This window comes from Narcine bancroftii, chromosome 2, assembly GCF_036971445.1.
Source record: "Narcine bancroftii isolate sNarBan1 chromosome 2, sNarBan1.hap1, whole genome shotgun sequence".
NCBI lineage: Eukaryota > Metazoa > Chordata > Chondrichthyes > Torpediniformes > Narcinidae > Narcine > Narcine bancroftii.
In genome coordinates this window covers 197,484,813-197,773,170 of record NC_091470.1, presented here as the reverse complement: position 1 = coordinate 197,773,170, position 288,358 = coordinate 197,484,813, and the positions used below count along the sequence as shown (strand labels likewise).

The 288,358-nt window shown below is 46.9% G+C and overlaps 6 protein-coding genes across 19 annotated transcripts; 1 reads left to right on the top strand and 5 right to left on the bottom strand.

Annotated features, from left to right (window-relative positions):
• Positions 1-41,751: 41,751 nt before the first annotated feature.
• LOC138754937 (P2R1A-PPP2R2A-interacting phosphatase regulator 1-like) lies at positions 41,752-105,489 on the bottom strand. Of its 5 annotated transcripts, none has more exons than XM_069919975.1 (10): positions 105,001-105,489; positions 96,897-96,978; positions 86,986-87,042; positions 75,390-75,433; positions 69,654-69,708; positions 66,982-67,080; positions 60,283-60,362; positions 57,172-57,236; positions 54,302-54,404; positions 41,752-41,952 (listed from the first exon to the last, which is right to left on the bottom strand). In XM_069919975.1, the coding sequence occupies exons 1-10, from the start codon at positions 105,129-105,131 to the stop codon at positions 41,925-41,927; spliced, it is 744 nt and encodes a 247-aa protein (XP_069776076.1). In that variant the 5' UTR covers positions 105,132-105,489; the 3' UTR covers positions 41,752-41,924. The 5 variants fall into 5 exon arrangements, with proteins under 5 accessions (XP_069776076.1, XP_069776074.1, XP_069776073.1 ...); XM_069919973.1 differs by lacking the exon at positions 41,752-41,952 and adding an exon at positions 46,556-48,618 and having other exon boundaries at positions 60,283-60,359; XM_069919972.1 differs by lacking the exon at positions 41,752-41,952 and adding an exon at positions 46,556-48,618 and having other exon boundaries at positions 57,172-57,233; positions 105,001-105,488.
• Positions 105,490-119,930: 14,441 nt separating this feature from the next.
• Positions 119,931-120,980, bottom strand: LOC138752581 (P2Y purinoceptor 3-like). The gene has a single exon (XM_069915371.1). The coding sequence runs from the start codon at positions 120,978-120,980 to the stop codon at positions 119,931-119,933; it is 1,050 nt and encodes a 349-aa protein (XP_069771472.1).
• A 30,120-nt stretch (positions 120,981-151,100) lies between these two features.
• Positions 151,101-170,044, bottom strand: LOC138753057 (schwannomin-interacting protein 1-like). Its single transcript, XM_069915649.1, has 10 exons — positions 169,968-170,044; positions 169,807-169,876; positions 169,094-169,213; positions 167,406-167,837; positions 166,520-166,626; positions 165,161-165,257; positions 161,803-161,952; positions 159,961-160,069; positions 155,829-155,939; positions 151,101-152,180 (listed from the first exon to the last, which is right to left on the bottom strand). The coding sequence occupies exons 1-9, from the start codon at positions 170,042-170,044 to the stop codon at positions 155,842-155,844; spliced, it is 1,260 nt and encodes a 419-aa protein (XP_069771750.1). The 3' UTR covers positions 151,101-152,180; positions 155,829-155,841.
• Positions 170,045-178,544: 8,500 nt separating this feature from the next.
• On the bottom strand, positions 178,545-213,777 carry wrap53 (WD repeat containing, antisense to TP53). 2 transcript variants are annotated; one of them, XM_069919968.1, is made up of 13 exons: positions 213,692-213,777; positions 208,342-208,531; positions 206,713-206,811; positions 203,579-204,203; positions 194,270-194,368; positions 191,899-192,007; positions 190,065-190,153; positions 189,054-189,144; positions 187,427-187,559; positions 186,985-187,193; positions 184,585-184,688; positions 181,980-182,123; positions 178,545-180,331 (listed from the first exon to the last, which is right to left on the bottom strand). In XM_069919968.1, exons 4-13 carry the CDS (start codon positions 204,022-204,024, stop codon positions 180,106-180,108), a joined length of 1,650 nt encoding a protein of 549 aa, XP_069776069.1. In that variant the 5' UTR covers positions 204,025-204,203; positions 206,713-206,811; positions 208,342-208,531; positions 213,692-213,777; the 3' UTR covers positions 178,545-180,105. The 2 variants fall into 2 exon arrangements, with proteins under 2 accessions (XP_069776069.1, XP_069776070.1); XM_069919969.1 differs by lacking the exon at positions 184,585-184,688.
• Positions 213,778-216,484: 2,707 nt separating this feature from the next.
• LOC138754934 (transmembrane protein 217-like) lies at positions 216,485-258,538 on the top strand. Of its 9 annotated transcripts, none has more exons than XM_069919966.1 (3): positions 216,485-217,062; positions 217,677-217,801; positions 224,601-225,273. In XM_069919966.1, the coding sequence occupies exon 3, from the start codon at positions 224,677-224,679 to the stop codon at positions 225,271-225,273; it is 597 nt and encodes a 198-aa protein (XP_069776067.1). In that variant the 5' UTR covers positions 216,485-217,062; positions 217,677-217,801; positions 224,601-224,676. The 9 variants fall into 9 exon arrangements, 6 of the variants coding, with proteins under 6 accessions (XP_069776067.1, XP_069776065.1, XP_069776066.1 ...); XM_069919964.1 differs by having other exon boundaries at positions 217,665-217,801; XM_069919965.1 differs by lacking the exon at positions 216,485-217,062 and adding an exon at positions 217,068-217,104.
• Positions 258,371-281,992, bottom strand: tnfsf12 (TNF superfamily member 12). Its single transcript, XM_069919961.1, has 6 exons — positions 281,723-281,992; positions 273,994-274,111; positions 272,177-272,221; positions 271,681-271,722; positions 263,269-263,390; positions 258,371-261,794 (listed from the first exon to the last, which is right to left on the bottom strand). Exons 1-6 carry the CDS (start codon positions 281,900-281,902, stop codon positions 261,549-261,551), a joined length of 753 nt encoding a protein of 250 aa, XP_069776062.1. The 5' UTR covers positions 281,903-281,992; the 3' UTR covers positions 258,371-261,548.
• Positions 281,993-288,358: the final 6,366 nt, after the last annotated feature.

Genomic DNA, 288,358 nt, shown 5'->3' with positions numbered 1-288,358 from the left:
CAGAGCCTCATCAACATCCCTTTACTCATACACTATTTTTCTTGAAATGAATGCCAAAATAGCTTTCGCTTTCTTTACTGCCAATCCAACCTGGTGGGTAACCTTTAGGGTATCCTGCACAAGGACTCCCAAGACCCTTCGCACTTCTGAATTTTCTCCCCATCCAAATAATAATCTGCCTGTTTATTTCCTCTTCCAATACGTACATCCATACATTTTTCAAAATTATATATTTTCTGCCATTTCTGCCCACTCTCCTAAACTGTCCAATTCTCTCTCAACCTTTCGGTTTTTTCAACACTTCCTACTCCACCAGCTCTCTTGGTGTCATCTGCAAACTTTGCCACAAAACCATTCAATCCAGAATCTAAATCATCAATTTACACAGACCCCTGCAGAACACCACTGGTAACAGGCAACCAGAGTAGGATCTCTTTATCCATTAACTTGCTGTTGTGAATTGTGAGGTCATCTCTGTATTTTTGGGAGTTTCAGTAAATATTGAAGTTTCTCTGTGGGTGACGCGGTTAGTGGTGGGAGGCACGGTTAGTGTAGCAGTTAGTGCAATGTTATTACACCGCCAGTAAATGGGGTTCAAATCGGGCGCTGTCTGTAAGGAGATTATACATTCTCCCCGTGACTGTGTGGATTTTCTGGGAGCTCCAGTTTCCTCCCACCCTTGAGAAACATACTAAGCAATGTAGGTTAATTGGGCAGTGCGGGCTCATGGGCCAAAAGGGCCTTGTTACCATGCTGTATGTCTATATTTAAATATATATTACATTCTCCAAAGCCATGGTGTTCAGTGACTCATATTTACCATAAGATTTCATTTGACGTCTAGTGCTATCAAACAGGAAAATATAAATAGTCAGTGTATCGCCAAAGCCAGTGTCAGAGCATTGTAGGGTTGTGGCATGAACGTCGTCATCCCACAATCCTCCATATTCATTTTAAAGCCTGGAGAATAGTTTCCAAAGCAAACACCCACAGCACTGAGACTTTAATTATAGTCAACCTACTACAATGGTGGCCGTATTTTTTCCGTACCAGACAGCAAGGTCCACCAGCTGAGCTGCCATGGGATCAGATTACCAGGCAGATAACACTGGACAACAAAGATTTTGCTTCCTGAACATTTTTGGGTATATTTTATGGATTTTGGGCTGCTGATTAAGAAATTCGCCTTAATATTTTCCTATCATGTACTTTTTTTTTAGACACAACCTTTTTTTGTGATTACCTGCATATTTTAAGTCTACTTCATGCAAATTCATTTTCTGCATTAAAACTCATAAGTCTTCCCTGCCGATCTTGGTGCGGTCAGTGACAAACACGGTGAAATGTTTCACTGGGACATTGCAACCATGGAAAAGTGCTATCAAGGTAACTGGAATTTATCAATGCTGCCCGACTATTGTTGGGCACTGACACAAGAGGCATCAAATGCCGAAAATCAGCAGTAAAACATTTTTAGGTCAGTTGAACTAATGCAACGTGACAGTATCGTTATGCGATTAAACGTGGAAAATTCAATAAACATTAACTCCAATTTCCTACATGATACAGCAAATCTGAAATTATCTTAGTGTTCAACTTGAAGTTGACTATCATAATTCCTGACTTTTTTTTCAGGAAGCAACCCTTATGAAAAAAATTGTTCTCCAATGCAATTGGAAAGGGGGTGGGGGGAGGAAGAGAAAGAGGGTCAAGGTTGTCCTCAAAGACTACTACTCCTGGGAAAAATGCCCCAAAATCAAAGTGGAGAAGATGCCTTAGGTTTGGTACTGAGAACTTGAAGTCCACGTGACACACACCAAAGCCTAATATAAACAGCAGAAGGTATGCACTACCTTACAAACTACCCACCCACCTGCATCTTCAAATACCAACTGCCCATCTGTGGCAGAATCTGCCTCACCACCTCAGAACCCCCAGTACTGGAGTAGAAGCAAGTTATCCTCGATTCTGAGGGACTGCCTAAGAGGAAGAGAAATTAAGATGAAAGATCAAGGTGAAATTATTTCAAAGTATAAACAAGTTGCTGGAGAATTTTTCTGCAATATGCCAGCTCGTGCAACTATTTTCAGGAATCCCACAATAAACATTGCTCCCGAGTTGACAGCTTCCACAGAACAATAAGTTTCCAAGCACATGGGAAGGAGTGGAGGAAGGGTGGGGTTGGGAAGGGAGAGACATTGGGAAGATAGCAATCATTGCAATGCCAAAAGAGGACTCTCAGCCCTTCAGATCCATGCCAATTCCTTGAAAGGGCAATCAAGCTCGTCCTGCCCCTGCACTGAGTGAAACAGTGCCTCCCCTCTGACTCCTTTCACAGAGCCAAAATCAATTCTCACCTCTCCTCTTATCACATCTAATTAACACCTTTTGTTCCTCTGGACTCCTCCTCCCATTTTTCATTCTTTATTCAGACACTTTCTTGTTCTTTGCTTATACCCTGAAGAAGGGCTCAGGCCCATAACATCAGTAATACATCTTTACCTCCTGTGGACGCTGCGAGACCAGTTCATTCAGCATTTCTGTGTCTTTATTACCTCTGACTGCCTTTTCAAACAGTTACCCCTTACCTTTGATAGGTATAATTAAACTGATACCATAAATCCCCACAACATACCTTTGATAGCCTCCCAGATATCAGGCTGCATGAAAGTTTTTCCTCATCACACTTCAAATATCCCTGGTTCTCGACTCATCCACCAACGAGAACCGTCTTCTCAATCTTGTGTCCATACCATACATGATTTTAAACACGTTTTATCAGGTCTCCTAACAATCTCTTTTTTTCAAGTTGAGCAACCCTTACTTCATCGTCCACTCATATGAAGTTAATCATATTGCAAATCATTTTAGAAAATCACTTCTGCGCTCTCCCAAACACCTTCACATCTTCCCTAAAGAATAGCAGCCAGAACTAAACACAATTTTCCTCTGCAGTTGAATCAATGTTTTAATAAAAGCTTAATCACAACTTTTGCTCTCGTGTATTTTACCTCTGTGTATCAAGTCTAAGACTTGATAACAACCTTCTCAACCTGCCCTGCCACTTTCAGTGAATTATACGTACACACTCCCACGTATATCTGTTCTTGTAGCCCTCTTAAAAATTCAGCTATTTCTAGTGTTTGTTCTCAGTCTGTAACATTTTACATTTCTCAGAATTAAATTTAATCCACCCATCCCATCAGCCTTGAAGTCTATACCATCCCCCTCAGTATGCTTCAACTAAATTCAATCTCAAGTTTAAAAACCAGGAAACATCTTTCCTAGGTCCCAACCCAAAGGAAAAATGTTGATATTGGATCCAAATGGACAACATCAAATGAAACGAGGGATAAGAGCTGTCCTTTATAAAGAAGTTGAAATTTCAGCGGCATGGTTGGCGTAGCAGTTAGTGCATTGACTTTACAGAACCAGCGATTGGAAACAAAGTTCGAATCCCACACTGTAAGGAATTTGTACGTTCTCCCTGTGTCTGCATTGATTTTCTCCATTGGTTTCCTCCCACCATTCAAAAAAAACAAACTGAGAGTGCAGGTCAATGGGGTGTAAATTGGGCGGCACAGACTCGTAGGCCGAAATGGCCTGTTACCGTGCTAAATGTCTAAATTTTATTTTAATTCAGGGTGTGGGACAGTACAACTGATACTGTTTTGATGTGCCAGGTTTAAACTTTAATGTGACACATTGGTGAGTGCATTGGAAGAGGGCACTTGGGAGTATTGGGTCACCAGGCAACATGCAGGACGTTATAAAGTGAAAGGGGGCAGAAAAGATTCACAAGGATGACACACAAGGAGAGAATGGATAGGATGTTTTCTTTTCCTGAGGGTGTCTGAAAAGAGGACTATAAAATTATGAAGGACATAATAGTTTCAATCAGGCCTCAATCATACCTGGGCCGAAGAAGAGTGCGATACCCTGCCTAAATTACCACAGTGATGACATGTTTTGAGAGCCTGGTATCTCACTGGCCCTGCACAAGGCTCTGGAACACCTGGACACCAAAGGCACATACACCAGAATGCTCTTTATCGATTACAGGTTGCATTCAATAGCATCATCCCCTCAAATCTGATCAACAAACCACAAGACCTGGGCCTCAATACCCAACTGTGTAATTTGATCCTGGATTTCCTCACCTCAAGACCACAATCAGTGAGAAAGTATCTTCTCCACAATCTCCATCAGTACTGGAGTACCATAGGGCTATGTTCTTAGCCCCCTGCTCTACTCATTTTACACCTATGACTGTGTTTTTCAGAATGATTATAACACCATCTACAAATCTGCTGATATCATGGTAGTGGATTGTTCAAAAAAGGGCAATGTGTCAGTGTACAGGCGGGAGTTTGAAAACTTGGCTGAATGGTGTACTAACAACCTCACACTCAATGCCACTAAAACCAAGGAGCTGACTGTGAACTTAAAGAAAGGAAAACCAGAGGTGTGTATGATTCAGGGAATCACTGTGGGTGGAAAGGGTAAGCAAATTTAAATTCCTGGATGTCACTATTTTGGAGGACCTTTCCTGGACCCAACACACAAATGTCATCATGAAGAAAGCAAATCAGTGCCTTACTTTCTCAGTTGTTTTTGGAATTTGGTATGACATTGAAAACCTTGGCAAACCTCTACAGATGTATATTGGAAAGGGTGCTGACCAGCTGCATCATGGTCTGATATTGGGGAATCAATACATCTGAGTGGAAAGCCCTGCAAAAGGTAGTGGACACAGCCCTGGAACATCACAGGCAAAACTCTCCCCTCCACTGAGAAAATCCTCATGAAACGTTGACATCAAAGAGCAGCAAATAATCATTAAGGATCCACATCACCCAGCACACACTGTTCTTGCTGCTGCCATCAGGAAAGAGGTATACATGTGCTACAAGACTCAACAGTTGCAACCCCTCCACCATCAGCCTCAACAACAAACTCAACCAGAGACTCGTTTAAGGCTCTTGCTTTAAACATTATTTATTAATAATTATTTATTTTCTGTATTCCACAGTTTCTTTGGCACTTTATTTTCATGTCTCTCTTTTCTTGAGTAGTTTTTTGCACTACTGATAAATAGAAATTCTGCCTGGTCTCCAGGAAAAAGTCTCTAAGGGACACATGTGATGTCATGTATGTACACTGATAATAAATCTGAACTTTGAATAGTTTTATTTTCTCAGGGTGGGGATGTCTAAGACTCGAGGTTTTAAGTGAATGGGAAAGACTTAAAGGGGACCAGAGGTACAACTTGGTTGGCACGGTCAAGAGGGACCATAGATCCTGTTTCTGCATTGTATAACTGCACAACTCTGATAAGGTAGCTAAGGACAAAATGAAATGCTTCATGACTAAGGTTTACATGCAATTTGCAGTCCAAAAATCTGGATGTCAGAAATCCAGACCACTCAAGAATCTGGACTTTTCAAAAACACTCCAACTTTTTAATTTAGTGGGATTTTGTGAGCATGCAAGGGAAGTACCACAGGGGCATAGTGGCAACAAGTGAAAAAAATTGTTACAGTTTTGTCAGGTGTTGACTTTATTTTTCTTGAAAACCGCTCGTTTTGATAAATGAAGCATGCTGTATTTGCTAATGAATAAACCATCAAAGTTTATCTCTTCTTTATTCATCCTTAAATCTGAATTTTAAAAGTACTACCCAAGAATCAGGGAAAACTGGACCAGCCCAATCCCCAGGCAATCCGGATTTTAGGATTTCTACTGCACATTTCCAAAGTCCTGCTGACTGCAGGCTGCTGAACATTTACAAACACATTGCAATCTATATAAACTGACAGCGATATAGATGCATAATGCAAGATTTGCATGGCTTTGAGGCCTTGTAGGTTACTGATGAAAACAAATTACCCACCAACCTAAAATGAGAGCTAAGTTTTGAATTTCATGTTACATTAGCAAAATTATAAAGAAAGATTTCTTCATCCCAACCTTAGGTAATTTAATAAACCGAGAAATGGGAGGAAATTTCTGACAGAAAGGCAGCACAGTTAGCGCAACACTATAACAGCACCAGCGATCAGGACCAGGGTTAAAATCCTGCATTGCCTGCAAGGAGTTTGTACATTCTCCCCGTGTCTGCGTGGATATTCCCCAAGGGCTACGGTTTCCTCCCACTGTTCAAAACTTACTGGTGGGGGGGCGGTTGTAGGTCAATTGGGCTGCATGGGCTCATGGGACGAAAGTGCCTGTAACCATGCTGTTTGTCTAAAAGAGCATAGGTGATGCAAATGCAAAAGCAAAATAATGCAGATGCCAGGAATTTGAAATAAATATAGAAAATACTGGAAAGAAGCAGGAGGTCAAGAAGCATCTGTGGAGACAGAAGCAGAATTAACATTTAAAGCTTATCACTTTTCATCAAAAAACCTCAACATTGCACATCAGAACATTTTTAATACAAATAAAATACAAAAATCAAGTGCATGAAATACCTCAAGGTGTTTTTTTTTGTACTGAGCTGCTGTCAATAGATCCCCAACGTAAAAATTTTGCAGGCTAAATGCATAATTGTAATAACTCTTCAAAGCAATGATCTGAGAACTGTTGCATTAACTCCAGTAGGTGTTAAAACTTAATTTTGAAGAAGTTGATGAACCTTTAAACAACATATTTTATTCATAGATTCCTATCACATTACAAAATATATAAACTTATGTTAAAGGTTTCAGTTGTAAACTATTCAAGATATTTGCAGTTAAGTACAACATCTGCTAAATTGCTAATGCAGACCATGATTTAATTTAGAATATACCACCTAGTTAGGTGAGAATACAAATTGTAGTTTCCTTTTTCATTATCTTCATATTTCCATTTATATTAAATAATTGGCTAACTGCATGCAGGAGACAAGAGCATTATCTCAAACATACGTATACAAGTAAACCCTGCTTTACAAATACTCACTTTACAAAAATTTGCTTAAACGAAGAAACTTGTGTTCGGTCTACGGAGAAATTATAATGGGGATTCGCCTTTACAAAAATTGCCTCCAATAGTAGTCAATGGGTCTTCGCTTTACGAATTTTCAGTTTAGGAACAGTTTCTCAGGAACGCTCTACCTTCATAAAGCGGGGTAGACCGGTATTCGAAATGGAAACAGGAGCCGGCACCATAAGCTGTTCCATCAATTTAACAAGATCTTGGCTGATCTGACTACAACCACAACACCAAGTCTCCTCTCCACTAAAGGTAATGTTTCATCTGCTTGTCAATAAATCAACTCAAAGACACTGCTTTGAGGAAATGGACCACCACCATTTTTAAACAATGACCTCCTCCTTCTCCACCCACCCCCCCCCCCCCCCCCGCCGCCTCATAAGTGGTTCTCAACCTTTCTTTTAACCACTTACATACCACCTAAAGTACAGATGGTCCCCGACTAACGATTTTTCAAAGTTGCAATGGTTTGAATCCGTACCGTACTACAAATTTTCGGTGACTCCCAACAGCACTGTATCAGTCCCCACTGCCCCACTCTCTTCCCACCGTCCCATGACGGTCCCCACTCTGATCCCACTGCCCCACTCTACCCCCACTGTCCCATGTCAGTTCCCATACTGATCCCACTTCCCCATATCAATCTCCACACTGATCCCTCTGCCCTTTTTCTGAAGGGAGTGCTGGAACATAACCCCATCGTAAGTTGAGAAATACCTGAAATCCCTTACAAACCGCAGAGCACCTCTGCCATCCTGTGCCAGAGGTCCTCTGTAGTTAGTAAGGGATTACTTAAGGTGGTATGTGAATGGAAAATAGAAAGTTTGAGAACCACTCCTAGATATTTCTGTAGAGGAAATCCCCTTCCATATCCTCTCTGTCAAAACATCTGAGGCCCTTGTATTATTCAATTAAATTACTACTTTCTACCAAACTCCACCATATACATGCCCAGTTTGTCCAATTTTCCCCCAAAAGTCAACTCCTTAACTCAAGGCATTGATCTCCTGTGTACTGCTTTCAATACGTTAATACCTTTCCTTAAATAAGGAGACTAATACCATACACAACTCATGAGGTACAGTATCACTAATTCCAATACAGGGTATGCACCGCTTAACTTCCACAATATGTTCTGTGAAATTGGGCATTATGTGATGTGAACATTGTGCAAACACCATATTACTGTACATACTTAGCAAAGCTATATGGGATACTGAACTTGCGCTAAATTAAACTGTTTAATTTTTTTTCCATCTTTAAACTTTTATGTAAACACTTTCTTAGCCTGTATCACACACAATTTAACAAAGAGGATCAGGGTCATCCACGTCACTGTTCTCAGCTCCCTCAGTGTTCCACTAGAAGAGTTTCAGATCAAATATCCTCCATTGATGAACTGTCACTCTAATGCCTGCAGGGACTGGCTGAGGCTCCTCTTGGGGAGGTATCGGCTTCTTCTGGAACGTGTCCAGTGTTGTTGACCAAGTTTGCTTTTTCTTTCCTTCATAAATGTCTTTATATGCAGCAAACACTACACAAGCATTCCTCTCTATCAGTGAAAAGCGTACGTCCAGTTACTTCGATACGTCCCGTTCTCCGATCAGGATTTCAGAACTCTATTATAACCTTATGGGACCATGGACTTATAGCAGTCGGATGTTGCCCGAACAGATGCTAAACAGCGCATACTTGTATAATCAAAGCACAACTTCTGAGCATGACATAACCTACCTGCCAAAATAATAACATATTTAGTTTTCTTCATTACTCACTGTACCTGCTAAAGCACAAGGGCACCCAAATCCTTCTGCATCTCAAGCATGCATATCTAAAAATACTAACAGCAAAATTTGTCATAGTTTAACAATTGGATTGATCAAGTAATCCTTTTATGCAAATGATGGTCCCAACTGCTACTCCTTTAGGATGAGAGTTCACCAGCAAGTTCTACCATTTTTATGAAAATAATTCCATCAGAATCCATGACAAACAGTTTTTAGAATTAAGGTTATTGCAGATTTAATGAAGCCCCTATCTACTGCTCAATGACTGACAGAGAAAACATTCCAGTAAGTTCAGTGGCAGGGGTCTTGCCAACTCTTACGTGGGGCCAACTGCAACTGTAATTTCTCCCACTGAAGTGTTTCTCAAAACCCACAGAAGGAAGGAGCAGACACCACTTGCAGTTAAATTATTAGAAGAATGTATGATAAGAATGTTCAAGTTTTTTCAAGTCTCCAGACCACAATCAGTGAGGATTGGAAAGAACATCTCCTCCACAATTCCCATCAGCACTGGAGCACCACAGGGCTGCGATCTTAGCCCCCCCCCTGCTCTACTCACTTTACATCTACGACTGTGGCTTGGTTCGACAATACCACCACCTACAAATTTGCCAATGACACCACGATAGTGGGTTGTATAAAGAAAGATGCAAAGGAGGGAGATTTTAAAACTTGGTTGAATAGTGCACAAACAACCACCTTGCGCTCAAGGTCACCAAAATTAAGGAGCTGATTATTGACTTTGGGAAGGGAATACCAAAGGTATACAATCCTGTGATCATTGGGGGAATCAGAGGGTGAGCAAATTGGGAGTAACCATCTCAGAGGATCTTTCCTGGACTCAACACACCAATGGCATCGTGAAGAAAGCTCGTTAGCGCTTCTCCTTCCTCAATTTGCAGAGGTTTGGTACGACACCAGAAACCCTGGCAAATTTCTACAGAGGTGTGGTGGAAAGTGTGCTGACTGGCTGCATCACAGTTTGGTATGAAGCACCAATAACCCTGAGCAGGGGAGTTGAGGGGCCCCAGGTGGGGAGAAGTGCAGGGGGTGGGGCTTATGGAGAGAATGCAGGAGAGAGCAGGCCACACACACTCTGTAATCAAAATTTATATGGAGATATCATATTAATGTAAACTTTTTTTTTTAAACACTAAAATTTAACATTTTCACTTTACTTCAAAAATAATTTGTCAAGTCAGATATTTTTCATGTGCTACACACCCATGCAAGGCAGCAAACACGACATTCTGATTCTGTCTGATCATTCGTGAGACCAATGAATGTGTTATTACATACTTTGATAAATGTATCCACAGCAGCAAAAATATACACACCAGGAATAAAAACGGATTGGCAAAGATTCATTTCCTGAATTTTATTGACATTGTTTTTCAAATGTTATCAAATGGTTGGTGCTCATAGCTTAAAATTAAGCAAGTAATAAATAAAAATCAGTTGAATTTTACCACATTACCTGTCTTTGTGTTACAAGGGGTCAAATGTTCAGCCTTCAATTTTACATCAAACCTATTAAACCAAGGAAATAGGAATAACATTTTGAAATTGTTGGTCTCCCCACCCTGCACCACAAGGCGGTTATTGATCGCCCAGGTAACATAACATAACAATTACAGCACGGAAACAGGCCATTAGGCCCTTCTAGTCCGCACCGAACCAAACACCCCTTTCTAGTCCCACCTCCCTGCACAATGCCCATAACCCTCCATCTTCTTCTCATCCATATACCTGTCCAACCTTTTCTTAAATAATACAATTGACTCCGCCGCCACTATTTCTCCCGGAAGATGATTCCACACGGCTACCACTCTCTGAGTAAAGAAGTTCCCCCTCATGTTACCTCTAAACCTCTGCCCCTTAATTCTTAACTCATGTCCTCTTGTTTTAAACTTTCCTCCTCTTAACGGAAATAGTCTATCCACATCCATTCTGTCTATCCCTTTCATAATCTTAAATACTTCTATCAAATCCCCTCTCAACCTTCTACGCTCCAAAGAATAAAGACCTAATCTGTCCAATCTCTCCCTATACTCTAGATGCTTAAACCCAGGTAACATTCTGGTAAACCTTCTCTGCACTCTCTCCACTCTGTTTATATCCTTCCTATAATTAGGCGACCAGAACTGCACACAGAACTCCAAATTAGGCCGCACCAACGTCTTATACAATCTCAACATCACCTCCCAACTCCTAAATTCCATGCAATGATTGATAAAGGCCAGCATACTAAAAGCCTTCTTCACCACCCTATTCACGTGAGTTTCTACCTTCAGGGAACGATGTACCGTCACTCCTAAATCTTTCTGCTCTTCTGTATTCCTCAATGCTCTCCCATTTACCACATATGTCCTATTCTGATTCTTCTTACCAAAATGAAGCACCTCACACTTATCAGCATTAAATTCCATCTGCCATTTTTCAGCCCACTTTTCTAAGCCGCCCAAATCCCTCTGCAATCCTTGAAAACCTTCTTCATTATCCACTATTCCACCTATCTTAGTATCGTCTGCATATTTACTAATCCAATTCACCACCCCATCATCTAGATCATTAATGTATATAACGAACAACAATGGGCCCAATACAGATCCTTGAGGCACATCACTGGTCACCGGCCTCCAACCTGACAGACAATTATCCACTACCACTCTCTGGCCTCTCCCTTTCAGCCAATGTTCAATCCATTTGACTATCTTAAAATTTATACCTAAAGACTGCACCTTCCTAACTAACCTTCCATGTGGTACCTTATCGAAGGCCTTACTGAAGTCCATATAGACAACATCCACTGTGCTACCCTCATTAAAACTTCAAGAAAATAGGAGCAGAAGTAAGCTATCTGGCCTGTCGAGCCTGCTCCACCACTCAATGCTATCATCTCAACCATGGAGGAATCATAAAATTAATTGTTAAGTGTGATTGAGTGTTGATGTCATTTGCCCTGCCAATGGAACCTGGAGATTGTGACATTATCAGCTACCATTGGTATCAAATTATAGTACATTTCCCCAAATCCAAAACTCTTTGGGTAAAGCTGTTCCTGAACCTGGGGGTGCGAGTCTTATGGCACCGAGACCTCTTTCCTGATGGCAGCGGCGAGAACAGAGCTTGTGCTGGGTGGGGTGATGATTGCTGTTGCTCTCTGACAGCAGTATTCTCTGTAAATGTTCTCAATCGTGGGGAGGGTTTTGCCTGTGATGTCCTGGGCTGTGTCCACTACCTTTTAGAGGACTTTAAGCTCAGGGATATTGGTGTTCCCATATCAGACCTTGATGTAACTGATCAGCACATTTTCCACCACATCTCTGTAGAAATTTACCAGGGCTTCTGATGTAATGCCAAGTCTCCACAAACTCCTGAGGAAGTAGAACTGACATGCTTTCTTCACGATGCCATTGGTAGGTTAAGTCCAGGAAAGATCCTTTGAAAAAGAGACTCCAAGAACTTAAATTTGCTCACCCTCTCCACCTCTGATCCCCCAATGATCACTGGATTGTTTACCTCTGGCTTTCCTTTCCTGGTCAACAATCAACTCCTTAGCTTTGGTGACAATGAGTGCAAGATTGTTGTTGGTGCACCATTCAATCATTTTCAATTTCCTTCCTGTACGCTGACTCATTCCCTTCCTTTATACAACCCACTACCATGGTATCATCGACAAATTTGTAGATGGTGTTATTGTCATACCGAGCCACAGTCGTAGGTGTAAAGTGAGTAGAGTAGGAGGCTAAGAACAGGACCCAGTGGTGCTCCAGTACTGATGGGAGATTTCAGTAACATTCTTTTTGAGAAAGTTATCACAGATGCATTCTTTGAAGTCCTGCTCAAGGTTGCCTCAACCAACCTGATTCACCCGGTCTAGATACATGTTAAAGTCCGTCACGATAACCGCTGTTCCATCTTTACATGCCTCTGATATTTCTTGGTTATTGCCTGTCCCACTGTAATCCTATTATTTTCCTCTCCTTTTTACTTCACTCAAGACAGAAAACACAGAACTGCAGCAAAAAGTGGCTTCAATTAAATTAACTTCTAATCTGTTCCACCCACATTGCTCAGGAATCGAGCAGCAACAGAAGCAAAGAGGAATTAATGAGTGAAACTGGGGGAAAAAGAGAAATGAATAGTGAGGAATATTTTCAAAATGGTTTGATTTTCTTTATATATATGTTTCAGCCTCCAAGCTGTCTTTTCCCAGTGGTCGGCACGGTTAGCGTAGAAGTTAACACAATATTATCACAGCGCCAGCTAGCCGGGTTCGATTCCGCCACTGTCTGTAAGGAATTTTGTACAATTCCCTCCACCCCCCCCCCCCCCATGTCTGTGTGGGTTTCCTCTGGGTTCTCCAGTTTCCTCCCACCTTCCAAAAAAACATATGGGGGTTGTAAGCTAATTTGGGTGACAAGGGCTCGTGGGGTGAAAGAGCCTGTTACCATGCTGTATGTCTAACTTTAAGAGGAAAAAAAAATTCAATTTTAAAAAGCAAGACCTTTATCACAATCCTTTCTGAAAATCCAACTATTGGTACAAGATGATAGGATAGTTAAGAAGGCCTAAGGGATGTTGGCCTTCATTAACAGAGGGATTGAGTTCAGGAGTTGAGAGGTCATGTTGCAACTCTACAAATCTCTGATAAGACCACACAAAAGTATTGTGGGGTAAAACACAGGATTCTGTTGACACTGTGGTTAAGTGGAAAAAAACACAAATGCTGGAGAAACTCAGGAGGTCAAACAGTGCCTTTATGTAGCAACGGTAAAGGTACATCACTAACGTTTCAGGCTTGAGCCCTTTGTCAAGGTGTTGCGTTCAGTTTTGGTCACCTCATTAAAGGAAGGATGTTGGAGCTATGGAGAGGAGTTTACCAGGATGTTTCCTGGATTAGAAAATAAGTTTTATGAGGCAAGGTTAGAAGAGCTAGTAGACAGTCAGCGCCTTTTCCCCCAGGGTGGGAGTAGCAAACATAAGAGGTCATTTGTACTAAGTGAAGGGAAACATCAGAGGTTAGTTTTCTCCCCCCACAGAGATGAGGGTGCATGGAATGACTTTGCAGGGTGGTAGTGGAGGCAAAATCATTAGGGGCATGGAAGAGACTCTTCGACAGGCACATGGATGAAAGAAAAAGAGGGGTTCAACATACGAAGGTTTTAGTAATTTTTTTGGGATAGGGCAGCACAACATCTAGGCCCGAAGGGCCTGTACTATGCGGTAATGTTCTATGTTGCATGATTTACTATATACCTCATCTTTAATTACTCTGTTAAATTGTATGTGGGTTGGTTTTCCAAACTCACCAAGGACAAGTTTTTAATACTGAATAAACCGGTGAAGTGGGTGGCTGCCTGTTTCAAAAACTCTGGATCCAGTTTGTTATACCCAGCATTGAAAATACGTCAGCTTCTAAAAATGATGGCCAATAACACCATCGATTGAAGTCATGGCAATAAATGGAACATCACCATGAAATGAATCATCAGCAAAAGCATGCTCTGCTTGTGGGTCTAAATTTGAACTTCCTGGAGCCAACTATTTTAATTGCCTCACCACCCACCCCCCAACAACCATTCACACAGGACTTGTCTGTTCTTGGCCTCCTCTGTTGTTTGGATGAAGCCAAATGTAAACTTGAGGAACAGCACATATTCATTTTCCTTTTGGACAGCTTTAAACCAAATGGTATGAACACAGATTTGTCCCATTTTAGGTAACCCCAACCCCATCTAATTCCATCTCCTTTTCACGTACTAAAAACAAATTCTCCTGTAACTTTTCTTCCCCCTCCCATTTCTTAATAGTTTCTCCCTCTACATTCTCTCCACATCTTACACTTTCTGTTCTATCACCTCTTGGACCCTACCCCAGCTTCTTTCCTGCTTTATGTGCTAATACCACCCTCTTCCCCTTAGTCTTAATAAATGGTCCAGACTTTTTAAAAAAAAAATTGCTGCACTGAAGAATTATAAAATGCTGCCTCCTCTGTTTCTCCACCCCAAACCACTCTCCACATGTCACCAACATGATCTTTTTATGAGAAAACAGTCGACATTTGCTGGACAAACAAGATCCTTTTTAGATTGCAATACACATAACAGAGTTTCAAGTGAGTTGAAATTTACAGATCGAAGAAGATAGAAGAACAACCCTTGGAGTGGTCAAGTCTGAAGTTATCAAAAGCATGGATTTGGATTTCAGTAGTTGTGTGAAAAACATGCAATACTTTAGTCTGACATTGCTCACATCTATTCTTTCTTCATGCTAAATCACAGTCGAGGGAATTAAGGCAAAACACCTCCCAAATCCACAACCAAGAACAAGGCCAGTAAGTACATGGAAACACCACCACCATTAGGAAGGAAGTAGAAGAGCATCAAAATCAGGACTGCCAGGCTGGGAAACAGAGTCTTCCCACAGGCTGTGGGATTGCTGAATGATATCCTGTACCAAGTAAGTTATTCCAAAATAATATGTAATTATTATGTGCGGTGCATTGGAGTGTACACCATGGTCTGGAAAACGCTGTTTTGCCGCATGGTAGATGTACAGTCAGATGAAAAAAAACGAAGTTTCCCTCCAAAGCACACACCACTCTGATTTGGAAATACAATGATTTTTGTTTCATTGTAGCCATACTGGAATCATAGAACTCTCTACCCAATCAGGTGTGGCAGCATCTCTACATTAGATTGTTGTAATGCAAGATAGTTCACAATTGCAGATATCGGTATACCCCACTTTACTAAAGTAGAGCATTCCTATGGAAATGGCACAAGGCGAAGACCCATTCACTACGATCAAAGGCTATTTTCGTAAAAGCCAAAACTCATTGAAGTTTCTTTCGAGTGTCGAGCACAAATTTCTTCATAAGAGTGAATTTTCATAAAGCGAGTATTCTTAAAGCGGGATATACCCTGCACCACCTTGCTTACCTCTATTAAATGAATATAAATAATTTTAGTGGGTTATGGAATGACAGAGTGGCAGAGGGATTGAGCCATTCAGGAATATGAAATAAAAGATAGTTTTGAAACCGAGGGGTTTTCAAGTCGCCAGTGTGGGTCAGCTAGAGCTGAGGTAGCTAGTGAACAGGGTCTGGTGCAAGTTGGTAACTAATATATCAATTTATCTCGACTTAACATTCAACTTCCAACAATATCACAAGGTGTCGTGAGTAAACCTGGCCTCTTCTACTCCTCACTGCTGCAAATTCTGACCAGAAATTTCCAAACTAAAGTGCTTGCTTGAAACCTTTTTCTGTAGGCTACATAAGCATATCAAGCACCCACCAACTTAAAGCAGATTTATGAATGCTCTGTTCAAAGTGAGAGCACTTAAAACCAACTGAAAAATGTTCCTACATTCCTGAAATAAATCAATATTTGTGGGTTTTGAGGGTGAAAAAAACTTCTCGCATACCAAAAAGCACCTCATCTAGCTTTGTAGAACAGAGTGAACAGTATAAAAATTGCTCACCAACTCCTGCGTTAGGACTGCCAGGTAATGTCAAATCTAAGGCTTCAATCTAAAGCTATAAAAACTCTATTGGCTGCGAATTTAAGAAAAAAAATAATTGTAGTTTCATAATCAGGACTCTCTTCAAGGAAATCAACACAAGCACAATTCAAATGCCACCTACAAATTTGTCGATGACACCACAGTCATCGGTAGAATCACAGTCGGAAATGAGGAAGCGTACAGCAGAGATAGATTGCTAGTAGAGTGGTGCTACAACAACAATCTTGCATTCACCGTTAGCAAAACTGGGAACTGATTGTGGTCTTCAGGAGGGGAAAGTCGGGGGAGCATTAACCAGTCTTCATCGAGGAAAGGGAAAGTGGAAAGGGTTAAGAACTTCAAATTCCTAGATGTCAAAATCTCTGAAGATCTGTCCCGGGGCCTCCATGTCGATGCAATCACAAAGGCTTGCAGCGGCTCCATGAGAAATTTGAAGAGATTTGGTATGACACCATTTCTACAGGTGTACCATGGAGCACATTCTATCTGGTATGGTCGTGCCAATGCACAGGACAGGAAACTACAGAGAGTTGTGAACTCACCCAACACCATCATGGGCATCAATCTTCACTACACCAAGGTCATCTAAAGAGGCAGTGTCTTAGGAAAGTAGACTCTATCCTCAAGGACCCTCACCACCCAAGGTGCTCTCTTCACATTGCTACCCTCGAGGAAAAAGGTACAGGAGCCCGAAGACGAGTATTCAGCTGCACAAAGCAGTTTTTCTCCTCTGTCATCAGATTTCTGAATGGACATTGAGCCATAGACACTACCTCACTTATCTTTTGCACGAATTTCTTTCTTTCCTTAAATGTGACTTAGCAACATTTGCACCTGTAATCCTGTCGCAGAACAAATTTTGTGACATGTTCATGCCAATAAATTTAATTCAGAAATGTTTCTGTATCTGTTTCTTTTCTACAAATCTCTTCCTTCATTTTGTCCCAATGCTCGTCTCAGTAGCCACATTCTGTACTCGAATGAGAGCAATTCCATAAAATTTACATTTATAACAATGCATATATCTAGAGAACGTGAAACTTCAGTGCATAAAAATATCACTCAAGTTTTCCATAACCTCATTCATCATTCTTACATGGTGACTTTTTAAATATTAAATATTTAGATACTACGGATGTGCTGTGGTGAATGTGCTGACCGGCTGCATCAAGGTCTGGTATAGGGGAAAGCACTGCAAAAAGTAGTGAATGCAGCCGAGTACATCACAGGCAAAACTCTCCCCACCATCGAGAATATCTACAGGAAACACTGCCATCAGAGAGCAACAATAATCAAAGATCCACACCACCCAGTACACGTTCTGTTTTCACTTCTTCAGAAGTAGGTCTCGGTGCCACAAGACTTGCACCACCAGGATCAGGAACAGTTGCTACCCCTCCACCATCAGACTCAACAAACTCAGACTCATTTAAAGACTAAAGTTGGTGAAAATCACATCAATTATCCTCATCAATACACTTTGTTGCTGCATCGAAATATTCAAACAAATTGGTGAGGAAGAATCTGCCTTGACAAAGCCTCTGATTAGTCCTTCCCTTTCCAAGAAATAATTCTCCCTTCTCCATTTCTTCCCTAGGTTTCAAATTTGCTGTTCTCCATTGTCCTTATACATTTCTTTTTTTTTTTGTTTACATTTCTCTCTTTTCCTGAGTACAGTTTTTTTGCACTTCCACTAAGTGGAAATTCTGCCTTCCCTGCAGAAAAAAAAATCTCAGTTTTATGTCATGTATGTACTCTGAAAATAAATCTGAATTATGCTCCTCAAACAAGGCCACATGAGTAGAGATTAAAAACAAAAAAAGGGCATTATCACCTCAGGGTGAGTATTACAGATGTTCCAATAGTCAACAGAAAATGGGAATATGGGACAGAGTGACCAGAACTGTCTACATTTTAGTGGGCGAGGAGAAAAAGCAAAGAAATACACCAGCAATGAAGGTATTAATTTGGGGAAAGGTCAACTTTATTGACATACGGGAGAATCTTGTAACGGTAGATTGAGAGTATCTACAGATACACAATCCTTTATCCGAACCCTTGGGGAACAGTGTGTTCCGAATTTCGGATTTTGGAAAGCCAGATTTAAGCCCATCCGAATCGTGCTGCCATATCCACCCCCACCCTCTTCCAGTCACCCTGCCGCCTCCCCCCAACACCCACCCGACTCGCGTTGCCGGTCTCTCAGCCCACTTGCCAGATTTTGGAGCTTTCAGGATTTTAGATGTCCGGATAAAGGATCGTGTACCTGTACTAGCACGTGTCTACATCTGTAAAGTGGGAAGTATTCAATGCCATGTTTTTGTAAGCATAAAAGCCAGGGGTAATTATAGGAAACCCCAGATATCAAAGGATATTGAGGATTCCAAAAAGGTGTTCTCTAAACGACAAATAAATAACTGGAAAATAACAAGGGCACATCAGGACAACAAGGGTAATCTATGAGCAATTCCCAAAGGTTCAGGTGAGCTCCCTAATAAATATATCACCAATTTTTAGCAAAGAAAACACTTTGAAGTTGAATAATTCCTTGAACTAGTGACCTATCATAGATACTCAACATCTCCTCACATGTCACGAAGGCCACAACAGCAAATGCACTTCCAGAGAAGACTGAAGAGGGCAAGACTACCAGCCACCATTATGTCAACCTTCTATAGGAGCTCTATCGAGAGTGATTTGGCCGGCTGCATCAGTGTAGTACAGATGCTGCAGAGAAATGGATCAGAGGTCAATCCACAGGACCAGAAGAGTGGCAGAGGGGATCACTCTAATCAACCCCACCCTATCGATGTGACCTACCGAGATCACTGTCTGTAGAGGGCACACAAAATCTTTGATGACCCCTTCCACCCTACACACAGCATCTTCCAGCTGCTCATGTCAGGTAAGAGATACCGGAGGATCAGAGTCAGCACCACCAGGCTGAGGAACAGCTTCTTCCCAAAATCAGTGAGAATGGTGAACGACCAAAGGAACTGCTCACACTGACCCTCCAAGACTCATATGTACAAAATAATATTTATTTATTTGTATAGATAAAATATTTGTCCTGCATATGTATTGTTTGTCTGTATGTGTGTTATGTCTGGTTGAGTGCCTACATGTTTTTCACCAAGGACTGGAGAACGCTGTTTCGTCAGGTTGTACTTGTAATAAATGGCAATAAATTTGACTTCAAGAGATGGGTCTCCATAAATAGAGGCATTTGATGGCTTTTGGAGCTTAAAAAAATGTACCAGATGAGGTTTACCTTTGCCTCCTGTAGCAATCTTGCAACGTGATTGCTGGGACTCTGGCAGGGATTTTTAAATATTCCCTGAACTCGAGTATAAGGACAATGGAGAACAGCAAATTTGAAACCTAGGGAAGAAATGGAGAAGGGAGAATTATTTCTTGGAAAGGGAAGGACTAATCAGAGGCTTTGTCAAGGCAGATTCTTCCTCACCAATTTGTTTGAATATTTCGATGCAGCAACAAAGTGTATTGATGAGGATAATTGATGTGATTTTCACCAACTTTAGTAAGGCCTCTGACATAGTCTCACATGGGAGATTGATTCAAAAGAATCCAAAGCAAGTTAGTCTTGGACTACAGAAAGCTATCAATGAGTTGGTGAAAAATGAGATGCAGTTCAATGCAGACAAATTAAGAATACACCAGAGTCAACATAGAAGATAGGAGCAGGAGTAGGTCTTAGGGATAAGAGGAACAAGGGGACATTGGAGTAAAAACTCACAGATCCTTAATGACATGGTTAGGACCGGTCTTTGTTAGTTGAGGCACTGAACTATGTTGCTGTCCACGTTGGCAGCAAAGCCTCAAGCCTTATCACACTGAGCACTGATGCATCTCAGGCTGTGAGCTCAACCCTCAACCTGCTACTGCTCACATTACTGACTGCCAGATTTAGTGCCCACAGAATCATCAAATTTGCGGAGGGTACAACAGGAGTTGGCCACATCAGCAACAATAAGATGCATAATTGAGTGGCTGAAAGGCTCTTAAAATGTTGCACCAACAAAATCCTGCGTCTCAACATGGACAAGTCAAAGGAGATGACGGTGGATTTCAAAAGGATGAAGGTTTACCATTCTCCACGGAACATCAAAGGTTCCAGTGTGGAAAGAGCAGGGGGCATAAAGTTCCTTGGTGTGCACACAAGGGGCAATTTATCCAAGGGTCTGAGAGATGGATCCAGGGAATACAAAGCAGACACATTTTCATTTATTTTGGGTTTAAATACTCTGATCTACCTTCTTGTCCATTTTGTTTTACATAAAACTTTGTTAATATGCTGATTTTTAGGTTAATTCCCATTCCATAACCAATAATGAGGTGGCCCGATTGGCCTATCGATTAGCACAATGCCTTCACAGCGCCAGTGATCAGGACCAGGGTTCAAATTCCACGTTGTCTATAAAGACTTTGTATGTTCTCCCCATGTCTGCTTGGGTTTTCCCCGGGGGCTGCGGTTTCCTCCCACTGTTCAAGATGTACTGGAGGTCCTAGGTCAATTGGGTGGCACGGACTTGTGGGCCAAAAGGGCCTGTTATGTGCTGAAGGTCTAAATTTAGAAACAAAAACAAGAGCTCTCTTCACTTTCATGATGACACCCGCCCACCCAGACATCTACACCTTGATCTGAGCTGCCTGGTGATCCCAAAATTTAATTTTTCACTACTGGCTGCTGTGCCCTCAGCTGCCAGGGTCATAGGTCTGGATTCACTTCCTAAACTTACTTCCCTCTAAACTACTTTAAAATAAAGTGTAACATCTTTAACCAACTGCATCTTTGTGTGGCTCTGCCTCCAATGTTATCCTGTAATGTTTTTGTGAAGGATCTTGTAATGTATCATCAAGAGTGCACAACAAAGTGTTTGCTTAAAAACATTTGATGCTTTGATGATAGAAGATCTTGGCATTTACAAGTAACAAAAATACGATCTTCTTTTGCAAGCTTTTCATCCATTCACTAACGGAAAATTTAAAAAAAGTCATCATAATTCCATCTCCACTTCCATTCTTATTTCTCACTCTCATCTCTAGTTGTGTCAGCTCTCACTCTCCATTCCTTTATCCATACAGTTGTGTTGCCTTCTCTCTTATTCTGCACAGCTCCAATAACCTAACTTAATTCTGACCCTTGGTGAAGTCTATAGGGAATTGTCACATTCTCTGCAACTGCATGGATTTCCCAAATATTTAGTTTCATCCCCATCCTAAAGACATTGCTTGAGAAGCTGTTTCTACTATAAATTGCTCTTATAGATCTGTTGGGAGAATCAGAGCATTAGTGCATATACATGTGAAACAGTACATTAAAGGGAAATGAGATTGATAGAATAGGAATGTTCCAAGCCAGTCTAGACTCAATGGGCTGAATAGTTCGCTCCAGCCTCAAAAAAAAAATACAAAATTAACTAAATTTGATTTCCCAATTACAGAACACTTGCAATGAGATCAGAGCGTCAGAAATAATATAATTTGGCCAACACTTAGAGACCCACACAACAGTAATATTCTTTCCTGGATAACTTTCTCACTCAACCAGCTTCAGCACAGAATGAGATTCTATTCATACATTATTTTGATACTGCGACATTGGAATAAGAAAATAATTCCATAAATGCCAGCCCTTTCAAACGCTTATTTGCAAATTCAATGGTTATAGCACTGTTTTATTGTCTTCCACATTTTGAGGGAGAAAGATCTCTTAAAAAACAAAAACAGGTGACGAACGTAGATTTTTCTAAACTTTAGATAACCCCCCACTTCAATCTGATTCCAACATTTCCATCTCTTTAATTACTTTCATTCTCACTTCTCTCCAACCTTCACCTCTTTCAAGTGGTCGCTTCTTCCATCCCTCTCTCTCTCCACTTCTCACACTTTCAAGTGGTCACTTCTTCCATCCTCCTCTCTCTCTCTCCACTTCTCACATGTTCTGTCAAATATCACATCACATCAGCTTATTCCATCCCTTCTTATAGTTGACATCTTCCCCTCCCATTTATTCTTGGTTAAAAATTCCAGCCCTAACAGTTTCTAACCCTGGATGCTGCCTGACCACCAAGTTTCTCCTTCAGCTCATTGTTTGCAGGTGATTAGACAATTGCTTCAAAGATATAAAGGCATATAAAAGGTCAAAATGAAGATCAAACATGGATGCAAATTTGACATCACTTTATTAAAGTTAACACCGACTCCAAAAGATGGTATGTTTTCAAAATTAGTTCACCATAAACTGTCTCAACAGGTCTCATGAAAAACAGGCAAGTTGTACAAAATTACAATTTTAAAATGAACTGCCTCCTACATTAAATATCCATGAGGACAAAACTTTTGCAATAATACTGACAACACAAAGCTAAAAGTGAGTGAAGGATAGGTTTTTATTTACACAGAATGGTGGGTGCCTGGAATGCTTTACCCTATGTGGTGATGGATGCTGGTACAGGAGAGACATTTAAAAGACTCTTGTGCAAGAAAAATAGAGGGCTATGGCCTGTGGAGGAAAGGGCTAGATGGTTGTGGAGTCGTTTACGTTGTGGGCCAACGCTGTGGTGTAATGTTCTACTTTCTATGTTGCAAAAATCTGACAATTAAGAATAATTAAAGCAAGCAACTCTTTCACAAAGGCAAAAGGGACTTTTGAAATTTTGCTGATGTTTGAGAATCGACCTAAACAAGATCTCAACTGAATTTCTTCTGCCCTCTGGTGTCTCTTTAATAGATCTCACATTCAACAGCATGAACGTACTTCCATGGTAAGGAAGTGGAACAAAAAAAAGGAGTCTGGGTTCAATATATACACCCATCTGCTTCAGGAACAGGACAATCAGGGAATCTAACTTTGAGGAAAACAATCAATTCAGGCTCTGAACTGAATGAGCATCATGGGCTTTTCTCAGACCTGCAAGTGGGATTCAACACTAGAATAAACATTTGCTGATGTTAGGAACCAGAATACCTTTATTTAAAAAAAATCCCTGGACTTTCCAGTATAGAATGTTAGCAATTCCAAGTTTACTTTGGGCCGCTTCACCCTAATTTTTAAAAAAAAACTTTCTTCACTCTATCCACTCTCCATGTACAACTGGTCAAGGCAACAGTAAATTTTGGAAGGGTGTCGTCAGAATAATCAACCAATATGCATCGCACCATAGATAATCTTCAAAATTTGGCCAAGTTACTACAAAAGTTGATGATTTAGAGATACTTTCAACAAGTTAGTATCACAGGAGAAGTATTTTTATTTGATTATACAGTAGTTCCCCCCCCCCACCTTATCTGCAGGGGATGTCTTCCAAAAACCCTACCCCCAGTGGATGCCTGAAACTGCAGATAGTACTGAACTCTATATATACTGTTTTTTCCTATAAATACCTATGATAAAGTTTAATTTATAAATTTGGCACAATAAGAGATTAACAACAATGACTAATAATAAAATAGAACAAATATAACAATATTTAAAAAGAGTTACTTGATCACAAGCATTGCAATAACGTAACAGTCGGTCTGATAACCGAGACGGCTACTAAGTGACTAACAGGCGGGCAGCGTATAGAGTGTGGATGCACTAGACAAAGAGATGACTCACGTCCTGGGCAGGACGGGGTGAGATTTCATCACCCTTCTCAGAACGGCCCTCAATTTAAAACTTATGAACTGTTTATTTCTGGAGTATTCCATTTAATATTTTCAGGCTACAGTTGACCACGGGTAACTAAAACTGCAGAAAGCAAAACTATGGATGGGGGGGGGGAGGAATCACTGTACATTCCTTTAAAACCCAGGAGCCATGTTTTACAATGTCAAAACTGGACTAAAAAGGATGTACCGTTATCACCATGGAAAATTAAATGATCACAAGGATATGGGTTCTCGAACTTCATCTGTGATGGGTGACAGATAAAAGTCTTGAGATGCAAATTAAATTCATTTCTGCTGCAATTCACAGAGGATGTTCCAGAACATAAGAAATAGGAACAGGAGACAGCCGCCACTCGGCCCATTGAGCTTGCTCCACCGTTCGATGAGATCATGGCTCATCTGATTATAGGTTCATCAAGAAAGGCTTCAATCACACATAAAATCAACCTAAATTACAATCAGGATTATAATAATCAAAATCTGGATCCGTTCATTCTACAACAGCGCCAAGTGCCTTAAAACATTAAAATAAACCCAAGTATCCGGAAACAAAAAAGACATGATCATGTGGGACAGGAATAGAGTATTCAAATTAAATCTTCACTGAGATTTTAATTAAATCTCTCAGGTAAACTTTGTTGAAGACGACAAATAAACTAAAACCCTTGAGCTGCTTGAGGCTACGTAATGCATGAATGGAGAACTAATGGTGAGACGTGCCAATTTTAAACCTGCTTTTTTTTTTACCCATTTATTTTCCCCATTTTGCTGGCTGTTTTGAGGTTGCTTGAAATCTGGATGACAGGAATTCTACTGTCTTTTTCCCTGAAGTATTAATTTTAGCCAAATTAACAAAACTTGGAAGATTTCAAGAATACTTGAAGAACAGTTTTGAACGCATTTGTTTGATTGTATTTTTGACCAGGCAGGGCTATGTTGTTATAATACTATAGAAGATTAGAAAAGGCATTCTATTTAGGAGAGCATTTGTAACCAATTCCTTCTGCTTCTGCCAATACTCGTGAGCTATTTCATGAGCCCACAGGCATTAAATGTTATGGTGACCAAGATTAGATCCTGCAGTTAATCCATGCACTTTGCTACAGCTGTCAGACACAGACAGAGTTTGTAATGTCCCCAAGAGGACATTGAATGCATCTTTCCCTGTATTCATTCAGGAGTTCAAACTACCAGTACCATCTTCAATCTGTGCCACAAGTTGATAGCCAGATCTGATGCAAAGTTAGAATAAGCAATAAGATTAACATCTTCCAACAAGGGACAAGCCACAATTTTTTATTTTGTCAAAAATTTAAATATTCCCATTTTAAGCTTCCAAGTACTTTGGACTAGAAGCATGACATTTTCAATTAAAAGTTGACATTTTAAATTACAAGAATTTTAACCTGGAGACAGTAAAGCATAATATTTTCTTCTGCTTTGTTTACTGTTCTCTTAGCCGATCCCCAGAAGGAAAAATAATTCAGCAGTGTACCACATTAATGGAAAGAAACTAATGTCTTGAACCTACCATCATAACCAAAAAATTTAAACACTTTAATACTGCACATATATTGGTTCTAGGTTCAAATAGCTCTAGACAAACCAATGAAAATTAAGGGGAGTAAATATTGCTTTTTTTTAAAAACACTAAAATATCCCTGATTTCAAAAATCAAATTATCCTATTAGTGTATTTCGCAATTAAGTGCGGAAAAAAAATTCTCACACACTTCTATTGGAAATTCCAGTTAAATATAATTGCATTAAAACTCCGCAGCCCATTCCATATACTATTCCATAATATATCAAATATTTCCACAACTTTACAGCACTAGCTAATGGGGCCGGACTGGAGTTTGAATCTTGGGCTGTCTGTAAGGAGTTTGTACGCTTTCCCCATGTTCTCCCTGAGGGCTCCCGTTTCCTCCCGCCATTCAAAAACGTACCAGGGAAGCAGGTTAATTGGGGGTAAATTGGGCAGCATAGACTCATGGGCCGAAGTGGCCAGTTAGTGTGTTGCATGTCTAAATAGAAAATTTACAAACATTTCAGCTGATTTTTCTCTGCTCCAAAATTACAAACTAAAATATTCATACATCCATGGTAGAAAGAAAAACATTCCAGGGTAAAGAAACCTATTTCTAATAGGAAATTATTAAGGCCTCTCAGGAAGACAATAAGGTATAGTACAAAAAGTGAGAAAATAGGTAGAAGATGCAGTTTGACAGAATAATGCAATGAAAGGAAATAATTTATAAGTGGGAAGATTCTGAAGACCCTGGAATATATATAATGGGTGCAACACATGTTAAAGGTAACAAAAAAAATAAACAAAAGCAAAAATAGATTTCAAATCCAAAAGGCTTGCACCAAATGCAACTTGTTTGGATTTCTTGACATTGGAACAAAACAGATTTAGTTCCAGCTGAAAAGATAAAGTGGCTTCCACAATCTCCACTCTGGAAGTTGACAACTCTTGTGACCTAACATCATTCACCTGATAAAATGCAAAGGTGGAGATATCCAGCAAAAACATCATGCCAAAAATTATTTTTGCAACGTCCATTTTATAATGTCACTGCCTTTTAATGTCACTCTTCTGCCTGATCAGCTCAAAAACGAGGGCATAAATGTGATAAACATCACATCACCCTCCTCTAAGAAATGCTAGTTTTCGGTACACAAGTCTAATGATTTTAGTGTATGTAATGTTACAACCATGAAATAAGGAGGTGCGTCACAATTAGGCCACTGCTTATGCAGAAATATCAGGCAACTCTTGAAAATGCACTTACTTGATTTCTCTGGAACAGCATGCAATTTCAATTAAATGGCAATTAAATACATGTATGATCGTTCCCATATTCAGCACCAATATTTAAGCCATCATCTTTACTTCCCAACTTACTCTTTTGAAGATTCTATCACTAGTATGTTAAAATTGGAGTATTCATCGCCTTGGCTATCCATTTAAACTCGAGCCAAGTTTCCATCCTACCATCATCTTCATAATATAACCTAGTTGCACCTCCATATCACCATTCACCTTCCTCAGCCATTCCATCATGACCCTCCATTCAAACTCCACTGTCATTTAGATTTTCCCCCACTTTAAGACCATTTAGATTTTCTTTTTATACCCACTGCAATCCAAAGGAGACTGAGAAATGACTTCATAGAGGCTTTATGAAATCATAAAAGGTGCAGTGTCACAGTCTTAATCCCACATTAAAGGAGAGCGGGGAAGATTTAAAGGAAACCTGATGAGAAACCTTTGGTGGTGGGTTAAATGGAACAAGTTCCAAGAGCCGTGGTTCCCAGCCCACTGGTGGGCCACAACTTATTTACATGTGGGCAACAGAGACTTCCCAACCCACTGAGGTCAGGGTGGGTCTGATGTCACGTCTCGGTCCTCCCAGATTACCTTGGGTGGGGGTGGCAAGCGAGAGGCACTTGACAAAGTTGCAACTCTCTGTCTTCCTAACAGTAGACAAAATTAAGGAATTTCATGAATGGTCAGTGAGGTCATCTGGCCTTCTCTCAATACAAGAGGCTTGGTGCTCAGCATTCAGTTCTTATTAGACCGTCACACAAGACAGATTCAGACTGATTCAGAAATTTCAGGAACAGAGATCTCATTAAAGTGGCTTGAACTTTGATTTTGATTGGGAATTTTTAATGTTCAGTGTATGCTTGCAGTGTTTTTGTTATTTAAAGGTTAAATAAAATACTTTAAATCAGATAAAATATGTGTTTCTTACAGAGATGCCTTTGACTTGAAAATATTGTTTAGTCATTGCCACTAGTGGGCTATGGCACATTAGGCCAGAAACCAGGTGGGCCTTAGACCCAAAAAGGTTGAGACCACTTTGATAGAGGAAGTGGCAGAGGCAGGGTATGTGCAATGTTTAAAATGTTGTTTAAAACAGGTACAAGGATGCAAAAGGTTTAGCGGGTCTGTACCAAATAGCCAAATGGGACTTGTAGGATGCCACTTTGGTCAATGTGGAATAGTTGGGTCAAAGCACTGTTTCTGTACATATGGATGCATGAATTATTGCAAGCCTTAATAATTGAAACGCTCACATTTTATGCAAAACCTGTTGAGTTGAGAAACTTGTTGTTAACAAAAAAAAACCTCAAATGCAAATAAGAAAAATTTAACTTGCATATTGTTAAGTTAGTGAAATCTAGTGTATGTTCCCATAGGAGCACAACAGAAATGAGTCTCATCTCGTTGGGCTCTTTTAGCCTGAGTAAATTTTCCCACAAATTATTTTGAAAAACATTTTAAGCATGAACTCCTTATTTTAAAGATTAATTTGTAACAGTAAAGTTGAATCCTTAAAATTGCACTTCCAGAATGCTCAATACAGCCAAAAGAATTGACAATTCTGCCTAATGGTTTTAAATGCAAGTCATTGAGCTCAAGAAAAATTGTGAACAAAGGCATTAAAATTAAAATGCTGAAAAGAATATGATAATTGAATTTTAAATGTGATAGGAAACCTTATTCAGAGCTTAATAAAATGCAAGACCACAAGGCAGAGCAGCAGGGACCATGACCACTGCTCAAATTAAAAAGGAAACAGCAAGTGCCACCTACAGGCAGAATAGAGAAATGGAACAGCTTACATGTTTCAAATTTAATTTTAATTTAGACATACAGTACAGTAACAAGCCCTTCCAGCCCACAACTCCATGCCGTCCAAATTCCACAATTCACCAACAACCTCTGTATACTTTGAAAGTTAAGAGGAAAAGTTAACTGAAGAGTTAAGAGCACCCAGAGGAAATCCATGGAGGTCAGTGGGAGAATGTACAAACTCGTTACAGACAGCGCCAGCAATCCAGGTCCAAATCTGGCGCTGTAACAGCGTTACGCGAACCATGCCACCTAACCTTGGAAATCCTTGATTAAAGCTTTCTACGACTGAAACCCCCCATTTACATGATGTTGGATGCACATTTGCAATAAGAACATTATCACATTTTAGAGTGTCCTATACAGTCATTCAAAGGTTATGATATGCCTATGAGCTTCCAGCCATTTCAAAACTTACACTCAGTTGCCAAAAGAATGGAAAATGGAAACAGGAAACCTACACTCTGCTTTATAAGCTCTGAAAAATACATTCATTAACCCTAAAATTCATTGTCATATACAAGGCAGCTCCCTCAGCATCAGTGTTCATCCCAGAAGCAGAAAATACCAGTCAGATCATTGTGACTGACAATAACTTGCAGAAAACAACACAGCAAATGTTGGCATGAGATGACAAAGAACAAAGCAGCCTTGAACATAGTTCACAACCCTCAGTAACTGAGGAATCAAAACTAGGGGTATCTATTCAGCCATTATGAAAATTTGGAATTCTTTGGGCTGCGAATGTTCAGTCATAAAACAAATTTTCAACGCCAAACTAAGAGATTTTTGAGCAGTATGAAAATTAGAAGACAAAGTATCAGACAGCAAATTATAAGGGCATAGATTCAATCATATACCTTGCATGACTTAGATCTGCTTATTCCTTGATGGGCTCAGGCCCTAAACATCGGCAATATATCTGTCTCTGATGGACGCTGAAAAAACAGGCTGAGTTTCTCCAGCACTTCAGTGTGTTTTTATTAGATCTGTCCTGTTCAACAGGCATTTTTCCAGATTCCTGGCAAAGGGCTCAGGCCTGAAATATTGAGTGACTTTGGCTTCCTATGGATGCTGCATGATCCACCAAGTTTCTCCAGCACTTTGGCGTATTGTACTCAACCCCTATCTAACTCCATTAAGTACATAAGCTGGGACATCATGTAATTGGACTGAAATTGGACTACTGTGTGCCCTACTGCTAGAAGGATGTGATTAAAATGGAAAAGGGGTGCAGAAAAGATTCTGAAGGATGTTACTGGGACTGCAGCAATTGAGTTAAAAGGATACTAGATGCATTGGAGCTTTCTCCTTTGAGTGAAACATGAAAGTCTGCAGATGCTGTGATTGTAGTAAAATCACACGGAAATGCTGGAGGAACTCGGCCAGTCTTTTCAGCATCCATAGGAGACAAAGATATCTTGCTGACGTTTTGGGCCTGAGCCCTTCTTCAAGGAATAAGAAGAATGAGCCAGAAACCTTGAAGACGTCAGCAAGATATCTGTCTCCTATGGACTCTTAAAAGACCGACCGAGTTCCTCCAGCATTTTAGTGTGTTTTTACTTTTTCCTTGGAGCACAGGAGGATGAATGGTGACCTTGTAGGTATATAAAATCGAGGGCTTAGATGAGGTGGATAGTCTAAAACTTGAGCACAATTTAAGGTAAGAGTTTAAAAAGGACCTTTAAGTTAACGATCACACAGAGGATGGTGGGTATGTTGAACGAACCATCAGAGGAAGTGATAAAGATGAATATAATTGCATATTTAAAAGCCCGTTATACAGGTACATATAGAACAAGTTCAGGTAGGCAACTTGGCATAAGTTGTACTGAATGGTCTGTTTTCATGCTGTATAATTCTAAACAGCTCTAGCAGTGGTTCTCAACCTTTTTCTTTCCATTTACATCCCACTTTAAGTAATCCCTATGCCATCCGGTGCTCTATGATTAGTAAGGGATTGCTTAAGGTGATATGTGGGTGGAAAGAAAAAATTTGAAAACCACTGTTTTAATCATACCTAAATGACTCATTATGTGCACAGTTTCAGAGCTCCAAAGGAAATGGGCGAATGACAATTTTTTCATGCAAAATATTTCAGTAACAATTGAGTCTAGAGCAGTGGTTCTCAACCTTCCCTTCCCACTTTAATTTTCAGCAAGTTTAATCCAAATTATAATTACAAGCAAGGCTTCAGACTACATGCCACCTCAAAATTTTGCAATAATTTCACTTACAGGATGCTTAATTTACTAGACATATCTCTCTCTCTCACACACACACACACACACACACACACACACACACACACACACACACACACACACACACACACACACACACATTACAGAAACATGTTGACAAACTAGAGTACCAAACCAAAGATACTAAAAGCTGCCCTGAAACATTACCTTTAATATAAAAGAGTGGAAAGTAGAGGAATTTATGATGAAAATTCCAGGATCTTGCACCAAAGTAGTTGATAGGTCAGCCGCAAGAAGTCACAGTTCATGGGATGTAGAGTTGGAGCTGGAAAAGACAAGAAGGCCATTGAGTGGGGAGATGCGAACAAAGATGAAAATTCTAGATTTAAGGAATGGAGTATAGAAAGCAAGTGAAGAAATGAGGGATGAATAAAGAGGATATTGGAAATAAGCAAGGTAGAGACAAATACACTTGAATCTGAATGCCCATCATTACAGTTTGAAAATTTGAATTGAATCCTCCAAATTTGTAGCGCTGAATGGTCAGAGCAACTGCATTTTACAGAAGCAGCTAAAGGTAAATGTAATGTGTCCTCAAAAAAAATTGCAAATTTCATGTGAAACTTTATTGGTAGCAGAAATCAATATTCCACATCTGTGCAAACAAGATGTAGCTTTCAATCGATGAACAATAAAGACAGCGACATAATTTGGCTGTGAGAATCTCAATGTATGGTGAACATAGGCCATACCTCAAAGAATGTGATGTGTTCATCCTGCTTAGATAGACAGGCAATTCCAGTCAGTTCCCATACTTTAATAAATTTACACTAGATGTACTTTGGAATGGTTCAACCCTGGTCACCATGAAAAGCTGAGAACTACAGAAGATATGGAGGCTGAGATATTTGGACACAAAATGAAATAAGAATTTAAGCATAGTTTATTTAAGATAATTTAAGATTAGTCTCTATCGTACCACCAGTTCCATCTGATTGGTCAAACAAGAACAATTGATGGTAATATGTAACATTCAAAAATCTTTATCAACAATGATAAGTTCAAAAGGAGCGTAAAACAAGAAAAAAAATTCCACCAACATTAATTAAAGTGAAACCATTCTACAGAGATTCGACAACATATTTTGAAAGTCAACCAGTTTCACTATCAGTGATTTTATAACAAAACCTGTTCCTTAAAATTATAAAGTGAACCACGAAAGTCCGCAGACACAGTGGTTGAAGTAAAAACACGATGCTGGAGAAACTCAGCAGGTTAAATAGTGTACTTTATACAGCAAAGATAAAGACGAGCACTCAGCGGCACAAGAACTGCCATCAGATTCCTGAATAATCATTGGACCAGAGACAACGCCTTACCTTTCGTACACCACTCTCATTCTTTTTCTATATATGTCGTGAGATGGTTATATGTACGTTTGCACTGTGACGCTGCCGCTAAACACTGAATTTCGTGACAATAAATCCTGATTCATAACTAACATTTCAGCCTTGAACCCTTCATCAAGGTGAAAATTTAGCTTCATCATACCTTTATCTTTGCTTAACCTGCTGAGTTTCTCCAGCATTGTTTTTAACCATAAAATTATTATTGGATGACTTTTTTTTTTATTTGTCAATACAAATTTAATTTACAATATATAATGAATTACACAAGAAGCCCAAACTCAAAATGTTCACCTCTCAGTTCCTTTACAAGTATCAACTTATTTCTGTGCATAAAATTTGTGGTGCTTTATCAAGATTTATTTCATCTGCTCCTAATTGCTAAGGGAGCGATAGTTAAAAACGTTACAAATCTAGTGAAGATAATAAATAGCACAAGATGCTTTCTTGGCTCGGTTTTTGCAGCTATTTCCTTGAATTAAGACAAAAATCATCAGGCTCAATGTAAAATGAACACAGATGGATGGTCAAATACAAACCTCATCCTACCATTTGCAACCTCAACAAACCACAGGATTAGGACTCCGAGAGAATGGGGGTAATCTGAATGAGCACAAGGCCATTTTTTAAAAGTGTCTGTTAGTAAAGAAGGACAAAAGCAGTGACTCAAAATTTGATTTTGAAAATTATCATTGGAACCTATCCAAATAAATTTTAATTCTAAAAGCAATTCAGGAAACAAAATACACTTGTCAAATAGCTTTTTATGATTTAAAAAGTCCATACAAAATAAGTTAAAAACCTAGCAATTATTCCTCAATACAAATTAGTAAAGTGCATTGGTAATCATTTGCAAATAAACCTTTTGCCACAAGATGGAGCTCATTTTCCTGACTGCCAAGTGGAACTAAATGTGGCAAATACAATACAAACCCAAATCATATCTGTTTAATTACCAGTAGTTACAACTACAATTATCTTTGGGGGATGTGGATAGTGGTCTCTTTAAGCATCAAAGCACATTTTGCTACAAAGTCAGAATAGTATCACTCCAAAGGCAAGTAGCAGCAAAATACACTCAAGCTTTACAGAAACATAATGCTCACAGGTCACCTGGGAGTTACTTGTTGATGAAGCTGCATTTCCAGGATTTTCACCTGTCTCACTCAAGCCCAAATTTGGCCCACAAAGCAAACCTCACTAAATATTATGCACACAGGATCAGAATCACACAATACCAGGCCCTTCAGCCCCACCGGTCCATGCTGACCATCAAGGGGATAGTCACTCAACTAGTCTACATACTTTACAAAACTAGAGTGTTTCTAAGAGACCATTCATAAGCCAAAATGGTGAAATGTGAACACCCATTCACTACTATTGGAGGCTATTTTCATAAAAGCGAGCACCCATTCAAAACCCAATTAAATCCTTTCGTAAAAGCGAATTTTCAAGATTGGAGTATTTGTAAAGCCAGGTATAACCTGGATTCAGCCCATGGTCTCAGAGATTCAAGTTGCTCTTCAGAAGCTTCTTAAGAATTGAGAGCCTCTGCCTGTGTTGGGCAGTGAAATCCAGATTGAAACCACCCTCTGGGTAAAAATTCTCTTCCCCCAGATAACCTGTAAACTCTCACAACTCATTGAAAGCCTCTGCCTTCCGGTCTTGCACAGTTCTGCCAATAGGAAAAGGTTTCAATCCAGCTCATAATTTTGCATACGTCCATTAGAGCCCGCACAGGATTCTCTGCCACAAACAACACACAGTCTCCAGTCTCTCCTTAAAAGGGCTGATGGTAACATCCTGGTGAATATCCTCATCAGCCTCTCTAGTACAATCACGTTCTCCCTTTTGAGTGGCAATCGGAACAGCAGGGGAAGCCAAACTGCAGCCCACAGCCAAAATGTTTGGCCACCCTGCTTTAATCACTTCTATACTTTTCAGCATCAGGTCCAGATTGTAAACTTTGCACAAAGATGCCCTATGATTCCATTTATAAGCACCTATCAGATCCTTCCCTACATGACATGGAACAAATCCCATGAATTTATTCTTATTAATCAATACAGGTGCCAGCCATCTGACTATGGAGGCCAGACAATGAGGGGATAGGCACTGCACTTGATAACTTAATCCTTGGTTCATCAGTAAAACTTCACAGGAATAACTTGATCAAGAATAACAAATTTTGCAAAAAAAATAAATTGTAATGCACTCCTCTGGCAACAACTGATATAGAATGGTGTGTCGCCCCTCTTCAAACTGCAAAATGAACAACATATTCCCTCTGCCCTTCTAATTTCAGACTTGCAATATTGAATTTTGTGTCCGAAATCAAAACAGATTAATTATACAGCACAAAATGGATCCTTCAACCAACTTGTCCATGCCAACTAGTTGTCTATCTGAGCTAGTTTTTAGCCCAAATCCCTCCAAACTTTTCCTATCTAGGTCTTTTAAAAGTTGTAATTGCAGGCATCTCTACCATTCTGACAACTCTGTCCACAATTCACTTGCCAATGTGTGAAAAATATGGTCCAAAGGTCTCTTTTAAATCTTTCCCCTCTTTAGGGTGGCATGGTTAGTGCAACACTGTTACAGAGCCAGCAATGCAGGTTGGAATCTGGCACTGTCTGTAAGGAAACTGTACGTTCTCCCCATGTCTGCATGGGCTCCTCCAGGTGCTCTGGTTTCCTCCCACCCTCCAAAATGTATGGTGTGGTGGGTGAGGGGGGGGAGAGAAGGTGAGTTAATTGGGAGTATTTGGCAGAGGCTCCTGGGCCGGAATGGACTGTTACTGTGGTTTGTTTAAATATAAACATTAAACCTATGCCTTCTAGTTTTGGTTTTCCCTATTCTGAAAAAAAAGTCAGACCATTTACCTTTATATACTCCTCATTTTATATACCTCACATGGTGTACAACTGTTGGTTACAATTAATTTCTTGCATTTTATTTGGATTTAAGGCTTTGACAAATTTAGATATCCCAAATCCCAATGTGAAAAGTGAATAATTGTATGTGGGAGTTAATAGCCTACAAATCAGAAAAATGCCACAATTTTTTCAATTTCACAAAATAATTAAACAAGACCTTTTCATATCAGAATTCTTTGGGTTTTCAGCTGAGATCCTTATTTATTTTAATTGGGAGGATTAACAATGAACGTTACTAGAAACAAATGGCATAGCATGCAATAGTTTACAATACTCAGAGCCATCAGTCTTCACTCCACCGAGGACATCTACAAAAGGCAGTGCCTCAAGGGTGCTCACTGCCCAGGTCACACCCTCTTCACATTGTTACTGAAGGTGAACACTCAGCAGCACTAAAACAGTTTCTTTCCTCCGCCATCTGATTTCTGAATGGAGAGTGAACCACAGACACTGCCTCACTTGCTATTCTTTTCCACTAATTTCTTTACTTTTCATTTAATTCAGACAGACAGCTCGGTAACAGGTCCTATCAGCCCTTGAGCCCAGGCCACCCACTTACCAATTGACCTGCAAGCCCCAGTACGTTTTGAAAGGAGGGAGGAAACCGGAGCTCCCAGAGAAAACCCGCGCAGACCCACTCATTACAGATAATGAACGCAATTTGTAGCAATATTTGCTGCTGTGGCACTGCCGCAAAACAACAAATTTTGTGGCATGATCTTGACATAAAATCATATTCTGATTATGTTTTAAGCACATTGTACAGAAAAATTTGGTTTTCAGTACCAAGACCTTTCCTTTATCCAGGATTTATCATCATTTAAAAAACAATAGCCTTTGTATAGTAGCAATAAAATGTGTACATCCAAACAAGTTCACTAAAGAACTGGAATCATTCTGTCCATCATTGTACTAATCAGATTTGAACCCTAGCCTTTTACAACCGTCAATATATTGCTCAAGCTTGAAAACAGTTTAATAACAAAGAATGCACTTCACAATTTTCACTACCTACAAAATTACTAATATGTATCTAATTTCCAATGGTATCCACGAGATTTTCTTTTTAAAGTAACCTACCAAATATGAAATTACATTCCTGAAAATTTAACTGCTCAAAATAATTAGAGTAATAAAATGGGACACATAACTGAATGAAAGGTTTGAAGAAAAATCACATTTGCCATGACATTCACAAGTAACTGCATTATGTAGATTGCTGCATTTAATAAAATACATAAACCGGACATCCTAACACAAAATACCCATTTTTAAAATACACCTCAGTTAGTGTTTCTATCCATCTTCTGTTTATTTTATTATCCAAATTAAGAGCAGTAAACTCAGCTAAGACATAGCATTTCCAAAATTATCAAATTAACCTTGAGGGGTGCGTAATGAACTAATTCAGTAAATTGGATAGCGCCAAAAACAGCTATAAATATTGCATTACACAAATGATATCTGTACATCCCTGTACAGTGCATGAAATTGTACAACTGGAATTCAATCCCACTTTCTATTCCCCCATTCTGGACAATTTCCTTCTTAACTAAATACACCTACTTTTAAAGTTTAACTTTTTTTTGCATTAACTTTTATATTTTGCTGCATTCAGTGCTAATTAGTTTTAAAACTATTAAAATTTGAAACCATATACATCCCACCAACTGAAAATATTTTGAAGATTACAAAATTGACTGCAATATTTAGAAATCATTGTTAAAAGCTATAAAATATTAAAATTTAATTATTTCAATTTCACCCTTGAATTAAAAGCTAATTGTAAGAAAAAACAGAGAACCAGTTAAAAAGGAGGAAAAACATCCAGAGGTGATCAGTGCTTGAATGGACAGTTCTCAACCAAGGCTACGAATTTATAGAATAACCATCACTAAGTGTTGGGCATTCTGCTGATCAGGATCCAATGGGAATTGTGAGGATTACTGCTAAAAAATAAAGCGTAATTAAAATTTTCCCACAACCTACTGTCTGTAAAAGTAGCAATTGTTTTTAAAACGTCCCTCAGCAATTTCTTCCCAGTTGTCACCAACTTCTGTGAAAAAAGTATTTATTGGAGTTTAAAACTTCCTACACTCTGCCATTTGAAAAAGTGACATTTGTGTTAAAATATCCATTGCAAATTTCTCATTTCTTAGTGAACATCAATGAATTCAGTCCATAAATACCCTGCAAGTTTAAAATGTCCCATACCCTGCAGTCTGTAAAACACTGACAAGGGACATTTTTTTTAAACTGTCAATTTCTTGTCAGTGGCAGTTAACACTACTGAAACCCATCCAAAAAAATATTATTTGCTGGAGTTTAAAATTTCCTCCACCCTGCCATTTGTAAAACAGTGACAATTTTTGTTTTATTTTAAATATCCATTGCAGCGGGACATCACTGAATCCTGATCAAAAATATTTTTTTTATTGCTAGTATTTAAAATGTCCCATACCCTGCTGTGTATAAAACACTGACAATGTTTTTAAAACGTCCCTGGTCAATTTCTTGGCAGTTGCAGTGAAAATATATTTATTTGCTGGAAGTTTGAAATTGCCTACATCCTGCTATTTGCAAAACAGTGACAATTTGTTTTAAAATGTCCACTGCAAATTTCTCATCAGTTGCAGTGAACATCACTGAAATCTGTCCTAAATAAAATCTATTGCTGGGGTTCAAAGTATCCTACAGCTTGCAAAAAAGTAACAATTTGGTTTTTTTTTTAAATCCCTATTGCAGTTGAATTCTGTCCAAAAGTAAAACATACATTGGTAGAGTTTGCATTAAAGATTTAAATCAAATGTAGCAGAGGGAGTGCATTTAATTCCCCTCAATACCCACAACACCAAATCTTAGTTTTAACTTTTGTTTTGCAATTCCTATGCAGAGAAAAAACTACTATTGCAATTCTTATATAGAAGGGGAAAAACCTTTCCAATTCTTTATGTAGAAAACCTGCTCTTAGCTCTAACTTTTGCAATTCTTTATGTCGAAAACCTGCTCTTAGCTCTAACTTTTGCAATTCTTTATGTCGAAAACCTGCTCTTAGCTCTAACTTTTGCAATTCTTTATGTCGAAAACCTGCTCTTAGCTCTAACTTTTGCAATTCTTTATGTCGAAAACCTGCTCTTAGCTCTAACTTTTGCAATTCTTTATGTCGAAAACCTGCTCTTAGCTCTAACTTTTGCAATTCTTTATGTCGAAAACCTGCTCTTAGCTCTAACTTTTGCAATTCTTTATGTCGAAAACCTGCTCTTAGCTCTAACTTTTGCAATTCTTTATGTCGAAAACCTGCTCTTAGCTCTAACTTTTGCAATTCTTTATGTAGAAAACCTGCTCTTAGCTCTAACTTTTGCAATTCTTTATGTAGAAAACCTGCTCTTAGCTCTAACTTTTGCAATTCTTTATATAGAAAACCTGCTCTTAGCTCTAACTTTTGCAATTCTTTATGTAGAAAACCTGCTCTTAGCTCTAACTTTTGCAATTCTTTATGTAGAAAACCTCTTAGCTCTAACTTTTGCAATTCTTTATGTAGAAAACCTGCTCTTAGCTCTAACTTTTGCAATTCTTTATGTAGAAAACCTGCTCTTAGCTCTAACTTTTGTAATTCTTTATGTAGAAAACCTGCTCTTAGCTCTAACTTTTGCAATTCTTTATGTAGAAAACCTGCTCTTAGCTCTAACTTTTGCAATTCTTTATGTAGAAAACCTGCTCTCAGCTCTAATTTTTGCAATTCTAATGCAAAAGCAAAAAAAAAACGTTTTTAAATTCTTGCAATGCCCATGTAGAGAAAAGAACTTAAATGCAATTCAAACAAATTAATTGCATCGTCCCGACACCCCCCCTATAAATAATTCGGAGCAACAAGTCCGTTTGTACAACATGCAACTGCAAAGAAGGATCGTAGAGGTTTAACTTCCAATTTTGAACTTATCACATCTATAATTGCCTTTTGAGGGGGAGGGTTGAGGAGGGTGCGGCATTTGGAAGGAAGAGGGGGAAGGAGGAGGAAGAGGGGTTGGGGGGGGGAGGAGAAGGGAGGGGGAGAGAGAGAGAGAGAGAGAGAGAGAGAGAAAAAAAATCATGAAAAAATATTCGGGGAAAAATCCTCTCTCACCTCCTCCCTCCGCTTGAAAATGGCGCCGGGCGCGCGCCAGCCAACCGTCCGAGACGCGCGAAGCGCCCGCGCGGGGCACCACGGGAGCGCGGCCGCTGCTCGAGCCGTCGCCCCGCCCCACCTCCCGCGCACTCAACTCTTCCCGCCCAGGCAGGGCTGGGAGATGGCGTCCAAATTGGCGCCAGTAGGAACAGGAGTTCTCCACACCACCCCCCCCCCACCACTCTTTTTAACTCGGATTTTCAACCCGCCCCCTCATTGATGCCTCTGCTTCAGATGTCGAACTCCTGTCTCTTTTTTTAAATTCCCCTCCCTCCACCCCATCAGGGTGCACTGCCTGAGTATCTGTGGAGGGTGAAGAGAAAGATACCTTCTTTTAAAATTTATTGTGGCGTACAGGCCATTTCTGGATTCACTTCACTGTCGTTGCAATAAAATGGTCTTTGGCCGGCTGGAAAGCGGGCAGATTGGCTATTGGCGGAAATCGCCTTGACCGCCTCGTCCCAGGAACGGGTGGCCAATTTACCCAGGGGCCCAGCGGGGGGAATAGGGAAGCTGGGGGTGGGGATGCCAATTTAAACCAGTGGGAAAAGGACAAGTTGGCATCCCCAGTCTATTGCCAAAGGTTGGCTCTCCTGGCCCTGGGGATGACATGGCTTCTTTGACCAGGGGTGCTGCACGGCCAATTGACAGGGGTGCTAGTGGCAAAAAATGTCTCTCCCTCCCCCCGCCCCAAGAGTCACCAAGTGCCTGAGATTCACCTCCACATAAACACAAGAGTCCAGTCCAAACCATCGAGCTCCAGATCTGAACCCCCCACCCCCAACATTGTCAGGACTCCTTCAGCCCCACCCGGCACCTCCTCACATCCCAGTGCTGATACCTGGCACCCCTCCAGCCAGCTCAAACCAGTCTCCAGCAGCCCTGCCGCATGCACTGGTCCCTCAGCCGCACAGCCCCCTTACTGGTCCGCCGCCATGGTCACCATCCCCGCGGGTCATCTCCTCCGCTTCTCCCTCTCCAGCGGGGCGTGATATTCCCGTCGTCTGGTGCCCTGCTCCATTCGTGCACTTGCCCAGAGTCTGCAGCCCCTCGTGGCTGCTGGTGATTAATCGGTGCCGCCATCTTAGGCACAGGCCCACAGTCACAGGATTTCAAATTAAAAAGCCCCGTCAGCTCCCTAAACGGGCCGTTCAAAGCCAGTTCAAAGTTGGAGCGCCATATCTCCGTTCCCTCCTTACCCACAGGTCCACACTAGCACCAACACTGCCTCTACAGTGGTACCGGCAGCGCCGCTATCTTTCTTAGGTGGATATTCATCCACTTCCTTTTGTTGCATCTGCTTCAAGCCGCATCTTAGATGTGGAAAAGATCTTCTGCCTCTTGATTTATGAGTGTGAAACAGGAAAGTCTGCCCCATTTCCAAAAAAGATTCCATTATTGTCACGTGACACTACATTTCTAAATGTAGTACAACATCCATGAAATTCTTTAACTTTTGTCCACCGTAAGGAAGACAGAAGTCGCTGCTTTGTCCAGCGCCCCTCACAGAAATGAGGCCCCAGCAAGGGACGAATTTTAAACCATATTGCAAAAGCATCGCATATGTTTGTGGTAACCTATGACCCTGTCCTCCTTTGGAATCACTATGCAGTGGTTGAAGCAAACAGACAATGCTGGAGAAACTCGGCAGTATACTTTGGAGAGGAAAGATATATATTTTTTAATTTATTTAGACACACAGCAGGCCATTTTGCCCACAAGTCCATGCCACCCAATTTACCTACAACCCCACCCCAGTACAGTGGGGGGGGGAACCCATGGGAAGAACTCCTTACAGACAGCACGGATTTCAAACCCCGATCACTGACCCTGTAAAGGCGCCACACTGACCGGTACACCAACCACATTGGTTTTGTGTCCTTACGTGGTCTGGCCCAGCTGAGTTTCTCCAGTGTTGCAATTTTGCTCTCAAGACTTGCCACATCTCAGATGTAGAAAAGAACTTCTACATCAGAATTTATTGATTTAGATATACTTATGAGTAAATGTCGGAAGACGCCAGGATTGAAGTAAAAAACACAATGCTGGATAAACTCAGCAGGTCAACTGAAGATACATAACCAATGTTTTGGGCTTGAGCCCTTTAGACCTTGACCTGCTGAATTTTCCAGCATTAATTCAGTTCTGACCTCTGGTGCATGGAGAGTTTGCACTGTGCAGGGGTGGGGTTCTGGTTTGGTTCCACATCCCAAGACGAGGGAATCAAGGGGTTTAATTTTCTGCGATTTGTAGTCAAAGCTGGAGGGAACGAGGGGAGAATAAAACGAGACAAGCATGATTTATGCTTGATTCTTGGCGCAAGTCAAAGGGCCTTGTTTCCGGGTTGTCTCACAATGGCCATGACTTTAGACAGGTTTTCCTTCCAAACCTCAAATTCCATTGAATGGGAACAACTCTATTTTCCTTTACTCTGCTTTTCACATCCCTTGATAACAAGTCATTTTCCTTGACAGTTGCTCAAGGGGGACTTGCTTCTTCTTGATTTCAATAGGCCCCAGAGTTTGACTCCGCTGCTGGTGGGTGATTTAGATTTTCTTTTGGATTTCAGATTTATTGTCAGAGTGCATACATCACATAGAACCCCGAGATTCTTTTTTCCTGCAGGCGAGACAGAATTGCCACTTATTGGTAGTCTAAAAGAAAAACTGTACTCAACGTACACATGTTAAAAAATAAATGTAAACAAATTGACTGTGCGATACAGAGAGGAAAATATCAATAAAGTGCACAAGAGTCCTTAAATGAGTCCCCAGTTGAGTTTGTCATTGAGGAGTCTAATGGAGGGGGAGCAGCTGTTCCTGAAGCTGAGCAGTGTGGGCTGGGTGCTGTGAATGCCATGAACACGTCGCAAAATTGGTCGTTCTGCGACAGCACAAACGCTTCTATTGACCACATTTCAAAAATATTTTTTTTTAAAGTGCAAGAAAAAGACAAAATGAGCTACTCTTCGTTCGAAAATCCGGATGCCAGTAATCCGGTTCGCCCACGAATGCAGACTTTTCGATGACTCTCGCTTGAAGTCCGGACTCCTCGAAAACTCAGTTTTTGCGTGCATGCATTGTGTAAGTGTACACAGAGTATCTGGAAAATCCAGGCCGACCCATACCCAGAGCAATCTAGATTTTAGGACTACTGTTTTTTTTGTGCAAGGAAGAATATCTAAAAATTTGTTTAAAAATGGGTCAGTATGGTTAGTGCAACGCTGGTGCAGCGCCAGCGATCTGTGTTTGAATTCGGTCCTGACTGGAAGGCCCCCACCCCCGTGTCTGCCTGGGTTTCCTCTGGGGGCTCCGGTTTCCTCCCACCCTTCAAAACGCACGGGGGGTGTTGTAGGTTAATTTGGGCAGCACAGGCTCGTGGGGCTGAAGGGCCTGTTGGCATGCTGTATGTCTAAATTTAAAAGAAATTCTGAAACTGCAGCTGTGTTGGAAAAATAAACTCGTTAGCTAAGTTTAAACAAATCAGTGTTCAAGCCTCAGTGACTGAGCAGAGATAGGTACACATTCGGCGTGCTGCGGAAGTTGAGCATAAAAAGGGGAACTTTTGTCCCCAGTGAATATCACCAATATTAATATAATTTTGTTATATACACTCAAAACCATAAAGTACCCTTTAGATATAATTATACAGTAAAACCCCTGGTATCCCGCACATATGGGGATAGATAAATGCCAGTTAAGTGAATTTTCTGGTTGTTTGAGATTTTGTGTTATGTGGATTGGTGAACTAATGGTGAGGTGTGACAATTTTAAACCCATATTTTTTACCTATTTATTTTCTGCAATCTTTTTGCCAGTTGCTTGAGGCTGCCAGTTGGTCACGTATTTGGACAACTCGAGTTTTACAGTCTGCAACTGTTTAAAATGTGCCCAGGGTCCACATTTATAATATTGTTCTGGTCACCTCATTACAGGAAGGATGTGGAAGCTATGGAGAGGGTGTGGAGGAGATTTACCAGGTTGCTGACGAGATCAGAAAACGTGCCTCCTGACAAGAGGTTTAGCAGATCTAGAGCTTGTCTCTTTGGATCGAAGGGTGAGAGATGACTTTATAGAGGTTTTCAAGGCCATGAAGGTGGACAGACAGCTCCTTTTTCCTGGGGCAAGAGCAGCAAACACCAGAGGAGACGTCAGGGGTAAAGTTTTTTTTTTTACACAGTCTGGAATGTGTTGACAGGAGTGGTGGTGGAGGCTGGAACATTAGGGACATTTAAAAGACTCTTAGACGGGCACATGGATGCAAGAAAACTAGAGGGTTATGGGTGTGAGGTTGGGAAAGGTTAGATCTGCAGCGGGCAACCTTTTACCATGCTTGGGCCAGATGGTGTGTCTGTGGTTGAACGGCGGGGAGCACTGATGCAACCATAAATGAAATCTCTGCTTGAAGAATGTAATGTACAACATAACAATAAATTATCCAAAAACAATCCACAGATAAAGTTCAAGCAACGAGATCAACCGTATTCCTTCCAAAATAAAAACGATGGTGCATTTCAGGTCAGGGAAAGCATCTTCAAACCTGGAAATGCACCAAAAGTCACAGATTTGTCATTAAAATGACACAATACATAAAAGGAGAAAAATGAGTCACAATGAAAAAATAACAAACCCAAAACAGACAGCAGCTCGATCAGCGGGGAACCCAATCAGTGGGACTCATTTTAGGACACTTACTTTTACACTACTGATTTTTTTTCCCATCTCTGTATCTATCTCAGATGCACTGGAGGGCTTTCTTCATGATGCCATTGGTGTGTTAGGTCCAGGAAAGATTCTCCGAAATAGTGCCTCTCATGAAGTGAAATGTGCTCACCCTCTCCACCTCTGGTTTTCCCTTTCTGAAGTCAACAATCAGCTCCTTGGTTTTGGTTACATTTTTGAGTGCGAGGTTGTGGTTGGTGTGCCATTCACTTTCATTTTTGATTAGAATGGTGAAGTACCAAAATGCAATCTTTTCCAGTCAAGGCGATCCACAGGGAGGTGTTCCTGAACAATATCGGAAGCATTTTTCCCTTAGAACATTACAGCACAGCCCTTGGCCCTTCTAGTCTTTACCTGTCCATTTTTCCTGCCTAGTCCCACTGACCTGCATACAATCCATAGCCCTCCCAATTTGTACCTGTCCAAATTATTTTTAAATGTTAAAATTGAGCCTGCATTCAGCTCGTTCCACACACCCACCGCTCTCTGTGTGAAGACGTTCCCTCTAAACTTTTCCACTTTCACCCTTAACTCATGCCCTCTGGTTTGTAACTCACTGTCCTTCAGTTGGAAGAAAGTCTACCTAAATTTTCTTTGTCTGTCCCCTAATAATTTTAAATACCTCAATCAAATCTCCCCTCATTCTTCTACACTCCAGGAAAAAAAGTCCTAACCTGTTGTACCTTTCCCTGAAACTCAGTTTCTGAAGTCTGGGGAACCTCCTAGTAAATCTTCTCTGCCTTCTTTCAATCTTATTGATATCTTTCCTGTAGTTAGGTGACCAAAACTGCACTAAATACTCCAAATTTGGCCTCACCAATGTCTTGTACAGTTTTACCAAGACATCCCATCTCCTATACTCAATATCCAAGATTAAACTACACACTACATAAAATAGTATTAAAAGCTTGGGAGCATTGTTCTGAACAAATAACTTATTCTGGGAGTCTAATGTTAGACATGTGGATATTGTGATGTCTAACATCCAGAGCAACCATTCTCAAAGGAGGTGGGGGGGGGGGGAGCGAGAGCCCTTCTCCCACCCCTTGGGGGGGGACACACAGGACATTTAAGTATAAGCCTCCTTTTCTTTTCACTTTGCACCCTATTTAAACTACTTAGTTTATATGGTTTTCTTTTTAGCAGTCGGTAGAAGTACGGAAGAAACCAAAACTTGGCTTCTTCACAGGGAAGGGGGCTCATAAAACTTTGTGCAAGAGTTTGGGGAGAGAAATAGCTGAAAAAAGGCTGGTCCACGGCATGGTTAGCCAGGTGCTATGGCAGTGCCAGCGGGTTTGAATTCAATGCTGTCTGCAAGGAGTTTGTACATTCTCCCCGTGTCTGCGTGGGTTTCATCTGGGAACCCTGATTTCCTCCCACCCTTCTAAAGTGTACCATTGGTCTATTGGGGTGGGCATGTTACTGGGCTGTATGTCCAAATCTTTTTTTTAAATTGAATCTGGTAGTAGGGCTCTTATTTCTAACCTTGAGGAAGGGCTCAGGCCCAAAACATTGCCTATACATCTTTACCTCCTATGGACTCTGCGAGACCAGCTGAGCTCCTCCTGCATTTCCATGTTTTTACTACAATCGCAGCATCTGCGGACCTTCATTTCTTCCTCTTTCCCCTCTTACCACCGCCCCCCCCCCCAAACTGCACTTGACGTACTGAGCATCAGACAAGATCACAAGAAAATGAAACAGAAGTAGGCCGTTAGGCCCATCTAGTCTACTCCACAACCCCACCGTGAATTAAACCGCTCTCACATCTAGTTCCAAATTCCAGCCTTTTCCCCCTATCCCTTGGTTCCCTGACTAATTAGATATCTATCGATCTCCCTCAAACTCCCCCAACGATCTCTGCAGCTGTATTCCACAAACCCTCGACCCTCTGGCTAAAGAAATTTCTAATCTGTTTTAAATGGGTACCTTCTCATTCTAAGACTGTGCCCCTTTGTCCTCGATTCACCCACCAAGGGGAAACGTTCCATTAACGTCAACTCTGCCCAGTCCTTTCAGCATTCAAAATGTTTCAATGAGGTCCCCTCTCATTCTTCTATACTCCAATTAATACAGTCCGGGAGCCTCTTCCTACTTCGGTCTCAACAAAGGCTCTCGACCCCAAAGCGTCGGCCACTGTTCACCTCAAATCTCCCCACAGATTCTGTCCAACCCGCCGGGTTCCTCCAGCGTCTCGCGGCCGCTGAGTTTCTCAGCCTTTCTCTCTTTTCGCATTTCATCCAAGTGGACCAGTCACTTGCTCGACCTTTGAAATTCTCACTCGCATCCTATCAATTAATAAATTTATTGTTTCAAATGACATTACGGGTTGGCAACAATAGACAGGTCCAATCTCTCTGGTAGGAAGTAGTCCAACAATCTCACCATGTGTGCATATATATATATATATATATATATATATATATTTATATGATATATATATATATATATATTTATATGATATATATATGTATATATTTAAATATAAAAAAAATATAAAATTGGCACCAATGACAATTTATTTTCTTCATATATTGTGTCATTCACACTCAACGATTCCCTGGACCACTGTTGGAAATAATTATTTTTCAACTCTTTGACTGGTATGACACAGTACTAGCTGATAACACCAGGGTGCTGCACAATGTTCAGCAGTGAGTGGTATCCAAGCACAGAAAGGCATCAAGATCATTAAAAAAAAACATTGATTACTTATTTTTCCCCGTTTAAATTACTCCACGCTTCTCTCGAGAGGCTTTGGTACAAAATAGGTGTGATGAGCCAGTACTCGTCCCACCTGCCTCTGGACGGCCAACTTTAAACTGGTGCCATCCACTTTGAGGTGGCAGCATGAGCAAGCAAAATAGAACGAATGGTGGGACAGAGCTTTGGGGTGGGGTGGGGGGCTTCAGTTGTATCCTGACATCTGTCCAGCAAATCAGGGCTTCAGCAACACAGCCAGTCCTTCAGCAATAGGGGCAGCACCTGCCGAACTGACCTAGAACAAAGAGGCAAGAAAGAGAGAACAAAAACACCACAGTTCACCCAGATATCTGGAGTTTAACACATTGTGACAATTGTCATGAGGCTGATTATGGCACTGACTCTGCTCTCAAGGAGGCAGGAAAGCTCAAGAAACCCCACCCTTCCTCATGTTGTCCTCTGCAACCAAAGATCCCACTGCATTCTAATTGAGAGGTGCCAAGCCCACTAGCATGTTCGTTACGCACGCTGCCTTGCTCTGGGTAAAATCCACGCATAGGAAATGATTCTGTCCATGGTCAATGCATAAGAATTACATGATCTGTGCACCTATGGACAGACGCTCCTCGTGGTATTTTCAACGCTTCTGCTGCCCGTGCCCAACCGGTGGAAATTTATGATACCACAACAGGGGATCATCTCTCAAGCTGGTGTACGACAACCGCCACGACAGGCACGTGCAGAAGACAATTTGGTAACAACAGAGGTGGTGGCTGGCATGGCTTTGGTAATAAAGGCGGGATTTCACAACTGAACAAGGGCTCCTATTGGCAGGGGTGGGGGGGGTGGGGGAATGTGTGGGGGGGAGAACTCAGGTAGGAACCAATGAACAAGGTGTGACAAAGGTATAACCCCAATAGGGAGGCCTCTGTAAGTGTGTAACACTGCACAAGGATCCAATTATGTAACAGACAACAGACGCAGAACCACATCTCATACAGTGATTATCACTCTCAGAGTCAACGACTCTTGTAATTCTGCCTTTCAACAGGATGCATGAGGCCAAAAGGGAAGACCCGAATGATATGCAGTTTGGATTAAATGATCCAGGAAATCAACTTCACAGAAAGTATGCAGACAGAGCGACAAATAGCCACACTCTATGTAAGCCCACGGGAGGACACTCTATGTGCCTCGCTGTTTTTGCACGCCTTTTCTGTGCCGCTGGGAGGTCTCAGGCTGCCGTGGAAGCAAGGGTGTCCTTGGAGGGATGTAGCCCTGCACTTTCGCCAGTAAAGGCTCACTCGACACCACAACGATGGCAGCCCGCTGTCCCATCCTGCCAGCGGAGGATGTCGGTCGATCTGGTCGCCAGCCAGAGCGACTTCACGGCCTTGCAACAGCTCAAATTTTGTCCTGACCAGCAAACTACACAATGATATACAGTATATACATGTACACAACAGGCAGGCACAAGGCCTGAACCCAACACATCCAGTGGCCAGGGCACCTTCACCAATGGACCATGTTCCAAACCAAGCGGTAGGAAGCACTTCTGCTCCCCACGCACCAGCCACCTTTAACAGCGCTATTTTTTCTCCCCAACTAATGATCTATACAGTCGACTATAAAATACTGATTAGGAATGCTATTATACAACGTCCTCTAACAAAGTGCTTCATGTATCCCAAGGCTTGGAATATTATGGGCGGTTGTCTTTCTCTCTCTTCACATTCCAGGTGGGTGGCCAACGGAGGCAAAAGGTGAAGTGAAACCGATCTCGGAGGCGGACAGCGAGGCTGCAACATCAGGCCCTGACGGAGGTACGGTCTGAGGAGGGCTGCTGTTCACACTTTCCAGGCTGAAAGAACAACACAAAGTCTGTGAGGGGACGTGCGGCATGTGGCTCTGCTCCTCGCAGGCACTGGGTGGGGGGGGGGGGGGGGGCAACTTGCCTGCAGTGCACCTTTAAGCATGGCATGCAGTCCCCAGGGAGCCTTCACAGGAGAGGCAAAATAGCTGCTGTTATGGACCTGTGGCATGCGGAGACACAGCGCTCTCCCGTGGGGGTCCAACTGCCTAGTCCTACTGTCGAGGGCTCTGTACAAGCTTTACACGGCCTGTTAAAGGAGCCGATGGTTTATTTTCAAATCCTGCGACCATGATGGCGGCACCTGTGGTCGGCATGGCCTCGAGGGGTTGCAGTCTGTGGGAAAGTAGAGGACTGGCGCAGGGTACCAGATATCGGGAAGACCACCCCCCCTTGTTTGAGAAGGAGAAGCAGAGGAGACGACCCACGGGATGGTGACCACAGCGTGGACCAGCGAGGGGGTCTGAGGCTGAAAAACACACAGGGCGTTGGTGACTGGCATCAAAAAGGACTCACACCGGGCTGTGAGACTGGCTGAAGGGGTACCACGGGATGAGAGAAGGAGCCGAGGGCCCTGGAGGCTTCCTTATTGTGCCAGAGGTGTGCAGCTGGAGCTCAGATTGCTCAAGGTTTGGACTGGAGTCTGTGTGGCTGTGGGATCGTGGAGTGAAAACCACGGACAATCAGCGACCCTGAAGGGGACTCTTTCTTTGGCTATAAGGAGTGCTCAGCAATTTCTGCTGATAACAAATCTTTATCTACCTTATGGTAGACTAAAGGAAATTTTGTGTAATATCACATTTTCTGTTTAATTACATGGCAATAAAATTATCTTGACATAGCAAAATGTGCAGTAGGATGGAATAGAAGCTGTTCTGCCCAAGACCACAAGGAACTGCTGAGGGTTGTAAACACGACTCAGACCATCTCCCCTTCCCCCCCCACCATCGACTCCATCTACACTTCCCGCTGCCTTTGGAAAGCAGATTGCAGCACGAATAAAAGCTCTCATGACAGGAGGGAGGAAAAACGCTTTTATTAGCTTATAACTAAGGGTAGGGTCTCACATTGTTCTTCAGTAGGTTTCTGGGTTTGGGCAGGAAACCAGGCTTTCTGTGAGCAGATGGGGGCAGAGCCAGCCATCAGCACACCACACTACCAGTTCACTGCACAAGTGAAATATGAAGAGGCTCATCCCACACCTGCCGCACTCTCTCCATGCTCCCCCCACCCCAGTTAGGAAAAAGAATCACGTGCCCCTCAATTCGAGGGCAGTTTCTTTCATGTGATCAACAGGCTCCTGAATGATCCTCTCACTTGTAAAAATAACGTCACCTTTGCCCTGCACTAGCTGATCTCTTTCTCTCTCTCTCTCTCTGTAAGTATGCACTTGTTCACTGGGTCCTACATACGGAATGTTCACCTGGACTGGTTGCAAACAAACTTTCTCACTGCACCTTGGTACATATGACAATAAAATTAATTTGGTCCCAATGTTTAAGCAAAACTAAGAACACAAAGCTGGAGAAACTCAGCAGGTCAAACAGTGTCCTTTAGAGGCAAAGATAAAGAAAGATGACCAACTTTTCGGACTGGAGTCATTCATCAGGGATATTGATGGCATTCATCAAGGTTTATATATCAAGCATTGGCCGTAGCCAGGAAATATATTGCAGTTACTTGGAAGTCTTATTCTCTTTTGGAAATTGCCTGTTGGAATACTGAAATGCATAGCTGTGTCCCCTTGCAGTAAAATCACTTAAAATTTAAGGAATAAGTATAACACGTTTTTGCAGATAGGGGAACCTTACTGACAAAGGGGAAGTTCAATACTTAATAAATAAGGTATTTATTCTATTCACTTTACTTCCTTTTATTGAGGTCTGGACAAAAATAATTGGGGCCCCTCTTTTTTGTTTTTTTTTTAATTTTTTTTATTTTTCACTATAAACCATATTGATCAAGATACATACATTTTCCTTCTTGAATATATACAGTGTCGTTTTCTCCCCCCCCCCTTCCCTCCTCCCCTCCCTCCCTCCCCTCCCATTTACTTAAAGTTCAAAAAATAAGATACATTAAACCCTTCAAATAATGTTGTCACTCAATAAAAATAAACAAGAAATTCCACTGAGTCAGTTCTTTTCATTCTCTTCTCCTTCTGTCATTTTAGGTGATAGAAGTCCCCGGTAGGTTTTCTCTATTATGTTTCATGTATGGCTCCCATATTTGTTCAAATATTGTAACGTTATTTCTTAAATTATAGGTTATTTTTTCTAATGGAATACATTTATTCATTTCTATATACCATTGTTGTATTCTCAAGTAATCTTCTAATTTCCAGGTTGACATAATACATTTTTTTGCTACAGCTAGGGCTATCCTAACAAATCTTTTTTGTGCTCCATCCAAATCAAGTCCAAATTCTTTGTTTTTTATGTTACTTAGGAGGAAGATCTCTGGGTTTTTTGGTATATTGCTTTTTGTGATTTTATTTAATATCTGGTTTAGATCTTCCCAAAATTTTTTCACTTTCTCACATGTCCAAATTGCATGAACTGTTGTTCCCATTTCCTTTTTACAACGAAAACATCTGTCAGATACTGTTGGGTCCCATTTATTTAACTTTTGAGGTGTAATTTATAGCCTGTGTATCCAGTTATATTGTATCTTACGTAACCTTGTATTTATTGTATTTCTCATAGTTCCTGAGCATAACTTCTCCCATGTTTCCTTCTTTATCTTTATGTTTAGATCTTGTTCCCATTTTTGTTTAGTTTTACCATTTGTTTCCTCATCCTCCTTTTCTTGAAGTTTAATATACATATTTTTAATAAATTTTTTGATTATCATTGTGTCTGTAATCACATATTCAAAATTACTTCCCTCTGGTAACCTCAGACTGCTTCCCAATTTGTCCTTCAAGTAGGATTTCAGTTGGTAGTATGCCAACACTGTATCGTGAGTTATATTATATTTATCCTTCATTTGTTCAAAGGATAATAATTTATTTCCCGAAAAGCAAGGCCCCTCTTTTTTGTTGAATTGGATTCCAGATCTCAACAACTCCTCTTTTCCTTTTCCCTTCTCTCTTTTTTTCCTGTCCTTTCTTCCCTTTTCTTCATGTATTTAGGGTTTGTTGGTGAAGGGGGGAGTAGGAACATGCATCAATGATTAATTCACATTTAATTATTTATCTGTGAAATTAATTTTGGTACTGTTTGTTGACAAAATCACAATTAAATATTAACAAGAAGGAATATATAGGTTTCTGCAAGGGGCAGAAAGAATTTCACATATGTTACATTTTAAATGCAGTATTACATGTCAATAATGCAGCCTTTACCTGTAGATCGGCTATTAAAGTTAACTAACAGCACTTGATAGCCTGCATAAACCTGAGATTGTCTGATTTCGGAAGCTAAGCAGGCTTAAGCCTGGTCAGTACTGGGAGGGGGACCGACTAGGAACCTCAGGTGAGGGGTGCTGGACAAAGTGGCGACTCTCTGTCTGCCTGGTGGTGGACAAAAGTTAAAGAATTTCATGTATGTAACATTCTAAATGTAGTATGACGTGACAATAATGGAACCTTTACCGTTGCTACTTAAAGTACACTGTTTGACATGCTGAGTTTTCCAGTGTTGTGTTTTTACTTCAACCATGGTGTCTGCAGACTTTTGTGTTTCACTGAAGTTCAAACAATTAGTTTTCAGGAGGGGTTGATAGCTTTATGCGAGTCCATAAAAATCACTATAGAAGGTTTAGAAGAATCAAGGTTATAAAATACAAGATCCTGAAGGGATGGAGGTTTAGATGTTTCCATGAGATTGGGGGTGGGGGGGGGGTGGAGTTTCAGATTGGGGGTTATTTAAAATCAAACTTCTACAACAGAGAGTGGGAAGTCTCCTGAGGTCACTGGCTGAAGGGGCTGTAGATGACAGTCTATTGAGGATATTTCTAAGATCAGAGAACTGAGAGCAATTGGAACTGGATTAAAAAAAAAGGCAGGGACAGATCAGTCATGATCATATTTGAATGGTGGGACATTGACATTCTCATGCTTAAGAAACATAAAAAACAGGAGCAAGCCATTTGGCCCGTTGAACCTGCTCCACCATTCAATGTGATCATGGCTGATCTGATGATCAGCTTATCTCCACCTACCTGCCTTTTCCCCTTAATTCCCCTACTGTGTAAAAATCTATCCAGCCTTGTCTTAAATCTATTTACTGAGGTCGCATCCACTGCTTCAACGGGCAGCGAATTCCACAGATTCACCGCCCTCTGGGAAAAGTAGTTCCTCCTCATCTCTGTCCTAAATCCTCTCCCCTGGATCGTGAGGTTATGTCCCCTAGTTCTGGTCTCCTCCACCAATGGAAACAACTTTATCGATGCCTTTTCATAATTTTGTATGTTTCTATAAGATCCCCTCTCATTCTTCTAAATTCCAAATATACTAGTAAGCAGCCAAGCAGAAAATTCAAGTTTGTTTTTTTTTTAAAAAAGGCGAGTTGATATCTAGCTAAGGAAAGGATGGTGGGTACTTGAGACTGTCATCTGCACACTCTTCTACAAACCTGCAGTAGAAATATCCTGTCCATTTCTTCAAAGTACTGGAACTCCCAAAATAACTACCGTATATGTCCCCAGAATTTCCACCTGAAACAGTGCTTTTGAGCGATATCCTTTGTATAAAACAAACACCCCACCAAAAAAAAATTGGCACATACCACTGACCTGGGTGTGTTAAATATGTTAATGATAAATTACCATGTAAAATGTTTCAATTTTATTTGGATATTTTAAAATAAACCATCGTTGGCTCCTGTAACAGGCCGTTTAAATCCTGTACGGAGCCGACACCAGTCGGACCTTGTGGAGGAGCGCTGATAAACCAACAAGGGATGTACAAGAATGTGTCGGAGCTGGCGGGAAGATGGCGGCGGGCGGTGTTTGGACATTGTTGTCAAGGGTCAGATTTCAGACAACCCTGCTTTTAAGGTGAAATTTTGAAGTTTCAAGGATATTCCAATATAACGGCATATACATAAGCTGCAGAATCACCTTCAGATGGGGCCAAAACATTCCAAGGTATAGTAAAACCCCTGGCATTGGAATTCAAGTATCGGCAGCCTCAAGCAACCGGCAAAAAAAATTGAGGAAAATAAATTATTAAAATTAAAATAAATAAGAATAAAATAGGTAAAAAATATGCACGTTTTGGGGCAACTCTCTTAAAGTGTCTCCTTATCCCTGCTGAGTAAGAGTCACCCCAGTCAGAGGCTTTATCTGTAAACCTGGGGCGGGGGGGGGGGCAGAGGTTTAATTATCTATGTTATTTTTCGTCTTTCCAGTGGCTCCATGGAGGGGGAGGAACCTGCAGATGCAGCGATGGTTAAATGTTCACAAAGAATGTAACTGAAAATAAAGTAAAATGCTTTGTTTTTTTATTCATGCAAATGGAGTTTGTTCAGTGTTAGTATTTTGTCTTTTAAACTGTTTATTCTTAATACAGTTAAGCATTGTGAGAGCAAGTCTCAAGCAAACAGAAAATACACTTATCCAGCATCTACCAATCCCCATAGGTGTCAGACACCAGAGGTTTTACAGCATCTCTACTGCCTTCACAAAGACAATAAAACGTGATCTTCCTGAATAAAATAAAATTGCGAACCTGTGCGAGAGTGAGGGCCTTAACAAGGGAGTCTCAGCATTGCCCAGTCCAGGGACGCCACTGACAAATAACTTCTTTGGAGGGGAATCCACTTCCATGTCGCCTGTAGGGAGCAGCAGAGGCCAGGGATGGGACAAAATGAGAGCGCGAATCAAAATCTTAGGATTCTGCAATCATCATATTAAAAGAATCTCTCACTCCTTCACTCAAACAACATTGCAAACATTAACCATTTACAAGCATATATCATAGGAGAAGTACAAGAACATTGCCTTCGTATCCTGGACTGGCCACAGTACTAAATTATAATGAAAACTTGCATTACCTCCATTACAGCCAAGAGCAGGTCAATGATAATCCCAAATTTTAAGATCTCTGATGCTTTTATTTTTTAAAAAATGTTGACACATAGCACAGTAACAGGCCCTTCTGGCTCGTGCTGCCCATATACCCCAATTAACCTGCAATCCTTGCTGGATTTTGGAGGGTGGGAGGAAACTGGAGCACCGGGAGAAAACCCACGCAGACATGGAGAGAACGTACAAACTCCTTATGCACAATGCTGGATACGAACCCATGCTGCTGGCTTTGCGCTAATTGCTTCGCTAACCGTGCCACCCAAGAGGGAGGCTAAGTTGATGAGGGAGAAAGATATAAAAGGTTCAATAGGCCGACACGGTTGGCGTAGCGGTTAGCGCCAGACCTTTACAGCGCCAGCGATTGGGATCGGGGTTCAAATCCCGTGCTGTCTGTAAGGAGTTTGAACATCTTCCCCATGTCTGTGTGGGTTCCCCCCCCCAGGGGCTCCGGTTTCCTCCCACTGTTTGAAACGTACTGGGGGGGGGGGTATTGTAGGTTAATGGGCGTAAATTGGGCAGCACGTACTCGTGGGCCGAAATGGTTTGTTACTGTGCAGTGTGTCTACATTTAATTTTTTTTAAAAAAAAGTTGATGAGGCAAAAAGATTCAATGGGTGGGGCGTGTATGGAATGGCGTACAATTGCCAATGATCCAAATGCTCTAATTCTTTGCGGTACCTTGTTAACCATGCTGCCCATCCCACTGAATTATTCAAACTCCTTGGGACAGAACACAATCACGGTAACAAACAACACAAGGGTACGTTTCCTATTAAGGACATGGGAGGGAGAAAGTTTGTCTAGTGTGGCTAGCGTTTAATTCTCTCAGCGTATCTCCTGTGCCTCTTGTACACTGACCACCGTACTTAATTTTGTGTGTGCACGATAATCTTTTTATGAAGTTCATCGCCTGGATTACATTAACACACTTTAAAAGTTGATAATGTATGCAACTGAAGGAGAATACAGCTCACATAAGCCGTAGTGCAGAGTTAAAGGAATATGGGAGATTTGGAATTTAGGATTTGGATACACAAATTTCAAATAGTTCACATCCAGCCAGATAAATAGCACGTTAGCCTTTACTGTAAGAGACAGGGCTTTAATTTTTCATTTTGATTTTTAAATTTAGAGACGCAGCACCGTAACAGGCCCTTTCGGCCCACGCCGTTCAAACACACCTTTCAACCCTGGTATGTTTTTGGAGGGTGGGATGAAAACGGAGCACCTGAAGGAAACCCACACTGACATGGGGAGAAGGTACAAACTCCTTACAGACAGTGCGGGTTTCAAACACGCTGTAATTGCACCAATCGCTGCACTAACAGTGCCATCCTTTGGTGAGACTACTCTCCAAGAACGTCTACTGTTTTGCTCCCCACGGAAGGGGAATCTTCCCTTGGAGGGGTTGAAATTAAAGCCACTTTCAGGAGGCCAGAATACTGACTGTAAAGCTGCCTATTCTACCCCAATGCAGCTGTCGGGTGGCCATCTGAAAATGAAGAACCCAGCCAGGAGGAGCGCTTACCTAACCCTCCTCCTGTAGGTATATTCTCCGGCTCAGAGAATCCCCTGTTGCACCTGAAAGCAGCAGTGGGACTTCAGCCACAGTCCAGAGGAGCCTGCATTTGCTCAAACGTGGCTCTCCTTCAGCCGGCACGTTCAGGTGACAGAAAGGCATCTTCTCTTCGACCACCTGAACGTCCCAGCTGCACTCCCCCCAGCCGCGTCTGCCGGCGCATTATCTGTGTCCGTGCACCTGAAAGCGGCTTAAGGTTGAGCTTCGAGAGGAAGGGGTTTGTGCTGTGAAATTAGATTTAGCTAAGGTGCCTTTAGCACTCAATCAAAATTCATCAATGAATTTACACAAAAATGCTGGAGAAATTCAGCAAGTCACACAACGTTCTTCAAGTAGAAACATAACCAATGCTTTGGGCCTGAGGCCTTCATGAGCAAATAACAGGCAGGCACCTAATTAAAATACTGGGGGAAGGAGTACAGACCCTGCGTCCAGTCTCTCCAATGTACCGGAGATCGCAACGGGAGCACTGGATGCAGTAGATGACTCCCACAGGTTCAGAGGTGGCATGTTGCTTCACTTGGAAGGGCTATTTGGGGCCCTGAATGGTGGCAGGAGCGGAGGTGTGGCGGTCACAGGAGTAAGTACCAAGTGGGCAATTGGTGGGATGGGAGGAGTGGACGAGGGAGGGAGTGGTCCCTGCGGAAGGCGGAGAGGGGAAGATGGCTCTGGTGTTGGGATCATGTAGGTGGCAGAAATTGTGGAGGATGATATCTTGCATCAATGAAATATCTCAAGGAGCTGAATGGCTCCTATTTCAGATGACAGCTCCACACGAGAAGGGTAAATGAACGCTACTAGCGAAAATACAAATCCCATTTAGCATCGAAAGTGCAAGCACTCAAACTAAAGCTGTAGCCGAAGTCAGGATTTAAAGCAAATCCAACAACGAAGGAACATTTTGAGAGAGAGCATTACTGAAGAGCTCTTACCTTTTCTCTTCAGAGGTCCCAAGGCACTGGGTCTTATCGCAACACTTGGGCTGACACATCTCCTGCTAGAAGGAGAAATCAGGTTGAGACCTTGAAGAAGCATCTCTCCGTTGACCACACAAGAGGTTGGAAGGAAAAAAAGTAAAGCACAAAAGTCTGCAGACCCTGTGGTTAAAGTAACATGATGCTGGAGAAACTCAGCAGGTCAAACAGCATCCTTTACGCAACAGAGATAAAGATACATCACCAAAGTTTCGGGCTTCATCAAGATATGTTTGTGGGCTTTGCGGAGCAATCGATGCTGCAAGCCTACACATGCAACTCTTCCTCCGCTAAATTGACAACTGTATCAGGGTCGCCTCATGCACCCGTGATGAGCTTGTCAACTTCATTCACTTTGCTGCCAACTTCCACCCCGATCTCAAATTCATCTCAGGCGACAGTCTCCCCTTTCTCAATCTCTGTCAAGCTTTTCATAGACATATTTTACAATGCTCACAGCTACACTTCTTCACACCCAGTCCCCTCCAAGGATTTCTATTCCTTTCTTAAAGGGACGCCTTGATGATGGGCTCAAGCCCGAAATGTCGGTGATGTATCTTTATCTTTGCTACATAAAGGATACTGTTTGACGAGCTGAGTTTCTCCAGCATTGCTTTTACACAAAAGATGTTGATAGACAAAAACCTGTTAACTCTGGACAACAAAGATATTGCTTCCTGAACATATTTGGGTTTATGTTATGGATTTTGGGCTAATGATCACAGAACCCACTTTAAAATCTTCCTATCGCATACCATTTTTTAAATATATAACCCATTTTTTGTGATTTTCCATCATATTTTAAGTCTACTAGTATATTGCCCACAAAGCAAACTGTTTTTGGCCAGTCCAAGCAGACCTGGGCATGCACACAGTGCAGGTGCTATGCAAATGTTGTCTTAGGTCTGGGCATACTTAGTCAGGATAGATGCAGACAGGTTGTAAAAGCAGCTCACATATACAGATGCTGTGTATTACACTGATATAAACTGAACACGGCGATGCGCATGTTCTTCAGGTAATAGCATTTATTGTTTTCAGGAAGATTCAATACAGTAGAAATGCTGTATTTTGGTGCAGTCAGTGATGAACATGAAGGTTTCACCGGGTCATGGCGATCGTGGAAAAGCAGCGTCGGGACAACTGGAATCCATCGACGCCGGCCGACTATTGTTGGACACTGACACGAGGGGCATCAGATGCTGAGTTCAAACAAATATCAGTGGCAAAACATTTTTACATCAATTGAATTAATGCAATGTGTCAATATGATAAATTAAAGTTAATTTAATGTCTCTCCTGCTATCTACATGATAACAGCAAATCTGAAATTATCTTTGTGTTCAGCTTGAAGAATCCCCAATTTTTTTCAGGAAGCAAACCTTTTGGGAAAAAAATTATTTTCCAGTACAGTCTAATCATTGAGGGGTTTAAATTTAAATTTTATTTTCAACACGGTAGAAGCCGATTCTGGCCATTTAAACCCGTGCCACCCAATTACACCCAAATAAATCAATGCTTTGAAAGGGTAGTAGGAAACCGGAGGATCTGGGTAAAACCCACGCAGCACGGGGAGAACGTACAAACTCCTCACAGACAGCGCTGGATTTGAACCTGGGTCATTGGCACACTAACCATACCGCCCACGGATGTGGGGGGCACGGATGATGTTCATGTGAACAAATTCTGATTCATTTATAGGCCTCTAAATTTTCACATTCAGATGACCCCTGGTTATAGAATGCACCTGCCTTTGGCGACATGGAGTCTCATACAAAACAGACAAGAATTATTTCTGCAAAAGAAAATATTTAATGAGGTCTGTTATTTTGCACAGGACATGTCAAACTTTCCCCGTTCTCTGGCCCAGCAAGTGTTGCGATATTTCCACAGCTGCGTGGAAATAAAGAGTTTCCATTAACCACCTCCCCCACCCTCCATGTCTCCTTTCCCTCAGCTCTGCATTCACAGAACTAATCCCCACCCCCCCCACCCCCATCAATCCTCACCTTCACTCTCTCCTGGCCTCTTCTTTATATCCAATGATCACCTTTTATCCATTGATCTGTACTCTCTCCCCACCCCACCATTTCTTTTATTCAGACGTTGTCTGCTTCTTCCCATACCGTCCCAAATGTCAGTAATATATCTTTCCCTCCTATCGAAGCTACAAAACTGGCAGAGTTCCTCCAGTAGTTTTAACTAAAATCACAGCATCTGCAGACTTTCCTGTTTCACTCCCCACAGAATCAAAAGTGCGACAGTATTATCCCCGAGAACATTACAGCACAGAAACAGGCCCCTCTAGCCTGTGCCCGTCCATTTTTCGGCCTCGTCCCACCGACCTGCATTCAGCCCATGGCCCTGGACCTGTCCAAATTATTCTTAAATGTTAAAATTGAGCCTGCATTCACCACTTCAGCTGGCAACTTGTTCCATACTCCCATCACTCTCTGCGTGAAGACATTCTCCTAAAACTTTTCCCCTTTCACCCATAACTCATGTCATCTGTACTCAGTCTATCCCCTTTATAATTTTAAATACGTCAATCAAATCTCCCCTCATTCTTCTACACTCCAGGGAACAAAGTCCGAACCTGTTTAACCTTTCACTCTAACTCTAGGCAACATCCTAGTAAATCTTCTCTGCCCTCTTTCCATCTTATTGATATCTCTCCTGTAATTAGGTGACCAAAACTGCACACAATGGTCCAAATTTGGCTTCACCAATGTAGCATACAACTTTATCACGACTTCCCAACTCAATATCCAAGATTAAACTACACACTGCACGAAATAGCATTAAAAGCTGCCTTTGCCTACCAGGCCGAAAGATGTCCCACAGTCAAATGCTAAAATATCATAAGCTAGGACTCCATCCTCAGGAGAGAAACACCAGGTGAAATTAATTAGAGGACATACATGAGGAAAACTGCTCCAAAACAGCTTTTTGCCATTTAGTTCATTAAATTGGCGAGGGATAATTAATAGCAGAATCCACTGAATGTTGTCAGTGTTAAAGACAGTGGCACACACTCAGCTTACATCTCAAGAGTCGAGTTTCTCTCACCTTCCAAGGCGGCGAGTGGGACTCGGAGAGGAATTTGGCGTCACTCCACCCTTGGGTATCAAGATCGGCTGGGAGTACTGCTGCAAGGATACAAGGAGGGACATTTATCAGGCCAACTGCAGTACGTCACCAACACCTCCTCCCACTGCCAGCTCGGCATGCTGTAGCCGACTTGACTGGAGAAATCCAAGTTGGCAACAAGCCACGTGATTCTGTTCAGCATACAGCCGGACCATTTTTAAGATGAAACCATGGGACGGTCAACTTTGCAAAAGTATTTGGGAGGGGTAATTATGAACAGAGAGCGTATTTCTGGCTTTCGTCGGTCCCGGTGCAATTAGTGACAGCACACAGAAATCTTGTGATTAACTATTAGTCAGCAACCACCTGGAAGAGCCCTCTACTGCTGTCACCCTTGAAGCAGTCTGTCTGGTAGGGTCTCTGTCTAACAAAGGGATGGATCAAGTATTTATACATTCAAGCAAGTTCAAGTTAGAAAAAGGTCACATGATCCAAGATGATAGCATACTCAAAGTCAAGCATTAAATGTGGGGCAAGCAGTGACTCCCTCCCCCCCCTCCCCCCTGCAGTCTCATAAATTATGCATCAAGGTTGAATAACTGTTTAGAACAAAGTATTCAGACTCAAGAGAAAACATCAAGACCCTTTATCTCCCCTTATCTCTTTGTGCATTCCTGCACTCTCAGCTATGACTTCCTCCTTTGGCACCACAAGGTTGTTTCAGTTAGTACCAGTCTGTGAGAGGTCCTAAAACTCAGTACTGCCCCCTTCACCTCTTCTTTAGACACAGACACTAAAAAGCTTCTTAGGCTTGCAATTATTCTATGGATTTCTAAGGGTCTCTTATACATTATTATTTCAATAGAACATAGAATATTACAGCATAGTATAGGCCCATAATGTGGTGCCGACCTATCTTTTCCTACCCAAGAAATACAAAACCCTCCCTACCATATATTCTTCTATTTTTCTTTCATCCATGTGCCTGTCTAAGAGTCTCTTCAATGCTCCTAATGTTCCAGCCTCCACCACCATCACCACTTTGTACAGATGTCCTCTGATGTTTGCCACTCCCGCCCTGGGGAAAAAGGTGCTGGCTGTCTGCCTTAATCTATCTATGCCTCTTAGAATCTTATAGAGCTCGATTTGGTCATCCCTCATTCTTCTATGCTCCAAAGAGAAAAGCCCTCTCTCTGCTAATTTTACCATTTACTTAATTTAGACATACAGCATGGTAACAGGCCATATTAAATTTAGATATACAGCACTGTAACAGGTCCTTACGGCCCATGAGCCTGTGCGATCCAATTGATTTACAACCCCTGATATTTTTTTGAAGGGTGGGAGGAAACCAGAGTACCCAGAGGAAACCCATGCAGACACGGGGAGAACATAAACTCCTTATGGACAATGCAGGATTTGAACCCTGGTCCAATTGCTGGCACTGAAACAGCGTTACACTAACCGCGCCGCAGTATTTTCTAATGCCGGCAACATCCTGGTGAATCTCCTCTGCACCCTCTCCATCTTCTGTATCCTTCCTATAATGAGGTGACCTTAACTAACTGAATCCAATGTTCTAAGTGCAGTCTCATCAGAGATTTATTTGTAGAGCTGCAACATCACCTCAACTCTTAGTTAGGCCTTCCTAACTATCTTAATAGATAGCTGTTTGAACAGTCAAAACTGTTGGCACAGGTCTTTGTAATCGGCTTTCTGTCAACGATGGACTTTAAGAACTTCTCCCAAATTTGGTGGCAATCAGAAATGATGAAAGCACTTTGAACAGCCAGTGAAAAGCTATCTCGAGTTCACAGATTTCAGGAGAATACCCTACCACGTGGTACCAAGCTGAGCAAAGGGCATTCAAATACTCATGATTATTATTAATATATTATATTATAACATAATAATATAAATATTAGTCGCCAATGTCCGCGCTGAGCTGGGTTCGTTTGGCGAGGCTAGTCCACCACTCATTTTGGATCTCCCGGAGTTTGCGCTGAAGATGGCTGCATGCGCGACGGAAGGCTTGTTTCTTCTCTAGACAGGACGGCTTTGTAAGGTGAGCCAGGTGGGCAGCTCGCTTCTTTGCCAGCAGCTCCTGGATTTCCTGGCTGTTTTCGTCGAACCAGTCCTTGTTTTTCCTGGAGGAGAAGCCCAGTACCTCTTCAGTGGATTGCAGTATGGTAGTCTTCAACTGATCCCAGAGGGTTTCAGGGGACGGGTCCGTGAGGCGGGTTGCATCGTCGAGCTTTGCTTTGAGGTTTGCCTGGAAGTTACCTCTCGCTTCGTCTGACTGCAGGTTTCCAACATTGAACCTCTTTCTGGGGGCTTTACTGTTCCTGGGCTTTGGCTTGAAGTGAAGGTTGAGCTTGCAGCGAACCAGCCGGTGGTCAGTGTGGCATTCCGCGCTGGGCATGACCCTGGTGTGGAGCACATCTTGTTTGTCACTTTCTCGCACCAGGATGTAGTCCAGGAGGTGCCAGTGTTTGGATCGGGGATGCATCCAGGTAGTCTTAAGGCTGTCCCTCTGCTGAAAAAGGGTGTTTGTAATGACAAGCCGCTGTTCTGCGCAGAGCTCCAACAGGAGGCGCCCATTGTCGTTGCACTTGCCGACGCCATGCTTGCCCAGGATTCCTGGCCAGGTTTCTGAGTCTTAGCCGACGCGAGCGTTGAAGTCGCCAAGGATGACAACCTTGTCGGCTGTAGGGGTGCGTTGGATGAGGTTGCGCAGGTCGGTGTAGAACTTGTCCTTTTCTGCTGGTTCCGCCTGGAGGGTTGGAGCATAGACACTGATGAGGGTGATGCAACGCTTGTTTTGAAGGGGGAGTCGCATGGACATGATTCGGTCCGAGTGGCCTGTCGGAAGATTTTCGAGTTTGGAGGCAATGAAGTTCTTGACCATGAAGCCTACACCAGATAGGCGTCGTTCATCCAAAGGCTTGCCAGACCAGTAGAGTGTGTAGTCCGCACCGCGTTCTTGGAGGCTGCCTACATCTGCCAGGCGGACTTCACTGAGAGCGGCTATGTCGATGTCAAGTCTGAGGAGTTCATGTGCAATGAGGGCAGACAGACGTTCAGGTCGGTGGCTGTCAGCCTTGTCTAGCATGGTTCTGATGTTCCAGCATGCTAGCTTGAGTTTGTGAGCATCTTTTGAGGGGGAGGACGTGGAGGGGGAGGACGTGGAGGGGGAGGACGTGGAGGGGGAGGACGTGGAGGGGGAGGACGTGGAGGGGGAGGACGTGGAGGGGGAGGACGTGGAGGGGGAGGACGTGGAGGGGGAGGACGTGGAGGGGGAGGACGTGGAGGGGGAGGACGTGGAGGGGGAGGACGTGGAGGGGGAGGACGTGGAGGGGGAGGACGTGGAGGGGGAGGACGTGGAGGGGGAGGACGTGGAGGGGGAGGACGTGGAGGGGGAGGACGTGGAGGGGGAGGACGTGGAGGGGGAGGACGTGGAGGGGGAGGACGTGGAGGGGGAGGACGTGGAGGGGGAGGACGTGGAGGGGGAGGACGTGGAGGGGGAGGACGTGGAGGGGGAGGACGTGGAGGGGGAGGACGTGGAGGGGGAGGACGTGGAGGGGGAGGACGTGGAGGGGGAGGACGTGGAGGGGGAGGACGTGGAGGGGGAGGACGTGGAGGGGGAGGACGTGGAGGGGGAGGACGTGGAGGGGGAGGACGTGGAGGGGGAGGACGTGGAGGGGGAGGACGTGGAGGGGGAGGACGTGGACCTGTCCTCGGGCCTGCGCAAAGGAGCTTTTAGGTGGAGTGCAGTGCGCGCAGTACTGGCCCCACCCTTTACACCCATGGTTCATGTGCCGTGGCCGAGCAAGCTGGGACGTGGCAGCGAGGTCCTTGGGTCGTAGGTTTTATATCGGAGTGGCCTTCTCCTATGCAGGTTTCTTACCCAGGCTGGAGGGGTCTGCCTCCCCTCCTAAGTCGGTCCGAAACTGCCAAAGTGTTTGGCCTGGAAGTCAGCCTGAGGAAAACTGAGGTCCTCCATCAGCCAGCTCCCCACCATGACTACCAGCCCCCCCACATCTCCATCGGGCACACAAAACTCATAACGGTCAACCAGTTTACCTATCTCGGCTGCACCATTTCATCAGATGCAAGGATCGACAATGAGATAGACAACAGACTCGCCAAGGCAAATAGCGCCTTTGGAAGACTACACAAAAGAGCCTGGAAAAACAACCAACTGAAAAACCTCACAAAGATAAGCGTATACAGAGCCGTTGTCATACCCACACTCCTGTTCGGCTCCGAATCATGGGTCCTCTACCGGCATCACCTACGGCTCCTAGAACGCTTCCACCAGCGTTGTCTCCGCTCCATCCTCAACATCCATTGGAGCGCTTTCATCCCTAACGTCGAAGTACTCGAGATGGCAGAGGTCGACAGCATCGAGTCCACGCTGCTGAAGATCCAGCTGCGCTGGGTGGGTCACGTCTCCAGAATGGAGGACCATCGCCTTCCCAAGATCGTGTTATATGGCGAGCTCTCCACTGGCCACCGTGACAGAGGTGCACCAAAGAAAAGGTACAAGGACTGCCTAAAGAAATCTCTTGGTGCCTGCCACATTGACCACCGCCAGTGGGCTGATATCGCCTCAAACCGTGCATCTTGGCGCCTCACAGTTTGGCGGGCAGCAACCTCCTTTGAAGAAGACCGCAGAGCCCACCTCACTGACAAAAGGCAAAGGAGGAAAAACCCAACACCCATCCCCAACCAACCAACCAATTTTCCCCTGCAGCCGCTGCAACCGTGTCTGCCTGTCCCGCATCGGACTTGTCAGCCACAAATGAGCCTGCAGCTGACGTGGACTTTTACCCCCTCCATAAATCTTCGTCCGCGAAGCCAAGCCAAAGAAAAGAAATATAAATATTAAAAGAGGGAGACTTGTACACAATTCAGGGACATCACAGCTTGCTATAGGCACATCAATGACTCTGAATGGAAAGCCCAGCAAAAGGTAGTGGGCACAGCCCAGTACATCACAGGCAAAATTGTGCCCACCAACCAGAAAATCTAAGGGGAACGTTGCCGTCGGAGAGCGGCAGCAATCATCAAGGACACACACCACCCTGTTGTCGCTGCTGCCATCAGGAAAGAGATACAGGTGCCACAAGATTCGCACCACCTGGTTCACCATCAGACCCCTACACTACACCCTCAGGACTCTTAACTTTGCACATTCTTGATTATTGAATATTTATTGTCTTATTGCACAATTTGTTTACATTTATTTCTTTGTAAACGTCTTTTCTCGAGTTACAGCTTCTTGTACGGCTGACATGTAGAAATTCTGTCTGTCGCAGAATCTCAGGGTTGTATGTGATGTTATGAATGCTCTTTGAACTCTGAAAGTCAGGACTCCCAGGCTGGGACACTACTTTGTGAAACACAATAGGCTGCAGACGCTGTGAGTGGACTTCTTTAGACAGGCTGTGAGATTGATGAACAGTGTCCTGTAATGGAGTAAATCATCCTGAAATGTTTGTATGTTGAATTTTTTTCTTTATGTACATGTCATTATTATTAAATTATAAAAAAAATTTAGACATACAACACGGTAACAGGCCCTTTCGGCCCATGAGTTCCCAATTAACCTACACCCCCGGTACGTTTTGAACAGTGGGAAGAAACCGGGGAAAACCCACGCAGACACAGGGAGAACGTACAAACTCAAAACTGACGGTGCGGGATTCGAACCCAGGTTCCAATCGCTGTAGCAGCGTTGCATTAACTGCTTTGCCAACCATGCTGCCCCAATATACTCTCTATTGTGTGCACACTGGTCCAGAGAAACATTGCTTCTTCTGGTTGTCCATGTACAGTGAGTACATGGATAGTTTCCCCCTCGCCCCTTCCCCAAACAAGCCAAACGTTGAGCTTCTCTGGATGTCATGAGGACACAAGGCACTACATCGGTCCAAAATCCTCATCAGCACAGTATCACCAATTCTTCAAAGTGTTTCTCACCTCCACTGAATGATTATCAAAATCAACTGCTTCAGAATTGTGAGGATCACTGAAGTCTCTCCTTCCCCCGCCCCCCTACCACCATCAACAGCAGAAAGGATCACAGTCTGAAAATTGTAGAGGACCCTTTCCACCCCGAATCTTTCACACAGAAGTCCAATCACAGCGTCTGCAGCCTATCATGCTTCATAAAGAAGAATCTTTCAGCTGCTCCTGTCGGGGGAGACATACAGGAGGATCAAAGCCAGCACCACCAGGCTGAGGAACAGCTTCCCCTTCCCGCGGGCAGTGAGAATAGTGAACGACCAAAGGAACTGCTCACACTGACCGTCCAAGATTCTACCATTTATTTAACAATATTTATTTTATATATATATATATATATATATATATATATATGCATATATATTGTCTGTCTGTATGTGTGTGTGTAATGTCTGGTTGTGTGTCTGCATGCTTTGCACCAAGACTGGAGAATGTTGTTTCGTCGGGATGGTAATAAACTTGAATTTGACCTTATTAACGAGTCATAGAAAGTGAAAATGGCCCAGTGGGCTCCATTAAAGCTCCCTTCATCCACAATCTTTCTCCCTCCCACTTGTACAAAGATAACAATCAAAAGAGTTTTCAAGAAGGTGTTTTGAGGGAGCAAATCTCACACCAGGCATCACCGACAAGTACAGCTTTCCCTACCTTGCCAATCCGTGTTGGGGAAGGGGCGAGGGGGAAACTATCGTCCCTCTGGAGCGTCAGGACCCGGTCCCCGTGCTCAGCAGTCGCCATCTGGTCACACTGCAGGAACAAAGATTAGGCCCAGGTAAATAGTTTGAACACCCTTACAAACAGATCCACTCAATACATGAACAAAAAAAAAGTCTGAATCTGCAATTTAATTTGATTTACAGAGTTTCCATCACTGTCTAGATTCAAGTGAAATGCAGCGCTGTCACGGATGCGGGAGAATGGGGAGCTGGCGCTGCTCTGAAGGGTTCAACTGGCCAGTCCTCATGCCGACGGCTCCATACAGGTTTTAAACGGCCTGTTAAAGGAGCCAATGTTTTAATTTTAAAATCCTAAAACCGTGGGGTATGTGCCCAAGATTTCAGCACCTCTGTTCGGCAGTGGCCACGGGGAATTGCAGACTAAGGGAGAGCAGCACAGGGCACCAGAAAACAGGAGAACATCCCCTGTTGAGAAGGGGAAGGATGAGCCTTCACAGCAGCAGACCAGTGAGGGGCTCAGCGGCTGAAGGACCCACCTGAGCTGCGGGCAACTTGTGGTCAGGGAATCTGCATGGGCTGCTGGAGACTGCCTCATGCAAACCAGGTATCGGAGCTGGGATTCAAGAGGATGCAGAAGGAAAGAAGGGCTCCCAAAGGGCCTTGAGCGCTGAAGGTTTCCTGGTGATTGTGTCAGAGATTTGGATCTGGAGCTTGGGGTGCCGAAGGATTGAGCAGGGGTCTGTGCGGCTGTGGGAGCGCTGGAGGTGAATCCACGGACACTCAGAGTCTCTGAAGGGATTCTCTTTCACTATTACTGTAAGGGGTGCCGGGCAACACTGATGGCGATTCTTTGTCTGCCTTATGGCAAGCAGAAGGCAATTTTGTATAATATTACATGTTCTGTATGATTGCGTGGCAATAAAGGAATCATTAATCTTGATCCAGAGACTTCAAGATTATTCAAGGGAGTTGGGAAACCCAAATATGATGGCCAGCCAGTGAAGCCATTTCCCAGTGAGGTCCCAAGGTACCTACTGCAACGCAAACCCCACTGGGCTAAGAAAGAACCAAGTTATGGAGAGACCATATGTCAACTTGTACATCTTTCACGCTCCTGTTTATTTTAAAATTTAGATGGTAACCGGCCCTTCCGGCCCATGAGCCTGTGCCACCAAAATACCCCAAATGACCTACAAACACCGTATGTTTTTAAGGGTGGGAGGAAACCCACACAGACACGGGGAGAACGTACAAACTCCTTAAAGAGAGTGTTGAATTTGAAGCCAGTCGCTGGCGTAGTAACAGGGTTGAGCTAACCCGTTATGTTGGAGCTAAATTTAGTGTCCAAGGATTTTAAGGGATTGGATCTCATTGAAAGCAACAAAATATAGATCGTTAAGGGACTTAACAAGCAGGGAAGTTTCCACGAGCTGAGGAGTGCAGGTTAGGTCGTTTGGAAATGAACAAGAACTTATGAAATGGGAGTGGTTCATCAACCTTGCTCCACCATTCAGTAAGATCGTCTGGCCATGGACTCCAATCCACTCTCCCACCTCTTCCCATAACCCTTACTTCCCCTCCAATACAAAAACCTATCTATGTCTTAAATACGTGCATTGAAGCAGCCTGCACTGTTTCACTGGGCAGAGTGTTCCAGATTCACCACACTCTTGGAGAAGAAGCTCTTCCTCATCTTTGTCTGACATCTACTCCCCTCAATCTTGAGGCTACGCTCTCTAATTCAAGTCTCACCTGCCAGTGGAAATCACCTCCCTGTTTCTACCTTATGTATTCCTTTCAGAATTTTATGTTTATAAGATCTCCCCTCAATCTTTTCATTACCATCTTCCCAGGGCAATAAGCAATGGGAAACAGTAAAAGTAAAACATAATATTTTAAAATGATCCGTCTGTATCAATTGGAAAAGGCCATTAAGATATCCCGTAACCCTTGATACCCCGACTATTCAGATACCTATCAACCTCTGCCTTAAATTCACCCAACGACATGGCCTCCACAGCCGCCCATGGTAGCAAATTCCAAAGTATGACCACTCTCTGGCAAAAGAAATTCCCCCACGTCTCAGTTTTAAACTTTTGGTTCACTCCAGTTTATGAATATCTACTAATTCACGAAACAGATCAAAGAACCCAGCATTATTCTGCGTCACCCCTCAGCCAGGCACACACGTTCAGACTTGCTGGGAACTCTCCCCACAGGTCCTTGACCTCAAGATCTTGCTACTCAAATTAAAGTGTCCAAAATGAAAGAGGAAGGCCCATCTTCCCCAGTTTTCACCCACCTGAGATGCATTACGTTATATCTGCAGTCACAGAATATGTGAATTTAAAATCCTAAGAGTTGCACATTGTTTTTTCCTAAATTTTTAAAATTTAGATGTACAGCATGGTAACAGGCCACCTTGGCCCACAAGCCCAATTGACCTACAATCCTCGGTACATTTCAAATGGTGGGAGAAAACTGGAGCCCCTGGGAAAAACCCACTCAGACACTGGGAGAACGTACAAACTCCTTAGACAGTGTGGGATTCGAACCCCCTTCGCTGGCGCTGTAACAGCGTTGGGCTAACCGCTACACCAACTTTAAGTCTCAGAGATTTATTTAGCCTAGTTAAGTACTCACCAGTGAAAAGCTATCCTCCCACGAGCAGCTCATCTGCATGGCGGTGTGTATCCCTCTTCACAAAGGAGAAATGAGAAGACAGATTAGTCATCAGAACAGCACTCTCCACCCCCTCCTTTAGTTCACAAAGGATTTCCCCCTCCTCACAAGGCAACACACACAAGGCTCATTTCAGCCAGTGACAAGGAAAACCTGATCATTTTCCACTTCCAGCAGCACATTGTGAGGATCCATTGCAGTTCAGAACATCCTCAGTGGAGCTCGACCACATGGTTCCGAGCTCCAGAATGCTTCCCACGTAGTCATTTTTAAAAAAAAACTTTTAATTTAAACATGGAGGTGAGTGGGAAGCCTTCCACAAGGTAGTGGACACAGCCCAGAACATCACAGGCATGGTTGAGAACATCTACAGGAACAGCAGCGATCATCAAGGATCCACACCACCAGGTACACGTTTTGTTCTCCCTGATGGCAGCAGTCTAGGTGCCATAGGTTCAGGAACAGTTGCACGCTGCCACCATCCTAAAGACTTAGAGACTCATTTAAGGACTCCTGGTTTGTACATTATTTATTAATGAATATTTATTTTATGTATCACTCGTCCTTCTTGTTTATATTTCTCTCTTTTGTACACGTATCTCTTCCAGAGTACAATTCTTTTTTGCTCCACCAATAAGTGGTGATTTTTCCTGACCCTCAGAAAAGAAGAATCTCAGGGTTGTAGGTGATGTCATACATGTACTCTGACAGTAAATCTGAAGTTTGAACTTCCAGCCCACAAACCTGTGTCCTCAATTAACCTATAACCAACCCCCCCCCCAATGTTTTTGGTGGGTGGGAGGAAACTGGAGCCCCCCGGGGGAAACCCACGCAGGCATTGAGAGAACGTACAAACTCCTTACAAACAACGGCTGATTCAAAACCGGGCCGGGCAAACCGTGCCCCCCCCACACTTCAGAACGACAAGCGGGATACGGAAGGTGAGGTGGGAGGGGGGAAATAATTGGGAGGAAGAAGCTTTGCACTCACAGCTGTTTTCTAAAATGGAATAGAAGCAACAACAAAAAATAGAAATACTCGGCAAGTCAGGCAGCGTCGGCGGAGAGAAACAACGTTTCAAGTTCACTACTCTGCATGTTATATACAGAAACACAGAAGAGTGGAAGATGCAATATGATCTCTACCTCTCTTTATAAATCCATTTTCTGAATTTTCCCAGTTCAGATGAAAGGAAATTGACCTGCATGTTGTGCATCTTCTCTGACAATAAATTTGAACTTTGAAATGTTTCTTTTTTTATTTTAAATTTTTTAAATTTAAACACACACCACGGTAAAGGGCCTTTCTGGCTGACAAGCCCATTCTGCCCAATTATCCTACAATCCCTTTATGCTTGAAAGGTGGGAGGAAACTGGAGCACCTGCTTTACTAACCCACACAGACTCGAGAAGGTATAAACTCCTTACAGACAGCGCCGGGTTCAAACCAAGGCCAATGGCACTTTGATCTTTCTTTGGCTTGGCTTCACAGACGAAGATTTATGAAGGGGTAAATGTCCACATCAGCTGCAGGCTCGTTTGTGGCTGACAAGTCCGATGCGGGACAGGCAGACACGGTTGCAGTGGTTGCAGGGGAAAATTGGTTGGTTGGGGTTGGGTTTTTCCTCCTTTGTCTTTTGTCAGTGAGGTAGGCTCTGAGGTCCTCTTCAAAGGAGGTTGCTGCCCGCCGAACTGTGAGGCGCCAAGATGCATGGTTTGAGGCGATATCACCCCACTGGCGGTGGTCAATGTGGCAGGCACCAAGAGATTTCTTTAGGCAGTCCTTGTACCTCTTCTTTGGTGCACTTGTGTCACGGTGGCCAGTGGAGAGCTCGCCATATAACACAATCTTGGGAAGGCGATGGTCCTCCATTCTGGAGACGTGACCTACCCAGCGCAGTTGGATCCTCAGCAGTGTGGATTCGATGCTGTCGGCCTCTGCCATCTCGAGTACTTCGATGTTAGGGATGAAGTCGCTCCAATGAATGTTGAGGTTGGAGCGGAGACAACGCTGGTGGAAGCGTTCTAGGAGCCGTAGGTGATGCCGGTAGAGGACCCATGATTCGGAGCCGCACAGGAGTGTGGGTATGACAACGGCTCTGTATACGCTAATCTTTGTAAAGTTTTTCAGTTGGTTGTTTTTCCAGACTCTTTTGTGTAGTCTTCCAAAGGCGCTATTTGCCTTGGCGAGTCTGTTGTCTATCTCGTTGTCAACCCTTGCATCCGATGAAATGGTGCAACCGAGATAGGCACTTTGATAGAGTAGCGCTAAATACTACGGTAACCGTACCGCCCCTAAACTCTCTTTTCTCCCTCCCCTCCCACCACAGAACCTGTTTGGTTTGCTGAATAGTTCGAATATTGGCTTTTTTTTCCCCATCTGCCTATTTTTTTTCCAGTTTTCAAGAAAGACTTGGGCAGAGGTAGGTAAGTTGCTTTCATTAGTGGGGGCTATCAGAACGAGGGGTCACAGCCTCAAGATTCAGGGTAGTAGATTTAGGACAGAGATGAGGAGGAAATGCTTTTCCCACAGGGTGGGGAATCTCCACTCACGCAACTGCAAACACTGCTTCTTGAAATTCCACGGTGGTTGCCCTTTCTCGCCTCGGACAGATTTGTGGTTCCCAAGCACAATTTTTTTAAAAATTAAATTTAAACATATAGCAGAGTAACATGCCCTTCCAACCCAAAAACCTCTGCCATCCAAATATCCCTATTAACCGACAACACCCTTCCTACCACCCCCCCACCCCCGAACCACCGGATATTTTGAAAGGTGGAAGGAAGCTGGAGCGCCTGAAGGAAACTCATGCACGTTACAAGGCAAAAGTATGAACTCCGGATTCAAACCTGTATAGCGTCAAGCAAACCGTGCCGCCCTTGAAAATCTTGGCTGAAAACCCGGCAAGCTACTGGAAAAGTTATGCAAAGTCAGAGGGGCAGCAGTGAAAGAGGGCTGCTCTGAAAGAAGGGGTCCCATAAGAAAAGAGGAGCAGGCCATTTAACTTGCTGAGGCAGCTCCGCCATTCAGTCCTGAGCTGATCCATTCTCCCACTCAGGCCCACTCCCCCTGCCTTCTCCCCATAACCTTTGATATCCTAACTATTTAGAAACCTCTCGATTTCTGCCTTAAATACACCCAACAACCTGGCCTCCTTATTAGCCTGTGGCAGCAAATTTCAGAGGTTCATCTCTCTCTCTGACTAAAGCCGTGGGGACTGCTTCATTCCTCTGCTGGAATGGACATCAAACACTTGGTGGATGCAAAAAAAAGAACCTTGCAGTTATCACTTTGAAGAAGAGTTTGTGAGTTCTCTCCTTGTATTTGTTGCTCAATCAACATTAAAACACATCTGCTCATATCACATTGATATTGTGGGATGTTGCTTTGTGCAAATTATCGGTAGGGTGGCATAGTTAGCACAACACCTTTACAGCACCAGCAATTGTGACCAGGGTTGGAATCCTGCGCTGTCTTTAATATACATTCTCCCCATGTCTGTATGGGTTTTCCCGCGGGGGGGGGGGGTGTGGTGGGGGAGTCCTGTTTTCTTCTCACCCTTCAAAACTTACTGGGGGTCAATTGGGCAGTACAGGCTCGTGGGCTGAAATGGCCTGTTCCCGTGCTGTCCAAATTTTTTTTTCATTAAATTTAAAATTTAAAACTCTGTTATAATGTTGGGACAACACTATGGGCCAAAAGGACTGTGCTGTCCTGTTGGTTTCCTAAATTCCAATTGAAAAGAAACTTCAAAAATAAGATCGAACTTCTTTAATCTGGCAATGTTGGGGCCTGGCCATTGCTGGACCATGGAAAATGCCAGAAAATAGAAAATGCACAGAAAATAGCCATCAAATGTGCAGTTGATCCCTCAATCACTCATTTTCTGGGCTAAGAGGATCAAACATATCACAAATCGCAGATAGCGCAAAGCCTTTACAGCGCCTGCAAATGGGACTGAATCCCGCGCGGTTTGTAAGGAATTAGTACCAATGGCGTGTGACAGACCACAGGAGTTTCTAAATTTAAGAGGTTCAAGCTGTATTGGCAATGAGCTACTTGGGACGTCTACAGGGAGACATGAAAAGCAGTAATACAATTGAGAAACGCATCTCTATATCTTGAGGAGTTCTGGACACGTAGTTACAGGAAGGATGTCAGGAAACTGCAAAAGGTGCAGAAAAGATTAACGAAGATGTTACGAGGATTTGAGTTATAAAGCGAGTCTGGGATTTTCCTCCTCAAGTATAGGTGGCTTATCAAATTTATTGTGATGAAGATGTCATGAAATTTGTTGTTTTGCACCAGCATCAGTGGAAATATTGTTATAAATTACATTTTAAAAATTAATAAATGGTGCAAGAAAATAGGAGAAAGTGAGGTAATGTCTGTGGTTCACTGTCCATTCAAATGGGCAAGGGGAAGAAGCTGTCCTTGTGCCACCAAGCACTCGCCTTCAGGCTCCTGGACCCCCCCCCCCCCTTCCTGATGGCAGCAAAGTGAAGAGGGCGTAGTCTTGCTGGTGAGGGTCCTTGAGGATAGAGGCTGCTTTTTTAAGACAGTGCCTCATGTAGATGTCTTCGATGGAGTCTGGTGCCTGTGATGGTGCAAGCCAAGTTAACAACCCTCTGGAGTTTTTTTTCTTGTCCTGTTCATTGGCACCTTTGTACCAGACAGAGAGTGATGCAACTGGACAGAATGTTCTCGTAGATTATGAACATAATCTGAGGATTTAAGTGGTGTGGATGCTCAGGGGATTCCCCGTCGGGGGCTGTTATTCTATTCATATTTACAATATATCAGATAACCTTCTTTAGAGGGAGGGGGTAGATTAGTAGGGATACAATTTTTTTTTCTTTTTTCATTATTAAGACAAATAAGCAAAGGGGTGGTTTAAATTAAAGATAATTGATCATATCACAGAACCACATGATCACATCAAAGAAGTACAAAATATCTTATATAAGGGCATTTACATTTATGATTTTGCATTCAATATTATTTTTTAACATACCAGTTATGATTTAATTGTTTAATTATAGAATTTGATGATAAGTTATGTAATAATTATGGTTATACCTAATTGATATGTGACATGTATATGATACACGTTTTCATTAATATACCTTGTGTAAAGGGTTTTTGTTAAATTCCAATAAAAATATTTTTTTTAAAAGAATGCTCTCCACAATATAGCTGTAGAAATTTCTGCAAGTCTTTGGTGACATACCAAATCTTGCCGAATTCCTCATGAAGTGTGGTCGCTGGCAAGCCTTCTTTATGATTGCATCGACATGAAGGCCCCAAGACAGATCCTAGGAGACATTGGCGCCCAGGAGCATAGACGAGGTAAACTATTCTCCTCCACCACCTCCCCCGCCCCCCAAGAGGTGCCCACCAACATTTGAGGTGGTTTTATGCAAACTTCTGAGTTGCTGTGGTCTAGAATGGACAGCCTAAAAGAACAATGGGAGCAGGGAGGGGAGATAAATGGACATCTGTGAAGAAGAAAATTGTTTACGTGATGAGCTCATTCAAAGAGCCAGCACAAAGTTTGACAAGTTGAATAGTCTTCTGTGTTGTTTGATATCACCTGGTCGCTCAATATGGTCAAGACGGACAGATAAAAAGCCAGAGGGGTTAGGTACAAAGTTCTACCACCTGGAATAAATGAACTGGACCCGTTGTTAAGCTCACCTCTCATGTGCAGTCTCTCGATTCATTACATCCATGCTCTCTTCCTGAAAAGTAAAAGAGGAATCAATTTCATTTCTGTGCATAATGTTCAGCTGCAACCTTGGTCAATGGCACAAGGCAGCAACCAGATCAACTACAGTAGCATGTTCGTCAAGTTACTGAACCAGAGTTCTGGATCCCTCAACGAGAGTCTGCATTTGGGGGGGTGAATTTTAAGTCCGGGAAATAAATCAATTTGAGTGGAATTAATCTCAGATATTGCAATTGGGAAGCTGCTAAACTGCTGGTAAAAACCCACCAGGTGATCTTTGAAGGAAATTCACCACACTTCCTGTGTCAGGTCTCTATACAACTCCAGAGCCACTGACACGGTTAACTCTGAACTTGTTTGATGTGGAACAATTAGAAAATGGACATAGACATCAGTGTTACCATATGTAATGGAGGATTTAGACCAGCTTATGCAAGAATGTATACATGTGAATCAGAAAATTCCACCATGGGGCCCAGGGATGCAGTTGAATCGGAATACATAATCTAATTTACACCATGAAGCCCAGGATGCATATAAATTAGTAGACATTATCTAATTTACACTATGGGGCCCAGGATGCAGTTGAATAATCAGTAGACATTATCTAATTTCCACCATGAGGCCCAGAGATGCAGTTGTCTTTTGTTGGTCGCAGACTTGTCAGGAGACCTTGTAATTAAATCATTTATTCAGAGATAAGCTATGTGTAAACAATTTTTGGGTAATATAAGCCATGGTCTCACTGCTGAAGTTTGAGACTCTCCGAGAGGTGGCAACATCTCTCAGCAAGAAGAACAACTTCTAGACTCCAACCAACGTCCCGGTCGGGGGAGGTGGAGAAGCTGCTACACCCAGACAACCTACTACAAGTGTACAGTCGTTGCCTCGCTTCAGCAGTTGGGACCAGTCCAGACGTTGATAAGTATAATTGGGAAGGGCTTGCATATTGTAGTTTGAATTCAGCTTTAGTAATAAAGATTTGTATAAACTTAAGTGCTCTCGGTGTGTGTGTTTGTTTTCTTTCGGTAGCTCAAACACTGTGACCAATCTAAAACAAACAAAGTGAGAGGTACAAGTTTACCCAGGACAATATATATGCTCCTGTAATAGTCAAGTTTTGGGGACCAATTTGGGGGTGGTGGGGAAGGGTTCAACTTTTACACAGATACTACTTTTGATTGCGGTAAGTGCCTGTATCTTTCAGGGCATTGGGAGCTCAAACGGACGGGTGGCTGAGGCAAGGATCCATGGACAGGACGTCAGGAACCCAGATGGGGGGGGTGCGATTGGGAAGTCGAGAGCTCAGATTGGGGGGGCAATTGGGGAGTCAGAAGCTTCGATGAGGGGTGGCCGAGGCAAGGGTTCGGGGTCGTAGCATTGAGAATTCAGATGGGTAGGCAGCCTGGGTGTCGGGAGCTTGGATGGGCAGGCTGCCGGGATGAGGATCTGCAGTCAGGACCTTGGGAGCCTTGATAGGCGGGCAGTCGGGGCCAAAATAAGGGGGAGGGGTGGGCGGGGCCGACTTTTAAACAAGATCAACTATTACAGGAGAACATATGGTATGAGAATGAAGGGGAAAAAAAAAACTTTGGCTCTGTGTGCATATCCAATCAATCACAACCTCAACCTTGGCAGGATTTTGTCTTGTGTGGTTGGCTTGACAGAACAGTGGTGCTTATTTTGGAGCAAGGCAGCCATCAGAATTAACAATGGACATTTGTATTCTGAGGTGTCACAAGTTTGGAGTCAGTCATTTTCATGATGCAAAATATTTTGCTGGTAACACTATATAAAAAAAAAACAGATCAATATCTGAGAGGCAGGATCAATTCTCACGACACATGTCAAGCGATGGGGTGGTATGAAAAGCTTGCATTTAAAATTATTTACAACTCAGTAGAAGCCATTCGCGGCCATTTTAATCCATGCTGCCCGATTAACCATTTTGGAGGGTGGGAAGAACCGGAGCACCCGGAGGAAACCCATGGAGACACGGGGAGAATGTACAAGCTCCTTACAGACAGTGCCGGATTCAAACTCACATTGCTGGCACTGTAATAGCTTTGTGCTACTGCTTCACTGACTGTGCCGCCCTAATGGAAGCTAATTAAGTTGATGAGGGAGAAATAAAAGGTACACTGATGAGGCAAAATTATTTAATGGGAGGGGCTGGTATGCTGCATAAATGCCAGCAATCCGTTGGACAAAACGGCCTGAATTTTTGCAATACCTTCTATACAATGGTGACAATGTCCAGGTAAAACTGGAGCAACTCAATACTGGAGGAACTCAGCAGGTAAGGCAGCATTCTTGGACAGCAACACATAGTCAGGACGAAAACCCTTCAAGATGATGCTGCCCGGAGGAGTCACGTGATGGAGTAGTGGCCGGACGGTGAACTCCAGCCCTCTCCAGAAAAGTCGGAAAAAACAAAGGAAAACACAAAGGCACAAAAATAAAAATTAAAGAAAAGTGAGTATAAAGGTGGAAAGAAGATGGCGACGAAAAAAGAAAAATCGAAATCAACGGTAAGAAGAGAGGAAGAGAAGACAACGGAAGAAGGAGGAGAAGGCCTTACCTGTTCGAAGAGGCCCGCGGTGGAGAGAGAAACCCGCTCCCTCAGGTCGGTAGAAAGTGGACTACAAAAATGGCTCGCTGAGCCGAGTAAAAGTGTGCAACCGCGCATGCGCGATGCGCATGCAAAAAAACATACCGCCGGGAGGGGTGACCAGCTGGGGAGTCGATCTCCACAGCCGGCAATGACAGCTGCAGAACACCTGCAGCAAGAAGAGACCACAGAAGACAATGGAAACAAGAAAGAAGAGAAAAAAAGGGCAACAAAGAAACAACAGATGGCCAACCCAGAGGAAGAAGAAGAGGAAGAGTACAGTGAAATAGAAGAAGAAGGGAAAGGCAAGATAAAGGATATACTTTCTCTTATTAAAGAATACATGGAGTCATTTAAAGAATGGCAAGCGCAAGAATTTAATGATTTAAGAAGAAGAATAAACAATACAGAAGAGAAAATGAATAAAATAGATATGACCTTAACAGAAATGGGAAAGAGAATGGACAAGATGGAAGAGCGGGAAGCAGCAGTAGAAATGGAGGTAGAGGACTTAAAAAAGAAATTAGAGGAATCTAATAAAAAAGTTATAGAGACACAAGAACTGTTAGCTCAGAAAATAGATATAATGGAAAATTATAACAGAAGAAATAACATAAAGATAGTGGGCCTTAAGGAAGATGAAGAAGGCAAGAATATGAGAGAGTTTATAAAAGATTGGATCCCCAGGATCCTAGGATGTCCAGAACTACAGCAAGAAATGGAAATAGAAAGGGCACATAGAGCATTGGCCTTTAAACCACAACCGCAACAAAAGCCAAGATCTATTTTAGTAAAATTCCTCAGATATACTACAAGAGAAAAGGTACTGGAGAAGACAATGGAAAAAGTAAGAGAGGGCAACAAGCCACTGGAGTACAAAGGGCAAAAAAATCTTCATTTATCCAGATATAAGTTTTGAACTCCTGAAGAAGAGAAAGGAGTTCAATACAGCAAAGGCGATTTTATGGAAGAAAGGGTATAAATTTATACTAAGGCATCCAGCGGTATTGAAAATATTTATTCCAGGACAACAAAACAGACTATTCTCGGATCCAGAGGAAGCACGAAAATTTTCAGAACAATTACAAAATAGACTGAGGGATGAAGACGTGTAACGAGAGTACAAAAGACAGAGAACTAAAAAGACACATAAGTTTTGAACTCCTGAAGAAGAGAAAGGAGTTCAATACATCGAAAACGATCTTATGGAAAAAAAAAACTATTCTCGGATCCAGAGGAAGCAAGGAAATTTGCAGAACAACTACAAAACAACCTGCCCGTATCGGGGCCGCTGCCGTCTACCCTTCGCCCGGACCGGGGCCGGGGCCGCTGCTGCTCTCCCTGTGCCCGGACTGGGGCCGCCGTCTCCCCCTTGCTCCTGCCCGTATCGGGGCCGCCGCCGTTTACCCTTCGCCCAGACCGGGGCCGGGGCCGCTGCTGCTCTCCCTGTGCCCGGACTGGGGCCGCCGTCTCCCCCTTGCTCCTGCCCGGATCGGGGCCGCCGCCGTCTACCCTTCGCCCGGACCGGGGCCGGGGCCGCTGCTGCTCTCCCTGTGCCTGGACTGGGGCCGCCGCCTCCCACTCCCTGTCCGGACCGGGGCCTCCGCCTGCCTCACTCGACCGAGGCCGGGGCCGCCGTCTCCCCCTTGCTCCTGCCCGTATCGGGGCCGCCGCCGTCTACCCTTCGCCCGGACCGGGGCCGGGGCCGCTGCTGCTCTCCCTGTGCCCGGACTGGGGCCGCCGTCTCCCCCTTGCTCCTGCCCGTATCGGGGCCGCCGCCGTTTACCCTTCGCCCGGACCGGGGCCGGGGCCGCTGCTGCTCTCCCTGTGCCCGGACTGGGGCCGCCGTCTCCCCCTTGCTCCTGCCCGGATCGGGGCCGCCGCCGTCTACCCTTCGCCCGGACCGGGGCCGGGGCCGCTGCTGCTCTCCCTGTGCCCGGACTGGGGCCGCCGTCTCCCCCTTGCTCCTGCCCGTATCGGGGCCGCCGCCGTTTACCCTTCGCCCGGACCGGGGCCGGGGCCGCTGCTGCTCTCCCTGTGCCCGGACTGGGGCCGCCGTCTCCCCCTTGCTCCTGCCCGTATCGGGGCCACCGCCGTTTACCCTTCGCCCGGACTGGGGCCGGGGCCGCTGCTGCTCTCCCTGTGCCCGGACTGGGGCCGCAGTCTCCCCCTTGCTCCTGCCCGGATCGGGGCCGCCGCCGTCTACCCTTCGCCCGGACCGGGGCCGGGGCCGCTGCTACTCTCCCTGTGCCCGGACTGGGGCCGCCGTCTCCCCCTTGCTCCTGCCCGGATCGGGGCCGCCGCCGTCTACCCTTCGCCCGGACCGGGGCCGGGGCCGCTGCTGCTCGTATACAGAGCCGTTGTCATACCCACACTCCTGTTCGGCTCCGAATCATGGGTCCTCTACCGGCACCACCTACGGCTCCTAGAACGCTTCCACCAGCGTTGTCTCCGCTCCATCCTCAACATCCATTGGAGCGCTCACACCCCTAACGTCGAGGTACTCGAGATGGCAGAGGTCGACAGCATCGAGTCCACGCTGCTGAAGATCCAGCTGCGCTGGATGGGTCACGTCTCCAGAATGAAGGACCATCGCCTTCCCAAGATCGTATTATATGGCGAGCTCTCCACTGGCCACCGTGACAGAGGTGCACCAAAGAAAAGGTACAAGGACTGCCTAAAGAAATCTCTTGGTGCCTGCCACATTGACCACCGCCAGTGGGCTGATAACGCCTCAAACCGTGCACCTTGGCGCCTCACAGTTTGGCGGGCAGCAGCCTCCTTTGAAGAAGACCGCAGAGCCCACCTCACTGACAAAAGGCAAAGGAGGAAAAACCCAACACCCAACCCCAACCAACCAATTTTCCCTTGCAACCGCTGCAATCGTGTCTGCCTGTCCCGCATCGGACTGGTCAGCCACAAACGAGCCTGCAGCTGACGTGGACTTTTTTTTACCCCCTCCATAAATCTTCGTCCGCGAAGCCAAGCCAAAGAAAAGAAGACAAAACAACCAGAGAGATGAAGATATGTAATAAGAGTAAAAATGACCACGATTTATATGTATGTGGGTAAAGAGGTATATGTGTGTATATGTACAATGTGCATACATGAATGTATCCGTATTTAGAGGAAAATATAGATAGTATAGACAAGAATTAATAAGGGAAGGAAATGGAATAGAGGGAATAAGGAGGGAACTAAAAGAGTGACCTTTGTTACATATGAAAAGTGAAATCTTTTCTGGGGGGGGGCTGGGTGGGGAGGAGTTGCGGTCACTGCAAAATCAGCTGACGCTTGCGAGTGAATTCGCAAATCCAAATGGAGAGGGGAGATGTGGTTGTCCGACAAGGGATAAAGGACAACTCAGGAGGGGAAGGGGAGATTGGGGCTAAAGAAGTTTTAAATAGGAGAATAAGGAAAATGTTTGATGTTTTAGGAATGTTGTCTTATAAAGGGTTTAAAACAAGAAAACAGAAATGGATAAGAAGGAAAGGTAATGATGGAGAAACGGAAAGGGAAGATAAACAAAGTATAAAATGGCTACGTTGAACTATATGACTTTAAATATTAATGGAATACATAACCAAATTAAAAGGAAGAAACTGCGAAATTTACTGAAAAAAGAAAAAATTGATATAGCATTTGTGCAAGAAACACATTTAACTGAATTGGAGCACAAGAAATTGAAGAGAGATTGGGTAGGACACGTAACAGCAGCATCGTATAATTCAAAAGCAAGAGGAGTAGCTATATTAATTAGTAAAAATGTGCCATTTAAAATAGAAGAGGAAATAATAGATCCAGCAGGGAGATATGTAATGATAAAATGTCAGATATATTCGGAGTTTTGGAATCTACTCAATGTATATTCACCTAACGAAGAAGATCAAAAGTTTATGCAAGATATCTTTTTGAAGGTAGCAGATATTGTTAGGTAAAAACATCATGAGCTGGGAATGTAGAAGGAGTCACCCAGTGCTGGGCCGTAACAAGATGCAGTTGTGACCTTGTACTCTCAAGATAAGAGTGGGGATGACAAATTGATGTGCAGGAAACTAGCAGAGAAGGATAGCAACAGTTTATTCATTGGACAATGTCATGGTATGATAATTTACTAAGTACGTATCCTAAGGTATATAAAAAACACCACTTGCTAATAACGGCAGAATGCGCCTTCTCCAACTAACACTGTTAGTTGCAAGTGTTACAATCCGGTAATAAAGAACAAAGAACCTTGATTTCGACTCAGTCTGGTGTCTGACTCACTCATTCATGAACAAAGCAGACCTAACAATACGCAAGGGAACATATTAATAGGAGGGTATTTTAACCTGAATTTGGATTCAAATATGGACAAAACTGGGAAAAAAATTAGCAGAAAGAACAAAGTAACCAAATTTATAATTAAATCGATGGAAGAAATGCAACTTTTGGATATATGGAGGAAACAACACCCAAAGGAAAAGGAATATTCATATTACTCGGCTAGACATAAAACATATTCAAGAATAGACCTATTTTTGTTATCAGCTCGTATGCAAGATAGAGTCAGAAAAACAGAATATAAAGCTAGAATACTATCGGACCATTCACCCTTAATATTGACAGTAAAGTTAGAGGACATCCCTCCAAGAATGTATAGATGGAGATTAAACCCCATGTTACTTAAAAGGCAGGATTTTAGAGAATTTATTGAAAAACAAATAAAAATGTATTTTGAAATAAATACGGAATCAGTGGAAGATAAGTTTATACTATGGGATGCAATGAAAGCATTAATTAGAGGGCAAATAATAAGTTATGTAACCAAGATGAAGAAAGACTATAATCAGGAAACAGAGCAGTTGGAAAGGGAAATAGTAAATATAGAAAAATAATTAGTAATGAAGGAAGATACAACTAAAAGAGAATTGGCGGATAAAAAAATAAAATATGAAACACTACAAACATATAAGGTGGAGAAGAATATAATGAAGACAAAACAGAAATATTATGAACTAGGTGAAAAAACGCACAAAATCCTAGCATGGCAGCTTAAGACAGAACAAGCTAAGAAAATGGTATTGGCATCAAGGAAAAAAGACAAACAAATTACATATAATCCAAAAGAAATTAAGGAAAACTTTAGAGAATTCTATGAACAATTATACCGAACTGAAAACGAAGGGAAAGAAGGGAAAATAGATGAATTTCTGACTAAAATTGAACTACCAAAACTACAAATAGAGGAACAAAATAAATTAACAGAGCCATTTGGAATAGTAGAAATACAAGAGATAATAAAAAAATTACCAAATAATAAGACACCAGGAGAGGATGGATTCCCAATAGAATTCTACAAAACATTTAAAGACTTATTAATTCCGCCCCTCTTGGAAGTAATCAACCAGATTGATAAAACACAAAGCTTACCAGATTCATGTAAAACAGCAATAATTACAGTATTACTAAAGCAAGGGAAAGATCCACTCTCACCAGCGTCATATAGACCAATATCTTTTCTTAACACAGATTATAAGATAATAGCTAAACTATTTGCAAACAGATTAGCAGAGTATGTACCGAAAATGGTAAATTTTGACCAAACTGGATTTATCAAAAAAAGACGCACAATAGACAATATTTGTAAATTTATTAACTTAATTCATGCAGTAGAAGGAAATAAAGCACCTACAGTAGCAGTTGCTTTAGACGCAGAGAAGGCCTTTGACAGAGTAGAATGGAATTATTTGTTCAAAGTATTGCAAAAATTCAGTTTACCGGAGAAGTATGTTAATTGGATTAAAGCATTATATAAGGGACCGTTAGCGAAAGTGACAGTAAATGGACATGTATCAAAGCAATTTAACTTAAGCAGGTCAACACGGCAGGGATGCCCACTATCACCTTTATTGTTTGCGTTAGCTATAGAACCACTAGCAGAATTGATAAGAACAGATAATAATATAAAAGGAATAAAAATAAAAGACAAGGAATATAAAATCAGTTTATTTGCGGATGATGTTATAGTGTACTTAACAGAACCAGAACTATCAATAAAAGAATTATATAAGAAATTGAAGGAATATGGAGAAGTGTCGGGTTACAAGATAAACGTAAATAAAAGTGAAGCAATGCCTATGAATAATGCGGATTTCTCAAAATTTAAGAAGGAATCACCATTTAGATGGCAAATGCAAGCAATAAGATACCTAGGTGTACAAATAAACAAAAATCTCGGCCAACTATATAAACTCAATTATTATCCACTAATGAAAAAATTACAGGACGATTTAGAGCATTGGAAAGATTTACCACTAACACTAATAGGAAGGATAAACTGTATTAAAATGAACATTTTTCCAAGGATATTATACTTATTTCAGGCATTGCCAATACAACTGACAGAGAAATTCTTCAAGGAGTTAAAGAAAATAATCAGGAAATTTTTATGGAGAGGGGGGAAACCAAGGATAGCACTCGATAAATTAACTGAATGGTATAAACAAGGAGGCTTACAACTGCCAAACTTTAAAAATTATTATAGAGCCGCACAATTAAGATACCTATCAGATTTTTATCAAACAAGGGAAAAGCCAGATTGGACGAGATTAGAATTAGATAAAATAGGGGAAAAGATACCTGAACACATATTATATAAATGGGATGAAAAATTGGTACAACATAGAAGTTCTCCAGTATTACATCATCTCCTCAATATTTGGAAAAAGATTCATGTAGAAAGAAATAAAACAAATTATCAATTACCAAAACTAATACTGACGCAAAACAAGTTACTCCCTTTCACAATAGATAACCTTTCCTTTAGAGAATGGGAAAAAAAAGGGATTAAAAGAATAGAAAATTGTTTTTCAGGAAATAGATTCTTATCCTTTGAACAAATGAGAGATAAGTACAATATAACTCGAGATACAGCACTGGCATATTACCAATTGAGATCCTACTTGAAGGATAAATTAGGAAGCAGTTTGAGTTTGCCAGAGGGAAGTAACCTTGAATATGTGATTACAGATACAATGTTAATCAAAAGATTTATAACAAATATGTATATTAAACTGCAAGAAAAGGAGAATGAGGAAACAAATGGTAAAACTAAACAAAAATGGGAACAAGATTTAAATATAAAGATAAAAAAGGAAACATGGGAGAAGTTATGCTCCGGAACGATGAGAAATACAATAAATACGAGGTTACGTATGATACAATATAACTGGATACACAGACTATACATTACACCTCAAAAGTTAAATAAATGGGACCCAACAGTATCTGATAGATGTTTTCGATGTAAAAAAGAAATGGGAACAACAATTCATGCAATCTGGACATGTGAGAAATTAAAAAATTTTTGGGAAGATCTCAATCAGATATTAAATAAAATAACAGAAAACAATATACCAAAGAATCCAGAGATCTTCCTCCTAAGTAACATAAAAAACAAAGAATTTGGAATTGATTTGGAGGATGCACAAAAAAGATTTGTTAAGATAGCTCTAGCCGTAGCAAAAAAATGTATTATGTCAACCTGGAAATTGGAAGATAATTTGAAAATACAACAATGGTATATAGAAATGAATAAATGTATTCCATTAGAAAAAATAACATATAGTTTAAGAAATAATATTGAAATATTCGAACAAATATGGGAGCCTTACATTAAATACAATAGCGAAAACCTACCGGGGACAATCATTACCTAAGTTAACGGAAGGAAAAGGAAATGAAAAGAATGGACTCAGTAGAATTTCTGGTGTATTTTTATTGAATGACAACATTGTCTGACTGGTTTAATGTATCCTAGATTGTATACCTTAAATGGACGGGAGGGGGGAGGTAGGGAGGGTGGGATGGGAGGAGGGAGTGGGTGGGAGAAAATGGCACTGTATATGTGTGAAAAGGAAAAAGTGTGTACCATGGTTAATGTGATTTATGGTGTGAAAAATTAAAAATTAAAAAAAAAGATGATGCTGCCCAACTTCCTAAGTTCCTCCTTGTGGGTTGGTAAAACAGGTCTCGCTTAAGAGGTGAAGACGTTTCGGGCCTGAGCTCTTCCTTGAAGTTCATTAACATCGACTTCTCTGGTTTCCATTCACTCCCCCCCCCCCCCCCCACGTCTTTCTCTATGTCTCCTTTCATCCATCTCATGCTGCTGCATGAAACTTATCAAGTTTCCAGAATGCAGTCTGTGTAAAAAGATGTGAATGGAAACGAGGAACTCGTGCCCAACCCCCCCCCCACCCACCCCCTCCCCACCGAGTAAATTTCCTGGAACACCTGCAGTCTAAAGTTAGCTACAGGCATTCCGGAAACAACAGGCTAACGACGAGTACATATTTGCAAGTCCTGCCTCTAATTACCGCACGTCCAGTATGCAGTCTAAACCCATGCAAGAAAACGGAGATTTCTCGTTCGTGCATGAACAGCCACTCTGGAAGATAGGAAGACATTTTTGAATGGGAAAAAAAATACGTAAATTCTATGTAAAAAAACATCTCTCTTCCCATTTCCCACTGTCTCCTTTCAAAGAGCCAATATCAATTCTCACCCTTCTTCCCTCCTGAACTCTTATCACATCCAATTAGCGCCTTTTGCCCATTGATCTGTGCTCCTCCCCTTGCCCATTCTTCCCTTCTCCCCAGCCTTTTAATTCCGGCACCTGCCTGCATTATCTTCAGGAAGGGCTCAGGCCCAAAACATCAACATTATATCTGTACCTCCGATGGAGGCTGCAAGACTGGCTGAGTTCCTCCAGCATTTCTGTGTTTTTACTACATTCACAGCGCCTGCAGACCTTCTGGTTTCACTGCTCCAATTCAACACCTGCAGGGCTAAACAGGTGAAGGGGAAATCCAGCAATTCCGGTCATTCAAATGTCGAGCAAATTGCGACATCAGTAGGTTAACTGTTTCTCCCAATCGAGCTTGGTGCATCACACGCCACGAGGTAAGCCTTACCTGCCTAATCTGGTCAATCCGAATGTTGAGGTTTCGGAATGGTGACAGTGGGAAAGACTGGAAGAGGGAAGGAGGATTGGAAACAACAAAAACAAAACAAAGCCTGTTATTCAACTGTTATTGCGTTATTAATTGGAAGTTGACCTAAATAATTATGTAACATGCAAAACTGTGGAGTCACTGTTGTGCTGGCAGCTAGAAAATACAGTTAAAATCCAGAACGCTCAGGGGACTGGATCGGTGCAAATTTTCTGGATTCCCCGGCAGTATTTTTAAAATTCAGATTTAAGGAGGAATAAAGAAGAGATGAATGGGTAAATTTTGATTGTTTATTCATTAGCAAATAAGGCACGCTTCATTTATCAAAATGGGCCATTTTAAAGCAAAATTGAGGTCAACAAAAATGTACACAAAATTTTTTCACTTAAAAAAAGTGTAATACTGAGATTATGTTAAAAATGAACATTGTAAAAGAAAAATAGTCTTCAAAGAATTTCTTTGTGGATAAGATTATCTGTATACAGCATGGTTGCTTGTTGCCACTGTGCACTGTGGCACTTATGGACACACACAAAAGCCTGCTAAATTTTAAAAGTTTCAGTCCGGATTCTTGGGTGGTTCAGATGGCTGGCATCCAGATTTTTGGACTTTTACTATAAATTCAGACTTAATTAAAACAGCCAAACCAGGCAAATATGGCTTGCAAGTGAACCTGCATCTTGTGCTCAGCCATTACCTGGCCTCCCAGCGCCAATGGCTAATTGTGGCTTCTCCTGATGAGGTAGGATTAGGGTGGGATGATTTCCTGTTTTTACTAAAATGTTTTAAAAGAATTCCTAGCAAACAGTAGCATGTCGTCCAAATCCTCTAACTCTAAACCCTTTACTGATTTGGCTCTGATCATGTGTTAAGATTCTTTTATTGTCATGTAATAAAACCAGATTTCCAGATTCCAGATTTATTGTCAGAGTACATACAAGGCATCACATACAACCCTGACATTCTTTTTCCAGCAGGCGCGGCAGAATTGGTCATGCAAAAACAAATGTATATGAACAACACACGTGAACAGATAACTAATGTAAACCAACTGCCTGTGCAATTCAGAGAGAGAGAAAAAAATCAATAAAGTGCAAAAGTAAGAGTCCTTAAATAAGTCTTTGATTGAGTTTATTGTTGAGGAGTCTGATGGTGGAGGAGCTGAACCTGGCGGTGCAAGTCTTGAGGCACTTATGCCTCTTTCCTGATGGTTGCAGCGAGAACAGAACTGGGTGGTGTGGGTGTTCAATGATTGCTGCTGCTCTCCCAATGATTGCACCATTCCCTGTAGACGTTCTGGTTTTGCCTGTGATGTTCTGGGCTGTGTCCACTACCTTTTGGAGGGCTTTACACTCAGGGGTATTGATGTCCCCCATACCAGATCCTGATGCAGCTGGTCAGCTCATCACACATCTGTAGAAATTTGGCACAGTTTCTGATGTAATACCAAACCTCTGTAAACTTGTGAGGCAATGACGTGCTTCCTTCATGATGCCATTAGTGTGTTGGGGCCAGGAAAGATCCTCCAAGATAGTAACTCCCAAGAACTTATCTCCACTTCTGATCCACCAATGATAACCCGATTGTACACCTCGAATAAAAAAGGTGAAATGTGGCACACAAGTTCATTTAGTCTATTGTAAGACAGACAAAGAGACACCATTAGCAGAAATTGCCCAGCGCTCCTTGCAGTCAGAGAAGGAAAAGGAAAAGCAAAAGAGTTCCCCCAGAGTCGAGTTTCCATGGATTGACCTCCTGTGCTCTCACAGCACACAGCCTTCAGTTCAAACCATCCGCAACCCGACAAGATCAGGAAGCCTCCAACACCCTCGGCACCCCCTCCCATCTCAGTTCTGATACCCTGGTACCTCTCGAGCCAGTCTCCAGCAGTCCGCAGCCTGGGGGCGAGTCCCTTGACCTCAGCTGCTAGCAGCTTGCGTGGGCTCCTTGCCTCAAGTCTGTGCTCTTCAGCCTCAGAGCCCCTTGCAGATCCGCCCGCCATCCCATGTGTCATCTTCTCTACCTCTCAAACGGGGGGGGGTCTCCTTGGTTTTTGGTGCCCTGCGCTAATCCTCCGCTTCCCCAGAGTCTGCAACCTCTCGAGGCCGAACACAGCCGCCGCCATCTTTGGCCAAGATCTCACAATCGCAGGATTTTAAAATAAATCACCGTCGGTTCCTTTAACAGGCCATTTAAAGCCTGTACGGAGCCAATGGCAGTCGGATCTCGCAGGGGAGCAGTGTCAAATGCTTAACGAGGAGCTGTTAAATAAGGGAACTGCATTCTGCATACAACATGGAAGGGATTACTTTAGTGCATTTGCCACTTCACTGAGCAGTATCATGCAATTCATCAGTTTAAGCCACTAGAAGGAATACTCTATGAGTGTAAAACCATTGTCTTGTTTGTTGAAAGGTTCTGGCTGTTTAAATTACCAGATCATTAAAAAACTCATGATCACACTGTAATTGTAGCTCACCTTAGGATTTGGGATTTGGGTTTTGTCCAGCTAAAGGCCTGAAGCAATAAGGCAAGCAGCTATGGCGGACTTAATACAGATATTTCTGATTCAGTACGTCACCAAAGACTTGCAAATTTCTACAGATGTACCGTGGAGAGCATTCTGACTGGTTGTACCACTGTCTGGTATGGAGGTACCAATGTTCAGAACAGGAAGAGACTAGAGAGAGTTGTGAAATTGGCCAGCGCCATCACAGGCATCAGTCTTCACTCCATCCATCGAGGACATCTACATGAGGCGGCGCCTTGAGAAAGCAGACCCCAGGAGCCTGAAGACAAGCACCCAGAGGCACAAGCAGGTCCAGGAGCCTGAAGATGAGCACCCAGAGGCACAAGGATAGCGCCTTCCCCTCCGCCATCAGATTCCCAAACGGACAACGACCCCCAGACTCCGCCTCTCTTTCTCTTCTCTTGCAACAATTAATTTTTTTTTAATGTAACTTGGAGGCATGGGCGGCACGGTTGGCGTAGTGGTTAGTGCAGCTGTTGACGCTACGCCTTTACAGCACCGGTGATCAGGACCAGGGTTCCAATCCAGCACTGTCCTAGGAGATTGTACATTCTCCCCATGTCTGTGTGGGTTTTCCTGGCAGCTCCAGTTTCCTCCCAATCCTTCAAAACGTACCAAGGGTGTAGATTAATTGGGTGAAAATTGGTCGGCACAGGCTCGTGGGCCAAAATGGCCTGTTACCGTGCTGCATGTAATAAAAATTTAATAAATTTAACAATATTTGCACCTATATTGCAACCACAAAAAAAAATTGAGGCAATCTAAATTAAATGGCAGTGAAGCATTAATTTGCAGCAGGAGACCTTTTTACTGTTGGTGAGCAAGTTTTTAATGCATTTTGTACGTCACAGGTGGACACTGAGGCAAAAATCATACTTTTGCAGCACTGTTCTAGTGAAGTGCCCCAAAGAGCTGTACAATATGGAAATGTCCACAAATTATTTCATCAACAGATCAAGCAGGCCTTCAGGATTCAAACTTTTTTGTTAACATTTTCTGGCAATACTGAAGCAATGGGTCAGATTTCCCAACTGGATTCTGTAAATCACAAGACATAGGAGCAGAAGGAGGCCCATCAAGTCTGCTCCACCATTCTAATCATTCTCCTACTCAGCCCCACTCCCCGGCCTTCTCCCCGTAACCCTTGATGCCCTAACTAATTAAATATCTGTCAATCTGTCTGAAATACACCCAACAACCTCGTTTCAACAGGTTCCACAGACTCACGATCCTCTGACTAAAGAAATCCTTCTGTATCTGTTTTAAATTGACGCCCTTTTATCCTGAAGGTGTATGCTTTATCCTAGAATCCCCCACCATGGGAAACATCCTTGCCACATCGACTCTATCCAGGCCTTTCAGCATTCAAAGTGTCTCTATGAGGACCCCACCCCTTATCCCTCTGGACTCCAACAAGTACAGTCCAAGAGCCGACAATCGTTCCTTATATGCTAATCCTGAAGTTGTGCCACCTTGACCTGGACTCTCCCACCTTTCTACATCGACTCTGTCCACGCCTTTCAACATTCAAAATGTTTCAATGAGATCCCTCCTCATTCTCCTAAATTCCAACAAATATAGGCCAAGAGCTGTCAAACACTCCTTTTCATTCCTAGAATCATCCTTGTGAACCTCCTCTGACCCCACTCTAACGTCAGCACTTCCTTTCTTAAATGAGCAGCCTAAAACTGCTCACAATACTCCAAGTGAGGTCTCACCAGTGCCTTATAAAGCCCTGGGCCAATAACATCTTCTACAGATAACCCTCCAAGCCGCAGATAAACCTTACTTGCAATAAGTCATCGTTTACCTCATCATCAATGGCTCTCAATTTAGAAAATCCCTATCTAACAGTTTTGTAAGAGTACTTTCAAAAGTAGAAATGCTGCAGTTCAAGGCACTGTTTTTCCTTACACTGGAGTTAGGTAGAATCAATGATCCCACGCAAGCGCAATCTTGGGTAGGGTAGATGCAGCAAAATTGTTTCCCGTGGTAGGGGAATCAAGGACAAGGGGGCACAACTTCGGGATTGAAGGGCGTCCATTGAAAACAGAGGCACAGAGGAATTTCTTCAGTCAGAGAGGGGGTGAATCTGTGGAATTTGCTACCAAAGGCAGCTGTAGGTGGCCAGGTCAATTAAGGCAGAGATTGATAGCTATCTTAATATTCAGGGCATCAAAGCTAATGGGGAGCAGGCATGGGGGTGGGGTTGAGTGGAAGAATGGATCAGCTCATGATGGAATGGCAGAGTGGACATGATTGGCTGAATTGCCAACTTCCTACCACCATATCTTATGGTCTTAAGCTTTGGCTAAGCTTTCAGTCACCTTCCCTAACCTCTACTCCTTCCAATTTGTAGCCAATATGGACAAGCGCGCACGCTCTCTCTCTTCTCTCTCTCTCTCTCACACACAGAGTATTTTTGCACAATCCTTGTGTTACATAAATAGAGCCATTGTTGTTACAAAATACAAGTGAAAACAGCAAAACCGTTTCTTCCCCAAAGCTTCTCAGAAGCATTGATTGCACTGACACATCCCCTCACATTTTAAGCAGCAAAATATCTAACAGCTTCTGTGGCGAGAGGCAATGTCCAGCCCTAATGAGGATGATGACTGGAATTGAGGAACTGAGTTACAGGGAATGGCTAAACAAGTTAGGACTTTATTCCCTGGAGTGTAGAAGAAAGAGGAGAGATTTGATAGAGGTATACAAAATTATGATGGGTATAATGGCAGTTAGGTAGGGAGTTAAAAAGAAGGACCGCAAAGGGGGTAATCTCTGGATTACTCCCTGTGCCACGTGACAGTGTGAATAGAAATAGAATGAGGTGGAGGATTAACACGTGACTGAAGGGGTGGAGTAAGGGGCAGGGTTTTAAGTTTCTGGATAACTGGGGCCTTTTTTGGGGGAGATGTGACCTGTACAGTAAGGACGGGTTACACTTAAATCCCAGGGGGACCAGAATCCTGGCAGAGGTATTTGCTAGGGCTACTCAGGATCCTTTAAACTAGAATGGTTGGGGGGAGGGAACAAAATAGTACAGAGCAGTAAGGAGAAGGTTAGAATGCAAACAAAGAAAGTTTGTAGTAAGTATTTGAATATGGATGGGCAGGTGATAGAGAAGGGAAATGCTCTGGAAGAAGATGAAGGGCAATTGGCAGGAAAAGTAAATAATGTTGTTCTTAAAGATGAGGGAAAACAGGGATTAAAAATTGGGAAATCTCTGAAATTCATATATTTTAATGCCAGGAGTATTGTAAAAAAGGTGGATGAGCTGAAGGTGTGGATTGATACTTGGAAGTATGATGTGGTAGCGATTAGTGAGACATGGTGGCAGGAGGGATGTGATTGGCAACTGAATATCCCTGGGTTTCGTTGTTTTAGGTGTGATAGAGTCGGAGGGGCAAGAGGAGGTGGGGTTGCATTGCTTGTCAGGGAAAATATTACAGCGTTGCCTAGGAAGGATAGATTAGAGGGCACATCCACGGAGGCTATTTGGGTGGAACTGAGGAGTAGGAAAGGAGAGGTTACACTTGTAGGGGTGTATTATAGACCACCCGGAGGGGACCGAGACCTAGAGGAGCAAATCTGTAGGGAGATAGTAGATATTTGTGATAAGCACAGGGTTGTAATTATGGGAGATTTTAATTTTCCACATATAGATTGGGAAACACATTCTGTGAAAGGAATGGATGGGTTAGAGTTTGTGAAATGTGTGCAAGATAGTTTTTTACAACAATATGTAGAGGTGCCGACCAGAGAAGGAGCAGTGTTAGATCTACTGTTGGCAAATGGGATGGGTCAAGTGACGGAGGTTAGTGTTGGCGAGCACTTCGGGTCCAGTGATCATAATGCCATCAGCTTCAATGTCATTATGGAAAGAGAGAAATCAGGGCCAAGGATTGAGGTTTTTGATTGGGGAAAAGCTAGATTTGAGGAGATGCGAAAGGACTTGCAGGGTGTGCATTGGGACAATTTGTTTTATGGGCAGGATGTAGTAGAGAGATGGAAGTCTTTTAAAGATCAGATTTTGAGAGTGCAAAAGCTTTATGTTCCTGTTAGGTTAAAAGGAGGGGCAAAAGGTTTGAGAGAGCCGTGGTTTTCAAGGAATATTGGAAACTTGGTTCGAAGAAAAAGGGAGGCGTACATTAGATATAAGAAGCATGGAGTTAAAGAGATGTTTGAAAGATACATTGAATGTAAGAGGAATCTTAAGAGAGGAATTAGGAAAGCTAAAAGAAGGTACGAGAAAACTATGGCAAGCAGGGTGAAAACTAATCCAAAAGAGTTCTACAAATATGTTAATGGTAAGAGGAAAGCTAGAGACAAAATTTGTCCCTTAGAAAATCAGAGTGGAAAACTGTGTGTGGAGCCTAGAGAAATGGGGGAGATATTGAATAGTTTCTTTTCTTCGGTATTCACTAAGGAGAAGGATATTGGGAGATGTGGGATAAAAAAAAGCAAATTGGGTAAATATGGGGAATATAGAGATTACAAAAGGTGTAGTTTTAAGGCTCTTGAAGAATATAAAGGTGGATAAGTCTCCGGGACCAGACGGGATCTTCCCCAGGACATTGAGAGAAGTGAAGGAGGAAATAGCAGAGGCTCTGGCGGTAATTTTCCAAATGTCATTAGATGTGGGGATAGTGCCGGAGGATTGGCGCATTGCGCATGTGGTTCCGTTATTTAAAAAGGGTTCAAGGAGGAAGCCTGGCAACTATCGGCCTGTAAGTTTGACGTCTGTGGTAGGTAAATTAATGGAGAAAATTCTTAGAGATAGTACTTATAAATATCTGGATAGACAGGGTCTGATCAGGAGCACTCAACATGGATTTGTGGGAGGAAGGTCATGTTTGACCAATCTGATTGAATTTTTTGAAGAGGTGACTAGGAATGTGGATGAGGGTAGCGCAGTGGATGTTGTCTATATGGACTTCAGTAAGGCCTTCGATAAGGTACCACATGGAAGGTTAGTTAGGAAGGTGCAGTCTTTAGGTATAAATTTTAAGATAGTCAAATGGATTGAACATTGGCTGAAAGGGAGAGGCCAGAGAGTGGTAGTGGATAATTGTCTGTCAGGTTGGAGGCCGGTGACCAGTGGTGTGCCTCAAGGATCTGTATTGGGCCCGTTGTTGTTCGTTATATACATTAATGATCTAGATGATGGGGTGGTGAATTGGATTAGTAAATATGCAGACGATACTAAGATAGGTGGAATAGTGGATAATGAAGAAGGTTTTCAAGGATTGCAGAGGGATTTGGGCTGCTTAGAAAAGTGGGCTGAAAAATGGCAGATGGAATTTAATGCTGATAAGTGTGAGGTGCTTCATTTTGGTAAGAAGAATCAGAATAGGACATATTTGGTAAATGGGAGAGCATTGAGGAATACAGAAGAGCAGAAAGATTTAGGAGTAACGGTACATCGTTCCCTGAAGGTAGAAACTCACGTGAATAGGGTGGTGAAGAAGGCTTTTAGTATGCTGGCCTTTATCAATCATTGCATGGAATATAGGAGTTTGGAGGTGATGTTGAGATTGTATAAGACGTTGGTGCGGCCTAATTTGGAGTTCTGTGTGCAGTTCTGGTCGCCTAATTATAGGAAGGATATAAACAGAGTGGAGAGAGTGCAGAGAAGGTTTACCAGAATGTTGCCTGGGTTTAAGCATCTGGAGTATGGGGAGAGATTGGACAGATTGGGTCTTTATTCTTTGGAGCGTAGAAGGTTGAGAGGGGATTTGATAGAAGTATTTAAGATTATGAAAGGGATAGACAGAATGGATGTGGATAGACTATTTCTGTTAAGAGGAGGAAAGATTAAAACAAGAGGACATGAGTTAAGAATTAAGGGGCAGAGGTTTAGAGGTAACATGAGGGGGAACTTCTTTACTCAGAGAGTGGTAGCCGTGTGGAATCATCTTCCGGGAGAAATAGTGGCGGCGGAGTCAATTGTATTATTTAAGAAAAGGTTGGACAGGTATATGGATGAGAAGAAGATGGAGGGTTATGGGCATTGTGCAGGGAGGTGGGACTAGAAAGGGGTGTTTGGTTCGGTGCGGACTAGAAGGGCCTAATGGCCTGTTTCCGTGCTGTAATTGTTATGTTATGTTATATAAATTTCTACAGAACTGTGGTGGAAAGTGTGCTGACCAGCTGCATCATGGTCTGTCATGAGGACAGCAACACGCCTGAGCGTAAAGCCCCACAAAAGGTAGTGGACACATCCCAGGACGTCACAGGCAAAACACTCCCCACCATAGAGAGCATCTATGGGAATGCTGCCATCAGAGAGCAGTAGCAATCATCAAGGATCCACACCACCCAGCACATGCTCTGTTCTCGCTGCTGCCATCAGGAAAGAGGTTTCGGTGCCACAAGACTCGCACCAACAGGTTCAGGAACAGCTGCTATCCCTCCACCATCAGACTCCTCAACGACAAACTCAATCAGGGACTCGTTTAAGAACTCTTACTTGTGCACAGTTTGTTTACATGTGTATGCTGAGTACAGTTTTTTTTTGCAATTCTGCCTGGCCCGCAGGAAAAAGAATCTCAGGGTTGTATGTGATGGCATGTATATAGTCTGACAATAAATCTGAAATCTGGGTAAATAAAAGTAGACATTTTCCATTGAGGGTTGATGAGATACATTCCAGAGGGCATGGATTAAGGGTGAAAGGGGAAAAATTTAAGGGGAACATTTTGGGAAACTTCTTCATGCAGAGAGTAGTGGATGTGAAGTTGTGAATGAGAGCTCAACATTAACATTTAAGAAAAATTTGAACAGACAGATGGATGAGAGGGATATGGAGGGATATGGACAGGGTGCAGGTCAGTGGGACTCAGCAGAATAATAGCTTGGCACACTCTAGAACGCTGAAGAGCCTATTTTCTGTGCTGTAATGTTCTATGATTTCAGTAAAACACAATGCTGGAGAAACTATGCATATCAACAATGGACTTTATATAGCAAAGATAAAGATACCATACTGACATTTCGGGTTTCAGCCCTTCCCTCATCAAGGTATGACAAAATGTAGGCAGTCACCCGAACAAAATGGTCCGGGGGTGGGTGGAGAACGCTTGCCCATATTTTTCTCATACCTTGATGAAGGGTTCAAGTCCAAAATGTTGGTTATGTACCTTTATCTTTGCTACATACCAAGTACACTGTTTGACCGGCTGAGTTCCTCCAGCATCGTGTTTTTACTTCAACTATGGTGTCGGCAGACTTTCACGTTTTACTTTTGAACTACTTTCAGCCCAGCCTGCTGACCAACGTGACAGTGGGACCACAGCTCATGTAAGAAGACAGGGAAGAGGTCCTGCAATTCGATACTTACCAAGTTAGGGCAGCCGAGATTTACCGAGGCACTGCTCCTCCGACATCGAAGGGAGGTCGGCTGAAACACCGGTGAAGCATCACTACAAAACACAAGCATGAGAAATTTATTCTCTTCAAAGCATCCACGCACACGTTCGCCTGTTCTGGATCACTCTAATGGTCTTTTTTTTTTTTAATAATCACAAATGAGTTGTAATCCAAGAGATTATGATAACAAACACATGCAAAATAATGCAAGTTCTTTTTGCCAGATACTGAACTTTGACTAACCTGTAACTGTCACTGTAACCCTACTCTCAGAGTAAAAACTCAAAACTGCTGAAGGAACTCAGCAGGTCTCGCAGCATCCACAGGAGGTAAAGATGTCTTTTCAACATTTCTGACCTGCCCCTGGCCCTCCGCCCCTAGACACAACAAGGACTGGATTCCTCATTCTTACCTTCCACCCCTCCGCAAACAACATATTAGCCTCTGCCAATTTCTGCCACCTACTACACGATCCCACCACCAGACACATCTTCCTCTCTCCGCAAAAAAAAAAGGGCTTAGGCCCTTTATATATCTTTACCTCCAATGGACATTCCAGAAATTTTGCATTTTTACAACAACCACAGTATCTGCAGACTTTTGGTTTTCACTCCTTACTCTCTAAATTGCATTTAGTCTGCTGTGGTTATGAATGGATAGACTTGCTGGATAGTGCACAAAACAAATCTTTATGCCTTGGCACATGCGACAATAAACAAAAACTTAAAACTTCTTGACTCGAGCTCAGAAAGTAAAAAATTAACACTTCAAATGGTGTAGAGCGCGTCGAAAGAACCAAAGACTTGTTGATCCAAACCAAGGCTTTTATTAACTAAAAGACTGGAGCGTATCACATGTAGGTCGACAAGTCCAGAATGACCTGGTCTGGCAAGGAGCAACCCTTTAAGACCTGCCAGTAAGCGTGGCTACACTCTCAGCCAATCAGTCATCCTACACTACAATCTGTACATATACACATTGGTGATAGAATCTGTACTATCACACATGGGCGTCAACATCTCGGAGGATCTGTCCTGAAGCCTCCACGTTAATGCAATCACAAGGCGGCTCGCTAACGGCTACACTTTCTGAGGTGTTTGACGAGATTCGGTACGTCACCAAAGGCTCTCAAAAACGTCTACAGGTGGACCGTGGAGAGCATGCTGACCCGTTGCATCACTTCCTGGTACGGAGGCATCAAATCTCAAGACAAGAATAAACTTCAGAGGGTTGTTAACTTGCCCTGCGACATCACAGCCACCAGACTTCACTCCGTCAAGGACATTGACATGAGGCGGAGTCTTAAGAAAGTGTCCTCTATCCTAAAAGACAACCACCCCACGCTGTCCACACCCTCTTCATTCTGCTACCATCAGGGAAAAGGTCCAGGAGCCTGAAGACAAGCACAAGGACAGCTTCTTGCCCACTGCCCATCCGATTCACGAATAATCAATGAACCAAAGACACTGCCTCACTTTTTGTGAACTGTTATTTTTAATTTTTTTCCATATATTAGTGTTCCAAGATGCTTATGTGAATGTGGTCTGCAAGTCCTACAAAAGCCAGGCGAAACACACACATCCAGCAACTTTTTGCCCTCCTTTGCAAAACCTGGTAGATTTATAATTTCAGCATTTTCTTAAAAATTCTGTCACCACTTCCAGTGTCACAATAACTTCAAGCTACAATCCTATGAGTTACCTCCTTCAATGAACTCCCAACCTACTAATTGTCAGAAATAAAACTTCTCACACATGAGTCTCTTTAAAACTGATGACACGACAAGCGTTATTTACAAGTCTGCAGAGTTGGACTCAACTGGCTTCTCACCAGTTAAGCCCCGATACATACAGTGCATTGATTTTTATACCCTTGTTGTTTGCCCTTCCCCTTCTTATTAATACTGTTTTAATTGGTTAGTATTGCAAAAGCATTCTAAGTACAACTGCATTTTTAATTATCACGTTCGTTACGTACGCTGTGAACTCTACATACACTAAATTCTGTTTCTCACCCTTCTTATCAATCTTTTGTCTCCTGCATGTCTCTCACTATGACCATGAAAAGATATGTTTAAAAAAACATATCCAGCTGAACTTTTTGTCCTTGGCTGCTAGTAAGCTCCCTGTCCGTTCTGGCTTCCCTTTTTATGATTAATCATCACATTTTAACTTAAGCCATTTTAACCTAAATTCTCTATATATAACACTAATGGGTTCAGTATTAGGCACACTCCAACAAGATGACATTAATGTGGACTTCTCTGGTTTCTGTTAGCACCCCTCCCCCATCCCAATCTATCTGTCTCCTTTCCTCTAGTTCTATCTTTCTCTCAAACATAAACATAAGAAATAGGAGCAGGAGTATTATTGCACCGCAATATCTGAATTGCATTCCATAACCTGGACATAAATTATGACAATTAGTCATTCCCGACTGACAAAAATTACAGGAAAGAGGGCTCTACCATGCCTTATGAAGGAAATTCGGGATCACGTATTACATCCAAAGAGGATGAATGTAACACTGCCAGAAAAAAACACCAGGGGGCTGGGAGGAGTTTTGAACTCAGCAGAGGACAAAAAAAAAGAAATTGATTAATAGTAAGGAGATGGTCTAGGAGAGGTAAACTTGCAAAGCACAAGAAAACTGTTGCAACTTCTATAAACAATTGAAGAGAACAGAATTAGTGAAAATAAATGTAGATACAGTACTTCACAGGAAGAAACAGGGGAAGTTATAATTGGAAACAAAAACCTGGTGGAATAATTGGACACTTATAGAACACTATAGCCAGAAACATGCCCCTTCGGCCTTTTTAGTCTGTGCCGATCTTTTTTATTTGCCTGGTCCCACTGACCTGCACCCAGTCCACAGGCCTCCATACCTCTCCCATCCATGTACCTGTCCAAATTCCTCTCAAATGTTAAAATTAAGCCCACATTCACCAGCTCAGCTGGGAGCTCATTCCACACTCCCACCACTCTCTAGGATCTAGGTGAACAAGTTCCCCCTCAGATTTCCCCTTTCACCCTTAAGCCATGTCCTCTGGTTTGTGTCTCACCCACCCTCAGTGGAAAAAGCTGATCACCATTTACTCTGTCTGTCCCCCTCATAATTTTAAATACCTCAATCAAATCTCCCCTCATTCTTTTATGCTCCAGGGAATAAATTCCTAACCTGTTTAACTTTTCCCTGTAACTTAGTTCCTGAAGTCCGGGCAACATCCTAATGAATCTTCTCTATCTTATTGATATCTTTCCTGTAGTTAGGAGACCAAAACTGCCCACAATACTCCAAATTTGGCCTCACCAAAGTCCAAGACAACTTTACCTTAACATCCCAGCTCCTGTACTCAATAATTTGATTTATGAAGGCCAAGATGCCAAAAGCTCTCTTTACAACCCTACCCACCTGTGACACCACTTTCAGGGAATTATCCAGAGAATAGTATTATCATTAGATGTATCTGTATTCTCAGATCCCTCTATTCTACCGCACTCCTTAGTGGCTGACCATTTAACGTGTACGTCCTCCTTCCAAAATGCAACACCTAACATTTGTTTGCATTAAATTCCATCCGCCATTTTTCGGCCCCTTTTTCCAGCTGGTCCTGATCCCTCTGCAAGCTTTGAAAAGCTTCTTCACTGTCCACAACAATCTTAGTGTCATCTATAAACATGCTGAACCAATTGACCACATTATCATCTAGATCATTAATATAGATGACAAACAACAATGGCTCCAGCACTGATCCCTGAGGCACCCCACTAGTCACAGCCTCCAGTCTGAGAAGCAACCAGTCTCTGGCTTCTCCCATCCAGCTTTTGTCAAATCTAGTTCATTACTTCACCGTGAATACCTCGCGTTTGAACCTTTCTGACTAACCTTCTGTGTGGGGCCTTGTCAAAGGCATAACTAAAGTTCACGTACAGGTATTCCTCAACTTACGTCCATGTTCTGTTCTGACTGACCGGTTGTATCTCAAACTTGACACATGTCGGAAATGCACTTTATCTGTATTATCATTCATCAAATACTACATGGCGCCCACCAAGGCCAGCTCTCGCGAGAGATTGGCCACTCCTACCATAGGCGTTAACTTCCATAGATAGGCTCCTACTTTCATCGCAAGTCACATAAGTTGTAAGTCAGGGAATACCTGTAGACAACATCCACAGCCTTTCCTTTGTCAACTTTCCTGGTAACCTCCTTGGAAAACTAACATTAGTTAAATACAACCTACCACGCAAAGCCATGATGACTCTCCCTAATCAGTTTCTGGCTATCCAAATATTTGTACATCAAATCTCTTAGAACATCTTCCAATAATTTACCTACTACTGACGTCAGGCTCACCGGCCTATAATTTCCAGGGTTACATTTGGAGCCTTTTTTAAACAATGGAACACAACATGAGCTACCATCCAATTCTTCGGCACCACACCCATGGCTAAGCACATTTTAAATATTTCTGCCAGACCCCTTGCAATTTCTACACTAACCCCCCCCCTCGAGGTCCGAGGGAATATCTTGTCAGGCCCTGGGGATTTATCCACCCTTATTTGCTTAAGGCAGCACTTCCTCTTCTTTAATCTGTGTGGGTTTCATGACCTCACTGCTTATTTTCCTTACTTCCCACAATTCTGTGCCTGAGTGAATAAAGATGTTTAAAAAAATCTCCCCCATCTCTTTTGACTCCATACAAAGCTGACCACTGTGATCTTCAAGGGGATCAATTCTATCCCTTACTGTCCTTTTGCTCTAAATATACCTGTAGAAACCCTCAGGAGTTTCCCTCACACTGTCTGCCAAACCAATCTCATGTCTTCTTTTAGCCTTCCTGATTTCTTCCTTCGTTCCAGGTTTTTCTTGCATTTTTTCAAACTCCTCAAATACCTTATTTGCTCCGTGTTGCCTACACCTGTTATACACCTCTCTCTTCTTCTGAACCACATCCCAAATATCCCTCAAAAACTAATATTCCCTGTGCCTGCTAATCTTGCCTTTGATCCTGACAGGAACATACAAACTTTATACTCTCAAAATTTCACCTTTAAAGGTCCTCCACTTACCTCGCACATCCTTGCCAGAAAACAACCTTTTTCAATCCACGCATTCTACATCCTTTCTCATTTCCTCAAAATTGGCCTTTCTCCAATTCAGAATCTCAATCCAAGGCCCAGACCTATCCTCCATAATTAACTTGAAACTAATGACATTGGGATGACTGGACCCAAAAATGTTCCCCTTCACATACTTCTATCACCTGTCCTGTCTCGTTCCCTCATGAGAGATCCAATGTAGCGCTCTCTCTAGTTGGTGCATCTATATATTGATTTAGAAAGCTTTCCTGAAAAGATTTGACAAACCCCAAACCATCCAGCCCTTTTACAGTATGGGAGTCCCAGTCAATATGTGGAAAATAAAAATCCTACTATCGCAACCTTGTGTTTCCTACACCCGTCTGCTAACTCTCTACAGATTTGTTCCTCCAATTCTCAAATGACTATTGGGCGGTATATGACCACCTTGAGTGTGGTCATACCTTTCCCATTCCTGAGCTCCATCCATATAGCCTCAGTCGACGAGCCCTCTGGTCTGACCCGCCTGAGCACAGCAGTGATATTTTCCCTGACAAGCAATGCTGCTCCTCCCCCTCATCCTATTGCATCACAGCAACGGAATCCTAGAACACTGAGCTGCCAGTCCTACCCCTCATGCAACCAAGTTTCACTAATGGAAGTAATATCATAATTCCACACGCCAATCCACACTCTTAGCTCGTCTGCCTTTCCTACGATACTCCTTACATTGAAAAAGATGCACTTTATAAAATTTCCACCACATACAACCCATTGACTTCTAACGGTGCATGCAATTTTCACACAATCTTTTCCCTCCTCTCTCAGTTCTGGCAGTCTGGTTCCCAACCTCCTGCACATCGAGTTTAAACCTAGCGGAGCAGTCCTACGAAACCTTCCCACAAAGCCATTAGTTCCCCTCCAGTTAATATGCAAACCCTCCTCTGTCGGAACAGGTCCCACTTTCCTTGGAAGAAAGCCCAATGATCCAGAAACCTGAAGCCCTCCCTCTTGCACCATCTTTAACCACGTGTTAAGCTCCATTATACTCCTATCTTTAACCTCACTGGCACATGGCATGGATAGTAATCCTAAGATCACAACCCTGGAGCTCCTGTCCTTCAACCTAGTGCCTAACTCCCTGAAGTCTCCTTGCAGGTCCTCCTCACCTTCCTACCCATGTCATTGGCCCCTACATATGACATCTGGCTACTCACCCTCCCTCCTGAGAATGTCATAAACTCTATCTGAGATATCCCGGACCTATCATCAGGGAGGCAACATACCATCTGGGATACGCAATCTCTTTTACAGAACCTCTTATCTGACCCCCTAACTACAGCTCCCCTCTTCTCCTCCCCTTTTTAGTTAGCCACAGGACCAGACTCTGTGCCAAAAATCACCATGGCTTGTCCTTGGCAGGTCCCCCCTTCAACAGTATCCAAAATGGTATACTTGTTATTGAGGGGAATGGCCACAGGGTTGCCTTGCTCTTGCCTATCTATTCCCTTTCCCTCTCCTGTCATCCATCTACCCTCCTCAGTGTGATAGTTTCCCTGTAACTCCTGTCTATTACCCCCTCTGCCTCCAGATTTATCCGGAGTTCATCCAACTCCAGCTCCAATTTCTTAACTCGGTTTGTCAGGAGCTGCAACTGGATGCACATCTGACAGATGAAGTCATCAACTTCCCTGACGACCCACATTCTTTTGGCTCTGTTTTCACAACAGTGGACAAATACATTACAGACCTAAGGCTCCAAAACAGGTGTGGCCAACCTTTTAAATTTTAATTTAGACATACAGCACAGTAACAGGCCATTATGGCCCATGAGTCCATGCCACCCAATTAACTTACTACCCCGGTATGTAATACCTGGGGTACAATACAGGCTGAAGTGGCCTGTTACCATGCTGTTTGTCAAAATTAAAAATTTAAAGGTAGGCCACCCCTGGTCTAAATGGAAGGAGAAACTGGAACAGAAAATGTTCTCCCTCCCTTCCCTCTGTCTTATTTCTGCCAGCTCTCCACCCCCTTCCCTCTCCATTCAGAGCCATCCCTCCTCCCTTATCCACCCTCCCTTCAGGACCGTGCTCCTCCCCCCACCATTTCGTTCAGGTGCCTGGAGACATTTTGTCCATACCTTGACGAAGGCCTTTCAAGCCCGAAACATTGGTTATGTACCTTTGCTTCATAAAGTACACTGTTTGGCCTGCTGAGTTTCTCCAGTGTTGATGATACTTTGACCACAGCGTATGCCGATTTTCATGTTTTACTTTTGGACTCCACAACCGCCTGTGGCAACAAATTCAGCACCCGCTTGCAAAAGAAATTCCTCCGTGCTTCTGTTCTAAGTGGATGCCCTTCAATCCTGAAGTTGTGCCCTCTGGTCCTAGACTCTCCCACCGTGGTAAACAACCTTTCTATATTCAAATGCTTCATTGAGTTCCCCCCCTCCCAATACAGGCCATCAAATGCCCCTTTCCTACCCGCACTCATCCCAGTGAACCTCCTCTGAACCTTCTCCAACGACAGCACATCCTTTCCCAAACAAGGAACCCAAAACTGCTCGCCAGTGCTCCAAGTGAGGACTCGCCAGTGCCCTTGAAACCTTCCTAGAGCCTTCAGAATTCATGGCCATGGACACGTCGCGGGATTTGCTCTTTTGCAGCAACTCTCATAGTGGAAACATTTATACAAACCACCTTACAAAGATAAATAAAAATTAGGCAAGAAAAAGTCAGTGTCTATGGTTCATTGTTCGTTTAGGAATCTTCACATCCTTCCTAAAGCACAGAGATTAGAATTATACACAAACAACTTTAAGCTTGAAAGTTATTTGATAATATTTGGCCGCAGCATAGGTTAATATATATTATTTTTTTAAATATGGGAAATGCTTCTAACATTGTGCACTCTTTATATTAGAAGCAAATATTACACATTTTCAAATATTAACGTACAAGTTTTCAGAACAAGATCAGCCATTACCTGATATTGCTGATCATTGGGGCACTATTGGACCTGCGCAGTGCCGGCGCTCCACCGCCAGCAGCCGGCACCGCCCCGCTCGCCGCCGCGCAGGCGCACTGGTCCACTTCCATCCGCTCCTCCTGCGCCATCGAGGGGGGGGGGGGGGAGGGAGTGGACACCAGGCCGCAAAGCCTCAGGCTCGCGTACCTCGGGCGCCGCGTCCGCCGCTCCCCCTCCCCGACCACCGCTTAGAGGATGCAAGTGTCGCGGCTCCGAGTTTCCTTCATTTTTTTTCCCCCACCCTTTTCCCTTCGCCGCTCGGCGGGGTGGAGTGAGGGAGGTGGAGTGTGAAAGGAGGGAGGGAGGAAGGGGGGGGAGGCGGGCAAGCGACGTCTCCGCCTCAGCAAGCGCCAAAGCCCTGGCTCGCTCGGGCCGCCCGGTTGCTAAGTTTCCATCTTGCTGTTCCAGACAATTCCTGCGGAGGGCACCTGACCCACGCCGACGCCCGCTGCGTTATGACGTAACACGCACGATTCGGGCACGCTTTGACGTCCTTGGCATCCTCTCAAGTAAAATCAAAGATGGCGCCCGATGGGGCTCCTTTGAATTAACATGGTTTTACTGGTAGCAATCTCGAGAGGTCGTCGGTTCGAGTCCCAGCACCCTCATTTCCATTCAGCTATTATTCATGATTAAATTGTGATAATTCAAAATATATCTGAATTATACAGATCATGTTGGAGAGAGGGCTTAGTAAATCTAGATGTCACCAAGTTTCTTGGAGTTCACTTAACTAGTGACTTGTCGCGGACTCACAACTTCTTGTCAGGAAGGCGCAACAGCAGGTGCACTTAAGGCCACCGGCCACCATCACGTCAACCTTCTACAGGAGCTCTCACCATGTGGTTCGGTTGCTGCAGAGAAATGGATCGGAGGTCAATCCACAAGACCACAAATGGCAAAGAGGATCACTGGAGTCTCCCTCCCTCCCCCCATCCAATTAAAGTGATCTACTGGGATCATTGTCTAAAGAGGGGGCGCAAAATTGTCGAGGCCCCCCCACAAGCACGGCATCTTTCATCGGTGAAGAGATACAGGAGGATCAGAGCCAGCACCACCAGGCTGAGGAACAGCTTCTCCCCACGGGCAGTGAGAACGCTGAACGACCAAAGGAACCGCTGGCACTCACCCTCCGAGACTTTAAATAAATTTAAACATGCTGTAACAGGCCCACGAGTCCGTGCCGCCCAATTTACACCCTCCCCCTTAACCTACAGCCCCCAGTGTGTTTCAAAGGGTGGGAGGAAACCGGAGCCCCCGGGGAAAACCCACGCAGACATGGGGAGAACATGCATGCCCCTTACTCTGGTCCTGATCGCTGGTGCTGCAATGTCACGCCAGCTGTGTCTTACATTCATGACTCAATGTTTATTTATTTGTAAAAGATGGAAAGCTTATCCTGTATGTGTTTTGCTTGTATGTGTGTTATATCTGGTTGTGTGTCTGCATGTTTTTACACCAAGGACCGGAGAACACTTTATTTATTTTCCTTCTCACTTAAGGAGGAATAATTATTACCAGGCACGATCTTGAGGTGTAAACATTTGAGAATTTTATTGTGCAGTAAACCCATTATGAAGAGATAATGCAATCAACATAAGAACAAGAATTACCTCCTGATTTATCCTGATAAAATCACCAATCAGTATCAATAACAGATAAAGAATATTTGCTTTTGTCATATTCCTCTCCTTCAAGTATTTTCACTAACCTGAGGGACTGCACTCGTTAGAATTTAGGAGAATGAGGGGGAATCTCATTGAAACTTTTCAAATGTTGAAAGGCATAGTCATTAGTAGATGTAGAAAGGTTGTTTCTTAAATTCTTGAGTCCGGGGCAAGAGGACTGAAGGGTGTCCAGTTTGAACAGAGATGCAGAGGGATTTCTTCAGCCAGAGAGTGGTGAAATCTGAGCGATTTGGTTCTGGAGGCCGGGTCATTTGGTGTATTTAAGGCAGAGGTTCTTGATTAGCCAGGGGCACCAAAGGTTACGGGGAGAAGGCCGGGCAGTGGGACTGAGTGGGGAAATGGATCAGCTTGTGATTGAATGGTGGGGCAGACTCGATGGGTTGAATGGCCTATTTCTGCTCCCATGTCTTATGGTCTTAAACAACAAAGGCTGATGTATGTGACATTATATCGAATGTGCAGAGCAGGAACAGGCCATTGGCCCCAGCTAACTAATCCATGCTAGTGCTTCTCTGTTACATAACCCTCTTCCACTCTCCCATCCCTGTCTCTCTCTCTCTCTCTCTCTCTCTCTTTCGTGTGTGTCAACAGCATCCCATCTCCACAAGAATGGTCTTGGAGGAAAGAAGTCTCTCCTCATCTCCCGTGAACTTTCTCAGCGACTTGTCTGGCCCTCGCCTGCAAACGGAAACGTCTTTTTTTTAAAACCCTTTTGTAGCCTTCTGAGATGTAGAACCTGCTGGTTCTGGGATCGTGGCTGTGAATATTTATACCCCTTCTTGCATGGTGACCAGAAGTAGGCTCAATCTCCCAAGAGCAGACTGTGAGATGTCCTTGAATTTCAAACCTGCAACAAGGGAAGCTGGGAAAGTTGGAGGAGATCGTTGGATGAAAATCTCCAATATCTGGGACGAGCCCAAACTGGCAAAGGTAAATTTGGTTATCGTGAAGAAGAAGGCGAACGTTCGGCCCACTAGGTCCTCTATTTCTCTCTCTCTTTCTATCTCTATTTTTCTCTCTCTCACATTTTCTCCTTTCTTGCTCTCTCTCCCTCGCTCTTTCTCTCTCTATTTCTCTCTCTATTTCTCTCTATCTCTATTTTTCTTTCTCTCTCCCTCTCTCTTTCTCTTTATCTCTATTTCTCTCTCCCTCTCTCTATTTTTATCTCACACTCTCTCCCTCTCCATTTCTCTCTCCCTCTCTCGCAAATTAACCCTTTTGATGCTTTTGCCACTATGTGACTGTAGCTGAATAACGGCAGGTTATTGAGATGCAGAAGGAAGTCAGGGCGTAAGGGAGGAACAACCTACCCACCATCACAGGGAGAAGGCACCAACTCTGGACACAGACAGCACCGGAAGGTGGGATCCCAGGAGATGTGGGAACAGCAGCACTAACCGCTGTGGCACTGTACCACTAATGCTGAAGGCTTCTCTCATTTCACAGAATATGGGTATCATTCCTGAGGACAAACCCTAACTGGCTTTTTATGGAGTTGTTGCCAGACTATATGCCACGTACAAGCAGTTTTGGCTGAGGAAGGCTGATTTTCTTTCTCCAGGAGCCACAATGAACCAAGGGCACTCTATTCCATTGCCTCCAGCTTTTTATTCAGAGTTATTTAAGTTCCAGAGCTATTGTGGTGTTCTACTTTCCCCTGCTGCTGGTATGAGGAACAGGGACTCTTCATACACTGTATTTGAGACACCAAACAAATTTCTGGTCACTGTATGAAAAAAGGGGGAATGAAGGTTCACCAGAATCATGTCAGAACCGGCAGGTCATTAACGATCTGGAAGAGGGGGCAGAGTGTACAGTATTGACGTTTGCTGATGACATTAAATTGAGTGGAAAAGCCAATTGCGCGGAGAGTCCGCAGGGAGATAGAGATAGGTTCAGTGAGTGGACAAAGGTCCATGGTAATCAATTGCAGCCTGCGGCCATGCAGAAGGACCCGGGAGGGTTTGTGCATGAATCGTAAAAGGTTGGTTTGCAGGTGCAGCAGGATATGGCGAAGGCCAATGGAACATTGGCCTTCACCACTGGAGGGGTTGGATTTAGGAGCAGGGAAGTTCTGCTGCAACTGTACACAGTCCCGGTGAGGCCGCATCTGGCACACGAAAGGCAGTTCTGGTCCACTTACTTGAGGAAGGATGGACTGGCTTTGGAGATGGTGCAGAGGAGGGTCACCAGGCTGATTCCAGGGATAAAGGGGGTCAGTCTATGAGGAGAGATTGATTCGTCTGGGACTGTACTCACTGAAATTTAGAAGAATGAGAGGGGATCTTATAGAAACATATAAAATCATGAAAGGCAGAGATAAGACAGAGGTGGGTAAGTTGTTCCCATGGGTGGGGGAGACCAGAACTAGGGGATATGGCCTCAAGATCCAGGGGAGTAGATTTAGGAGGGAGATGAGGAGGAACTGCTTTTCCCCAGAGGGTGGTGAATCTGTGGAATTTGCTGCCCATTGAAGCAGCAGAGGTGACCTCAGTAAATTTATTTAAGACCAAGTTGGAAAGATTTTTGCAGAGTAGGGGAATTAAGGGATATGGGGAAAAGGCAGGTCAGTGGAGATGAGCTGATCATCAGATCAGCCATTAAACGGCAAGGCTAGCTCAACAGGCCAAAAAATTTCTTATGTCATACATCTTAGGAGATGAGGGAAGGACTCGGCCAAAGATGTTTGTCCTTGCAATCGAAAAGGAGTGGACCGTCAGGGTCGCTGAGAAGTTAGCCTGGGGCTGCGGCACACTAAAATAGAACAGGAATTTGATGAGAATACAGTCAGCATCCACGGGGAGGGAAACAGAATGAACATTTCAAGTCAAAATGACCTTTTATCATAAAACCTCTAGAATAAAATCTAGAATAAGGAACTCCACTAAATGTTATGGACAGGTTAATGCAACAAGTGGGTTACCATCAGGGGCTGAACAACCTTTGGTATAACCTCTGTTTAATTAAGTTGATGGCAATTATATACTTGTGTAATAGTTGATTTCATGAAGTAGTCATCACCCACCCCCTTTTTCGGCCCAAAAATCATATGTTTCACCAATGACCCATGTAAAAGTCGACCCCCCCCCCACATCTTTGGCCCCAACCGCCCGCCCATCTGAGTTCCTGAACTCCTGACACCCCCCCCCCAGCCACAGACTCTCTCCTTGGCCCCGGCCACCCACCCGAGCTCCAGACGCCCACCCGAGCTCCTGACACCCACCCGCCCTGACTGTGGGCCTTTGCCCCAGCCTCCCACCCACGGGAGCTCCCAATGACCTGACCGCCCACCCACCAGACCTCCCAAAGCCCTGACCACCCGCCTGCCCATCCAAGCTCCCGACACCCCAGACACAGACTCTCTCCACTCGGTCCCCGCCGCTCGTCCATCCGAGCTCCCGACACCCCTAATGCGGACTTACCACCCGATCCCGTCCATCCGAGCTCCCAATGCCTTGTACTTATCACAATCAACAAATAAAGACCTGTGTAAAAGTCAACACCCCCCCTTCCAAATTTGACCTGAAAAATTGGCCCAAAAAATTCAACCATTACAGTACATCCACTATTTTAGACCTTCTTGGTACAGTGGTTGGGGGTGAACCAATGGAGACCACCTGCTGTCGGGACCACCACTGGCATTGGGACGGTGAATATATTTCTCGGGGTTGCAAGGCCATTGAGTTTTTTTTTAAATTTTTTATTTTTCACACTATAAACCACATTGATCAAGATACATACATTCTCCTTTTCAAATATACACAGTGTCATTTTCTCCCCCCCCGCCCTCCCTCCTCCCATCCCACCCTTCCTACCTCCCCTCCCATTCATTTAAAGTTCAGAATCTAAGACACATTAAACACGTCAAACAATGTTGTCACTCAATAAAAATAAGCAAGAAATTCCACTGAGTCAGTTCTTTTCATTCTCTTCTCCTTCTGTCATTTTAGGTGGTAGATGTCCCTGGTAGGTTTTCTCTATTATGTTTCATGTATGGCTCGCATATTTGTTCAAATATTGTAATATTATTTCTTAAATTATATGTTATTTTTTCTAATGGAATACATTTATTCATTTCTATATACCACTGTTGTATTCTCAAGTAATCTTCTAATTTCCAGGCTGACATAATACATTTTTTTGCTACAGCTAGGGCTATCATAACAAATCTTTTTTGTGCACCATCCAAATCAAGTCCAAATTCTTTGTTTTTTATGTTACTTAGGAGGAAGATCTCTGGGTTTTTTGGTATATTGCTTTTTGTGATTTTATTTAATATCTGGTTTAGATCTTCCCAAAATTTTTTACTTTCTCACATGTCCAGATTGCATGAATTGTTGTTCCCATTTCCTTTTTACAGCGAAAACATCTGTCCGATACTGTTGGGTCCCATTTATTTAACTTTTGAGGTGTAATATATAGCCTGTGTATCCAGTTATATTGTATCATACGTAATCTCGTATTTATTGTATTTCTCATTATTCCTGAGCATAACTTCTCCCATGTTTCCTTCTTTATCTTTATGTTTAGATCTTGTTCCCATTTTTGTTTAGTTTTACAATTTGTTTCCTCATTCTCCTTTCCTTGTAATTTAATATACATGTTTGTTATAAATTTTTTGATTACCATTGTGTCTGTAATCACATATTCAAAATTACTTCCCTCTGGTAACCTCAGACTGCTTCCCAATTTGTCCTTCAAGTAGGATTTCAGTTGGTAGTATGCCAACACTGTATCGTGAGTTATATTATATTTATCCTTCATTTGTTCAAAGGATAATAATTTATTTCCCGAAAAGCAAATTTCTGTTCTTTTGATCCCTTTTTTCTCCGATTCTCTAAAGGAAAGGTTATCTATTATAAAAGGGATTAGCTGATTTTGCGTCAGTATTAGTTTTGGTAGTTGGTAATTTGTTTTATTCCTTTCTACATGAATCTTCTTCCAAATATTGAGCAGATGATGTAATACTGGAGAATTCCAACGTTGTACCAATTTTTCATCCCATTTATATAATATATGTTCAGGTATCTTCTCCCCTATTTTATCTAGTTCTAATCTAGTCCAATCTGACTTTTCCCTTGTTTGATAAAAATCTGATAGGTATCTTAATTGTGCGGCTCTATAATAATTTTTAAAGTTTGGCAGTTGTAAGCCTCCTTGTTTATACCATTCTGTTAATTTATCTAGTGCTATCCTTGGTTTCCCCCTTTCCATAAAAATTTCCTTATTATTTTCTTTAACTCCTTGAAGAATTTCTCCGTCAAGTGTATTGGCAATGCCTGAAATAGGTATTGTATCCTTGGGAAAATGTTCATTTTAATACAATTTATCCTTCCTATTACTGTTAGTGGTAAGTCTTTCCAATGCTCTAAGTCGTCCTGTAATTTTTTCATTAGTGGATAATAATTGAGTTTATATAGATGGCCGAAGTTTTTATTTATTTGAATACCTAGGTATCATATTCCTTGCATTTGCCATCTGAATGGTGATTCTTTCTTAAATTTTGAGAATTCTGCATTATTCATTGGCATTGCTTCACTTTTATTTGCATTAATCTTGTATCCCGACACTTCTCCATATTCCTTCAATTTCTTATGTAATTCTTTTATTGATATTTCTGGTTCTGTTAAGTATACTATAGCGTCATCTGCAAATAAACTGATTTTATATTCCTTGTCTTTTATTTTTATCCCTTTTATTTTATTTTCTGTTCTTATCAGTTCTGCTAGTGGTTCTATGGCTAACGCGAACAATAAGGGCGATAGTGGGCATCCCTGCCTTGTTGATCTGCTTAAGTTAAATTGTTTTGATATATATCCATTTACTGTCACTTTTGCCAATGGCCCCTTATATAATGCTTTAATCCAATTAATATATTTCTCTGGTAAACTGAATTTTTAAGTACTTTGAATAAATAATTCCATTCTACTCTGTCAAAGGCCTTCTCTGCGTCTAAAGCAACCGCTACTGTTGGAGCTTTATTTCCTTCTACTGCAAGAATTAAGTTAATAAATTTACAAATATTGTCTGTTGTTCACCTTTTTTAAATAAATCCAGTTTGGTCTAGATTTACTATTTTTGGTACATAGTCGGCTAATCTGTTTGCTAATAGTTTAGCTATTATCTTATAATCTGTGTTAAGTAAAGATAATGGTGTATATGACGCTGGTGCGAGTGGATCTTTCCCTGTCTTTGGTATTACTGTAATTATTGCTATTTTGCATGAATCTGGTAAGCTTTGTGTTTTATCAATCTGGTTGATTACTTCCAGGAGGGGAGGAATTAATAAATCTTTAAAAGTTTTATAGAATTCTATTGGGAATCCATCCTCTCCTGGTGTTTTATTATTCAGTAGTTTTTTATTATCTCTTGTATTTCTACTATTTCAAATGGTTCTGTTAATTTATTTTGTTCCTCTATTTGTAATTTCGGTAGTTCAATTTTAGTTAAAAATTCATCTATTTTGTCTTCTTTCCCTTCATTTTCAGTTTGGTATTATTGTTCGTAGAATTCTCTGAAGTTTTCATTAATCTCCATTGGATTATATGTGATTTGTTTGTCTTTTTTCCTTAATGCCAATACCATTCTCTTAGTTTGTTCTGTCTTAAGCTGCCATGCTAGAATTTTGTGCATTTTTTCTCCTAGTTCATAATATTTCTGTTTTGTCTTCATTATGTTCTTCTCCACCTTATATGTTTGTAGTGTTTCATATTTTATTTTTTTATCTGCCAATTCTCTTCTTTTAGTTGTGTCTTCCTTCATTGCTAATTCTTTTTCTATATTTGCTATTTCCCTTTCCAACTGCTCTGTTTCCTGATTGTAGTCCTTCTTCATGTTGGTTACATAACTTATTATTTGCCCTCTGATGAACGCTTTCATTGCATCCCATAGTATAAACTTATCTTTCACTGATTCCGTATTTATTTCAAAGTACATTTTAATTTGTCTTTCAATGAATTCTCTAAAATCCTGCCTTTTAAGTACCATGGAGTTTAATCTCCATCTATACATTCTTGGAGGGATGTCCTCTAACTCTATTGTCAATATCAGGGGTGAGTGGTCCGATAATATTCTAGCTTTATATTCTGTTTTTCTAACTCTGTCTTGCATGCGAGCTGATAACAGGAATAGGTCTATTCTTGAGTATGTTTTATGTCAACCCGAATAATATGAATATTCCTTTTCGTTTGGGTGTTGTTTCCTCCATATATCCAAAAGTTGCATTTCTTGCATCGATTTAATTATAAATTTGGTTACTTTGTTCTTTCTGTTAATTTTTTTCCCAGTTTTATCCATGTTTGAATCCAAATTAAGGTTGAAATCCCCTCCTATTAGTATGTTCCCTTGCGTGTCTGCTATCTTCAAAAAAATATCTTGCATAAATTTTTGATCTTCTTCGTTAGGTGAATATACATTGAGTAAATTCCAAAACTACGAATATATCTGACATTTTATCATTACATATCTCCCTGCTGGATCTATTATTTCCTCTTCTATTTTAATTGGTACATTTTTACTGATTAATATAGCTACTCCTCTAGCTTTTGAATTATATGATGATGCTGTTACATGTCCTATGCAATCTCTCTTTAATTTCTTGTGCTCCACTTCAGTTAAGTGTGTTTCTTGCACGAATGCTATATCAATTTTTTCTTTTTTCAGTAAATTTAGCAGTTTCTTCCTTTTGATTTGGTTATGTATTCCGTTAATATTTAAAGTCATATAGTTCAACATAGCCATTTCATACTTTGTTTATCTTTCCTTTCCATTTCCTCATCATCACCTTTCTTTCTTATCCATTTCTGCTTTCTTTTTTTGAACACTTTATAAGACAACATTTCTAAAACATAAAACATTTCCCTTATTCTCCTATCTAAAATTTCTTTAACCCCACTATCCCCTCCCTTCCTGAGTTGCCCTTAATCCCTTGTCGGGCAACCACATCTCCCCTCTTCATTTGGATTTGCGAATTCACTCGCAAGCGTCAACTGATTTTGCAGTGACTGTAACTCCTCCCCACCCAGCCCCCCAGAAAAGATTTTAATTTTCATGTACAACAAAGGTCACTCTCTTAATTCCCTCCTTACTTCCTCTCTTCCCCTTCTTTCCCTTATTAATTCTTATCTATACTCTATATATTTTCTTTTAAATACGCATACACTCATGTACACACATATATACATACACACACACACACACACACACACACACACACACACACACACACACACACACACACACATATATATATATATATATATATATATACACACATACATATAGTTCGTGGTCATTTTTGCTCTCGTTACATGTCTTCATCTCTCTGTCTGTTTTGTAGTTGTTCTGCAAATTTTCGTGCTTCCTCCGGATCTGAGAATAGTCTGTTTTGCTGCCCTGGAATAACTATTTTAAGTACCACTGGGTACTTTAGCATAAATTTATATCCTTTTTTCCATCGGATCGCTTTTGCTGTATTAAACTACTTCCTCTTCTTCAGGAGTTCAAAACTTATATCTGGATAGAAAAAAATTTTTTGACCTTTGTATTCCAGTGGCTTTTTGTCTTCTCTTATTTTCTTCATTGCTTTCTCCAATATATTTTCTCTTGTTGTATATCTTAGGAATTTTGCTAAAATGGATCTTGGTTTTTGTTGTGGTTGTGGTTTAGGGGCTAATGTTCTATGTGCCCTTTCTATTTCCATTTCTTCCTGTAATTCTGGTCTTCCTAGGACCCTGGGGATCCAATCTTTTATCAATTCTCTCATATTCTTGCCTTCTTCATCTTCCTTAAGGCCCACTATCTTCATATTATTTCTTTTATTATAATTTTCCATTATATCTATCTTCTGAGCTAACAGCTCTTGTGTCTCTTTAACTTTTTTATTAGATTCTTCTAATTTCTTTTTTAAGTCCTCTACTTCCATTTCTATGGCTGTTTCTCGTTCTTCCACCTTGTCCACTCTTTTTCCTATATCTGACATGACCATCTCTAATCATTTCATTTTTTCTTCTGTACTTTTAATTCTTTTTATTTCACTAAATTCTTGTGATTGCCATTCTTTTACTGATTCCATATATTCTTTAAAAATATATATATCCATTGTCTTGCCCTTCCCTTCTTCTCCCATTTCTTTATCTTCTTCTTCTTCTTCCTCTGGGTTGGTCATCTGTTGTTTCCTTGATTTCTTTTTACTCTCTTCTTTCTTGTTCTCATGGTTTTCTATGTTCTCTTCTTGTTGTTGTGCTGTGGCTGTCATTCTCAGCTGTGGAGATCGACTCCTCAGCTGGTCCCCCCTCCTGTCAGTGTTTTTTTTTGTCTTGCGCACTTTTGCTTGGCTCCGCGAGCCATTTTTGTAGTCCCGAGCTCGGGACTTCGACTGACCTGAGGGAGCGGGCTTCTCTCTCCACAGCGGGCCTCCTCGGACAGGTAAGGCCTTCACCTTCTTCTTCCGATGTCTTTTCTTCTTCTCTTCTTCCCGTTGCTTTCGACTTTTCTTTCTTCGCTGCCATTTTCTTCCCACCTTTACTTTCACTTTATTTTAATTTTCGTGTTTGTACCTTTGTGTTTTCTCTGTATTTTTTAAACTTTTCCAGAGAGGGCTGGAGTTCCCCGACCGGCCACTACTCCATCATGTGACTCCCTCCGCCATTGAGAATTGAGGAGAAATAAGATCAGAGTTAACCAATTTGTGAATTTGACCTTTACACTTTTCACAGGTGAATTAAATAATTTTAACTGTGTAGTCTTCAGTCTACGCATCCACGTGTTGGGTTGGTCAGAGAAAGATCAGTTCCACAAATGCACAAGTCACCCCTTATTTTTCTCTTTTATTCAAGATTCCCATAGCAACGTGTCTGCCTTTGACCTTTGGATCGCATCCAACTCAGTAAATCCTTGTTCTCTGGCTGATGTTCACTTTGTAATGGAATTGCTTAAGGTTAATAGGACTTCAATGACCTTTTTTTTTTAATTGTTTATCTTGGGTAATGTTGATGTACATCTTCAGCGAAGGCAGTGTGGATCAGGGATATTATTAACTTACGGAGGAGCTCTAGAGGTTGTCCTAGCCGAAGGAAGAGTGGTGGTGGTGGGGACGAACTGCTGCACAAACGCTCGTCATGGTGTGCGTCTCAAACAGCCTCTCACCACCAGGTCCAACTCCCGGCCTTCACCTCCTTAGGCCCGGGGGGAGTTGTTCTCACTGACAGGAGAAGGGGCAAAGGCAGGTGGGGGGGGCACTGGTGCCTCGAAACTAGTAGCTCCGGGCAGATGGGGGCTTGTTACCTCATCCGGGAGAGGGAAAGCTCCGATTTCAAACCTTTGCTGCCTTGTAGCTACATCCGCTCGTGGGAAAATTCCGGGACTCGGAGTCCTGAAGGCCGCTGCGAGTTGTCCCCAGCGCCGGCTCGGCGACTCCTGCGATGATGCCGGGACCAAATGGCCTCGACCTTCATTGTTCCTTTGGTCCTGTCATCAGCATGGAGAGGGGGGTGGGGGGTCCTACTGCATGGGCAACAGATGGATCTCCATATCAACTCTGCCCTGGCTTGCGCCCTGGAGAGGCCACTCCACAGTGATGACCAGGCATCGACCACAACCGACGGAGGCCAGACACACCTCACGGAGGCCATTCAACCCAATGTGTTTGTTCTGGTTCTCTCCCATGGGTTACCCTGCAACTCTTAATCCAAATCTCTCCAGAAGCTTCCTGTCAGGCCTGCTTCCACCGTCCTTTCTGACTACAGTCAAGGCCACAAGCGTTCATCGAACGAGGAATTCTAACACGGATGCAATCAAAGAAATGCTGGAAAAATGCACACCAATAGGGAGGTTCAGAGTCGCTGACACTGGTTATGTTATTATAATCACAGCTTTATTTACTTTATATTTACATATTGAGCTCCCAGTGGAGATGAGCCTGTCACTGGATCAGCCATGACCTCATTGAATGGCGGGGCAGGCTCAATAGGCCAGATGGCCAACTCCTGCTCCTGTTTCCAATGTCATACATCTCAGGACCCTTGCAGTCTAAGAAAGAGTGGACTGAAAGGGTAAGACGTTCTCCGAGAAATTAGCCCAGGGCCGTGGAGCACTAAACTAGAACAGAAAACTGCTGAGAATACTCAACAGGTCAGTCAGCATCCACAGGGAGGGAAGCAGAATGAACATTTCAAGTCAATCATGTCCAGAACTAACCTGAAACTTCACTAAATGTTATAAACAGGTTAATGTAACAAAGTGGGTACCATCAAGGGCTGAAAAATCTATGGTTTTGTGCCTGTTGCTTTTACGTTGATACCAAATATATTCACGTAATAGTCGATCCCATGTAATCGTCGACACTTCCCCCCCACCCCCCCCCGCCCATTTTTGGCCCCAACTTTCCGCCCATCCGAGCTCCCGCCCGCCCTTGTTGATGGCCCTTTTTGGGCCCATATTCCGCACGCTGGCCAACGACAGACATCCCGGCTCTGAAGAGGCCACCCTCTGCAGGTGGGACCGGCCTGCCCTCTGCCCCAAGGGAGGGGTCCTCATTTGCACTCCGTCCACAGGCAGGATGGCGGGAGGGGGGGTGAAAAGAGATGGAATAATGCACAGCAAACCATAAGCCCTATGCCTCTCTCTTTACACAACACTTAGATCGCGCAGCCAGGCATTATAATACATTCGCCCTTCCGACGCAGACACTCAGATCCCCGAATATGGATGGGCGCCTCGGAAATCCGCGGATCCCTCGATCGGGGCCCATCCAATTTGTCCCTCAGGTGCGGAGCACGTTCGAGGCCCAGGGTGGACTTTAGGTCACGCTCCTCCTCTCGCTGCTGGCAGTGAAGCAGGTCGTGTGTCGGTGGGTTGGGTAGGGGAGCCAACGGTGTCGGCTCAACGTTAAAACAGCAGCAAGCACATAACTCCGAACTCTGTGGATGGAAGGTTCCAGCTCTGAGGTTTGCATCTTGCCCGGGGAATTCATGACAGCCAAGGAACCCAAAGTCCAAGACTGCTGACTCTCTCTGTCTCTCCTCCTCTCACTCTTTCCTTCTCACTCTCTCCCTCTCCCTCTCTCCCTCTCCCTGACTCCTTTTTCTCTCTTTTCTCCTTCCCTTTCTCCCTCTCTCTATTTCCCTTTCATCTCTTCTCTCTTTCTCATTCTCCCTTCTCATTCTCCCTTCTCACTCTCCCTCTCTCTTCTCTCCCTCTCATTCTTTCCCCTCACTCTCTCTTTCCCTCTCTCCCTCCCCCTCTCTGTCTCTTTTTTTTCTCTCTCCCTTTTCATTTCTCCTTCCCTTTCTCCCTCTTTCCCTTTCACCCCTTCTCTCATTCTTCCTTCTCACTCTCTCTTTCCTCTCTTTCTCCCTCTATTCTCTTCCCTCTACCTCTCATTCTTTCCCCTCACTCTCTCGTTCCCTCTCCCCCTCCCTCTCTCTCTTGCCCTCCCACACACACACACACATCTGATTCACAGAATCATGGGGTCCAATAATCCCCTCAGAGATTTGAGCACAAGAAGATCCTGAATGACCCCCCCCAAGGGAGTGCTGTTCTTGTCTGAAAGTTGCTGCCCTTGGAACGAGGAGTTCGACTGAAGATTTGTCTGTCCTCTGAGAATAAAGGAGCCCACAACATATCTTTGAGTAGAGCTCAGAGGCAGAGGCGAGCTCATCTCAAGCTCCTGGATAGTCTCTTTCTTAGCCAAAGATTGCCAAGGAAAGCAGACCAACTGTTTGCCACTTGGGGGAGCCTTCTGCGCACAATCAGGCCCCACTGTCAGCTCCTGCGGTAGGCCAGGGAATAAAACTCTTCGAAATAACTGCTCCATATTCCGATGGCTGAGGGGTTCCGTGATATCTTCTGAGAAGCTCCGCAACACTCTTGGATCAGGGTGGGGTACTTAGTGGGGGGGGGGGAGAGGATGTTATGGGAAGGGATTGAGGGTCACAGTTCCAGGGACACCCTTCGCTTGAGTCCCCAAGCACAAGATCCTGTCTTCAACCCAAGGTCCCATTGTCCACGGTGGTGCACCAACAAACAGTGGGTGGTCCATACCACAGTCAATCCTGCATGGATGCAAAAGGAAGAGGAATATTCAATGGGAGGGGGAGGTAAAGCCACTCGTGTTTCCTCGAAGGGAGAGTCAGGGGTGGGCGGGCATGGGCAGGAGGGGGTGGGGCGAGGGGGTGGGCGCTCCTCCATGGGCTCAGCTCAGGCCGGCGATGTCATGTGGTTGAACGGCTTGAAGATGTTCCACGAAGACTTGGAGTCGTCGTTCTTCTTGGGCTTCAGGCAGTTCTGAGGCCACTTGTCCTTGGTGAGGAAGTAGAGCAGGGCATTCAGCCAGGCATTGAAGCTGGCCAGGGGCCTGGTCACCTTATAGCAGATGGTGACCACCCTCTTGGTGGCACAGGCCACGTCTGGCACAGCCTTGTTGATCAGGAAGATGGTCTTGGTCACATGGAAGGGCAGGAAGCAGAGGGCGAAGAGCAGGGTGATGGTGAGGATGGTCTTGATTGACTTGCGCCTCTTCTCCAAACCCGGCATGGCCGACTTGAATTCCTGGTTGTTGATGGTCTTGAAGATGGTCTTGATGACGCAGGAGTAGCACCAGGCGATGATGGAGAAGGGCAGGAAGAACCCCACTGAGTGCAAGATGATCCCGTATGGGACGTAGTGCGGGTACTCGGTGTCCAGGGCGTCGTCCCAGCAGTTGGTGTGGTTGTTGGAGACACCTGTCTTGGCAAAGTGGAAGATGGGGCTGGTCAAGGTGAGGACCACCAGCCACACCAGCACGCACACCACCCTGGCCGTCTTCTTCGTCTCCATGGTGATGGTCTTCATGGGGTGGCAGATGCCCAGGTAGCGGTGGAAGCTGATGCAGGTGAGAAAGAAGATGCTGCAGTAGAGGTTGAAGTAGAAAAGGAATCGCACGAGGCGGCAGGTGAAGTCCCCAAAGACCCAGACGTCGTGCATGATGTAGCTGGCGATGAGGAAAGGCAGGGACAGGCCATACATGAAGTCCGTCAGGGCGAGGTTGAACATGTAGATCAGCGAGCAGTTCCAGACCTTGCGCCGCTTGAGGATGCTACAGAGGATGATGGAGTTGAGGGCCAGGCTGAGGATGCACGTGTAGGTGTAGCAGACTGGCAGGAAGACGTACTTGTAGGATTCGTCATTGTTGCAGGAGCTCGAGGGGCCGGGGCGGACGTCTTGGCTCGACCCATTGTCAACCAGCGGGTTTGTGACATTGTCGTACATCTTCTAGGCACTGGCACTGGGAGTAAGCATTGCCCAGAAGGCCAACGGCACCTGTGGATGGAGAGAGCAGAGGTCAGGTCGGCACGGTCGACGAAGGGGTTAGTGCGAAGTTATCACAGTGCCAGCGGTCGGGGCCGGGGTGGGGTTCGAATCCCACATTATCTGCAAGGAGACTGTATGTTCTCCTCGGGTCTGCGTGGGTTTCCCCTGGGGGAGGCACCGTTCAAAGCGTACCGGGGTTGTAGGTCAATTGGGTGTGATTGGGCGGCACGGGCTTGTGGGCCGGAAGGGCCTGTTACCCAGCTGTATGTCCAGAGTTTTTAAAAATTAAAAATTTTAAGTGATCATTTGGGGATCAGAGGGGGAGCAAATTTAAGTTCTTGGGAGTCACTATCTCGGAGGATCTTTCCTGGACCCAACACACCAATGTCATCGTGAAGAAAGCACGCCAGCGCCTCTACTTCCTCAGGAGATTGCAGAAGTTCGGCACGATATCAGAAACCCAGTCAAATTTCTACAGAGGTGCGGTGGAAAGTGCACTGATCGGCTGCATCGCAGTCTGGTACGGGGCCACCAATACCCCCTTGAGCACAAAGCTCTCCAAAGGGTAGTGGACACAGCCCAGGACATCACGGGCAAGACCCTCTCCCACCATCAAGAACATGTACGGGGAACGCCGCCGTTGGAGAGCAGCAGTGATCGCCAAGGACCCCCACCACCCAGCCCATGCTCTGTTTTCGTTGCTGCCGTCAGGAAACAGGTCTTGGTGCCACAAGACACGCGCCACCAGGTTCAGGAACAGCTGCTCCCCATCCACCATCAGACTCCTCAACGACAAACTCAATCAGCAACTCGTTTGAGGACTCTTACTTGTGCACTTTATTGAATTTCTTTTTGTTCTCTCTGTATTGCACAGTTAGTTTGTCTACATTTCTTTATTTGTTAACGTGTTCGCTGTGTACAATTTTTCTTTGCATGCCCAATGAATGGTAATTCTGCCTCACCCACAGGAAAAGAATCTCAGGGTTGTATGTGATGTCATGCACGTGCTCTGATAATAAATCTGAATTTCCACTGGGATGTTGGCAGCCACTGATGTGAGGGAGAATTGGCAGCCACGGTGGGGGGAGGGGGGGAGGTTCGATACCATCTCACAAACAGCAACGTGGGGTGTCTTGCACTTGTGCTGTCAAGAGAGCTGATGCTCTGGAGAGAACATGTAACTCCTTTACACCAAGAATAGGTCTCATGGTGTGGAGCTCCCTCACTGCCCCTCCCAGAGTGAGGAGCCCCCTCGCAGCCCCTTCCCACAGTGCGGAGCTCCCTCCCTGTCTCTCCCAGAGTGTGGAGCTCTCTTGCAGCCCCTTCCACAGTGCCGAGCTCCCTCACCTCCCTTGCCCTCTCCTCCCACAGTGAGCCCGACCCACAGTGCATATGTTAAAAGTCTTCCAAATAACCATGGGACTCAAGATACTGCATCCTTGGATGTAGAAGAATAACCTTTCCCCTCTTTCTCACTCTCTCACCATCTGTCTTTTGCAGCTCTTTTCCTTCCTTTCTCCTCTCTTCCCATCGTCCCTTCCTCTCTCACCCTCTTCCCTCTTTTCTCCTTCTCTCCCTCCCTTCTCTGCCTCCATCAATGATCTCGCTGCTGGAAATGGGGGAGGGGGTGTGAAACCCGAAGGTTCGCAGATACTGCGATTGTGGTCATGGCTGGAGCAACTCAGCTGGTCCTGCCTCTTATGCAGGGGGTAAAGATAATCTTGCCAACATTTCAGGCCTGAGCCCTTCCTTGAAAACTTTTTCATTTGGAAGGGCTCAGGCCCAAAATGATATCATGACCCCTTGTGGACACTGCAAGATCAGCTGGGTTCCTCCTGTGGCCTCACCATGGTGGCACTACAATCCCAAACTGGCCGTGTGACGACGTCAGTGTGGGTCGAGTACGTGATTGTGGCTCTTAAAAGGTTGCGCAGGCGATGAAGAGCATTCTAGAATTTCATTCTAGAAGCACCCTGTGTGGATATTCTGTCGTGTCCAGTGGCCGTGATTGGTGACCCCCCCCCTCACGACGAGTTGTTTTTTGGACAAACATGGGCTCGGCAGCCGTTGCTGTGAAGCTGCCTCCTTCCTGGGCCCAAAATGCAGTTACAACAGGCTGAAGCGCGATTTTTCCTTGACAAAGTCGAATTGGACGCCGCTCGTTATCTACCCCCTCCAACCCCCCCCCCCCCCCACCCACCGTCAGAGGGGAGACAAACTGGGTCCGGCCTGTATTTTGGGGCATTGGAGGAAAGCCACAGTCTTTTCACTATTGACCGGCTCAGGTGGACAAGTCTTCCTCCACTGAAGCGGCCAACGCAGAGGGGTCAGCCAACTAAAAGGCAAGACAAACCTTTCTGCTGGTTCTGGGCTGGAGAGGGGTGGGTGGGTGGTGGCGCTACAACTCCCAAGAGGCATCGACGTCAGCGCGCAACGGCGTCAGCACGTGATTTGGGCTGTTAAAAAGGCTGCGTGGGTGATGAGGAGTAAACCCGCTGGATTCACTCTAGAAAACGCCCTGTGTGGTTATTTCGCCAGATCCACCGCACTCCAGCGTAGCTGCTGAGAGATTTCAGGATCGAGCGACTTTCTCCTTCACTATTATGCAATATTTTGTCATGACTAACAGGAGTCTCGTACTCAGTTTCAACACTACTTGATCCTGCAAGCTGTTAAAAGATAACCGAGTAATTGTTCAAACGAGGTGCTGAGTAACCAAACCAAAAGGAAATCACTTACAAGCCTTGGTTTAAAATGAACTTGAGCCAACGCATAGAGTTGGTTCGAAGTGTGTAGGGTTAACAAGGACCAGTCTCTGTGAACGACGTCCCTCACTGATAGTGCCACAGTACTGAGGAATGGTCAACTTCAGCAGGGAATGAATGGCAGTGCGTGGCTGAGACAGAAGGTGGCGAGGGAGGTGGTGGGGGGAAGAGACTAGCCACTGCTGAGTTCACGTGACTCAATGCAACCATTGTGCGATGTCATCTTGGGGCGATCATCAGCGATTGAAGGCAGCAAGGTTCGGTGGTCTACAGGAGCCATTCTCGACCTTTATTTCGGCAATGGCCCCTCAGGGCGCTGGGCCCAACATACATGGGCACCAGGACGAACCTTGTAGAGTTTCTCGAGGCGTTTAACAGGAAAGATGAAGAAGGAAAGGCTGCGGATGTTGTCGACGTGGGGGTTTGGTCAGGAAGGTTCAGGCGCTGGGTATTCAGGGTGAGGTAGTGAACTGGATTCGGCAATGGCTGGGCGGGAGAAGTCGGAGAGTGGTGGTGGATGGTCGCTTCTCAGACTGGAGGCCTGTGGTGAGTGGTGTGTCTCGGGGATCAGTGCTGGGACCATTGTTGTTTGTCATCTGTATCAATGATCTGGATGATAATGTGGTCGTTCAGATCAGCAAGTTTGCAGGCAACACTTAGATCGGGGGCGCTGTGGACAGCGAGGAAGGTTTTTCAAAGCTCGCAGAGGGATATGGACCAGCTGGAAAAGTGGGCTGTAAAATGACCGATGGAATTTAATGTAGACAAGTGTGAAGTGTTGAATTTTGGAAGGACAAACCAACGTAGAATGTACATGGTGAATGGTCAGGCCCTGAGGAGTGCGGTGGAACAGAGGGACCTGGGAATACAGATACATAATTTCCTGAATGTATCGTCACAGGTGGACAGGATTGTAATAGGCTTTGGCATATGGACCTTTATAAATCAAAATAAAGGACAGCATGGTTTGCGTTGCGGTCAGCGCCATGCCGTTACAGTGCCAGCGATCGGGACCAGGGCTTGAATCCTGCGCTGTCTTTAAGGAGTTTGCACATTCTCCCATAGGTTTTCCCCAAGGGCTCTGGTTTCCTTCCACCATTAGAAATGTACCAGGGAGTGTAGGTTAATTGGGTGTAAATTGGGCAGCACAGACTTGTGGGCCGATAGGACCTGTTACTGCGCGGTATGTCTAAATTTTTTTAAAAATTGAGTATAGGAGTTGAGATGTTATGTAAAAGTTGTATAAGATATTTGTGAGGTCAAATTTGGAGGATTGTGTGCAGTTTTGGTCACCGAACTACAGGAAAGATATCAATAAGATAGAAAGAGGGCAGAGAAGATTTACTAGGATGTTGCCTGGGCTTCAGGAACTGTGTTGCAGGGAAAGGTTAAACAGGTTAGGACTTTATTCCCTGGAGCATTGAAGAATGAGGGGAGATTGATCGAGGTATTTAAAATTATTAGGGGATAGACAGAGTAAATGTAGGTCGGCTTTTTCCACTGAGGATGGGTGAGATACAACCAGAGGACATGGGTTAAGGGTGAAAGGGGAAAAGTTTAGGGGGATCTTCTTCATACAGAGAGGGGTGGGGGTGTGGAATGAGCTGAAGTGATGAATACGGGCTCAATTTTGACATTTAAGAAGAATTTGGACAGGTACGTGGATGGAAGGGGTATGTACAGATGTGGTCCGGGTCAGTGGGACCAGGCAGAATACTAGTTCAGCACAGACTGGAAGGACCAAAAGGACTGTTTTCTGTGCTTTAATATTCTATTGTTCTAGGGTTATGCAAGGTGAAAGGTCAACAAGGCTTTTACTTAAATGTGTGGTGGGAGGGATGGTGAGGGAGCTCCTCACTGTATGAGGAGTGGTGAGGGACCTCTGTGCTGCAGGAGGGAGAGAGAGAGAGAGCTCCACGCAATGGGAGGGGCAGAGAGGGAGCTTCATGCTGTGGGAGGGGCAGTGCGGAGTTATCCCTGGACTGTGGCTGGGAAAGCTGAGAAATGTCGGTTCCCCCACTCAACCCCACCTTCCGGCCTTCTCCCCGTAACCTCTGATGCCCCAGCTAATCAAGAATTTCTGCCTTAAACACACCCAATGACCCAGCATCCACAATGACCAGTGGCAAAACAGTCCACCCTCCAGGTTGCCCTCTGCAAAAGCAGATATTGGCCTTGCCAAAGATTCCTGTTCCTGTCCTGAGCGTTGGCACCTCCATACCAGACAGTGATGCAACCAGACAGAAGGCTCTTCATGGTCCACCTGCAGAAGCCTTTGGTGATTTACTGGATCTCCTCAAACTCCTCGCGGAGCATAGTCACTGGCGAGCCTTCTTCATGATGGCATTGGCATGGAGGCCCCAGGTCAGACCTTCAGAGATGTTGACACCCGGGAAGTTCTTGACCCTCTCCGCTGCTGACCCCTCGTGTTCCCCCGACTTCCTCCCAAAGTCCACAATTGGCTCTGTGGTTTCGCTGACGCTGAGCGCAAGGATACTGTCATGACACCGCCCAATGAGCTGATCTACCTCCGCCTGTACGCTTCCTCATTGCCAACTGTGATCCTGCCGGCGGCTGTGGTGACACTGGCAAATTTATAGACGGCGTGGGATTTGTGCCCGGCCACACAGCTGTGGGTGCAGAGTGAGTCGAGCAGTGGGCTAAGCACAGACCCACGGGGTGCGCCTATGTTGATTGTCAGCTGTTTCCAGTTTGTACTGACTGCGGTCTTCCGATGAGAAAGTCAAGGATCCAGTGGCGGGGGTGGGGGGGGGGTGCAGAGGCCTCGAGTTTGTACCTTCTTGACCAACGCTGAGGGAATGATGGTGTTGAAGGCCGAACTGTAGTCAATGAAGAGCAGCCTTATGTATGTGTGACAGAATATAGATATGTTCTTGGGAGATGAACTGGGGAAGGTTTTTTTTAGTGTAGGTCACATACAAACATTTTAAAACAGATCTTATTTAAAATACTGGAGCTCTGCCCAATGCTAGACATATCGGGGCCAACAGCCTTTGCAAGAGCCTTGGAGAGTGCCCAAGTGACTTCACTGATGGATTGTTGTTTACAAAAAGGCAACAGATGAAAGAGCTTGTTGGAGCCGCAGACTGTCTGGAGAGGAACTTGCTTTTCTAAGAGTGTCATGTGGTTTTGCAAGCAGAGAGAGTTAGAGACTTTTTCTCTCTGAGAGAGGGAGAGAGAGAGACACACACACACACACACACACACACACACACACACACACACAGATCAGTTCTATAGTGTAACAAATGGTGGGTTGTGAAAGCTTAGTTCAGCCTGGTCAAAGCCCTTGTGGTTCATGCAAGAGGAGAGGACTGGCTGTCTAATGTTTCACTTGGAATAAGAGAAATAAGAAGGTGGTTACCTGAAAGAAAGACGTTATCATCTGGAGAACCCTGAGGGGGCAAGTTTCGTCAGCAAGACACTGAGTGGCTGATTAAAAATGAATCAGTTGTGAATGTCCAGTGTACAACAAATCTCTCTGAAAACCGACAAGAACCTTTCATTTACCTTTCAAGCACCAAAGCCTGGTGAACTTTATAAATGTTAAATTCTGTACACAGTTTAAGAATTGCATGCAACCAGTGAACTTGGAGGAATGAGAAGTGAGATTGGACTGTGAATCAAAGAATTTTCTGAACATTACACACACGTGCGCTTAGAATTAGAAGGGGATTAAGTTAAGTCAATACTGATAAGTTAAAGTGTGATTCTGCTTTAATGTTTAAAGATAAAAGCAACTTTTGTTCAAATATCCACTTGTCTTAGTGAATATCTATTGCTGCTGGGTTTTGGGGTCCCCTGGGCTCGTAACGTATGAGTTGATGTTTTTGAGTTGAGTGGAGCGACCATGACAGTAGGCAAATTTCAGCGGCTTAGGAACGTGTTTTGTGAAGCTCTTGGCAATCAACAAGGACAGTGAATGCTGGCCCCTGGGCTATTCATCCTCCCTTGGTTAAATGGCTAATGTGAATCTGCTGGTTAGGCAGTAACTCAGAAAACATCCACAAGGAACAAGGGTCCATGTCACTACAACTGCTTTACTGCCTGGCTGCCCAAGGTCGTAGTACGAGTGCAACACTTGTATTGACAAAACACGCTGAGTTTCTTCTCTGGGAGTCAGGTCAAACAGTCAAGGATCTGGAATGGACACTTCACCTCTGGCACCTGCCCAATTCTCCCCCCAGTCCCTGCTTTCTTCTAGATGAAGGACATTAGAAATACACTCAGCAGGAGTTTGCGGAGGTTTGGGTTTTGACATCAGGGAACCCCTGGCAAATTTCGACAGAGGTGTGGCGGGAAGCACGCTGACTGGCTGCATCCTGGTCCGGGACAGGGACACTGATTCCCCCCTTGAGTGGAAAGTCCTCCAAAAGGTAGTGGACACGCCCCAGGGCATCACCTCCCCCACCCTCGAGAACATCGGCAGGGAGAGCATCAAGGATCCACACCACCCAGCACATGCTGCCATCAGGAAAGAGGTCTAGGGGCCCCTAGGCTCACACCACCAGGTTCAGGAATAGCCGCTACCCCTTCACCATCGGATTCCTCAACAACAAACTCAATCAGGGACTCCTCAACCTCCATTTTTCTCATCAGGAAACTAACCCCCCCACCCCCCAGGTCTAGAAACTCTGTTCTGGGACGGCCATCCTCAACAGAGGGCCCTGTGGATCCCTGGAGGCCACAGCACATTTAAGTAAAAGCCTTGTTTTCTTTTCACCTGTCATAGAAACATAGAAGATAGGAGCAGGAGTAGGTCATTTGGCCCTTCGAGCCTGCTCCGTCATTCAATGAGATCATGGCAGATCTTAAAGTTCATCACCCCGTCCCGCCTTCTCTCCGTAACCCCTAATTCCCTTATACTGAAGAAATATATCTAATTCCCCCTTAAATATATTCAATGAACCTGCCTCTACTGCCCTCTGTGGCAATGAATTCCACAGTTTCACCACCCTCTGGGTAAAGAAATTCCTCCTCATCTCAGTCCTAAATGGTTTGCCTATTATCCTTGAACCATGGCCCCGGGTTCTGGACTCTCCCACCTATTATCCTTGAATCATGGCCCTGGGTTCTGGACTCCCCCACCATTGGTAACATCCATTCCGCATCCATTCTGTCCAGTCCTGCCAGAATTTTATATGTCTCTATGAGATCCCCTCTCAATCTTCTAAACTCCAGCGAGTACAATCCCAAATTGCACAATCTTTCCTCATGTTATTCCTGCCATTCCAGGTATCAGCCTGGTGAATTGCCTTTGCACTCCCTCCATTGCAAGAACATCCTTCCTCAGATAAGGCGACCAAAACTGCACACAATACTCCAGGTGTGGTCTCACCAAGGCCCTGTACAGCTGCAGTAAGGTATCCTTGTTCCTATACTCAAACCCTCTTGATATGAAGGCCAACATACCATTTAGCTTTTTAACCGCCTGCTGTACCTGCATGCTCGCCTTCAGAGACTGGTGTACAAGTACACCAGTACCCCTAGGTCTCTCTGCACTTCCCCATCTCCCAATCTATTGCCATTCAAATAGTAATCTGCCCTCCGATTTGTATTACCTAAGTGGATAACCTCATATTTATCGACATTGTAGTGCATTTGCCATGTATCTGCCCAGTCCCCCAATTTATCCAAATCACACTGGAGCTTCCTGACCCCCTCTTCAGTGCACACAACCCCTCCTAGCTTAGTGTCGTCTGCAAATTTGGAGATATATCCAATCCCCTCATCTAGATCATTAATGTAAATTTTTATCTATGTCGTAACATTAATTTTTTTATGTAGTTGGGAGAATCACAGAAGAAACCAAAACATGACTGCTTCACAGGGATGGGGGCCCATTAGCTTTGAGCAGAGTCCTGGGGGGGGCGGGGGGTGGGGTCACAGCCAAAAAAGGGTTGAACATCAAAGTATTGAGTATAGGAGTTGGGATGTTGAGGTAAAGATATCGGTGAGGCCAAATTTGGAGCATTGTGTGCTGTTTTGATCACTGAACTACAGGAAAGATATCAAAAGATATCAAAAGAGTGCAGAGAAGATTTACTAGGATGTTGCCCAGACTTCAGGAACTGAGTTACAGGGAAAGGTTAGGACTTTGTTCCCTGGAGCGTCGAAGAACGAGGGGAGATTTGATATTTAAAATGATGAGGGGGCTGGATAAATATAGGTTGTCTCTTTCCCTGCTGAGGGGAGGTGGGATAAAAACCAGAGGACAGGGGTTGAGGTTGAAAGGGGAGAAGTTTAGGGGGAACTTCCTCACACAGAGAGAGTGGTGGGATGAGCTGAAGTGATGAACGCAGGCTCAATTTTAACTTTTAAGGGAAATTTGGATGGGAGAGGGATGATGGGCTATGGAGTGAGTGCAGGTCAGTGGGTCTGGTCAACCAAAGCTCAGCACAGACTAGAGGGGCCGAGGTGGCCTGTTTCTGTGCTCTAATTGTATGATCTAGAGGAAGAAACACTTCGGTATCAATCCCCTCAGAAATTTAAATGTTAAACACCTCATGCACCTAAACTACAATCAGGTGGTGAACTATTCCTCAAAAGGGAACACAATCATCAGTGCCAAATCCATGGCAATGACGTTGCAGGTGACATGGAGGTTGTAGGAGTCGTGGACAGGGTTGAAGGGCTGTCGTAGGTTACAACAGGATATAGACAGGGTGCGGAGTTGGGCAGAAAACATGGCAGATGGAGTTCAACCCGGATAAGTGTGAGGTGATGCATTTTGGCAGGTCAAACCTGAAGGCTGAGGACAGGGTTAATCGTTGGAGACTTCACAGTGTGGAAGAACAGAAGAACCCAAATCCATAGACCTCTCAAGGTCGCCGCGCAGTTTGGTAGACTGGGCTTCATTAATTGGGGGGGGGGATTGTTCAGGAGTCAAGAAGTCATGTTACAACTCTACTAATCTCTGGTGAGTATTGTGTTCAGTTCTGGTCACCCCATTACAGGAAGGATGTGGAGGCTATGGAGAGGGGGCAGAGGAGACTCACCAGGATGTTGCCCGGATTGGAAAATATGAGGCAAGGTCAGCAGAGCTGAGACTTTTCTCTCTAGACCAGAGGAGGAGGAGGAGAGGTTTGCTTAATGGAGGTCCACAAGATTATGAGAGCTGATAGATAAGGCAGACAACAGCGCCTTTTACCCAGGGCAGGATCAGCAAATACCAGAGGACGTCTGTACAAAGTGAAGGGAGAGAAGTTTAGGGGAGATGTCCGGGGTAAGTTTTTCACACAGAGAGTTGTGGGGGGCCTGGAATACCTTGCCAGGGAGGTGGTGGTGGAGGCTGGAACATTAGGGGCATTTAAAAGACCCTTAGGCACGTGGACAAAAGAACAATAGAGGGTTAAGAGGTTGGGAGGGTTTAGTTTTTCTTGGGTATGTATATATGAGTCAGCTGAAGAGCCTGTACTGTACTGTAGTTATATATACTATGCTATTCCGACAGCACCTCCCAAATCTGCCACCTCTCCCGCCGAGAAGGATGGGGTCAGCAGGGTCCCTAGCCCACACCCACAACTTGGAAACGCGCCGATGTTCATCCATCATCTGAATCCCGGCCCTCCCTCCCCAACTGGAAGGAAGAAGGCAGCTCTCCACCACCACCTTCTCAAGGGGCAGTCAGGGACAGTCAGTAAACGCTGGCTGGGACAGGGATGTGCAGATCCTGAAAAAGTCACCCAATTTGAAAAGAAAAGCTGGCGGTCAGATGATAACTGTGAATAATTGTACCGTGGTTTTGATGCCTGCGAATGGCTTGTGCGTGAATCGCAAAAGGTGGATTTGTAGGTGCAGCGGACTGTCAAGAAGGCAAATGGGATGTCGCTGGAGGATTTGAGTTGAGGAGCAGGGAGGTTACGCGGTACTATACACGATACTGGTGAGCCCGCTCCTGGAGCACTATGCGCAGTTCCGATCTCCTTATTTGAGGGAGGACAAGGTGCAGAGGAGGATCAACAGGTTGATTCCAGAACTGAAGTGGGTTGGCTGATGAGGAGAGATGGAGTCACCTGGGGTTGCATTCACCGGAGTTTAGAAGGCTGGGAATCTTCTAGATAGACAGTAAGACCCCTGGGGGATCGGTAATGCTGGATAAGTGAAATTTCCAGTTGCCTGAGATTGCGAATGGCGTGGATTGGCGAACGAATGGCAATTTTAAACTTTCATGATTTTTATACCCATTGATTTTCTGCAATTTTTTTTTTTGCTGATTGTTTCATACGGGTTTCCTCCCAGATTCCAATGGCAAGCGGGTTCATCAGCTAATGAGAATTACCCCTCATGGGTGAGTAAGTGGTGAATTCCTGGGGGTCACATCTCTGATGATTTGACCTGGAGCCTCCACATCAATGAGGAGGTTTGGTGCATCACTGAAGACTCTCGGAAACTTCGACAGGTGGACTGCGGGGAGCATTCTGGCCAGGTTGTATCCCTGTCTGGTACAGAGGTGCAATCTCTCGGGAGAATTAAAAACTCTAGAGGATTGTGAACTCAGCCTGTGAATCACGGGCACCAGACCACTCCATCGAGGACGTCTACAAGAGGCGGCATCTTAAGAAAGCAGCCTCGATCCTCAAAGGCCCCCACCCATCCAGGCCATGCCCTCTTCACTCTGCTACCATAGGGAAAAGGTCCAGGAGCCTGAAGACGAGGACACGGACAGCTTCTTCCCCTCTGCCATCAGCTTCATGATTGAACAATGAACCACAGACACATCCTCACTTTGACTTTTCGAGCACTATCTTTATTTATTTTTGTAAGGTGGTTTATAGAAATGTTTGCCACAAAACACATTTTGTGACATATTCATGACAAAAAATTTGGATTCTGAATCTGGGTGGGGGGTGGAGGGTAGTTGGGAATACAGGAGAATCACATGGGTTAGGGTAGGATGATAAATGAGTTGCTTGATCATTGGAGCAGAATTGATGGATTGAAGAGCCTGTTGGATGTTGCCTCTAATTCTCCATAACCTTCTGATTATTTTTCTTTCTGAAAGCCCTAATTCTTTCCAGCACCACCCCCAAAATCCCACAGATCCCTGCTCGGTCAACAGAGAGATTTCCTCACTTGTCAGGAAGGCGCGACAGTCAGGAAGGCTGAGCGGGCGAGACTACTAGCCACCGTCCTGTCTACAGGGAGTGTCCTGGCCAGGCTGCATCGAAGTGTGGCACGGTGGCTGCCGAGAAATGGATCAGGGGCTGAGCTGCAGGACCACAAGAGCGGCAGAGAGGATTACTGGGGTCTTCCTCCTCCCCCATTGACGTGATTGTCCGGGATCGTTGACTGAAGAGAGCGCGCAAAATCGTTGAGGACCACCTTCAACCTCCCCAGCTGCTCCCGTCAGGGAAGAGATCCAGGAGGATCAGAGCCAGCACCACCAGGCTGAGGATCAGCTTCTTCCCAGGGGCATTGAAAACGCTGAACGATCAAAGGAGCTGCTCGGACTGACCCTCCGAAACTCTCATATTCATGGGAAATTATTAAATTATTTACAAATACTTGTCCTGCCTACGTATTGTGTGTTACGTGTGGTCTTGTGTCTGCGTGTTTTTGCACCGAGGACCAGAGAACACTGTTTTGACAGGTTGTACTTGGGCAATCGGATGACAATAAATTTGATTTAAATTGACTGGCCCTTAAACAAAGCAGACAGTCTGGGCCAATAGGAAAGAATTCCGTAGCACCCCTTGCACCCTTGGAAGATGTCACCGCCACTGATATGGGGAAGAGGAGTGGAACATCATATTACAGCTGAGCAAGACGTCTGCGAGACCACACTCCCCAACATCTGGTCTTAAGAAAGCAGCCTCTATCCTTGAGGATCCTCCACCACCCAGGCTGTGCCCTCTCCACTCTGCTACCGTCAGGAAGGGAGGTCCTGGAACTTGAAGATGAGCACCCACCAGCACAAGAACAGCTACTTCCCCTCCGCCATCAGATTCCCGAATGAACAATGAACCACAGACACGGCCTCACTTTCTCCTATTTATTTATTTTTGAAGTGTAATTTATCGCAATATTTGCTCTGTGATGCTGCCGGAAAACAACAAATTTTGTGTCAATAAATTCTGATTCTGATTTCACATTAGAATTTTGTGCTTTAGTGTCCAGAGTGGGAATTGAACCTGGTGTCAGGCAGTTTTCATTTAGTGCAAAGTTAACACTAAGTAGGAGTATCGATCACTGAACAGGTTGATGAAATAGTTATCTATGGGACGCTGGGATTTATTAATAGGGGGATTGATTTCAAGAGTCGAGAGGTCATGTTGTGGAAGCTGTTGCCTGGATTGGGAAACAAGTCTTATGAGGCAAGGTTAGCAGAGCTGGGACTATTCTCTTTGGAGCAAAGAAGGATAAGAGGAGACTTGTTAGAGGTCTACGAGATTCTGAGAGGCATAGACAGGGTGGCACCAGTTTCCCAGGGCAGGATCAAGAGGACGTCTGTACAAAGTGAAGGGAGGGAAGTTTAGGGGAGATGTCAGGGGTAAGTTTTTCCCACAGAGAGTTGTGGGGGCCTGGAATGCCTTGCCGGGGATGGTGGTGGAGGCTGGAACATTGGGGGAATTTAAGAGACTCTTAGACAGACACACGGATGAAAGAAAAATAGAGGGTTACAGGGTAGGGAGGGTTTAGTACTTTTTTTTAAAGGGAAGAATATATGGGTTGGCACAACATCGAGGGCCGAAGGGCCTGTACTCTGCTGCATTATGTTCTATGATTGAATTGATTACTGCATATACAGTCATGTAATGCTAATGTCCAACCGCATTAACGTTCATGGACGCATGACTTTAAAACACATTATCCATTATTTCTGTATTCATGGTACGCATATATTTACGTTGCAAATTGAAATCAGTATGAGTTAATGATTTAATTGAAAGAAAGCAATTATCTGGATATGTCCACCATGTCATGTTCTCTGATTGGACATATCCGGATAATATGGTGTTCACACAACATCCCATTTCACAGAACGTATCATAGATGTTAAGTGACGCACGACTGCATAGTTGGGTAAAAACCCAGTTTTTAAGACCATTTTTTTAATGCTAAATTGGGGGGGACTATTACCTGTGCACTACTTTTGACCATGGTAAGCACCTGCGTCGCTCAGGATCAGGAGCTTGGATGGGTGGGCGGGTGGGGCCGCCGAGGCGAGATTAAGTCGGGAGGTGCCGGGAGTTCCGATGGGCAGGCAGGTGGCTGGGTCCGGGTCAGGGCATCGGGAGCTCGGATGAGCAGGTGGCCGGGGCCAAAATTAGGGGAAGGAGGTCGACCTTTACACGCGATATATGGAGAAAACCAGATTTTTGGGCCAAAAATAGGAGGGGGGGGCCCGACTTTTACACAAGTATATCCAGTATTGTCATGTGTCATGAAGAGTAGTATCATTCTGCATGCTGTCCAGATAGATCAACCCATAATTAAACAAAAGTGCGGGGTCTGGTGTTACAATAGCTCAAAGACTGCAGAGCATTGTGTTACAGCATGGTTGGCATAGCGGTTAGCGCAACCGCCTTTACAGCGCCAGCGATTGGGACAGGGCCAGGGTTCGAATCCTGCATCTGTCATGAGTTTGTACATTCCCCCTGTGTTTGTGTGGGCTCTGGTTTCCTCCCTCTGTTTGAAATGTACAGGGGGGGTGTAGTTTAATGGGGTGTGAATGAGGCCACGCAGGCTCGTGAGCCGAAATGGCCTGTTACTGTGCTGTATGTCTAAATTAAAATAAAAACAGAAAATGAGGGGTGTAGGGAAAATTTGGATGGAGCAGAGGTGTCATCTTTTGCCAACAAGGGGCCCATTTAAGAGTCTGATCACAGCCAGTAAGAAACCAGCCTTGAATCTGGAGATTAGTATTTTCAAACTCACATACGGACTGGTAGGGAGAAGAGAGCATGGCCGGGGCCTTTGTTTGGTGATGGTACCACCCCCATTTCCCCACCAATTTACATTTAAATTTACAGCCGATTCTGGCCATTTAACTCCAAGCCACCCAATTACACCCAAATTAACTGACAGCCCCCCGTACCCATTTTGAAGGGTGGGAGGAAATCAGAGCACTCGGAGGAAACCCACGCAGATGCGGGGAGAGCGTACGGACTCCTTAAAGAGAGTGTGAGATTTTAACCAGGGCTGCTGGCGCTGTAAGGGCAACATGTGGACCAATTCTGGTTAACTTTTCTCCCCACAGGGACAGTTGGGGATGCACATTCAAGCAAATGCATCAGCAATTATAAAGCTATGGTGACCAACACCCCAACCCTCCTGGGTTGCTGTGGAAAGGAAATCTTTATCTTCAACCACAAGTCAAGTTTATTGAAATCTGATTGTACAACCCAACGAAACAGCGTTCTCTGGTCCTCGGTGCAAAACACAACCAGACAAACACACATACAGACAAACAATACACATACAGGACAAGTATTTCAACTATAGAAATCAATAAATATTGTTTCGAGCATATGAGAGTCTCAGAGGGTCAGTGTGAGCAGTTCCTTTGGTCAATCAGCCAGTGGGAAGAAGCTATTCCTTAACCTGGTGGTGCTGGCTCTGATCCTCCTGGATCTCTTGCCCAATGCTGTGTGCAGGGGGTGGAAGGGATCCCCAATGATTTTGTGTGGCCCCTTCAGACAATGATCCCTGTAGATCATGTCAATGAGGGGGAGATGTAGGGGAGGGAGACTCCAGTGATCCTCTCTGCCGCTCTCACAGCCCTGTGGATTGTCATCTGATCCATTTCTCTGCAGCAACAGGGCAATGTGGAACTCACCGCAATGGACCACTACCTGGCTTCTGAAGTAGCCCAGCAAACTGGGGCCTTCAGGAATGGGCAAGAAATGGGGGAATTTCCCAGCAGGATCCATGATGAGCGAACGAAAGCAAAGGGATGATCTCAGGACTCAAAGATCACAGTGGAGATGGTAAAAACGAAGCAACACCCAGTGGGCCTGGCAGAGGGGCAAACAAAGGAAACGTTTCAGGCCAAAGACCTCTCGCCAATTTGAAATGTTTCTCTGCACAGACCCCATGTATCCAATAAATTCTTGTCCTGTTAGAATTCCGGAATTTAGGAATAATCTGTCCTTCTTGAATTTGAAGTTTCCATTATTCCCAGTTTCATAAATCAACAACCTCCTCTCTCTCTCTCTCTCTCTTTCTTTCTGGATCTCTCTCTCTCTCTCTCTCTCTCTCTCTTTCTTTCTGGATCTCTCTCTCTCTCTCTCTCTCTCTCTCTTTCTTTCTGGATCTCTCTCTCTCTCTCTCTCCCCCCTCACTCCCCCCTTCCTCCCACCCCCTTTCTCTGGAGTATTTATGGAAGGATCGAGTGCAACTTGACATTGGGCATTGTGAGCAGTTTTGGGCTCCTCATTTAAGAAAGGATGTGCTGATGTTGGAAAGGGTTCAGAGGAGGTTCACGAGGATGATTCTGGGAATGAAAGGGGTGTTTGACGACTCTTGGCCCATGCTCATTGGATAATGAGATGGAGCACCTCAATGAAACATTTCAAATGAAGAAAGGTGTGGACAGAGTAGATGTAGAAAGGTTTCCCTGCGGTGGAAAAGTCCAGGACAAGAGGGCACAACTTCAGGGTTGAAGGGCATCTGCTTAGAACAGAGACACAGAGGAATTTCTTCAGCCAAAGTGCGCCAAATCTGTGGAATTTGTTGCCACGGGTGGGTGTGGAAGCTGGGTCACTGGGTGTATTTAAGGCAGAGGTTGATGGGTTCTTGATTAGCCAGGGCGTCACAGGTTAAGGGGAGAAGGCCGGGCAGTGGGGCTGAGCGGGGGAATGGATCAGTTCATGATTGAATGGTGGGGCAGATGCAATGGGCTGAATGGCCTATTTCTGCTCTTATCTCTTAGGGACAGCGAGATCATCGCTTAAAATTCACCACTTTTACCGATTTGTCTCATTTTGTGCCAATAATTTCTTTTGCGTTGATTGATTTTGAATAAGAATGTACAGATACGAGGTCTTGTCACATTAAGTGTGACAGTGGACAAAATCGCAAGACATTGGGAAAATTCAGGCAGAGGAGGTTTTTGTGTGTGTTTTTAAGGAGAAGGAAGAGGTTCGAGATTACATGCTGCTAATCATGGAGATTTAGGGGGATGTAATCATCTGGGAAGGAGTAGGGGACGCAGGAGGATTTGGAAACAAGAGGTGAGAATTTCTTTTTATTTGAGTCTGGACCCAATGTTGGAAGATCAGCAAACACAACAGGGCTTGGAGCAGGTTCGGACTGGAAGGACAGAGCTTACAGCCATCAGGTTGGTCAGGGTCATGTAGGAGGGGAGAGGGAGAAGATACAGGAGCAGGAGTCGGCCATCCAGCCCGTCGAGCCCTGCTCCGCCATTCAATGGCTGATCTGATGATCGGCTCATCTCCACCGACCTGCCTTCCCCCCCCCCACCCCGCCCTGCAATAATCCATCCAACCTCGTCTTAAATATATTTACTGAGGTTGCCTCCACTGCTTCAAGGGGCAGCGATGAGAGAAAAGCAGTTCCTCCTCATCTCTGTCCTAAATCTTGAGGCCATGTCCCATAGGAACATAGAAAGTAGGAACAGGAGTAGGCCAAAAATGGCCCATCGAGCCTGCTCCACCATTCAATATGATCATGGCTGATCTAATTTATGACCTAACTCCACCTACCTGCCTTCTCCCCATATCCCCTAATTCCTCTATCATGTAAAAATTTATCTCACCGAATTTTAAATATGTTTAATGAGGCAGCCTCAACCACTTCCCTGGTTAGAGAATTCCAAACATTCACTACTCTCTGGGAAAAACTATTTTTCCTCATCTCTGTCCTAAATCTACTCCCCCGAATCTTGAGACTGTGTCCTCTCGTTTTAGTTTCCCCGGCCAGCTCAAAAAACCTTCCCTCATCTATCCTATCCATACCCTTCATAATCCTATATGTTTCTATAAGATCTCCTCTCATTCTTCTCAACTCGGGCGAATACAATCCTAGATGATTTAATCTTTCATCATAAGTCAACCCCTTCATCCCAGGGATCAACCTAGTAAACCTCCTCTGGACCGTCTCCAAAGCCAGTATATCCTTCCTCAAATATGGAGACCAGAACTGGACACAGTACTCCAGGTGCGGTCTCACCAGTTCTGGTCTCCCCCATCACTGGGAACAACTTACTGACCTCTACCTTATAATTTTATAATTTTGTTTAGACAGACAGCACGGTAACAGGCCCTCCCTGCCCTCAAGCCTGTGCTTCTCAATTGACCTATAACCGCATACATTTTGAAGGGTGGGAGTAAACTGGAACTCACAGAGACACGGGGAGAACGTACAAACTCCTACCGGGGATGCACAGACTCATTATATATAAGATCCCCTCCCATTTCCAGATGACTCAATCTCTTCCCATAAGCCAACCCCTGGATTCAACCTGGTGATCCTCCTCTGCACTGCCTCCAAAGCCAGCCCATCCTTCCTCGAGTAAGGAGACCAGAACTGCCCGCCGTGCTCCAGGTGCGGCCTCACCAGGACCATGTACAGTCACAGCAGAACCTCCCTGCTCCTAAATCCAATCTCTCCAGCAATGAAGGCCAACATTCCATTTGCCTTCTTGCTAATCTGCTGCACCTGCAAATCAACCTTTTGCGATTCATGCACAAGCCCTCCTAAGTTCTTCCACACGGCCGCAGGGTGCAATCGCTTGCCATGTAAATAATATTCTGATCTTCTATTTTCCCTTCTGAGTGGATCACCTCACATTTACCAACACTGTACTCTGTCTGCCAGACCTTTGCCCACTCACTTAATCTATCTATATCTCCCTGCAGACTCTCCGTCTCCCCTGCACAATTGACTTTTCCACTCAATTTAGTGTCATCAGCTAACACAGGCTACTTTGCTGAGTGCCTTCGCTCTGTCCGCATCAGGGACAGGGATCTCCCAGTGGCTGACTGTTTCAGTTCTGCACTCACACATCTGTCCATGGCCTCATGTACTATCCCACCAAGACCAGGAGGAACAACACCTGGATACTCTCCAACCGGATGCCATTATCTCTGGTTTCTGCAAATTCAGTGGTTCTCAACTTTTGTCTTTTCACTAACTTTAAGTAATCCCTAGGCCATCAGTGCTCCGTGGTTTGGAAAGGATTGCTTAAGGTGGGATGTGGTTGGGAAGAAAAAATTTGAAAACCACTAGAGGTCAAGGAGGTGAAAGAGAGGGATATATGGGCTGGAGAACACAGACAGGGAGGGTTGGAGGGGAATCAAAGACAGAAGCAGGGTAGATGGCAATTGGGAGGGGTGTGGGGTTACAGAGATAGGGAGGGATGTGGGGTTACAGAGATAGGGAGGGGTGTGAGGTTATGGAGATAGGGAGGTGTGAGGAGATAGGGAGGGGTGTGGGGTTACGGATATAGGGTGAGGTGTGGGATTATGTAGGTAGGGTGGTGTGAGGAGATAGAGAGGGGTGTGCGGTGTGGAGATAGGGAGGGGTGTGGAGTGACAGAGATAGGGAGGGGTGTGGGGTTACAGAAATAGGGTGGGGTGTGGGATTATGGAGGTAGGGTGGTGTAAGGAGATAGAGAGGGGTGTGGGGTGCGGAGATAGGGGGGGTGTGGGGTGACATTGGGAGGGGTGAAGTGATAAGGAGGGGTGTGGGGTTACAGAGTTAGGGTGGGGTGTGGGGTTAAGGAGATAGGGAGGAGTGAGGTGATAGGGAGGGGTGTGGGGTGATGGAAGTAGGGTGGGGTGTGGGGTGATGGAGATAGGGTGGGGTGTGGGGTTATGGAGATAGGGTGGGGTGTGGGGAGACATAGATAGGGACGGTGTTTCGGGGATAGGGAGATGTCAAGATCAGTTGGAACATGACGCTCCCTTTTCCAGAAATGTGAATGGAAAACGGGTGAATTTGTCCATTGTTTGAGGGTATCACTGGCTCTGACCGACAGATGGAACCTGTCACTTAGCCTTGTGCACCCTCCCTCTGCCGAGTCAGACCCCGAAACCTCTCAACACAAGGAGGGACCTCAGGGAAAGAGACTGATGTTCCTTCAGAACTCCCGAGCCACGCTTCCCGCTCACCGCCCAGATCTCTCGGATGCAGAGGGACAAGAGAATCCACCCCTTCACCCCCACCGAGCCCACAATCCCCACCGTCCATCAACATCTGTCAGAGCAGGCCACCCGGGAGTTTGCTGTGCTCATCTCCTCTCTGCTGAGGGGTGAGGGCCAGTGCCATCATAGGGTTGGTGTGACCCATGGTGTAACCCCCCCACCCCCATTGACCTCCTCCCATACCAGAGCATTCAGAATCCTTAGAAATGTTTTTTTGTACTAATGTTACTGGTAATTCCCGTAGATCACTGAATGTAATGGTGACATTAGTGAGATAAACAACCAGCAAGATTAAAATTACATCTTTAAACTACAATGTCAAATGCACGGCAGCAACAAAAACAACAGCGCTTGCTGATGGGCGTGTGCGGACGGAACCACGTGATTCGAAGCGCCATTGCCATCAGGTCACAATGACAGCTCTGACCAGAGCACAGCAGAAGAGTCAAAAAGTAAACGAGCATCAAGTTTTAGCCTCGTTGGGACATCAATATGTGTCAGCTGGGGTGACGAATAATGTTTTTGTTGTTTTAACTAATGACAGGGATATTTTTATAAACTTCTGCTGAAACTCTGCACAAAAATGTTATTGACCATCATTTTAGGCTCATCCCCCTCTGATGTTGTCACCCATGCCCCCTATCCCCGGTGACACCAGTGGGGAGGGGTTTGTCTGCCTGTCCTTCCTCTCAAGCTGAGGTGATTCGTCCTGGATCCTGGGGTTCATGAGGACGAGACAGGGTTGGGATGCCCTGCCCTGGGGAAGCGTTGAGGGGTTCGGAAGGTACAGCAGCCCCCCCACCCCGGTTTCTCTCTCGCTGGTTTGGGCTGAAACCCAGGTGATCTATTGCCCTCCGCCGCCCCATCTCCCATTCCCCTCACATCCCCAGGAGAACGAGAAGCACTGTTGGGCAGAAGCAGGAAGGAGCATTCCCAGGAGTGCAGGCAGCGGGAATTGGAGGGGGGACTGGGGGGGGGGGGGTGATGGAATTATAAGACTGCAGGAACAGCACGGTTGAAGTAAGAACACAATGCTGGAGAAACTCAGCCGGTCAAACAGCACCCTTAAACAGAGCAAAGGTAAAGATGCAGAACCGACGTTTCGGGCTTGAGACCTTCATGAGAAAAAAATGTCGGCAGGCACCCCAACAAAATGGTGGGCAGGGAAGGGTGGCAATGGGGGAGGGGTGGGTGGCTGATGGTGGCCATCTGGGAGTGAGCTCAGAGGAAGGACGTAGCCTCCAGTTCGAGGGTGGGGTGAAGCACGAATGTCTGCAGATGCCGCGATTGTGGTTAAAAAAAATTGCCTGGGGAGTGGGGGACTTAGCTGGTCTCACAGCACCCATAGATCTATTGCCTACGTTTCAGGCCTGAGCCCTTCTTCACAGTATGAGAAAAACAGGTAGGCAGACAGGAGAGAGAAAGGGGGAAGAATGGTGGGGGGGGGGGTGGTGGAGAATAAAGGGAGGTGAAAGGGAGAAGAGAATACATTAACCGTCCCCCTTCAGGACTCCCACCCCTGGAAAGTGGGAGAAGGGCCAGACCTCGTGCCGGATGCCGGGGAGATCTCAGGCAGCCTCGTACTCACGTCTCACGGGCAAGAATCTCCACGGCGCAGACTTCCAGCTGACTCCAATCCCCTTCCTTGCGTCGCCCGGCTATGGGATTCCCAGAAGAAGACCCTCTCCCCACCCCCCAACTTTTTTTTACCAACGTCTGTAATCCCTCTCCCTCACCCGCGGGCTCAGTCACAGCTCTTTGCACTCGCTGTTGTATCAAGGACAGCTGCGTCAGCTGATGCACCTCGTTACCCCCGGTTAATAAGTGATCCACCTGGGTCTCCAGGCAACCAGTAACTGGAGGCTCCGGCATCTTCCAAGCGAAGCGACACTTCACTTGTGAGTCCGTGGTAGCCGTCAACTGCGTCCATCGCGGCCTCCGCGTCGGAGGGGCTCTGGACCCCGACTGGGAGACTGCTTCCACCCCGTCCACGCCAGCGACGGCGATCTCCTGGCGACTACGATCCCATGCCTGTCCACGTGCACTGTCTATCCAGGGCCACCCGTAAACTGGAGGAGACAGTCCTAATTTTCTGTCGGGGGACCCTTCTCCAATCGGATGGCATTAACACCAGCTTCTCCGGTTTCTGCAAGTCCAGTTTCTCCCTTCCGTTTCCCCTCCGCCTCCTTCCCTCTCTATTCACAGAGCCATCCCCCCCCCCCCCCATTTGCTGCTGTGCCCTCCCTCCCCTATCCACCTAATATCTCCTGCCTGTGGGACCGTGCTCCTCCCCTTCCCCCCTCCGCATTTTGATCGGGTGCCTGCCGACATTTTGTCCCTATCTCAATGAAGGCCTCAGGCCCGAAACGCTGGTGATGTACCTTTATCTTTACCGTATAAAATGTGCTGTTTGACCTGCTGAGTTTCTCCAGCATTGAGAAAGAAATCGTCCCTGCCTCTATTTCTTTTTCGTCTGTCTAAATGCCCCTAATGTTCCAGCCTCCACCACCTGGCAATGTATTTCAGCCCTTCCTCCTGTCCTTCCCTCCCTTCACATGTCCTCTGCTGTTTGCCACTGGGAAATGGGTGCTGGCCATCCATCTTATCTATGCCTCTCAGAATCTTGTAGACCTCCCCTCTCATCCTTCTTCGCTCCCAGAGAAAAGCCCCAGCTCTGGTAACCTTGCCTTGTAAGCCATAGATTCCAATCCAGGCCACATCCCGGTGAATCTCCTCTGCCCCCTCTCTGTAGCTTCCACATCCTTCCTGTAATGAGGTGACCAGAACTGAATCCAATACCCAAAGTGTGGTCTCGCCGGAGAATTGTAAAGTTGCAACATGACCTCTCTACTCTTGAACTCAATCCCACAATTAATGAAGCCCTGCGTCCCATCGGCCTTCTTAACTGTCCTATCAAAACTTCACTGTGACCTTGAGAGGTTCTATGGATTTAGATCCCAAGATGACTCACAGTGTTAAGTACCCTACCATTCACTATGCCTTCACGTTCGAATACTCTGTCCTCAAAGATGTGGATATGGAGAAGGTGGGGCAGCAGCTGAGGGATCAATTTCTAAAATGGGAGCTTGGTGTGGCTTGGGTGAGTTGGGACATGGGGAGTGGTGGGAGCATTGGGGTGGGAGAGAGGGAGCAGGCAGGAGAGGGTTGGGGTAGCTTGACTGGCAAGTGAACAGGAGACTATCTCAGTGGGGATCTTGCTGGGGGGTGGGGTTGTTGGAATTGAATGACGTTTGGTGGTAACAATCCAGTACCCCCTTTTAAGCAGCAATCCCATTTAATTGACGGGTGAACGACCCATGTTTAAAGCCAGGTCGTGTCAGATCGGAGCATTCACACTGAACCAAGAAAATCTGGTTTGGTGTGACCTTTAACCGGAGGGACCTGCAGCACAACAGTATTGGCGTCCCAGGGAGGTGAAACACATCGCCTCTGATACTACCTACCTTGGCAGATGCCTACCGGGATGAAAGTGACCCCCCCCCCATCCCACATTCGCTGTGTTCAAACAGGTAAGTAAAGCTGTTAAGAGGCGGTTAATTCCCATCTTCTAAGGGCAGTGTAAGAGGTGCAACCATTCGGCCCACTGTATTCATTTGGACCCTTTGAACGAGCTTTCAGACATCCTTACTCGGAGAAAGGACTTCCCGTTCCTTCATCATTTCAGACCATCTACTCTCGAATCCACAAACATTTCCTGCATGTTTGTTGACTCCAGATTCAGATTCAGATTTATTGTTAGGGTACAAATATGACATCACATTCGGCCCTGAGATTCCTTTCTTCTGCAGGCGTGGCAGAACGACCACTCATCGGTCGTGTAAAAAAAATAAATAACCTCGTCAATATATTGTACAGTGTAAAGTTTGAGTTTCCTCTGTCGGGAACCATCCTAGGGGTTCAGTGGCCACCCCCCCATCCCCTCTGAGAGTTAGTACCTTTCCTGAAATTTGGCACCCAGGACTGGACCAGCTGCGATCAGGAGCCAGAATTTGAGCTGACCCATTCTCCACCCCCTACCAAAAAAAAAGAAGTGGAATGACAGAGTGGACTCAATGGGCTGAATGGACTCCTATTATATGATGGTCTTATGGTTCTCAGCCTTTTTCTTCCCACTCACATTCCACGGCCATCAGGGCTCTGTGATTAGTCAGGGGTTGCTTAAGGTGGGATGTGAGTGGAAAGGAAAGGTTAAGAATCGCTGCTCTAGACCAGATTGGTAATGAAATATTTTGCTTGAAAAAAATTGTCACTGGCCCATTTTGTTTGGAGCTCTGAAACCGTGCAGATAACGAGTCCATGAGGGGCAATTCTCATTGAGGGCTCAGTCACGGAGCGGGTCAAGAGCTTCAAATTCCTGGGGGTCAACATCTCCAAGGATCTGTCCTGCAGTTGCGATGAAGGCTCGCCAGCGGCTGTACTTTGCAAGGAGCTTGAGATTTGGTGCGTCACTGAAGACTCTTGATACCTTCTGCATTCTGGCCGGTTGCATCACTGGATCACCCCTCCCAACTCTCTGGGCAAGAATAAAGTCCAGAAGGTGGTTAACTCGGCCTGCGACATCACGGGCACCGGTCTTCACTCCATCGAGGACATCGACACGAGGCGGTGTCTTAAAAAAGCAGGCTCTATCCTCAAAGATCCCCCACCACTGCCTAGGCCGTGCCCTCTCCATTCTGCTCCCATCGGGAAGGAGGTCCAGGAGCCTGAAGACGAGCACAAGGACAGCTTCTTCCCCTCCGCCATCAGATTCCTGAATGGACAATGAACCAAAGACACGGCATCACTTTTCGTGCACTATTTTTTAGATATTATTGTTGTAAGATGGCGGATTCACGGACACTCAGTGACTCTGGAGAGGGGGAACTCACTTTTGCTTCTCTCTCTGATCGTAAGAGGTGCCTCAGGTGATTCCTGCTGGTAAAAGCCATTTCATGTAACAGGACACTGTTTTCTCCCAATGATTCTCAGATCACATGAACATTTGCCCTGCGAAGCTGCCGTGAAATTTCTGAATTTCGTGACTTGTTCATGACAATAAATCCTGATTCTGATTTGGACATTGACCTTCCTCCATTTTCTTCCCACTCACATCCCACCTTGAGTAATCCCTAGTCTGGAATCATCTGGTCTAAATGAAGCCGAAAGCCTGGCTAAGTTTGGGTTGCTCCCCAGGCCGGAGGGATGGAGGCAGGAATAGGGCAAATGAAGCCTTCAAGCTCCTGTTCATTATAACCATACAACTGCGAAATACAACTGGACGAAACAACGTTCTCTGGCCCTTGGTGTCAAAGAACCTGCAAACACAAATATAGGCATGGCACACATATTTACAAGCGATTTACAGTATATTGTTAAATAAAATGAGAGTTTGGATGGTTAATGGGAGCGGTTTGTTTGGCCATTCACGATCCCTGATTCACTGCCCCGTGGGAAGAAGCTGTCCCTTAGCTTGCTGGTGCTGGCTTCAACCCTCCTGCCTCTCTCCTCTGACGGGAGCAGCTGTGCGCACGGGTGGGGGGGTGGATGGTGGGGCCCTCAGCCATTTTGACCACCCTCTTCAGACCACGATCCCTGGTGGATCACGTCGACGGGTCCCCCCGCAGTGATCCTCTCTGAATCCCTATCAGTCAGTCAGAAGTAGTTCCAGCTCAGTAGAGCATCAGAGGCAAGGGTCTGGAGGAGTGGAGGTGGTGAAGGCTGCATTTAATTCTACCTGTGCTCATGCATTCTCTAATGAAGCACCCCCACCCTGGCAGAACAAGAGGATGTACTAATGACCAACAGCTGGTCGACCCTGCTCCCTTGACAGATTTTGCTGTTGAAATGTTTGTTCTGGAGAGAAAAACACATCCAAGGGACGTCCAGTGAAACATGAATTAATCACGCAGGGTTTGATTATACAGACAGTTAATCGAAACCATTAGTAGATCCTGTCTAGCTATAAAGAGAAGAACAGTCACCAATTAACCTCTCCAGCTGCAATATTAGAGACAGAACCACATTACAAGGTGCGCTGTTGGTTGCTCCACATCGCAGCCTGGCTCTGAGGCCAAGTCCGACCCGGCACACTCCCCAATTGCCTCCTTTGTTTCGATCGCCACTTGCTCACGTCCCAACCCGCCCAAGCTCCCTGACCTACATCAGCTCCCAGACCTCAACCCCCCCCCCCCAAAGCAAAGTGCAAATTTAAGTTGAACGGTAGACATACAATGGGGTAACAGGCCCCCTTCGGCCCACGAGCCCCTGCTGCCCAATTAACCGACATATAACCCCTAGTACGTTTTGAACGGTGAAAGGAAACTGGAGCCCCTGGGGTGGTAGGTCAATTGGATGGTACGAGCCCTTGAGCCGAGCTGTGTGTCTCAATTTGAATTTATAAAAATTTTAATTGATATTTTAAAATTTTATTCACAGCACGGTAGAAGCTGAATCTGGACATTTAAACCTGTGCCACCCAATTACACCCAAATTACCCGACAACCCACATACGTTTTGAATGGTGGGAGGAAACCAGAGCCCCCCCACCCCATGGAAATTCACACAGTCACGGGGAGAATAAATGAACTCCTCGCTGCTGCTGTAACCGCTACGCCAACTGTGCGGCCTGTCAGGAGGCCATTTAGCCTGCACCGGCACAGAGCAGAGTTGGCGGACTTCGGGAGGAGGTCAGGTGAAGGCGACAGTCCTCATCGGGGGGGGGGGGGGGTGGTGGTCAGTAGCACGCCAAATTACACCGTTGTTCTGGCCTGGAGCCTCCCGGCCGATGCCTTCTCGGGGAAGGCTCGCCAGCAGCTATAGTATGTGAGGCGTTTGAGGAGGTTCAGTTTGCCAACGAAGGCTCTTGAGAACCTCCACAGGTCTACCTTGGAGAGCCTCCTGATGGCGGCATCCAGGGGTACAGAGCTCACTGGAGAGCTGCTCTGGGCACCTCATGGGGCAACTCCAGCATCTCCTTGTCACTGGTTTTGGAGAGCTCCGGCCCCTAACATAATTTATCACCGCACCCCCGGAGGCATCACTGTCTGGTCCGGAGGGGCCAACGCTCAGGACAAAAGAAAACTCCAAAGGGTTGTTCACTCGACGCTCGACATCATGGGCACCAGTCCTCACTCCGCCGAGGACGTCTACAAGAGGCAGCGTCTTCAGAAAGCAGCCTCTCCCCTCAAGGACCAGCCCCTCCCCCACCACCACCCACTCTTCACTCTGCTACCGTCGGGAAGTTGAAGACGAGCGCCCAGCGGCACAAGGACAGCGTCTTCCCCTCCGCCATCAGATTCCTGAACGGATGAAGAAACACGGACAAGGCCTCACTTGGACTTTTCGTGCACTGTTTTTATTTATTTGGTAAGGTGGTTTATAGGAACGTTTGTGCTGTGTCGCTGCCACAAAACAACGAATTTCGTGACTTGCTCATGACAATAAATTCAGATTCTGGCTCTGAACTTCCACATCAGCCTTGTTCCCATCTCCTTATTTCCCAGTAACGTATCTTCTCACATGCTGATGATTGGAGAACTCGTACAATCGGATCATAATAAACTTGTACATTTAGACGAGAGCAGAAATAGGCCATTCAGCCCATCGAGTCTGCCCTGCATTTCCCCATTCAGCCTCACTGCCTGGCCTTCTTCCTGTAACCTTTGACACCCTGGGTATCAATTTAAATTTAAAAAGTTTATTTAAATGTTTTAATTTTTACATTTTAATATATTTTTCAATTTAATTAAAAAAAATTTTTTAGACATACAGCAAGGCAACAGGCAATTTTGGCCCACGAGTTCGTGCCTGCCCAATTTACACCCAATCAACGTAAGCTTTTTAAAAATGAAGGGTGGGAGGAAACTGGGAGGCCACCCCCCCCCCCCCGCAGCCCCAGGGAAAACCCGCACAACATGGGGAGAACGCGCCAACTCCTCACGGCCAGCGCAGGATTCGCACCCGACCGCTGGTGCTGCGCTGACCGCTACAGCCACCCAATGATGACCCGGCCTCCACAACCACCCACAGCAACAGATTCTCCGCCCCCCCCCCCAGCTGAAGAAATTCCACCCCATCCCATCCCTGTTCTTAAGCGGACGCCCTTCAATCCTGAAGTCGTGCTCTCTTGTCCTGGACTCTCCCACCGTGGGGAAACTACCAATGAACCCACTGACCAATGAACCTATTTTTTGGATGTGGGTGGAAATGGGAGCACCAGTTATTTGTCATTTACAGAAACAATTTGGAAGAGAACAAAATTGGAATGGTAAATTTACAGATGATACTGTGACAGAGTATATAGATATGTTTTTGGAAGATAAATTGGGAAAGGTTTGTTAGAGTAGGTCACATGCAAACACTTTAAAACAGATCTTATTTTAAATACTGGAGCTCTACCTCATGCTAGACATATTGTCTTTTGCAAGAGCTTTGAAGGGTGCTCAAGAGACTTCACTAATGGATTGTTGTTTACGAAAGGCAACAGATGAAAGAGCCGCTGCTGTCTGGTGGGGAGCTTGTTGTTCTAAGAGGGTCATGTGGTTTTTCAAGCAGAGAGAGTAAAACAGGCTTTCTCTCTGTGAGAGAGAGAGAGAGAGAGAGAGAGAGAGAGAGAGAGAGAGAGAGAGGGATCACTTGTAGTGTTACAGCCAGCAGAAGTAGCTGGAACTGGAACAGGACAAGCTGGCAACCTTGTACAATGCCCCATTTTGGAAGACGGCCTGGTCAAAGCCCTTGTGGTTCATGCAAGAGGAGAAGACTGACTGTCTAATGTTTCACTTGGAATAAGGGAAACAAAAAGCAACTCTGTGGTGACCTGAAAGAAAGAGGTTATCACCTGGAGAACCCTGAGGGGGCAAGTTTCATCAGCAAGACACTGGAGTGGCTGATGGAAGTACATCAGTTGTGGATGTCCTGGAACAACAAATCTCTCTCTGAAAACCGACAAGCACCTTCCTGAGTGGGTAACCATTTACCTTTCAAGCACCAAAGCCTGGTGAACTTTATAAATGTTATTAAATTCTGTGCACAGTATAAGAATTGCCTGCAACCAGTGACCCTGGAGGAATGAGAAGTGAGATTGGACTGTGAACCAAAGAACTTCTCTGAACTTACACACACATTACATACACGTGCACTGAGAATTAGAAGGGGGTTAAATTAGGTTAAGTAAGTCAAAAGAGTTAAGTTAAAGTGTGATTCTATTTTCATATTTAAAGATAATTAAAAGCAACTTTTGTTTTAATAACCATTTGCCTTGGTGAATATCTATTGCTGCTGGGTTTTGGAGTCCTCTGGGCTCGTAACAAAACTAAAATTGATGGTGTAGTGGACGGTGAAGCTTACAACTGCATCCTCGATTAACGGGGAAATGGTCCAAGGAATGGTAGATGGAATTTATCTTGGACCAGTACGCTTTGTGGCATTTTGGAGAAGTTGCTTCCTGGAATGAAGAGGAATGTCTGGACTGTACTCCTTGGAGTTCAGAAGGAAGAGGGAGGTGGGTTGGGGGGGAGGTGGTCCCTCGTAGAAGCATTTCTGGACAGAGTAGATGTAGAAATGTTGTTTACCATGGTAGGGGAGGCACGGACAAGAGGGCGCAACTTCAGGATTAAAGGGCGTCCGCTTAAAACAGAGATGCGGAGGAATTTCTTTATCCAGAGGATGGTGAACCTTGGGAATTTGCCACCATAGGTGGCCAGGTCGCTGGGTGCTTTTAAGCCAGAGATTGACAAGCATCTGGATAGTCAGGGCATCAAAGGTTGCGGGGGAGAAGGGGGCTGAGTGGGAGAATGATGATGGGATGGCAGAGTGGGGTTGACAGGCCAAACGACCTACTTCCGCCTCTATATCTTATGGTCTAAACCAGGGCTCTAAATGTTAGGACACTGGTGAGTGATGTAGAACAGGGAGTCAGGGGTAAGATATATGGTAGTAACACAGGCAGACAGGGCAATGAAGGCCTTTGTCAGTCAGCAGTCAGGACACTGAGCACGTGTTGGGATGTCATGTCACAGATGTGCAGAAACGTGGGTGAGATTGCGCTTCAAGGATTGTGGGCACTTCTTCAAGTTCGAGTTCGTTGGCATCCGATTGGACAAGTATCACCAGGAGGAAACAGCGTTCTCCGGTCCGTGGTGCAGACAGGACGCACGTACAGACAAATGATACACATATAAAAATAAATAAATATTGTTTAATGAAATAAGAGACATCTCGGATGGTCAGTGTGAGCCGCTCCTTGGGGCGTTCAGCGTTCTCGCTGCCCGTGGGAAGAAGCTGTTCCTCAGCCTGGTGATGCTGACTCTGATCCTCCCTGACGGGGTGAAGGGTGAGTGGGAGGAGTGAGAGAGAGCGTGTTCCACTAAACTCAGAACACGAGCATAAAAATATCCTCCATGGTATACAGTTTATTTCTGTGCCAACTGGCATTTCCTTTAGCAGCGGCTGAGTTAATGGTGAACACACAGCGGCTCAAAAATTTTAAAAAAATATATATACATTTCAGTACAAACATAATGTGACAAAAATGAACAGCAATGACTTGACACACCTGCTTGGCCAGCACCGTATCGCCAACGCGGAGCCCTTGGGTTTGGAGAGGGCTGGGGTTCGGCTGCCTTGTGGAATCCGGAGCTGCCCCTACCGCCCCTTTCCCCTCTCAGACTCCAGCCCGGCCACCGTTTCCTCACCTCTTTTGGACCACCGCAACGCTGCGGCCATTCACGCCGGGCGGCAAATACCTGAACGCGACAAATAAATCACAAGAAAGACTGGCTGAGCTCCCCCAGCTTTTCGGTGTGTTTTTAACTGCACCGTTTGACCAGTTCTCCTAACGAGAACCTTCACCCAAGCGAGAAGATGAGGTGTTGCCGCTCCAAGTGAGCGATGCTGCTCTCCCCACCCCCCAATTGTGGTGGTGTAGGGGAAAGCGAGATGGTGGGCGGACTAGCCCCGAAGCAACCTTGTCCTCTGCAGGCCCTCCAGAATTTTCCTTGATTCCAGCTCAACTTGGCAGGTCTCAACTTCCCCGATTAGTTTAGAACGGAGGCCGGATGCTGCAAGCCGAGTGGAGGGGTAGTACCACCTCAATAGGCCAAATGGCTATCTCCTGTCCTTGTGGAGGCTTCAAGAGGGTCATGGTGGGGGTGGGGGTGGTCTGGTGCCAGGAGCCAGGGCAGGAGGTTCCCGATTCCAGGACGCAATTTTTGCCTCAAGTCATGAAATTTCCTGCCATCTGGCCATTCTCCATCACTTTGGACCTGAGGAGGAAAGAACCAGCTTCACTGGATGGCGTCTCACTGACCCTTTCTTCCCTTCCCGTGTTCCCACCGGCAAAACCCACCAAATCGTTGAAACATAGAAACCCTACAGCACAATACAGGCCCTTCAGCCCACCTTAGAAATGACCAGACTTTCCCATAGCCCCCTATTTTTCTCTATGTATCTATCCAAAAATATCTTAAAAGACCCTATTGATCCACCCCCACTATTGTTACCAGCAGCCTATTCCACGCCCACCACTCTGCATAAAAAAGAAAATTACCCCCAACATCTCCCCAGCACCTTAAACCCATGTCCTCTTGTGGCCACTATTTCAGTCCCAGGGAGAAAAGCCTCTGTCTATCCACATGACCAATGCCTCTCATCACCTTAAACACCTCTATCAGGTCACCTCTTAACCTCCGGGCAACAAACACACCCGCTGACGTGAAGATCCTGCATGCCCTCCAGTTGCCGGCCCTAAACAGGCCCCAAACAGCCTGTCCAAGTGAACCAACACTTCACCTATGAACCTGCATAGGTCATCCGACCGAATCTGGTGCTCCCACTGTGGTCCCCTCTGCATTGGATAGATGGGGCGCAGTTCTGGGCCATTGCTTGCTCTGTCCGCCGCAATAGCCAGTGGCCATCCATTTCAATTCTCCGCCCTCATGCCCTTCCTGATGCGTCTGCACGTGGTCTCACGCACAACCAGACTGAGACCACCTGTGAATCCTATCTTCGGACTGGGCCCCCTCCAACCGGATGGCATTAACACCGCTCCGCTTTTGTTAACCCCCCCCCACCCCCCACTTCTTCCCCGTCACCTTCCTCCTGCTCTGCCTCTCCCTTTTCCCTGCCTCCTTTCGCACTCAAAGTACAAATTCTCACCTCTCCCACTTTATCAGATCCAATTCACATCTTTTGTTGGTCTGGATTCATCCCAAACCCCTTCCCCCCTGTCTGAATTCTGAGATTTCCTATTTCTGGTTCATTCTCCTTATTCCTTGAAGAAGGGCTCAGGTCTGAAATGTTGGTGATACATCTTCATCTCCTATGGACATTGAAAAGACTGGCTGAGTTCCTCCAGCGTTTTGGTGTTTTTACTGCAATCACAGCGTCCGCGGACTTTCGTGTCTCACTCACCTGTCACTACAACCTACGAAAGCCCATCACGTCTGCCCCACCATTTATATCTCCTCTGCTCTAAGCGGAAGCCCTTCAATCCTGAAGTTGTGCCCCCTTGTCCTGGACTCTCCCACCATGGGAAAACAACCTTTCTACATCTACACTGTCCACGTCTTTCAATGTTCGAAATGTTTCAATGAGATATTCCCCCCCCCCCACCACCCATTCTCTTAAATTCCAACGTGTTCAGGCCAAGAACCGTCAAACACTCCTCGTACGATAACCCTTTCATTCCCGGAATCGTCCTTGTGAACCTCCTCTGAATTCTCTCCAACGACAGCACACCCTTTCTTAAACAGGGAGCCCAAAACTCTTCATAATCCTCCAAGTGAGGTCTTGCCAGGGCCTTGTAAAGCCTCAGCATCACACCCCTGCTCCTATATTCTATTTCTCTTGAAATGAACGCTAGCATTGCATTCCCCTTCTTCACCCCCAACTCAACCGGCAAGTTGACCTTCAGGCCGTCCCACATGGGGACTCCCAGCTCCCTTTGCCTCGGGGAATTTTCAAAAGTGCTTAATTGTGCACCTTGGCTCTGGATGCTGTAATAGCGCGATTCTCCCAGTGGCCATCCATTTCAGTTCCTCATCCCATTTCCCTCACTGACGTGTCTGACCATGGTCCCACGCACTACCAGACTGAGACCACCTGCAAATTGGAGGAACACCTCACCTTCCATCTGGGCCCCCTCCAACCAGATGGCATTAATGTCAATTTCTCCAGTTTCTGTTAAATTCCCCCCCCCACCCAATCTTCTTACCCCTGTCACCTTTCCTCTAATCTACCCCCCTCTCTGTCTCTCCTCCCCTTTGTCTCTCTGTCTCTCTCTTCCCCCCTTTGTCTCTCTCTCTCTCTCTCTCTCTCTCTCTCTCTCTCTCTCTCCTACCCCCCTTTTCCCTCCATCTCTTCACGGAGCCAAAATCAATTCTCACCTCTCCTCTTATCGTATCCAATTAACATCTTTTGTCTGTTGGTCTGAACTCATGCCCCTCCCCTTCTCCTGAGTCTTTAATTCAGACCTTGAAGGTGGAGCTCAGGCCCGAAACATCGGTGAATTATTTATGGATGCTCCGAGACCAGCTGAGTTCCTCTGGCAGGTCTGTGTTCTGCTTATTTTCAATGTTCTCTCCTTTTAGCAAATAGTCAGCCCGTTTATTTTATCTAACAAATGCACGACAGCACACTTTCCAGCGTAATATTTCATTTGGTAGTAAAATAGGAAAGTCTGCAGTCTTCGCGGTTGAAGTAAACACACAAGGCCGGAGAAACTCAGCAGGTCAGACAGGGCCCTTTATATAGCAAAGGTAAAAATACATCACTGACGTTTCGGGCTTGAGCTGTTCACCAGGGTATGGACAATGAGGATCAAGAGGAATGGAATGCAAGAGCGGATAGGTGATGCTGAAGTCTTATAAGGCACTTGATTTTCCATCTGGGCCCTCTCCAACCGGACGGCATTAACATCGACTTCCCCAGTTTTTGCTCGCCCGCTCCCCATTCTCCCTCCCTCATCCCTCCGTCTCCTTTCCTCCAGCTCTCCGCCCCCCCTTCCCTCTCCATTCACAGAGCCACCCCCCTGTTCGCTTCTGCGCCCTCCCTCCCTTCTCCACCTATTACCTCCTGCCTGAGGGGCCCATGCTCCTCCCCCCACCACCATTTTGTTCGGGCACTTGCCGACGTACCTCAAGCCTGAAACACTAGCTCCATTCCGGCAGGCCTCCTAGTGAATCGGCCGGGCGGTGTCCCAGGATCGGAAGCCTTTGTGCTGTTTCAGCTGGTCCGCCCTTAACTGGGACACCAACTGCTTTTCCCCTGAACGCAGGTCATCCCCGGGGATCAGGGTGTTCGCCCTTCAACCGGAAAATTTCTCCTGTCCCTTTTCCACTGGTTTTATCAGCATGCCGGCGTTGGCAAACGCCGGGGATATGAGCAGGGTCGAGGCAGTCTATCCCTGGCGTGAAATCACGCCATTTGATGCTGGCATTTGGACAGGGTCCCTTTTTCACCGGACCATGTCCAGGTAAATTCCCCGTTAATTCCTGGGGCGGGGTCCCAGCGGAAAAGGGACTACATAAAGGACGCCGTTTGACCAGCTGAATTTCTCCAGCGCCGTGGTTTTAATCCCCCTCTCCCCATCGCTTCTCGGTTTTTTTCTTTTCCCCCGACCACCCCCTTCACCCATCTGTGGGGACTGTGCCCCCCCCCCACCATTTTGTTTGGGCGCCTGCTGACATTTCTTTCCACGCCTCGATGCCCGAAACGTAGGCGATGCATCTTTAAGAGGATGTTGTCTGACCTGCTAGGTTTCTCCAGAGTCACATCTTAACTAATGCCTTTCATTTGCCACTTGCCTGGCCCTTCTCCACACCCTGTCTAAGTCAGCACACATCTGCCCTCAGGACCAGAATACTTTAGATCATCGAACAGTGCCAGACTAATTTGAATATGTTGGCACTTACCCACCATTCGGAATCAATGCGTCAGGTCTCCGATTTCCACCAACATGGCGTCCTGTTCTGTCTTCAGGTCATCTCGAATTTCAAGAAGTTCCATTAGCTGTGTGTTCAGAGCTGAGAAGCGGGGTTGGGAGGACAGGTCAGAGGTTAAGCACTGACCATTCACAATCTGACTGCATCTGTCACATATGTTTTTGGGAGATGAATTGGGGCTGGGTTTGTTAGTGTAGGTCACATACAAACACTTTAAAACAGATCTTATTTAAAATACTGGAGCTCTGCCCCATGCCAGACATGTCGGGGCCTCAGAGCTTTTGCAAGAGCTTTGGAGAGTGCCCAAGAGACTTTCACTAACGGATTGTTGTTTACAAAAAGGCAACAGATGAAAGAGCTCATTGGAGCCGGAGACAGTCCAGAGGGGAATTTGCTGTTCTAAGTGGTTCATGTGGTTTTGCAAGCAGAGAGAGTTAAACAGGCTTTCTCTCTGAGAGAGAGAGAGAGCGAGAGAGAGAGAGAGAGAGAGAGAGAGAGAGAGAGGGAGAGGGAGAGAGAGAGAGAGAGAGAGAGAGAGAGAGAGGGAGAGGGAGAGAGAGAGAGAGAGAGAGAGAGAGAGAGGAGAGGGAGAGAGAGAGAGAGAGAGAGAGAGAGTGAGAGATCAGTTCTACAGTGTTACAGCCAGCAACAGCAGTTGGGACTGGAAGAGGACAAGTTGACAAGCTTGTGGAAAACCCCATTTGGAAGACGGGTTTGGAAGTGCTGAGTTCAGCTTGGTCAAAGCCCTTGTAGTTCATGCAAGAGGAGAGGACTGGCTGTCTAATGTTTCACTTGGAATAAGAGAAACATTATTCCTCGATCTTTCTGCTCCCCTGCATTTCTCAATGCCCTCCCATTTACTAAGTTTTGATTATTCCTTCCAAAATGAAGCCCTTCACACTTCTCAGCGTTAAACTTCATTTGCCATCTTTCAGGCCACTCTTCGAAGCAGTCCAAATCCCTCTGCCATCTTTGAAAACCTTCTTCATTATCCACAATTCCACCTATTTTAGTATCATCCGCATATTTACTAATCCAATTTACCACCCTATCATCCAGATCATTAAAGTATATGACAAACAACAAGGGACCCAACACCAATCCCTGAGGCACACTGCTTGTCATCGGCCTCCAGCCTGACAAACAGTTGTCCACTCCGACTCTCTGGCATCTTCCTTCCAGCCACCGTTAAATCCTTAAATGAGTCCCTGATTGAGTTTGTCGTTGAGGAGTCTGATGGTGGAGGGTGCTAGATGAATGGGGGCTCAATTTTGACATTTAAGAAAAATTTGGACAGGTACATTGATGGGAGGGAAATGGGGGGAGTGGGGTATGGACTGGGTACTGGTTAATGGGACTAGGCAGTAAAAATTAAAAATTTTTGATGTACAGCACAGTAACAGACCCATCCGGCCCACAAACCCGTGCCACCCAAGTACACTTAATTGACCTGGGAGGAAACCGGAGCATGCAGACACGGGGAGAATGTACAACTCCTCCCAAAAATAAATTGGCACAGGCTAGAAGGGCTGAAGGGCCTGTTTCTGTCCTACGGGATTCTGTGGCTCTGATCCATGAGCCCAGGCTATGAGTAAAAAGCAGGCGGATGCCTGATTAACAAGGCTGGGGGAGGAGAACACACAAAAGGCAATATTGAGCCACTTTCAGGTGGCCAGAATACCCGATTGTAAAGCCGCCTATTCTACCCCAATGCGGCTGCCGGGTGGCCACCTGAAAGTGGAGACCCTCCTCGGGTAGGTATATTCTCTGGCTTGGAGAATCCCCCATTGCACCTAAACGCAGCATCGTGAATGCAGCCCAAGACAATCCTTCTCAGATATTTAATAAAAGATTTAATATTCTATTAAGTATTGTTTCTCTCGCTGTCAGGTAGGTAACAATTTAACAACAGTGCCTTACATTTAGTTAGTGACTTTAACGTTGCAAAGCGTTTATTCGGTTTAAAAAAATACTTTGGGGCATTAGATTATATAATCAAAAACTCAGTAAAAAATAGTAAATTGCTTCCAAAACTCAGAATCTTGACAGCTGAAGGTAGGGCTGCCAAAGTTGGCATAATTAAATGCTGACATAAATAAGAGGTCAAAATTAAAGGTCTGAAGATATCTCAAAAGAGATACAGGGCTTGGAGAGGGGAAGGGAACACAGCAGTGAGACTATGGCCACAGTCCACAGGAGCCGGGTTCGTTCGGACACGGCTCTCCTTCAGCCGGCATGTTCAGGTGACAGAGAAGCGTCTTCTCCACGGCCACCTGAATGTCCCAGCTGCACTCCCCCCAGCCGCATCCGCCGGCGCATTATCTGCACCCAAGCACCTGAAAGTGGCTTTGGACATGGAAAGGAAAGGTGAGAATTGATCGTGGGAGGGAGTGGCCCTGTGAATGCAGAAGTGGAGGAGAGGAGACAGAGGGAGAGGGGAAGGTGAGAGATGGGGGTAACGGAAACTGGAGAAGTCAACGTTCATATCATCCAGTTGGAGGGTGCCCATATGGAATAGGAGGTGTTGTTCCACCAACTTGTGGGTGGTCTCAGTTGGGCAGTGTATGGGATCATGTGAGGAGACTGCCCTCTGGTGGGTCAACCATCAACAGACAACTGATCTCTGTTCCATCACATACTCCCGGGGTCTGACACAGAATGAAACTCCCTCCGCACCGTCCCATCACACACTCCTGGGGTCAGACAAAGAATGAAACTCCCTCTGCACCATCCCATCACACACTCCTGGGGTCAGACAAGGAATTAAACTCCTCTGCACCGTCCCATCACACTCTCAAGGGATCAGACACAGAATGAAGCTCCCTCCGCACCGTCCCATCACACACTCCCGGGGTCAGACACAGAGTGAAGCTCCCTTCGCACCGTCCCGTCACACACCCCTGGGGTCAGACACAGAATGAAACTCCTTCTGCACCGTCTCATCATACTCTCCCAGGGTCAGACACAGAGTGAAACTCCATCCACACCGCCCCAGCCTGAACAAGGATTTAGTTTATTTGGATGAAGCTGCGAGGAACTTCATGGAAAATCATCAATTTATTGTCAACTAATATCTTTACGAAACACCTCCATTCAAATTATCCCATGGTATCTCGTCCCCCTCAAACCTTTCCTCCTCGAACCCCTTCCACCCTCTCCCCACGACTCTCTACCCCTCAATTTCCACTCTTCGACCACCCCCCCTTGACCTCCACCCTTCAACCCTCCCCCGGTCCTTCTATACCAGTTTCCCCTCCTCAACCTTCCTCCCTCGACCCCCCCTTCTCATCCCTCCCCTTTTTGACTCTCTCCAATTGACCCCATCGATCCCCTCCTTCCTCAACTTTCCTCTCCTCTTCCAACCCTCCTCAATCTTCCCCTCCTAGACCAAACCCTCCTTGACCTCCACTCTTCTCGACCCTCCCCTCCTCAACCCCCTCACCTCCTTGACCCTCCAACCCTCACCTCAATGACCCTTCTCTCCCTCTCCTCGAGCCATTGCCCCCTCCTTGACCTTGTCTCCTCAACACCCCCCCCACTCTGCAACCCCCTACCCCATTCCCTCCCCTCCTGGATACTCCCCTTCTCAACCCCTCCCCCACCTCAACCCTTCTCTCCTTGACCCTTCCCCCTCGACCATCCACCTTGAACCACTACCCCTTCCTGGACCCTCTGCCCCATCACTTCCCCTCCTCAAACCCCCACCTTCTCAACCCTCCCCTCTACTGTCCCCAGCTCAACCAACCACTCCTTGACCCCTCCTCAATCTTCCTCCCCTCAACCCTCCCCTCCTCTACCATCCCCTACTTAACCAACCTCTCCTCAACCCCCCCTCACCGTCCCGCTCCTTGACCCCCTACCCCTCTACCCTCACTTCCCCTACCCCCTGCTCCTCATATTCTCCCTCATCAACCTCCTCCCCCACCCTCTGCTCCCTCGTCTCCCCTACCCTCCCCTCCTCGACTCTCCCCTTCCCAACCCTCCCCTCACACCCTTTCCCCCTACCCTCCCTTCCTTGACCTTACCCCTCCTCGCATTCCCCCTACCCTCCACCCCTCGCCTCCCCACCCACCCCCACCCCCCACCCCATGCTGGGACTTACGGTGGATCTGGGAGAAGATCCTATTCCGCTGATCTTCGATCTGGACCAGGGACATGTCCCACAGATCGCTGGGGTCCAGGGGTTTCCTCCTCCCCAGGGCACTGTGGAACTGAGGGGTTGAAATAGTTAACCTTGTCACCTGAGGAAGAGCATGCTCACCAAGCGCCCCACTCCAAGAGCATGTCTCTGAGGGAAACGGCAGATAACACTGGACAACAAAGATTTTCCTTCCTGAACACTTAAGGGTGTATTTTATGGATTTTGGGCCGCTGGTCACGAAAATCACCTTAAATATTTCCTATCACGTATTGCTTTGTGGGTAGAACCTGCTTTTGTGATTCCCTGACATATTTTAAATCAACTTCAAAACAAAACCATGAAGGGCGCCATGAAAATGGAGGATGAGAGGGGGTCTCATAGAAACTTTCAAAATTCTGGAAGGCATCAATAGGTAAGTTGTTAACATGGGTGGGTGTAATGGAGAGGCAACATCCACCACCTGGTAGTACCGCTGCGCACCTGTTCAGAGGACCCGCTATTGCCAGCCAAGGTCAAAGACTTATCCCCAAGCCGTCAAGGTGACCCTCGTGATCGGCCCACCTATATCACCAGGTGCTGCAGTCCAGGCTGCCCGCCCAGACTCAGCCCTGACCGGTCACAGCAACTAACGGGGCCCACACTGACTCTTACGAATGCCCCCCCCCCAGCAGAGCTGCGTCCGTACCGGTCAAGGGGTGGGGGCATGTAATATCACCTTGATCTGATTGTTGAATGTGTTGGAAACCAGAACTAGGGGACGTGGCCTCAAGATCCAGGATAGAGAAGAAGAGGAACTGCTTTTCCCAGAGGCCGGAATTCACTGCCTGTTGAAGCAGTGGAGATGCCCTCAGAGAAGGTTGGATAGATTTTTATGCTGTAGGGGAATCAAGGGGCATGGGGAAAAAGGTCGGCGGAGATGAGCAGATCATCAAATGGAGGAGCAGGGCTCGATGGGCCGAATGGCTGACTCCTGCTCCTTATGTTCTTAAAACTTGGACATCTTCACCGGGACATTGCGACTGTATCGGGACAACCAGAATCCATCGATGCCGCCAGCCAACTATCGTTGGACAATGACTCGAGAGGCATCATTTGCTGAGTACAAATGCAAATCAGCCACAAAACATTTTTAGGTTGGTTGAACTAACACAAAGTGTCAGTGCCATTATGCGATTAAACACGGTAAATCCAATAAAAGTTAATTTAACGTTTCTCTAAATTCCGACGTGATACAGCAATTCTGATATCATCTTTGTTCAGCTTGAACATGTCAATCGTAATCCACAATATTCTCAGGGTGGGGACCTTGCCTTTGGGAGCACGTCATGTTGAAGTGCCTTGTCCAAAGGAGGACATGTCCCACAATGCAGTGTTCCCTCCCTGCGCACTCCCACAATGCAGTGCTGCTACCTTAACGGCCATGATGCTCTCTGTTCACCACCCCTCCCTACACATCCCTCCCTCCTCACCTTACCACCCTCCCTCCTCACCAACCCTCCCTCATCACCGTCCCTCCCTCCTCACCATAACCCCTCCACACCATCGCTCCCTCCTCAGTCCCCCCTCCACACCGCCTCCTCACCGTCTCTCCCCCTCACCACCCCTCTTTCCTCTCCACCCCTCCCATCTCAACACCCCTCCCCATCATCACCTCCCTCCTCACTGCCCTCTCCCTCCTCACTGCCCCCTCCCTTCACACCACCCCTCCCTCCACCCCCCCCACCGACCCTCCCTTCACACCATCCCTCCCTCTTCATCGCCCCCACTTTCTCTGTGGCTGGGCCTCAGACACCCGTCACTCACCGGGTTGGAGGCTGCACTCTCTAGGCGCCGCTGCCTCTCCGTCTCGAGCTGCCTGGTGACTGCGGCCAGCCTCTGCTTGGCCTCTCGCTCCAGCTGCTTCCGGCGGGAAACGAGGGTCCACTCAGATGACGCAATCTCCCCGGCCTCCGGCTGCGGAGAGAGCCCGCGCGCGTCAGTCCTGGAGTCTGATTCCACCCCAGCGCCTATGGACCGGAGATGCGGGAGCAGAACTATGGGTCTATCAGGCATAAACCTCTGACCCTCTTGCTAAACAAGAACCAAACAACTTCCCCAGCCGTCTGTGGAAAACAAAATCCCCCCTCTGAATGGGGAAACATCTCCTCATCTTTGTTCTAATGGGATGTCCTTTTATTGTGAGAGTTCTAATCCTGGACTTTCCCACAACTGGAAACACCTTCCAACTTATCCAGCAATTTAAATATTCATTCTGTTTCAAGTCAAGTTTATTGTCATCCAATTGTACAAGTACAACCCGACGAAACAGAGTTCTCCAGTCCTTGGTGACACACAACCAGACGTAACACATGCAGACAAACAATACACATGCAGGACAAGTATTCATCTATACAATAAATATTGTTTCATGAATACGAGAGCCTCAGAGGGTCAGTGCGAGCGGTTCCTTTGGTCTGGTGGTGCTGGCTCTGATCCTCCTGAATCTCTCTCCCCTCCCCACCAAAGGGAGCAGCTGAAAGATGCCGTGTGCAGGGGTGGAAGGGGATCCTCGATGATTTTCCGCTCCCTCTTCAGTCAATTATGGGGGAGGAGGGAGAATCCTCACTCTTCTGGATGGGCCTCTGATCCATTTCTCTGCAGCAACCGTACCCACACGGTGATGCAGCCCTGGCCAGGACGCTCTGGATGGAGCTCCTGTAGAAGGTTGACGCAATGGCGGCCGGTGGCCTTGCCCGCCTCAGTCTTCCCAGGAAGTGCAGTCGCCATTGCGCCTTCCTGACAAGTGAGGAGATATTGATAGGTCACTAGTACCCATTCAAAGCCAGCTCTTCAGCGCTTGACGTCCTGTTTTGCGGAAAATGCCAAAATGTTTGGCCTGGAAGTCAGCCTGAAGAAAACTGAGGTCCTCCATCAGCCAGCTCCCCACCATGACTACCAGCCGCCCCCACATCTCCATCGGGCACACAAAACTCAAAACGGTCAACCAGTTTATCTATCTTGGCTGCACCATTTCATCGAATGCAAGGATCGACAACGAGATAGACAACAGACTCGCCAAGGCAAATAGCGCCTTTGGAAGACTACACAAAAGAGTCTGGAAAAACAACCAACTGAAAAACCTCACAAAGATTAGCGTATACAGAGACGTTGTCATACCCACACTCCTGTTCGGCTCCGAATCATGGGTCCTCTACTGGCATCACCTACGGCTCCTAGAACGCTTCCACCAGCGTTGTCTCCGCTCCATCCTCAACATTCATTGGAGTGACTTCATCCCTAACATTGAAGTACTCGAGATGGCAGAGGCCGACAGCATCGAATCCACGCTGCTGAAGATCCAACTGCGCTGGGTAGGTCACATCTCCAGAATGGAGGACCATCGCCTTCCCAAGATTGTGTTATATGGCGAGCTCTCCACTGGCCACTGTGACAGAGGTGCACCAAAGAAGAGGTACAAGGACTGCCTAAAGAAAATCTCTTGGTGCCTGCCACATTGACCACCGCCAGTGGGCTGATATCGCCTCAAACCGTGCATCTTGGCGCCTCACAGTTCGGCGGGCAGCAACCTCCTTTGAAGAAGACCGCAGAGCCCAACTCACTGACAAAAGACAAAGGAGGAAAAACCCAACACCCAACCCCAACCAACCAATTTTCCCCTGCAACCGCTGCAACCGTGTCTGCCTGTCCCGTATCGGACTTGTCAGCCACAAACGAGCCTGCAGCTGACGTGGACATTTACCCCTCCATAAATCTTCGTCTGTGAAGCCAAGCCAAAGAGAGAAAAGAGACAGTGAATTCCAAGGAACTTGGTGCCTCCACTACAGAGTTGTTGATGTGTAAGGGAGGGTGGTCGTTCCTGGTCCTCCTGACATCCACGATTATCTCCTTCTCCTTGTCCATGTTGAGACCCAGGTTGTTACTCTCACGCCATTTCACAAGATTTTCCACCTCTTCTCTGAGGAGCAACTCATCATTTTTACTGATGAGGCCGACTACTGCTGTGTCACCTGAAAACTTGATGACTCTGGTGAGCTTCGACGAGACCTTCCCCCAACCTTCGAAACCTCAGCGAGTACCATTAAACCCTCCTCGTTCATTAACCCTCCATTCCCTGGAATTGTCCCCGGGACCCTCCCATGGATCCTCTCCAACTCCGGCACATCTTTCCTTAGATGTTGGGGGGGTGGGGGGGGTGTGTGTGTGTGTCCCAAAACCGCTCACAGCCCTGTCCACACCCCACGCCCCTCCACCATCCCGCCGCATCTGACCTCTCACCCCATATTTCCTCCTGGAACGAGGTCTCCATGCCCTCTCCCCCACCCCAGCAGCCCTCCATGTTCATTCCCGCCACCTTGCACCAGTGCCTCCTGTCCAGAGTTCTCTCTGTCGACCCCAAACATCAATTAGAACACATTATCTTCCTCCAGCACATGAATTCTCAACCGTTTCCTTTCTACCCACTTGAACTCATCCCTCGACCATCGATGCTCTGTGATTAGTCAGGGGTTGTTTAAGGTGGGACGTGGGTGGGAAGGGAAGGTTGAGAATCACTGCTCTGGACCCAATTGTGACTGAAATATTTTGCTTGACAAAAATTGTCATTGGCCTATTTCCTTTGGAGCTTAGAAACAGTGCACATAATGAGTCAGTGAGGGATGATTAAAATAAGCCTAGACATTAATATCTTAGGGCCAAAGTCAAGGAGTGAGGGAGAGCTGGAGGGGGAGGGGGAGTGATGGGAGAGAGGAAGGAGAGTGAGGGGAGAGGTGGAGGGGAAGAGGATGGGAAGTGAGGGGAGAAGTGGAGGAGAGTGAGGAAGAGCTGGAGGGGGAGTGATGGGAGAGAGGAGGAAGAGTGAGGGGAGAGGTGGAGGGGAGAGAGGGGAGAGGTGGTGGGGAGGAGGAGGAATGAGGGGAGGAGAGGAAAGGAGAGTGAGGGGAGAGAAGGGGGTGAGGGGAGTGAGGGGAGAGGAGGAGTGAGGGGAGAGGTGGAGAGGAAGGGAGAGTGAGGAGAGAGGTGGAGGGGAGTGAGGGGAGAGGAAGGGGAGTGAGGGAAGAGGAGGGGAAGTGAGAAAGGAGGTGGGGGAGAACCTTGACCACACCTCATCACTGCATGCAGGGGTAGTGAGCTGAGTCGGGAGGGCAGAAGCCAGACACCCTACCTGGGGTAAGGGGTCGGACGGAGGGGCTTCCTCCGGGTCACTCTCGCTACTGCTGTCGTTGATGAAACACAGCTGGAGGTTCATCCGGCTGTGGAACCTGCAGAGGGTGAGACAGGAGACGGGAATCATCTGATGCCCGTGGATGGGACACCAAGCAGTGCTGACTCAAGGAAGGTTGAGGGTTCAAGACCCCTGTCTCCCCTTCCAGAATTTAAAAAAATGTCGTCAGACAGCACAGTAAATTAAAATTTTTAACATTTAGAAGTGCAGCGCGGTAACAGGCCTTACCGGCCCACGAGCCAGCTCTGTCCAATTTACACCCCGTTAACCTACAACCCCCCCTGGTATATTTTGAAGGGTGGGAGGAAACGGAGCTTCCCCCCCCCCACCCACGCAGACACGGGGTGAACATGCAAACTCCTCACAGGCACCACGGGATTTGAACCTGGGTTGTAGGCCTAACCGCCACACCACCCAGAAATCTCCTCCTGGTGAAAAACCAAGAGAAGGAGGTCACAAGGGAGCGACATTCCAGTACAGGACAGGCCCTTTGGCCCACGATTCTGTGCTGGCCAAACTCCTCCACAGCAATCTCACCTTCCCCCCAACCTTCAAACCTATAACGCCCTCTTACTTTCCCCCATTCCAGCCTCCAGCCTTGTTACCCCGAAGGATAAACACCGGGACTTTAGCACAGGACACCCACTTTCAAATCTTTATTTGTAACTAACTTAAAACAGGGGAATTGAAGGAAAGGAACAAGGAGATAATTGGATGTCAGAATGATCATTTCTCCAGGGTCCTTCCACGGTGTGGAGCTCCCTCACTGGCCCTCCCACAGAGGAGCTCCGTTACTGCCCTTTTCACAGAGTGGAGCTCCTTCACCGTCCCTTCCATGGTGCGGAGTTCCCTCAGTGCCCCTCCCATAGAGGAGCTCCATCACTGCCCTTTCCACGGTGTGGAGCTCCCTCACTTCCCCTCCCATGGTGCAGAGTTCCCTTACTGCCCCGTCCATGGTGTGGAGCTCCCTCACTGCCCCTCCCATGGTGTGGAGCTCCCTCACTGCCCCTCCCATGGTATGGAGCTCCCTCACCCACTCCCATTGTGTGGAGCTCCCTCACTACCCCTCCCATGGTTCAGAGCTCCCTCAATGACCCTTTCATAGTGTGGAGCTCCCTCACTGCCCCACCCACTGAGTGGAGCTCCCTCATTGCCCCTCCCACAGTGTGAAGCTCTTTCACTGCCCCTCACAAGGTGAGAACCTCCCTCACTGCCACCCGCATACCCATCCCCTCCACCCCCCAGATGGGGCAGGGAACACTCCTGACCGCCATTGGGGTGAGGGAGCCCCTTCCTCACCTGGACTCACAGCTGATGGTATTGCCCATGATCCTCCAGGCCATGGTATCGGCACGGTGCCAGGACACCAGACGCTGGGTACCATCTGCCCGTCTCCGTGCCAGGGGCTGGGGCAAAGAGGTGATCAGGTCAGTCAGACCTACCCTTCCACACTCCCTACCCCCTCGTCCCCCCTCTCTCCCCATTCTCATCCCCTCCCTCCCCACGCCCTCACCCCCACCCCCCACTCATTTCCTCTCCTCTTTCCCCACCCTCCATTCTCACTCCCCCACCCCTTTCCCATCTCTCTCGTCCCTCATCCCCCACTATCCTCCTCTCCCTCACCCCGTTCCTCTCCCCTCGCATCTCTCCCTAGCTTCCTCCCCACACCCCCACCTTCTCCTCTCACACCCCCATCTTTCCCCCCTGCTCCACCTCCCACCTACTCCCACCTGGTTTCCAACGTGAGCTCACGGACCCTCCTGTCTCTCTCCCCCTCACTCTCCCTCTCTGTCTCCCCCCCTCTCTTTCTTCCTCCATCTCTCTTCCTCTCAGCCCTACCCCTCTCCCTCCCTCTCTCTGCCTTATCCCTCTTCCTCTCTGCTCTACCCCTCTCCCTCTCTCTGCCCTACCCCCTCTTCCTCTCTCTGTCCTACCCCTCTCCCTCTCTCTCCCCTACCCCTCTCCCTCTCTTTGCCTTACCCCACCCTCTCTCTCTCTCTCTCTCTCCCTCCAAAGAGGCTGCCTCTCCTTTTGAACATTCCCAGCAGTGCCTGGTTTGACCCCCTTGGCGGGCAGAAGTGGGAGTGCGGTCAGAGTTTAGCGCTCCCTCTCTCTCTCTCTCTCTCCCCCCTGCATTCCACATCCCTCCCACCCTCAACCCGATCCAAACCCACTGGGGCCTCACCGAGGAAGGGGGCTCAAGAGGAGGCAGCCGAACTTCCCCACGAGCCTGCTTCTCCATCTCCCGAAGCTGGAGGCCGGCAATGTGGTTCTCCAGAGCCGCCCAGTCCATGATGGGCATCTGGTCATCAGGCCACCAGGGCCCCGGAGAAGGTCCCTCGGCCGTCTTGTCCACTGCCTGTGTGGGCCGGCCGCTCTGCAGGGAGGCGTCAGAACTCCCCTCATTAGCTGGGCTGACCGAGAGGCCATTCTGGGCTCCTGAAATCCCAGGGGGAACATCCAGGTATTCTGGAATCTTCAATCCACAGCCGGGTATCCTTTCTCTGGGAACTCCAGGCCCTGGTCCCAGTTCTGCGGCCCTCTTGGCTGGTTTCGAGGGTTCGGGGGCAGGCACAGAATTCCCGATTCCTCCCAGATCCATAACATCCTCCCGGAGCTAGAGGGAATGGGGTGGGAAGGCTGTCAGCTCAGAGAGGGGACTCCAGCCCAGGGTCAACCTCGATACCTCCTCTTTCCATAGAGAGATCCATCGCCCCTTGTCATCCCCTCCCTCCCTCCACACCCTCCCCTCCCCCCTCACCGTCCCCTCCCACCCTCCTCATCATCCCCTCCATCCCTCCTCAACATCCCCATCCTCCCTCCTCACCATCCCCTCCCTCACTGTCCCCTCCACACCATCCCCTCCCACCTTCCTCACCACCTCTCCCTCTCTCCCTCCCTCCTCACCACCCCTCTCCCTGCTCATCATCCCCTCCATCCCTCACCATCCCCTCCCTCCTCACCAGCCCCTCCCTCCCTCACCATCCCCTCCCTCCTCACCAGCCCCTCCCTCCTCACCGTTCCCTCCTTTCTCACCACCCCTCTCTCCCTCCTCACCACCTCCTCCCTCCATCCTCACCAGCCCCTCCCTCCCTTACCGTTCCTCCCTCACCATCCCCTCCTTCCACACCGACCCCTCTCTCCCTCCTCACCACCCCTCCGTCTCCTCTCGCTCCCTCCTCACTACACCCTCCCTCCCTCACCATCCCCTCCCTCATCACCGCCCTCTCCCTCACCACACCCACCCGCCTCACCGTCCCCTTCCTCCCTCCTCCACCCCTCCCTCCATCAACCCTCCCTCCTCAAATTTCTCTCCCTATCCCTTCTCCTCTCCTCCCTCATCACCTTCCTCTCTCTCCCTCTCTCCTCACCCGCACTCCGCGCACATTCAGCGGCGCCTCCCTCGGAATCTCCCCGGGGTGGGACCTGCCTGCCGGAGCAGCCGCGCCTCGGAGGCGAGAGGGGCAGAGAGGTATCTCCCCACCCCCTACCTCACTCCCCACCCCAAGACGTGACAGAGACAGCGAGAGGAATCCCCTCTGATCTAAAGTCGGACAGAACTCCAAAAGTTCCTCCCACCTCAAACTTTATGTCAAACTTCGTAAAACTTCGTGTCAAACTTTATGTCAAACTTCGTGTTAAACTTTACCGAACTTTATATCAAATTTTCTCAAACTATATGTCAAACTCTCCCCTGCAAACGCTCTGCAATATATAACCAAGAGGAATCGTCAAACCCGTCCTGCAACCCCACGCCCAGTTACTTTTCTAAAAGTATTTCTGCCAGCTTCTTCAAGTTTTTTCTCTCCCTCGTTCGTTCTCACTTCCGGGTGCTGAGATTTCACGATGGCAAGTTTCAGCCTGAAACCTTACCGGGTCCAGACACCTCCCCACCGCCGCGCAAGCAGAACCCGGCCAACTCACCCCGAGCTCCTCGAAACTCTGGGAAATCCGTTCCTCTCCAAATCTCCACGTCTGCACTTCCTCCCTCTTCTTCCCGATTAGGGAATTGTCAAATTCCACTCCCCTTCTTGTCAATTTCCCCCCTTTTTTCTCTTTTCAATCTGCTTCACGGAAGAGGGGCCGGGAGAGTGGTCTCCGGGGGTCAGGATGTGTGGGTGCCTGTGTGTTTGTGTATGTGAGAGAGATGTGAGGTGTGTGTATGTCTCTATGTGTGGCATGTGTGTGTGTGTCTGTAGTGTGTGCCTCTCTCTGTCTGAGGTATGTGTGTGAGACAGATGTGTGTGTGTCTCTAGGTGAGGTACTTGAGAGAGTGCGTATTTGCGTGTGTGTATGCGTGTGTGTTTGTGTTGTGTGTGCATGCATGTGTGTGTGCATGTATGTGCATGCATGTGTTTGTGTGTGTGTGTGTATGTATGTGCATGCATGCGTGTGTTTATATGTGTGTGTGTCTGTGTGATGTGAATGTGTGTGTGCGCACGTGTGTGTGTGTGTGTGTGTGTGTGTGTGTGTGTGTGTGTGTGTGTGTGCACGTGTGTATGCTTTCAAGTTTTAAGGCACACAGGATGGGGATGGGCTATAGTTCATTGCTGGCAGGGTTTAGGACGGAGATGAGGAGGAACTACTTCTCCCAGAGCAGTGAATTTGTGGAATTCTTTGCCCGAGGAAGCAGTGGAGGCCAAATCATTAAATGTACTGAAGACAGAGGGGTGGGTGTGAAGCCATCAGCTGGAGGAACTCAGTGGGGCCTGTAGCATCACCCGTGAGGGGAGGGGGTAACGGTTACGAGGAAAGGTCTTCTCCCCAGGTATCCACAATTACTTCCTCCCCCACAGATGCTGCTTCAGGCCCCGAGGGTCCCATTTTTTCTTTGGCCTTCTGGAGACTTGCCTGGTTCTCAGACCCTCAGAAATGGCCCATTCCTCCCCTCATCTCCTCTTGCCACTTACACTGATCCCCATGCACGAGAGCTGTACAGCACGGGAATAGGCCTCTCAGACCAACTTGCCCGTTCAGCCCAAAATGACCCACCCACACTGGGCCCCACCTGCCTGCGTTTGGCCCCACATCCCGTCCTATCCATGGATCCGTCCTAACGTTGCAATAGTAAAACCTCAACTCTGGGTAAAAATGTTACCCCTCGGGTTCCTGTTAAATCTACCCCCCCCCCCCCCCCCACTTAAACCTATGCCCTCAGGTTACCGATTCACCAACACTGGGTAAAAGACCCTGTGCGTTCACCTGATCTATTGCTCTCACAATTTTCATTCCCCCTGTATTCCCACTATCTCCAGATTACACCCTTCACCCCCACGCAAGGGGGATCATTTACAGTGGCTGAATAACCCACCACCCCGGACGTCTTTGTGATGTGGCAGGAAAACGGAGTACTCGAGGGGGTGTAGGGAAACACGGAAATGCCACACATGCTCGCACGGGTACTTAGTCATGCGCACACTCAGTCTAGATTAACTTGGTGGATAGAGCAACGTCTCTGGGAGAAAGAGAATGGTCGACATTTCAGGCCGGGAACCCTTCATCAATTCATGATGCGGGAGTGGTAATAGGGAATATTTACCAGTTCATCTACTACTCCACACCAAAATCCTGAGTGCGCCAGGTTACCAATTTTATAGCAAAGGTGGAAAGAGAGGAATTATTGCGGAAAACTGTTGAGAATGGAGGGCTGTGATGTGCCCAGTCTGAAGGTAAGGCGCTGATCTTGCCTTCACTTTGCACTCAACGTTAGTAAGCCAAGGAGATGATTGTGGGCTTCAGAAGGAAATCAGGAGAACACGAACCAGTCTTCATTGAGGGGTCAAGCAGTGGAGAGGGTCAAGAACTTCACCTTCCTGGGTATCAACATCTCCGAGGATTTGTCCTGGAGCCGCCATGTTGAGGCAATCACCACAAAAGCTCTGTGAGGAATTGGAGAAGATTTGGCACATCACTGCCAAAGACTCTTGAAAATATCTACAGGTGTACCGAATTCTGGCTGGTTGCATCACTGTCTGGCATACGGGTACCAGAAAAATACTCGAGGGTTGTGAACTCACCCTGCGATATCGTGGGCACTCCCTCGAAGGGATCTACGAGAGTGGTATCTTAAGAAAGCAGCCCCTATCCTCAAAGACCCTCTTCACTCTGCTACCATTGGGAAGGAGGTCCAGGAGCCTGAAGACGAGCACCCAGCAGCACAAGGACGGCTCCTTCCCCTCCGCCATCAGATTCCCGAACGGACAACGAACCACAGACACGGTCTCACTTTGTCTCTATCCTTTTCTTGCACTATTTTATTTATTTTGAATTGCTGTTTAGAGAAATATTTGCCACAAACAACGAATTGTGTGACGTGTTCACGGCAATAAATTCTGATACCAGGGACTCACGCAGAGACAAAGGCGAAGGTTGTCAACTCGGTGAAACTCACCAACTTCCATCAGGGCAATGCTGCCGATAGGCGCGTTCTGGTTGGGAGGAGCACATGCCGAGGGATGCATGTGCTCCCTGGGGACATGGACCACAGTCCCATGTCCTTCCACCACTGGGTACTGAGGGGGGGAGGGGGTGGGCTGAGACCAGTGGGAAAGCAACTCAAGCAAAGTGGGGGGCGGGGGGGTGTTATCACCACAGGGAATCACATTAATGGCAATGAGACTACGAAGGATAATAAACGACAATGTTTAGAAATGAAATGAGTAAATTTCACGGCAAGAACGTAAAAAGGCTATATTCTAGTGACGTGATGGAGGGAGCCGGGCCAAACTGCGCGCGGGCTGCTGGACCCTGTCACAGAATTCAAGAGGGCATTGAGGGCAAGGAGGGTTCCCAAAGGGCCTCAGGCGCCAAAGGCTTCTGGATCACGTCGGAGGTTTGGACCTGGAGCTCGAGCGGCCGATGGTGTCACCCGAACTGGAGTCTTGTGTGACCCCAGAGGTTGCGGAGCTGGGGGTGAATCCACGGACACCATGGCGGCGTCGGTGGGGGGGCTCTCTTTTGCTTCTCTTTCTCTGACTGCGTGGAGTCGGGGTTGCAGGCTGCCGATGACTGTGGTGAAGGGACTGAAGGCTGCTGGAGACTGGCTGAAGGGGTATTAGGTATTGGAGCTGAGATGGGAGAGGGCGCCGAGGGCATCCTGACCGTGCCGGAGGTTTGGATCGGGAGTTCGGGTTGCCAATGGTTTGGATGAAAGGCGGTGCAGCTGCGGAGGCATCTTGTGCCATAGGTGCTCTGTGATTAGTAAGGGATTACTTAAGGTGGTGTGTAGAGCATCAGGTTGGAGGCCAATCCATGGGATCACAAGAGCGGAAGAGAAGACCACTGGGGTCTCCCACGACGTGATCATTGTCTGAAGAGGACACACAAAATTATTGAAGACCCCCTTCCACCCCTGCACGCAGCATCTTCCAGCTGCTCCCGTCCTCCAGCGCCACCAGGCTGAGGAACAGCTTCTTCCCGCGAGCAGTGAGGACACTGAACAACCATAGGAATGGCTCGCACTCACCAATATTTAATTATTTATTTTTACATTCGTCTACGCACCTTGCATATCTATTGTTTGCCATGTGTTAACGCCTGGTGGCGTGCCTGTGCACTTTGCACCAAGGGCCGGAGAACGCTGTTTCGTTGGATTGCACTTGTACAACTGGGTGACAATAAACCTGAACTTGGCCTGATGTGATGGATTTCTCCAGGACTTTGAACACCCCTGCTTCCACTAACTCTCCCTCGCAGATTTTGAGGGTCGGCATGGTTAACGCAGCGCTGTTACAACGGCAGCGACCAGGGTTCGAATCCCACGGTCTCTGTAAGGAGATTGTATGTCCTTCCCATGGGTTTCCTCCAGGGGGGGGCTCTGGTTTCGTCCCAACATTCAAAAACATGGTGGGGGGGGTGTCAATTGGCTGTACATTGGGTGTCCTGGGCCTGTTACCGTGCTGGGTATGTCTAAATTTAATTTATATTTCAATGGTTCACTGGCGTGTTTGACGTTGCCTTCAACCTGCACTTCCTCATATTGGCCACCAGATGCCAGTTCATGTCTACGTCCACCTTTTGAGTGGCATTTGGGAGCATTGGGTGGAGAGGATTTGGCTGATAGCATCGGGAGCACAGGGACACCATTGGGCCCCTCGAGTCTCCTCTATCCGTCCCTCTAAGGTCACGTCGGATCTCACCTTCAACCTTCGCCCTCAAGGTCACCAAAACTAAGGAGCCGATTGTTGACTTCAGGAAGGGAGAGCCAGAGGTGGACGGTCCAGTGATCACTGGGGGATCGGAGGGGGAGCAAATTTAAGTTCTTGGGTGTCTCTATCTCGGAGGATCTTTCCTGACCCAACACACCGAAGGCATCGTGAAGAAAGCACGTCAGCTTTTCGACTTCCTCAGGAGTTGGCGGAGATTCGGTACGACCTTGGCAAATTTCTACAGAGGTGCGGTGGAAAGTGTGCTGACTGGCTGCATCACGGTCTGGTACACCAATACCCTGAGTGTAAAGGGTAGCTGGACACATCCCAGGACATTGCAGCCAAAACCCCTCTCCACTATTGAGAACATCGACAGGGAACTCTGCCGTCAGAGAGCAGCAGCGATCATCAAGGACCTTCACCGCCCAGTACACGCTCTGTTCTCGCTGCTGCCATCAGGAAAGCGGTCTCGGTGCCACAAGACTTGCACCACCAGGTTCAGGTACATAGGAACATAGGAAGTAGGAACAGGAGTAGGCCAAAAATGGCCCATCGAGCCTGCTCCACCATTCAATACGATCATGGCTGATCTAATTTATGACCTAACTCCACCTACCTGCCTTCTCCCCATATCCCCTAATTCCTCTATCATGTAAAAATTTATCTCACCGAATTTTAAATATGTTTAATGAGGCAGCCTCAACCACTTCCCTGGTTAGAGAATTCCAAACATTCACTACTCTCTGGGGAAAAACTATTTTTCCTCATCTCTGTCCTAAATCTACTCCCCCGAATCTTGAGACTGTGCCCTCTCGTTTTAGTTTCCCCGGCCAGCTCAAAAAACCTTCCCTCATCTATCCTATCCATACCCTTCATAATCTTATATGTTTCTATAAGATCTTCTCTTATTCTTCTGAACTCGAGCGAATACAATCCTAGACGATTTAATCTTTCATCCTAAGTCAACCCCTTCATCCCAGGGATCAAACTAGTAAACCTCCTCTGGACCGTCTCCAAAGCCAGTATATCCTTCCTCAAATATGGAGACCAGAACTGGACACAGTACTCGAGGTGCGGTCTCACCAGTACCTTATACAGTTACACCATTACCTCCCTACTCCTGAATTCAATTCCTCTAGCGATGAAGGCCAACATTCCATTTGCCTTCTTAATAACCTGCTGCACCTGCAACCTAACTTTTTGCGATTCATGCACAAGCACTCCCAAGTCCCTCTGCACAACAACATGCTGTAGTTTTTCACCCAGTACAGCTGACAATGACAAACTCAACCGTGGACTCATTTAGGGACTTGTGTACTGATTTTCTTTTTGTTCTCTCCATGTTGCAGTCAGTTTGTTTGCATTCTTTACCTGTTTACCTTTCTTTATTTGTTTACATGTTGATGCTGTGAACAGTTTATTTTTTGCATTACGAATTAGTGGTAGTTCTGCCGCGCCCGCTGGGAAAAGGAATCTCAGGGTCATGTATGTACTCTGACAATAAATCTGAAAAATCAGCTTCACAAGTCCCTGCTGTTGACCAAGAAACAAGAGTGCACCATCAGACTGAGGACCAGCTTCTTCCCACGGGCAGTGAGGATGATGAATGACCAAAGGAACTACCCACATTGACTGTCTGAGACTCTCATATTCACCAAACAATATTTATTTATCTATGTTGCTGCTTAAGTATTGTTTGCCTGTATGTGTGTTATGTCTGGTTGTATGTCTGCGTGTTTTGCACCGAGGACCGGAGAACACATCACAGCCTGGTTTCGAAATTCGACTGCCCAGAAGGGACATACATCAGCTCGCTGAGTGATGTCTCAGCAAGAATCTTGCACTCCATGTTAACAAAACCAAGATGATTGTGAAGTTCAGGGGAGGAGTACAAACCAGTCCTCATCGAGGGCTCAGCAGCAGAGAGCACGGAGAGCTTCAAATTCTTGGGGGTCAACATCTCCGAGGATCTGCTGAAAGAGCGGACCCAGCCCGTTTGACCACAGGCCCCGACCTCCTGCAGACACCGGTGTGAGACACCGTCTCAAGAAGGCAGCCAATACCATCAACAACCCTCATCACACTGGGTCACAACCTCTTCTCACAGACTTCAGAAACCTCAAGACCAGCACCTCAGGTTCAAGAACAGTTGTATCCCCCACAACAGCTGTCAGGCTCTTGAACCTCGATGTACTACCCCAAATCATCAACTACTCCAGGGCCACAAAAAAAGGCCTGTACTATTGCATTTACTGAACACTTGGACCAACTGTAGCCAAAATTTAGATTTATCATCACATACAACCCTGAGATTCTTTCTCCTGTCGGCCAGGCAGAATTACCACTTATTGGGAGTGAAGAAAACTACTCAAGAAGATATGTGTACTTGTAAGCAAATAGTTAACCATCTGTCTTCTTCGGCTTGGCTTCGCGGACGAAGATTTATGGAGGGGGTAAATGTCCACGTCAGCTGCAGGCTCGTTTGTGGCTGACAAGTCCGATGCGGGACAGGCAGACACGGTTGCAGCGGTTGCAGGGGAAAATTGGTTGGTTGGGGTTGGGTGTTGGGTTTTTCCTCCTTTGCCTTTTGTCAGTGAGGTGGGCTCTGCGGTCTTCTTCAAAGGAGGTTGCTGCCCGCCGAACTGTGAGGCGCCAAGATGCACGGTTTGAGGCGATATCAGCCCACTGGCGGTGGTCAATGTGGCAGGCAACAAGAGATTTCTTTAGGCAGTCCTTGTTCCTTTTCTTTGGTGCACCTCTGTCACGGTGGCCAGTGGAGAGCTCGCCAATACAGAGAAATAAATTAAGTGCAAAGGGTGCTTAAACGAGTCCCTGATTGAATTTGTCGTTGAGGAGTCTGATGGTGGAGGGGGACCAGCTGTTCCTGAACCTAGTGGCACGAGTCTTTGTGGCACCGAGACCTCTTTCCTAATGGCAGCAGCGAGAACAGACCATGCGCTGGGTGATGGTCGCTGCTGCTCTCCAACAGCGGCATTCCCCGTAGATGTTCTTGACGGTTGGGAATGAGTTAACGACCCTCTGGAGTTTATACTTGTCCTGAGAGTTGGCGCTTCCATACCAGGCAGTGATGCAACCAGCCAGAATGTTCACCTCAATACACCTATGGTTTTCATGAGTCTTCGGTGACATACTTTATCTCCTCAAGTCTAGCCTTCTTTGTGATTGCACTAACGTGGAGGCCCCAGGACAGATCCTCAAAGTTGTTGACCCCCGGGAATTTGAAGTTCTTGACCCTCTCCACTACTGAGCCCTGGACGAGGACTGGGTCGCATTCTCTGTCTCCCTCCTGAAGTCCACAATCATCCTCAATTGGGACTGAGAATTTCTCAGAATCATCAGAGAAAATTTAATCGGAAACCCTGACCCCCCTTTAGGGAGGGAATTTGAGAGGGTGCTTCCGGGGTTCGAGTGAGCGCAAGAATGGCCCCGGAAGGGCCTCGGAAGCTGATGGGCTTCTTATTCGTGTTGGGAGGTTTGGATCTGGAGCCAACGATTTGAACAGGTTGACCGTGTGGCTGCAGAGACTGCGGGAGCATTGGGGGTGAATCCACGGACACTGAGTAAGGTCTCTTTTTTGCTTCTCTTTATCCTATTAGGGGCGCCGTGCAACGCCCACGGCCGCTCTGTTTGCCTTATGGCTGGCAGAGGCTGAAGCATATCATAGATGTTACATTTTTATGTATTATTACATGACAATTAAAGGAACCTTTACTAATCATAGAGCATCGATGACCAAGGGGATGTGAGTGGGAAGAGAAAGGTTTAGAAAGATTCTGGCCAAAAAGGAGAATAGGACTAGCCCCAGTAGACATCTTGGGCTGAAGGGCCTTACTAGCACGCTGGTAGGCTCCTACTTACTGAGGATAGCGCAACGATGTTACAGCTTCAGCAATCGGGACAGGGGTTCGAATCTGGCACGACATTTTTTCCCCCACAGCAGGAAATCAGCTGCCAGTGGAGGCAGCAGTTACAATGCGATGTTTAAAAGGCTTTTGGGTAGGTCCTTGTGCAAGAAAGGCTTGGAGGCATAGGGGCTTCATGCAAAGAAAATGCGATTAGCATAGAACATCAGGATCACACTGGATATGACACGAAACGAGTAATTTCTGTGATGCACAATCCTATGCTGTTCTGATGTTAATGGATGGCGCTGTTACAGCGCCAGCGACCCGGGTTCGAATCTGGCGCTGTCTTTAAGGAGTTTGTATGTTTTGCTCATGTCTGTGTAGGTTTCCCCCAGGGGCTCCGGTTTCAAAACAGATTGGGGGTTGTAGGTTAATTGGCCAGAACGGGCTCGTGGGCTGGAAGGGCCTGTTACCGTGCTGCATATCTACATTAAAGTCATTACAATTTGTTGGATGCCCATTTTACACCAATCCCACATTAACCCTATTTTATCCTCCCAGGTTCTACCATTCACTCAGCAGGGATCATTTACAACAGCGGTTCTCAACCTTTCTCTTCCCACTCACATCCCCTTGGTCATCGATGCTCTGTGATTAGTAAGAGGTTGTAAGTGGGAAGGGAAGGTTGAGAACCGCTGCTCTAGACCCGATTGTTACTGAAAAATTTTGCTGGAGAAAAACTGCCATTGGCCCATTTCCTTTGGAGTTCTGAAACGGTGCACATAACGAGGCAATTAAAGGCAATTAAAACAGTTGTTTTCAAACTTTTTCTTTCCACCCACATTAAGCAATCCCTTACTAATCACAGAGCACCGATGGCCGACGGATTACTTAAAGTGGGATGTGAGGGGAAAGAAAAAGGTTGAGAACCACTGATTTACAATAAGCAATTAATCCACCAGCCAGGGTTACAGTGCCAGCAACTAGGCTTAGAATCCGGCGCTATCTGTAAGGAGTTTGTACGTTCTCCCCGTGAGATGCATGGGTTTCCCCTGGGGGTTCCAGTTTCCTCCCACCCTTCAAAACAAACTGGGGGTTGTAGGTCAATTGGGTGTAATGGGTGGCATGGGCTCATGGGGCAGAAGGGCTTGTTACCGTGCTGTATAACAAAAAATAATGAGGGCATAAATTCACCCGGGGTGGCTGACAGCTGAAGTACCCAGTCGTCTTCCTTCTGGGTGCCAACATTGGGGTGAGAGGTCAGCTGGACCGCATCTGGAAGGGTGAAATGAGCAACCGGCCACAGACAACTCCAAGTGATTACAATTTTATTGGCAACATACAAAACTGTACAAAAAGAGAAGCGTCAACTCTTACAAAACATTCCCTGGCAATAAAGGTCGGGCGTGAGGGTGCTGCAGGTGGGATGGCCCAACTACTACTCCCCATGGCCTTTGAGGGAGAGTCCTTCTGGGAGAGGGGGGAGCACTGGAGGGACTCAGCAGGTCCATGGAAAGTGGTAGATAGTCGATGTTTCAAGACAGAACCCTCCATCAGGAATATTTCCCAAAAAGGTTTAGAGTCTCAGACAGGAGGAAGATCAGAGGGGATAGAAAAGACCCAGAAAGGCTCGCAGCCCCTCCTGTTTATCTCGAGTCACCGCGTGCAACCTTCAAAATGGCCTCGTTAGTTTTAGGATATGAGGGTGGGGGCAATTGTGGTGCTGTTTGATGGCTCCCTCCCCTCCCACCCGCCCACCCGTCCACCATCCCTTCCCGAAGAGGGAAGGATATCGACCACAGAGAGGAACCAAGGGCTCTTCACCCAGGGTTCTGGAGCAATAACCACATCCAAAGTTTGTCCAATGTATTTAAAGGTTCTGGCACCACGTGTCTCCTCTGCGAATGGACACCTTGTGAAATGACAAACCAAGGGGTGACAGAGGTTGAAGGGGTTTCGGTAGGAGCAGGGCTTGGGGCTTGTGGGAGCAGACCAGAACTGGGGAATTCTCTCCGTGATTAAAATCTGATGGGAATTTACTCAGAGGGGCGAGGAACTCCATCCCACAGAGAGGAGTTGAGGGGGGAGCTGGGAGAACGGAATGAAATAGTGAGGTGGGAAGCAAGAGGGGCCGAGTGGCCTATGAGGCCCCGCTCACTGTGAGGCCCCGCTCACTGTGAGGCCACCTGTTGAAACGCCGCCCAGCCCGCAGGTGGGACAGAGGGGAAGATGAAGGAAGGGCTTTGAGGGTAGGGCAGTAGTGCAGTAGTTAGCGCCACTGCCTCACAGCCCAAGACCCGGATTCGATCCCTGTCCTCATGGCCAGGTGCTCTGGTTTCCTCCCACTGATATGTGGGTGGGTGAGGGGCAGAATCCGGGGGGTGGGGGAGAGTTTCTGGGAATGGGGAGGAGAAGAAGAGGTTACTCGGATAACGAACAGGACTGAGGGTCTCCTAGGTTTCCAGGAAGCACAAACTATAAAATCCGTGCCTCTCAGGAAGCAGAGAAGCTATGATCCAGGTCACATGAGAAAATAAAATTATACAAAATCTGTTTGCACTAGAGACACAAACTAGATTGTGCTGGGAAATGATATATACAAAATAAAATCAGATGGTTTCTCCCAGGGAGCCAAGTAGCTGGGACCCAGACCATGCAAGAAGGCAAAGAAGGTGGAATCGAGATTGCAATAGGAAACGAGAAAGATAAAGCCTTACGTCTTCTCCTGGGGATCAGAGCGGCTGGGACCCAGATTGTACCTCACCAAAACAGTTTAACTCAGCAGTCCCAAACTTGATATCTCATTTCTCTGGGGGCAAGACATGGCTGGGTTTGTAGACGACGAGGTCCGCCTACCTCCCAGGATGGCGGGCTAGTGCATCTCCAGCACTGAGCCCTCGGGGTGCAGACTCTCTGCCTCACTGGCTGGAGTTGCTGGGGCACAGGGCGGCGAGCAGAGCCACAGCTTCATCGAGTTCTCGGCCCGGGTGTGGCGGTGGGTCATCAGGGCACCGTCCCCTTCCTCCTCGCTCTCCGCCGGCTCCGGGAACTTGCGCTGCCCTGACGTCGTGGCCAACACAGGCAGGTAGGGGTGCAGGCTGCCGGAGGGAGGGCAAAGGTCAGGTGAACGGCCCAATGACAATGTGCTTTCCCTGTCCCCAGAAGGCCCAGCAGGGGTGGTGTCCACAGTGGAGATGGTGGTCTGGCAAGCTGGGGTCGTTAAAGAATGGGAGGGGGAAGAGATTCAGGGAGGGTGCTCCAGAGGTCGAGCCCAAGGCACAACACACGGCTGCTGGAGATGACACAGTGGGCAGAGGTTGGAGAGAAGCCAGAAATGTGGGAGAAATCTCAATGATGTCAGGATCACAGTGGGCACAGAGACAGGGAGGGGTTTGGGGTCCAGAGTAGGGGTTACAGACCTAGGGAGGAGTGTAGGGGATTGGAAGAGATTACAGAGATAGGGAAGAGTGTAGGGGTCCAGAGGATATTACAGAAATAGGGATGGGTTTAGGGGACCAGAGGGAGTTACAGAGACAGGGAGGGGTGGAGTGGATTGGAGGGGGGCCTTTACAGTAATAGGGAGGGGTGTAGGGGTCCAGAGGGAATTACAGATACAGGGAGCAGTGTGGAGACAGGATGGGGGGGGGGTTACAGGATAGGGAGGGGTGTAAGGGATCTGAGAGGTGTTATGGAGATAGGGGACTAGAGGAGTGGACAGTGAACGCTGTGGGTAGCAGAGTCTTGGTGAGCTGAGTCCATGAGTCATGGAGGGAGGAAGATGGGAGGGAGCCAATGTGTTGGGGCAGAGACACAAGGTGTGGGAGGAACTCAAAATTCAAGACTCCTTTATTGTCATGTAATAAAACTGGTGTAATATTACATGAAAAACTCAGCAGGTCGATTAGCATCAGTGGGAGTCATAAAATGGTTGAGATTTGGGTCTGTGCTTCTAGGAGAGAGCAAGGCTGGGGTGAGGAACTCGGGGAGTGAGAGGATGGCTGGCCTGATCGCCTCGGGGAGTGGGGAGTGGGGGCAAGGACTGGAGGGCAGGTGAGGACATCTAGGGTGGGGTCTTGTGGGGGATGAGGTGGTCTGAGGGATCAAGGCTGGGAAGAGGATAGGGGTGATGGGGTCAAAAATAACTGCAAACTGACTGAATATCTGCTGGCCTGCCTTCACCAACATTCTACCCCCCCCCACACTATAATGCTCCTGTGACATCGTCATTCTCTCCTCCCCCCAATCTATCGCTCTTCCCAACCCACCCCCCCATCTACCTAATTCCATCTTTCTTTCAATCCATCCAACTTGTTCTGCTCCACCAGCTCCCTGCCATCCCCTCCCTGCATTTCCCCCTCCCTTATCTCCCTGCCAGCCCCTCCCCTACCTCCTTGCCCCCACTCCATCCCCATCCACTAGCTCCCTGCCATACCATTCTGCTTCTTTCTTCCTCCAACATCCCTCCCCCCCACCTCCCTGCTACCCCTTTGGCTACTTCCTTCCCTCACCTCCCCTTCCCCTACCTCCCTGCCACATTCCCCTTCCTCCCTGCCACATTCCCCTTCCTCCCTGCCACCTTCCGTGTCCCCTCCCTCCATGCCATCTCCCCTTTCCCCTTGTTCCATGCCACTCCTTCCCCTTCCTCCCTGCCGCCTCTTCCCTCTGCTTCCTCCCTGCCAAACCCCCCCTCTCTTCCTGCCACCTCATCATCCCCCCCCCCCCCCCCCCAACCATTGGGCCACTCACCTGATCCCATTCACACAGTCTTGCTGCGTGTGGAACTGGAGAATTGGATCCAGCACAGAGTCCGGGCCCCCAGCTGGAGGCAACGTGATGTCCCACACGGATACCGTCCCCTCTGTGTTCCCACTGACAACATAGCGGCCGTAACTGTGGAGAAGACCAGGATGCATTCATGTGAAAGCAGTGGCCATAACCTTGGTGCTGCAGCAACCACTGGATATGCTGAGATCTTCAACGCAGGCAGTGACCTTGCCACACGATGAGGAATCCCTTATGGTGGACTCCGCTCTGTTTGGTTACAAACCAGCTGGGAACTCACTAAACATTGCAACCGAAAGGGGGCTGCTAAAAGGCTTTCCCTTCTGAGATGCCAGTTCTTTGTACTAACTTTACAGTCCCAATTCAGCCAACATTAAGGGCCCCCATCACCCTGTTCACAACCTCTCCTCACTGCTTCCTACCGGCAGAAGGTACAGAAGCCTTCCAGCCCCAGGTTGTTTACATCCCCGCCCGCCCGCCCCAACAGTCATCAGACTTTTGAACCTCCCCGTACTCCCCTAACTCAGACTTTCGACTACTCCGCAATCCCTGCTGGATTGTCTCTGGCAGTGATAGTTTATTTTCTTGCACTCATGGTGGGGACTATACCCACCTGTGCTGGACAGTGTACCATGAGAGGTTGCAGGCTCCGGGGGAGCAGTGAACTGGTACAGGCCACCAGAAATGGGGAGAACTCCCCCGCTGAAAAGGAAGAGCATGGGAGACGGCCCTCGAGGGAAGGTGCCCACAGCAAGGGGCTCAGTGGCCGTAGGACCCACAGAGGCTGCGGGGCTGCTGGAGACTGGCTTGTGAGAACCATACATAGGAACCAGTGATGAGGGCAAGAAGTGGCCACGGACGCTGATCATGTTGGAGGTTTGGATCCGGAGCTCGGGCGGCCGATGGATCGAACAGGAGTCTGTGAGGTTGCAGAAGCGGTGGAGGTGAATCCACGGATGCCCAGCGACTCCAAAGGGAGTCTCTCTTGCTTCTATTGTTGGGGGTGCTGGGCAATGCTCATGGTGATTCTTTGTTTGCCTCACGGCAGACAAAGATTGTACCATAAAATCCCAGTTATTCGGCCAAAAAAAAAATTTCAGAGTAAGGTTAAAAAGAAAACTGAAGTCTAAAATTTGTGCCCACCCACCCACAGTGACCAGTTCGCCAATCAAGCAACAAGCAATCGGCAAATACTCTTATCCGGCATCTACCAACCCCATAGGTGCTGGATACCAGTGGTTTTTAAATGTGTGTTATCTTTTTAATGTATTATTGTGTGGAAATAAATGAACCTTACTATCTATTATTTGATAGTTTTTATCTCTTGTTCTGTCTTGGAATATTGTGGCAATTTTTACTATTGCAGTAATTTAAACGATTTTATTTTGTGTATCTTACTTTTCCGTGTGACTGCAGAAAGCAAGAATTTTAGTGCATCTGTACAACGTTCGTTTATCTTGTGTATACATTTCTTTCTTTTTGATGAAGGTTATAGTTACCGATAATTAGGAATTATCGGCAGGGAAAGTACATACATGATGCCATGTATGTACTCTGACCATAAACCTGAATTTTGAACTTGGATAATAAACTCTTATTGGAGGATTAGGCCAACCACTACATTCCGTTGGAGGATTAGCTCCGTTACTGGGTGACCTTGCAAGTTTCCACCAGAGGTTGCTTGCTGGAACAATAAAGGACAGAACAGGCCCTCCAGCCCATGGTGTTGTGCCGACCTGTATAAATCTATTCAACAATCTAATTGGGAGGCAGCGGTTAGTGCAACGCCTTTACAGCGACCGAGGTTCAAATCCCATGCTGTCTGTAAGGAGTTTGTATGTTCTCCCCTTGTCTGCGTGGCTTTCCCCCAGGAGCTCCGGTTTCCTCCCACTGTTTGAAACATACCAGGGGTTGTAGGTCAATTGGGCGGCACAGACTTGTGAGTGGAAATGACCTGTATGTCAAAATTTATTTAAATTTAAGCCTTCCTTACACCACACCCATAACCCTCTATTTTTCTTGCATCCATGTGCCTGCCTTAAGAGTCTTTTAAATGTCCCCTATTCCAGACTCCATCACCACCCCCGGCAATGCATTTAAGGCACCCACAACTCTCTAAAATATTTACCCCTGATGTCTCCCCTAAACTTTCCACTCTGCACCTTGTGCAGATGTCCTCTGGAGTTTGCTTCTCTTGCCCTAGGAAAAAGATGCTGGCCGTCCACCCTCTTAGAAGCTTGTAGACCTCTATTAAGTCTCCTCTCATCCTTCTACGCTCCAAAGAGAAAAGCCCCAGCTAACCTTGCCTCATAAGATTTATTTTCCAATCCAGGCAACATCCTCTGCACCCTCTCCGTAGCTTCCACATCCTTCTTCTAATGAGGTGACCAGAGCTGAGCACAATATTCCAAATGTGGTCTAACTGGAGTTTTGACGAGATGTGATATTACCTCAGGAAAAGAGACAGTTTTAGGCCACACTGCTCGATCATTAGAGCAAGTGGAGGGGATGGGGAAGGGGATATTTTCACATCTCGCTGACTTGGCCTCGAAGGAGTTGAAATACTCACAGCTCCAGGTCAAAATACATTCGCTGATTAGTGGTTGCTGACCGTAACATGGAGAACAGCACTTTCCCAGGTTGCCGAAGGTCCCAGCACAGGATTTCGGGATCCTTGGGGAGACACAAGATGAAACAGCGTAAGCAGTGGGAATAAGAGTTGGTTAATTTCACTGGGCAAGGCACTGGGGAGTCCTGCAGGCCAGTCTGTCTATAAAACTCTGCCTACAAGTAGAGGGCTTCTTTAAAAGCACTGGAGAAACTCAGCAGGTCATGCAGCGCATGTCGCAAAGATGCTTAAACAACGTTTCGGCCCCCCCCCCCCCCACCGAAATGATCAGAAGATAGGCAGGTGCCCAAATAAAATGGTGGGGGAAGGGGCATAGGCAAGAGGTCATAGATGGATGTGGGTGGGACGGCAAGAAAAGAAAAAAGCTGGGAAGTGTTAGGGGGATAGTGTATCTCTCTGAATTGAGGGGGCGGGGGTGGGGAGCTGGAGGCAAGGAGACAGAGGGATAGGGAAAGAGAGGGGGCGGGGGAGAGGCTATTTCGCCCGGCATCTCAATGGTGTTCAATTTGTTTCATTTCTTTTTAGACATACAGCACAGCAACAGGCCCTTCTAGCCCGCATGCCCATGCTGCCCAATTACACTCAATTAACCTACCACCCCATATGTTTTTTGAAAGAGGGAGGAATCCAACGCAGACACAGGGAGAACATACAAACCCCTTACTCCAGATTCGAACCTGGGTCTCTGCGCTAACTGCTCGTTCCTTCAAGTCTTAATCTAATTCCCTTTTGAAAGTCCCACATTAATCTGCTTCAATGTGCTCCCAGGCAGAACAGACACCATAAAGCATTTAGCTCAGGTGTTGTTTTCCCAATGAACCTGCCCGCCGCCCCCCCATCCCCTGACTCGCCCTGGAGTAATGGAAACAGATCCCCCATGTATTCAGTCCAACTCTCACGGATTTTGAACAAACTGATGGTGGGAGTGTCCAGGACAAGAGGGCACAACCTCAGGACTGAAGGGTTGGGGGAAGGGGAACAGAGGAATTTCTTCAACCAGAGGGTGGTGAATCTGTGGAATGTGTTGCTACAAGCCAGGTCATTGGGTGTATTTAAAGCAAAGATTGATAGATTCTTGATTAGCCAGGGCATCAAAGGTCACAGGGAGAAAGGCGGGCAGTGGGGCCGAGCGGGAGAATGGATCAGCTCATGATAGAGTGGCAGGGCAGACTTGATGGGCTGAATGGTCTATTTCTGCTCCTATGTCTTATATATTTCATAGGACTGCAACTCAGGAAGGGGCTATGTAAATTAGGTGTATTTAAGGTGGAGACGAACAGGTTCCCGATTAGGCAGGGCATCAAGGGTGATTGGGAGAAGGCCGGGCAGTGGGGAGAATGAATGAGGTCATGGGATTGAATGGCAGGGCACACTCGATGGGATGAATGGCCTATTTCTGCTCTTATGGCCTTGCCATTCCCCTTCACTTTCTCTTCGTCAGGCACATCACCTTCCTTGGGCACAGCAGCCTCTCTAAGGCTTGGCCATCCATCCAGAAACGTGGAACCCGGAACATGCCACAACATTTGGATGAGAACAGGACACATTGCCATGCACACAGTGCAAAGTGCAGATGCACCAAGATTCTTACTTAATGAAGCCCCACAGGATGATTCGAACAGTGGGAGGAAACCGGAGCCTCTGGGGATAACCCATGCTGGGAGAACATACAAACTCCTTATAGACAGCACCAGATCCGAACCCTGGTCCCGGTCAGCGTTGCACTAACTGCACCTTCCATAAAGTATATGAAATGACACAGAATAACAGACAATATAAAAAGATCAATATTCACTTGCAGTTTGGGCAAAAAAGCAGTGTTTCATTAGGGCAGATAGATCTTTTAGTGATGCAAGAGTAGTTTGTGGTTCAGGTTAGGGTTGGATGGGGAGGTTCAAGAGCCCAATAGCTGTTAGGTGGCATGGTTAATGCAGCAGTTCACACAACACTATTACAGGGCCATCAACGCTGGTTTGAATCCAGCTCTGTCAGGAGTTTGTTCGTTCTTCCCGTAACCTGCGTGGGTTTCCTCTCACCCTTCGAAAATATATGGGCTTCAGAGGTCAATTGAGCGGCATGGATTCGTGGGCCAGAGGGGACTGTCTGTTACTGTGTTGTGCGTCTAATTTAAAAACTGTTCTTGAAACTGGAGGAGCTAGACTTCGGGCTTTCGTATCTTCTGCCTGAAGATGGCAGAGAGAAGTGACTGTGATTAGGATTATGGGAGTACTGTGTGATGCTGGCTGCTTTGGTGAGGCAGCGCCTCACACAGTTTAACTGGTGATGCGCCGACGGCCCTGCACCCGGTCTTCAGACACATGCCACCCGCCCTTTGCTCACCTTCCGACCCCCGGTGTACAGCAGGTTTCCATCAGGTGAGAACACCACGTGCGTCACCCCTCCCTGGTGGCCCTGCAGCAAGCTCAGCACCGACCCCTCGTCCCGGCTGTAGAGTCCCACCGTCTTCGAGTAGGAGGCGCAGGCGTACAAGTCTTGCTCGGGGCTGAAGGCAATGCACGAGATGATGCCCGCCTGGCCTTGCTTCTTGGCTGTGAGGAGAAGCTGGCGTCAGAGAGATGCTGTAAGCAGCTGAACTTACAAAAGCACGCCACTTATGAAAGACAAGAGTGAAACACAATAGTCTGCAGACGCTGTGATTGCAGTAGAAGCACACCGAAAGGCTGGAGAGATGGGGTGCAGACTGGGATATTGCTTTGTTGAGCACCTTGGCTCCGTTTTTGAATTCTGAAAAGAATTTTGAAAAGAAAGACCAGAAACGTACCCATCGTTGGCCTCTTCTCGCACTCGCGGCCTGGACGGGTCGTTTCAAACACCCTCACCATCTTGTCGAAGCCACAGAAGAGCTGCGAGCCGTCGGGAGTGAAGCAGAGGGAGTGGGCGGACGTCAGCTCGTCCTGCAGACAGCAAGCACAACACACACCTGGTGGTGGGTGCCGATCCGTACCCGCAGAGGCAGGCCAGGTTTGCAGGTGCGCACTGTCGAGCATGCCCAGCTCCCTGGCCGGTTCCCCTGCTCCCCTCACTCACCTTCCACAAAACCTCAACTCCCACTAGTTCAGCTTGACTACACTCACTGAACAAATCTCCCCCTCCACACCCCAAACCTCCAACCCCACCTCTCTCTATCTCCCATTCCCCACCACCCTCAATCTCCCGTTCCCCACCACCCTCAATCTCCCGTTCCCCACCACCCTCAATCTCCCCCTCCCCACCACCCTCAATCTCCCTCTCCCCACCACCCTCAATCTCCCTCTCCCCACCACCCTCAATCTCCCTCTCCCCACCACCTTCAATTTCCCCTTCCCACCACCTTTTATCTCCTGCTCCTCACCATCCGCTATCTCCCCATCCCACCATTCACTTTCCCCCCCCCTCTCCACTACCTTCTATCTCCCTTCCCCACTACTTATCACTCCTACTCCCTACCACCCTTGATTACTCCCTCCCCATCACCTTCTATCCCCCCCTCTCCACCACCTTCAATCTCCCCTCGGAACCTATAATCACTACTCCCGATCTCCCCTTCACTCCTCAAACCTCCACCCCACAGAGATCTCCCCCATCCCCACCACTTCGTCTCCCCCTCCCCACCTCCACCTCACTCTTGATTTCTCCCACTAAGCCTAAGCCCACTACCCTTGATCTCCTCCTCTCTATCTCTAACCTCCAGCCCCGCTACCCTCAATCTCCCCACTAACACCCTTGATTTCCCCCTCCCCACCACATCCTCCGATCTCCCCCTCCCACCACTTTACTCCAGCTCAAGTCTCAGAGATCTCTGCCGTTCCTGGATCGTTGTCCAGTTGTATTGCTCTGTCAAGGAGGACCATCCCAGCTGGCTGAGATCCCCCTCCCTCTTCAAAACCTCTCAGATAGGCTGAAATCCCAGTCAAGCAGGCAATGTTGGAAACAGGCCCTTCAGCCCACCATCCATCCTGCCCTTCAACCACCCATTTACACTGATCCGACATTAATCCCATCAACTCCCTCCCCAAGATTCTACCAATCAAGGGGTAACTTACAGTGGACAATTAACCTACCCTGGGATGTGGGAGGAAACCAGATCACCTGTGGGAAACCCATGTGATCACAGTGAGAATGTGCAAACTCCACACGGACAGTGCCGGAGGTCCAAACTGACTCTGCGAGCCAGTGACTCCACGAGCCAGCGACTCCACCAGTCACACAGCTACCTGCTCCCCCTCTGCAGGGCTGCGTGATGACAGCTGACACATGCCGATGAGTGATGGTGAACCAACAGTGGGTTTGCCTGCAACCCCCAGCAACAATACCCTACCATCAGGCAGGGGAGGTCATGTTCCAGGCAGGATAGTGCCATGACCTGGGGGAATCCAGGCTGGCGGACCCTTGGGTCGGCCAGGACTTACCAAGTGGTTATAGGGCCTGAAGGTCGCCCGCAGGTCTCCATAGAAGGCGTCCCAGATGTGAATCGGATTGTCACGACTGCTGCTAGCTAAGCTGTGGAGAGAGTGGAGAGCACAAAGTTCCTTGGCGTGCACATAACGGACAACCTATTCTGGACCCATAACACCTCATTAGTCAGGAAGGCGCAGTTGCTCCGCAGGAGGTTGAGGTAAGCAAGGCTACCAGCCCCCATCTCTTGTCTGGCTGCATCACTGTGTGAGACTGTAACTGCAAGGCATTGGACCAGATGTCAATACATTGGATCATTAAAATGGCTGAGTGGATCACAGGGGTCTCTAAAGACATTTACTGGGAGCGTTATCCAAATAGGGCTCAAGGAATTATAGAAAACCCTTTCTATCTTCAACCAGCTACCATCAAGAAGGTGGTACAGGACCATCAAAATCAGGACTGCCAGCATAGGGAATAGCTTCTTCCCATAGGCTGTGAGATTGATGAACATTGGTCAGCATGGTTAGCTCAATGCTGACCATCGATTGGGACGAGAGTCGTAGTAATATTGGAGGAAAGCAATCTTGACTCAGAGGGCAATAGGGATCCAGGGGGATTGGGTGTAGGGTAATAGTTACTACTTGGGGATTGGATGTGAGTTGGGCAAGGGCACTGCTTGGCCTGCTGGGTGCTAGTTATGGGCACCCATAACTTGGGGTCAGGAGAACCAGACACTTTGGTTAATATTTTAAGAACCTGGAACCTTGCTGGAAGAGCTATGACCAGGGATAGGGTCAGATGACAGGGAAGGGAAGCAACCCAAGTAGTCCTTGTGTGCGGACAAAGGTACAATAGGTCATGTGATCATAATGATTCTGAGGTTTAAGACTGTGGGCAATGCTCGTAGAGGTCCTTTGACCTGAGACATTCCGGAAGGTCAACAATAAAGGCAGGGGACCCTGTTGGGACAGCTACGAAACCCATGAGGAAATGCTACAGGTTCAACTGTGTTCAAAACTTACAAGCAAGTTTCAGAAGCCATGGAGGACATCAGTGGGTACCAGCAGTAATCGTATATGGTATCTCCCTCAGACATCCGCAGGACAGGACTCTGCAATGACAAGGCAGTGGCGTCAAGGGCTGCAGACGGGCACATGAACATGCAAGGAATATAAGGATGTGGATCACATGCAAGCAGCAGAGTTTTAATTTAAGTTGGGCACAGTGCAAACGTGAACTTTGGCCACTGAACTTTGTTCAGTGTTCTCATGAAACAGGTGCAAAACTACATTGGACAACAATTTTTTCAAAAAGTTTGCTTCCTGAAAAAAAAAGGAATTATGATAGATAACTTCAAGCTGAACACAAAGATAATTTCAGATTTGCTGTATCACGAAGGCAACTGGAGAATCATGACCCTTTATTGAATGTAGCATTACGATGCTGACACACTGCGTTAGTTCAACTGACCTAAAAATGTTTTTTCTGCTAATTTTCGTTTGCATTCAGCATCTGATGCCTCTCGTGTCAGTGCACAACAACAGTCGGCCAGCACCAATGGATTCCAGTTGCCCTGATACTGCTTTTCCACGGTCACCATGTCCCGGTGAAACCTTTCACCGTGTTCGTCACTGACCGCACCAAGATCAGCCGGGAGGACGTCCAAGGGTAAGTGCGGGAAATGAATTTTCAACGACACGTTGCCCTTCATGGCTTTGTCGGCTTGACTCAAAATATGACAGGAAATCACAAAAATAGGCTCTACCTAAAAAGATGGTGCGTGATAGGAAATTTTTAAGGTAATTTTTGTGATCAGCAGACCAAAATCCATAAAATACACCCAAAAATGTTCAGGAAGTAAATTCAGGCATGTGAATGAGGTCAAGCAAAAGGAAAAGAGCCAAGGTCTTTTCCTCATTTGGAAAATTTTTGAAAATGTACACACAAAATTACATTTCAAGCCATTAAAAACAAGTCATTTTAAACAAAATCATGTGGGTTTCTTTTTACAGTGAGCACAGTATATCAGGCAGAAACTACCATCTGTACCTAGACTCCAAGCCCCTTCCACATCACCTGCTTGACTATGCTCAAACCATAGTTTCTGGTTCTCCTGACTCCAAGCAATACTTGCCCATAATTAGTACCCAGCATGCCAAGCAATGCCCTTGCCCAACTTACATCCAAACCCCGAGTAGTATCTATTACCCTCCACCTGATCCCCTGGCAGAGCCCCAACCCCAACCTGTCCTCAATGACCAGGCAGCAACCCTGTCCAAATGCACCCAATCCCCAGGCGGTGCCCCTGCCCAACCTGCACCCAATCCCCAGGCATAACCCTGTCCAATTTGCTTTCAATCCCAAGGCAGAGCCCCTGCCCAACCTGCACCCAATACCCAGGCAGAGCCCTGTCCAACCTGCACCTACTCCCAGGCAACACTCCTACCCAACCTTCACCCAATCCCCCAACTGAGCCCGGGTTCAACCTGAACCCAATCTCCATACAGCACCCCACCCAATCTGCTCCCAATCCCCAGGCAGTAACTACCACCCCTGCATTGGATCTCTAAATAGTGCCATTCTGTCCTGTGTGTGCAAAAAGAAGTTATTTGATGGGTGAATGAGTCAGGGTTGTGGAACCAATTGGGCGGCTCTTTCAAGGGGCCATCAGATTCCTGATGGGCTGAACCACCTGGAACTGCATTCTGCATTAGGCCGAAATGCCCCACAGCTGGGAGTGCGAGGATCAAATCTCCGACTGAGCTGCAAAGGAATGGAGGAGGGGGGGAAAAGGAGGCTTCAGGAAGGAGAAATCCAGAGCTCGGTGGGGGGGAAAGAGTAAAGAGAAACACATACCATTTCTGGCAGCACGTTCCACCTCATTTCATACAGTTCAGAGGGGAGGTTAAAGATTCTCAGCATATTATCAGCGCTGTTAGTCAGAATGCAAGAACCATCAGGGGCCCTAGGGGAAAGAACAGAGACAACACAGCAAGTCAGTTACAGAAGCTTACAGAGGAGGAGATTTATCAGGAACCACACCGAGGTTGAGGGTACATCCAGTGACTGAATAAATGAAGGGCCTAGCTACAAAGGAGGTTGAAGGGAGAATTAATCATTCAATGTGCCATCAAAAACCTTGGCAGACATCTGCAGATGTGTGGTGGGAAAATGTGCTGACAGCCTGGCAATACCTCTCAGCAGGAAGCCCGGCAAAAGGTAGCCCAGGACATCACAGGCAAACCCCTCCCCACCATGGAGAACATCTATGGGGAACGCGGCCGTTGGGAGAGCAGCATCAATTATCAAGGATTCAGACAACCCAGGCCACGCTCAGTTCTCCCTGCTGCTATCATGAACGACGTACAAGTTCCACAAGACTCAGGAACAGCTGCTAACCCTCTACCTTCGGACTCCTGAACAATAGGGGATAATTACACTCTTTCAGAGACTCGTTCATGGCTTGTTATTTATTGCTGACAACTTTTATTTGATTTGCAATTTATTGACAGTTCCTGATGAGTACAGTTTACTGATCTATAGATTTACTAACCCTGGCCTGCAGAAAAAAGAATTTCAGGATTGAACGTGTTGTCATGCATGTACTCTGGTAATGAATCAAACTTTAAAGGCAGTGGACATGGAGCGAGAAGGCTGCTACCTGAAGGAAATTGACAACTGGAGGTGACAGAGAAACACGGGAACTACAAACACTGAAACCTCGAGCGAATAGAGAGAAGCTGGAGGGACTCAGTGGATCAGGCAGCATCCCTTTAATGAGAGTCCGAATGCCTACATCAGCCATTCTTGACCTTTTATCAGCTATGGCCACCCCTAGGACTCTGCTCAAAGTGGGTGGGCCCCTTCCCTGTGAAACAGGCAAGTTTTGGTCTCTTCCATACTCCTCTTGTATCGACGACATGATGAAATGTTTAAATTTAAGTGTAGACATACAGCGCAGTTACAGGCCCTTCTGGCCCACGAGCCCATGCCGCCCAATTTAGACCCAATTGACCTACAACCCCCGTTACGATTCGAATGGTGGGAGGAAATCCACGCAGACAGCGGGAGAGCGTATATACTCCTTACAGACAGTGCCAGATTCGAGCCCTGGTCCCAATCGCTGGCGCTGTAACAGTGTTGTGTCAAACGGGCTGCCCCAATATTTATGTTACGCGAGGTAAAGAAAAAACAATGCTTTTTCTTAAATGTGCTGTGGCCCCTGTTAAGAATGGAGGAACTTTCCGGTTGGTTGTGACAATGAAGTAGTTGCTTCAGTCACTTGCTCCTGCTTTTCCTTCATATTTTCGGAGTGTGTCGGATTTCATACTTAGATTTTGTTTTACTTACATTAAAACGGATACGAGGAGCACCAAGACTGGAAAAAAAACGGAAAGAAGCAAGGAACACCAGCTAGCCCGCCTTTCGAAAACTTCTCTGAAGCACTTGCCCAGGCCAAAGAGATGATCGCTGAAGAATTCAAGCCTTTAAATCAGTGTTTCTCAACCGGGGTTCCCCGAAACACTAGGGTTATGCAAGAGGTCACTAGGGGTTCCATGAGAAACAGTGATAAATAGGCCAATGCATTTTTGAGTAATTTTTGTTTAATTTTATATTCGTAATTTTACTATACACGGATGGCATATTGTTGGAAAATCCTTGGTTATTATAATAAAGGCTTCAACCTCTTATATTATTTCAAATGTCTCATAAATGAGCAGTCTGATTTTTTTTTGCATTGCCAATAAATTTGACAAAAAAGGGTCATTTTTTCCTGAAACAAGTTATCAGAAAAAAAATGTTTACCACGTGAACTACAATAAAAATATAAAAGAGATAGATATTAATAATTGGATATAATAATTTTTATGCAAGGGTTTCCTGAGACATGAAAATTATTTCAAGGGTTCCACAAGGATAAAAAGGTTGGGAAACGCTGCTCGAAATGCTAAGCTCATGAAACTGGAAGATAAGCTTGAGCACGTTTGCTCTGTTAAAAAACAAGGTGAGCGCTCATCTTCTGTCGAATCTACTTTGAATGATTTAAGTGACCGGGATTGGCCTCTGTTGAGAATGGCTGGTTTAGACTGGCAATTTGGGAAGTTCTATCTGAAAGTGTCACGGACTTCTCAGTGGATAATTAAGGAGCAAAAATGAGCAGGCCAGGGAATCCCAACAACGCTCAATCCAGCTCTCCGCACCCATTTCAGTTCACCCTGCCACTTACCACTTGCATCCTTTGAGGAAGTTTTCTGCCATGCCAGTGTACTCCTCCCAGGAACCTACGAGGAACTGGGGCTCTTGGCTGAAATCGTACTCAACCTGGCTGAACACAGCAGAAACAACAGACTCAGTCACACCCTGGGTGGCAAGATGCTTAGAGGACAATCAAGTTTATTATCATCTGATCGCACAAGGACATCCTGATGAAAAAGCACTCTGCGGCCCTTAGTGCAAAAACACGCAGACACCCAACCAGACATAACACAAAGGCAGACAGACAGAAATACACATGCAGGACAAGTATTCACATACACAAATAATAAATATTGTTTTGTGAGTATGATGGTTAGTGTAAGCAGTTCTTTTGGTCGATCAGCGTTCTCACTGCCAGTGGGAAGAAGCTGCTCCTCAGCCTGTGGTGCTGGCTCTGATCCCCCTGGATCTCTTCCCTGACGGTAGCAGCTGAAAGATGCTGCGCGCAGGGGTGGAAGGGGGTTTTCTACCATTTTGCGCGCCCTCTTCAGACAATGATCCCGGTAGATCATGTTGGTGGGGGGCAGGGGAGACCACAGTGATCCTCTCTGCTGCTCTTATACTCCTGTGTATTGACCTCCGTGGATTTCTCTCCAGCAACCAAACTACACTGTGATGCAGCCAGCCAGGACGCTTTTGATAGAGCTCCTATAGAAGGTTGACGTGACGGTGGCCTGTAGTCTTGCCTGCTTCAGTCTTCTCAGGAAGTACAGTCGCTGTGTCCCTTCCTGACAAAAGAGATGTTGAGTGTCCATGATAGGTCACTAGTTCAGTGGACTCCAAGGAACTTGGTGCTCTCCACTCCAGTTATTGATATGCAGTGTTCCTGGTCCTTCTGAAGACCACGATCATCTCCTTTGTCTTGTCCACTTTGAGACTCAGTTGTTAATTTTGCACCAAATCACAGGATTACCACTTTTTCTCTGCAACATGATTCATCACTGTTGCTAACAAGGACAATGACTGTTGTGTCATTTGCAAACTTGTCAAAACAATGCAGCACACATTCAAGTACTCCCCACTGTTACTCCCAGCTCTGTGGCCACAAGGTTCCTAATACATCAAAAATGTAACATACTTTAACTTCTGCCTGCCATCAGGCAAAGATTCAGAATTAGCCCCTTAGATTACGAGAGAAAGAGAAGAAGAAAGGCATCTATATGAAGGATAGCTATTTCACAAACTACCCAGTACTACAACTCTCTGCCCTTCCAGATTAGGAACAGTGCCTGAAGAGAACACCGCTGAGAATTATTGTCGTCACAGACGCGAGAATTTACAGCTACAGAGAATTGGATTGGAGGTCAATACACAGGACCATAAGAGTGGCAGAGAGGTTAATTGGGGAGGGGGTATCTCCCTCCTTCCATCGATATGATCTCCCTGGACCAGTCTCTGAAGAGGGGTGCGCAAAATCATTGAGGACCCCTTCCATCTCGAAAGTAGCATTTTTCGCCGTCGGGGAGGAGATACAGGAGGATCAGAGCCAGCACCACTGGGGTGAGAAGCACTTCCCACGGGCAGTGAAAATGCTGAAGGAACAAAGGAACTGCCCACTTTAAACATCCAAGACACAATATTTATTTGTGTATATGAATACTTGTCTCTGTGTTTTCTGTCTGGTTGTGTTTCTGTGTGTTTTGCACCGAGGACCGGAGAACACTGTTTTGTCGGGTTGTACTTGAGTAGTCAGATGACAATAAACTTGAACTTAAACGAGCATTACGCATGGTTCTTGTACTCAATCCCTTGACTTATGAAGGCCAGAACTCCCGGCATACATCTTCTTTACCACCCCATCAATCTGCGTGGCAATATTCTGTAGATTGTGTTTACCGCAGCACCAATAACTTGCATTTAAACAACAACTCTACACATTCTGAGGCATTTTATGTTACACAAAATTCGATTCAGAACCTCACAAGGTGATTTAGGTTTTAAGGAGCACACTTGAAGATAGAGAATGTGGCAGAGGTTTTGGGAGAGATCACTGGCGTCGAGGAAGCAATTAATCGAACACGAGGTGGGTCAACCCGGGGATGATTAAGCAAGCAGGATTGGAGTGCAGAGATCTTGGACGGGTGAATGCAATTAGGAAAGCAAGGGGGAAGGTCCCAGAGAGATTTAAAAGGTTTATTTCTAGACTCAAGAGAGAGGCAATTTAGCTGTTAGTACTGGAAAATACCACCAAGACAGCATGGGTTGGGATTTTGGAAGTGCCAGACCATTTAGACCCCAGACCTTTGGAGGTTAATCTTCATCATACCTCTAAATGTACTAAACATCACGTCAAAGAGCAGGTGCAGTTAGCGCAACGCTGTCACAGCGCCAGCGATCGGGACCGGGGTTCCAATCCCACGCTGTCTGTTTGTACGTTCTCCCCCATGTCTGCATGGGGTTTCCTCCCCTCCCACCGTTCAAAATGTTCTGGGGGGGGGAGGGGGTTGTAGGTTAATTGGGTGGCACGGGCTCATGGGTCAAAAGGGCCTGTAACCATGCTGCATGTCTAAATTTTAATAATTTTTATTTCCATGCATTTGTCCTGCGTGTGCATTGCTTGTCTGTGTGTTATATGCCTGCATGTTTTGCACCGAGGACCACCAAGAACATTGTTTCGTCAGGCTGTGCAATTGGATGACGATAAACTTGTCTGTGACCCAAAACGCTGACTAGTTTGTATTTTCTACAGATCTGGCTGAGTTCTTCCAGCACTCCTGCTTCTCTCTCAGAATCCGGAATATTGGGAGATGAGAAGAGGGGATAGGGCCATGGAAGAGGAAAGTTTCCACATGAAGGGAAGAGTGATCATTGGGGGTGGGAGGGAGGGGAGAACACAGAGCGGAGGATGGTAAATGGGTGCAATTCTTTCTTGTGTGCCTCTATCAGTGTTGGATACATCTTCCACAAGATGTATCAATTCGTCTTTGAGCAGTTTAATAATTCTCTCCGTTCTGGATGATCAGAACCCAGGAGTTACTTCAGAAACCTCTTCCCCTGACTCCTAGAGAGTCTTGCCCCCCCCCCTACCCCCCCCCCCCCCCCACCGAATGCAGCTCTTAACGAGCATCAGCAATTTTAAATTCAGCTGACCTTTAAATGGTCAAATATCCCATCATGCAGCAGTTTTAACCCATTTCTCCCACAGGAGATTGACGCGAGGAAAATGGGCAGCAGACTCACCCAAGGTCATGGGTTCTGCACTCCACCCACCCCACCCCCCTCCCCAGCCCCTCCAGTGACTAAGCGCATGTAGACTGCAGAAAATGCTCGGGGGGAGGGGGTAGGGGAAAAACAGGTCAGGCAGCACCTATGGAGAGGAAAAACAGAGTTAATGCATCAGATCGATGACCTCTGGTTTCGTCTCCAGACTCTGCCTGAGTGAGCATTTTGCACATGTTCAATTTTTGTTTGATTTCCCACTATTTCAATTGTGTATGCTACTCCCATACCCAGGTCTGTCCACGTCCTTGTCCTATCCCACCAAGACCACCCATAAACTGGTAGAACTTGAGTTTCCGTCTGGCCACTCCTTTAACGTTGACTTCTCCGGTTTCTGCTCGTCTACTCTCCATTCTCCCTCCTTTCCCCTCATCTTCTTTCCTCCAGCTCTCTAACACCTTCCCTCTCCATTCACAGAGCCCCCTCCCCCCGCTCACTGCTGTGCCCTCCCTCCCTTCTCCACCTACTACCTCCTGCCTGTGGGACCGTGCTCCTCCCCTATCACTTTCTTCTCCACCATTTTGTCTGGGCGCTTGCCAACCTTGATGAAGGGCTCAAGCCCAAAACGTTGGTGATGTCTCTTTATCTTTGCTGCATAAAATACTCTGTTTGATGTGCTGTGTTTCTCCAGCATCGTGTTTTCAGTTCCCACACCCATTTCAATCCCGTGGCTCTCATACACTGCCGAACCACAGTCTCCCGTAAATTAGAGGAGCGACACTTAAGTTTCCGCCTGGTCACTCTCCAATTGGATGGCATTAACGTCAATTTCTCTAGTTTCATATCTCCCTCTCTTCCCCATCCCTCCATCTCCTTACCTCCCTCCCTCTCCACTCTGAAGGAAACCCCCTCCTCCCATCACCTCTCGGCTTTTATTTCCTACCCACATCCATTGATCCCGTGGGCCTGTGCTCCTCCCCACCACCATTTTAATGCCTGAATTTTACGCATACCTTGATGAAGGGCTCAGGCCAGAAATTTGATTATCTTTTCTCCATAAAGAACACTGCGTGACTTGCAGAGTTTCTCCAGAACTTTTGTGCAAACTAATAAATGTAAAATTGCCAACTTTGCCTCTTCAAGCTCGAATGTTTTCCAACAAATCAAGGTTTTAAACTTTCCTTCAGCCCCATGGCTCTAGTTAAATTGAAAATAAAAACCAGATATGATTTGGCAGTTTGACCACATCTGATTTTTTTTTGGCATTCGTGTTTTTATTTATTCCCCAGCTTAATCACAAGAAAGGGAGTGGAAAATGATTTGTTAGGTCTCAAGCCGGAGCACCATGTCCAACTCTGAGGACTTCAGGAAGGATGCCAAGGTTGAGGAGAGGCTGCAAAGGATATTTAGCAGAGTGACCCCTGGGATGAGCCAAGGGTTGAATGGAGAGATGGTAAGAAGTTGCAGCTGCACCTCTGACAGCCAAGGTTTGAAGGAGCTATTTTAGACATAAATGATGGGCCATTTTGACTCTTTCTGTGCTTTGTTTCCATGTTAGTATTAAATCAACAATCTGTCAATTTAGAAGCTGAGTTTCAAGGACAGGCAGCCATGGAGGTCATGTTGTTGAGTGTATTTAAGGTATCTCAATAGTCAGAATATTCATGTTGTTGGGTGTATTTAAGGTATCTCAATAGTCAGAATATCAAGTTATGAGGAAAATGCCAGGCAGTGGGGCTGAGTGGGAGAATGGATAAGCTTGAGATAAGATGAGAGCAACTTGATGGGTTGAATGGCCAACTTCTGCTCCTACCGTACATACTCATGTAAAAGTCGACACCCTATTCTTTGGCCAAAAAATCTGGTATTTTCGATACATTTCGCATAAAAGTCGATCCTCGGCCCATGCCACTTGTAGGCCGGAGATCTCGACACGTCTAACGCGGACTTTCGCTTCGGCCCTCCACCCATTGGAACTCCTGACGCCTCGGATGCGGACTTGAGCCTTGGCCCCAGCCATTTGCCCATCGGAGATCCCAACGCCTCGAACGCAGACTCTCGCTTTGGCACCACCACCCTGGCAATCGGAGCTCCTGATGCCTCGAACGTAGATGGCCATGTCGGCCCTGGCACCTATTGACACCTTGACCCTGGCCACCTGCCCATCGGAACTCCTGACGCCTCTGATGCCGCAGATATTTCCAGTGGTGCCAACCTCCCCCAGGGTAAGATGTGCGTTTTGATGCGCGGATGTATTATTAGTTTAAATCAGTGTGTTTTTGTTCTTTATTCGTTTAGAGATTATTTGGATTTCAGCTACTGAATCGGTATTCTGGATTCTAGTGTGAATTTCAGCCCCTCAAAAATAGTATGTATTCACTGGTTGACCCCATAAACTTAATATTAAAAAATGGTTGACAAAATTAGACTTTTGCACCAGTATATATCTTATGGACCAACTGGAGAGTTTAGAACAATGACAACATGGGGCAGCCAAAAGTCAGATGATGAAGTCTGCATGTTTCAACTGGAGTGACCTTGGGTACAATGTACAATTATTCACTCAAAACACGTGTGTGTTTTCTTCCTTTCCCTGGAGGGGCCTGTCAGAGCCAAGGGGGTGGGGAACCGAGTGAACTTTCACCCCAGAGATCAGACTCCAGCCTGATTCAGCCCATCAAGTCTTCCCCACAATTCTATCATGAGCTGATCCATTCTCCCACTCAGCCCCACTGCCTGGGCTTCCCCCCATAAGCTTTGATGCCCTGACTAATGAGTTTCCTGTCAATCTCTTCCTTAAATACTCTGAACAACCTGCCCTCCACAGCCGCCTGTCCAGGCTGGAGGACTGACAACTTCCACTCGGCCCACTCTGTCCGTGCTGAATCATTTATACTGGTCTTGTAGTATGTAAACCTCCCCTCCACACACATAAACTAACATATTAAATGACGCATCTCACCTCTACCCTCCCACTGACAGAAGATACACGTGCTTGAAAACATGACCCTCCAGATTCTTTGGGACATCTTGAATGGAGTTCTCATTGGTAAAAAGATAAAGCCCTCGCTCAGTCTTTTCTACTTGTCTCGATACCCAGTGCCACGTCTCTGAATTTTCATATGCGCCCTGCACTATTTGACCAATGTAATGCTAAATATGACCCTGTCTATTGATTTGTTATCATTGCATTACCCACTGTGTGAAGCGGCTTGCCGAGATCGCGAGCAAAAATGAAGTAAATTGCTGTATTTTGGTGCACAGGACCATGAAACAATTCCAACGCTCCTTGATGAAGGGCTCAGGCCTGAAACGTCAGTTATGAATTTTTATCTTTGCTTATATAAAGGCCAACTGCAGAGTTTCTCCAGCATTGTGCTTTTACTTCAACCCCAGCGTCTGCAGGCCTTTGTATTTTACTTCCAAATACTCTTTTTGTTAGGATGGACAAGAAATTGGAGCCATTAGAGTAAAGCCCATGGGGGCGGGGTGGCTTGGTGTCACGGGTGGGGAAGACCACAAACTGCACACAGACCACACAAGAGGTGATGAATAAACTGCAGTCGGGTTGGGTGGGGGGGGAAAATCTACCCAGCGCTCACATGGAATGGACTACAAAAGGACAGTAAAATCCCTGTTTTCTGGAAATTCAAGCAACTGGCAAAAATAAAGGAAAATAAATATGTAAAGAATATGGACATTTAAAATTGGTGCGCCTCGTCGCGAGTTCACCAATCATGCAACTTGCAATCTCAAGCAACCGGAAAATACACTTATTTGGCATCTACCAATCCCCATAGGTGCCAGATACCAAGAGTTTTACTGTACTTAACATTATTCTTGTCTGCATAATGCTCATATTTTAGGACACCGTACAGCTGAATTTCTGCAGCGCTTCAACAACAAGAATAACAACCTGAGTCTCAATGTGGATAAGGCAAAGGAGATGATTGTGGACTTCAGGAGGATCAGGGACGACCACCCTCCACGACATATGAATAACACTGCAATGGAGAGAGCAGAAAGAACAAGTTCCTTGGAGCCCATTTAAGTAGTGACCTATCCTGGACACACATCTCCTCACTTGTCAGGAAGGAGCAACAGCGACCGCACCTCCTGGGAAGTCTGAGGTGGTCACCATCCTGTCAACCTAGCATTTCGCTGGCTACATCATAGTGTGATGCGGTTGCTGTAGAACATTGGATTGGAGGTCAATCCACAGGACCATAAGAGCTGCAGAGAGGATCACTGGGGTCTCTCTCCCTTCCTCCCGTCGATGTGCTCTACTGGGATCGATGCTCACAAAATCGTTCAGGACCCCTACCACCCTGCACACAGCATCTTGCAGCTGCTCCCGTCGGGATACAGAAGTATCAGAGCCAGAACCACCAGGCTGAGGAACAGCTACTTCCCACGGACAGTGAGATTGCTGAATGACTGATGAACTGCTCATACAATTCCTCTGAGAATCTATTATTTAACAATATTTTTATATATGTGCATGTAGATCGCTTGTAAATATGTGTGCTATGTCTATATATGTGTTTCCATGTTTTTACACCAAGGACTGAAGAATAATGTTTTGTCCAGATGTACAATTACATGATAATAAACTTGAACAACTTGCATTTTTATATTACACAAATGTTGCAGAGGACAATTATCAAAGACAAATTAACACTGGAGTACTGGTGGTGGGAGAATGTGCAAACTCCACACAGACAGCGCAGGATGTTGGGATCAAACCCAAGCTGCTGGAGGTGTGAGCTCGCAACACTTCTATAGATGCCCCATGGAAAGTATCGCAGCTGGGTGCATCACGGAGTGGGATGGGAGCTGCTCTGCTCAATCCCAGGGGCAGGCTTCAAAATGGGGTGACTGAAGCTTAGAACATCACACCAACTCTCCCCCCCCCCCCCCCCCTCCACAGACCCCACCCACATCTCCCGCTGCCTGGGAAAGGCAGCCAACATACCAACGGAACCATCCCACCCTGGGCACACTCCCTTCTCCTTTTCCCCATCAAAGAGAAGACCTAAGAGAAATTGTCTGCCAATGAACTTCAAGGCACTTTCTTCCCCGCAGCCATCAGGCTCCTGAATGAACCCCACAACGGCATTCTCATGCTGCTGGGGAAACTCAGCAGGTCACCTGAGTTTAAATGATGCCCCTCCCACCACCATTTTATCCAGGTGCCCGGGTGCTTTTTGCTTGTACCTTGAGGAAGGGCTCAGGCCTTCTTTTCCATAAGGAATGCTGCATGACCTGCTGAGTTTTTCCCGTCCTTCTGTATATGAAACTACCATCACAGGGCCTGCAGATTTTCTTCTTTAACAGTGCTCTCATATTGCTGTTGGATGGAACTAATGGTAAAGTGGTCTATGTAAATGCTTCCATTGTGATGCTGCCACCACACAACGAATTTCATGACTTATCTAAACAACAAATTCTGATTCTGATTGATTTTTTTTCCCCCCAGTGTGCTCTTTTCACGGCAGTATGAATGTCAGGGATAGGAGTGAAACAGGAAAGTCTCCAGATGCTGTGGTTGCAGTAAAAACACATTGAAATGCTGGATAAACTCAGCCAGTCCAGCAGCATTCATAGGAGGTAAAGATAGATCATTAATGTTTCAGGCCTGAGCCCTTCTTCAAGGAATTGGCAAAGAACAGGGAGGCGTCAGGATAAAGACAAGCTGGCTGAGCGGGGAGTCCAGGTCAACAAAAGAATGTTAATTGGACATGATAAGAGGAGAGGTGAGAACTGATTTTGGCTCTGTGAAAGGAGACAGAAATAAAAGAGGGGAGAGAGAGGGAGAGAGCACGCGCAAGTGTAAGCTGAGAGAAAAGGCAATGGGGGAAGAAGAAGGGGGGACGGTTACTGGAAGCCGGGCATCCAGTTGGCCTCAGTTTGGCAGTGCACGACACCATGGTCAGACACGTCAACAGAAGAATGGGCCAGGGAACAGAAAGGGGTGGCCACTGGCAGATCCATGCTATTGTTAGTGACAGTTCATAGAACCCTTCTCAGTGTGCAAGATATTTTGTCCCAGTTAAACAAATTCAACTGCTTCAACCAGGCCCAGACATTATGCGGTGTGATTTCTCAGTGGGATACTTACTAGTAAGCAGTGCTGCTTTCCATGCACTGTCCCTCATCACTCGCTGGGGTCATCTCGGTTTTACACCTGCCATCCCCATCTGTCCACTGGGGCTGCGGGTAGTCAGGAAGACCCTGGGGATCCTGGGCCCTGTCCGCTCCTTCCTCCGTCACAGACATCTGCGTGCCTCCGTCACCCAGTGGGTTGCCTGGGTCAGAGGTCGGTGGGCCGGCAGGGTCAGAGGGTGCCGGTGCCTCGCCTGCTTCCAGCTCGGAGGCCGGAGCGGGATTGTCCTCCTGGGCCAGAGACAGCGACTCCGCGCCACTTCCTAGCCTGGCCACCTTGGCCAGTGGCTCGCCCTCGCAGGTCAGGCCGTGGGCTGCAGGCAGCTGCTCCACCTGGTCAGAGCCATCCCCATCGTGGCGGGCAGCCTCGAGGTCAGAGTCCCCGGGTGATTCAGTGGCCATGGTCCTGCTGCAGTCAGATACCTTTGGTGTTACAAGGGTAGCGCTTTTTAAAATTTTTGGATCGCTTTCTGGAAGCTGTGTGCTGGTAAACAGTGGAGACTTTGTGGCAGGGCACCGTATTCATCCCAACAGGCGATGAAGGTCTAATCGTGATGGCACTGGTCTGAAACAGCTGACAGCTGGCAATGAGAGAACACATTCAGTCAGTGTATGCTTGCGATCCCAGAATTTACGACCAGCATTAGGGTTAGACAGACAAAGTTCCAGGTCCCCATTCCCTTCCCAATATCATGTGCAAAAAACCCCACCTCAGATATCCAGGTTTCCCCTCCGAGGCTAAATGCCTGAAAGCTATGGGCACCCAAGCTTGATCCTGACTGTGTGCCACTGTGGGATTTTCTCTGCAGCCACATAGGGTGGTCTGGTTTCCTCCCACACGCCAAAACTGTGGTTAATTCACTGTTGCAGATTGTCGCTGGGATGTAGCTGAGTGGTAGAATGTTGGGGGGGGGGGGGGGGGAAGAGATAATTAATAGGAATCGGTTGGAGAGGTGGGGATTAGGGTGGTTAGCCCGGGTTCGAATCTGGCGCTGTCTGTAAGGAGTGTGCATGTTTCTTTCGGGTGTTCTGGATTCCTCTTACCCTTCAGAGCATATGGGTTTTATGGGTTTTGCAGGTTAATTGGGGTATTCGGGTGACATGAGCTCATGGGCCAGAAGGGCCTGTTACCGTGCTGTATGTTTAAATTAAATAAAGTGGGATTCGCCTTTTTTCAGTTGTCTACACTGACTCAGTAAGCTGAAGGGTCCATTTAGATTTTAGACAAACCACACAGTAACAGGCCCTTTTGGCCCACGAGACTATGACCCCCAAATACGCCAAACAACCTACCAACCCTACAGGGGGATTGTACAAACTCCTTGCAGACACGGCCGGATTCGAACACGGGTGGCTGCTGCTGTAAGAGCGTTGCGCTAACCATGCCGCATAGAATCTTTTCTGCACTGCCTGCAAATTGCTACGATTTTTGATGATTGCCGATGAACAACATGCATTATTGACTTGGAGCCACTGTGAAGGAATCTGCCGCTGGGAGCTCCCTCCACAAAAGCGCTGCAGGAGTACGCTCGACAGGAGAACAGCACCAGTTTAAAATGGTGGCTTGGCCGCACCTACTTTTGGGATAAGCAACACACATGTCTTGCTCAGATTTCCCAAAAAATTAACACAATTAGCAATGAGGAAGAAAATTGAAGGCACAGGTCTCTATAACTGATGTATGTTACATATTTAATATATTATTATGACAATAAAAGGAACCTCTATACAGTGAATGAGGCACCACTAAAGAGTTTTACTGAAAATAGGGACGAGATTAAAGGTATGAAAGGGTGGGAGGGGCAATGAAGAAAATAGTTTACTGACAGAGGAAGTTCGAGTCTGGAACTCATGACTTGAAGGGACATGGAAGCAGAAACCTTTCTCGTTTAAAATGTAGATTAAAAAAAAGCATGGAAGCAGCTGTAACTGGCAGGTAGAAGTAGCTAAAACTGGCAGGTAGAAGTAGCTAAATAACCACCTCCTGCAAGTCCAGACAGAATGAGCTAAATCTCACTCTCTGGATTGTGACAGAGTATTTAGAGGTGTTTTGGGAAGGATGGTTAGAATGGGTTGCACACGGACATTTTGGAACACAGAATATTTGCAGAACTTTTGTAGAGTGCTTTTTGCACAAGAGCAACAAAGTTGCAGAATACAGGTTGCCTGGGAGAGCATGTGATTTTTGCAGACAGGGAGAACCATTTTGCTCTCAGAGAGGGAGGGTGTGAAACAGAGAGAAAGGATATAGTAACCAGTTACAGAAGGACAAGCTGGCAAACTTTGGAAGACTGCCTGGTCAAAGGAGAAGACTTGCTGTCTGAAGGGTGACCTGAAAGAAAGAGGATCATCTGAAGAACCCTGAAAGGGGCAAGTTTCTGTGGTGAATGTCTGCCAAGCTGCCTGTCTCCCCTCTGGTGAGCCTTGCTGAACTAACATTGGCTGTGCATTATCTCTACTGTTAAGGACACTCCCCTTGGATATAACTATATATGCACCTATTGTCTTTCATTATTGTATCATGAGTTTCTGCTAATAAAAGCTATGATTATTGTTTGACCACATCGTCTTTGTCTACTTCATCAACTGGCACTTCAATTTTGTCAGCAAAACCGATTTAGAAGGAATCAGGTGCAGATGTCCTGGAAAAGGAACCTCTCTAAAGACCAACAAGAACCCTCTGTGTTGTGGTGGCACATCTCTATTGCTGCTAGTTTTTGGGGACCTCTGGACTCCGTAACAAGATCCAAATTTTGAAATATCTGGAGGTGCAACATTTGCAGGGAACCCAAATGATTGATTTGATCTGCTTCTGTGCTGCGCCATTTTATGGAAAATAATCTCAGGGTGATATGTGATGTCATGTAGGCATTCTGACAATAAATCTGCTTGATCAAATACGAGGGGGCTGTGAAGAGATTGGAGGTGGAATAGTAAACTGGCCTGGCACCTGGACAGGAACAGAAGTAAGCCATTAGAGACCTTAAATTTGCATTGTTATTCAACCTGATCTTGGCTCATCCCCCACCCCCCAACCCCCCAGACCTCAACTATGTCCCCACAGCCCTCAGTACCCAATCTTTTATTTACCTCCACTTTAAGTATTTCCAACGAGCAAGTTTCGACAAACTCTCTGGAGTGAGGAATTGCAGAGGTACACCACTCTCAGGAATAAACCGTCAGACGAACCTATGGAATTTAAAATTTTTAGTTAAGTTTAGATGTACAGCACGGTAACAATTACCCTGTTTTGAAGGGTGGGAGGAAACAGGAACACCTGGAGTAAACCCATGTAGACACTGGGGAAAAAGTACAAACTCTTTACAGACAGCGTTGGATTCAAACCCCGGTCCCAGTTGCTGGTACTGTAAAGGGACTGTGCTGACCACTATACCAACTGTACCGGAAGCAGGCACAAGTACAGCATTCAAAAGGCATTTGGACTCATTATGGAGCAGCCCAGAGTGCCTTTCTTTGCTATTAACTTCTTTTAAGGATCGAAACAGTACTCCAGATGCAGGCATACCAACACTTTCTATGGTACAAGTTTCGCAAATAAAACTACAGTCATTCCCTGACTTAAATTTGAGTTCCATTCTGACTGACCTGTCGTATGTCGAAATGGACGCAAATCAGAAGTATGTTAGCATGGCATGTAGTTTCGAAGCTATCAGTCCCCACACTGATCCCGCTGCCCCACACTCACCCGACAGCCCGCTACCCACACTGATCCAACTGGCCCGCGCTCTCTCCGCTATAACTCCCCACACTGATCCCATTACCCCGCACTCATCCAATAGCCTATCAGTCTCCACACTGATCCCAATGCCCCGTGCTCTCCCCGTTATCACTTTCCACACTGATCCCACTGCCCCACACTCACCCGACAGCCCACTATCAGTCTCTACTGATCCCACTGCCCTGCACTCTCCCCGCTATCACTCCCCACACTGATCCCACTGCCCTGCACTCTCCCCACTATCACTCCCCACACTGATCCCACTGCCCTGCACTCACCTGACATCCCGCTATCAGTCTCCACACTGATCCCAATGCTCCGTGCTCTTCCCTCTATCAGTCCCCACACTGATCCTACTGCCCCACGCTCTCTCCTCTGTCAGTCCCCACACTGATTCTGCCCTATGCTCACCTGACAGCCCGCTATCAGTCTCCACACTGATCCCACTGCTCCATGCTCTCCCCTCTATCCTTCTGCCCCATGCTCTCCCGACAGCCCATAATCAGTCTCCACACTGATCCCACTACTCTGCGCTTTTCCCTCTATCAGTCCCCACACTGATCCCACTGTCCCAAGTTCACCCAACAGCCTGCTATCAGTCCCCACACTGATCCCACTGTCCCACGCTCACCCAACAGCCCACTATCAATCTCCACTCTGATCCCTCTGCCCCACGCTCTCCCGACAGCCCATTGTACCTGTACAGCATTCTTTTATCCTGAGAACTGGGAGATGCTGTGATGTGTACAATGGTGTACCCAGTTACCTTCGTATGCACACTGCCGTTAGCACCGGTGGACATACAACCAAGCATAATTTTCATATTTACGTATATTTTTTCTTTATATTTTAAAATTTATACAGTTTTTTTCAGTCCTATGTACGGATGGTGGTAAGTAGCAGAGGTCATAAGTCGGGGAGAGACTGTATCCCATTTAAATTCCAACTCCTTTCTAGTAAAGGCCAAAATAAGCACTTACCCCGTGTTCCGACCACAACCACAAATGCCAAGAATGTGACAAATGCCTTTAAGGAGCCCTCGTCTTCTTCAAACAGCAAGATGGAAGCATAGAGAGCGAGGTGCAATGATTTAATGCCAATGATCAGCTGCCACAGGCCATTTACGTCGGCACTACCTTTCAGAAAAGTGCATTTGCATCCCCTTGTTTCCTTAAAGGAAAGAACATTCACCTTAAGAAATGTGTCTTGTTTTGCAACATCAGCCATGGTTGGGGCAGCAGCGAAAATAAAGTTTGCAAGAGCAGGAGGGGATCTGTCAAATTCTTTGGTGAGGGGCGGATGGCGGGGGCAGCAGAATTCAGATCCAGGAAATATAGTTTGAGGTTTTAGTACCAAGAAATGGCTTCACTTTCAGGTTCTCAACTGGTACATGCCAGATAAATATTAATCCTTGAATTGCAGCAGCAATTGGGCAAGTTGAAGTCAAATAATTGAATAAAACCCTGGTTCCCGACTCATTTGAAAACACCACTGGGGAAGGAGATCGTGAAGGTGGTTGTGAATGGAATGGCCTGAAGATGATCAATGGCAGCAGATCACCGAGGGGCTCAGAGGCTCAAGGACCCACACAGCCTGGGGGTTGCTGGCAACTTGTGGTTGAAGCACTGACACAGGGGGCTGCTAGAGACTGGTTCACGAGAATGAGCATGGGAGCCAGGATTCGAGAGGGTGCTGGGGGCAAGAAGGCCTCCCGAAGGCTCAGAAGGGCTCCTGATCGTGTTGGAAAGTTTGGATCTGGAGCTCGGGCAGCTGATGGATCAAACAGGAGTATGAATGGCTGCGGGAGGACTGGAGGCGAATCCATGGACACTCAGTGTCTTTAAGGGGTCTCTTTTTCCTATTGTTAGGTGCGCTGGGCAATGCTTGCAGCAGGCAAAACTTGATATCATGTATATAGCATATTTTAAGTGTTATGACAAGACATTGAACGTTTAATAAACACTCGCTTTTCACATCTTATCAATAAAGCAACAAAAACAATTTTAATTTTAAATTTAAACCAGTGGTTCTCAACCTTTTTCTTTCCACTCACATATCACTTTAAGTCATCCCTATGCCAGTGGTGCTCTGTGATTGGTGGGATGTGAGTGCTCTAGACCCAATTGTCACTGAAATATTTTGCTTGACAAAAATTGTCGTTCGGAGTTCTGAAACCGTGCACATAACAAGTCAATGAGGTACAATTAATAATCCCTTACTAATTGTCCGTGAACTACTCGTTGCAGATGATGCCGCTTTAGTTGCCCATTCAAAGCCAGCTCTCCAGCGCATGACGTCCTGCTTTGTGGAAACTGACAAAATGTTTGGCCTGGAAGTCAGCCTGAAGAACACTGAGGTCCTCCATTAGCCAGCTCCCCACCATGACTACCAGCCCCCCCCACATCTCCATCGGGCACACAGAATTCAAAACAGTCAACCAGTTTACCTACCTCAGCTGCACCATTTCATCTGATGAAAGGATCGACAAAGAGAGAAACAACAGACTCGCCAAGGCAAATAGCGCCTTTGGAAGACTACACAAAAGAGTCTGGAAAAACAACCACCTGAAGAAACACACAAAGATCAGCGTGGACAGAGCCGTTGTCATACCCACGCTCCTCTTCGGCTCCGAATCATGGGTCCTCTACTGGCATCACCTACGGCTCCTAGAACGCTTTCATCAGCGCTGTCTCCGCTCCATCCTCAACATTCATTGGAATGACTTCATCACCAACATCGAAGTACTCGAGCTGACAGAGTCCGCAAGCATCGAATCCATGCTGCTGAAGACCCAACTGCGCTGGGTGGGTCACGTCTCCAGAATGGAGGACCATCACCTTCCCAAGATCGTGTTCTATGGCGAGCTCTCCACTGGCCACTGAGACAGAGGTGCACCAAAGAAGAGGTACAAGGACTGCTTAAAGAAATCTCTTGGTGCCTGCCAGTGGGCTGATATCGCCTCCGACCATGCATCTTGGCGCCTCACAGTTCGGTGGGCAGCAACCTCCTTTTAAGAAGACCGCAGAGCCCACCTCACTGACAAAAGACAAGGGAGGAAAAACCCAACACCCAACCCCAACCAACCAATTTTCCCTTGCAACCGCTGCAACCGTGCCTGCCTGTCCCGCATCGGACTTGTCAGTCACCAATGAGCCTGCAGCAGACATGGACATACCCCTCCATAAATCTTCGTCCGCGAAGCCAAGCCAAAGAAGAAGAAAAGACTAATCACAAAACACCACTGGCATAGGGATGACTTAAAGTGGTATGTGAGTGGAAAGAAAAAGATTGAGAATCACTGATTTAGATATACAGCACGTTAACAGGCCCTTTAGCCACGAGCCCGTGCTGGCCAATTGACCTACAACCCCCAGTACAGTTTGAAGAGTGGGAGGAAACCAGAACCCCTGGGGAAAACCCATGTGGACACGGGAAGAACGTACAAACCCCAGGCAACGTGGGATTCGAGCTCCAGTTTCAATCACTGGCGCTGTAACGGCATTGCGCTAACCGCACTGCCAATTCCACCAATAAGTTAGTATCCAAAACAGAGATGAAAAAAGTACATGAAGGGAGGCAAAGTATTCATTCTCATTTAGTGTAATAGCCCCTCAAGGAATTTGACAGAATACCTCTCTCTCTCCTGAATTTATTGGCAAGGAAAGCGAAACTGAGACGAACCAGCTGTTAATGAATGGAAGTCCAGGCTCAAGGGGCCATGACGCATAATCTTGCCAGTTCTTAATTTTTTTTTTTACTCACTTATGAAATGTTGAACATCACAATAAGTGGAAGTTTCATTACATCTGGCCAGGATTCTGATTAGACCCCATGTGGGCGGGGGTTCCTCTAACACCAAACTGTTCCTAGGAACTTTAAAAAAATAACTGTTCAAGAAACATTACATTCTGGAAAGAGGTTACTTAAATTCGCCTTCTTCCTCAACAAATTATACGATTTGCAGGATTATTTATTTAAAAAAAATTTAGCCATACAGCATGCTAACAGGCCCTTCCAGCCCACGAGCCCATGCCACCCAATTACTACAAGCCCTGGTACATTTTGGAGGAAACCCATGCAGACACAAGGAGAACATAAACTCCTTACAGAATGGACCAGATTTGAACCTGTGTTGCCGGTGCTATAACAGCATATAACTGGGAGGGTATGGAGACAGGAACTCAGAAACAGAGGGCAGTACTCATTTTTATGTCTTCAGACTTGGACTCCTCACTCCCTTCTATAGTTCACTTCCCTCTGAATGAAGGAATTTCTCCTCAAAGATAAAGGAGCAGACGTATGCCCATCGAGTCTGCTCCGCCATTCTAATCATGAGCGGATCCACCTTCCCACTCAGCCTCACTCTCTGAAACCCTGACTAAATAAATACACCCTCACTTCCACAGCCGTCTGTGGCAACAGGCTCCTCAGACTCATGACCCTCTGATGAAAGAAATCTTTCCGCCATCGCTGTTTTAAATTGACACCCTTTTATCCTGAAGTTGAGCCCTCTTGTCAGACTCCCTGACCATGGGGGTACATCCTTGCCACATCTTCTCTGTCCAGGCCTTTCAGCATTCAAAATGCCTCCATGAGGTTCCCCCTCATCCACTAGTACAGTCCCAAGAGCTGATAATTGTACCTCACATGCTCATCTCACTCTGAAGTGTCCTACCCTGGAACTATACACTATGCCAGCTGTCCGAAATAGCCCTGCCACCCAAGTGAACAGACTACTGAACTACTTTTGGGCTCCTTCCATTGCAAGAACATCCTTTCTTAGCTGAACACAATCTGCTGAAAGAAATGAGTGGATCACGCAACGTCAGTGGGAGAAAAAGAATGGTTGCCATTTCAAGCTTCCCCAGCAAAGGGCTTGCCAACAGGCCCCCAATTATGCATAATATTCTAACTCCATCTCAAGCCCTTATAAGACAACTTTACACCTGTACAGGTGCTCCCCAACTTACGATGGTCTGACATGATTTTTCAAAGTTACGAGGGTTTGAATCCGTGCTTCCAATTCCAATCTGTTCCCGCCCTTTTGGTATCCTCGTGATGCTAGATGTTGGCATACCCTCTCGTGATGGTGACTCAACCGCGCTCGCAGCCTCTGTAGCGATCACGCGAGCAAGTTGAAATCAATGAACCTGTCAATTTAGCACTCCCACCATCCAGCAATTAACTTTAGTTCAATGTTTTAAACGTTCCTCAAGCCCAGTGTGCTTTCAGCTGTGTACGTTAATGGGTTTTTGTTCCAGTGCGGAATACCTTTATTTAATTATAAAAAATAGTAAGTGCAGTATTCTTCATCGACGTACATTTTTTTCCAAATTACGATGGGGTTGCCATCGTAAATTGAGGCCTGTATTCAAAATATCAGGAATTCAAGCTACCGGCAATAAAATTGTAGAAAATAGTGTAAAAAAGAGAACAAAATTGAAGCGGTCAGTTTGTCAATCCACACAGCACACAGTCTCAAGCAACCGGTAAATACCCTTACCCGGCATCTATCAATACCCATATTGTATCTTGCCAACATACTATTTGCCCTCTGAACTGTTTGCCGTCCCTGAACATTTGTTTTCAGGGTCTGGGGTACAAGGACGCCAGATCTCGTTGTGCACCAGTTTCCCAATATTTCTATTTCTTAGATGAGGGTTGGGCTTCCAGGTGTTGGAGAGGAGTTGGGATAAGAGGGAAAGATCCTCCTCACTCCAACACTGAGCCTATTCTGTGAGATCCCCCCACCCTCCAGAAGTTTGGCCTCACTTTCCCTCTGATCCTCCGATCAGGAATCAGACTCTACTTTCTTTCTGTTCTCACATTGGAGGCAGGTTCCCCCGCCTTAACTCCAAAATGGGGACAGTCTCTTTTCTGCCTGACACCCATCGCCACTTCCAGGTTGGGAAGTGGGGCCCTGCTCTCTCTCACCCCCACCCCCCCCCCCCCAAGTTCAGCAGCAGGCTGACACCAGCAGGAGAGAGGGCAGGCTCCAGTTCTGACCCCCAATTTGTTGGAGGGTGTGAAATGAAAGGCTCCCCTCTCTGACCCCAGGTTAAAAACTGCTCCCTCTCCCACTGGTCAATGTAGGACTGAGCACCCTCTCAAACTTCAGGTCGGGAGCAGGCTCCTTCCTCCTGACTGCATTCTGGGGGGAAGCTCCCTCACCCCCTGACCTCAGGCTGAAGCTCCCTCAGCCCCTGACCCTGCCCATGCTGAGGGGAAGCTCCCTCACCCCCTGATCCCCCTAGGCTGATGGGAAGCTCCCTCCATCCCCAAACCGGACATGTCTCTTCCCCCTCCCCACCCTCCGAGGCCGCCACCTGCCTCTCTCGGTGCCGGGGCCGGGACCGGGATCACTCCCTCCTCACACTCCGGCGGCCATATCGCAGCTCCACGCCAACGAGATCTGCAGGCGGAACCTCGCGAGATCACGCCCTGGCCAATCACCGCCTGGCGGCGCCCCAGGCGTAATCTGCCCAGCAACAGCGAGCCTGGGGTGGCGGGGGGAGGGAAGATGGAGCAGGAGCTTGCTGTCATACACATCATTGCAATGGGATCTTGTCCCCAATGGGCTTGTCTTGGGGGAAGGGCTCAACCCTGATGACCATCTCCCCCCCACCCCCACGGATGGTGCCTGACCTGCCGAGACCCTCTAACAATTCCTAGTTTCTTCTTCTTTGGCTTGGCTTCGCAGACGAAGATTTATGGAGGGTTATGTCCACGTCTGCTGCAGGCTCGTTGGTGACTGACAAGTCCGATGCGGGACAGGCAGACACGGTTCCAGCGGTTGCAAGGGAAAATTGGTTGGTTGGGGTTGGGTTTTGGATTTTTCCTCCTTTGTCTTTTGTCAGTGAGGTGGGCTCTGCGGTCTTCTTCAAAGGAGGTTGCTGCCCGCCAAACTGTGAGGCACGATTGGAGGCGAGATCAGCCCATTGGCGGTGGTCAATGTGGCAGGCACCAAGAGATTACTTTAAGCAGTCCTTGTACCTCTTCTTTGGTGCACCTCTGTCTCGGTGGCCAGTGGAGAGCTCGCCATAGAACACGATCTTGGGAAGGCGATGGTCCTCCATTCTGGAGACATGACCCACCCAGCGCAGTTGGGTCTTCAGCAGCATGGATTCGATGCTTGCGGACTCTGCCAGCTTGAGTTTATCATCATCTAATTGTACAACCGGGTGGTTCTCTGGTCCGCACTGGTTCAGCCATCGTCATCGGCGAAGTTTGCGACACCAGCGGGCACATGCTCCGAGCCGGGGGGTGTAGCGAAGCAGGTGGTGTTTAGGGTGCCTTTTCTATGCATGCAGCCCCCCCCCCACTCTTCCTCGAGCTACGGAAGCAAACAGTGCGTTCCTGGTGAGACCCAGGTCGACACCAAGTTGCACCGCTGCATCGGTCGACAAGGAACGACCGTTGGACCTGAGCTGCCTGTGGTGCAACACCTAATTACAGGCATAATACTGGTTGACCTGCCCCGATGCTGTAACTCCTTCCCCCCTTCAGGATTCCTAATAAAGGTGGCATGGCCCAATCCCCCACCCTCAGTACTGCCTTGGAATTGGGCCAACAGCACGTAAGTTTATAGTGATTAAAGCCTGTTAATCTCATCTGTTCGGTCTAATTGATAGCACTACACATGACTACAGCTCCCAGCATGCCCTCAAGAAGTGAGGGAGGAGAGAAGGGAGGGAGGGAGGAGAGAGGGAGGTGATGATGACGGCGGTGTCGAGACTAGCGCTTCATCCGGATTAAGGCGAGGGGAGAGTCGTGCAGTGTCAGCCCCTCTCTCTCTCCCCCCGATTTCTGTCATCGTCACAGTGGTGGGACAAAAGGCAGGATGGCTGGAGGCAGGACTGGGTGCAGAATACCTTCTGAGTCTGGCCGTGCTCTTCGCGCTCCATGGCACTCGCAGAGACCGCTACCTTGACCATTGGACCTTCCGAAGGTCAGACAACTCCCCCGTCTCATCGAGGGTCTGGGACCTGTCGGTTGCTCTCAGCTGGTTTGGTCGGCCTGTTGAAGTTGTTCCGGGGTGTGGCCACTGTTGCATGCCAACAGCTATGGGGAGCCACAGGTGAGCGCTGAGGGCCAGGTGGGGACCAAGAGAGGACAAATCGCCCTGAAAAGGACGTGACATGTTCCCCCACCAAAGGTGCTACCCCTCCCTGACACACCACACATGCCCAAACGATACATATGCAGTAAATGCATCCATATATTAAAATAAATAAATATTGTTTAATAAAGTGAAATCTCGGAGGGTTTGTATGAGCAGTTCATTCAGTCATTTAGTATTCTCACTACCCATGGGAAGAAGCTGTTTCTCAATCTGGTGATTCTGGGTCGGAGGTCAATCCACAGGACCATAAGAGCGGCAGAGAGGACTACTGGAGTCTCCCTTCTCCCCATGGACGTGATCCACCAGGAGGAGGGAAGAAGGTGTGCAAAATCGCCGAGGACCCCCTTCCAACCTGCACGCAGCGTCTTTCAGTTGCTCCCGTCAGGGAAGAGATACAGGAAGATCAGAACCAGGACCATCCATTGCATCCGATGCTCTCGTCGTGGTCTCCTCTACATCGGAGAGACTGGGCACAGACCGGGAGATCGCTCCGTTGAGCACCTCGGCTCTGCAAAAACAGGGATGTCCCAGTGGCCACCCATTTCAATTCCCCACCCCATTTCCTTGCAGACATGTCTGTCCCTGGTCTCGTGCGTGGCCAGACTGAGACCACCCACAAATTGGAGGAACAACACCTCATCTCATGGCATTAACATCGACTTCTCTGGCTTTCGTTAAAACTAACACCCCCCACCTCACCTCTTCCCCCATCGCCTTCCCCTAGCTCTGTCTCTACCTTCCCCATCTCCTTTCACACAAACAATGCCATAGATGCTCAGTGATTTGTAAGGGATTACTTAAGATGGGATGTGAGTGGAAAGAAAAAGTTTGAAAATGACTGTTTTAAACAAAATGCTTTTGAGCACTGATATTTACTCCGGTTACAAAGATTTGGGGGTGTTTTTTTTAATCTTCACAATTAGTTTGGAAGGAACAGAACCAAAATGTCTTAATTGTAAAAATAATGAGGATTTAAGTCCCAAAAGAGTTTAGTCCCTTGGCGCTAAACTTTTCCCATTTACTCTCTGCGTTTGGCAGCCTCAGGGCTCGGCAGCGCGTTGCCTAGGAGATGTCGGTTGGTCCCATGAGACAGCAATTGGACCCACGAAATGGTGGTTGGTCCCACGAGATGGTGGTTGATCCCACGAGATGGTGATTGGTTCCACAAGATGGTGATTGCTCCCACGAGATGACGATTGGTCCCACGAGATGGCAGTTGGTCCCACGAGATGATGGTTGGTCCCTCAAGATGACGGTTGGTTCCACGAGATGATGGTTGGTCCCACGAGATGACGGTTGGACCCATGAGACGATGGTTGGGCTTCTTTGCAATTTCAAGGGGAGGCAGGGGGGTGGCCTGGGCTTGGTCTCCATGGTGATGCACATGGCAGATTTAAACGGTGTGTCACAGAGCAGGGGGGTTGTGGCGGGGTGCTCAGCCTCCATGGTGACATGGGAGATGGCTGGTCTCCATTGTGACGTGGGAGGTGCCCGGTCTCCATGGTGACATGGCAGGCAGCCGATCTCCATTGTGAGGCGGAAGGTGGTTGGTCTCCATGGCGACGTGGGAGGTGGCTGGGTGAGGTGCAGTGTGGGAAGCAGGGATGTGAAGGGAAGCCATGTGAGGAGGATGGAGGGAGGAGGGAGGGAGGGAGGAGGGAGGGAGGAGGGAGGGAGGGAGGAAGGAGGAGAGAGGGAGGACTTCAGGAGCTGATTTACAGGGAAAGCATAAACAGATTATGGTTTTATTCCTGGAAGTTTAGAAGAATGAGGGAAGATTTGATATTTAAAATTATGAGGGATATAGACAGAGTAAACGTAGGTCGGCTTTTTCCACTAAGGAGATACAAACCAAAGGGCATGGGTTAAAGGTGAAAGGGGAAAAGTGTAGGGTGAATATTAGAGTGGGAGTGGGGGTGTGGAACGAGCTGAAGTGGTGAATGCGGGCTCAGTTTTGAAAAATTAAGAAAAATTTGGACAGGTACATGGATGCGAGGGGTATGGATTGTATGGACGTGTGCAGATCAGTGGGACTCGGCAGAAAAACAGCTCGGCACAGACTAGAAGGGGTGAAGGGCCTGTTTCTGTGCTGTAATGTTCTCTGCTTCTATGGAATTATTGGAGAGCAAGGAGGGGCGGAAAACTGGGACAGTTTTAAAGTTTAATGCCTTGTAACCCTAGAACAAATTTCAGGGCCACAACGTTTGTAAGAGAACCACTTGATTTATTTTGGAAAGCTTGAAAACAACGGGTGCGCTGCCAGTCCTGAAGTAAGCGAGTCTGCCAACCTGCCAGACTCTTATACTTATATACAGCTGGTAGGTGTCTTCTCTGCTCTTTTATATTTGTTCGTTTAAACCAAGTGGTCAAGCTTGTTCCCATTCTTATCTCCTTTTACGGACTGCAGCCAGAATCAGGCACCAGCCTCTGGAACCATTAACTTTGATCTTGCGTTGTTTTACGGTTGGTACCTTACGTGAGATTAGAACACCTTACAGAGCGTGGAAAAATCACGAAAGTCTGCAGACACCGTGGTTGAAGTAAGAAGACAATGCTGGCAAAACTCAGCGGGTTAAACTGTGTCCTTTATAGAGCAAAGATAAGGATGCATAACCAATGTTTCGGGCTTGAGCCCTTCATCAAGGTATGGACAAAATTTCGGCAGGTACCCGAACAAAATGGTAGTCGGGGGAGGGGTAGGTCCCACAGGCAGGAGGCAATAGGTCGATAAGCGATGGAAGGCACAGCTGTGTATGGCGGGGGGGAGGGGGGGGCGGCTCTGTGAATGGAGAGGGAAGTGGGGGCAGAGAGCTGGAGGAAAGCAGACAAGGAGAACAGAAGGGAGGGAGAACAGAGAGTAGCCGAGCCGACATCCTTCTCCCTTCCGACAGCACGACTCTAATCAGCGGCGAACTGATGGCTGAAACGCTGTGGTCATTTGCGCCAGAAGTCGGCGCCTGCGCACTAGCTGGGCTAACACTCCAGGCCCACCACGCGTACGCCTGCTGGTTTGGGCCGGGATCCAGGAAGCGGGCTTGCTGCTGTGGGGGGAAAGAGGGAAGGCGAGATGGGTCAGAGCGGGGAGACCTGAATCATTCAGGTCTCCGTCTCCCCAGGTTTGCCTGAATTTTCCCCAGGAGTCCCACATCCCCTTTTGCTCCCAGGTACAATGTACCCTCTGCACCCCCCTACACCTGCCCTTCACCATTTTGTTCAGGCGCCTGCTTACACATTGTCCATTCCTTGAAGAAGGGCTCAAGGCCGAAATGTTAGCTATCTTTGCTACATAAAGTACTCTGTTTGACCTGCTGTGTTTCTCCAGCATTGTGTTTTTAATCTTACAGCACATCCTGTTTTTACTCCAAAGAGGAACATCGTCCTTGGCGTTAACTTGTAACCAACTCTTTATATTTCATCATCTCGTCATTTAATGATAGCTCACAGGCATACATTGGTAAGATGGTTAAAAAAACGAGTTTACGAAAGCAGACAAGAAGCAAAATAATAAGATAAGAAACAGGATGAGGAGTCGGAAATCTGGCCCGTTGAACCTGCTCCGCCATTCGATGATTGTGGCTCATCTCCACCGACTTACCTTTTCCCCATGTCCCTTCATTTCCCTACTTGGTTGGAGGGCATTGAGGTGTGCAGAGGAACAGAGGGATCTGGGGGGTTATGGTACAGAGTTCATTGAAGGTGGATTCCCATGTAGACAGTATGGTTATGCTGGCCTTCATAAATTATAGTATAGAGTATAGGAGGTGGGAAGTGATGCTGCAGCTGTTTAAGGCATTGGTGAGGCCAGGTTTGGAGTATTGTGTTTAGTTCTGGTCTCCAATTATAGAAAGGATATAGATAAGGTGGAGAGGGTGCAGAGAAGATTTACAAGGATGTTACCTGGCTTACAGCATCTAGAGTATGGAGAAAGATTAAGGAGACTGGGACTTTATACATTGGAACGTAAACGGCTGAGAGGGGACTTGATAGAGGTATTTAAAATTATGAAGGGAATAGATAGACTAGACGTAAATAGACTCTTTCCCCTGAGGACGGGGAGGTTGGAACAAGAGGGAATAAGTTTAAGGGTAAGGGGGCAAAACTTTAGAAGAAATGTTAGAGGATGCTTCTTTACTCAGAGAGTAGTGGCAGAATGGAATGATCTTCCAGAGGAGATATTTGCGGCAGGGTCCCTTCTGTCATTTAAGAGAAGGTTGGATGTGAGGGGGTTGGAGGGTTATGGGCGTAGAGTGGAAGGGGGGAGCTAGTGGAGTTTTTCAAGTGAGCAGGCGCGGACTCGAATGGCCTGTTTCCACATTGTAAATGGTTATGGTTAAGAGGTAAAAACCTATCCAACCTTGTCTTCAATGGGCAGCGAATTCCACAGATTCCCCACCCTCTGGGTAAAGCAGTTCCTCCTCATCTCCATCCTAAATCTACTTCCCTGAATCTTGAGGCCATGTCCCCTAGTTCTGGTCTCCCCCATCCATGGGAGCAATTTATTACTATGTCTTTCATAATTTTAATAAGAATATAAAAGCACAAAAATTACTGTAAGCATAATCATAAACCTTTTCTTTGACTATTGGGTTCCAAACCATTGACCTATTGGGTCTGTCAGGTAATTGTGCATGTTGGCCTCTGTTTTCCTTAATGCTGGTGTATGTGGTCTGCCAAGTTGGTAATTTTTTCTGAGCTATCGGGGATAGAAGTGCAGCATTCCTGGCTCCCGATCGCACACATACCTCCTCAGTCAGCGAGCACAAAGTCCAACGCCAGTCGGTTCTCCATCGCCACTGCCCGGATGGCGACCGTTTTGGTCAAAAGCTGCATCTTGGCGTCCTCCGCTGCTCGGAGCCTGTCAGCTATGCCAAACATGTCATGTCAGACAGTCAAATCAGAAGGGTTAACAGCATGGAAGAAACAGGGAGACCTTGGGGTCCAAATCCATACATTTCTCAAGGTTGCCCGTGCAGAGCTGAGAGGATCATTTAAAAAGGCCTATGGGAAACTGGGTTTCATTAATAAGTGGATTAAGGTCGAGAGTCGAGAGATAATGTTGCAACTCGACAATCCTCTGGTGAGACCACACCTAGAGTATTGTGTTCACCTCATTATAGGAAGGATGGGGAAGCTATGGAGAGGGGGCAGAGGAGATGCTGCCTGGATTGGGAAACAAGACTTATGGGGCAAGGTTGGCAGAGCTGGGACTTTTTGGAGTGAAGAAGGATGAGAGAGGTCTACAAGATTCTCAGAGGGTGGACAGCAGTGCCTGTTTCCCAGGGCAGGAGTAGCAAACACCAGGGGACAGAAGAAGAGTTTAGGGGAGACATCAGGGATAACATTTTACATGGAGAGCTGTGAGGGCCTTGAATGCCTTGCCGGGGTTGGTGGTGGAGGCTAGAACAATCGGGGCATTTAAGAAACTCTTAGACATGGATGAAATAAAAATGGAGGGTTACGGGGCAGGAATGGTTTTATTGGTAGGAATATATAGGTCAGCACAACATTGAGGGCGTAAGGCCTCCACTGTGCTGTTATGTTCTGTGTGTCATCGGCCGACCGTTGCAGCACTGAGGCAAGGCATACAAGTTCTATAGAGCCCTTTGCCATACCATACATGGAGAACAAGAGCTAAAACACCTGCTCCTCTGTGCGGAGATCCCTCATTTTATTGTGCGGGTCCAGCAGGCTGATCCTTCAGGCCTGAAGGCTGGAGAGTGCCCAGACGGAAACTTAGGGGTAGCTCCAAATGGATGGAATTAGCGGCGACTCCTCTGCTTTCTGCTAACCCTACTCTCCACTCTCCCTTTCCCCCTTTTTTCTTTCCCTTAGATCTCCACCTCGTTCTCTCTCCATTCACCGAGCCGTCCCCCCACCCTCTGTTTGCTGCTGTGTCCCCCCTCCCTTATCCATCTATTACCTCCTGCCTTTAGGACCGTGCTCCTCCCCCTGCCCCCCTGCCCCCCTCCCCCCCACCATTTTGTTCAGGGCCTGCCGACATTTTTCCATACCTTGATGAAGGGCTCAAGCCCTAAACTTTGGTGACGTATCTTTATCTTTGCTCCATAAAGGACACAGAGCTGCTGAGCTTCTCCAATGTCGTGTCCACAAGCATTTGTTTTACTTCTGGTACCTATCGCTCAATTTAAGGTGTTGAGACTGATTCCCTACACCAGGGTTCTCAACCTTTTTCTTCCCACTCACATCCCACTTTAAGTAATCCCTTGCCATCGGTGCTCTGTGATCAGTAAGGGATTGGTTAAGGTGGGGCGTGGGTGGAAAGAAAACGTTTAAAAACCACTGTTTTAATCGTCCCTCATTGACTCGTTATGTGCACCATTTCAGGGCTCCAAAGGAAATGGGCCAACGACAATTTTTCTCAATCAAAATAGTTCAGTACCAATTGAGCAGTGATTCTCACCCCCACCTTACGCAATCCCTTACTAATCACAGAGCACCAATGGCCTCAGGGTGACTTAAAGCGGGATGTTAGTGGAAAGAAAAAGGTTGAGAACCCCTGGTGTAGGGAATCAGTCTCAAGGGTACCCCACCCCTGGCATGGATGGGAATATGTGACCAAGTCTAACAATTAGAATCAATCAGTCTCTTAGCATGCACATATTACATATATAAAATCCATTAATATTCAGTTCCTATTTAAGCCTATGTAAATGGGGAGCACAGTTAGCGCAGCAGTTAGAGCAACACCCTTATGGCGCCAGCGATCTGGGTCAGGGTTTGAATCCCACGCTGCCTCTAAAGAGTTTGTTTTCCCAGATCCACTAGTTTCCTCCCATCGTTTGAAAGATACCAGGGGTATAGGTTGATTGGGTGTAATTGGGTGGCACAGACTCGTGGGCCGAAATGGCCTGTTACCAGAAAAGCGGGCCATTCTGCTCTTCTCGTCTGTGCCGAAACATTATTCTGCTTGTCCCACTGACCTACACCCTCCAGATCTCTCCCATCCATGTGTCTATCCAATTTATTTTTAAAACTTAAGAGTAAACCCGCATTTACCATGTCAGATGGCAGCTGAGTGAGGAAGTTCCCCCTTTCACCCTAAAGCCACATCCTCTCATATTTATCTCTCCCGATCTAAGTGGAAAGAGCTGACTCGCATTTACTCTGGACGAAGATTTATGGAGGGGGTAAAAAGTCCACGTCAGCTGCAGGCTCGTTTGTGGCTGACCAGTCCGATGCGGGACAGGCAGACACGATTGCAGCGGTTGCAAGGGAAAATTGGTTGGTTGGGGTTGGGTGTTGGGTTTTTCCTCCTTTGCCTTTTGTCAGTGAGGTGGGCTCTGCGGTCTTCTTCAAAGGAGGCTGCTGCCCGCCAAACTGTGAGGCGCCAAGATGCACGGTTTGAGGCGTTATCAGCCCACTGGCGGTGGTCAATGTGGCAGGCACCAAGAGATTTCTTTAGGCAGTCCTTGTACCTTTTCTTTGGTGCACCTCTGTCACGGTGGCCAGTGGAGAGCTCGCCATATAATATGATCTTGGGAAGGCGATGGTCCTCCATTCTGGAGATGATGCCGCTTTAGTTGCCCATTCAGAGCCAGCTCTTCAGCGCTTGACGTCCTGCTTTGCGGAAACTGCCAAAATGTTTGGCCTGGAAGTCAGCCTGAAGAAAACTGAGGTCCTCCATCAGCCAGCTCCCCACCATGACTACCAGCCCCCCCACATCTCCATCGGGCACACAAAACTCAAAACGGTCAACCAGTTTACCTATCTCGGCTGCACCATTTCATCAGATGCAAGGATCGACAATGAGATAGACAACAGACTCGCCAAGGCAAATAGCGCCTTTGGAAGACTACACAAAAGAGTCTAGAAAAACAACCAACTGAAAAACCTCACAAAGATAAGCGTATACAGAGCCGTTGTCATACCCACACTCCTGTTCGGCTCCGAATCATGGGTCCTCTACCGGCACCACCTACGACTCCTAGAACGCTTCCACCAGCGTTGTCTCCGCTCCATCCTCAACATCCATTGGAGCGCTCACACCCCTAACGTCGAGGTACTCGAGATGGCAGAGGTCGACAGCATCGAGTCCACGCTGCTGAAGATCCAGCTGCGCTGGATGGGTCACGTCTCCAGAATGGAGGACCATCGCCTTCCCAAGATCGTATTATATGGCGAGCTCTCCACTGGCCACCGTGACAGAGGTGCACCAAAGAAAAGGTACAAGGACTGCCTAAAGAAATCTCTTGGTGCCTGCCACATTGACCACCGCCAGTGGGCTGATAACGCCTCAAACCGTGCATCTTGGCGCCTCACAGTTTGGCGGGCAGCAGCCTCCTTTGAAGAAGACCGCAGAGCCCACCTCACTGACAAAAGGCAAAGGAGGAAAAACCCAACACCCAACCCCAACCAACCAATTTTCCCTTGCAACCGCTGCAATCGTGTCTGCCTGTCCCGCATCGGACTGGTCAGCCACAAACGAGCCTGCAGCTGACGTAGACTTTTTACCCCCTCCATAAATCTTCGTCCGCGAAGCCAAGCCAAAGAAAACCCTTTATAATCTTGTAAACCTCGATCAAATCTCCCCTCATTCTTCTTCGCTCCAAGGAATAAAGTCCTAACCTGTTCAACTTTTCCCTGTAACTCAACTCCTGAAGACCCAGCAACATCCCAGATGATATTTATAACAATGCACCTGTGGTAACTCGATAAAGTCGAGTTGTAAGCACGAAAACAATCCATCTGGCAAGGGCATAACTTCTGCTGTGTCTTGTGTACCTTTTCCGATGTCTTTTTTGCATGTAAAAGAAGGTTTCAGCCCTTGGGCTGACGAAAGTTCAAGTGCTACCATGTGTTTGCAAGAGGTTACTCATCATTAAGTGAATTTGCTGGTGCTTGAGCTTGTATGTTGCACGAATGGTGAACCAACCGCTGGGGGCGGGTCATGAGGGAGAGGTGCCAATTTTAAACTTCCACTTTTAATTTTTTAACCTTTTTTTGCCTGTTGCTTGAGGCTGCCCAGTTCCTTGAATTCCAGATGATGGGGGATTTTTGTCGGGTGGCGGTGCCTTTCACAATGGCTTGAATTAAACTTCCCCCTGTTGAGGAACGGATCTGAGTGATTCCCATCTTTAATTGTACAATCTGCTGCAGTGACCTACTTGCCAGCCTCCGTCCCACTTGAATTTGGAAGAGCCCTCTAAACTTCAAAGCTTACCGGGAAAGCAAAATGATGAGCAAGGGGAAATTTTGGTCCGCGATGAAAAAACTGCTGGGTGGTAATATTTGCGGATTGAATGCCAAAGAAGGGACCGTTGTTGCTGGACTGTTTACGTTGATTTCATCAATCATGCACATGATCTTTGAAATAGGCAACTTGCGCTATTTGGTGACGGTGATAAACGCCACGGCTTTGGAGGATGAAAAGAAAGCATTCCTTCAAATGTTCAACTTCAACTGCACGTTAATGATCACCCTTATTGGTGTGGGCATCATTGCAGTTTTTGGCCTGTTCCTGTCCGTCTGGCGGGAGATTTTCTGGGGAGTAGGAATCTATGTCGTTTGGATCTTCTTGTATGAGTTTGGACAACTTTTCCTCCTCATCTTTGAAGGGCACATTCACTATCACTATCTAAGAGCCATGAAGATCCTGCACTGGGCCGGTTTGGCCATGGAAAGCATCATCCAATGCTACTGGCTTATCTTCTTGATCAGGCACACGATCGAGCTGTACAAAGTCAGCAGGATGGCCAAGGACCCATCAAAACTCAAGCGGATCCTCCCGCCAAAGCTCAAGTTCGGGACAGTCATGGAGATGGGGGTGTGATGGGGGGGGGGGGAGGTGGGGGATTGGTGACAAAGCTCCCTTTGCATTTCTTCCAACCTGCTTGGAATTTTTATGGGTGACTGCCCCACAGACACTGATAACAGCATCGTTCAGTTGATACACTGCAGGGAAGCTTGTCACTTGTACAGAAATTGAGACAGTGCTGTTTTACTGGGATTCCTGTTACCCATGTGAAATCTTGGTGTCCTCAACTCTGGTGACAATGGAAAAAAAATAAAAGTTTTATCTTGTGTTATTCACTTATCTTATGTTTTTAAGATGAATCCTTCAGGCTTGAAATGGTCGATTTCCTGTAGCATCTCCATGCTTTCACCCAGATCCCAAAACTTCACCCTGCAAAGGTCTCATTAACACAATACGCAGGCAAGAGCAAGATGGAGATGGCTGGGAATCTTTGCCAGCTTGGGCGGCATTTCACAAGATCCCAAGAACAGAAGGCGACTACTAGGCCCATCGAGTCTGTTCCGTAAATCTACACTAAGCTGCTCTACACTAGTTTCAATTTCTGGCCTTTTCCCCGCATCCCTCAACACCCTCACTAATGAGATACTTCTCTATTTCTTGTTTAAATACTCCCAATAATTTGGCCTCCACTGCTGTATGCGGCAGTGAGTTCCACAGATCCACGACCCTCTGGCTAAAGAAGTTCTTCCTAATCTCTGTTTTAAATGGATAACCTCTAATTTTCAGACTATGTCCCCTTGTTCTCGATTCACCCATAAAGGGAAACATCTTACCCACATCCACCCTATCTAAACCTTTCAATACGAAATGCCTCTCTGAGATCTCCTCTCATTCTCCTCTACTCCAATGAATACAACCCAAGAGCTGCCAAACGCTCCTCGTATGTTAGCCCTTGCATTCCGGGAATCATCCCAGTAAATCTCCTCTGCACTCTCTCCAACAACATCACATCCTTTCTAAGCCCAAAACTGCACACAGTTCTCCAAATAAGGTCTCAGCAGTGCCCCACAGAGCCTCATCAACACCTCTTTACTCTTATACGCTATTCCTCTTGAAATGAAGGCCAACATAGCATTTGCTTTCTTCACAACCAATTTCACCTGGTCAATAACTTTTAGGTTTCCTTGCACGAGGACACCCAGGTCCCTTTACACATCCGAGGTCTGAATTTTCACCCCATCTAAATAGTATTCTGCCTGTTTGTTTCCACTGCCAAAATGTACAACTGTACATTTCTCTATGTTAAATCTTATCTGCGGAAAGAAAAACCAAGGAAGGTGTCCTGATTTCGAGTTGCTGGCCGAAAATGTTTCTCCACAGCCACCTCCCGATCAGTTGAGCAATGCAGGCATTTACCAGGGTTCCGTATCACGGGGAAAAATGTGGGCACTGGAGGATGGAATGGGGAATGTTGGGATGGGGATTTAAGGAAGACTTGGAGTGGGAAAAGAACCATGAGTTGGGAATAGATGGGGGGGGGAGGGTGAGGGGTGTATTGTGAAGGCAGGGAAAGTGGGATGGAGGAATGTTTGGGAGTTCCGCGAGAGGGGCTTGGGAGGGAATATTAAGGGCAGGAGGGAAGGGAGAATGTTAAGGTTGGGAAGAGTGTGAGGGGAAAAATGGAATCAAGGTAGGGAGAGTTTAGTGGTAGAAATTTTGGGAATGAGAATATTTGGGAGCGACAAATATTAAACAGGCTGTGGAACATTCGGAGGGGAGGTTAGATTGGGTATTGGTGATGAAGTAAGTAATTGATGTAATGTAGTGAGATGGAAGGACAAAGTGGTGGTCAGAGCTAGAGATTCTTGGGGGGGTGTTGGGGATGGGGGGGATGTGGGCATAAACCCTGAGCATTGAAAAAGATACTGAGCGTACAGTTTGTTCATTTACCTGGAGGTCTTGGAGAATCATACAGCACTGATCAGGCCCAACTTGTCCATGCCAACCAAGTTGGCACCCAACGCCAGTTCCATTGATCTGGATTTGGCTCATATCCTTTGAAAGTTCTTCCAATATTCCGAAATGTCTGTTGATTGTCAAAATTCTGCTCGCTTTTCCAATTTCCACTGGCTCCTCATTCAAGATACAGACTTCCCTCTGAGTGGAAGAGTTGCCCCTCAGTCCCCTCTTAAATCTCTCCCCTCTCATCTTAAACCCAGGTTAGTTTTAGAATTGTGTATCCAGAGGTAAAGACTATAAGCCATTCACTTTATGGTGGGAACGTGGAATGAACTGCCAGCTGAAATGGTGAATGTGGGTTCAATTTTAATTTTTAAGAAGAATTTGGACAAGTACACGGTTTGGAGAGGTATGGAGGGCTATGGGTGGGGTGCAGATCATAGGGGCTAGGGAGAATCATAGCATGGACTAGAATGGACGAATGGCCTGTATCTGTGCTGTATTTCCAATGGTTCTATAATGTTTGAAGAACATCCGGCCTGTCAAGCCTGATCTGCCATTCAGTGATCATGGCTCATCTCCATCAACCTGCTTTTTCCTCATATCCCTTAATTCCCTTACTCTGTAAAAATCTACCCAACCTTGTCTTAAATACATTACTCCTTCAATGAGCAGCGAATTCCACAGATTCCCCACCCTCTGGGAAAAGCCGTTCCTCCTCATCTCTACTCCCCTAGATCTTGAGGTGATATCCCCCAGTTTCTGGTCTCCCCAACCAATAGGAACAGCTTACCTACCTCTACCTTATCGACGCTTTTCATAATTTTAAACAATCCTATAAGATCCCCTCTCATTCTTCTGAATTCCAGCGAGTACAGTCCCAGGCGGCTCATGGGCTGACCCCTCATCTCTGGAATCAACCTGGTGAACCTCCTCTGCCTCACTGGCAGGGAAAAGAATCTCAGGGTTATACAGTACGTGACGTCATGTATGGACTCTGACAATACACCTGAAATCTGAATCCAATGCCAGTTACTTCCTTCTTCAAGGAACTGAACACAGTACTCCAGATGTGACCACACCAAGACCGTATTCAGTTGTAGCAGAACCTCCCTGCTCCTCAATTTTCTCCCTCCAGCAATGAAGGGCAAGGTTGAGATATGAGAATTGCTTTATCAGGAGCAAGAGCAGGCTTGATGGACCTCTTTATGTGGAGCAACTGTATCTTGGAGTCTTTTTAAATGTCTCCATCAGTTCTACACAGACAAGCCTACTCAAAAAACACAACCTTCTGGCTCTCCAACCCAATAACCAGAATGGAAGGTATAAACAGTAAATTATCGGAGAAAATACAGTTGCTGGAGGAACTGAGCAGGGCATGGAGGTGAAAATACATTACAGATATTTCAGGCCTGAGGCCTTTACATTTTTAAAATGTTTAATTACATACAGCAGGGTAACAAGCCCTTCTGCCTCAGAAGCTCGTGCTGCCCAATTACACCCAATTTACCTCCCACCACCCCCCCCCACTCCACCGCCAGTACATCTTTGAAGGGTGGGAGGAGACCAGAGCCCATACAGACACAGGGAGAACTCCTTACAGAGAGTGCGGGATTTGCATCCTCATCCCGTTCGCTGGTGCTGCTAATCGCTATGCCGCCCCCTTCTTCAAGGCATGAGGTGTCTGACGGTTCCCCCCCCCCACCCCCTGCAATTCCTCTCAGTGACTAGTGGAGTTCCACAGGGGTCTGCTCGGGGACCCCCTTCTCTTTGCGATTTTTACAAACGATCTCGACGGAGAAGTGGATGGAAGTGTTTATGGATGATGCAAAGGTTGGAGAAGTTGTGGATAGTGTGAGGGTTGTCATAGGTTACCGCAGGATGCAGAGTTGGGCAGAGAGGTGACAGATGGAGTTCAATCCGGGGAAGAGTGAAGCAATGCATGTTGGCAGGTCAAACTTGAAGGCAGAGTACGGGGTTAACAGTAGTGTGGTAAACCACTGTTGGGCCGTGATTGGGTGCTGCCAGGTGGACACATCTCCCGAGACCGATTCTACCCATAACCCCTTGCATGCTGTCCCTTTCTCTTTGCTTTGATCAGTCAATGAGGTAAACAGTTGTTCCAGTCTTTAGTTAATAAAAGTCTGATCTTTTCCCAACTTTTGTGATTATTGATGGTGCATCAGGTAGGATACTTAACAGTGAGGAAGAACAGAAGGGCAAAATCCATAGATCTCTCTGGGATACCGCACCGATTAAGGACAGTTAAGAAGTCCTATGGGATGCTGGGCTTCATTGGTCAGGGGATTAAGTTCAGGAGTCATGAGGGTGAATTTTCAGCTCTGGCGAGGCCACACTTAGAATATTGTCTTCAGTTTGGCAAGGATGTGGAAGCTGTGGAGTGGGTGCAGAGGAAACTCATCAGGATGTTGCCTGGATTGGAGAGCGTGTCTATGAGGCAGGGTTGGCAGAGCTGGGGGCTTTTGAGCGATGATAGGAGACTTAATGAGTGTCTACAAGATTATGAGAAGCATGGACAGTGCCTTTTATCCAGGGTGGGAGTAGCAAACCCCAGAGGATATCTGTATAAAGTGAAAGTAGGGAGGTTTAAGGAGGATGTGAGGGGTAAGATGTTGTGGGGGCCTGGAATGCCTTGTGGTGGTGGAGGCTGGAACATTAGGGGGCATTCAAGAAACTCTTAGACAAGACGCATGGACGAAAGAAAAATAGAGGGTTACAGGGTAGGGAGGTTCGAGTTATTTTTGGAAGGTATGAATGGCTGAAGGCCCTGTCCTGTGCTGTAATGTTCCATGTTCTATAATGTATTCTATATATCTTTGCCTCCTATGGACACTGCTGAGATCCTGCAGCATTTCTGTATTTTTCAAGATTGCAAGATATTGGAACAGGAGTTTGCAGAGGTTTGGTGTGACACTGGAAACCTTGGCAAATTTCTTGTGCGGTGGAAAGTGCGCTGACCGGCTGCAACACGGTCTGGTACAGGGGAACCAATACCCCCAAGCGTAGAGCCCTGCTAAAGGTAGCGGACACAGCCCAGGACCTCATGGGCAAAACCGTCCCCCCACCATTGAGAACATCTACGGGGGAACACTGCTATAGGAGGGCAGCAGCGATCATCAAGGATCCCACACCCGCCCAGCACACGCTCTGCTCTCACTGCTGCTGTCAGGAAAGAGGTCTCGGGGCCTCAAGACTCACACTCCCAGGTTGAGGAACAACTCCTCCCCCTCCACCATCAGACTTCTCAATGACAAACTCAATCAGGGACTCATTTAAGGACTTGTGCACTTTATTGATTTTTTATTCTCTCTGTATTGCGCAGTCAGTTTGTTTACATTCATTATCTGATTACAGTACTTTTGTTTGCTTACAAGCTGTGTACATTTTTTTTGCACTACCAATAAGTGGTAGTTCTGCCTTGCCTACAGGAAAAAGGAATCTCAGAGTTGTATAAGATGATATGCACGCATTCTGACAATAAATCTGAAAACTAATTCTAAGAAGTAGGCCCATCGAGTCTAATATGAGCTGATCCATCTTCCCACTCAGCCCCACTCCCCGGCCTCTTCCCTGTAACCCCTGATGCCCCGATTAATCAAATAACTGTCAATTTCTGCCTTAAATACACCCAATGACCTGGTTCCCACAGCCGCCCGTGGCAACAAGTTCCACAGACTCACGAGCCCCTGGGTAGAGAAATTTCTCCACACCTTTGTTTTAAATTGACACCCTTTTATCCTGAAGCTGTGCCCTCTTGTCGTGGACTCCGCGACCATGGGGAACAGCCATCAAATTATTTTATTCTAATCTGTTTTAAAATTACTTTATCGTGGTGCCTTTTGGAAAGGGTTAAAGAGTTTGGGTTAATTTTGACTGGTTCCTCTTTGGCTGAACCCTGGGGTGCGGTGGTGGGGAGAATGGATTTGAAGGCTGCAGGAAATGACAGGGCTTGTGTCAGAAATGAACAAGCACACCGTGTGAGGAGAGAGTCCCAGAAACAGGTGTGACGGGAGAGCGAATAGGCATGTGAGGAGTGCCCCCCTCACTTGGTGAGTGAATGAGGATGCTCAGTGCCCCCATTACATTATACATATTATCTGTCTGTAGGTGTGCGTTATGCCTGGTTGTGTGTCTATGTGTTTTACACCGAGGACCAGAGATATGATACATATTATCCGTCTGTAGGTGTGTGTTATGTCTGGTTTTGTGTTTGCATTTTTTACACCGAGGACCAGAGGTATGATACATATTACCTGTCTGTAGGTGTGTGTTATGTCTGGTTGTGTGTTTGCGTTTTTTACACTGAGGACCAGAGATATGATACATATTATCTGTCTGTAGGTGTGTGTTATGTCTGGTTGTGTGTCTGTGTGTTTTACACCGAGGACCGGAGAACTCTGTTTCGTTGGGTTGTGCTTGAACAGTCGGATGGCAATAAACGTGACACTTGTGTGTAATCTGTTGCAGTGACCTATTTTGCCCTGCGTCCCATTTCACCTGGCTTCAGAAGAAAGCCCCTGAACTCTCAGAAGGTTGTAGAGCACCAGGAAAAATTATGAACATTCACAACTTTTGGAGCGGATGCAGAAGAGCATTGGTCGGCAATATTTGTGGATTGAGTGCTAAAGAGGGGACCATTGTGTCTGGACTGTTCATGTTGGTGTCTTCAATCTTACAAATTATCTTTGAATCAGGAAATCTCCATCATTACAGCTTGATTGTGAATTTAAATGAATCAGACACTAAAGCCAATGAATCACCTCACCAATTTCATGTGCACTGCATCGCATCAATAACCCTTCTTGTTGCTGGCATCATTGCAGTCTGCGTCCTGTTCCTCTCCGTCTGGAAGAAGATTTTCTGGGGGGTTGGAGGCTACATCATATGGATCTTCTTGTACGAGTTTGGACACATTTTCCTCTTTATTTTTTCTATCCCTGAATACACTGATTTACTGAAAACCATCTATGCCTTGGAATGCAGCGGAATGGTCTTGCGTATAATCGCTCAGACCTACTGGCTTTTCTTTCTGATCAGGCACACAGTGGAGTTGTACCATTTCAGCAGAAGGGCCAAGGAACTCTCAAAGGCCAAGCAGAAAAGCCCACAAAAGCTCAAGTTCGGAAAGGTCGTGGAGATGAGGGTGTGACGAGCCTGAGCCAGGAGGTGACGAGGTGACCCTTGTTGGCATTTCAGCCACCCAGCTCCCTCCTTTAGCACCGACCATTCCAGGGCAACTTTACTCGGTTGGCACGCTATGGACGACATCAAATCTGCAGGGATTTAATCTGCTCTGACTTAACCTACGTTACATACTGACATCTACTCTGACTGCAATAGAAAAATAAAAGTTTCTTTCCCCCCACCCCCTCCCCAAGATACTGCTTTTTCTATGTTCTTAAGATAACATTTCCAGGAGGATGGTCCCCAAACTGCATCCTGTATGGAATTCCCTAATATACTGTGCATTGCAAGCAAAAGAAAATGGGGATTGCCGGAAATATTCTGCAGCTCCAAAGGTAACTGTTCAATTGCATTGAGGGATTTCTCCACAGATGCTTGGAGTTTGGAGGCCAGGGAGAGGCTTCTTAACCGGGTAAAGGGTGGAGAAGGGGAAAATGTTGGAACTGGAAGGAAGTTGGGCTTGGGGAGGGGGTGGGTATGACTGGAGGATGAAGGGGGAGTCTGGGATAAGGGAGACGTAGGCTTGGCCAAACTGGCCTGTTCTGTGCTGTAAATGGTTGTATGGTTATATGGTTATATGGATGGAGAAACCAGAGAATATTTTCATCAACTGCAACACGATCCCTCCTCCCATCTCAACATTCTGTAGGTACCACTTCCCCTGTGACTCCCTTGTCCACTCATCCCTACCCACCAATCGCATCCACTCCCTCCCGGCACCTTCCCCTGCGGCCGCAGGAAGTGCCCCCCTTGCGCCCGCCCCTCCTCCCTCACCACCATTTGGGGCCCCAGGCAGTCCTTCTAAGGTAAGCCAAGCTTCACTTGTGAATCTGCAGGGGCTTTCGACTGCATCCGGGGCTCCTGTTGTGGCGCAGACTGGGAGACCGCTCCACTGAGCACTTTCGCCCTGTCCACTGCAAAGGTGGGATCTCCCAGGGGCCTACCACTTCAAGTCAGCTCTCCACTCCTGCGCTGACATGTGCAGCCGAGCCCAAGCCACCAGTAAATTGGGGGAACCACACCTAAGCACTCTCCAACCAGGTGGCATTAATATTGACTTCTTTAACCCCCTCTTGAGATTCTCCCACTGTTAGAATCATTTCAACATAAGACAGTCATGTTCCTGGTGGAGTCACGTGATGGAGTAGTGGCCGGTCGGGGAACTCTAGCCCTCTTCGGAAAAGTTTAAAAAAAACAGAGAAAACACAAAGGCACAAACACAAAAATTAAAATAAAGTGAAAATAAAGGTGGGAAGAAAATGGCAGCGAAGAAAGAAAAGTCGAAAGCAATGGGAAGAAGAGAAGAAGAAAAGACGTCGGAAGAAGAAGGTGAAGGCCTTACCTGTCTGAGGAGGCCCGATGTGGAGAGAGAAGCCCGCTCCCTCAGGTCAGTTGAAGCCCCGAGCTCGGGACTACAAAAATGGCTCGCGGAGCCAAGTAAAAGTGCGCAACCGCGCATGCAAAAAAAAATGGGAGGGGGGACCAGCTGAGGAGTCGATCTCCACAGCTGAAATTGACAGCCACAACACAGCAGCAAGAGGAGAACATAGAAAACAACGAGAACAAGAAAGAAGAGAGTAAAAAGAAATCAAAGAAACAACGATGGCCAACCCAGAGGAAGAAGAAGAGGAAGAACACAGAGAAATGGAAGAAGAAGGGAAGGGCAAGTACATGGATATATTTTTTTCAAAGAATATATGGAATCAATAAAAGAATGGCAATCACGAGAATTTAGTGAAATAAAAAGAAGAATAAAAAGTACAGAAGAAAAAATGAATAGATTAGAGATGGTCATGTCAGATATAGGAAAAAGAGTGGACAAGGTGGAAGAACGAGAAACAGCCATAGAAATGGAAGTAGAGGACTTAAAAAAGAAATGAGAAGAATCTAATAAAAAAGTTAAAGAGACACAAGAGCTGTTAGCTCAGAAGATAGATATAATGGAAAATTATAATAGAAGAAATAATATAAAGATAGTGGGCCTTAAGGAAGATGAAGAAGGCAAGAATATGAGAGAATTGATAAAAGATTGGATCCCCTGGGTCCTAGGAAGATCAGAATTACAGGAAGAAATGGAAATAGAAAGGGCACATAGAACATTAGCCCCTAAACCACAACCACAACAAAAACCAAGATCCATTCTAGTAAAATTTCTAAGATATACAACAAGAGAAAATATATTGGAGAAAGCAATGAAGAAAATAAGAGAAGACAAAAAGCCACTGGAATACAAAGGTCAACATTTTTTTTTATATCCAGATATAAGTTTTGAACTCCTGAAGAAGAGGAAGTAGTTTAATACAGCAAAAGCGATCCGATGGAAAAAAGGATATAAATTTATGCTAAAGTACCCAGCGGTACTTAAAATAGTTATTCCAGGGCAGCAAAACAGACTATTCTCGGTTCCGGACGAAGCACGAAAATTTGCAGAACAACTACAAAACAGAAGACATGTAACGAGAGCAAAAATGACCACGAACTATATGTATGTGTGTGTATATGTGTGTGTGTATGTATATATGTGTGTACATGTGTGTATGTATATTTTAAAAAAAATAAGAACTACGGTCACTGCGAAATCAGTTGACGTTTGCGAGTGATTTCGCAAATCCAAATGGAGAGGGGAGATGTGGTTGTCCAACAAGGGACAAAGGGCAACTCAGGAAGTGGAGGGGATAATGGGGTTAAAGGATTTTTAGATAGGAGAGTAATGGAAATATTTTATGTTTTAGAAATGTTGTCTTATAATGTGCTTAAAAAAAGAAAACAGAAAGGATAAGAAGGAAAGGTGATGATGAGGAAACGGAAAGGAAAGATAAACAAAGTATAAGATGGCTATGTTGAATCATATGACTTTAAATATTAATGGAATACATAACCAAATCAAAAGGAAGAAACTGTTTAAATTTATTGAAAAAAGAAAAAATTGATATAGCATTCATACAAGAGACACACTTAACCGAAGTGGAACACAAGAAATTAAAGAGAGATTGGATAGGACAGTAAATTAAAGAGAGATTGGATAGTAACAGCAGCATCATATAATTCAAAAGCTAGAGGAATAGCTATATTAATCAGTAAAAATGTACCAATCAAAATAGAAGAGGAAATAATAGATCCAGCAGGGAGATATGTAATGATAAAATGTCAGATATATTCAGAGTTTTGGAATTTACTCAATGTATATTCACCTAATGAAGAAGATCAAAAATTTATGCAAGATATCTTTTTGAAGATAGCATATACGCAAGGGAACATACTAATAGGAGGGGATTTCAATCTTAATTTGGATTCAAACATGGATAAAACTGGAAAAAAATTAATAGAAAGAACAAAGTAACCAAATTTATAATTAAATCAATGCAAGAAATGCAACTTTTGGATATGTGGAGGAAACAACACCCAAAGGAAAAGGAATATTCATATTATTCGGGCAGACATAAAACATATTCAAGAATAGACCTATTCCTGTTATCAGCTCACATGCAAGAGAGAGTTAGGAAAACGGAATATAAAGCTAGACTATTATCAGACCACTCACCCCTGTTATTGACAATCGAGTTAGAGGACATCCCACCAAGAATGTATAGATGGAGATTAAACTCCATGCTACTTAAAAGGCAGGATTTTAGAGAATTCATTGAATGACAAATTAAAATGTACTTTGAAATAAATACGGAATCAGTGAAAGATAAGTTTATACTATGGGATGCAATGAAAGCATTCATCAGAGGGCAAATAATAAGTTATGTAACCAAGATGAAGAAGGACTACAACCAGGAAACAGAACAGTTGGAAAGGGAAATAGCAAATATAGAAAAAGAATTAGCAATGAAGGAAGACACAACTAAAAGAAGAGAATTGGCAGATAAAAAAATAAAATATGAAACACTGCAAACATAATGAAGACAAAACAGAAATATTATGAACTAAGAGAAAAAAACGCACAAAATTCTAGCCTGGCAGCTTAAGACAGAACAAACTAAGAGAATGGTATTGGCATCAAGGAAAAAAGACAAGCAAATCACAGATAATCCAACAGAGATTAATGAAAACTTTAGAGAATTCTATGAACAACTATATCAAACTGAAAATGAAGGGAAAGAAGATAAAATAGATGAATTTTTAACTAAAATTGAATGACCGAAATTACAAACAGAGGGACAAAATAAATTAACAAAACCATTTGAAATAGAAGAAATACAGGAGATAATTAAAAAAACTATCGAACAATAAAACACCAGGAGAGGATGGATTCCCAATAGAATTCTATAAAACATTTAAAGATTTATTAATTCCTCCCCTTCTGGAAGTAATCAACCAGATTGATAAAACACAAAGCTTACCAGAGTCAGGTAAAACAGCAATAATTCTTTGGCTTGTCTTCGCGGACGAAGATTTATGGAGGGGTCAATAATTACAGTAATACCAAAGACAGGGAAAGATCCACTTACACCAGCGTCATATAGACCAATAATCTTTTCTTAACACAGATTACAAGATAATAGCTAAACTATTAGCAAACAGATTAGCTGACTATGTACCAAAAATAGTAAATCTAGACCAAACTGGATTTATTAAAAAAAGACGAACAACAGACAATATCTGTAAATTTATTAACTTAATTCATGCAGTAGAAGGAAATAAAACTCCAACAGTAGCAGTTGCTTTAGACGCAGAGAAGGCCTTTGACAGAGTAGAATGGAATTATTTATTCAAAGTACTACAAAAATTCAGCTTACCAGAGAAATATATTAATTGGATTAAAGCATTATATAAGGGACCATTGGCGAAAGTGACAGTAAATGGATATATACCAAAACAATTTAACTTAAGCAGATCAACAAGGCAGGGATGCCCACTATCTCCTTTATTGTTCGCATTAGCCATAGAACCACTGGCAGAACTGATAAGAACAGAAAATAAAATAAAAGGGATAAAAATAAAAGGCAAGGAATATAAAATCAGTCTATTTGCAGATGACATTATAATATACTTAGTAGAACCAGAAATATCAATAAAAGAATTACATAGGAAATTGAAGGTATATGGAGAAATGTTGGGGTACAAGATTAACGCAAATAAAAGCGAAGGAATGCCAATGAATAATGCGGATTTCTCAACATTTGAGAAAGAATCACCATTCAGATGGCAAACGCAAGCAATGCGATGTCTAGGTATACAAATAAATAAAAACCTCAGCCATCTATATAAACTCAATTATTATCCACTAATGAAAAAATTACAAGATGATTTAGAGCATTGGAAAGATTTACCACTAACACTGATAGGAGGGATAAACTGTATTAAAATGAACATTTTCCCAAGGATACAATATTTATTTCAGACATTACCAATATGATTAACAGAGAAATTTTTCAAGGATTTAAAGAAAATAATAAGGAAATTTTTATGGAAAGGGTATAAACAAGGAGGCTTACAACTACCAAACTTTAAAAATTATTATAGAGCCGCACAATTAAGATACCTATCAGATTTTTATCAAACAAGGGAAAAGCCAGATTGGACTAGATTAGAACTAGATAAAATAGGGGAGAAGATACCTGAACATATATTATATAAATGGGATGAAAAATTGGTACTACGTAGGAATTCTCCGGTATTGCATCATCTGCTCAACATTTGGAAGAAGATTCGTGTAGAAAGGAATAAAACAAATTACCAACTACCAAAACTAATACTGACGCAAAATCAGCTAATCCCTTTTACAATAGATAACCTTTCCTTTAGAGAATGGGAGAAAAAAGGGATCAAAAGAATAGAAAATTGTTTTTCGGGAAATAAACTATTATCCTTTGAACAATTGAAGGATAAATATAATATAACTGACGATACAAGGTTGGCATACTACCAACTGAAATCCTACTTGAAGGACAAATTGGGAAATAGTCTGAGGTTACCAGAAGGAAGTAATTTTGAATATGTGATTACAGATACAATGATAATCAAAAAATTTATAACAAACATGTATATTAAACTACAAGAAATGGAGAATGCGGAAACAAATGGTAAAACCAAACAAAAATGGGAACAAGATCTAAGCATAAAGATAAAGAATGAAACATGGGAGAAACTATGCTCCGGAACCATGAGAAATACACTAAACACAAGGTTACGTATGATACAATATAACTGGATACACAGGTTACACATTACACCTCAAAAGTTAAATAAATGGGACCCAACAGTATCTGACAGATGTTTTCGCTGTAAAAAGGAAACGGGAACAACAGTTCATGCAATTTGGACATGTGAGAAAGTGAAAGAATTTTGGGAAGATCTAAACCAAATACTAAATAAAATCACAAAAAGCAATATACCAAAAAACCCAGAGATCTTCCTCCTAAGTAATATAAAAAACAAAGAATTTGGACTTGATTTGGATGGAGCACAAAAAAGATTTGTTATGATAGCCCTAGCTGTAGCAAAAAAATGTATTATGTCAACCTGGAAATTAGAAGATAATTTGAGAATACAACAATGGTATATAGAAATGAATAAATGTATTCCATTAGAAAAAATAACATACAATTTAAGAAATAACATTACAATATTTGAACAAATATGGGAGCCATACATGAAACACAATAGAGAAAACCTACCGTGGACATCTACCACCTAAAATGACAGAAGGAGAAGATAATGAAAAGAACTGACTCAGTGGAATTTCTTGTTTATTTTTATTGAGTGACAACATTGTTTAACGGGTTTAATGTATCTTATATTCTGAACTTTAAATAAGTGGGAGGGGAGGTGAGGGAGGGAGGGAGGGGAGGAGCGAAGGGGGGGAGAAAACGACACTGTATATATTTGAAAAGGAAAATGTATGTATCTTGATCAATATGGTTTATAGTGTGAAAAATAAAAAATTAAAAAAAAAGACAGTCATGCTCCTTAGGATAGAACATAAGGCCATTCAGCCCATTGAGTCTGCCCCACCATTTAATCATGAGCTGATCCATTTCCTCACTCAGCCCCACTGCCCGGCCTTCTCCCCATAACCTTTGATGCCCTGGCTAATCAAGAACCTATCACCCAATGACGTGGCTTCCATAGAACATTCTAGCATAGTACAGGAGCTTCGACTCACAATTACCCATATAGACCTACTCAACAAATTAAACCTTCCCTACCTCACACCCATAACCCTCTATTTTTCTTGCATCCATGTGCCTGTCTAAGGGTCTTTTAAATGTCCCCTATTGTACCAGCCTCCACCACCACCCCTGGCAACGCATTCCATGTCCCCATAACTTTCTGCGTTAAAAAAAACATACCCCTGATATCTATCACTCCAAAATGTTCCTCCACTCGCCTTGTACAGATGTCCCCTGGTGCTTGCTACTCTCGTCCTGGGGATTAAGGAGCTGGCTGGGCCCCTCACAGAATTCTAGCAAGCCATCTCTTATTCTTCTTTGTTCCAAAGAGAGAATCCCTAGGTCTATTAACTGTAATTGTTCAAATAAGATCACCCTTCATTCTTCTAAACTCTGAAGAACATAGATCCATCTGCTTTGGCTCCTCGTGATAGGACAACCCCAACAAATTAACAACTCGGGAGTGGAGAGAGTGGAGAGCACCAAGTTCCTCGGAGTCCAGCTAACAAGTGACCTATCGTGGTCACACAGCATCTCCTCACTTGTCAGGAAGGTGCAACAGCACTTCCTGAGAAGATGAGGCGGGGAAGGCGACTGGTCACCACCCTGTCAAACTTCTACAGGAGCTCTATCCAGAACGCCCAGGCCAGCTGCATTGTGGTGTGGGCATGGTTGCTGCAGAGAAATGGATCATCCACGCGCCCATCAGAGCAGCAGCATCACTGGAGTCTTCATCAACGTGATCTTCCGGGATCATTGCCTGAAGAGGGCGAGCAGAATCAACAGCATCTTTCAGCTGTTCCCGTCGGGGAAGAGATACAGGAGGATCAGAGCCAGCACCACCAGGCTGAGGAACAGCTTCTTCCCACGGGCAGTGACAACACTGAACGACAGAATGAATTGCTCCTAGACTCCACTATTTATTAAACAATATTCACTTATTTTTCTATATGTATGTATTTCCTGTGAATGTACTGTTTGTCTGTTTGGGTATTGTGTCTGTATGTGAGTTTGCACGTTTTACACCAGGGAACGCTGTTTCGTCGGGTTGTACCTGTGCAATCGGTTGATGAATTAGTCTAGTGACTCTATTTTGGATCTCCGCCAATGCTGGTGTACCCCACCACTGTCAAACTGCATGAGTTTTTCAAGCTTTGTTGGGACCAAGGAAAACTGCCTCAGGACCTTCGTGATGCCACCATCATCACCCTGTACAAAAACAAAGGTGAGAAATCAGACTGCTCAAACTACAGAGGAATCACGCTGCTCTCCATTGCAGGCAAAATCTTCGCTAGGATTCTCCTAAATAGAATAATACCTAGTGTCGCCGAGAATATTCTCCCAGAATCACAGTGCGGCTTTCGCGCAAACAGAGGAACTACTGACATGGTCTTTGCCCTCAGACAGCTCCAAGAAAAGTGCAGAGAACAAAACAAAGGACTCTACATCACCTTTGTTGACCTCACCAAAGCCTTCGACACCGTGAGCAGGAAAGGGCTTTGGCAAATACTAGAGCGCATCGGATGCCCCCCAAAGTTCCTCAACATGATTATCCAACTGCACGAAAACCAACAAGGTCGGGTCAGATACAGCAATGAGCTCTCTGAACCCTTCTCCATTAACAATGGCGTGAAGCAAGGCTGTGTTCTCGCACCAACCCTCTTTTCAATCTTCTTCAGCATGATGCTGAACCAAGCCATGAAAGACCTCAACAATGAAGACGCTGTTTACATCCGGTACCGCACGGATGGCAGTCTCTTCAATCTGAGGCGCCTGCAAGCTCACACCAAGACACAAGAGAAACTTGTCCGTGAACTACTCTTTGCAGTCAATGCCGCTTTAGTTGCCCATTCAGAGCCAGCTCTTCAGCGCTTGACGTCCTGTTTTGCGGAAACTGCCAAAATGTTTGGCCTGGAAGTCAGCCTGAAGAAAACTGAGGTCCTCCATCAGCCAGCTCCCCACCATGACTACCAGCCCCCCCCACATCTCAATCGGGCACACAGAACTCAAAACAGTCAACCAGTTTACCTATCTCGGCTGCACCATTTCATCAGATGCAAGGATCGACAACGAGATAGACAACAGACTCGCCAAGGCAAATAGCGCCTTTGGAAGACTACATAAAAGAGTCTGGAAAAACAACCAACTGAAAAACCTCACAAAGATAAGCGTATACAGAGCCGTTGTCATACCCACACTCCTGTTCGGCTCCCAATCATGGGTCCTCTACCGGCATCACCTACGGCTCCTAGAACGCTTCCACCAGCGTTGTCTCCGCTCCATCCTCAACATTCATTGGAGTGCTTTCATCCCTAACGTCGAAGTACTCGAGATGGCAGAGGTCGACAGCATCGAGTCCACGCTGCTGAAGATCCAGCTGCGCTGGGTGGGTCACGTCTCCAGAATGGAGGACCATCGCCTTCCCAAGATCGTGTTATATGGCTAGCTCTCCACTGGCCACCGTGGCAGAGGTGCACCAAAGAAAAGGTATAAGGGCTGCCTAAAGAAATCTCTTGGTGCCTGCCACATTGACCACCGCCAGTGGGCTGATATCGCCTCAAACCGTGCATCTTGGCGCCTCACAGTTTGGCGGGCAGCAACCTCCTTTGAAGAAGACCACCTCACTGACAAAAGGCAAAGGAGGAAAAACCCAACACCCAACCCCAACCAACCAATTTTCCCCTGCAACCGCTGCAACCGTGTCTGCCTGTCCCGCATCGGACTTGTCAGCCACAAACGAGCCTGCAGCTGATGTGGACATTTACCCCCTCCTTAAATCTTCGTCCGCGAAGCCAAGCCAAAGAAGACCTGTGCAATCGGTTGATGAATTAGTCTAGTGACTCTATTTTGGATCTCCGCCAACGCTGGTGTACCCCACCACTGTACTCAGTACTCCAGGTGGCCCCCCACCAATATTGGAACAATTGCAACCCTATTTCTCAACGCCAACCCACTGCAATAATTAGGATCAGGGTCATGAAATTCGTTGCTTTGCAGCAGCAAATTACAGTGAAAAAATTACTATGAAATTACATTTCAAAAATAATTTTTAAAAATTTGATTAGGTAGACAGTGTTCTATCAAGCCAATTCGGCCCAAATTACACCCCATTAACCTCCACCCCAAACGAATTCAGTATCTTTTTCAGTCAGATTCCTCAAAAATCCTTTAAGGATTTAAATGCTTTGCTGAGGAAATTTTTTATGGAAAGATAAAATTGGCAAGGGTATCATTACAGAAATGAACTTGGAAATATGAATTTGGAGGTTTGCAACTTCCTAATTTTAAAAATTAAAATGTGGGTATTACAATTAAAATGTATTACAGGTACACAATCCTTTATCCGGACGTTTAAAATCTGGAAAGCTCCAAAAATCTGGCAAGAGGGGAGAGAGGCGGCAGTGCGAGTTGGGAGGGCGGGGGGGGGGGGAGACCGGCAGCGTGAATCGGGCGCCCAAGGAGGGAAGGGGAGAGACCGGCAGCGTGAGTCGGGCAACCGAGGTGGGGGGGAGATGGCGGTGCGACTGGAAGGGGGGTGGGGGTGATACGACACCCCAATTCGGGTGGGCTTAAATCTGGATTTCCGAAACCCAGAAAAATCCGAAATTCTGAACACACTGTCCCCCAAGGGTTCCAAATAAAGGATTGTGTACCTGTAATGTGGTGTTTGAAATGGATAAACCTTTGATATGGGCTAATATTGGATTATCTCCGATTGGTGATAAGAGGATGGATCAGTTTATTTATAGATGAATCTGAAATTATTGAGTAATTATAATTTAGCAGTTTGAAAACACTTAATGGATTTATGGTATTAAAAAAAATGAAGTCATAGGTTAAAAAAACCCTCCACCCCAGTTCATTTTTTGAAGGGAACCGAAGTTCCCCTGGAGGAAATCCACGCGGACACGGGGAGAATGTACGCACCCCTTACAGACAGCATGGGATTGAACCCAGGTCCAATCGCTGGCGCTGTAAAGGCGCTCACCCCTATGCCAACCATGCAGAATAGAGCAAGAAAATAGGATAGAGTGAGGCCATGCCTGTGGTTCGCTGCCCGTCCAGGAATCTGACAGCGGAGGGAAAGAAGCTTTCCTTGTGCTTGTCTTCAGGCTCCTGGACCACCTTCCCAATGATCGCAGTGAGAAGAAGGCACGGTCATGGTGGCGGCTGGCAGGGGGGTGGGGGTCTTTGAGTAGAGAGAATCCATGGCTCCCCTTCCTAACTATATGCTGTACTTGCCGGCCACAAGAGCACCTAGATCCTTCCGCACTGTTGGTAACAGTCTGCCTTTTCATTCTTTACCAATGCATTGAGCTCACAGTTTCCCACATTAAATTTCATTTGCCAATTTTTTCGCCCACTCGCTCAATCTATAATTCTGCTGCAGAGTCCAAATAACCTCATTGCAACATTTCCTCCCACCTATTCCAGTGTCTTGGCAAACTTGAACCATTTCTTCTCCTCCAGGTCAGTTCAATCGACCTAAAAATGTTTCACTGCTGATTTAATTTGTACTCAGCATCCGATACCTCTCTTGTCAGTGTCCAACAATAGTTGGTGGCATCAATGGACTCCAGTTGCCCCGACACCTCCTTTCCACAGTCGCCATGTGGACAAATGGATGTAAATGGTGAGGAAGGGAGTAGGATGGCAAAACATCATGGCCCACAGGGTATTGTCAGAATCAGAATCAGGTTGATCGTCATGAACATGTCATGTTGCTTTGCGGCAGTAGCTGTGCAGAACAAAGTCCAAAATTGCTAAAAAAAAAATTGCAATTCTGCAAATACAAGATTTTAAAAGATAAATAACATGCAGAAAAAGAGAAGAGATGAGACGATGTCTGTGGTTTGTTGCCCATTCAAATCTGATGGCGGAGGGGAAGGAGCTGTCCTTGTGCCACTAAGTCTTCCAACTCCTCTACCTCCTTCCTGATGGTAGCAGAGTGAAGAGGACACGGCCTGGGCATGGGGGGGTGGGGCTCTTGAGGTTCCTCGGGACGCCTTCTCTTGTAGATGTCCTCGATGGAGTGAAGGCTGATGCCCATGACAGCGCTGGCTGAGTCCACAACCCTCTGTAGCCTTTTCCTGTCCCGTGCACTGGCACCCCCGTACCAGGCATTGAAACAACCAGTCCGGATGCTATTCACGGAGAGATTTGAGAGAGTCTTTAGTGACTCTCCTCATGAGGTACAACCGCTGGCCAGCCTTCTTCGTGATTACATCAACATGGAGGCTCCAGGATAGATTGTCAGAGATGTTGGCACCCAGGAATTTGAATGTTCGCTCCCTCTCCCCGGCTGACCCCTCGATGAGGACACATCAGCGGCTCTAGCTCCTCAGGGCTTTGTGGAGGTTTGGTACGACAAATTAAAATGGAGGTGCTGTGGAAAGTGCGCTGACTGGCTGTGTCACGGTCTGGTATGGGGGACCCCACCATACCCCACCCCCCCCGAGCATAAAGCCCTGCAAAAGGTAGCAGACACAACTCAGGACACCACAGGCAAAACGGGGTTGGGGGGAAACGCTGCCTTCAGGAGAGCGGCAGCGATCGTTGAGGATCCCACCCCAGTCCGGCCCACGCTGCTGCCATCAGGAAAGAGGTCTCGGGGCCACAGGACTCGCAGCGCCAGGTTCAGGAACAGCTGCTCCCCCCCTCCAACATCAGTCCCCTCAACGACAAACTCAGAGGCTCATTTAAGGGCTCGCACTTGTGCACTTTATCGATTTTTATTTCCTTCCGTTTTACACAGTCATCTGCTGACGTTTCTTTGCTTGTTTACATGAGTACATTGTGTCCAGTTTAATTTTGCCCTACCAGCATTCTGTCTGGGGAAAAAATAATCTCAGGGTTGTACGTGATGTCATGAACGCACTCTGAGAATAAATCTAAAATCTGAACCTGACTGGTTGCTAAATTCCACAAATGTAGACTTCGTCTCCTTTTCTCAACTGAAAGCAAATTAAGGAGCCTTATGGTTTTATTACTCCTGCATTCTCCAAGGCATGAAATGTAATAATTGGGTCACGCTGGAACTGATTAACTAGTTGGGGCCACACGACTAGAAGCAGCTGAACACAAGGCAAAGAGGGGATACAAGAGTTCGAGTTACAGAGCTGGTGGGGGTTGGTTGGGGGGGTGGGTGTGGTGGTATGTACCACACCACTAAGCCACCAGGGGTCATCCCGGTGCCCTTGGATATAAAGCAGTCCACAGCTACAGCCTAGCCTCCCAGGTTCGTCTCGCAGAGAGACAAGACCTCTTAGTGTACATATTAGTTTATTAAAGCTGTCTTATACTCGCACTGCTGGTGTGGTTATTGTCAGTACAGGGCGAGTGTTTTCATTGGAGGGTTCCAAAAATTGTCTCAAGATGTGCAAAATTAAGAGAGGTTTAGCCAGGGTGAACAGGATGCACCTATTTCCCTTGGCAGAGAGGACAATCACCAGACAGCCTGGAAGTTAGCAACACAAGAGGAAATGCTATTTTCATACAGAGGGTGGTGGGAGCTCTGCGGAAGGGAGGGCGGGCCAGAAACCTTTGGCATACTCCGAGGTACCTGTAGGAGCTCAGACAGTTCTGCAACCTGGAGAACTGAGAGTGCGGGGCACAGAATTTAGAAAGAATGTACCTTGAGCAAGTCCGGGCTCGTCTGGGTGACTTGATAGCGAGTGTGCAACAAAAGAGTTATCCTAGGGGGCATCAATTCAGTCATGAGGTTTGGTGCTAAGCAGAAGAAATGTGCTAGTTTTACTCCAAAAATCATCCAAAACAGAGCATATTATTTTTAATGAAATAACACATAATATTTGTTCACTGGAATTGTTCCTAAATCTCACAAATCTGTGATTCCACAGTTAACGTGCTGCAAAACTGATTCCTATTGCTCCAATAAATATTTATACTTTATACCGCCATCCTTTCGAGACATACGGGGGGGTGGGGGGGAGGGGGTGGGGGAGGTTAATGGGGCGGCACAGACTCGTGGGCCAATATGGCTGTAGGACTGAATTAAAGAAAAACGGCTTCCCTTCAGTTCCCAGGTGGTAAATGTCTGAGGGGAGGTGAAACACAAAAGTCTGCAGATGCTGCACTGACAACAAAAAGTAGGAACTCGGCTAGTCTTGCAGCATCCGGAACTCAGAACGTGAGGAAGGGCTCAGGCCCGAAACGCCAGTAATATATCGTTACCTGCCCTGGATGCTGAGAGACCAGCTGAGATCGTTGGGCGTTTTTGTGTCTTTTGCAAAAAATATACTCTGAGCCCTAAAAGTTTAATCAACACTCCGACATCAGCCAAAAGTGTAAATGGGTTGTGTTTGACTTGAGTATCGTGGAGTCCAAGCATGGACCTGCTTTGCCACGTGGAGACGCCTTCACTCCCATCGGCTGCCCATATACCAGATGCTCTTTCCAACCTGATGACATTCACGTCAATGTCCCTGTTCTCCCTCCCTCCCCTGTCCCTCCAGCTCCCCACCCCTCTTACCTCTCCATTCACAGAGCCTTCCCCCCTGTTGGCTGCTGTGCCCTCCCTCCCTTCTCCACCTATTGCCTCCTGCCTATGGGGACTGTGCTCCTCCTCTGCCCCTCCCTCCCACTATTTTGTTCAGGCGCCCGCTGACATTTTGCTCACACCTTGATGAAAGGCTCAAGCCCTAAATGTTGGTGATGCACCTTTATCATTTTTATATAACAAACCCTATGCAGGGCATGCACCGCTCAACGTCCATGATACGTTCTGTGAAATTGGGTGTAATGTGTTGTGGGTGTTGTGCGAACACCATATTATGTACTTAGCAAAGCTATATGGGACATTGTAGTGTACCTGTAAAGATTTTATTTGTAAGTAGGGATCAGTGTGGGGACTGACACGGGGCTGTGGGGAGAGAGTGGGTAAATGGGTTCAGTGTGGGGACCGACACGGGGCTGTGGGCAGAGAGCAGGACAGTGGGATCAGTGTGGGGACCGACTTGGGGCCGTGGGGAGAGAATGGGGCAGTGGGATCAGTTTCAGGCTGCGGTTGACTACGAGTAACTGAAACCATGGAAAGCAAAACTGCGGATAAGGGGGGACCACTGTATTTGGTGGCACGGTCTTGTGGGCCGGAAGGGCCACTTACCATGCTGTAAGTGTAAATTTAATTTAAATGAAGAATGCTGCCTGGATTGGAGGCATGAGCAATGCAGGGAGGATGGACAAACTTGGGTTGTTTCTCAACAAGGTCAGAGACAAGTTAGTAAAGAGACATTGATGGGGTAGACATCAGAATCTTTATCCCAGCGTAAAAAATGTCACTTACTGGAGGGCATGCATTTGAGATGAGGAGAGGGGTGGGAGGCAGTTTCTTTGTGTATCCAGTGGTGGATGCTTGGAACAGGCTGCCGAGGTTGTGGAGGGGACGCGTGCAACGTGCGTGCACGGTGGGTGGAATGGTTAACACAGCACTACTATGAGACGGGTTCGAATCCACCGTGGTCTGTAAGGGGGTTGTACAGTCTCCCCGTGCCCACGTGGGTTTTCCCCGGGTGCTCCGCCCTTCAACGTACGGCCATGGTGGTGGGGAGTGGGAGGGTGGGCAGTGTTAGGGAGGGGCAGAGAAAAGGTAGACGGAGTTCAATCCAGATCAGCGTGAGGTAATGAGTTTTGGAAGAAATGAGTACAGGGTTAATGGTCGGTTACTTCACAGTGTGGATGAACTGAAGGACCTTGGAGTCCAAATCCATACATCCCTCAAGGTCGCCGCGCAGGTTGATAAGAGAGTTAAGAAGGCCTATGGGACGCTGGGATTCATTAATAGGGGGATTGAGTTCAAGAGAAGAGAGGTCATGTTGCAACTCTACAAATCTCTGGTGAGACCAACACTGAGAGTATTGTGTTCAGTTCTGGTCACCTCATTACAGTAAGGATGTGGAAGTTATGGAGAGGGGGCAGAAGAAATTCACCAGGATGTTGCCTGGATTGGGAAGGTTAGCAGAGCTGGGACTTTTCTCTTTGGAGTGAAGAAGGATAAGAGACTTGATAGAGGTCTACGAGATTCTGAGAGGCATAGACAGGGTAGATGGCCGGCACCTGTTTCCCAGGGCAGGATAGGCAAACACCAAAGTTAAGGGAGGGAGGTTTAGGGGAGACGCCAGGGGTAAGTTTTTTTATGGGTGCCAGGAATGCCTTGCCAGGGTTGGTGGTGGAGGCCAGAACAATTTAAGACAGGCACATGGATGAAAAGAAAATAGAGGGTTATGAGGTTGGGAGATCTTAGATTTTTATTTTGGTAGGAATGTATGGATTGGCACAACATAGAGGGCCAAGGGGTCTATAGCATCCTACGCTACAAGCAGCTGGGTGTGGTAGGTAGAAAGGAACGTGGAGCTGACAATGAAATCTTTGAGTAAGGCTGAGGACCATCTGTAATTGTTGAGAAACGTTGTCAACAGAACTTGAAGAAGATTCCTACTCCGCTTGTCAATAAGAACTGGTCCATCTCTTACTTCCTGTCACTTTCCCGCTCGAGTCCCATATCACGTGATCTCTCTGAATGTTCCCCACAGAACTGTTGTCCGTGGGGGGAAGAAAAGTCTCCTCCTTTTGGTTCAAAATAAAGCTGATTGTTTATTTTGCTGCCATGGCCCCTCCCCGTCCCCTTCCACCTTCCCTCCACCCCAGTCCGAGCTACCTGCATACACACAAATTCTGCCTCCAAGACCTTGAAGAATTTTGCACGTTTTGAAAGTCACGGCATGGCCGCCCGACCCCAAGGGTGTAAAGGCTGTCGTCTGCCAAATCTTTCCTCAAGCAACAAATCCTTGCCAATCCCGAGATCAGTCTGGAGAAGCTTCTGCCGGGAATATCTCCTGCCTCAGTTCGGGAAAGCAGAACAGTACGTCATGTTCCAGATGCAGTCCTCACTACTATATAATTGGAACAAGACCTCTCTTCCCTTGCACTCGTCCCAGCTCTGCTAACCTTCCCAATCCAGGAAATCTCCTGGCGAATCTCCTCTGCACCCTCTTCATCGCTTGCAGAAAAGGCCATCATATGAATTGCTCACTGTACCCTACAGGTGAACTTGCAGAAGGTGTGCACAAGAACACCGAGGTCCCTCAGTAAAAATATATTTTGCCTCTCTGCCAATCCCCCAATGCGGATGACCCATTTTTCCACGTTAATATTCCATCATTTGCTTAGCTGGGCTACGTTGCCTCAAAGATGTCTAACCGATGTTTCGGGCCTTCGCTAAGTAAGGTACAAGTGAGAAGCAGGCAGGCACCTGGATAAAAATGAGGGGCACCACTTCAACTTGGCATGACCAGCTGAGTTTCTCTAGCAGCGAAAGAACACTGTTGTGGGGTCCATTCAGGAGCCTGATGGCTGCAGGGGAAGGAAGTGTCTTGCAGCCTGTTTGGAACCAGGCTTGGGCCTTCTCAGTGGTGGGCGAAAGGAGAAGGGAGCATGATCGGGGTGGGGTGGGCCCGTCGGAATGTTGGCAGTGGGAGGCGTGCACGGGGGCCCTCGGAGGGGAGGGACATTGGCGTGAGGTTCTGAGCTGCGTTCACCCCATTTTGAAGCCCTCCTGCCCCTCACTGGAACGCACCCAGCTATGATACTTCCCGGCGATGAGAAACACTGTAGGCCCGCACCTCCAGCAGCCTGGGCTTGATCTCGGCCATGTGTACCCGTCTCACGGCGTCCTTCTGACTCGGGCCTGAGGCCTTCTTCAAAAAAGCAGACAGGCATCTGAATGAGGGCAGGAAGGGAAAGGTAAGAATTGACCAGGGGAGGGGGGTTGTTTTTTGAGCTTTAAAGCCGGGCTTTATCAGCCTTTCAAGCTCTGCAAGGTTGATTGGGGGGGAAGGGGTCTACACTTACCCGCCTTTGCCCCACCTGAGTAGGTTGTCTCAGCGGAGGAGCGTGTTTTTATGGTGCCACCCTGCATTAAAACTGGCTCAAGGCAAAAAAAAGGGCAAATTTACCTTCTAGGGTGACAGCCTTTAAGGCGAATCACGCTTTGCCTTCACGGGGAGCAGAGCTGGGAGCTGCCTTCCGGGGCGAGCGGTGGAGCAGCACCGCCTGTCACCGTGACGTCAATTTTTCACTCCCACCCAAAAGAACGAAAGGAAAGCAGCGTAGCCGTCTCCCACGTGAGTAATGATCCTGAGAGACGTCGTGGATTGCTATTGCCCTGCTTCCGATTACTGCAACGTCACCTGCCCGCCCCCTTTGCAGCCACTATCATTTCACGGAGGAGGTCAAGGGACCTCACTCCTCCACCATTAAGTGCCCCTGCCAAGGAAGGTAGAAAATGGACCGTGTTCCAGCAGTCCATTTGCCTTCCGGCTTCTAAGATGGGTCACGTCTATGGGAATACCATGGCTTTGCAGTATAAAAGGGGCTTCTCTCTCTCTCTTCCCTTCCCCCCATCTCCTTTCCCCCCCAGTTCTGCATTCACTGAGCCCCCCCCCCATCAATTCTCACCTGTCCTCCTATCTATGTTCAATTACCACCTTCTGTCTATCAGGCTGCAATTTAATTTAATTTAGACACACAAGCCTTTACGGCCCACTAACCCGTGCCATTCAAATACCCTAATTAACCTCCAGGCACCCCCCCACCAGGGAAACTCACGTGGACATGGGAGGAGCGTACAAGCTCCTTAAAGATAGCACTGGATTTGAACCCATGTCGCTGGCGCTGTAACAGCGTTGCACTAACTGCCACGCCAACCATGTACCCCTCCTCCTGCCCTGTCTTCCCTTCAGCAAACCTTGCAGAAGGGCTAGGGCCTGAAACATCGGTGATACATCTTTACCTCCCATGGATGCTGCAGGACCTGCTGGGTTCTCCAGCATTTCCATGCGTTCACGACAATCATAGCACGTGCAGATGTTCATGTTTCACGCCATCACAGGGTGATCTGTCCCGCACTGGACACCTCCCTGACAGGACTGATTCCCTGAGGGGACCGTCCAAGTCATCTGGCGAAATGCCTCATTGCCAGTTCATCACGAGCGAGCACCAGGACTTGGCCTGGCTGGTGGTGAGAGGAGCCATCCCAGTCAGATCCTTCCTGTACCACCAGGATGTCACCCACCACACACATTGACCCCAGAGATAGCTGCGGTGGAGTGGAGGCAGCCGCCCGCCTCTTTGCTGAGTGTGTGTGGAGAAGGATACAAGGGTCCTTGTCACGGTTCATCCCCAGCAGCAGCATAACAGAGGATTTGCTGAATTGCACGCCAGCGCCTCTACGTCCTCTGGAGCTTGCAGAGGTTTGGCGTTCCCAGGACATCGTGGGCAAAACCCTCCCCCAATGTCGAGAACATCTACAGGGAATGCTGCCAGCAATCATTAAGAACCCCACCCTACCCAGCGCATGCTCTGTTCTCACTGCTGCCGTCAGGAAAGAGGTGTCGGTGCCACGAGACTCACACCCACCGCTCCCCCTCCACCATCAGACTCCTCAACCACAAACTCATCTAAGGACTCTTACTTGTATATTTTACTGATTTTCTTTCTCTTCATATTGAACAGTCAGTTTGTTTACATTTTTTTATATACGTTGAGAAAGTTCTTTTTTAAATTTACATTTTTTAAAATTAGACATATAGCATGGAACCAAAAGGCTCCAATAGCTCAGTGGTTGGAGCACTGGTTTTGTAAACCAGGGGGTCGCAAATTCATCCCTCGCTGGGGCCTCATTTCTGCGAGGGGCGCTGGACATAGTGGCAACTCCCTGCCTTCCTTACGGTGACAAAAGTTAAAGAATTTCATGCAGGTTACACTCGAAAGGTGACAATAATGGAATGTTTAACAGGCCATTTAGGCCCACGAGTCCATGCCACCCAATTTACACCCAATTGACCTACAACCCTCCGGTACGTTATGAACGGTGGGAGGAAACCGGTGCCCACACCAGGGAAAATCCATGCAGACGTGGGGGAGAACATACAAACTGATCACTGGTGGTGTAATGGCGTCGCGCTAACCGGTACGCCGACCATGCCGCCCCAATGAGGGGCAATTCTGCCTGGCCCGCAGGAAAAAAGAAACTCAGGGTAACATGTGATGTAGGTATCCTGACAATAAACCTGAAATCTGATCTACAGGCCATTCCTGGGCAGGCGCACACATCCAGAACTGCTGGAAGACCACCAACTCGGTGGACTTTGGTCGGCCTGAGACCTGTTGGAGATGAGGTTGGGAGGGACGCTACCTGCGGGCACATTTCAGGCTGCAGGAGTACATACTGAGGCTTCGTGCGGCTCACGCGATGCCTGACGTGGGGAAGGGCCACAGCTTGGCGTTCCCCCCGTTACTGGGCACTGAGTCCGAGGGGGAAATCCCTCAAGCAATTACTAAACATAGATAGAAGTGGGGGAAGAAGCAACAAGGTGGGTGGTAACGGTCCTAAATAGAAAATAAATGTGACAGTAATAAAACAAAAATCTGTAGACACCACGGTTGAAGTTAAAACACAAAATGCTGGAGAAACTCAGCTGGTCAAACAGTATACAGCAAAGGTAAAAATTTGCAGGGCTTGAGCCCCTCATCAAAGAATGGGAAAATATCGGCAGGAGTCTGATTAAAAGAGATGGGGGGGAGAGGGAAGGTGATAGGTGGAGAAGGGAGGGAGGGGACCGCAGCAATCGAGGGGGAGGAGGGATGGGAAGTAGGAGAACTGGGAAGGGGAAGGAGGGAGCAAGCCAGCAGAAACTGGGGATGACGGGGTGAATGGAGAGGGCCCAGACAGAAAATCAGGGGCTCCCCCCCCACCCCAATCTGCAGGTGGTCTTGGCGGGACGGTTCCCGGAGCCCACGGGCTCCCCTCCCAGTACATTTTCCAAATGTGGCACCCTTCCCCCACCCCCCCTCCACCCCCACCAGTTCTGATCCAATGCCATTCACCATCTGGTATGGGCTCCCTTCCCCTCCACCCCCCAACTAACGTTAGGACCTGACTGGGAGATCCCGGTCACCGAAGCGGATAGAGCGAGGGTGCTCAGCCAAGCAATTGCCCAGTCTCTCTGAGGTAGAGGCCACGAATGCAGCACCAAGATTGCAAATAGACTTTGAACAGCTTTCGTTTTGTAAATAATTTATTGTGAATAAAGTGTTTAAAAAAGAGAATTCTTGCATAGAATTGTATACAGATCGAGATATGCACCGGCTGCTGTTACTGGGACTTTGACCTCAGGGATTTGACAGTCCCTGTGACTAATACAAAATTCACATAGTTTTCACACGATCCTTCTGAAAGCCTTGACATTTAGATGCAGAAGTCAAAACACACATGCTGCTCCTTTGTACACAGATCACGCAAACCACTGCTGACTTCTATATCTCTTCCTGGATGACATTCGGGCCCCCACAATAATCTATGCAGCCCTAGGAAAAACGTCAGAAACAGGCCATTCGGCCCATCAAGTCTGCCCTGCCATTCCATCATGAGCTGATCCATTCCCCCACTCAGCATCCCCCCCCACCTCTCACCACCAGCCAGGCCAAGCCTTGCCTTCACCCTGTAACCTGTGGTGCCCTAGCTAATCAAAAACCTCTGGCTAAAATGCACCCAATGACCCGGGCTCCACGATTGCCCCAGCAACAAATCCACTACCCTCTGGCTGAAGACATTGCTCTGTTCTGAGTGGACACCTTTCAGTCTTTTCCCAGACTCTCCCACCGTGGTGGAACAACCTTTCTACATCTTCTCTGTCCACATCTTTTAACGTTGAACATGTTTCAACGAGATTCCCCCCACCTCATTCTCCTAAATTCCAATGAGTTCAGACCAAGACCTGTCAAACACTCCTCAGAGTGTTTGATAACCCTTTCATTCCCAGAAGCATCCTTGTGAACCTCCTCTGAACCCTCTCCAGTGTCAGCATATTCTTTCTTAAACGAGGAGCTCAAAACTGCTCGCAATCCTCCATGTGAGGCCTCACCAGGGCCTTATAAAGCCTTAACATCACATCCCTGCTCTTAGATTCTATTCCTCTTGAAGCGAACACCAGCATCGCATTCACCTTCTTCACCCCCGACTCAACCTGCAAGTTGACCTTCAGGCCGTCCCGCACGAGGTCTCCCAGTTCCCTTTGCCTCGGGGAATTTTCAATTTTCTCCCCACTTTAAAAAAAGTCTGCCCATTTATTATTTTCTACCAAAGTACAGGATTGTGCACTTTCTGACATTATATTTCTTTTGCCCCTCGAGTTCTGCTCCATGCGGGGGCGGCAGGAGCGCTGGGGCGAATCCGTGGACACTCGGTGACTCTCAATGGACTCTCCCTTGCTTCTCTTTCTCTGACAGTAAGTGGCACTTCAGGCAAGTTCTGCCGATGGTGAAATTGACCATGTTACGAAAGGCTAAAGTGAGCATTGTGTAATATCGCATTATTTTTATTACATGACATTACTTTCCATCTGCACATTGTAACACCCCACCCCACACTGACTCTAACACTCTGTGTGAGTGTGTATTTGTGAGTGTGTGTGTCCGTGAGGGTGAGTGTGTGTGTAAGAGTTTGTGAATGTGTGTGTGCATGTGTGCGTGTGAGGATGCGTGGCTGTGTGTTAATGTGTGTGTGCAGAAGTGTTTGCAGTGTGTCTGTATGTGTGAGAGGGAGTGTTTTGGAATGTGTGTGTATGTGTGTGTGGGAGTTTGTGTGTGTGTGAGTGCATGTGTGAGTGTGTGTGTGTATTTGGATTTTGTGTGAGTGTGGGTGTGTGTGTGTATCTGTGGGGAGTGTGTGTATCTGTGGGGTGTGTGAGTTTGGAGAGTGTGTATGTGTGAGAGAGACTGCATGCACGTGTGTGTGTGTGTGAATGTTTGTATTTTCGTCCCTGTTCCCACCACCCCAAGGCGTCTGCTAGCCTCCTCCTGTCCTGTTTAGTTTAATTGTCTACTGCCCCCATATGCCCCACTAGATTTGTCCCCTCTCTTCCCCAACCCCCTCCATGCTGGGCTCATCCAACCCCCAGCCTCTCCTCTAATGTGTGGAACCTGGACCATTCTTTCTCTCACACGCACACTGCTCGACTTGCTGAGTTCCTGCAGTCGCTTGTGAGTTTTATTTTGTTAAATTTTAAATTTCAATTTTATTTACGACATAGTAGAAGCCGATTCCACCCATTGAAATCTGTGCTGTTCATTTAACCCCTGGAAACCAGAGCCCCCACTGAAGGAAACCCACGGAGACGCGGTGAGATCGTGCGAACTCCTTACTGACAGCGTGGGATTCAAAACCAGGGTCACTGGCGCTGTGACAGTGCCACACTCACCGCCTAGCGAACTGTTCTTCTTGCCTCTCCCTTCCCTCACCTGGCCCCTTCCAATCAACAGCCTCTGTCCAGCATCCTGCACCCTCTCCCTGGTTCACCCATCGCCCGCTGTCCCCTGTTCAAGCTCTCCACCCTGTCCACATAAGATTTTGCCCCAAACCATCTCCCATTGACGCTACTCGACCTTCAGAGATCTTCCAGCAGATTGTTTTAGAAGACAGTACACCCACTTTGGCCCATGAGGTTGTGCTGCCCCATATAAACCTGCCTAAATCCTTCCTACCCCATAAACATGGATTTTTCTTTCCTCCATTTGCCTGTCTAAGAGGGTCCAGCAGAGATAAGATAGAGGCAGGCAGGTTGTTCCCATTGGTGGGTGGAGACCAGAACTAGGGGGCATTGTCTCAAGATTCAGGGCAGTTGATTTAGGGTGGAGATGAGGAAGCTTTTGTCCAGAGCGGGTATATCTGTGGAATTCGCTGCCCAGTAGAGGCGACCTTCACTAATATATTGAAGACATGATTGGATGGATTTTTACACGGTCGGAGGAAATTAAGGGATACAGAGAACAGGCAGGTGGATGGAGAAGAGCCCCTCATCAGATCAACATGATCTCAATGAATGGCGGAGCAGGCTTGATGGGCCAAATGGCCCACTCCTATTTCTGACATGCTCTTAAATGCCCCCTAATGTTTCAGCCTCCACCACCACCCCTGGCAAGGCATTCCAGGCACACACAATGCTCTGTGTAAAACCCCTGATGTCTCCCCTAAACTTTTCCCCCCCCCCCTTTAGTTTGTACAGGCATCCTCTGGTCTTTCGCCAGGGGAAAAAAAAAGGTGCGAGACGTCTAACTCATCCATGCCAATCAGAATCTGATGATTTTTATCAAGTCTCCTCTCATCCTTCCCTCTCCAAAGCAAAAAGTCCCAGCTCTGCTAACCTTGCCTCATCAGGCACGTTTTCCAGTCCAGGTAAATCTCCTCTGCACCCTCTCCAGTTTCCACAACCACGTAGCAGTTAGCGCCATACTCTTCTAGTGACTGGGACTGGGGTTCGAATCCCGTGCTGCCTGTGAGGAATTTGTACGCTCACCCCGTGTCTGCATGGGTTTCCTCCCACCTTTCAAAAACACACCGGGGGGGGGGGGTGTAGATTAATGGGGTGTAAATTGAGCAGCTCGGACCTGTGGGGCCGAATTGACCTGTTACTGTGCTGTACATCTAAATTTAACAGGAAAAAATCTTTCCTGTAACGAGGTGTCCAGAACTGAACACAATACTCCAAGTGCCGTCTCACCAGAGATTTGTAGAGCCTCAACATCACCTCACTACTCCTGAACTCAACCCCCCACCCCCTCCCATACCCTCCAGATTTCTGGTGTTCCCCTGTAGTCATTTCTGCGCCCAAGGGTGAAAGTGAAGGGTAGCCCGCAGGCAGGTTTAAATCCCCACTGCCTCATTCCGCACCCCTGCCCTGCACACAGCCCACTACCCCTCCCCACCCCACCCCTCTTCCAGGCATGGTTTGAAAGTTTATCCTCTCCTGCTCCCTGCCAGTCACACGTCGCTTCGAAACTCAACCAACAGCTGATGGAAAAATGTTTCTATTAAAAAGCAAAGAGGCGGAGAGAAGGTTGGCATAAGACAGGGTTCAAATTGCACTGTGAATTGCAAAAAAACAACGGTCAGTCTGTTTCACACCAACACTGATTCATCACCTTAACCACAATCAGGCAGCAGTTGTTATTGGACATGTTTCCAGGGTCCTGCGTTATTCACCTTGAGAGTAAATTCGTGTAATTATATAAATCTGGATTTTAAAAAATAAACTGCCTCAGGAACATTGACCATGAAATTACTAAACCTGCGGTCAACTCACGTTATAAAAACAGAAAAAAGGGGCTGGAAAGGCAGGAAGAATTCACAGAGCTCACCAGTTCTGGTTTTTGGATCTTCGACGGGATCTACATCCTGATGGGATGGGGATTCCTGTTGTTTTCTGCTTTGATTTCGGGAAAAATTGAGGATCAGAATATGTGGGTGGGAAGGGAAGGTCGAGAATCACTGCTCGAGATCCAATTGTGACTGAAATATTTTGCTAGAGAAAAATTGTCATTGGCCCATTTCCTTGGGAGCTCTGAAACGGTGCACATAACGAGTCAATGGGGGACAATTAAAACAGTGGTTTTCAACCCTATTTCTTTCCACTCACATCCCACTTTAAGCAACCCCTTACTAATCCCAGAGCACCAATGGCCTAGGGATGTGAGTGGAAAGAAAAAGGTTGAGAACCACTGGTCTAGTCTTCGAAGTTAATTGATAGTGCCATCAGGGGGCCATTTTGAAAAATCGGAGGTCAATCCACAGGACCATAAGAGCAGCAGAAAGGATCGCTGGAGTCTCCCTCCACCCTCCCCCCCTCCACCGGGATGGTCGTCTGAAGAGGGCGTGCAAAATCGACAAGGACCACTTCCAACCCCACATCTTTCAGCTGCTCCCATCAGAGAAGAGATCCAGGAGGATCAGAGCCACCACCACCAGGCTGAGGAACAGTTTCTTCCCGTGGGCAGCGAGGACGCTGAACAACCAAAGGAACCGTTCACACTGACCGTCCAAGACTCAACCATTTATTAAAAAATATTTATTCATTTGTATACATGTGTATACATACTGCGTATGTATTGTTTGTCTGTATGTGAGTTACGTCTGGTTGTGTTTTGCACTGAGATCTGGAGAATGCTGTTTCATCCAGTTGTACTTGTACAATTGGATGATAAATAAACTTGAACAGTCTTCTACGGAAGAACTTGTTCACAGGGTTTTGCAGTAATGTCGATATATCACTAGGTTCAATTGTCACCGAGCAGGTTATCGAAAAGACACAGGAGAAAGGAAGCACAAAATTAAAGCAAAGATTTTAGACACCAGTTTACACTCTGAGTTGTGTCTTGCATACAATAGGCCACCTGAAGGGCTTTCTGACAATGCTTGACACACAGATGGCTACAAGGACTTACCTCTGTCACCTTGCTGTATCCTGGTCCAGCCCACTCCACCTGTCCCTCCCCTCCCACCTTCTGATGCCCCATAGAACTGTAGAACATTACAGCACAAAAAATGGGCCCTTTGGCCCTTCTAGTCCATGCCCAACTATTATTCTGCCTTGTCCAACTGACCCGCTCCCTTTCCATACCCCTCCATGCCTCTCCTATCCATGTATTTATCCAATTTATTCTTAAAACACGCAATCGAGCCCACGTTCACCACACCAGATGGCAGCTTGTTCCACACTCCCACCGCTCTCTGAGTGAAGAACTTCCCCCCTAATATTCCCCCTAAACCTTTCCCCCTTTCATCTTAAAACTTGTATTTATCTCCCTCAATCTCAGTGGAAAAAGCCCAATTGCGCCCCTCATAATCTTGTAAATCTTGATCAAATCTCCCCTCGTTCTTCTTCTCTCCAAGAAATAAAGTCCTAACCTGTCTAATCTTCCCCTGTAACTCAGTTCCCGAAGACCCAACAACATCCTAGTAAATCTTATCAGCCCTCTCTCAGTCTTACTGATGTCTTTTCTGTAGTTTGACACCCAGAACGCCACACAATACTCCATATTTGGCCTCACCAATGTCTTAAACAACAGCAACATAACATCCCAACTCAATACTTTGATTTATAAAGGCTAAGATGCCAAAAGCTTTCTTTACAACCCTGTCCACCTGTGACACCCACTTCCAAGAACAATGTATATGTATTGCCAATGTTTCTAAAGATCCCCCTAAATGTTTTCCCTTTAACCCATGTCCTCTGGTTTGTATCTCACCCACCATCAGTAGGAAAAGGCCAAACTATATTTACCCATCAGAATTTTGCAAACTTCTATCAAATCTCCCCCCTCCCATTCTTCAACACCCCAGGGAATAAAGTCCTAATGAAGTGTTGCCTCACTTTTAAAATTGCTTTCAAACCTTCCGTGGACTTAACCGCTCCTCTGTCCGCCTAGGGGTTCTGCCCTCCAACCCCATGTGAATGGGACCAGTCTCTCACAGCCGATTGATCCACCGACCTCGCCTTGGGTCGAGATGCAGGAGGAACCCTGACCGCCTGGTGGCATGATGGGAGGGGGGGGGGATATGACCACCGGGAGAACCTGCAGACTCCGTGGCGCCAGCGCCGGAGGTCGCAATCGATTCCAGGGGTGGGGGGGGGGGGCTCACGCAGCAGAACTGCACTCTGGAGGTGGGGAGGGGGGGCGGAGGGACAAGAGCTCCAGAATTAGGGGCAGGAGCCAGCCATTTGGCCCGTTAAGCCTTGCTCCGCCATTCAACGAGTTCGTGGCTGATCTGATGGGCTCATCTCCACCGACTTGCCTTTAATAGCCCTCAATTCCCCCACGACATAAAAATCAATCCAACCTCGTCTTAAATATATTTACTGAGGTCGCCTCCACTGCTTCAATGGGCAGTGAATTCCACAGATTCCCTGCCCTCTGGGCAAAGCAGTTCCTTCTCATCTCTGTCCTAAATCTATTGTTAGCAAGACTTCCATAACCTTCGATCTGAGATAGATTCTGGGGCGCCTGATCGCCGCCTCTTGTCTGTTCCCATAAGGGAGAGGATTACGTTCAACTCTGATGACCTCCCCCCCCACCCCGTATCCCCACCCTGGAGTCAAATAGCCCTGTAATGGAGGTAGTGATGACCGTAGTGCGGATAGGTTGTTTAACACTTCTCTCCCTCCAATAGATCTGGTCGACTCTTTCCCAAAACACCAGAATCTTGGTCAGCGTAAGGAGTGGGGTCACAGACTCACAAGGGAACACTTCTTCCTATCTCTGCTGGTTTGGTTGGAGGATTTCTACAGGGTAAATTCTCAGGGAGCACTCCCAGGGGGAAAATGATGGGAGGGGAGCAGAGAGAGAGGGTGAGAGAGAGAAAACGAGAGGGAGAGTGACGGGAGGGTGAAAGAGGGAGAGAAAGGAGAAGAAAGAGAGAGAGTGGGGGGTGAAAGGGAGGGGGAGAGAGAGGGAGAGGAAAGAGAGTGGGGAAGAAGGAGAGAGAAGAAAGAAAGAGACAAGGAGGGGGAGAGAGGTGAGTGGGAGAGAGCGGAGAAATAGGGAGAGGGAAAAAGAAAGAGGGGAGAGAGTGAGAGGGGTAAGAGAGAGGGAGAAAGGGGGAAGAAGAGAGGGGAAGAGAGGGGGAGAGAGACAAAGAGAGAGAGAAGGGGAGAGAAGGGGAGAGAAGGGGAGAGAAGGGGAGAGAAGGGGAGAGAAGGGGAGAGAAGGGGAGAGAGAGGGAGAGAGAGGGAGAGAGAGGGAGAGAGAGGGAGAGAGAGGGAGAGAGAGGGAGAGAGAGGGAGAGAGAGGGGGAGAGAGGAGGAGAGAGGAGGAGAGAGGAGGAGAGAGGAGGAGAGAGGAGGAGAGAGGAGGAGAGAGGAGGAGAGAGGAGGAGAGAGGAGGAGAGAGGAGGAGAGAGATGCGAGAGGCACAGATGGCAATTCCCAAATGCAACCGAACCCGACCCTGCAGTGGTGGGACGGCGCCTGAACATCCGCCTCAAAGAGCACTGCACGGTGGTCGAACCGTGCAGGGTGTCACAGTTTTCCAAAATACCCGGAGTGTAAGGACCTCCCATCAGTACGGTGCAGAGCTCGCTTCTTGTGTTGCCTATTAAATGTAGAGGACAGACAGGCTCCACCTGGGTTAAAGCACAGAGGCCCAGTCTCTGAGTGTGCAACATCCCCCTTCAAGTTGATCCCAACACACGCACTCACACTCAGGGGCACGGCCCCATTAAAGTCTGAAGACACCGAAGTAGGTGAAGGTCCTGGTCTTCAGACGCACCCCTGCAATGCTGTAGATGGTTATCCGGGAGTTCTTGCGAAGCTTCACTAGGCCAGAAGTCTGGCAGGAGTGGACCGTGAGGTGCTGGCCAAACACAGGGGTGGGCGGCAGACCCTGCAGGCACTTGAAGGTTACCACGTTGTCCACCTTGACATCCAGCTTCAGGTAGGCGGTGCTGTTGTCGTCGCAGTGGACCTGGCGGGGGGGGGCAAGGGGGGGTTAACCCTGCGATCCGGAGCCTTAACCCCCCCCCACAACCCTACCCAGCACCTGAACGCCCAGCAGAAGGGCAGGCCTGGATTAACCATTAAGCAAAATAAAGAATGTGCTTAAGGCATCAAGTGAAGTGGTGGGGGGTTGGTGGGGGGGGGGGGTGGGGGGGCAAGGCCACACAGCATTTTCCAGTGCTGGATTTACCATGGTGCAGCTGAACTGGGGCCCCACAAATACAGGGGTGTATAAAAATCAATCTATGCTATAATTGCCTGCTGCTGGCTGGACATGCCACCCCCCTCCCCCCTCCCCCACCCCGAGACTAATCATACAAGGGACTGGAGGGATTACAGAGACAGGGAGGAGTGTAGGGGACCGGAGTGGGTTACAGAGTCAGGGAGGAGAGTAGGGGACTGGAAGGGGTTACAAAGACAAGGAGGGGTGTTGGGGACCGAAGGGGGTTACAGAGACAGGGAGGGGTGTAGCGGACCAGAAGGGGTTACAGAGACAGGGAGGGGTGTAGAGGACCGGAGATGGGGTTTACAGAGACAGGGAGGGGTGTAGCGGACCGGAGGGGGGTTACAGAGGCAGGGAGGGGTGTAGCAGACCGGAGTGGGTTACAGAGACAGGAAAGGGTGTAGGGAACCGGAGGTGGGGTTTACAGAGACAAGGAAGGGTGTAGGGGACCGGAGGGGGTTACAGAGACAGGGAGGGGTGAAGCGGACCGGAAGGGGTAACAGAGACAGGAAGGGGTGTAGGGGACTGGAGGGGGTTACAGAGGCAGGGAAGGGTGTAGCGGACCGGAGTGGGTTACAGAGACAGGGAGGGGTGTAGGGGACTGGAGGTGGGGTTTACAGAGACAGGGAAGAGTGTAGGGGACTGGAGGGGGTTACAGAGGCAGGGAAGGGTGTAGTGGATTGGAGGTGCAGTTTACAGAGATAGGGTGGGTGTAGGGGACTGGAGGGGGGTTACAGAGACAGGGAGGTGTGTAGGGGACCGGAGAGTGTTACAAAGACAGGGAGGGGTATAAGGACTGGAGGGGGTTACAGAGACAGGGAGGAATGTAGGGGACCTGAGGGCGTTACAGAGACAGGGAAGAGAGTAGGGGACAGGTGGGGTTTACAGAGACAGGGAAGAGTGTAGGGGACTGGAGGGGGTTACAGAGGCAGGGAAGGGTGTAGGGGACTGGAGGGGGTTACAGAGGCAGGGGAGGGTGTAGTGGACCGGAGGTGGAGTTTACAGAGACAGGGAGGGGTGTAGGGGACCGGAGGGGGGTACAGAGGCAGGGAGGGGTGTAGGGGACTGGGTAACAGACAGAGGTAGGAGTCAGGAGGAGGGAAGGGGGATTGTGTCATGGGGAGAGATGGTGAATGCTTTGAACAAGTGGTGAGAACATGAAACGGAAGAGTGGTCGCACTGTGCCAGGATGGGGGCAGTGCGGATGAACTGCACTCACCTGGCTATAGACATAGTACACGCCATCCTTCATCACCGTGAAATCACCCGTCTTGTTGTTGTAAATCAGAGGGTGGTGTTTGACCTGAATTGATCTCTCCCTCCACTGTCTGATGATCCCTCCTGAGAACAAGACATCACATTCACAACGTTTGCAAAGAAACCAACACAAAGTAAAATTCTACTCTGCCAGCCGTTCCCAAGGTACTTTAGACCCAGGGAACAAATCCCAGATGGGATTTTGAGAGTAACTCTGCAGTTAATTAGTGCAAACCAAATTCCCACTCTCACTTCCCCTGACCATCGGTTCCTGGTTAAGTGTGGGCCCCGGGGTGAGCGTGGGCCCCGGGGTGAGCGTGGGCCCCGGGGTGAGCGTGGGCCCCGGGGTGAGCGTGGGCCCCGGGGTGAGCGTGGGCCCCGGGGTGAGCGTGGGCCCCGGGGTGAGCGTGGGCCCCGGGGTGAGCGTGGGCCCCGGGGTGAGCGTGGGCCCCGGGGTGAGCGTGGGCCCCGGGGTGAGCGTGGGCCCCGGGGTGAGCGTGGGCCCCGGGGTGAGCGTGGGCCCCGGGGTGAGCGTGGGCCCCGGGGTGAGCGTGGGCCCGGGGGTGAGCGTGGGCCCGGGGGTGAGCGTGGGCCCCGGGTGAGTGTGGGCCCCGGGTAAGTGTGGGTTCCAGGTAAGTTTGGGTTCCAGATGAGTGGCCCCCAGGTAAACATGGGCCCTAGGTATGTGTGGGCCCCGGGTAAGTGTTGGCCCCAGTTAAGCGTGGGCCGCAGGGATAATTGTACATTTAGGGAATCTTAACCTGAGAGAGGCCGCGGATGATCAGGTTAAAATTTTGTCTGAAAGGTGAGCCTAACAAGGGTGAAACACCCGACCAGTGACCATCCTCCCACAGGGCAGAGGTCCCTCCTCACCGCCCCTTCCTTGGTGTGGAGCTCCCTCCTCACCGCCTCTCCCACAGTGTGGAGCTCCCTGCCCACCCCTCCCACAATGCCATTACTGCTCCCACATTCAAGGAACAGATATAAGAGTTGAAGAGAGCGGGACGGAGAACAGGTGCAGCGAGAAGTGTTCTCTTGTGCCTTCCACAAGAGAACAGGTGGGGGAGGTGGGAGCCCTGGGGAAATAGAATCATGATGTGGACAGGCACAGACTCGATGGGCTGAACATATTAGATCAATGAATGCAGCAAATCGCAACCACTAAAGCCTTGCTGGTCCGCTGGAATCTGCCGACCTCACACAATTTGGCTGTGCCGGTGCCTGAGCCCCTCGCTATCTCAGGCAGCCAGAGGTGTGTTAAAAGTGCTATCTTGCTCCCCACACTCGAAGGGGCTGCTTTCATTCGGCTTCATCACCTGGGGAAGCGGTCAAACGTCCCACACCTGAAATACTGTCCCAAAATGGACCTTCTGTCGCAGAGCAACAGTCAGGGGTCAAACTCCAAAAGTCTGCAGGCACTGTGATTGTAGTAAACCAGGGCCGGGTGACCAATGGCCCGCAGTCCAAACTTATCTGGCCCCCCAACCCAACGCAAAAGTCCCACCTGCACCCGGCCCACCGATACAAGACATGCAGAAAAAATCAAATTCACGCAGCGTTGATTCAAATCCGTGACTTGTGACAAATTCACATCTTGTCTCATCACGTCAAATTTGCGTCGCGTTGAGTCAGAGTCACGTTGTGGAAATCACATCGAATTAAATTTGCGTTGTGTCAAATTTGCTTCAAGTCAAATTGGCATCGAATTAAATTCACGTCACGTCACGTCAGAATCTGTTTGCCAGGAGATACATGTGTGAGCAACTGTTCTCAAAAATGAAGTTCACCAAGAATCACATGAGAACAAATTTGACCAAATGCCCATTTAGACGATGTCCTGTTGTCGGCATCAACTGCGGCGTCACCCAGTATCGAAACGCTTTCAAACGACAAATCAAGCTGTGTCCCCCACCGATTGATCAGCTGTCTGTTTTGGGGTTCATTGTTTTAATCGTGACTTATTTTTCTCCTTTCTGACTTGTAGGGTTTGCTTTGAATAACTAAACTCGTGACCTTTGGTGCCTGTCCAGGTTTGAAGATGCCTTCCCCAACCTGAAACGTATCTCCCTCTCTCGGCCTTTATAAAGTCGAGCCTTTATTTTGTAGCTGGTGCCCCCGGTTCTCAACACCCCCTCCCAGCTGAGCCCTGTGTCACATCAATGGGGCCAATTCTCCTTGTTCTAAAGTTTGGACAGGGTCGTTTCACCCTGCCTGATCGCTCCTCATCGCTGCAATGGAGTGGGGAAACTTTTCCAGAACTCCCCCGATTCCCAAGGTTGGGAAACCAGAACAGACAGTATTCCAGGTGGAGTCTGTCCAAAACTAGATATGATTGGAGCAAACCATTCTGCCTTATGCTCAACATACAGTTTGCATTAGTCACAGTTTGCTGTACAGGCATGTTGTTTTTAAGAAAACACTGTTTCCTCTGAATATACTGAACAATTAAGATTTTGCTTGCTGAAGTTCTTTGGGAGCACAGTATTTTATCGATTTTTGGGCTGCTGACCATGAAAATCACCATAACATTTTCTTATCACGTCTTCTTTCTTTGGCTTGGCTTCGCAGACGAAGATTTATGGAGGGGTAAATGTCCACGTTAGCTGCAGGCTCGTTTGTGGCTGACAAGTCCGATGCGGGACAGGCAGACACGGTTGCAGGGGAAAATTGGTTGGTTGGGGTTGGGTGTTGGGTTTTTCCTCCTTTGTCCTTTGTTAATGAGGTGGGCTCTGCGGTCTTCTTCAAAGAAGGTTGCTGCCCACCGAACTGTGAGGCGTCAAGATGCACGGTTTGAGGCGATATCAGCCCACTGGCGGTGGTCAATGTGGCAGGCACCAAGAGATTACTTTAAGCAGTCCTTGTTACCTCTTCTTTGGTGCACCTCTGTCTCGGTGGCCAGTGGAGAGCTCCCCATAGAACACGATCTTGGGAAGGCGATGGTCCTCCATTCTGGAGACGTAACCTACCCAGCACAGTTGGATCTTCAGCAGCGTGGATTCGATGCTGTCGGCCTCTGCCATCTCGAGTACTTCGATGTTAGGGATGAAGTCGCTCCAATGAATGTTGAGGATGGAGCGGAGACAACGCTGGTGGAAGCGTTCTAGGAGCCGTAGATGATGCCGGTAGAGGACCCATGATTCGGAGCTGAACAGGAGTGTGGATATGACAACGGCTCTGTATACGCTAATCTTTGTGAGGTTTTTCAGTTGGTTGTTTTTCCAGACTTTTTTGTGTAGTCTTTCAAAGGCGCTATTTGCCTTGGTGAGTCTGTTGTCTATCTCGTACATCCCTGTACAAAAACAAAGGCGAGAAATCAGACTGCTCAAACTACAGGGGAATCACGCTGCTCTCCATTGCAGGCAAAATCTTCGCTAGGATTCTCCTAAATAGAATAATACCTAGTCTTGCCGAGAATGTTCTCCCAGAATCACAGTGCGGCTTTCGCGCAAACAGAGGAACTACTGACATGGTCTTTGCCCTCAGACAGCTCCAAGAAAAGTGCAGAGAACAGAACAAAGGACTCTACATCACCTTCGTTGACCTCACCAAAGCCTTCAACACCGTGAGCAGGAAAGGGCTTTGGCAAATACTAGAGCGCCTCGGATGCCCCCCAAAGTTCCTCAACATGGTTATCCAACTGCACGAAAACCAACAAGGTCAGGTCAGATACAGCAATGAGCTCTCTGAATCCTTCTCCATTAACAATGGCGTGAAGCAAGGCTGCGTTCTCGCACCAACCCTCTTTTCAATCTTCTTCAGCATGATGCTGAACCAAGCCATGAAAGACCTCAACAATGAAGGCGCTGTTTACATCCGGTACTGCAGTCTCTTCAATCTGAGGCGCCTGCAAGCTCACACCAAGACACAAGAGCAACTTGTCCGTGAACTACTCTTTGCAGACGATGCCGCATTAGTTGCCCATTCAGAGCCAGCTCTTCAGCGCTTGACGTCCTGTTTTGCGGAAACTGCCAAAATGTTTGGCCTGGAAGTCAGCCTGAAGAAAACTGAGGTCCTCCATCAGCCAGCCAGCTCCCCACCATGACTACCAGCCCCCCTCACATCTCCATCGGGCACACAAAACTCAAAACGGTCAACCAGTTTACCTATCTCGGCTGCACCATTTCATCGGATGCACAAGGATCTTATCCAGCATTCTATCTGCCACTGTTAGTACAAACTCCTTACGGACAGCGTGGGACTCGAACCCGGCCCCGGTCCCTGACTCTGTAAAGGTCGAATCTGCCGCCATTAGTGAAAACTCCTTGCAGACAGAGCCGGACTCGAACCCTGGCCCCGGTTGCTGGCACTCTAAAGGTCAAATCTGCCGCCGTTAGTACAAACTCTTTGTGGACAGCGCGGGACTCAAACCCCTGATTACTGGCACTGTAAAGGTTGAATCTGCCACAATTGGGGACCAGGGTCTGAGTCCTGCGCCGTCCACAAGGAGTTTGTCCTAACGGCAGCAGATTCGACCTTTACAGCGCCAGCGGCCGGGACTGGGGTTCGAGTCCTGCGCTGTCCGTAAGGAGTTTGGACTAACAACCTGATCGTCGACGCTGTGAAGGCATTGCACTGACCACTACATTAACCATGCCGACCCACAATGTTATTTCCACTTTTAAGCTTTGTTGTCACCTTGATATGTTTACATGGGGTCAATTTCTGTTTTCCGGCATTTTTTGTGATCCGACAATGGCCAGGTCCTAACATCGCCGGATTAAAGAGGGAGCATCTGTATTACCTATCTTTGAGATTTCCTGTCATATTTTAGCAGACAAAATGATGAAGTGCAACATGTCGTTGAAAATTCATTTTCTGCATCCGTACTTGGATGTCTTCCCTGCTGATCTCAGTGACGAACACGGTGAAAAGTGTCAACAGGGCATGGTGACCATGGATAAGCGGCATTGGGGCAACTGGAACCCATCGATGCCGTTGGACACTGACATGAGAGGCATCAGATGGTGAGTACAAACGTAAATCAGCAGCAAAACATTTTTAGGCCTTCTACATGCTGCAAGGCAGGCAGAGTTGTCATTAGTGTCACTCCACACCTCTTACCCAGTTATATAAAACGATTCAACAATCTAAACCTTCCCCGCACCCACACCTGCAACCCTCTATTTTTCTTTCATCGGTAAGAGTCTCTTAAGCTGTCCACCACCATCCCCAGCAAGGCATTCCAGGCCCCCACAACTCTCTGTGTAAAAAACTTACCCCTGACGTCTCCCTTAAACTTCCCTCCCTTCACTTTTTACAGACATCCTCTCCCATCCTGGGAAGCGTGCCGGCTGTCCACCCTGTCTATCCCTCTCATTATCTTGTTGACCTCCATTAAATCGCCTCCCATCCTTCTTGGCTCCAAAGAGAAAAGCCCCAGCTGTGCTCACCTTGCCTCGTGAGGCATGTTCTCCGATCCAGGCCACATCCTTATTGGGAACCCCATCGGCTTCACCCAAATTTCTTCCCCTCACACAGTCTTGATCAAGGGTCCCAGACCAAAACTCTGATAGGCCATTTCACTCCGTGGAAGGGGCACATTCCGCTGAGTCGAGACGCTGACACTCTAGCTCCTTGCTGCTTGCTTGGCAGACGGCGACGGGCCCATCACCATCCCAAAGCGCAGAAACACTGGAGGAGCTCAGCCGGTCTCGCAGCGTCCGGGGGGGGAGGCAAAGGTAGATGACAGATGCTTTGGGCCTGGGCTCTTCCTCAAGGTATGAGTGAAGAAAAGATGTCCGAATTGAAGACTGGAGAGGGGAAAGGAGGGGGGAAGAAAGGGAGTCCAGGCCAACACCCAAAAGATGTTAACTAGATGTGCTTTGTTACCCAGGGAGTTGTGGGGGCCTGGAATGCCTTGCCAGGGGGTGGTGGTGGAACATCAGGGGCACTGAAGAGACTCTTAGGCTGGAAGGAAAATCAAGGGTTAGGGAGTAGGGAGGGCTTAGTCCAGTTTTGGTAGGAATGTACAGGTCGGCACAACATTGAGGGCCGTTTCCTCTCATTTTTAGGAGTCAGTGTGTGCGAATATCTTGTGCAAATTTTTTTCCCCTGTGACAACAGCACATGCATACTGAATGCTTGTGCAAATGTAAACCCTATTGTTTCAAGATCGTTTTGGCCCAGCCTCTCTCTCTCTCCTGGCTAATAAAACTGCACTGGCATATTTAAATACAACACCAGTGCAATTGCCTTCTACGAAGTAACTGATTATATATAACTGCATTATTTTAGGGGACTAACCTTTTGGGCGCACGCTAGTTTCCTTTGAGCACTGGCTGCTGAACGTGTGTGTGCACGCACAGCTTAGAGGGAACAACGCCAAGGCCTATGCTGTAATGTAAGGAGAGGGATGAGAATTCTGTGAAAGGAGACAGAGGGAGAAGGGAAGAGAGAGAGAGCGAGAGAAAAGGTGATGGGGAAGAAGATGGGGAGGGGGTTGGTTTTGGCTCTGTGAAAAAGACAGAAGAGGGAGGAGGAGAGAGAGAGAGAATGAGAGAAAAGAACGGGGGGAAAGAAGATGGGGAGTGGAGGTTTCTAACGGAAACCCGAGAAGTCGATGCTAACCCCATCCAGTTTGGAGGGTGCCCAGATGTGAGGTGAGGTGTTGTTCCTCCAATTTGCCTGGCCTTGCTTGAGACCATGGACGCACACGTCGGAAAGGGAGTGGGATGGGGAATTGAAACTGGGGGGGGGGGTAGGGGGAGGTCCACACCGGGAGATCCATGCTGCTGAGGCAGACGGAGCTGAGGTGCTCTGATGTAGGGGAGGCCGCAGCGGTCGGGGGGGGGCGGTGTGCAGGCGCTCGATGCAGTAGAGCAACCACTGCAGGTTTATTCGGGGGCCCCAAATGCTCCTTCCAAGGGAAGCAACACTTTGCGCATGAATCTGTGGGGTGGGGGAAATCAGCCTTTTGTGCGTTGGTCTGGATTCCCTCCCCTTCCCCCTTCCTCATCCAACCTCTAATTCAGAAGCTGTGAGGAAGTGGTCAAGCCCGAAACGTCGGTGATGCGTCTTCACCTCCCATGGGTGCTGTGAGACCGGCCGGGTTGCCTCCAGCATCTCAGTGCTTTGACCACAATCACAGGGCCTGTGGACGTCCGTGCTCCACAGCAGTCCGCCCAGTCAGTCTCGGGAGGAAACTGGAGCACCCCAGAGGGAGACACCACGCAGTCACAGGGAGAGCACCCAAGCTTCATGTGCAGACGGTGCTGAGGGTTAGAATCGAGCGCGAGTCCCTAGCGCCAAGGAGCTAGCTCACCAAAGCGGAAGGGATGGAAACTACAGTTGTTAGTTGTTTTTGGCAAGAGTCGTGTGTGGAAGGGAGCTGGAGAAATATTTCACCAGATGGGTTCATGAAGCCTTTATCGGAGCAGGCAGCAGCCAAACATGATGACAGCAACATCCCATAAATCATTAGAATTGGATCAACTCTGACTGCAGTGGAAATATCACAACTCTGAAACTGCGGCAGCTCATCACCACAACTCATTGGTTCCCCTCCCGCTGTGAAGGGGCTCCCTCAACACTGGCCCTCCTGCTGTGAGGGGCTCCCTCAACATTGGCCTTCCCTCTGTGAGGGGGTCCTTCAGCACTGGCTCTCCCACTGTGAGGGGCTCCCTCAACTCTGACCCTCCCGCCATGAGGGGCTCCCTCAATCTTGGCCTTACCGCTGAGAGGGGCTCCATAAACCTTGGCTCTCCCACCATGAGGGGGTCCCTCAATCCTGGCCCTCCCACCATGAGGGGCTCCCTCAACCCTCGCCCTCCCACTGTGAGGGGCTCCCTCAACTCTGACCCTCCCGCCATGAGGGGCTCCCTCAACCTTGGCCTTACCGCTGTGAGGGGCTCCCTCAACCTTGGCTCTCCCACCATGAAGGGCTCCCTCAACCCTGGCCCTCCCACAGTGAGAGGCTCCCTCAACCCTGGCCCTCCCGCTGTGAGGGGCTCCCTCAACTGCTGTGAGGTGTTCCCTCAACCCTGGCCCTTCCACAGGGCAGAGCTCCCTTGCCACCCTTCCCACAGCATGGAGCTCCCTCACTGCCCCTCCCACTGTGTGGAGGTCCCTCACTGCCCCTCCCACAGTGCGGAGTTCCCTAAACGCCCCTCCCACTGGGTGGAGCTCCCTCACTGCCCCTCCCACAGCGCGGTTCCCTCACCACCCCTCCCACAGTCCGTTGTGATCACCAGTCAGGATTTGGGGTTATAATGTCGATCAAGCAGGAAGTCGATCAGGCAAGGCTGATATTTTTCCAAGGAGAGTTGTGCTTGCAGTAAAGGGGGTAGATGATTAATCCTGTCACCATATGAACACGGTCCACCTGGGTCGTCAGTGCAGACATGAAAGGGGCTGGGTCCGTAAATTAAAGGCCTACCTTTCTCCACAATGTAGATCCCATTGTCAGCTACTGGAGCCACTGTGGAGAAATCACAACAGACCAGTTTATTACATCCCCCACACATGGACCCTCACTGTGGGTCGAGGCCCACACATGGACCCTCACTGGGAGATGGGTCACACATACACTGACCCTCATTGGGGGACGGGGCCCACCCACTAATCCTCACTGTGGGACGGGTCCCACACACTGACCCTCACTGGGGGATGGGTCACATACATACTGACCCTCACTGGAGGATGGGTCCCTCACACATTGATCCTCACTGGGGGGCGGGCCCCTCACACTGACCCTCACTGGGGGATGGGGCCCACACATGGACCCTCACTGGGGGACGTGTCCTACACAAACGGATCCTCACTGGATGGACTGGTGAGGGTCCATGTGTCTGGGACCCATCCCCATGAAACAACAGACATGACAGACCAGAAGAGGTGCATGGGAAGATCCCATTAATTATGAGAGGAATTACCTTCAAAGTGAGCTGCAAATGGCTGCCTGTGCTTTGATCCGGAAGCTGTTGGGGAACAGATGAGAAGGTTTAGAACATTGGGTGGGAGGAAATCTCCCCCACCCTTACCCCCACCATTCGACCTGGGGTAGGCTGGGACATTCTGTCCCAACAGGGCCTTGTTGGTCATGTTGATAAAGGGGACTGCTTTCATTCACCTCTACGTTTACGGCCGTGCCCTGATCTTCCAGACAGTGGAACACTGCTGAGGTCCAGCTGCTGTTGAAGAGGAGTCCAGCTGTGGATTGGTGCACAGCAGGATCCCATCAACAGCAGATCGTCTGGTCTTCTGATGGTGAGATGGAGATACCAGGACTCTGAGTGGGGGGGAGGGGTGTGTGGGTGGATGGGTGGAAGATGTTCCCCAGCAGTCAGAGAGAGGGCAGATGGAGACCTTGGTTAATCTTGTAGCGCGAAGTCCATGGATTGTGCTTCACTTACTCAGCGGCTCGACTCTGACCCCCAGTGAGGGTCCATGTGTGTGGGACCCATCCCCCAGTGAGGTTCAGTGTGTGTGGGACCCGTCCCCCATTGAAGGTCAGTGTGAGGGACCCATCCCCCAGTGAGGGTCAGTATGTTTGGGACCCGTCCCCCACTGAGGGTCAGTGTGTGTGGGACCCATCCCCCTGTTAGTGTCCATATGTGAGGGACCCGTCCCCTAGTGAGGAAATGGACCATAATGGTTGTGAGTCAGAGAGACCCCAGACCACAAGGCCCCATTTTCACAGAAGAACGAGGGCAGGCAACACAATCCCGAGGAGAATTCCTCTGGACCCCAGCTCTGCAGAGAGATCGGAATCGGAATGTTTCCCGAGGAGAAGTAATTTCCTGTGGTAGGGAGATGAGGTAACAGAGTGGACAGTGGAAGACAATCAGTGAGGGCAGATCCAGGGGGAGGAGTGAAGGGGGGAAGAGAACCTTCGCCAGGTGAGATCTAAACCCAACGTCTGTCGGAAATAGATGCACAGGAACTCTGAGGAGTGGAGATGGACAGGAAAGTCTTGGAAGTAATTGATCTGAACACAGGCACGATGTGATTGGCCCAGAATCCCCAGTGCCAGAAACGGCGAGAACTCTCCCTCCCCCTCACCCCGTTGCTGGAGAAGCAAAGGATGGTGACCAGCGATGGGGCCTCAGCAGCTGAAGGTCCCACGCTGAGGCTGCTGGAGACCGGCTCACATGGAGGGGGGCAGGATTCAAGAGGGCGCTGAGGGCGGGGTGGGCTCCCGAAGAGGACTCGGGTGGGTGCTGGGGGTCTTCCAGATTGGACCGAACCGGAGTCTGTGCGGCCGCAGAGGACGGCTGGAGAGGACGGCCGCAGAGGACGGCTGGACTCTCGTGACCTTGAAGGGGATTGCTCTTCCTCCTAATGTTGGGGGTGCCGGGCATCGCTCACGGCAACTCTTTGTCCACATTATGGCTGATAAAAGGTGAAGTACATCATGAATATTAAATTTATACGAGTTATTATGTGGCAATTAAACATTTCTGGATTTCACCTTCAATAATGTAAGGTTTTTTAAAAAATGTTAACCATCCCCCCCAAAGCATTGAGATCCATTGAAGGCAGAGGAACAATGAAGATCGGACAAGCAAAAGGCCATTCAGCCCATTGGAATGGGGTCTTATACTTGCCCTCATGTCGGTACAACTGAAAAACAGAGAGATGTTGGGGAGTTTTTCTTTGATTTGAGAAATTGTTTGAAGGGTAGGTACTGACATGATGGGCAGAGTGGCCTGCTTCCTGGTCTCGAGGGTGGGTGCTGCATTGTCAGTACCTCTGCTGCGTTCCCGCCTTTTCCGCAGGACTGCCTTGCTGCTTATCAGTGCCTGGAGGAATCCCAGTCTGGAGGGGGGGTTGGATCGAACCATCTCCAGCACCGCTGACTTCTCGCCCTACGGGAGAGCAGATGGGAATCGGGTCAGAGGCAGCCCGCCAGTCCAACTTACCCTGCACCCACCACTCACCCTCCCTCAGTGACCCATCATGGCCCGGTCTGTCAAACCCCCCCCACCCCGTGACCAACACTTCCGAGACTTCCCCGGGCACCATCCACCCAACTGCCCCAGAGCGAGAGGCCCCTCAGGGCCCCGCTCCTGGCCCAGCAGCTTCACGACTGTTCGTCCGTCTTACAGCAAGTGTGGCCAGAGGCCCAGATTTGATCGCCACCTCCGGCACTGACTGCTTGAAGTTTGCACGCTCCCCCCCACCTCTACCCACCACGCTGCCATTTCCTCTCACGCCCCAAAGGGTTAATTAAAGTTCAAAGGTCAGATTGATTGTCTAACATTACATGCAACCCTGAGATTCTGTCTCCTACAGGCCGGGCAGAATTACCACTTATCGGTGGTGTAAAAATCTGTGTTCCAGAAAATAGAAAAATGTTAACAAAGAAATTAGTTCAAACACACCCTGGAATATAGAAAATCAGTAAAGTTCACGTCAGAGTCATTAAACGAATCCCTGATTAAGTTTGCTGTTGAGGAGTCTGATGGTGGAGGGGAAGCGGCTGTTCCTGGACCTGGGGGTGTGAGTCTGGTGGTCCTGAGACCTCTTTCCTGACGGCAGCAACGAGAACAGAGCGTGCGCTGGGCAGCAATCGCTGCTGCTCTCCGACTGCTACGTCCCCTCCCCGTAGATGTTCCCGAGGATGGGATTGAGGGTTTTGCCCGTGTTGTCCTAGGCTGCGTCCGCTACCCTTTGCAGGACACGAAGCAGGCTCACCGCCGGCTGTATTTTGTTCGGAGTTTGAGGAGATTCGGGCCTGTCACCAACGTCTCTCACAGATTTCTACATTTGCATCATTGTTTGGTACGGAGGGGCCAGTGCGCAGGACAGAAAAAGGCCAACAGAGGGTTTGAACTCGGCCTGTGACATCACGGGCACCAGACTCCACACCATGGAGGACGTCTACAAGAGGCGGTGTCTTAAGAAAGCAGCCTCTACTCTCAAGGACCCCCCACCACCCCCCAAGCCGCATCCTCTTCACTCTGATACCATCGGGAAGGACGTCCAGGAGCCTGAAGGCGAGCACTCAGCGGCACAAGGACGGCTCCTCTCCCTCCGCCATCAGATTCCCAAACATGGCCTCACCCTCTCTGCTTCTGCACTAACTTTTTAAAAATACCGTATTAAGGAACTGTAATTTAGAGCAACCTTTACACCTGCAATGTACGATTACTGGTGCCACAAACCACAAATTTTGTGGCCCGTGTTCAAGGCAATAAACTGGTTGAGTCTCGGGCCCTCAGAGAAGATCCTTAAACCTTCCCTCTGACTGAGCTCATCGAAGACCCCACCCAGCACTCGCTCTGCCATCAGGGAAGAGGTCCGAAGACCACCAGACTTGCGCCCAAGGTTCACCCCCTCCACCATCAGACCCCTCAACGACAAACCCCATCGGGATGGGCTCATTCAAGGACTCTGGCTTGTGCACCTTATTGATTTTCTTTTGCTCTCTCTGCCTTGCCCAGTCAGTTTGTTTACGCTTGTTTTCTGTTTTACAGTTCTGTATCTGTCTACGTGTTCCCGCTGTGTACGGATATTTCTCCGTACGACCAATTCGGGTAATTCAGCTGCGCCCAAGTCTTCGTCAAGGTGCAAGCAAAAAGCAAGCGGGCTGAGGAGAGAAGTGGGGAGGGGTCCAGATCAACGGGAAAAAGGTGTTAATTGGATGTGTTAAGAGGAGAGGTGATCATTGATTTTGGCTCCGTGAAAGGATACGGAGGGGAGAGAGGATGGGGGGGAGGATACAGGGGATAGAAGTGGGGGGAGTTTAACAGAAACCAGAGAAGTCAATGTTGGAGGTGTTGTTCCTCTAATTTACAGGTGGTCTCAGTCTGGCCGTGCATGGGACCGCGGGCAGACGCATTAGCCAGGGATCGGGGTGGGGAAATCGAAGCAGCCGGCCGCCAGGAGATCCCCACCACTGCTGCGGCGGACAGGGCAGAGGTGCTCAACGGCATTCCAGCCTATGGCCGGTCCCACCGAGGTGCAGGGGAGCACACTGGGAGCGCCGGATGCAGTAAATGGCTCCCCCCCCCCCACAGATTTTGTGGCTGCACCTGGGGAGGGGGGCCCTAAATGGTGGTGAGGGAGGAGGCATGGGTGCAAGTGGGGCATCTCCTGCGGTCACAGGGGTGGGTGCCAAGGCAAGGTTCAGCTTGCGTGTCGGTTGTGCTGAATATGATGCCCACATCAAACTGAATCTCTACGGCTCAACATCCCTCCGCGTGACTGTTCATGCATCCACTTCCACCAATACTCCTGGCAGCCTGTTCCAGGCACCCTCCGCATCTCCTTCAAACATTTTCTCTCCTCACCTTAAAAGTGCGTGACAAATTGACCCTAGGCAAAAGATTCTGACAGCCCTATCGCGCCTCTTTGACTTGCAAGCTGTCCCTGGGACGTCTGCAGTGGAGCGGAGATGGCCACCTGGGTGGAAGTGAACCTCACCCTGCCACCCCGCCCCCCCCAACACTGGCTCCATTGCCAAGAAAGCCCAGCATCTTCCCGCGAAGGCTGAGGAAGGTCCATCTCCCACCCTCCACCCTGCAGAGGATGCACCGAGAGCATCCTGGGCAACCCCATCACTAACCAGTTTGGAAGCTGTACCCAGACCACCTCCCAAGATGCCACAGAGAATTGTGAAGCCAGTGGAAAATACTCCCTTCCCAACGCAAAGGGGACATCAACAACACACGATGCAAAAGGCAGTAAACATAGTGAAGGGCTCCACCCACCCCTCGTAAACCGTTCCCCCTTCTGCTGCGCCCACAAGGGGAAAGGCACCTCAGGGCTGTAAATGGTGCCCATGTACATGCTCCGACAATAAGTCTGAAACCTGAGCTCGTCCTGGGTGGCTCCAGGTCAGGTTACCATGAAACCCCGAAGCCTACGGACACTGTAGTAAAAACTCACAGTAAGCGCTGGAGGAACTCGGCCGGTCTCGCAGCGTCCACAGGAGGTGGATCGCCGACATTTCGGGCCCGGGTCTTCGTCAAGGTGCAAGCAAAAAGCAGGCGGCGCCCAAATTAAAGTGTGGGGATGAACAAAAGGAGGAGGAGTTTCTTCGTCCAAGCCACTGAATTCCTAGAACATCGTAGATTTTTATCGTATTCTGTGGTGATATTTAACGTGTGTAAATCTGCTCCATGGTCCTGGAGAAATTTTATCTTGTCTTTACTGTGACGTGACATGAACTGCAAATAAAGGTGACTTGACTTGACCTCTCTGCTGAATTCAGGTTAATCCAATGGGCAGAGAAGGATGGGGGGGTCCTTGTCACAGTTCATTGCCAGCAGCAGCGGGACAGAGGACTCTTTGATCTACGGTCCACTCCCGGGGGACTGCTGGAAGACCGTCAACTCCCCTTTGGGTCTGCCCCGAAACCTGTCAGTCTTTCAGCGTGCAGGAGTGCAGCTGACGGGTGTATTCCAGGCCGCAGGGGCGTGTGCTGAGACACACACGGAGTCCATCCGCCACCGGGCGCTGAGGGGCTGAGACCGAAGGGAAGTCCCCCGTCCATCAGGGTGGTAGTGATGATGAGGTGGGGGTGGTAACGGGGTACACGTAGCCGCTGCCGCTGGTGCGGACCTGGGGAGAGCAGGGAGCAGAGACACAGTGCTCCTCCCCAGAGTTCTACTGCCCCACCCAACTACCCATGGCTTAAACAGCTCGTTCAAGAAGCCGGCAGTGGTTTGTTTAAAAATCCTGTGATGATGGGGTCTGGGCCCAAGATGGTAGCCTTCAGACTCGAGATGTCGTGGACTCTGAGGGAGCAGAGGATGAGTGCAGGGCACCAGAAAGCGTGAGACCAACCTTCGCTTGAGAACCTACGTCCCGATGGGATGGTGAACTTGGCAGTGGGCCAACAAGTCCTTCTGGAGCTGAGGAGCACACAAGGCTGCTGGCGGCGCTAGGCGAGGACCCCATGGCAGGCTCACTCCGAAATGGGGGGTGGGACCTGGGTATCAAAACCGGGGAGCGAGAGAGGGTGCTGAGGGCGTTGAAGTCTTCCTGACCATGCTGGAGGTTCGGATCAGGAGCTCAGGGCGCCGATAGTTTGGCCTGGACTCTGTGGGGCCACGGGAGGTGAATCCATGGACACTCAATGACTCTGGCAGGGGGGGGTGTTGGGGGACTTCCTTTTACTTCTCTCTCTCTGACCATAAGAGGCCCAGGGCAATTTCCTTGTCTGCCTTACCGTGGACTTAACGCAATTCCGCGAAATATTACGTTTATAAAAGAATCTTCAGTTGGCATGGCGGTCAGCGCAACGCCTTTACAGTGCCAGCAATCGGGACAAGGGTTCGAATCCCACGCTCTCTGTAAGGTGTCATTCCTGTGTCTGCGTATGTTTTCTCCAGGGGCTCTGGTTTCCTCCCACCATTCAAAACATACGGTGTGTGGGGGGGGGGGGGGTGTAGGTTAATGGGTGTAAATTGGGTGGCACGGTCTTGTGCGGCTGAAATGCCCTGTTACCGCACAGTAGGCCTAAATTTAAATGTACAGTGTATGACTAAGGAAAGAGACTTTGAACAGTTTTGTTTTTGAAAGTAATTTATAGTGAATTACATCTATTTCTATCAGGTCCCCTCCCAGCCTCCAACTCCCCCAAATTTGTCCAACCTCTCCCTGCAACCACTACCCTCAAATCCAGGCGGCATCCTGGTAAAGTTGAATACATGCTCGAGGCTGGGGAAAGTCAGCAGGTCAAATTGCACCCTTTGCACAGCGAAAAGTAAAGGTGCATCACCAACGTTTCGGCCTTCATCGAGGTGCGGATAAATATCGCCAGGCGGCCAAAAGGGCGGGGGAGGTGCCAGTGTCCCACAGCCGCTGCATCGCAAGATGCACCCACAGGCGCATGGCGGCCAATCCACGTTAGGGCCACTACTTGAAGCGGCACTGGTTTGCCGCAGCTTACAGACAGGTAAAGAATACTATCGCTCATTTCTTTCAGCATACAGGGAAGTTGACGTTCTTTTTAATACTCAAGCAACCAGAAAATAACCTTATCCAGCATTTATCAATCCCTATAGGTGCCGGATACCAGGGGTTTTACTGCCACAAGGCACGATGTTCGTGATAATTCTGATTCTGACCACCCCCCCACCCCAATTCTAGACTGGCCCTTTCCCTTCGCAGATGCTGGCTGGCCAGCTGAGTGACCCCCTGCCCCTGCAGTGTCTGCGTTTACCTGCCCACTCAGTTGGAGAGATATGCCCTCACACGCCCGCGTCCGCGTGCATGCACAGCCAGGGCTTTGAGTGCCGAGTGCCCCAGGTCCGGAGGATGCTCCAGAGTGACTGGTAGCCACCCTTGGCTCCCTGAGGCTGGGGATCTGCAACCCTCGGTGCTGCCAGCAGCCACTGTGCTGGGCGGGTGGCCAGAACAGGGGTGGGGGGGGGGGGAGTGATTCTCCCGCAGCCAACCTCCCTGGCTTTCCCATCCAGCCCAATGATCCCTGTTGTGTTCCCTCTCCCGCAGAATTCCTGGGGGGAGGCTGTTAAGGCAGCCAGAGTATTCCCAGTTGTTGGGCTGACCTGCACTAGGTGAGCAAGTTGTGGGGGGAGGGGGGGGCAGGGGAAACAGAGCGCAGCGAGGAACTCGTGCCCACCAAACCCCCTGCCCCCCCCACCTCTCCTTCAGCAGGAACCACCACGCCACACTGCAGAACCTCCCTGACCCGTGACTCCCCCCCCAAACACCTTCCTTCCCCCATTGTTTAATGTTAGGCCTTTTAATGAGGTTTTTTCTAGCTTTGTCGAAGAGCAGTTGTTATTACAAAGAGGAATTAAAACACACTGTGCTTTACCAGGTTTTAGGTGCATGACAAGAAATAATGTTAACTCAGTGCTGGCTGTCCTCATGAACTTGGCAACGTTACCACTGCCAGGTTTTATCCCAATCAATCTCCTCTGCCCTCTCTCTGGCACCACTTGATCCTTCCTGTTGAACTAAACACATCTGTCCTCACCCGTGGAACTTTGGAAGCAGGTACAATTTCGACATTTAAAAATATATATTTGGGCAGAAGGGCAGTCTGGTTGGTGCAGCAGTCTGCGCAACACCTTTACAGCGCCAGCGTTCGGGACTGGGGCTCGAGAAGTTGGAATCCTGACCCCCCACCTAATGCCTTGACTTGGATTCAGAGCTGAAAGAAGATGAGACCTTCACCTGTCTTCAGTCTCAGGAATGGAAATGGACCTTTTGTCCACAGGGGAAGAGAATTCCGGGGCTATGGGTCCGGCCAACTGAAGGTGGCCATGGGGGACATTTCACAGATTGAGGGATTGGGGTGAGGTACTGGGATAGGGAGGGGTGGAGGGACTGGAGGGATTATGGAGATAGGGAGGGGTGTAGGAACTGGAGGGGGTTATGGAGATCAGGAGGGGAGGAGTGAGGGACTGGAGGGGGAGGTAGGGAGGGGTGGAGGGACTGGAGGGGAGAGTGGGAGGGGTGTAGGGACTGGAGGGGAAGTTAGGGAAGGGTGTAGGGACTGGAGGGGGTTATGAAGATAGGAAGAAGTGTAGGGACCGGTGGGGGAGATAGGGAGGTGTGTAGGGACTAGAGGGGGTTATAGAGAAAGAGAGGGTTGTAGGGACTGGAGTGGGAGATAGGGAGGGGTGTCGTGACTGGAGGGGGAGAGAGAGAGGGGTGTCTGGACTGAAGGGGGCTATAGAGATAGGGAGGGATGTCGGGACTGGAGGGGGAGATAGGGAGGGGAGGAGGGACTGGAGGGGGAGATAGGGAGGGGTGGAGGGACTGGAGGGGGAGATAGGGAGGGGTGGAGGGACTGGAGGGGGAGATAGGGAGGGGTGGAGGGACTGGAGGGGGAGATAGGGAGGGGTGGAGGGACTGGAGGGGGAGATAGGGAGGGGTGGAGGGACTGGAGGGGGAGATAGGGAGGGGTGGAGGGACTGGAGGGGGAGATAGGGAGGTGGAGGGACTGGAGGGGGAGATAGGGAGGGGTGGAGGGACTGGAGGGGGAGATAGGGAGGGGTGGAGGGACGGGAGGGGGAGTTAGGGAGGGGTGGAGGGACTGGAGGGGGAGTTAGGGAGGGGTGGAGGGACTGGAGGGGGGAGTTAGGAGGGATGGTGGGAGTGGAAGAGGTGTGAGTAGTAAACCCCCTCCCCTCACTGAAGCAGAGCGAATTCTCCTTATAATAGGACTGCTGCACCTTTCACAAGTAACAAGTTGCTTTCCCAGGCTTATCCCTCCCCACCCCACCCCCTCTCATTCTCCTCTTTCATTTCATTCCCCTCTCTCTCCTTCTCACTCTCTTCCATGATCTCACTCCTTCACACACTCACTCTCTCACACTCACACACATACACCCCCACACCCTCTCACCTACACATTCACTCTCTATGTCTCTCCTTCTCTCTCTCTCTCTCTCTCTCTCCCCCCCCCCCCCCCCCCCCACTCACTCATATACTCCCTCTCTCTCTCTCTCTCTCTCTCTCACACACACACTCAGCCTCCCCTCCCCCGGACTTACTTGCTGGCCGTGATCTCCCCAAGCTTGGAGCGACCGTGAGAGATTGCGAAACTCAACCCAGGATAGAGCGGCCACGACCATGCTGAAAGTAGCCAAGGAGATCGCCACGGCTGTCAACAGGATGAGCAGACCCACTCTGATCTTCCTCCTCGCCAGACCCATGACCCTCAATTTCCCCATGCAGGATCCTGCAGGGGTCCGAGCGAGCAGAGGTTTGCAGGATAAAGTGCACAGGGCTGTGGGTTTTTTGTTCTGTCCTGTTGCAAACCCTTCTCTTCCCCCCCCCCCCCAACTCCCTCCCACACGCGCGCACACACACACACATATACACACATACACGTGTACACACACACACACACGTGCACACACACACTTTCTTCAATGCCAAGGATGACTGCAGCTTATTGCAGCCAGGAAAGCTCTAATAGTTCAACAGGAAAGGGCTGATTTTGCTTGACCCTGCTTAAAGAGACAGTGCCGGGAAGGGGAGGTGGGGGTGGGAGTGGGGGGGAGATCTGGGAGCTATCTGTCAGGGTCAGCACCGGTCCATGCATTGGCTGGGGAAACAACAGAGCAGAGAGGAGGAGGGTGACTATTCTGCCGGCTTCTATGCGATTTTGGAATGGAAGGTGGGGGGGGGGGGGGGATTTGAGAAATCTCGCAGCCAATCAAGTAGCTGCCAGGGCAGCCAGCCAACCCACGCACAGCAAGATCCCACAGGAGCAACGATGGGGATAAGAAAGCAGGCGGCCTGTTTCATTTCAATTCAAAACATGCACACATGCATGCACACACACACCCACATACACACGCACACACAAATACATACACACAAAAACACACTCACATACACACCCAAACACACACACACTCACATACACACCCAAACACACATACACACTCACACCCACACACAAACACACTTACATACACACCCAAATACACACACACTCAAACCCACACACAAACACACTCACATACACACCCGAACACAAACGCACACACAAACACACTCACATACACACCCAAACACACACAAACACACTCACACCCACACAGACACACACAAACACTCACACGCACACACACAACTAAACACACCACACATGCACACACAAACACACTCACATACACACTAAAGCACACACACTCACATACACACCCAAACACACACGCACACACAAACACACTCACATACACACACAAACACACACTCACACCCACACAGACACACACATCTCACACACACACACAGCACACACACGTTCACACCCACACACACACAAGCACACACACATGCACATATATACACTCATTCATGCACACTCACACACACACTCTCACACGCACACATACACACACACACATGCTCAGACACACGCGTGCGTGCACACACGCGTGCGTGCACGCACGCACACACACATACACACACAAACACAAACACCCAAACACACACACACTCATGCCCACACACACGCTCACACAAATACACACACAAATACACACACATAAACACGCACACAACACCCAAACACGCACTCACTCCCACACAGACACACACACACAATCACACGCACACACACACAACACACACATTCACACCCACACACAAACACACACACACTCACATGCACACATACAGACACACACATACACATTCACTCACGCACACACTCTCACACGCACACATACACATACTCACACCCACACACAGACACACACACCCATACACATATATACACACATGCTCAGACACACACACATGCGTGCACACACACACACACACACACACATGCACATGTGCGCACATACACACACTCACACACACATGCACACACACAGACACATGCACAGAGCAATGCTGCAGGAACTCAGCAGGTCTCTTCGTGTCCACGGGAGGTAAAGTTAAGTCACCAGTTTTTTTGGGGTCTGAGCCCTCCTTTGACATGTCTGTGAATAGCTGGCAGGTGCTTGAATTAAAGAGAGTGAACCATTGAAAGTCTCCTAACACACAGTAAATGTTGGAGGGACTGAATCCGGTCTCGCAGCAGCCACAGGAGGAGTAAAAATATAATCATCGACATTTTGGGCCTGAGCCCTTCTTCAGGGTGTGAGAAACAAAAAAACAGGCAGGTGTGAGAATAAAGACGGAGGAGGACTGGTTGCGGGAGGAACCCCAGACTGACTAGAGGCATTGATAAGAAGGGGGATGTGGTACACAGAAAGGTGAGAATCAGTTTTGGCTCCATGAAAGGAGAGAGAGGGAGAGAGTGAGAGACAGAGTGAGGGAGAGGGGGAGAAGGAGAGAGAGTGGGGGGAGAGGGAGAGAGAGGAGAGGGAGAGGGAGAGAGACAGAGGGCAAGAGAGAGAGAGAGAGGAGAGAGAGGGTAAGAGAGGAGAATGAGGGAGAGGGAGAGAAGAGAGAGAGAAAGGGTAGAGGGAGAGAGAAGGAGAAAGGGAGAGAGAGGGTGAGGGAGAGGGAGAGAGAGAAAGGAAGGAGAGATAGTTCATGTGTGAAAAGGTGTGTGTGTGTGTGTGTGGGTGGGTGTGCGCGCGCGTGATGCTTCTCGTGTCAGTATCCTCTGACATTCGGCCGGCATCGATGAGTTCCAGTTGCCCCGACGCCACTTTTCCACGGTCACCATGTCCCAGTGAAACCATTCACCGTGTTCGTCTCAGGATCAGCAGGGAAGACGTTCAAGTGTGGATGCAGAAAATGAATTTTCAACGACGTGGTGTCCTTCATGGTTTTGTCGGCTTCACTCAAAATATGATGGGAAATCACAAAAATAGGTTATATCTAAAAAACAGAATGCAATAGGAAATATTTAAGGCAATTTTCCCGATCAGCTGATCAAAGTTGATTAAAGACACCCAAAAGTGTTGAGGAAGAAAAATCTTTGTTGTCCAGTGTTACATGTGTTAAGAAAGTTGCAGTGAGGTGTTGCATTTTGGAAGGATAAACTAAGAAAGGACGTACATGGCGAACGGTCGGGTACTGAGGTGTGCGGTAAAACAGAGGGATCTAGGAATACAGATACGTAATTCCCTGAAAGTGGTGTCACAGGTGGACAGGGTTGTAAAGAGAGCTTTTGGCATCTTGGCCTTCATCAATCTAAATATTGAGTCCAGGAGCCAGGATGTTATGGTAAAGTTATACAAAACAGGGGTGAGGCCAAATTTGGAGGATTGGGTACAGTTTTGGTCACCGAACTACAGGAAAGATATCAATAAGATAGAAAGAGGGCAGAGAAGATTTACCAGGATGTTGCCTGGACTTCAGGAACTGATTTACAGGGAAAGGTTCAACAGGTTCAGACTTTATTCCCCGGAGCAGAGTAGAATGAGGGGAGATTTGATGGATGCTCCCACCCCGTCCTTTTCTCTCATTCCCTCTCCCACGAAAGCACAAAACTCCAGATTTAAGGGCTCAACCGCTGGGAATGACAAGTGCAGGGGAAAGAGGTCAATATAAGCAAGACATGAAGTCTCTGGGAACCAAAGGAGGAGTTGTCGGGAGTAATTGCTGGGATTGTTTTTGATCCAAAAATACACTTTATTCACAATCACTGACAAAAAAAAGTTTGAAGTCTCCGTCTACCCTTATTTTCGCCTCAAAACATTTCCACCCCTCTACACTGTCCACACTTGTACATTTCGATTTGCCCCATTGCCACCCCTGTGGCTCATTGCCCCCACTCCCCATTGTTTGTGGGACTCCCTCCCCCGGTCTCAACTCAGGCCAGCTTCATTTGTTGTTCATGGTCACACGGTAAAGATGAGGCCATGTTTCTCTAGGGTCATGGAGCAGATTTACGTAAATATACATCAGATTAGAAGTTAAGCACATTGAAATGATCAGAAGTAAAAGTCCATGGTCTATCCACAAATGTTCTGGGAAGTCAGGAGCCTGATGGCTTGGGGGGTAGAACTCTTGCCCAATCTGGACGTTAGGAGCCAGGTGCCCAGACGGCAGAAAGGGGGACTGTTTACATTGAGGGGTGGGTGGAGTCCTTCATGGTTAATGTCTTTCGGTGACATCAAGTATTGTCTATGTCCCATCATGGTAGGAAGAGAGTCCCCAACGATCTTTTCCGCTGACTTCACTGTCCTCTGTAGGGTCTTGCGGTCTGAGGTGGTACAGGTTCCAAACCAGGCAGCGACGCAGTTGCACAGGACGCTCTCGATACATCCTCTGTAGAACGTAGTGAAGGTGGAGGGCAGAAGATGGACTTTCCTCAGCCTTCACAGGAAGTCAAGGCGCTGCTGGGCTTTCTTGGCGATGGGGGCGGGGTTAAGGGACCAGGCGAGGTTCTCCACCAAGTGCACTCCAAGGGGCTTGACGACTCAATGGTGGAGCCATCAATGGCCAGCAGAGCGTGCCCCCCCCCACCCCGGAAATCAACAACCACCTCTTTTGTTTAATTAGCACTCAGATACAGGTTGCTGGCCCTGTTCCCTATCTCTAGATGCCATTCTTACTGATCAGACCCCCCCAGGCCGTGTTGCCAGTGAGCTTGATGATGCGGTTCAGCCCCTCAGCACCTGGCAGCAGGAGGATGCTAGGCTGTGGCCCTTCCTTATGGTGGCCTTGCTCTGGCCATGCCCAGCCTCAGCGGGTGCTCCTGCACCGATGTCTCTGGGTGCGCCAGCCCACTGGTCCACCTCCGATTGTGCCTGAGGTGCAGTAGCCCACCCCCCCACCCAACTGCTCCCTCATGGAAGCCACATCACTTTGGCCAGGCATTGCAAGGTGTTTACATATCGTGCCGTGCGTTTACTGCTGCACACATTGAGGGTTGCGATTTTGATCTGTTGATCTCGGTTGTCGGCTGCACTGGGACCTGGCTAACAGAGAACACACCAGCCACTGGTCTCCGAAGGTTTCACCGTCCATAGATTGGATCAGAATGAATTCTAGAAGCGGGCGAGGCAGCGGCGTGCGCTTTTTTTTGTGGTGCACGGACACGAGAGTCATGTCGACCTTCTGCTCTACTGCCTTAGATGCAGCCCCTTCTACCTACTCCGATTCTCATCGGTAACTCTCACCAGGAGTTTACATCCCGACCTGCAGAGCTGCACAGGGTGGTCAGTCAGCAAGAAGCGGCCCAGCCCCAACGCACGGCAAACGTTAGTTGGCGACTTCAACCAGGCCTGCGTCAAGAAAACCCTGCCAAACTACCACCAGCAGGTAACTAGCTGCACCAGCAGCCTTGATAAGGAAGGCTGGCCCTTCCTTCCCCAGCCCCCGCACTTTGGCAAGTCTGATCCCTTGGCAGTGCTCCCGCTGCCTTCATACAGACAGAGGCCCAAAAAGAGAGGGGTAGCTGGAAGGTGGTCACATGAGGTGGAAGAACAGTTACAGGACTTCCTCGAGTCGGCGGATTGTCCCGTGTTCCCGATAAGCTCCCTATGGCTTTTTTTTATTGGTAATTCTGCCACGCCCGGCAGGGAAAAGGAATCTCAAGGCTGTATGTGATGTCGAGTTTGTGTCTGGACAATAAATCTGAATGCTGATGCTCGGATGATATCGCCCTTGGTGTTAGGATGTACAGCCCACCTCCCAAGATGAAATGCATGGACGGAACTCTTAAGAAAGTGTCTACGGGCTGGCCCGTGGCATCCCGCGCACAGCGTCTTTCAGCTGCACCCGCTGGGGAAGAGATACAGGAGGATCAGTGCCAGCACCACCAGGCTTCTTCCCACAGAGAACACTGATCAACCAGAGGAACTGCTCACACTCCCCCTCCGAGACTCGCATTTGTACAGAACAATATTTATTTATTTGTATAGACGAACATTCATCCTGCTGTTTGTCTGTATGCGTGTTATGTCTGGTTGTAGCGGTGCTACAACTCCCAGGAGACATCGAACCAGCTGTGTGACATCAGCGCGAGTTGGGCGGGCGATTGGAGCTCTTACAAGGTTGTGCAGGCGATGAAGAGTAAGTCTGTTTGGTTCACTCTCGAAGCGCCCTGTGTGGTTATTTCGTCATGTCCTTCTCGGACAGCTGATTTCTGCGGCCGCAACATGCTCGGCGCCAAGGACGGGAGAAACGCTGTTTCATCGGGATGGGCTTGTACGATCAGATGACAATAAACTGGACTTGAATCATCCCAGCCCTCTGTGATCTGTGTTCTTCCATTCCTATTTTATTGTCTGAGTACATATGTGGCATCACATATGACCCTGAGATTCCTTTTTCCTGCAGAACATGGCAGAATTACCACTTATTGGTCGTGCAAAAATAAACTGTACACAGCGTGAGCATGTAGACAAATGAAGAAATGTAAACAAACTGACTGTGCAATAGAGAGAGAAATATCAATAAAGAGTCTGTAAACGAGCCCCTGATTGAGTTTGAGGGGTCTGACGGTGGAGGGGGAGCAGCTGTTCCTGAACCTGGTGGGTGCGAGTCTTATGGCACCGAGACCTCTTTCCTGATGGCAGCAGTGAAAACAGAGCAGATGCCAGGTGGGTGTGGGATCCTCGATGATCAGAGCTGCTCTCCCGATGGCCGTGTCCCCTCTGCCCCCCATGGACGGTCCCGACGGCGGGGGAGGGTTTTGCCTCTGCCTCCCTTGACGTTCAGGTGTGCCTGGATCCATGCTGTGGAAGGTGGTCACTCTCACCTCA

What these genes read in the sequence shown, in the direction of transcription:
- LOC138754937 (XM_069919971.1), bottom strand. Translation starts at nt 105,131, where the DNA reads ATGGCGCAGGAGGAGCGGATGGAAGTGGACCAGTGCGCCTGCGCGGCG. An exon ending in GGGAGGATAGCTTTTCACTG is followed by an intron (nt 67,081 to 69,653) that starts GTGAGTACTTAA and finishes TTGTTCCTGCAG; the next exon opens with TGTGACCAGATGGCGACTGC. An exon ending in CCCACTCGCCGCCTTGGAAG is followed by an intron (nt 57,237 to 60,282) that starts GTGAGAGAAACT and finishes TTCTCCTTCTAG; the next exon opens with CAGGAGATGTGTCAGCCCAA.
- LOC138752581 (XM_069915371.1), bottom strand. Translation starts at nt 120,980, where the DNA reads ATGTACGACAATGTCACAAACCCGCTGGTTGACAATGGGTCGAGCCAA.
- LOC138753057 (XM_069915649.1), bottom strand. Translation starts at nt 170,044, where the DNA reads ATGGGACCCTCGGGGCCTGAAGCAGCATCTGTGGGGGAGGAAGTAATT. An exon ending in CGTCCGACCCCTTACCCCAG is followed by an intron (nt 161,953 to 165,160) that starts GTAGGGTGTCTG and finishes CTCTCTCCGCAG; the next exon opens with CCGGAGGCCGGGGAGATTGC. An exon ending in AGAGTGCAGCCTCCAACCCG is followed by an intron (nt 160,070 to 161,802) that starts GTGAGTGACGGG and finishes TCAACCCCTCAG; the next exon opens with TTCCACAGTGCCCTGGGGAG.
- wrap53 (XM_069919968.1), bottom strand. Translation starts at nt 204,024, where the DNA reads ATGGCCACTGAATCACCCGGGGACTCTGACCTCGAGGCTGCCCGCCAC. An exon ending in TGTACACCGGGGGTCGGAAG is followed by an intron (nt 184,689 to 186,984) that starts GTGAGCAAAGGG and finishes TGTCTCCCCAAG; the next exon opens with GATCCCGAAATCCTGTGCTG. An exon ending in ATGTATTTTGACCTGGAGCT is followed by an intron (nt 182,124 to 184,584) that starts GTGAGTATTTCA and finishes TCTTCTCCACAG; the next exon opens with TTACGGCCGCTATGTTGTCA.
- LOC138754934 (XM_069919966.1), top strand. Translation starts at nt 224,677, where the DNA reads ATGATGAGCAAGGGGAAATTTTGGTCCGCGATGAAAAAACTGCTGGGT.
- tnfsf12 (XM_069919961.1), bottom strand. Translation starts at nt 281,902, where the DNA reads ATGGGGAAATTGAGGGTCATGGGTCTGGCGAGGAGGAAGATCAGAGTG. An exon ending in AAGGCGGGAACGCAGCAGAG is followed by an intron (nt 272,222 to 273,993) that starts GTACTGACAATG and finishes GTTCCCCAACAG; the next exon opens with CTTCCGGATCAAAGCACAGG. An exon ending in TGTACTATGTCTATAGCCAG is followed by an intron (nt 261,795 to 263,268) that starts GTGAGTGCAGTT and finishes CCCCCCCGCCAG; the next exon opens with GTCCACTGCGACGACAACAG.